Source organism: Labeo rohita, chromosome 15, assembly GCF_022985175.1.
Source record: "Labeo rohita strain BAU-BD-2019 chromosome 15, IGBB_LRoh.1.0, whole genome shotgun sequence".
In the NCBI taxonomy this organism is placed as follows: domain Eukaryota; kingdom Metazoa; phylum Chordata; class Actinopteri; order Cypriniformes; family Cyprinidae; genus Labeo; species Labeo rohita.
The window spans coordinates 33772193-34057731 of record NC_066883.1 but is presented as its reverse complement, the minus strand read 5'-3'; the positions used below and the strand labels follow the sequence as shown (position 1 = coordinate 34057731).

General features: G+C 34.9%; 2 protein-coding genes across 9 annotated transcripts; both read right to left on the bottom strand.

Annotated features, from left to right (window-relative positions):
• Positions 1 to 41787: 41787 nt before the first annotated feature.
• mtnr1ba (melatonin receptor type 1Ba) lies at positions 41788 to 63678 on the bottom strand. Its single transcript, XM_051129017.1, has 2 exons — positions 62607 to 63678; positions 41788 to 47409 (listed from the first exon to the last, which is right to left on the bottom strand). Exons 1-2 carry the CDS (start codon positions 62803 to 62805, stop codon positions 46541 to 46543), a joined length of 1068 nt encoding a protein of 355 aa, XP_050984974.1. The 5' UTR covers positions 62806 to 63678; the 3' UTR covers positions 41788 to 46540.
• A 19769-nt stretch (positions 63679 to 83447) lies between these two features.
• fat3a (FAT atypical cadherin 3a) lies at positions 83448 to 264623 on the bottom strand. 8 transcript variants are annotated; one of them, XM_051128945.1, is made up of 31 exons: positions 264454 to 264623; positions 186634 to 189973; positions 163634 to 163752; positions 163301 to 163499; positions 151334 to 151395; positions 149814 to 150131; positions 148231 to 148444; positions 146465 to 146533; positions 139808 to 139947; positions 135036 to 135311; positions 133608 to 133818; positions 128495 to 132604; positions 121730 to 121926; positions 118714 to 118867; positions 118404 to 118637; positions 117848 to 118237; positions 115671 to 115885; positions 115455 to 115592; positions 113016 to 113159; positions 112736 to 112933; positions 112259 to 112483; positions 109756 to 110332; positions 107741 to 107875; positions 107467 to 107624; positions 106831 to 107299; positions 104207 to 104360; positions 99602 to 100284; positions 94616 to 94726; positions 92139 to 92198; positions 88924 to 88959; positions 83448 to 86991 (listed from the first exon to the last, which is right to left on the bottom strand). In XM_051128945.1, exons 2-31 carry the CDS (start codon positions 189953 to 189955, stop codon positions 86483 to 86485), a joined length of 13827 nt encoding a protein of 4608 aa, XP_050984902.1. In that variant the 5' UTR covers positions 189956 to 189973; positions 264454 to 264623; the 3' UTR covers positions 83448 to 86482. The 8 variants fall into 8 exon arrangements, with proteins under 8 accessions (XP_050984902.1, XP_050984903.1, XP_050984904.1 ...); XM_051128946.1 differs by having other exon boundaries at positions 99611 to 100284; XM_051128947.1 differs by lacking the exon at positions 88924 to 88959.
• Positions 264624 to 285539: the final 20916 nt, after the last annotated feature.

Sequence of the window (285539 nt, the reverse complement as noted above, 5' to 3'; positions counted from 1 at the left end):
AGAAAAAAAAAGAGAGAGAGAGAGAGAGAGAGAGGCTGATAGAATATGAAAAACGAGAGGCAAAACGCCTGGATCAGAGAGAGATGGAGCAAATTAGAAGCTGAAAAATAGAGGGAGAAAGCGAGGCGGAGAGGGAGGGAGGGAGGGAGGGAGGGAGGGGAAAGAAAGAACGGGGGAGAATTTGCACGAGAGCACCGAGTGCGTGAGGGGAGTCTGTCTGGCACGTGAGGACAAAAATAGACTTGTGCGAGCTAAATATAGCACAGATCACAGAGCGAGCGAGATGGAGTGAGTAAGAAAGGACTCGCCCGCTCTTTTGGAAATGATTTCTGAAGGAGCGCACCCTCCTCCATCCACCGGCTCCGTTTCGGAAATCTATTTTCGACGTGCACAAAATTTAACATCTATCATTCAAATGAGAGCAGTAGGACTCACTTTAAAAGCATGCATAATTCAGAGGGAAGGCTCTCAACGTGATGTGTATTTATAGGTGCCGCAGCCTACGAGAAAGTATATTTAGAGTTTCTTTCTTTCGTCGATCTGACGGGTCTGGGGGTCTCTGTCACGTATGCGTTCGTCTGTAAGGACAGAAACATGAACACTCGACTAAAGCATTGCACGAGTGGTCGCACGCTGATAAAGTGAATTGGCATTTGCAAGCCATTTTACTCAGCAAAGAACGAACGTAGTTACAGAGGAAGAGAGAATAACATTACGAGGGAAGACATTCTTTGAATTTGAAGTAATGTGCACCAAAAAAAAAATCAAATGATACCAGAAAATTTTGTGGCTATACATTACAAACATTTTTAAAACATTTTTTTCAGTGCAAATGTGCATTACTGTAAATGTACGTTTTTGCAAATTAAAGGTTAGGTCAATTATTTTTTATTTTCACCACATCGGTGCAACCCAGTTTTGATTTTTGGTCAAATTTTTAAACATTTTTGAAAGAAGTCTCTTATGCTTACAAATGCTTAATTTATTTGATTAAAAAACAGCAAAAACAGTAATTTTGTGAATTATCACAATATAAACGTTTTCTATTTGAATATATTTTAAAGTGTAATTTATTACTGTGATGCACAGCTGAATTTTCATCATTACTCCAGTCTTCAGTGTTACATGATCTCTCAGAAATCTTTTAAATTTGCTGATTTGCTGCTCAAGAAACATTTCTGATTATTATCAATGTTTTAAACTGATGTTCTGCTTAATATTTTATATTTTTATAAGTTATATTGAATATAAAGTTTAAAAGAACAACCATTTTTTAATCTTTTAAAACAAATGTTGCTGTCACTTTTGAATCAATGTAATGCATGCTTGCTAAAAAAAAAGTATTTGTCTCTTTACGAACACACACACACACACACACACAGTAGTGTATACACTACCAGTAAAAGTTTTTGAACAGTGAGATGTTCACTGTTTTTTTTAAAGAAGTCTCTTTTGCTCACCAAGCTTGCATTTATATGATCCAAAGTACAGCAAAAACAGTAATTTTTTTTTATATTTTTACTATTTAAAATAACTGCTTTCTATCTGAATATATTTTAAAATGTAAATTATTTTAGCATCATTACACCAGTCATATGATCTTTCAGAAATCATTCTTATATTCTGATTTGCTGCTCAAAAAAAAAAAAAAAAATGTATTATAATTATGCTGAAAACAGCCAAGTATAATTTTTTGCAGGTTTCTCTAATGAGAAACATATATAAATGTAACAATATAAATGTTTTTATTATCACTTTTGATCAATTTAAAGCATCCTTGCTAAATAAAAGTATTCATTTTAATAATTTCTTTACCAAAAAAAAACAAAAAACAAAACAATTACACTGACTTCAAGCTTTTGAATGGTATAGTGCATAATGTTACAAAAACTTTTTTTTATTTCAGATAAATGGTGATCGCTGGATCTTTCTATCCATCAAAGAATGAAAAAAATGTACTTAACTGTTAAATATTGATAATAATAATAATAAAAAAATGTTCATTAGCATTTTAGAATGATTCTGAAGGATCGTATTACTGAAGTAATGACGCTAACAATTCAGCTTTGAAATCACAGGAATAAGTTACAATTTTAGATATATTTAAATAGAAAGCAGTTATTTTAAATAGTAAAAATTTCAAAATGTTACTGTTTTCGCTGTACTTTGGATCAAATAAATGCAGGCTTGGTGAGCAGAGATTTCTTCAAAAAACATTAAAAAACTATTCAAAAACTATATATATATATATATGTGTGTGTGTGTGTGTGTGTGTATATATATATATATATATATATATATATATATTTTTTTTTTTTTTTCTTCAGTACAAAAATGTTATTCAAGGGTAAATCTATCTATTTTATCCATCAGAAATTGATTCCATTTTGAAAAATAGGTAGATCATTCGTTTCTGCACTGGAATAGAGTCTGTTGGTCACAATAAGATCGGTAACATGCATTAAAGATGTAAATGATTTCACACTGACACATTATTATGTTTTAGCACCTGAGCTGTAAATGCCATGTGACTGATTACTCCAAAGCTGCAGGACTTCATGACTTAAATGGCTGACCATAGAAGAAGATCATTTACACTAATGTCTGCTATATCATCATTTTTGCAATGTATTGCATTATGAAACCACTGCATGAAATTAAACGTAGCTGGAGGCATTTGCACTCACAGACGTTTGAAGTGTGTCTGCAAAGTATTCAACGAAGTTGTCCACTATGGAACTTTTTTACATGCAACAAATAAAGCCATACAGTTTTCATGCACTGATCTTGAAAAAAGGGGTTGAATGAATATGATAATGACTGCTACAGTCTTGTGTGCATGCGCACAATGAAATCCATAGCTTTCTGGTGTGTGAACCAGAGCGTGTGTGTCTACAGAAGATGGAGTGAGACGGATGTGTCTACCCGCAGTGATCAGTAATGGATGAGCTGATCCAGGCTTGGCTAAACATTCAGAGTAATGGATGGGAAGAGCCAAGTCTGTCTAAACGCACACAGAGCCCGTCTGTGATGACTGACAGGTCATCTGTGGCTCCCGGAGCAGGCCATGTGTCATCGTTACACATCCTCGCTCAAAATTACTGCAATCCATAATCTTTATGCATTTGTGCAAGTGTAACAAAATACGATTGTTTACTGTTCTGTAAATCTGAATGCAAAAACGTTGAAGAAAAATGCCTTCAGGGATGAGTAAAGCATCTTTCTATCAGGCATCAAGTGCTTGTTTTGCAAGTCAAATTGGAGGCAATGATAGAAAAAAAAACTCAGGAATTTGAGTCACGTATCAAATTACAAGACTAGATTTTGATTTGTGAACAACAATTCCACACCACTGTGGCTAATAAAACATTATGCAGCAATGCGTCACAAAATGATGACAAGCCTGAAATATAAGTTCAAAACTGCAGCTGGTAGTTTAGTCAGTTTTATGTCAACATTGTAGCCAGAAATAACAAAAAACAAAATTAATCTGGGAATACAAAGGCATTTTTTTAAATCATCCACAGATTCAATGATCCTCTGAACATAGTATTTAAGATCACTGGCTTGTTAAAATACTGTGAACAACAGTAATTGTTTAGCAAACATGAGCCATTTAATGTTATTTAGTGGATTAAACACTAGTTTTTTTTAATTGATGAAAATGTAGTCTGCATCTGTGATTTAAATCTTGTTTCAAATCTGTTTTGTTGTTTCTAACAAGTCCAAAACAGATTAACGTGCTTACTGATTTCGTACTTGTAGGCTAATTGTTTTTGCACTATGCATACGGCTGTTGGTTTTGCAAATCGTGATGGTTGGGGCTAATTATGCTGACTTGCTGTTTTTAAAAAATCTGTTCAAATCACTTCCAAGTATGAATCATCTATGGATTGTGTTGTAAAAGTCATGCAATGGAACAAAAGTGCTTTAATATGACTTGCTGTTTTTTTTGACTTGCTGTCTTTTAAAATTACTACAAAGCACAAATGATGCATAGTTTGTTTGTTTTTTTTACTCAAATGTAATTTGTTTTGTAAGTTGCACTTACAAACAGTTATTTATTTAAGTCAAGGTCAAAAGTGCTTCAGTTTAGCTTGCTATTTTTTCCCCAAATCTGTTCTACAAATGATCTATGGATTTTGGTGTGCAAACCATGCAGTTTAATTTTTAAAGATACACTATTTGTTTTAAAGGGGTCATCGGATGCCCATTTTTTCCACAAGTTGATATGATTCTTTAGGGTTTTAATGAAAAGTCTATAATATACTTTGGTTAAAAAGTTTCAATGGTTGTGTAAAACAACACCCTTTTTACCTTGTCAAAATCAGCCCTGCAAAAATCATCTCATTCTGGTCAAGGCTGCTTTAAATGCAAATGAGCTCTGCTTGCCTCGCCCCTCTCTTTTCTCTGTGGAAAGACGAGCCTGTTTACTTTAGCCGCATTTAGCCGTGTTTAGCCACTAAACGTGCTAACTAGCACGTTATTAGGAAAGGCAATCGCAAAGATTCATAAAAAAAACCTTATACTCACTTCTGCTGTAGGTGAAGCTGGATCACAAATTATTTGCACGAACATAGACAGATATGTGTATCGGGAGGCGCATTCCCTTCACAAACAAACAATCTACTGCATCTTCAGCGGCTCAGATGTCGGGAGTAAATGACGACCACTACTTTCATTATTACATCCAGCAACACAACACCTCAATCGCTCAATCTGAGATACTCTTGTCTAACTTACATCCCTGCTCCGGCATCGAAACAAAAAGGTTGGACTGTTACAGCTGATCTGAGGTAAATGCTCATGTCAGTCAACTATCGTGGGAGCGGCCTCTGTCGGTGTGACGCCACACGACAGGCATCTGAGAATGGCTCGATTTGAAAAAGGGAATATTATTTTTACAGATTAATTAAAAACCACTGCATGGATTTTTATCATTATAAGGTAGATTTGTACATACACTGCCAACACACATTAATGTTCAAACAACATGTAAAAGTGAACTTAGCATTCGACGACCCCTTTAAAAATTTGCAAAGAAATGGTACCGCAGGAAGTAAATCTTGAAAGAACCATTTTTTTAATCAAGGTCAAATGTTTTAATTTATATGATCATTTGTTTCCAGTGGATGCTTTTCTTAACAAAGCATCTCTAAAATTACATTAATCATGGCAATTACCAGAAGTTGCTGACAGTACACAATGCACACGTTAAAACACAAGTATAGCAACTACAACAGATTAAACCTCTAATCATGTCTTCTGAAGACACTTCTAAACCGTGTTAATATTATGATACTCAGAATGAGTCCCTCTAGATAGGAGCCATTTAAAAAAAAACTATAATCATTTCTGCATTTCAAGTATTTGTGAAATATGCATTTGTGACTTTTTCTTTTCTCTTCAGTTCAATTTTTCAGTAACCCTGGCATCTTCAGATGATAGTTGTTCTCTCTATCGTTCCATCCATCCATCGTTCTAACATCTATCCATCCATCTGTCCTTCTATAATCCAGCCATTCATCCATCCTTCGATAATCCATCTATCCATCCCTCCATTGTTCTAGAATACATCTATCATTCTATCCATCAATTGTTCTATAATTCATCCATCCATCCCTTCATTGTTCCATACTCAATCCATCCCTCCATTGTTCAATATTCCTTTCATCATTTCATCCATCCATCGTTCCATAATTCATCCATCCATCATTCTATAATGCATCCATCCATTGTTCCATCCATCTATCAGTTGTTCTATAATCCATCCATCCCTTCATCTTTCTATAATCCATCGTTCCATCCATTCATCCATCTATTGTTCTATAATCCGTCCATCCCTTCTTTGTTCTAATCCATCCATCATTCCATTATCGATCCATCCATCGTTCTATAATTCATCCATCATTCCATTCATCCATCCATCATTTTATAATCCATCCATCCCTCTATCTTTTTATAATCCATCCATCCATCATTCTGTAATCCATCTATCCCTCCATCTTTCTATAATCCATCCATCACTTTATCCATCCATTCATCTATCGTTCTATAATCCATCCATCATTCTATAAACCATCCATCGTTCCATAATCTGTCCATCCATCCCTTCATTGTTCTACAATCCATCCATCGTTCCATCCATCCATCATTCTATAATCCATTGTTCCAGAATCCATCTATCGTTCCATCCATCCATCATTCCATAATTTATCCATCCATCATTCTATAATGCATCCATCCATCGTTTCATCCATCAATTGTTCTATAATCCATCCATCCCTTCATCTTTCTATAATCCAGCCATCCATCGTTCCATCCATTCATCCATCTATCATTCTATAATCCGTCCACCCCTTCTTTGTTCTAATCCATCCATCCCTTCATTGTTCAATAATCCATCATCATTCCATAATCCATCCATCCATCGTTCTATAATCCATTCATTGTTCCATTCATCCATCCATCATTCTATAATCCATCCATCCCTCCATCTTTCTATAATCCATCCATCCATTCATCTATCGTTCTATAATCATCCATCCCTCCATTGTTCAATAATCCTTCCATCATTCTATAATCCATCCATCGTTCCATGATCTATCCATCCATCTCTTTATTGTTCTACAATCCAACCATTGTTCCATCCATCCATAATTCTATAATCCATCCATCGTTCTATAATCCATCTTCCATCTATTGTTCTATAATCCAACCATCCATCCTTCCATTGTTCTGTAATCTATCCATCCATCCCTTTATTGTTTTATAATCCATTCATCACATTAAACTTCTAATCATGTTTTTTAAAGACACTTCTGTTTACGTTGCTCCAAATGAGTCCCTCAAGGTATGAGTCGTTTTACTAAGAACATTTAACTAAAGTATGATTTCTGCTTTTAAGGTGCTCATGAAATATCCCTCTGTGACTTTTACTTTTCACCTAAATTCACTGTGTTCAATAATTCTGATGTCCTCGGATGATCCATGAGGCTTTTTGCAGTCCTGAGTTGAAAATGAAATGCTGCCTCGTCCTATGATTTCTCCTGGTTTTAGGAGAACATGGATGATTTGAGCACCTTGTGGGAGAGTGGGAATGTATCTCTATATTGCATCCAGAGTATACTGGGACTGAGGTCGGACAGGGACGAAAGAGCTAATGAGTGTTTTTGGAGTTTGAAATCCAGTGCATTTGGTGTGATGTGCTCTTCTGCCTCTGGTGCAAGTATTAACTTGTATTAAGTGTAACATTTTAGGTTGAGAAGAGCCTTAGCGCTCCTGCCAGCTGGTAATTAAAGCATATGCAAACCTTGTGAGAAGGATGGACCATGATTTTTCCTTTTAGTTTTTAACAAATGCGAACTAGATTTTTAACATTACACACGTGCATAATTTATATTTGTTTTTTGTTCCATTGCAAAGTAATTATTTCTTTTTATTCTAACTTTTATAATTCAGTATCTATTATTTTTCTTTTTTTATTTCTGTTTGGCTAAAATAAATCATGGGACGCTTATTTGGTACTCAGTTTAAAAAGCCATTAGTATGACACATTTCATACTCAGAAGAACATTTTGTTGCTCTTTCAAGTTCCTATTTAAGAATTAACTTTACCTCAGATGTTTCTTCTAAAAATCATCAGGACAAATACATAAATACTTAATTACATAAAAATAATTTCATAGAATAATGTAGTTTTGCAAAAGTGTATGATAATGTTTGTATTTACATTGAAATCATTTTTACTGTTCAAGTCAAGAAAAGACCAGCGCTCTCTAAGATGCCTTTCTTGGAAAGGATGTGGTTTGAAACACACAAAATGCAAGTCAGCCAAATGCAAATTAGGTAAATGTTTGTTTTGTGGTTCTACATTATGATTTTAAACCTCTGTAAATATTACTGAGCAACTTAAGCACTAACTTGGCCATCCTCATACCATCTGGATAGAACTATCTGTGATTGTGATATACTATTTTTTTTTTCCACAACACTTTCCCTGAATTGCTTTGACCTTTGTTGAATACATTAACTAAAGCTAAATTTCTCGTCACGCTGCATGATGAAACTTCATTATGGATTTAGACCTTTTAGTGGTTCAAGTACTGTTGGCATCACATCCAACATACAAGGAGAATTAAATTAAAGTGTCCACTTAATTATCCAGATAATTATCAGTTGAGACAATTCAGTCCCTTAATTATATACATCACTATTTATACTATTTTTGGTAGTTTCACAGGGGTTTTGTGATGCACACATCCAGACAACAGACAATTGCACCTTATTAAAACCTGCAGACATGTGAATTGTAGCTCAAAAGTCATTAAGAAACTAACCCTGCCTAAACCAGTACTGCTTTCTCACTGTTTTCTAAGAAAAATTAAAAAAAGATATTACATTTGTGATTTTCTTTCTTATAGGAACAACTGTCAGTATACGGTGACTGTCTGTGAGACATTTTAAGCGAGGGTGATACATAAGTTTACTGATCAAATAAATAATTTATTATTGAATTTTATTATTGTTTCTTTCACTGATGATACATCCATCCACATCGATTCATCCATCTATCCATCCATCATTCTATCCATCCATGCACCCATCTGTCCGTTGTTCTATCCATCCATTCGTCTGTCATTCTATTCATTCATCCGTCCATCTGTGATTCTGTCCATTCATCCATCTGTCTGTCGCTGTCCATCCATCCATCTGTCCATCAGTTGTCCTACCCATCTATCCTTTGTTCTATCCATTCAGCCATCCATCGTTATATTTCTATCTATCTATCTATCTATCTATCTATCTATCTATCTATCTATCTATCTATCTATCTATCTGTCTATCTATCTATCTGTCCATCCGTCCATTTATCCATCAGTCTTCTCGTCTGTCATTCTATCCATCCATTTATCATTCTATTCATATCTATCCATTCATCCATCTTTGTATCCATCCATCCATTCAGCCATCCATTGTTATATTTCTATCTATCTATCTATCTATCTATCTATCTATCTATCTATCTATCTATCTATCTATCTGTCCTCCCTTCCATTGTTCCATCCATCCATCATTCTATCAATCCATCCATCCATCCTTCAATCACTCCATCCATTTATCTCAATCCATCCATCCATTCTATCCATCCATCCATTTACCCGTCCATTGTTCTATCCATCCATCCATCCATCCATTCATCATTCAATCCGTTCATCCATCCTTCTGTTCATCTGTCATTCTATCTATCTATCCATCCATCCGTCTGTCATTCTATCCACCCATTCATCGTTCTGTCGTTCTATCTATCTATCTATCATCTATCTATCAATCTACCTATCTATCATTCAATCCATCCGTCATTCCATCCATCCATCCGTCCCTTGTTCTATTCATCCATCCATCCATCCGTCTGTCATTCTATCCACCCATTCATCGTTCTATCTATCTATCTATCTATCTATCTATCTATCTATCTATCTATCTATCTATCTATCATTCCATCCATCCGTCATTCCATCCATCCGTCTCTTGTTCTGTTCATCCATCCATCCATCCATCCATCCATCCGTCAGTCATTCTATCCACCCATTCATCGTTCTATCTATCTATCTATCTATCTATCTATCTATCTATCCATCTACCCGTCTATTGTTCTATCCATCTATCCGTCATTCAATCCATCTATTCATCATTCTATCCGTTCATCCAACCTTCTGTTCATCTGTCATTCTATCTATCCATCCATCTGTCATTCCGTTTATCTATCCATCCATCCGTCCATTGTTCTATCCATCCATCCGTCATTCAATCCATCCATTCATCATTCTATCTGTTCATCCATCATTCTGTTCATCTGTCATTCTATCCATCCATCCATCTATCCATCTATCCATCTATATATCATCTGTCGACCCATCCAGTGTTCTATCTATAATTCTATCCATATCTATCATCCATCAATCCATCCATCCAGCCTATAAATCTTCTAACTTCAAAGCCTTTTGAACTTTTTTCAAAAATTCACTTCAGATTCAAGTATTGGTTTAATATTGAAATTCAACTGTGAATGGTATGATGACGCACTAAAGCAGGGTCCCAAACTTGGACCTGGAGGGCAGATGTCCTGCAGAGTTTAGCTCCAACTTGCCTCAACACAACTGCCTGGAAGTTTCTAGTATGTCTAGTAAGAGCTTGATCAGCTGGATCAGGTGTGTCTAATTGGGGTTGGAGCTAAACTCTGCAGGACATGGCCCTCCAAGACAGAGTTTGGGCACCCCGCACTAAAGTGATACTAAAATCCAAAAGGAATCTTGCGGTGTCATCAGCAAATCAGCACAAATGAGCTCATCAGCATTTTTTTTTAAATCCACTTATTTGGCATTGGTGCAGTGATTAAAATTTACCTGGGCGTCTGCGCATAAAATAAAATAAAGAGTACTACTGTTTACTAAGTAAACGGGCTAAAATATTAGATACGTTTATCACTTTAGTAGTTCCTTTCCTTAAGAATAAATATTTCAAGAGCTCAGTCTCCCTTGTACCACCAACAGTCACATAAAAGACGACCAACACAGACAGAACGCTGCCTCAGGAAACACCTCAACAGCTCATTCTTCAAGCAGGTAACCACATGCTGTGAAATTTCTCAGCTCGTCAGGTAAATCCGCAGCCAATTAGGAACCGTGCCAGCGCGGACTGCATAATACTGTGCGCGGTCAAAGAGGATTCCCTGATCAACAGAATCAAGAGCCGTACTAAGCTGCACATCTGCCTTTAAAATGGCAACTAGAGATCTGCTCTCGTTTCATGTATTGATTTTCCATTTAGCGCACTTCACACCAGTAAATAAACACATAGTTTGCATTGCAAAAAAAAAGGTGAATTTTTTAAAGTCGCTCTGGTTTTTGACCATCATTAGTCTTGCGTAATGCTGTTTATCTGCAGAAAAGCAGGCTAGAAAGCCATAGCAGTCCATCAAATGCATGAACCTGTTGAAGCCACACAGCGCTGGTGTGCTGATTTTTCATTCAGTAGAGCAAGGCTGGCAAAGAAAATCGTTACTTCCAATTTGAAGACATTATTGCAAATTTATTTTACGCAAACTGTCATCAGTGTTTATCTGACACAAAATGGCAGTTGTTTGTTGTTGTGTGTGTACTGGCGGCCAGGACAGACAGCGAGAGATGTAATACTTGTTTGGATGATGTGTCTTTATCAGTCTAGTGTCTTGGCAGATGGCTTACTGAACCCTAGTGACACCATGTGTGTGTGTATGTGTGTGAAAGAGAGACACAAACGCCAGCTGGAGCTACAGTCTCAGACAGTTGAATGATTGACCTCTTTGACTTCAGCTATCCTCTTGTCCACTCTCTCCCTAGCACATAAATTCTATCTTCCAGTTAAAGATAAAAACGCCTGGTTTCCTTCCAGAGCCAACAGTTAAAGATCCTGCTGGAACGTGGCAGGAACGAAAGCAGGGCGTTTACTTTGGGATATCGATGTTAAAGGAACAGCTCAGCCAAAAATGAAAAGTCTGTCAATATTTATTCACCCTCATGACTTTCTTGCCTCTGTGGGACATAAGAGGTGAATGTTTTGGGAAATATTCAGGTCACTCTTTTCATACAAAAAAAGAAAACGAAGGTGAAAAGGCTCCAATAAGACACAAAATGCACCATAAAAATTTCATAAAAGTAGTGGATATGACTTCTGCGCTTTGTTCAAAAACATTGATAGTCACTGAGGAACAAACAGACATTTTTGGTGCATTTTCAGTGGATAAACACTTAAATTTTAGTTTTGTGAGAGGAAGAGACTATTGTGACTATAGCACATATGTATGGTTTCCACCACTGAATAAAAGGTTTTTTTTTTTATCTCACAATTCAAATGTTCTAAATTCAAATTTTTAAACTCAGAATTTTGACTTTTGTTCTCACAATTCTTAATTCACATCTTGCGATTCTGACTTTATTTCTCTGAATTTTGAGTTTACAACTCACAATTATGTTTTTTTTTTCTGCCACAGAAAAAGAAAAATGGTCATTTTTTTATCTCACAATTCAGAGAAAAAAAATCTGGATTAGTGAGATATAAACAATTCAAAAAAGGTAGTTGTGACTTTATAATCACAATTTTGACTTTTTCAGAATTATAAGTCAGTTATCTCACAATTTTAAGCTAAAATCTTGCAGTTTAGATTTTTTTTCTCATAACTGGGAGACAAAAGTTAGACTTGTGAGACAAAAAGTTGCTATTACATATAGCATGTCAGTCTTTTATAACTTTTATGGTGTTTTTTTGTCATTTTGGAGCTCCAACGACTTTTTCACTTTCATTATATGGACAAGAATATTCATGAACTCGCTTTCTATGCACCACTGAAGAAAAAGAAGTTTAATGCGTTTGGCATGACATGATGACAGAGTTTTCATTTTTTGGGTGTGCTATTGCACCATCACGCTCTGGAGTGATGGACAGTGGTAAAGGCATGTGGCAGACCTTGTCAAAAACCTCCAATGAGAGAGGACTGTTGGTCTGCAGTGACAGATGTGTCTATGGTGTAATAGCTAGACTCAGACAAAGGCACAGCTGGGATTCATACTAGCGAGTGCGAAGCTCAAGTCTCGCAATACCATTTCATGTGCTTGAAAATTCATCATCATTTCAAAAATTCAGATTTTCTTCAGGCCCAAAATATAAGATCCAAAGGCATTTTTAATATTTTTGAGATAAGTCTCTTATGCTCACCAAGGCTGCATTTATTTGATCAAAAATACAGTACAAGCTGTAATATTGTGATATATTATTACTATTTAAAATAACTGTTTTCTCCATGAATATATTTTAAAATGTAGTTTATTCTTGTGATTTTCTGCATCATTACTCCAGTCTTCAGTATCACATTATCCTTCAGAAATCATTCTAATATAATAAGATAAGATTTAAAAAGTCGTATTATTATTATTATAATTATTATTATTTTAGGATTTTCTGAAAAATAGAATGTTGAAATAAACAGCATTTATTTGAAATAGTAAAATGTATAAAAATGGTAAAATTACTATAGGTATCCTTTCTGAAAAAAATATTATTTTTTAATATAAAATGTATACATAATGTAAAAATAGTATTTTTTTTTATTTCTCTTGTATTACATAAAATAAATGATAAAAACATTCACATAACACTATTTCCTGAGACTGACTTATATGTTTTGTGACGTTTGTGTATTCTTCTTATTTTTGTGTGATTGGATATTGATCCCATTGTTAAATATACTAAATTGAGGGTGTGACAGGATGGATGAGTTTTTTACTTTTATTGTGCTCTCAAGGTTCATGAACAGGTTTACTAGAAAACCAATCAATATTACGTTCAACTATAAGCATCCAAAAGGAAACATGGCTCTGTAGTTGAAAGAAGAAATCGAGAAGTTACTGAAAAAGGTCTTTTACATATTCACTGCTGAGCAATATTGCACAGCAGCTTCTTTTTTCAAGCAATCCATGTGCCATTTTAATCATGTGAGGGCTCAGATGTCTATTTGAGAAAATGTTTTAACATTTTATTGCATAAAGTGATCAATAAACCACCTTGAGAGGTCTGTTCTCTCTCAAATCCTTCTCTTCTGCTCTTTCCCACATCTCTTCAAGTGCAAGGAGTCACGTGGACTGCTTTTAAATAAATAAATAAATGTCATATATTTTGAAGCATATTTTAGCTAATTTATTTTTGCCCATTTTTAAAAATATATATTTAAAAATACATTTAAAAACATTTTTTGTGACTGCATGGGATGTGTTTTTTTTTGTCATTTTTGGATCTCTAAAATTTGAGTCTTATGCAAAATATGTAGTTTTGGAAGGACATGAGTGAGTAAATGATGACAGATGTTCATTTTGAATGAACTATTCCCTCTAGTTTTAGCATTAGCAAAAAACTATTTTCTGTCAAAGCAATTGTATAAATAACAGGCACAGCCATGAAAAGCTGAGCACAGTCAGCTGTGAATATAATACATCACCACATGAGTGTGTGACCTTTATGTCGGCTTGTGTGCAGATATTACACACTTACGTACTAATAAACACACACAAACGTGTGCGAAACACTTGACGGAGCTAAATCGTTGAGCCATTCTTCCCGTTTAAGTCCCTTAAGCTGAGGAGTCAGTTACACAGCCCAACTCTCAGTCTCATTTGCTGGTTCTCATGCACTCATTCAGAGGTTGACATGAGGAGGTCAGCGTGTGGGCCACAGTCCTGACGTCATTCGTGCGGAGAGCTCGTCGAGTGTCCTCTTTAGCAAACACACCTTCAATGAGTCACTCGCTCTGCAAAGATGAGCGTATTTTGCATAATGTACACTTCTAAATGGGAACTTCCCATTGACTTTGTTCTCAAATTAAGCTAATTACTGTTGTTTGCTAACGTTAGCTTTACTATTATTGCTCACAGTTAGGTTTAGGAATTTGCTTGAAAGATTTACACAATGACTACTAAAAACTGAAAAATTTTGTCACTGGCATTTTTTAAAAGATTCAAGTACAGACAATATTGTCAAAATGATTCCCATTCACACGGATCTGCACAAACGACTAAATCCTCTGTATTATGTATGCCAGGCCGGTAGTTGGTGGTGTCACTTTGTAAAGAAACGCAACGAATCTACGCTAGGGTTTCGCGATAAATCAATGCATTGCGAATCAAGAAATTATTCTTAACGTAAAATAATCATTTATATAGTTTGAAAAGGTAAGTGAATTACAAGAGTGTTCACAGTGGGCTCTGTTTACATTAATCTTGCTTCATAAAAGCATGATGCTCTTCAACGCTTTTCTTCTTTAGCATTTGAGTGTGTGGTTAAAACACATTATACAGCGCCATCTGCTGGTAAAGCTAAGCTCTGTCGGCACCGATAGCCATGTGGGCAAGTGTGATGACATATAGCGTTGTTGCGCTACAGGCGTCCCGAGTTCGAATCCAAACTTGAGGACCTTTCCCAATCCCGCCCCCCTGTCTGCTCTACACTATCCTATTATAAAAGAGAAAAAAGAATTGCAATGCATTCGGAAAAGCTCAATCGTTCCATGCCTTCCAAACTCCACTGTCGTGTAAATGATCGGAACGCATAAACAGTTTTCACATTTTATTTGAAAACTCAGAAACTTAAATGCCCCCTTAAAATGAACGTTTTGACATCATTTACTCTGCCACCAGAATTCCTTTGTTTGTTTACGTTAAATTCTATGTTGTATTAATAAATTCCTACAAGTTAAAACATGGGAACAAACAAGTAAAATGTGTTGATTTAATTAAAATAGTGGAACTAATATGTCACAAACTAATTAATAAAACACTTGTATTTTTCTACTAGGAGAGGTTGCTAGGAGGTTACTTCAGTGTTGTACGTGGTTACTAGGGTGGTGTGAGTGGTTGCTTATTTGCCCTAGTCAAAAACTCCCACCCTCAAGTCTCTATGATGTCCAGTGTGAGATTGATTATTTTTTGTCCATTTTATCAATTACCAGGGGAAAAAAGCTTAAGTCTGCTTGATAGTTTTACGTATGGAAGCCCGTTTCCGCCACTGAATAAACAAATTAAAAAGGTCATTGGAACTTTTTCTCTCACAATTCTGACCTTTTTCCCTCGCAGTTGCGAGTTTACATTTCGCAATTCTGACAATTTTTTTTCAAAATTGTGAGATATAAACACAGTTCTGACTTCCAGACATCCAGTGTTGTATGTTTACATTTATGTTTATTTATGTAGCACCATGGTCCTGCGAGACACGACATTTCGTTCCACTCTATGTCCACACATGTAGCGGAATGACAACAAAGTTCAACTTGACTTATCTAATGTAATAGTGACTTTTCTCTCAGAATTGTCAGTCTTTTTTTTCTCTCGGAATTGGACTTTATAACTTGCAATTGCAAGTTCTTATCTCACAATTCTGATAAAAAAAGGTCAGAATTGATTGCGAGAAAAAGAGTCAGAACAGTGAGATAAGTCGTAATTACCTTTCTTTTTTATTTTTTATTCACTGGCGGAAACGGGCTTCCATATGTATGGTACCTAAAAAAACATATAAAAATATTGTGTGGTGTTGCTGAGGTTGTTACAATCTTAGCAGTCAGATTTATAATTTTCACCTGGTGGATGATAAAGACGGCAAAAACATTAGGTAGGTAGGTGGGTGGATACTTTTACATTATCATCCCATACATGTTCAATGACTGTGAGCTACACACGGGGCTGAAATGTTTGCTATCATTACGTTTTATGAATGGCAGCAATAGCAGCGTATTTAAGAAGAATAGTGCAAGCAGCACTACACATCCAAATGAAAACAGCGGCGCAACCAGTGTTTGTCATAGCAAAGGCAACATATCATATGATTTCCATGCACGGTGGATGGGAGCACCAAAGTTTATGTGGTTAGAAGAAATCTCTAGCATTCATTCTGATCATGGCTTGTCTTGAAATACGGAGACAGTTTGATGTTCATCATAGAAGTCACACTGCAGGACTGTACGCCAAATCTTCTGACAATGAGGTAAAATTTAATTCCAACAGCCATTAATCATTGAGGATTTCCAAATTTGTCTCAGATGGCCAAATCGTGGCCAAAATCGCAATGTGAGCTTGACAAAGTTTTGAAAAAAAATATGGTGTTGCCAATGCTATTACTGTCTAAGATAACAGAGTTATTATTTTTACCTGATGGATGATAAAACAGGCAAAAAATTGCATAGGCTTTCATTGAAGGAGAGACCCGAGTTGGCTATCAAAACCAGAATATCACTGAGACTTGAGGGTGAGCTCTTTTGACCTGGGTTGCGTTTCCCAAAAGCATCGTAACCTTAAGTACATCGTAAACCCATTGAAACCAATAGAGCTATGTTTAACTTAGGCTTACATACCCCAACCAATTTACCCTAGTAACCACATAGCATCACATTATCAATAAGACACTAACGTGTGGCAAGTTTTGTAGAGAGAAACACAAAGAAAATATATTATCGTACATCTCTACAGATGTGTTTCTGTTCATCAATATAACTGTCTCACTTTCACAGGACTAATAGATAACAAAAACCTCCTTCCCTGCACATCTGACCACTTTACTACTTTTTTTTTTTGTGTTCTTGTTATTTGTTTGTCAATGAGTTCCAGGAGTAGCGGTGCAGTGCTTTGCGTTATTTGCCTCAGTGAGCCGGTCTCTGCTGGAAGAGTGTTTGCGTTTCATCTTCTTTTGCGGGGCCTGTTGTTAGCATTCAGCGGAGAGTCGTCATCGGAACAAAACAACAAACAACACTCATCTACAACCGTCCTTATCTCCCAGAAGTCCCGAGTGCTGTGCTAGTAGGACCCATCAATGAAAGTCCACATTGGTATCTGTACCGCTCCGTGTGTATAACACACATCAAAAAGAAATATCCAGCAAACTTGTGCTCAGTAAGTATGCTACACCTGTTCTCCACTCTGTTCTCTTTCATACATCATCTGCTAAGTCTAAAATCGTATCAACTCCTTCCAGATCGGGTTATTTAGTTCTCTAGATGCTCCACGCTCTCCTAAAATATTCATGGAGCAGCTTGTGTTTAGCATGTCAGCTGGTACTTAATGGCAATTAATAGCTTCACATGATGAAGTGTATTTTGAAACATTCATGACTAAGCCCAGACGCTAGCTAATTTACTTGTTTATGAAGTAAGTAGGCTCTAATTTGTAGCGTCATTGTCTGTGTTAGGAAATCCTCTCACTTCTCAGATATTTATGTGAGTTTCAAGCAAACGTTGTGAAGTGACAAATAACAGACGACTACAAGTAAACTTTTACATAATTTAAAAAACCCACACAAACATCGCTACTATAGTTCCACTAAAACTCCACAAGTTAGCAGTTACTCATTGGGGTACATTTACACAACCATAATTGTACTTGAAATGGAAAAGTTTTCACTTTGCATTGTGTTGTAGGTGGTTACTTGGTGGTTAATGGGGAATTGGGCAACTTTTATACTAGTTCTGTGGTTGCTAAGATGTTACTAGGGTGTTTCACCTGGTTACTAGGCAGTTGCTACACATTCTGATTGCTTACTAGGTGGTTGTCGGGGTGTTCTGAGTTGTTACTAATTAGTTCCGATGGTTTTCTGGTTGGTTGCTAGATGGTTACTACAACAGCATTATTGGTGGTTACAAGGTTGTTGCTAGGTGGTTTCTAGGGTATTCTGGGTGGTTACTGAGTGTTTTAGCTGGGTACTAGGTAGTTGCTAGTGTGATCTGGGTTGTTAGTACACATTCTAATTGCTTACTAGATGGTTGCTGGGGTGTTCTGAGTGGTTACTAATTAGTTCCGATGGTTTTCTTGGTAGTTGCTAGGTAGTTACTACTAGAGCATTATTGGTGGTTACAAGGTCGTTGCTAGGTGGTTGCTAGGGTATTCTGGGTGGTTACTGAGTGTTTTAGCTGGGTACTAGGCAGTTGCTAGTGTGATCTGGGTTGTTATTACAAATACTAATTGCTTACTAGGTGGTTGCTGGGGTGTTCTGAGCGGTTACTAATTAGTTCTGATGTTTTTTTTGGTAGTTGCTAGGTAGTTATTACTAGAGCATTATTGGTGGTTACAAGGTGGTGGTTGCTAGGGTGTTCTGGGTGGTAAGTGGGGTGTTCTAGGTGGTTACTAGGAAAGTGTTTGGGTGTTCTTGGTGGTTACTACAGAGTTCTGATTGGTTACTGGTTGGTTGCTACAGCATTCTGGGTAGATACTACACTCTTCTGATTGGTTACTAGGGTGTTCTGAGTGGTTTTGGTATTATGGTATTATACGTGGTTACCAAGTGATTCCTAGGGTGTTTTGAGTGGTTACTAGGTGGATTCTAGTGTGCTGTGGGAGGTTACTAGGAGGTCCCTATGGTATTGGGTATTTAAAGGGGTCATCGGATGCAAAGTTCACTTTTACATGTTGTTTGAACATTAATGTGTGTTGGCAGTGTATGTACACATCTACCCTATAATGATAAAAATCCATGCAGTGGTTTTTAATTAATCTGTAAAAATAATATCCCCTTTTTTTGACGTCACACCGACAGAGGCCACTCCCACGATAGTTGATTGACATGAGCGTCTTACCTCAGACCCGCTTACCTCAGCTGCAACAGTCCGACCTCCATTGTTTCGACACCAGAGCTGGGATGTAAGTTAGACAAGAATATCTCCGATTGAGCGATTGAGGTGTTGTCTTGCTGGATGTAATAATGAACATAGTGGTCATAGTGGTAATGAACATTTACTCCCGACATCTGAGCCGCTGAAGACGCAGTGGATTAAGTTTGTTTGTAAAGGGAATACACCTCTCGATCTACATTAATGCATCTATGTTTGTGCAAATCATTCGTGATCCAGCTTTGCCTACAGCAGAAGTGAGTATAAGGGTTTTTTTTTTAATGAATCTTTGCAATCAACTTTCCTAATAACGTGCTAGTTAGCAAGTTTCAAGGCTAAACGCTAAATGTGGCTAAAGTAAACAGGCTCGTCACTCCACAGAGAGAAGAGAGGGGCGGGGCAAGCAGAGCTCATTTGCATTTAAAGGAACAATCCATCAGAATGGGATGATTTTTGCAGAGCTGATTTTGACAAGGTAAAACGGGTGTTGTTTTACACTACCATTGTGAATTTTTAACCAAAGTATATTATGGACTTTTCATTAAGACCCTAAAGAATCATATCAACTTGTGGAAAATGGGCACCTGATGACCCCTTCAATACTGTTGCAGTGGGCTGTTTTTTTATTCTGCGGGTTGAAACGACACCCCATTCTCTACAGGAATGTGACTGGGCTAGTCATAAGCAGAAATTTGGCTGGTTTTGTTATTAAACACTTCTTACTATGGTGTTCTAAATGGTTACTACTGTATGTGGTTGCTACAGTGTTGTGGGTGATTACTAGGATGTTACTTGGGTGTTTTAAATGGTTACTAGGCTGTTGCTAGTGTGTTCTGGGTGGTTACTACATGTTCTGATTGCTTACTAAATGGTTACTGGGGTGTTTACTAGTTGCTATGTTTTTCTGGGTGGTTGCTTGGGTGGTTACTACTGAGTTCTGATGGGTACTAGTTGGTTGCTAGGGTATTCTGGGTGGTTACTACAGTCTTCTAATTGGTTACTAAGGTGTTCTAGATGGTTCCTTTATTATGGAATTATAAGTGGTCATTGAGTGGTTACTAGGTGGATTCTAGTGTGTTGTGGGTGGTTACTATGTGGTTTCTGTGGAATTGGGCTACTTTTATACTGTTTTTTTTTATTCTGAGAGTTGAAATGACACCCTGCTTCTTATAGGAATGTATTTGGGATAGTTCTAAATGGTTTCTACTGTGTGCGATTGCTACAGTATTCTGGGTGGTTGCTAGTATGTTACTAGGGTGTTTTAGCTGGTTACTAGGCAGCTGATTGGGTGTTCTGGGTGGTTACTACAGGGTTCTGATTGGTTACTAGTTGTTTGCTAGGGTATTCTCGGTGGTTGGTTACTAAGGTGTTCAGGGTGGTTTCTGTATTATTGCATTACAAGTGATTACTAAGCGGTTCCTAGAGTGTTGTAAGTGGTTACTAGGTGGTTCCTGTGGAATTGGGCTAATTTTATACTGCTACCTTAGGTTGTTTTTTATTCTGCAGGTTGAAAAAAACCCCACTCCTTATAGGAATGTATTTGGGTTAGCTTTAAGTAAAAATTGGGCTGGTTTTGTTATAAAACCCTTCTTACTATGGTGTTCTAAAAGGGTACTACTGTATGTGGTTGCTGCAGTGTTGTGGGTAGTTGCTAGGATGTTACTAGGGTGTTTTAGTTTGTTTCTAAGGCATTGCTAGTGTGTTTTGGGTGGTTACTACACATTCTGATTGCTTACTAGGCGGTTGCTGGGGTGTTCTGAGTGGTTACTAATTAACTGCTATGAGCATTATTGATGGTTACAAGGTTGTTAGGCTGTTCTGGGTAACTAGGGTGTTCTAGATAGTTACTAGGAAGTTGCTTGGGTGTTTCTGTTGAGTTCTGACTGGTTACTAGTTGGTTGCTAGGGTTTTCTGGGTGGTTACTACAGTGTTCAGACTGGTTACTAGGGTTTTCTTGTGGTTCCGGTATTATGGTATTGTAAGTGGTTACTATGTGGTGTTTTGAGTGGTTACTAGGTGGTTGCTGGGGTTTTCTGGGTGGTTGCTAGATGGTTAGTACTACAGCATTATTGGTGGTTGTTAGGGTGTTCTAGGTGGTGACTAGGAAGTTGCTTGGGTGTTCTAGGTGGTTACTAGTTGGTTGCTAGGATTTTCTGGGTGGTTACTACAGTCTTCTGATTAGTTACTAGGACGTTCTAGGTGGCTCCTGTATTATGGTATTATAAGTGGTTCCTATGTGGTAGGGTGCTAGGGTGTTCAGGGTGGTAACTAACCAGTTACCTACTTATTTTTTTGGCAGTTTTATCATTTACCAGCATTTACCAGGACCAAAAACAACAATTAAGAGGTTGTTGCTTAAAGCATTATAACAGTAACAGTAATAGCTTCACTAATCAGTGAATATGACTTCAAAATGCCTTTAAAAAAACTTGAAAATAAGATGCCTTCAAAATACCTGTCATTTTGCTTCATTTTGTGGTGATAATTGCAAGTTATTTCTTAATTTTAAGGTTATTCTTAGGACGGTAAATACAGAAAACACAAGAACGAAGGACAGGCCGCCACCATATAAAGCACTAAAAATGCGCGCACAGTGTCTGGGGAGCTTACTGATGTCCGGGCGTCTCAAGGGGCGTGCAGATGTTCATAAGCACTTCACGACAGTATCGCCAGCGACGGGTGACTGCAGAAGCTTGGGTGTCCTTTCAGATAAAAGCTAATTACACAGAGCGCATGCAGGAGGTCGTAACAGAGAGATGAGAGAGGACGTCCAGCTTTAATATCACAATGCGTGCGCGTGTGTGAGAAGCTGTCACTGTTTCCAGTGATGGATTTATTGTGTATGCTAATCTGCCGTACTTCATTAGAAGCTTTGAAATATAATTAAGCAAATTAATTAAAACAGTCCACTTCAAAGTCATACACAAACACACGCACGCACGGCACACGTCTGCTGGAGTAATTACCGTCTTCCGCGACATTAATATCAATATATTTCAGACGACCGGAACCTTTTGAACTAAAATATTAAACATATTCAATTAAGTAACGAACCAGGGGAACTACGGGAGGGTGGGATATAAACACAGACCACTAGCTCTGAACAGATACTTGCGCACATACACACTCAGCTGGAGCTTGATCATACCAGACGGTCCCTGTTGCGGACACAATTATTCTCTGATTATTGTGGTGCAAAGCCTTTGGAAAGTTATTAGCAGTTTCCCACGTCCTTCGTATAATGTCATTTGGATCATATTAATTTGAAAGATGCTCTAAATCATAATTTATTTCGCACATACTAGACAACGTCCTCTACTTATCTGACCGTTCTTGCAATGCAAACTCTTTCTCTCTCTCTCAGTATCCATTACATATTTAATGCACTTTATTGACAAGACAAACTATCGTACATTTGTATTGCTAAAGCATTTGCAAACAGAAAATATTGCGCAATATGCATTTTAGCACTGTTCGCTCATGCATAACTTGATGCTAAAATGCATTTGGTGTTGTAGTTTGTCATAACATTGCTATGCACTCAAATATCTAAGTTGTCACTTAGTACAACTTAACATTTCAAGTTGACAACTTTTTTTTTGAGTTGACTGAACTTAAAATTTTAAGGCAGCTGGGTAACAATTTTTTTTACAGTGTAGGTGTTTGCGTCCACAATCTAATACTATATCCACCTTTTTCTTCCTGTAAGGGTGGGTGTGGCCATTTGTAAATTTTATGGGTCTGGCTTCCAGTCTCATCCGTGTCCAGCTATTTTTAGCTGTACAAAACATCTTGTTTTGCTGCTTGATTGCAAATTGGTGTGTCTAACCATATTTTAATGTTTAATCTTAATTCTGAACACTTGTTTGTAATGCAAACAGTTTTACGGTTACATTTTTTTTTAAGCCCATAGGCTTACTTCCACGTTGAAGAAAAAGCTGGATAGTAGGTACTGCATTTGTTTTGAAAATTGTGTCGCAACTGTTAAAAAAAATACATTCTATATCATATCATAACTTGATGCCAATATGCGTTTGGTGTTGTAGTTTGTCATAACATTAATATGCAATGTTTTGAGTGGGTGACATTTCTAAGTGGTAGCTAGGTGTTTGCGTCTGAAATCTAATTCTGTATAGTAGGTACTGCATTTGTTTTAAAAATTGCATCACACTGTTAAAAACTAGATTCTATATAGCAGCTCTACACCTTTTCAGCACTGTCCTTGTTGTTCGTACAAATTTAGGAATGAAACACTTATTTTAAAATCTTATCACGTTCTGTTTTATGGATACCATAGCTGCGTCCAAAATTCACATTCTTTAAGTACAGGTACTTCTTTTGAACAAGCTATTACTTAGTGGCCATTAAAAAAAGTACACAGAATGAGTATGTGTAGTATAATTGACGAATATGTGAATTCGTCATTGTCATGTGAAAGGAAAGAAAAAGAAAAGGAGAGGACATGTGGCCAAGTGGTGCTCCATACTCAGAATTTGTGCTCTGCATTTAACCCATCCAAGTGCACACACAGCAGTGAGTAGTAAACAAACACGCGCACACACACACACACACCATGAATACACACCCAGAGCAGTGGGCAGTCAATGCTGCGGCGCCCGGGGAGCAGTTGGGGGTTCAGTGCCTTGCTCAAGGGTTTCACCTCAGTCATGCTATTGAGGGTGGAGAGAGCACTGGTAATACACTCCCCCCACCTACAATCCCTGCCGGACCTGAGACTCGAACCCGCAACCTTCGGGTTACAAGTCCAAATCTCTAACCATTAGGCGACATGCCGTAATCATACAATTGTGGTTAAACCACTGATGTCACATGGATTATTTTGTCAACGTTCTTGGTACCTTTCTGGGCCTTGAACGTGGTAGGGTCTTTATGTGTCTATGGAGGGTCAGAAAGCTCTCGGATTTCATCAAAAATATCTTAATTTGTGTTCTGAAGATGACTGAAGGTCTTACGGGTTTGGAACGACATGAGGGTGAGTAATTAATGACAGAATTTTCATTTTTGGGTGAATTACTTAGAAATGCATTACACTCAACACTGACTACATTGTAAGGATTTTTACCATATTGTTACATGGCAGAAATTTAGAATGTATGCTAGTATGCAGCTCTGAATTCACCAAGGGTCTGTGATTTTAGATGTAATGTGTTGTTTTGGGTATTTCGGTGAGAGTGTGTAACCTTACCTATATCAAAAAAGTTCACCTGCACAAATCCAGTGTCATTACCCTGTTAAGTGCGTCTCTGACCTCGCGTGACCCTGGTGCACCTGCACACATTACAGTGTTCAAACAGATGGAGCCATTCGAATCATCACTACTGCTAACCAATTAGAGAGTTCCTGACACACACACACACACAGACAAGCAGACACACAGTGGCAACATTGCAGATTTCAGACTGCAAAAGGTATTTGGAGGTTAATAAGCTGTAAAAACACAAAATAACGGATCTGGAGGTTTTTGTGCATGTTGTGGTTTCTTACTGTCATTAATTGCTGTCTCCTAGGGATAGAAATAAAAAGAAAAAAAATGAGAAAGGAAATGGTGTACAGATGAAGTTTCTTGAAGGATTTTAGAGGCTGATTCCAAAGGATATTCATCCCTCAATTTCTAAAATCAGATTAATTAATGCACGTGAAAAATAATGTACTTTAAATATGTGTGTATATATAGTGTATATTTACATACACTTGCTTCTTAATACTGTGTTGTTACCTGAATGATCCACAGCTGTGTATGTGTTTTGTTTTGTTTATAGTTATAGTTGTTCATGAGTCCCTTGTTTGTCTTGAACAGTTAAACTGCACACTGCTCTTTAAAAAAAAAAACTTTAGGTCCCACAAATTCTTTGGTTTTTCAGCATTTTTGTATATTTGAACCCTTTCTAACAATGACTGTATGATTTTGAGATCCATTTTTTCACACTGAGGACAACTGAGGGACTCATATGCAACTATCACAGAAGGTTCAAATGCTCACTGATGCTCCAGATGGAAAAACGATGCATTAAGAGCCAGGGGGTGAAAACTTCACCTTTACTGTCACTTTTGATCAATTTAATGCATCCTTGCTAAGGATGGGTATTGTTTACATTTTACTGATACTGATACGGTCCAAAAAATTACTGGTTCTCGGTACCCATGTCTAATCGTTGCTATTTAAAATGATTAATTTCTTTAAAAATTATTTTGCTGGTCATTTCCTATAATGTGCAATGATCTATTAAATTCCATTCCAAGTGCATAACTGTAAACAGGATTTTGCTCTTTATAAACTGAAGGATGAATAATTTTCTTTGGCAATCAGCATCATGAACTTTTATTGAAGCTGGAACTTATAAACTTTTTAAAAATAAACGAAAACCAATAGAATAACCTTTACTTTCACACACACACACCTCTTCCTGCCTGCAACTATGAATAACCCAGTGAATCTCTTTACTACATTATTAATCTGTGTGCTACCTAATGTCTCCCTGCACGTGGAGATGCTTTTATGTCTACTACCGACATCAATAAAACACTCGTACAGACACATAGAATACCATAGAAATCACCATACAGACGTCCATTGATGCCGCTGCTTTCAACCTTTTGTTCTCACATACATACAGTCATGTACCAGGCAGCCCCCGTAAGATGCAGACAGTCCATAATAAAAGATCAACACATGACTTCCACCAGGATGCTTCTCATCCGATCATAACTGACAGCGAACGGCGCGTCGCACCAAAACTCGATCTAACCCTCATTATTTCAGTAACTGGTCCAATCTAAATGTCTAGCATTACTAGTGCTCATATTAGCCTCAACATTTAACACACAAACCACAATATTTTGAACATCCTAAAAAAGACATAGGCCTTGCTTCACTGATTCATCATTTAGTGATTTTTCAAAGTTCATCTTTACTTTAGCACAGTAAATTAGACCATTTAGTCATGCCAAGCTCTACATTAATGGGAACTCAAGTGCCGCATCTATCACAGTATCATTATCCACACATTCATACCTTGCTCGAAAATTATCACCTTTAATTGAAACGCAGAAAATGAGTCATGAAAGGCTACAAATGTTTTGAAGTACTATAAGTTAAAAGTACATTTTTTTGTTTTATTCATACATTACATATTTTTCACAGTGCCATACCTGATATTAACACATTGCTTGGAAAATATACTTTAATATTCACTTTTGCACGTTGATCTGCATCACTTTTTGTTGACTTCATGTTAAAATCTCATGCGGTGTCTTGCAGAGTGACATGAACATCTAAAACTTTTTTTTTTAAATAATTTTATGTTTATTATATACTAAGCCTTTAACTGTCACTCTCTATCTGGAACATAGACATGAAAATGCAATATCCAAAGTTATTTTTTTATAATTCAGGAAAACATTTTGTAATATGATTTTGATGTACAATTCCATGGTAATGCAATGTAATTTTAAAATGGTTTTCAAAGGATGAATTTTGAGATTTTAAGTTTTCAGCTGATATATAATTTCTTAAGATTTTTATTGCGTGACAAGTAAAAAGGCAGCGAAGAATGTCTTTTTCTGACAAAGGTCAGAACTCCTGTTATGATGTAGATTTTTGAGGTGCACTCTTGTCATAAATTAATCTATTACTTTTCCTACATAATTTGTAACACAAAAGAGTGGTAAAATATCTATTGAAGAGTCTTAGACCTTCCCAACGATATATAGTTTGTCATGATTAGATTAGAATTTATTTATAATATGGTAAAGTAAACTTAGGCGTCCCACAGAGGGGAGGGTGACAATTAAAGGAACACTCCACTTTTTTTGAAAATAGGCTCATTGTCCAACTCCCCCTAGAGTTAAACAGTTGCATTTTTCAGTTTTCGAATCCATTCAGCCGATCTCCGTGTGTGGCGGTAACACTTTTAGCATAGCTTAGCATAGATCATTGAATCCAATTAGACCGTTAGCATCTGTTTTACCGTTAGAAAGCAGTAAAACTCAACTGTTTAACTCTAGGGGACTTGGAAAATAAGCCTATTTTCAAAAAAAGAGGAGTGTTCCTTTAAAAGGTTAAGCGTTTATGACCTCACATTAATTGAGAGACTACATTTAATATTTGTACTTTTTACATTTTAATTCATTTGGCCCACATTGAAGGACCATTTAAGTGCACTAACAAAATGAGAGATTAATTTAAAAATCTAAATATTAAATTAATATTTTAATTATTTTTTAATTTAATGGACTTAAAATGATCAACTTTAGTTTTTAGAATTTTGCAGTGGTCAGTAGTTCTTCAATTTTGACCCCAGTGACCCTATTTTCTCACCCATGGTCCCACAAACCCACTAAGGCTACAACGGAACCATGGTAACAACCGCTGTTACCACAACGACAACACCCTTGCCCCAGAAACCTCCTCTACACACTGACCCATCATATAGATGGAGGGAAATCTCAGTGCATAAAATCCCATTTGGGAAGCGTAATTGTTAGTGGAGCGTAATTGTGCCATATGTGATTTTATTTTCAAATGCTATGAATGTGTAAATTGGCATGAGAAAAAAAAAAAAGCACATTTACTCCTTAGGAGTAAGCGTGTGTGTATTAGGATGAGATGAGTCATACCACAAGACCCATTACATAACTTTCATTAAAAAGCCCTCAGACCACTTGTGTGATGATATACCCCAACACATCCAAACACAAACACACACACATGAAGTCTCCCTCCGTCTATAATCTCACGGTCTGGCCATTCCAAGGAAGTGATTTTTTTCTTTCTGCCCACATCCTATCATGCACTCTGTAGTGAACTAAGAGTATTGAAGTCTGAATATCAAAACACATTGGCAAAATAATACCGCATTTAAAATCTGTGATTCAAAATCTCATTGAAATCCAAAAATTGTATTATTGTAATTGATTGCAATTTTAACTGTAACAGACGGCAACAGTGCTACTGCTACAGAAAAACCGTTTTGTTATTATACAGGGAAAACTATAATAGATCCAACTTTAAATGTCATGTAAGTTTACAGTAAATAGTGAATCAGATGCTAGTTGTCATTTATTTGAAAATCCTTAAACATAATCTTTCTTTCCCTATAGACCAATTTGGAGTAGACGTCACAGTTACGCACAGCTGCGCGCGCATAGTGGTGGCAGAAAAACACTGGTAACAATTGGAGGTAAACAGGTAAAATCCATGGAATAAGAGAAAAAAACAAACTATTTTTGTGACTTTTGATGTCAAAATCAGAATGCAAATAATTTTCATAGAATACTGTCATCAAAGATGCCATTTGAAGCCAAACGCAGACGTTTAAACGTACATACTATGGATTAAAATTGCCATGAGTGCTTGTTTTTAAAGCATAAATCTGATTTAAACAACATAATATTCACATCAAAAAATAGTGAGTTTGTCAATTCTGAGGGAAAAAGCCAGAAGTGTGGGATACTCCTATTCTGAGAGTTTTATAAAGAGTTTTGCTGAATGCAGTTGGTTACCTTGTGCTTTTAAACATTATTTTAAACTTTTTTTTATTGGGTTTAATTCCATTTTGCCTTTGGTAATATTCACTTATGCTGTATGCTTATATGATTATCATAAAATAACACTGGGATGTGAGTAATTAACCTTTTAAATCTGAAAACTTAAACTGAAACGTATAAAAATTGAGTGTTCGACAATGTCTAAATATAGATCCAAATGCAAAACCTAAAAAAATAAGTAAGCAGCTATGACCAGAAAAACTCTTTTGAGCAACTAGAGTAGAGCTAAATACACATAAGACGCTTTTCCACTGTCGGGCCGAACCGTTCTCTTTGCTTAACTTTGCGTTCCGTTCCGTGCAGATCCGGGCCAGTCAGCACGGATACGGTTTCATTTTCCATTGTGGAGCTGATAACAGAACTCTTTGGAATGTAAATACAAATGTGTCAGTCGTTGCCTTGGTAACGCAATTGTAATGTAAACAGCCATATGGATAATGATCAGATATTTCTGTTTTTGGGACTCCTTTTTTTAAAACTGATATTTACTTTAAATAACAGAAAAAAAGGACACAACTCTTGGTGCAAAAAAAAATAAATAAATAAACAGAAGGCGACGACAGGTATCACGTTACCAACAAATGCTGAGGGGATATGCATGCCAACGGAGACGGACACAGAAGGTAAAACCTTTCTGAAAAAAATACCACATTTATTTACAGTATTAATGCATGAGCTATTACCACAGCGTAGCTGTTTACTTGGCTGTTTGATCAAATGGCGCGCTTTTGCTTAGCACACACATTCTATCAGCACGGTTCAGCACGGTTGTCTAACCGTGCCGAGAATTCCGGGCCGAGAACGGTTTGTAATCGTGCCGTGCCGTACCAGGCTCAGGTGGAAAGACAACTGGAACCGTACCTGACCGCTCTAAGAACCGTTCGGCCCGACAGTGGAAAAGCGGCTATAGAGGGTATGCATGTGACGTCACCGTCAGAAGGAGTGGCTGCGGCTCCGCCCTCTGAGTGGCATAAGAACTGAGTGGCAGCATTGGTTTCAACGCGAATGTTGCGACAGGCAAATTTGCTTTATTTATTTTCCCCGGTGTCAAAATCAGACAGATGTAAGTGTTAGAAAACACAATTTCTGGCTGCATCAATATGCATTGACCACTGGATATTTGTTAAGTTGTTAGTAACATTATATCGAGTTCAGCTACCTTTAGTTTAAACTGATTATCGCTTGTTTTACTTGCGTTTTCACATCTTCCCTATTCAATCCATTCACGCTGAAGGCGGACTGAGGGGGCGTGTCCCGGCGGGAAAGTGACGTCAATGCATACCCTCTATGGGCCAGTGGTTCTCAACTCCAGTCCTCGGGGCCCATTGCTCTGCACATTTTGTATATCTCCCTCAATTAATGCACCTGATTCAGATCATCAGCTCCTTAGGAGAAAGATCCATGAACTGAGCTGAGGATTGGAGTTGAGAACCACTGATATAGGCTATTTATGGTTAAATGTTGTAAAACCATGGCATTACATATGAGATTTATTTTTCTGGCCACCAAACAACTCTATTTTGCCTCTTTGCACATGAGCTTAAAAACATTTTCCCTAAATACTACACTAGTTATCATTAAAAAATAAGCATATTAGAACATTTTATATTTCAAATGGTCATTCATGAATCATAACTTTTGCACATATTATTAAGTGCCAAAATCACCTCAAAATATTACCTAAACAGAACTGAACTAAAATATAGTACAATTAATAAATCAATTTGTTTGGTCACATCTGACTGACAAGGAGTAAGAAAACATAATTGCTGTCTTTTTATCACTCCCCAGAAGTAAATGCAACTGTAAAGCATAGTCAGAGTAGATATCAATACACAATCAATGTACCATATGTGTTAATAATTACTAGAAATTGCTGCAAATATAGTGAAACTGCTGTCTATCCTACTTAAACCCATTAAACATCTTGACAGCATCAATTTGTTTGGAACTATTGAGAGCTCCATGAAACGTGACCATGTGGCAGTGATTTTAATGCATGTAGCAACACTATTTTTTTTTTTTTTTTTTTAGAATTTTCTAGAATAAAAAAAATAGACATGATGTAAAGTGACACTTTAAAAATGGCACCATTGCTATATCACTAATCAAACATAAAAGGTAAAGGAGTGACATTGATCATGTGGCTCTTTGTACAGACAAAACCACCAGTGGTTTCAGACTTCTAGATTCCAATGTTCTACGCACTTTTGTATTTTGTGCATGATGGGAAAGTATGTACTTTTGAGTGTATACTAAGTACCAGATTTGGGATACAGAACTGTCACAGACGCCTTTAAGACGGTTTGCATTGATTTTTAACTGTCAGTATGTTAAAATTAATTGTAACTTCATACTTTTTAAAGCTGCTGTGGCAGCTTTGATTTCACAAGACCCTTTTCTGTAAACACAAAAAGTTGTGGGTATCCATCCATACTACTACTAATTTGATTTAATATGACTAATATGGCTATATCATTAATGTCCAAGAGCATGCATCATATTCTTTGCAACCTAAATTGACAAAAAGGACTGGTAAAGAACTTAAACAGTGCAGTGTTGCATATTTTGTGCATACTATTTAAAATATGCTAAAATATTAAAATACGCAGTATATTAAAATATCATACTGTTTACAGTATGATGCAACTATCTGATTTCACACCCCGCCACTGTTTTCAAAACATCACGATTTGTGATGAACTAATCCTAATCTCAAATACTACACTATATAGCACAAACATTAAGCAAATTTGAATGCAGCTAAAATATGACTAATACAGCTATTTAGTTATTTATGTCCAAGATGATGCATCATATTCTTCACAACCTAAGTTAACAAAAAAGACTGGGAAAATTGCAAGAGTGCTAACATCCTTGTTGTTGTAGCTCTGTCCAGTATTTATTTATATAACTGCACTTCTATAACTGGTGTCTCAAAGGACAAGCTGAATGCGGAGAAAGAAAGCGACCGATATGCATGCACATTCAAAATCGCTCTATTTCTATCACATGCATATGCTTGTATGTGCATTCTATAATAAAACAAACACTTTTTTTTCCTCTCAAACACACCAGTGTTATTCAGGTGAAGTGTCAGGTTTTCCCAAAGGCTGCCTGCAGGGAGCTAAAGTTAAGATCTGCAATGTCATCACGTTCCTCAAAGTTATTGCAACTCAGGTTAGAACTTCTAATATGACTTTCTTCTGACCACTTTTTGATTAGAGCTTTGATCACGGCTGTGCCATTTTGTACCAACATTGGCATCTGTCGCAAAGGTCAGAGCTTTGGTTAAATTTAAGCCTGATCACAATCACTGGTTTAATCAGACAGGTCCAAGATTTCTCCACTATCAGAACCCGTTTGCAATCACACCACACTGCCAGAGCTTGTTAAATGCATTTTTAGAAAGATTTTCCCAATGAAATCACTGCTCAATTATTAATGGTGGCACTGTACTTTTCTATTATGAAAACTGAAGAATTGAGCTGACATTTAGGGTATGTTTACATGATAACTACTGTACTAAAAAATAAAAAATCTGTATAATGTATAGTATATATATAGCAGGGTTGTCAAAAGGTACTGAAATTTTAAAAATGTCCATTTCCCGCTCACATTTGAGCACTGTTGAGCTGATTTTTAAACATCGGCCATAGTGTTCACACACTCAACAGACATGACTGTGATTGGCTACAATGATAAGTGCTTCATGCTCCTCACCGAGCACTCACACACAAGCACAACGGGAGCGTTTGAAAGCCGTGTCTGTCAGCGGATCTGTCTATATGCAGATGTATTAGGGATCCGCTGACACACGTGGCTTTCAAACGGTGAGGAGCAAACCCGAGCCCGGTACCTTTTGACAACTCTAATATATATATATACTGTCATTACTAAAAAACTATCAAAATGATCAATACCAAAAAATTTCCAAAAAATATTTATATAATTAAAAAAGTCCACTTCCAAAACAAAGATTCACATATAATGTACTCACCACATTGTCATCCAAGATGTTCATGTCTTTCTTTCTTCAGTCGTAAAGAAATTATGTTTTTTGAGGAAAACATTTCAGCATTTTTCTCCATATAATGGACTGCTATGGTGCCCTGATTTTGAACTTCCTAAATGCAGTGTAAATGCGGCTTCAAATGATCCCAAATGCGGTTGTAAACGATCCCAGCTGAGGAAGATGGGTCTTATCTAGCGAAAGAACGGTTATTTTCATTTTAAAAAATACAATTTAAATAATTATTAATCTCAAACGCTTGTCTTGTCTTGCTCTCCCTGAACTCTGTGTATTCTGGCTCAAGACAGTTAGGGTATGTCGAAAAACTCCAATTGTATTTTCTCCCTCAACTTCAAAAATCATTTCAAAATCATCCTTCATCACTGCAGAAGTAATGACCCAGTCTTTGCAAAGTGAACATGCAAAGAAGATCAAACACCCTTAACAAAAAAAAAAAAAAAAAAACAGTCCAGGCAGAGTAAACCAAGACGAGCGTTTGACATTAAAAAATACATAAATTGCATTATTTTTATGAAAATAACCGATCGCTACGCTAGATAAAACCCTTCTTTCTCGGCTGGGATTGTTTACAGCTGCATTTAAACTGCATTTTGGAAGTTCAAAATCGGGGCACCATATCAGTCCATTATATGGGGAGAAGTGTTGAAATGTTTTCCTCAAAAAACGATTTCTTTACGACTGAAGAAAGAAAGACATGAACATCTTGGATGACAAGGGGGTGAGTACATTATATGAGAATCTTTGTTTTGGAAGTGGACTTCTCCTTTAAGTTTTTAAGCTCTGGAAATGCTGTTGTCATGTAAATAAACTGCTAAAACCACACAAAAAGTTTTCCATTTTTAGTTGAATAAAGGTCTTACAGGTTTAGAACGAGATGAGGGTGAGTAATTAATGACAGAATTTTCATTTTTGGGTGAACTATCCCTTTAATATGAGTGCGAGCAGAAGTTTTATAATGTTACTTTAAATGCACAAGCTTTTTGAATTTAAATGGATTCTGATTGCCTGTCCATGTTTTTTTTTTGCCCATTTATCAGCTGCGCTCTTAAAAAATAAATGTTCCAAAAGGTATTTTTCAAAGCGATGCAACTGAAGAACCATTACTAGTTGTTTCAATTATGAATGAAGCACGTTTTAGTGACCTGGTTGAATAAACGAGTCAATGAGTCACTCAAAAACAGTCACTTATTGTCATCATCGTCAACACTAATAATAACACACAAAAACACCATAATGTTTGGGCCTATAACTGATCAGATGGACACAAAACTTTAAATAATACTTTTGTTTACTCACCAAAGAACCACTGCAACCAGACGCCATTGAGTTAAACTCAGAAACTGGATCAGTCAGACTCCAGATGATATTTGAATTAGTTATATAAAAACTGTATTGTTGACCAATCAGATTTAAAGAGGCTAAAACAGATATAAACCAGCGTTTTTTTTTTTTTTTTTTTTTACATGAAATCAATTTTGCGCACCCCTGGTTTATGTTTTCATGCCTCGAAAACGCTGTTGTCATCCAAATGAACGGCTAAAATGCACAAAATTTTTTTTCATGTAGATACCCCCCTAAGCTTCCATTTGCCACAAACCTCTTTGCAACAACCAAAACCCTCTAGCATCATGGTGGCAAGTTTTGCATATAATTAACACTTCCCCTATCTGTAATAAATCATAATGGAGTTCAAAACGAAAGCTCATGAGGAGCTAGTTAATTTAGCATGTGTCAATCACAACGCAAAAGCATATAAGCGGGCTCTTACTTCACTCCAGTGACAATTCCTCCGGCATCTCGACATACCGCCTTCGTTTTTAATCTTAACTATCTTTAATTAAGGGAAGCTTGAGTTGAATCTCATGTTCGACCTCCTTTGTGGGCAGCGAGGTCAATTTGTTTACTCTTTCCAATCTGTTTGTGTTTACTACTGAAGGACTAGATTAGAACAGATAAATCAATGGAACGGAACTGTGCCAAAGTTGAGTTCTTAAACATTTGTTGATAGTAGTATTGGCACGATACCAAAATTTTGACTTCCATACATTACCGGACTAAAATATGATACTACTACTAAACCGATACTATGAAAAAAACATAGAACAACAGGAAAAGTAATTGAATAATAGATGATCCAAATGGAAATCATAGTTTTTTTAATCTATTAAAGCAAAGCATTTCATCCCCCCCTTTAAAAAAAAAAAATAATAATATAATAATAATAATCTCACGCCAGTGCCACTACACAGGATTATGGTGAACAACTACCGAGCCTACAGGTATGTAGAGATCTTTGCTACATTCGTAAATTAGCTTAAAGGATAAAGCCAAATCTTATTTCATGATATAGTAATTTTATTCCACAACAACAATTTATATCATGACATAGTCATTTGTTGTTATTTTATCTATTAATAATAAGAACCTAGATGCAAGTAACAAACTAAAGGACAACTACAATAAAACAAAGACACAAATGAAATAAAGAGGGTCCTATGAAATCTGTTAGATTGTTTCTCAAATTCTATTTAAATTTTTCTAGATTCTATTTTAATGGTTACATAAAAAAATATCAAAAAGCATGTCTGATTAATTGAAATCATGAAACTTGCAGAATTTAACAGCAATTTATTAAAAGTAAAAAAAAAATTACATGTTTTTGAGGTCCTATGAAATACGTTTTATTATTTTTATTATTTATTTTTTGTTTGTGAATCTCTGTTTTCCATTAATTTTCTGGATTTTATTTTAATCGTTTCATTACATTTTAATAATCAAAAGCATGTCTAATGAATTTCTAAAGGATAATTAGCTCTGATAAAGAATTCATTTATTATACTATTATATTATAATACTGTGTTGTGTATTTACAGTTTTCTGGTAAATAAATTCCGGTAAACATTTTTTTCTGGTAAATATTCCTTAAAAATTGTTTTAATAATATTTTTGTTATTAGTAGTAGTACTATCTTTACGTTAAGTAATATATTAATATATTTCTGACTTCCAAAATACATTCTTAAAGTACGGGTACTAGTAAAATGCGGAATCGTACCGTTTTTAAAAGCAGGGTATCGCAATACTTTTTAAGTACCGGTATATCATGCAACAGTAGTTGATAGTGACTACTGAATAGGGAAAAACTTGCGGGAACAACATGAGGTTGCTCATGCATGTGTGTGCATGAGAATGTAATTGTTTTGTCATTGATTATTGAGTGTTCGCTTACCAGAAGGCTAAAATCCCTAAGTCAAAAGTCAATGAGAGGATAAAATCCCAGCAGCCACTGCAAGCCCTGCAGTAGGGACCTTGGCGTTGAATCGAGCAGAGCGCATCGAGCCCTTTGAGGGCCCAGCCATTGTGTGTTCAGCTAATCACTTCACCTGAGCTTCTATTCAAACCTGAAGTCGGTGTGAATCCTTCAAAGCTTTGAAGAGCAACAACAGAAGAACGCCTGATGTTTTATGCATTTTCCTACTTGAAAGCAATATTCGCCTTTTTTCCTGAGGTGTTTTGTCGATAAAGCGCATGTTCAACAATTTCTCAGAATTTCACAGGAGGTTTGTTACCTCGAGAAAACTCATTAGAGAATGGGTGGGGCATTTGCAGAGTAGCAGAGTTGGAAATAATGGAAAATCTTAAAACATAAATTAGGTTTCTGACTTGCCATCCATACAGGTTGTACAACAGAAATTGGAAAATTCAAAAGATATGCCAGGACTGTGTATATCCAGAAGATGTATTATAGAACTGGTGTATCCTTACCAGAAGTTTCACAATATATCTACTAACAAAAATAGCTTCAAAGCAAGACACAACAGAAAAATAACTATATCAGCATCCACAACAATGGATAATATTGTTCTGCTTAAAGGGGTCATTGGATGCCCATTTTCCACAAGCTGATATGATTTAGGGTCTTAATGAAAAGTCTATAATATACTTTGGTTAAAAAAATCTCAATAGTAGTGTAAAACAACACCCTTTTTACCTTGCCAAAATCAGCACTGCAAAAGTCATCCTGTTCTGGTTGAGGTTGCTTTAAATATTAATGAGCTCTGCAGATTTGAATGTTCAGATCACACTGGTCGTACGCTGCACGGAAGAAAGGTTGAGGAAAACAGATGAATCATTGTAATTTAGGAACAGAATCATGTTGGTATTTGAATTGTGTTTGTGATCTTTAACAATCTGTTAAATTAAAATGATTTGTCATATTGGTGGTGACACATCTATTGCAACATGTTTAGCTTATCACAAATATTATAGGCTACTTTGCTTTTTCTACTTCTGATCGCAAGCGCAGCCATACCTTGGAGCGCTATGCACTTAGATTAGCAAGCAAGGTCCTGGCAGATCGCTAGGTTGGGTCCTCACAGATGAAAAAAAATGCATATAGGAATCGATAGACAGAATCAAAGTTTTAATTTTATAAGAAGTATTCGATTCTGGAATTGGATTCGATTTTCGATACCCAACCCTAACCACAACGCTGTAATTTTTGGGCCTATACCTAATCAGACGCAATCAATAATTAAAATAAGTTGTTTACTCACCAAAGAACCACTGCAACCAGATGCCATTGAGTTAAACTCATAAACTAGATCAGTCAGACTTCAGACGACATTTGAAGTATAGTTATTTGGAACAGTACTGTTGACCAATGAGGTTTAAAGATGGACTGAAACAGATATAAACCAAGCGTCAAAATGACATTTGTCACGGCTGTTTTGGACACAAGCAGATTTACATGAAAGAGATCATTTTATCGCTAAATCACATCTGGTTAGGATATGACGCCGGAGCCAGTAAAAAATAGGCCGCTTGCAAACACTGCCAAATTGCTAGATGAGGGCGAGTACAACCCTGCTGAAATGTTCCATCAGAATATATGACCGAAGGAGACATTTTTGCTTTCGCAGCAAAGGCGTCATCATTCACAGCACACGCGGCAGACAGCCCATAATAACCGCGTCACTGCTGATGATGATACAGAGGTCACTGTGGATTGGTCCTATAAGCGTGCACACACACACACATGCAAGGAGTCGAGACCTAGGGCAGGAGACAGTGTGTTAAGCAGATAGAAGTCTGGAAGACTGTCATTTTTCACCCTGTAATGGTCTGGAGTAAGTGCTGAAGTTCTGTGTGGCACAAAGAGAGAGAGAGCAAGACGAACACTCATAACTCATTCGCCTGACATACAACAAACGGCCACATGTGAAGAGCTGGAGCTTAAATTATGATTACGGAAGATAACACGCTTAAATCAATAATCTACAGAGGAAATTCAATTGAAATGTTTAACAGCTAAACACCGCAATTTTTCTAATTAAAATAAAAATACTTTTATTTATTGAATGGTTGTCTTGACACTGCTTTGTGGTTGCTAAGTGCTTGGAGTATTTTCCCAGCTAACAAAAATACACTAGATTTTAAATGTTTTTTTTTTTTTTTTTTAAAGAAGTCTCTTCTGCTCACCAAGCCTGTATTTATTTGATCCAAAGCACAGCAAAAACAATTTTGAAATATTTGTACTTTTTTTAAATAACTGTTTTCTATTTGAATACATTTTAAAATGTAACTTATTCCTGTGGCTCGATTTGAAAAAGGGAATATTAATTTTACAGATTAATTAAAAACCACTGTATGGATTCTTTATCATTATAGGGTAGATTTGTACATGCACTGCCAACACACATTAATGTTCAAACAACATGTAAAAGTGAACTTAGCATCCAATGACCCCTTTAAAATTAGTTGAGCACATTTTTTTTAGGATTCTTTGATGAATAGAAATATCATGCAGGCTTGGTAAAACTAAATTAATACTGTTCAAAAACTTTTAAATGGTAGTGTATGGTCTAAGAACATTTTGCTAATGTTCACTGAATGTTCAGAACAATAGTTTTTTAAATATTAATTTTACAAATATTAAGAGAACATTAAATTCTATTCTTTTGCAAACACAATGGGAATATTTTTTTCCTCTATTATATGAACACTAAGGGAACATTCCATTTTTCAGAATTTTGAAAACATTATCGAAGCATTACTTTTGAACTTTCTCTGAACATTCCGAAACGTGGTAACATTTTAAAAATGTTTTTAAAAATGTTCCATTAATAACTGAATGAACATTCTATTACTGGAAGAATGTTTGATGACAATGTTGCACCAAATGAAACAAGGTAAACCCCCTAAATATAGGTCTATGAAAAACTGGGATTTCTCACCTATTTTATACATCTGCCAGCCAAAAAATGTTACTTCTGGTGACTCAGACACTTAATAGCACACCTCTCCAACAAGCACAATTTGAGGTAGCCTGCCATTCATGTCTGTAGCATAAATTCTGCAAAATGAGTTACACACCTAAGTTTAATACTTAGGATTAGGGGTTTGTTTAAATCCCTAACCCTATGATCCATAATTTCAAAGTAACTATTTGAGCTTAACAGAATCATTTCCTGTCAGAGCCTACTTTGAGAAAGTCTGACTCAGGAAGTTCGTGCAGCGCCTAAAACTTATGAAGGTGACCCACAGGAAAGCTCTGAGGAAATAAAGAGCTTTATCCTTTCATTTATAGATCTAAGATTCATTTTTCATATAATTGCGGCGAGTCCCTCTCAGTCACGTTCACTCCTTCATGCATAAGCACACAAACACACGCGGCTCTCAATTGGAAGATATCAACTGTTGACAGATTTCATTTGCATTTAAATCAGAGTGAGGAAAATCAAGAGCTTTATTTCGGAATCAAAATCTGTCTGTCTGTCAGTACACCTCGGTTATCACATCCTGTGCCTCCTTCCTATGATTGAATGTGGGTTTCTCTCCCACACAGAAAATGGATTGAATTCGGAAGAAACTTTGGATAACGTTAGTTAATATGCAGCCAGGAGGCCAATCAGATTTGCAACTCAAGACTTGCATTTTTACTAGGATAATAAGAACGAAAGAATAACAAGAGCAAGAGAGAAAAAAGAAAGTTCAATTTTGACATTTTCTGAAGAAAAACATCGGCTGACTGCCAGTGTTTTGCTAGGCGTTTGGTTTGATGAGTTGCTATGATGTTCTAGAATTTTCTACTCAAAATTAATTAGCTACACTACTAGGTTTAACAATAGTTTTTGTATTTTCTAAGGCCACGTTGGTTTAAACACATATCTACTGCCAAAAACGATGAGAAAACAATCAAACGCCCTCACCTCAATGGTCTTCTTGTTTGAAAACTCGAGTCATTGTAGTGATTCGATTCGTTTTAAACGGATTGTTTCACATGTAGAGTTAAAACAACTGAATCACTCCAATGAATCATTTCGTTCAAAATGTTCATCTTGTTCTGTATATTGCGTTGAAAAATTTGATTCATTCTAGTAAATTGATTCGCTGGGAGTGTTCATATAAATTAAAAGATTCAAACAATGATTAACCGATTCTAGTCCTGTAATATCAGAGACGGGATTTTGGTAGCATTTATCTTTATTTTGAAGAGGAATATTAAAATACATTTATGTGTATTTTAGTTTCTTTTTTTTCTTTTAAACTCATTGCTATGTGCCAAAAAATGGTGGCTATCCCTGGTGGGTTCGGCCATTTGTGTTTTTATGGTTCTGGGTTCCAGTCTCATCCATCCAGCTATTTTTAGCTGTACAAAACAGCTTGTTTTGCTGCTTGATATTGCAAATTGGTGTGTCTTACCATATTCTTTTAATGTATTATCTTAATTATGAGCACACTGGTTTGTAGTGCAAACAGTTTTACAATTTACTGCATGTTGTTATTCTTGTTTTTTTTCCTATTGCGGATACTGAACTGGAAGTTTTACCCACAGGCTTCTGCATTATTTTAGATTTAAGGTATAAGCTACATTACAAATTATATCATGGGATAGTTATATCTAATGAAGAGTTCAGATGCAAAACCCCCTAAAAGCCATCTCAGTCAAAAATGAGATAATGATACTGAGTGAATGCTCTCAACACATATTATACGTCCATCATATACTTTTACTTCAAACTCGCTAAAAAAAACCCAGCCTCAGCCCAATCAGAAGTACCGGTATTTACATAGAAACCTATACATCAGAGCCTGACAAAAATGCATTTTTTAAAGAAAGATGTCAGATGGATTTAGAGACTTTTGCATCTGTTCTCTTCATTTTGTCCCTTTAAGTAACTTAAATGTAGTTAGCTAACTTTTGGCTTAGTAACTGAATGCTTTTTTTAAAAAGTGGTATAGCCTACTTTAGCATTTAGCTTTGTGAGCAGTTTCAACTGTTTTAAATTAGGTTTTTTAAAGCTACTCCAAGTTTCTTTGATATTCCAGTTTCTCCTTCACCTTGGTGCCATTTGCCAATTTTTAAGTCGCTATAAGTAAATCTGATTACTGTAAATACTCTCCTCAACAAACCACACAATAGGTTTCCGTCTGTAGCACAAATACACATCAATAGCTATTTACTGGTTAACACCAAAGCTGAAAACTATAATGATAACAATAAAGACAGGCTATTTCCCATCCAGCTTTAAAGAGCTTGAGCATTTAAAGCAGCAGGCAACATAATTGGAGCGTGTGCTTATAATGCACAGAACATTATTGTGGATGCTGTTGTTGTCATTATCTTTATAGCAATCGTTTTGGTGTGAAAGGGCCTTTAGGCTTTTAAACCAATACCTCTAAGTTATATTGATGTTTGACTTAGCAAGCACTGTTAAATAAGCATAGGATCTGAAAAAGAAGGAGAAAAAAAGTATGAGGAGACAAAGAAAAAGGTGAAATGGAGTGATGTGATTGATAGGGGGAGGGCATGATCACAAAAAGGAGCGACACTTGGAGAGATTGAGTGATGAAGAAAAAGGCACTTGAAGAGAGTTTGAAGGAGAAAGGAAAAGGGACATTTAAAAGCCCTTTATTTAAGAATTCAGCAGAACAAAGAGTCAGAAGAACACACAAACTGGACACTTCTTAAAAATAAAAGTTTTATTAACATGTAAAATCTTACACCAGCAGTCATCATGGTTTCATTTTGGACCATGTCACATTATTTTTAAAGCCTCTTGGCCCTTTTTTCCCCCCATCAGTCCATTTTTTTTTTCTTAGCAGTTTATCACTCATGCCGTGATTTGTCCAAAAGTAATCACCGTCTTGTTCCTTAAGCGCACAAATTCGAAAGATTCAAATAAAACAATCAACGTTCATGCACATTCATTTTGCAGTATGAAATATCACAAGTGTTTGGGGCTGTAACAGTTTAACCCGATTAATGCTTTGATTTACTAAGTTAAGTTTTACAAATGTAGTACATCAGTTCATATTCACCACTACAGCAGCATTACTAAGATGAGAGAACTTACCCGATTACTAAGACACACTGATAAGATGCACCTGTTGGTTGAGATTACTTCAAGGGTTTATTCATTTATTGATTTCAACTAGTTTAGTTCCTTAACTTGAGGTAACACAATCTGCACAGTGTTTTTTTCTTCTTCTGGGGATTCACATTTAAATAAAATTGGAAATAAACGAGATAATCATTTTGCATAAACCATTTAAGTAAACTCAGTTTAGTACTTGTGGAAACAAAGATAAGTACTCAGTCTTTGTACCATATAAAAAAATTAAATTTGCCAAATACAGTACAATTACAGTGAATACTGTAGATCAAAATGGACGCTCACAGACTGGGAAATGGTATCAAAGTACAGAAGGTAGCAATAACAACCAAAACTATTTTAAAAATAATTCATAAAAATAACACATACATACAATAATAAATATATTTCTTCGTTCTCAGCAAAGCACATCGTAATTATTCCACCAATGCGAATATCGCTTTACAGGTGCTGGATAAAAGCTTTTCTTCGATTTTTAAGTAGTACTCATCAAAAATCCAAGACAAGAATACTAACTGCAGATACAAAGATGCCAGCACTCATCAGGTTTACCAAGACAAAGAGATTACTAAACGAGCATTTGTCATAAATACAGAGATTATTCATCAAAGGTACTAAGAAATGAGCATGTGATCTCGCCGCAGTAAGAAGTGCGAGATACTCGTTGAAGTTACTAAGATTAGTCTACTCTCATTGTAAATACTAAGATCAGGTTACCCATGAGGGAAACTGATATAAAATACTCAGAATCAAAAGAAGGAATACCCATATAAACAGTACGATATGTGAGCGCTCACGCGCTCGGTTGGAATACTAAGATATCGGTGACTGATGGCGTGACGTGTTTTAAATGCATAGAGACACATGGAGTCATTCACTGTCCTGCGACAAACTCCATTACTAAGATAACACTGGAACTGTAAACAGAACAAATACGCCGCTCTCTTTCTCATGACATCTTCATTGTGCTTTTGAATCGCCCTCAAGGGCGACTGTAGCCTATTGTGTTTGTAATACTCCAGGTAAAGATGTCACAACCCCACCTCACATGGTCTGATATGAACTCACAGTTAAAATAGATCATTGTTACTAAGAACCTGAAATGCAGTCAGGTAAACTTGAACTCTTGGTAAGAGTATTTTTTTAACACCCTGAGCACTCTCGGACCATATGGTGTTTGGGTTTCACCAACATTTCTCCAAATTGAACGGGACGCAAAATTAAATTTACATTTAACCACGTAAAATAAAAATTGCATTACAGACCGCCAAAGTGCATCATGGTTCAACAGGTTATAAAGTACAATAATTAAAGATTGTAGTATACTTTAGTGCATTGATGCCTTTCATAAAGCATTATTACTCACTGCGATCAGAATTGAAGCCCGCTTGGAAAAGGAGCCAAAAACTCTTCACAATAAATCTCTAAAACATTACTGCTACTGGTAATCATAATTTGAATACTGAAAATTTGAGGCTTAAATCTCCTGTACTGGAAGATCCACTGATTAATGTGAATTGTCATCCCATGTCTAGGATTCTCTGCGTTGTTTTAGCACCCGAGACACTATAGGAATTACGCAAATCAGGTAATGATCAAAAATCTGTGCTGAATGGAATTTTCTCAATGCAATTTCTGATCAATTTCTGAGTGCTAGACGAGTGATTAAACTGAACTATGGGTGCTTATAGTGAGGGATTTTTTTTTGCTAAAATGTGAATTCACCCATCAGTTTTTCTCTTTTTTTGGCAGATTATAGTTTTAAAATTTTGAGGCTTAAAAAGTTCACATACTGTACACACAATATACACACACAGTGAAAACATCTCTAGTGTAATCTTCAAAGACAAAACACTGTTGTAGCAAAATCCTTTCCAGAATAATGAAAAAGTACCTAAAAAGATGTCTGAGGTGAGCACAGGTTGTGGAGATCAATTTCTAAAAATAAATTACATGAGAAGGAAAAAGCATCAAAAATCAGTAACTTGTATGAATGTCAGGAACAAACGAGGACAAATTAGTAAGGCGTTAGTAAAGCTAATCTAAATCACTTTAACATTCAATTCTCTACAAAAAGTTAGACAAAAGTTATTTATTTCGCTAAACAGTTTAGGTATGTCCTCATCTAATTCTTCAATCAATGATTGGTATTTTAAACCTGCAGATTGACGGTCGGAATTGGTACTTTCAACAGCTGGCTATGTAAATGTCGGAGGACTTTAAAACTGCGGCGAGCTGAACGAATTTGAAAGAGCCCGTGTAAGAACGCGTTTTTGCTTTTAAATACGCGAAAAACAGCGCAGGGACATGGAAAAGAGTCGCGTTTTAAAATTTAAACGTAACACTTACACCCCAATTTTTTTTTCTTTGTGAAACGGTAATCTACCACGGCATGCGCCCACTGCTTTTCATCACAGTCAGACGGACTACTGTTAGGTAGGCAAAGTAAAACCTACATTATTTGTGAAGCAACATGTTAAAATTATCAGGTGCTTAGTGTAACATTTAGCCTATAAAAACGTGATTTTAGTAACTTATATGACTGAGATGGAAACTTGCCTCAGACTACGCAGCTTTGTCAGTTTGTACAGTTTATCAAAGCTATTTAATGTATTTCATAACAAATTAGGTCCTTCTTTAATCTTTGATTGACTGGCACATGGTAACAGTCAAAAGTTTTTGAACAGTAAGTTAAGAGTTTTAATGTTTTTTTTAAAGAATTGTCTTCTGCTTACCAAGCCTGCATTTATTTGATCCAAATAATACTAAAATATAAATAATACAAATAATTGTATTTAGTAAGGATGCTTTAGATAGATCAAAAGTGATGATAAAGACATTTATAATGTTACAAAAGATTTCTATTTCAGATAAATGCTTTTTATTTATTAAAGAACCCTGAAAAAAATGCTACTGTACTCTTTTCAACATAATAATAATAATAATAATAATAATAATAATACATGTTTTTTAAACTGCAAATCAGAATTAGAATGATTTCTGAAGGATCATGTGACTGGAGTAATGATGCTAAAAATTCAGCTTTGAAATCACAGGAATAAACTACATTTTAAAATATATTCAAATAGAAAACAGTTGTTTTAGATGTTAGTGGTTTTGCCGTACTTTGGACCAAATCAATGCAGGCTTGGTAAAAAATCTTAATGTTCAAAAACCTTTGACTGGTAGTGTATAAAATGTCTAATGACAGAGTAATGCAGAGTAATTAAAGTAGGTATATTAACAAAGATTATTCTAACTTTTGTCTTATTTAAACCAGACTATTAAGAAATTAAAAATGTTGACAAATAGTCAATATGAAGCCCTATGCTCATTATTTTTATGTTATTAAATTGTGTTGATCATTTGAACCCTGTTAATGGATTCAATGCTAAACTTTTGAAAGTTTTAATGTAAGTATGCCATAACGTGCAGTATGTGCAGATGCGTTCCGCTGGTGCACAGACATAGGGAGCGTACTGTATGATGTTTTGTTTTTAAACCTATGGAGAATATAAGAACATGTTCTTGCAGCTTTTTGGCATATTCCCATAGGACTGCATCCGCAGACCTAGTAGAGGAATGTTGTGGGAAGGTTACAGGAAGATTTCCACAGTGTTCGCATGAATGCAGCTGTGGGAGTTGCTCAAGTTGAGTTTGCATAGCAATAGGGGAAGTTTTACACGAACGTTGCTGCAGTGTTTTGGGGAACGTTTGGATAACCTCTGCTGCAAACCTAAGGGAGCCCTAGTTTTACACTTTCTCCGTTGAGCTTAAAATTAATTGGTTGCATAGCACAAGGGGAGGCTCTAGTGTACTTACAGTGCCAAAAGTGCTAACGCTATTGGAGCGCTGGGAAAACGTATGTCAAGGTGCTGAGCGGTCAATGTGCGAGCAATTGGGGAGCGTTTCTTTAATGTTGTTATATCATTAAGGAAGCACTTGTAAAACTGTGCGAGTCCTCTGGGTGCCGCCTTCTTGTGAGAAATCTGTTAGGTGTGAATTTATGGACGGTTGGAGGAAACAGCCTCCAGCTAACAGTGAGAAAAATAAGTTATTTTCTAGGGGCGCATGTTTGAAGATGTTCTGCAGTCTTTGTCTTCCTCAAGCTTGCACCTTTTGTCTGGTAATGACTTATTGCACTCAATCATTAGCATGCATTCATTGAATGTGATTGTATTACTTGTGAGATGTAATTAATTTTTGTGAGATGTAATTAATTTTTTTAAGCTGTATGGTTTCCAACAAATGAGGTATTGTTTTTTTTTTTTCAGAGGGTGGTATCATAAAAACAGTGGATGCATTTTAAAACTGTTTTGCAGCATTCTCTCTTTGATATTCGTAAAGAGTTACATGTATAGTGGGTATGTTATATTGTGTTCGCTTTGGGCTGATCGTCGTTATTGTTGTTGGCAGGTGACTGTTTGTTGCTGCGCTCAGTCCCGCCCCTTGACGTCTCCTGCAGGAAGAGGCGTGGCTTACAAAGGGACAGAAGTATTCTTCGATATTCTCTGCGGAAGTTCTGATTGAGCAGTCCGTACACTACTGCGTTCAGACAGGAGTTGAAATATGCCATGAAATAACTCACCACAAACAGCCAATCAGGGACCATGGGCGCCACACGGGGCGGGTCCACCGCTACAGCCAGGCCAATCAGATTCAGCGGCGCCCAGCAGACGGCGAACAGCACAAAGACGACGAACATGGTCAGGAAGTGGCGCAGCTCGCTCGGGCGGAGGCGTGGCCTGACGTCGGTTGTGACCCGCCTCCTCACGCGGAGCACCAGCACCCAAATCCTCAGATAGCAGAACGTAACTACTGCGATAGGAAGCAGGAAATGCACGGTCACCACTGCGATGGTGTAGCCAGCGCTTGTCGTTTGACTAAATGTGCATGAGTAAACGCGAGGGTCGTACGTCAACGACCCCAGCGCCAGGTTCGGAAGAATGGCGATGGCGGTGAGCACCCAGACTAATGTCAGCAGCACCAGGGTTCCGGTACGGCCGTAGATTTTCTCATAGGTGTTGGCCTGGCAGATGAAACAGTAGCGGTTGATGGCGATGGCGGTGATGTTGAAGATGGAGCCGATGACGCTCGCTCCCATCAGGAAGCCGCTGACCTTACACTCCATCTCCCCAGGCAACCAGCCCGCATGCAGCATGGCGTGCAAGACCAGAGGGTACGGATAGCAAACCACCAGGAGATCGGCGAAAGCCAGGCTCACTACAAACGCATTACCTACAGCACACACACACATAAACAGAAAGAATTAAAATACAAGGCTTTAGTTATGGCATTAGAGTCAAGTGAACTGTTTTGTTATGTTCACATCATGTCAGAATTACTATATTTACCAGTTCTTAAATTGTAAAAACTACCAACCTTCACTTACTTGATCATAACATTACATAAAAACCAGCAAATTAGAAACAGCTACAACAGTAAGATGTAGTCAGGGAAAGACACTTCTGTTCAAAGGTTTGGGATCAGTAAGGTTTTTTTTTTTTTTTTTTTTTTTTTAAATAATTCTGAAATAAGTCTCTAATGCTCACCAAGGCTGCATTTAATCAAAAACACATTATAAGCCGTTATTGTGTGAAATATTATCACAGTTTAAAAAGCTGTATATTTTAAAATTTCATTCATTCTTGTGAAAGCTGAATTATTATTTTTGTAAAAACAGCAGTTTTTTTTCCGCATTCTTCAATGATTAAAAAGCAAAAGCCAAAAATGTCTTCACAGTCTCCTTTGATCAATTTAATGCATCTTCACTGAATAAAAGTATTAAAATCTTTCCAAAAAAAAAAAAAAAACCCTAGCTATACCATTTTAAATGTAATTTTAATAATTAAAATAATTTATATAAAAATGTATCGTTTTTTTAATATATAATTATAATTATATATAACCTTTATTTTTAATATAAAAATAAAAAAAAAAAAATGCTTTCAGATTGTTAGTACTTTGTTAGTACTATCTAATTTTTTTAAGAAAACATAATGGTCAATAAATGTATTTAATAAAGCAATAAGCCCCAAGAAGCCATGGTTTACAGTGAAGTTATAACACCTAAAGGGCATTGTTAGGCACAGCGCGAAGCTGAGCAATATACGGGGCTTATTGCTTTTATAAAATGGTTATTCCATATAAGTAGTAAGGTTTTACAAAATAAAACCAAGCAAATAAAGTGAAATAGTATCAATAAAAAATATTATTCTTCCGCCAAACAATGTAGTTCCTCAGAAGCAGCTGTGGTTGCAACAAAGTGGTTGCCGAGCAACACACAGATGCAAACAAAGGTGTATGTCTGTAGTGTAATTTACAACAGTTTAGAACGCGGCTCAACCAATCAGAATCAAGGATAGGAACTATTAGTTTTCTAAGTATTAATTAAATATTTTCCTATTTTCCATATTTTTCAGCAAAGCTTTTAGTATTTGCACAAATTTTAGAGCCCGTCCACACAAAGCCAGAGTTTTCTCTATTCTATCTTTTTATTTCCTCGTTCTAAAACAAAAATTTCAGAGACACGGCTTTCTGCATACACACAAAATCACTGAAACTGACTGAAAACAATGCAGTATACATGCCAGACCAGTATTTGGCACTGTAATTCTGCCACAGAGAGGCACTTAAAACAGAGAAGAAGACTTGGAGGATGCACATAAACCTTATATACCTTTTATACAAACCCAACACAAAAACAACACGAAAATGGAACAATACATGTATGACGCTATTTATTAATGTGTTAATGTTAGTTAATAAAAACACAGTTGTTCATTGTTTATTTGTTGTTGTTGCTGTTACGTAACATAGCAGTGTCTGACTAGGGTCGAGACGTGGGGTGATGACATCATCGTTTCACAAAATTTATGAATTGCCTGTACACACGGAAACAGAAGGGTGCCATTTTCAGATTTATCCACTCTGGGATAAAAAAAAATCCTCCGATTTAAAAAAATTAAGCATATAGCGTTAGTTCTGGCAGGTCACGTGAGTCAAGCTTGCATCAGCTGACTCTCAGCTGAACACATCTACTTATAGGAATACGACACCTATCATGACATTCCTATATAAGCTCAATTCAGTATTATTCGGCAGCTTTGTCGCTTGCTCAAGAGCAAAAACACCCTCCTCCATCCCCAACTCCTCCTTTGCCACAATCAGGACTTGGCTTCTGATAGGGCAGCCATGGCCTAATGGTTAGGGAGTCGGGCTTGTAACCAAAAGGTTGCGGGTTCCCCCAACTGCTCACCGGGTGCCGCAGCAATAGCAATATGGCTGCCCACTGCTCCGGGTGTGTGTTCACGGTGTGTGCGTGTTTGTTCACTACTCACTACTGTGTGTGTGCACTTGGATGGGTTAAACCCACGTCACGTCCTTTCCTTTCCTTTCCTTCCTTTCCTAATACTCCTCATTGAATCAGACTCCTTTTATCTGAATAATGTCTTACACTTAAATATCATTAAGTACATTAATGATATCTGCTTGTTCTGTTCTGTTTACCCTGGGGGGTTATTATTGCTGCTCTCCCTGCTTATTCATGACATGCTGCATGGATGGGCAGGGAATTTTTTTGCCCGGAACAGAACCAATCAAAGAAAAGAAAATATATTTGAAGAGTTCAGATGCAAAAGCCTCTAAATCCATCTGACGTATTTCTTCAAAATGAGCATTTCTTTCTGGCTATACTTTGTATAGGTTTCTATTTAAGTACTGGTACTTCTGATTGGGCTGAGGCTGGAATTTAGCGAGTTTGAAGTAAAAGTATTTGATGGACATATACTATGTGTCAGGAGCATTCACTCAGTATCATTATCTCGTTTTTGACCGAGATGGCTTTTAGCTGGTTTTGCATCTGAACTCTTCATTTGATGTTTAATACATAACTGTGTAAAACAAGATTTTATACCAGTAACTGTGGACAGGGCTTCTCAGTGTGATGCCACCAAGTCATCGACTTCATATAGAAGAGATGAAACCTGACAAATGGTATAAGGTTCTTCAGATTTACCAAAAAAAGTTTTTCCCATAAATCATAGCACTGGTGCATCATTTATCTGCCTCAAGAAATAAATAAAAATTAACAGTTTTTTTTACACACATTTTTATAAATGTTCGTAGAGTAGAAAACTCAAAAGCACAAGAAAGAACTTCAATACCTGAACTGTAGTGGACATATTGCGTGTCTGGGAATATGGGAGCATTTGTTTGTGTGTGCATGTGAGAGTGTGTAGGACAGGCTTAGGTGCTGTAGTATTTTGACTCTAAGGTTCACACAAAGTTCAGATCCATTAGATTAAGTATAGTGACTGTGACACTGAGTTCTCCTCTACTATGCTTGTTTGTGCATGTTTGCTTAGTTTACCAGTCAGTCTCTCGCATACATGTGTTATGTGCTGGTTTTTTGAGAGTTGAGATTCCTCTTCGGATTGAGTTGTATTAGCATTTATACCACAGATGGAGTTCATATGGAGTTCAACACAGTACTGTACTCACACACACTTATACGCCTAAACCGATGCATTACAGAACTCAAATAGGTTTTGAAATGGATAAATGCATTCAGTGAATATCGATTGAATGCATCTGGGAAAAAGCGTCCATATAGATCATTTTAGGTTAATATTCTATATCATACCTCATACACATGACTAATGCTTCATTCACACTGATTTTATTGCTGGAGGTCAGCAGGTCGCTAGTAGCCATTCCTCTTGCTCCAATACATTGGTATAGATATTGCAGCAGTGCATTATATCTTGAGCATGATGAATAACTATTAATGGATGCTTAGAAAGGCACTTTCTGACACTGTTTTAATTCTTATTTGTGTAAATGTAAACTGTGGGATACACCCACATTGCATTGCATGGTCACTGTCACTTATGTTTCCAGAAATGGAAAAATTTGGGGTCATAGCAAATTGCTGTCAACTTTCACAGCTGCCCATTCTTCTCATCTCACCCCTCCCTCTTCTTCTCCATTTTGTCTTTCTCATTTGGATCCGTCAATGTCTGCTATCTTTCTCCCGCTCTGTGTCAATATCTCTCACCGTATCTGATTTCTGATCCATGTCTTTTTCTCTCACTTATTACAATTCAATTCGCCTTCGTCCTCTCTCACAACAAGATTAACAGGCAAGAGGAAGAAAGCAGCTGGACTTTTAAATGTTTTAATTGGAACGTCAAAAGCTTTCTGGGAGAGAAATTTGGTCTAATCTCTTGTTCAGAAACTGGGCCAGAATGTATGCTTGAACCTGAAAACAGAATTTAGCTTGACAGAGATGCCTAAGCAAAGAAACAAATAAAAATCAGCTTTAGTAGAGCACCATACACACACACACACACGCTTACGCTCATTACCTCAGTGATTCTGGCGCATACTGATGTGAGGAAGAGGGTGTGAGGAATAAGTGTTCAGGAGATGAATAGTGTGCCAGATACACAGATGCTTCCAGCGGGATTCTAGTCTTTGACATTTGGAACAACATTTAGTTTGTTTGCTAAACAGATGAATTTTTGAACTGCTGCCTTCACACCCAAAAACACATTGGCCCATGCTTTCAAATGACTGTACCACTTACCTATTACATCAGATACACCAAATTTCATTTCCTGGGGAATGCATGAGCTGTACATCTTCAATGCAAAGTGGCTTTGGATAGAAGTGTATGCTGAATGCATAAATGAAATGGAAAGTGCTTTTCGTGATTTAACAGACAAAAAATATCTGGTATCTGGTCTATTGCATTTCCCTACTTCAGAAACATTCCCAGTATAGGATGCTAATAGGGATTAGAAAGGAGGACAAGCAGAGAAAATAAAGTTTTAAAGCACCCCAAGAAACATAGAGAGATGCAAGTGAATTGGTAAGAGAAACGAGAGATTCCAAGTGTATTCCAGTGGAAAAATTCATGGGATTTTGTTTAAATTAAATTGGTTGACCAGATCTGCACTGTCTGTGGTGTGTTTCACATTGCAAGAGCAGAGCAAAATGAAAAAGCACAGAACCCAGAACGCAGCTACAGCAGAAGCTCCCGTGATATCAGAGTCACATTAAAAATGACAAGCTTTACAATATTTTACAATAATCCATCTCTCATCCATATAATGCAATTTGGACTGGTCCCTCAAAGCTGGCACTTCAAAAACTACCCATAATCTAGAGGAAACAAGACTCTCATGTTGATACAATTTCTGCTGATTTACCTAATAATACCTTGAAGATGCTGTAATCAAAACAAATGAAGATTTTTCAAATATATGTATCAGCTTTAATGCACTTTTCATATAACAAAAGCAGTCAAATCTGAGAAGCCAAAATTCCCTTTATCTTTTGACATATAAGAGGTCATTGTACTAAAAAAAACATCCTGTAAGTTTCAGAACTCAAAACTTTGTCGTTAGTATAAAAACAGCTTATATTGAAGGCAGTCTGCCAAAATGACAGCTCTATGATGTAATAGGCAGATAAGCACCACCTCCTCAGAAGAAGACTGAAATTGCTGCCTGTTTAGCCACGTCCGCTGTTCAAACACAGTGTTTACTAAAGAGGCAAACGCGCAGATCTGCACAAAAACCAAACAATAAAAATCGGTGACTCTATGATGTAATAGGTGGATAAGCACCGCCTCCTCAGAAGATGATTGACATCGCTGCCTGTTTAGCCCCACCCACCGATTCGCACACAGCATTTACCAGAGAGGCGAGCATGCAGATCTACGCAGAAACCAAGTGATAAAGATTGGTGTAATTGGTGACTCTATGATGTAATAGGTAGATAAGCACCGCCTCCTCAGAAGAAGACTGACATTGCTACCTGTTTAGCCCTGCCCGCCAATTCGCATATAGTGTTTACCAGAGAGGCGAGCATGCAGATCTATGCAGAAACCAAACGATAAAGTTTTGGTGTAATTAGTGACTCTATGATGTAATAGGGAGATAAGCACCGCCTCCTCAGAAGAAGACTGACATCGCTTGCTGCCTGTTTAGCCCCGCCCATCGATTTGCACACAGTGTTTACCAGAAAGGCGAGTAACGAATTTTACTTTTTACTCGGTCCTTTGTTTACTTAATGTTATCGCGGATTTGTTTACAATTACCCATAGTGTCAGTGACGCAATGCTCGTTACTTTCAGTAACCAGAGCGACACAACTCAACGCAGGATTTTCAAAAAGACTGAAACTAAAAGACGATGCTGTGCCGACAGTGTGCCGACAAAATCTAAATCACAGTGGCGTCCATCTATGAGGAATGAATGTACACTGTAAGCCAATCACAGCAGTGGGTGTTTACTTCCAAGTCTACAATCTGCCATGCTTATTCAAACAGAACGCTCTTCTGAGAGGGGTTAAAAACAGGACAGAAAATAGCCTATTACTTCAAAATGCTGTTTTTTTGATGTAAAAATCTTGATAACATTATAAGTGGACCTCAGAGAACAGTACTAACACAACAAATAGTTAAAAAAAAACCTGGCTCATATAAAAACAGAAATTATGTCTTTGTGGTGTTTTTTCGGTTATTTAATGGATAGTACAAGAATTCTTCATCTTATAAATGGCTGTCGAAAGAAAATACTACATCACATCATATTTTGTGAGAAAGTGTGACTTGCTCCAGCAAAGCAGGCGCTATTTTTGGACTCGGCACCCGAAAACTGGTAAGAAACAAATATTGGACTTCATTCAGCAAATATGATGCAGGCCAGTGTTATTTTTCTAAAAAATCTCTGTTGTGTTTCACAGAATAAAGAAAGTCATATACAACTGGAATGGCATGAGGGTAAATAATCGATAAGAGACTTTTCAGTATCCCTTTGACTATTTAAGTCACAGAAACTTTTACATGATATCAAATTTTAAATGTCAAATACTGGAAATGGAAAATGGGTTGACCTGAGTAAAAGTTAAAATATATGGTCTGTTCAGGATGAAATGGAAGGTACATTCAACTAAATAAAAGCACAACTGATGCACAAGAGCGATTCAAGCCTATTATTTAATAAACAGGTCGCATGAACATACAATAAAAAATCTAGAAACCCAGTATCATGGTCTGGTTCACCACTAGCCCAAATGTCAAGCTACACCAATGAGTCTCATTACTGCTTCAACTCCTTCAACTAGACACCATTGAGATTAAAAATGAGATTCTTCTCCTGAGAAAATGACCATTTAATCTTGTTTCAGGAAAGAGCTCAACAATGTCTCAAACCGCGGTCAGATTTGCACAGGTAGCCTAACAGCTAATTTCATTTCGCTCCATGCAGAAAATTCAAAGAGGAAGGGGATATTTAAATGAGACTCACATGAGAACTCCATTAGAGCCACCTCCAAGCATTAAAAGTTTCCTCCGGGTGTCTCTCTTACACACATAAGCACTCACAAAGGCTTTAATTAAAAACAGCATAACAGACAATGCTTGCACACACACACACAACCAATAATGACGGCAACGAAGGGTAGTGCTTAGTCAACATGAATGTTAATTAAATCTCTAATGACCCCAAACTAACGAGGACTTCACTAACACAATCACTATTTCATAGGGTAAAAACACACATGAAGGGTTCTACCACGGTCACATCTCTCTCTTGGCTACCTAACTGGGTGTGTGTGTGTGCATAAGATAAATGAACGCAGGTCTAAAGCACTTCCTGTCGTAGCAGCTCCGCAGGCAATGTCCTCGGGGACTTTGTAATCTCACTTGGCACCAATAACCCTGTATCTGAGGAAATTTTAGTGGGTGTGTGTATAAAGGAGCGGCTTTGTTGGGTGATCAAACGGCTTTGTATAAAATAGCCACACACACCCCCACGTTCATGTCGAAAACGCTACATTTTTCTTTGTCAGCTACGGATCGCGTTTCACTGCGCGTCGCTGACGTGGCCGGTCTCCGTTGACACTGATGCTGTTTTTGACTGACCTCTGCAGCCTGTGTTCCATTCCAAACTTTCTATGCTTTTCAGACGTACCAATCACTTTTACAGCTCTTAAACTCTGACCTCTTACTTTTCCATCGAAATGACAAAGAGCCACCTCTCACTGCAGATTTTACAAGATTGCTAGGTAGTGTGCAAGTTTGCACAGCAAAAAGTGACAAGAGGCCGTGACACACCAAGTCGTCTGTCAGCTGGTGGAGAACACCGGGCCCTCGCTGAGCATCTGTCAACTCAGTTTTAGGGTGTGTTCTGCGCCGTTGGCACTAGTTGGACCCCGTTGGTGGCTTTTTTGGCCAATTGAGCATGTTGAACTGGTGTCAGGCAGTCCGTGAGATGGATTAGTCTGATTGGCTTTTCAGCTTTGTGAACCAGTGCGTGAGAAGAAAAGCAAAAGTGATGAAAGCGAAACACAAAAATGACTGTTTTAATGTAACATAATGCGCATTCCAATGTGCATTTATTTTAAACGACACGGCCGTCTAGACTTATATTCAAAATGGTAAGCAAGAGCTGCTTTGGTTATGGTTTGTTTATCCACACTCATAATTTCGGTTTCACTTTTTGAGTGATTCATTTAGACTATTACCACCTTATGATACCCCATTAAAAAAGTAATGATTTAAAATGCATTTATTTTATACTAAGTACAGTTAAAGTCTATTAACATATTTACTGACATATCGCTCAAGACTTACTGATATAAAAATTGTAATTAAACTTTATTTGGAGTACTACTTGTGCCCAATGCACATTTCTTAATATAATGTCTAAACTATGTTTTAATGTCACTACTGATGAGGACTATGGACTATGATATTTAAACAATATCTGTCTTTGCAAAATATTTAAAGTGTACCTACAGCATACTTGCAATAGTTCCACTTTAGCACAATCAAATATACTTCAGTATATCTTTAGTTGGATTTCAACACTACTTCTGCACAATTAAAATACACAAGTACAAAATTAGTTGTTCCATTTTAGCAGACTTTAAATATACCAGTTTAGTATACTAAAATTACAATTGCAGGGTATTTTTAAGTACACAATATGTAAATGTATTTGTAGTGTACTTAGCATGAAATAAATGTTTTAAATGCATTTTAGTATATGTGACCCTGGACCACAAAACCAGTCATTAGGGTCAGTTTTTTGAAATTAAGATTTAGACGTCATTTAAAAAGCTGAATAAATAAGATTTCCATTGATGTATGGTTTGTTAGGATAGGACAATATTTTGCAGAGATACAACTATTTGAAAATCTGGAATCTGAGGGTGCAAAAAAATCAAAATATTGAGAAAATTGCCTTTAAAATTGTCCAAATGAAGTTCTTATGCATATTACTAATTAAGTTTTGATATATTTATGGTAGGAAATTTACAAAATATCTTCATGGAACATGATCTTTACTTAATATCCTAATGATTTTTGGCATTAAAGAAAAATCGATAATTTTGACCCATACAATGCATTTTTTGGCTATTGCTACAAATATACATGTGCTACCTAAGACTGGTTTTGTGGTCCAGGGTCACATATTTATTTTTCACTAGGGTAATTATTTCCTCTCAGCTGTATGTGACAGTTGGCCATTGACTGTAGTCTTTTCGATGTGTTCAAGTGCAACTTTGTAGCCTAGATGCAACACACAGGAGTTGTCCTGCATTGAAAATATTTTGGCAGCCACCAAAATGAATCTTTGTCCGGCCGAAGCTTTATTTTATCATTTAATGTGATTACTGGGTGATGTAGATGACTGCTGTGTTTGTGATGGTGATATGGAGTGCATGTTGATGACTGCAGGAGAGAACGCCTTTGTATTCACACTGTTTTATTACCTCATTACTTTGATCAAACTTCTCACTTCACCTTCTTTGCCTTTGTATAAAATGTCCTTCTTCAAAAAAAGAAACATTATGATGATCTTACGTAGATTTGCTTTTCAGATGAATCATAAATCAGATTTTGGCAGCAAGTGAATAAAGGCTAGTTAGTTTAACATAGCATCAAAGCAACTTTTTTTTTGCTCCAAAATTAACTATATTTGACCCTGGACCACACAACCAGTCATATTTGAAAACTGAAAACTGAATACATTTCCATTGATGTATGGTTTGTTAGGACAGGACAATATTTGGTTGAGATACATCTATTTGAAAATCTGTAACCTGAGGGTGCAAAAAAAATCTAAATATTAAGAAAATCACTTTTAAAGTTGTTCAAATGAAGTTTTTAGCAATGCATATTACTAAACAGAAATTAAGTTTTGATATATTTGCAGTAGGAAATTTACAAAATATCTTCATGGAACATGATCTTTACTCAATATCCTAATGATTTTTGGCATTAAAAAAAAAATCGATAATTTTGACCCATACAATATATTTTTGGCTATTCCTACAAATATACCCGTGCTACTTAAGCCTGGTTCTGTGGTCCAGGGTCACGTATAACATCAGTTGAGTGTTTAAAATAACCTCCCTCTGTATTCCAATGTGACTAATTATCATAGAATGAGACAAAATTACATTATTTCACAGAAATACCAGGAAAAATACCAAGGAAAACCTTCCAGGATTTTTCTCCATATAGTGGACCTCAATGGTGACCAATGGGTTGAAGGTCCAGTTTCAATTTAGCTTCAAAGGGCTCTACATGATCCCGAACGATTGGTCATTTTCTAAAAAAAAAAAAAAAGAAAACTTTTGCATTTGTCTATGACTTCACACATTATGTAATTATTTTGGAAAGGTCACGTGTTGTCACTTCTCCATCTCATTTTCTCTTTAAAAATCCAAATTTGCCCGACATTGTTGTTTTACCTTTTTTGTAAAGGGCGTCTGAGCTTCTTTGCACGTTCACTTTGTTAACACTAGGTCAGAACTTCCACCTACATCACGCATGACCTTCATGTAATGCGTGAAGTCGAGCTAGTGCAAGACAAGCATTTGTGGTAAAAAAGTATAGAAATTTTATTTTTTTTAGAAAATGACCAATCATTTTGCTACATAAGACCCTTGTTTCTCAGCTGTGATCGTTTAGAGCCCTTTAAAGCTGCACTGAAACTGCAGTTTGGACCTTCAACCCTTTGGCCACGATTGAAGTCCACTAAATGGAGAAAAATCCTGGAATGTTTTCCTCAAAAACCTTAATTTCTTTTCGACTGGAGAAAGAAAGACATGAACATTTTGGTTGACATTACTTGGTTGACAAATTATCAGGAAATTATCAGGAACTGGGCTACTTTCATGTCCGCTGGTTGAAGCAACCCCAATAACGTAAAATTTAGCCCCTGGAACGCTAATTTTACCACCAAAAACCCCACCAAAAAAAACGTGTATTTTACCCCTACAGCACGATTTTTATTGGGGGACCCCCCTCAAAATGCAATTGGGCAACATTTGGGTTAGTTTTGAGTAGCAATTGGGCGGGTTTTGTTTTGAAAACCTGGCAACCCATATTTTACCCCCCAGAACACGATTTTTATTGGGGGACCCCCTCAAAATGCAATTGGGCAGCATTTGGGTTAGTTTTGAGTAGCAATTGGGTGGGTTTTGTTTTGAAAACCTGGCAACCCGTATTTTACCCCCCAGAACACTATTTTTATTGGGGGACCCCCTCAAAATGCAATTGGGCAGCATTTGGGTTAGTTTTGAGTAGCAATTGGGTGGGTTTTGTTTTGAAAACCTGGCAACTCGTATTTTGCCACCAGAATGCAATTTTTACCTCCCAAAATGCAACTGGGCAGCATTTGGGTTAGCACTTCAGTTTTTAGGCAATCTGAAATAAACTAATCCTTTAAAGAATTTCAAGTTTATGACTTGTCTTACTTGTGGACTTTATGCGTCATATATAGCGCCCGCTGACTTCTAGTATGAATGAAGTGAGTATAATAAGACTGAAAGTGTATCTAGCATGCCATAATACCCCATTTTTGGTAAAAACTGAAAAAATAAAATAAAAATCTCTCTTAAAAACATTTAAGTACACATATGAAAACAAAAGTTTTCTCTAGCTGACCACACTTTTGGACTACAAGCTCTGAGTAAAGTATTCTGATGTGAAGATGAGTACAGAAGTTTGTTTTTTTTTCCTCAGCTAATGCATAAGAAATTCATATTTCATATTAAATGCGTGAACTTGTTAATTCTGCATCCCTCCTGAAAAAAAATAAGAAATTACTGTCATTATAAAGACATTTAAAACAAAACAGAGGGTTGTCAGTGCCTCACTGCATGTTAATAGGATATAACAAACTGTTTCTTTGCATTTACTTTAGATTTATTGTCAGTACTGGGCACACAGCTCACATGGACAAAGTACTTAGTACTGTGTGCACGAATTACTGTGTTCATCAGCTACCATCAAAAAACATTTTTAACCCTGGAAAAACCCTGAACACAGTCTACTTTTGTCGCAGCTATTTTTTTGTTATTGTTTGGTGTGTCACGACTCTTAAGCTAACAGAAAAGTCCTAACAATTGCTGCAAAAAGACTTGGAGAATGATTTTTGACAAGTGTTGTGCATTCATTGTATCGAGAAAAAAACACTTTTTTTCCAAAATATCTTCTTTTGTGTTCCGCTGAAGAAAAAAGGTTTCCAAAATCATCCCATTAATGCTTCGCTCCTCGAAGTTCAATGCATCATGAAACATTGTCATCAATCACCTGAAAGGGCCTTTATGGCTCCTCAGGGATCTGACCCTCAATTTTACGAGGAAAAATGTCTTAAACACATCACTTTCTTTTACTCCGGGGAATTACACAGCTGCAAGGGCGTGACGGAACGCGGCCGGACAGAAGCACGGGCGTGGTTTTGTCATCTCATTTGCATACAGTTTCCCCAGACCCAATAGGATTTCATTCTCTCCAGCACAGCACAGCAAATAGAACCTTTAGGAAAAAACTAAACACATCTGATGTATTAATCAATACTACCTGCTTCCGCAGTTCAACTGGACACAGCATAAAGCCGAGCGTTTCGAAGAACAGGCATTCATGGCAGCATTTGAGCACTCCATACTTGTATTTTCCTAATCACCACAGGTCAAAGTGAAGGATGCAGTCAAGGGTGACAGATACGCAACATTTATCGCATGCCCTTTGAGTATCTATATAGAGCACTAGCAAGCTCATCATTCTATGCTAATGAGACACTGAATGTCACCTTGTGTAAACAAATACACTCTACCAAAAGCCATAATGTGAGGTCACGGACCAAATCTAATTGTCTGAATAAACGCCAGCTCAACAGACACAACTTTAACAGCGAAGGACTGGATTGAAAACATGATAGAGATGAAGAATGGGAGTGAAAGGAAGTGTTTAGAGGGGAATGACAGCAACATTTCTGTCATTTCGGTCTCTCCCTTCATCCCTTTGTAGACAACATGTTTTGTATGAAAGCTGGAGTGCAGGGCTGTGCTGGTAAACGGGTACATTGCCGTGGTTACCGTGGCTTTGTTAAGACAGTGATGGGATGATGCCACCTGCACATTTCAAGATAAGAAAATGTCAAAAATCTCCAAAGACGCAATGACATGCTAGAAAAGCTCTCTTTTCCCTTGCTGCTCGCGCACACTGCATATTACTGATGACTATTACAGAACACAGCTGACATATCAAACTTTGACCTAATAACACAGCGCTGTCGAATGGTTTGACGGACCGCCTGTTTGGAGATATTGCAGTGCAAATCTTTGTTTACCTACTTTCTTTCTCACCATCTTTTTTTTCAGTTCCACTGTTCCCACAGTTTTTTACAGTGCTTCAGTGAGCAATGAAAACTGCAATCTAAAAATTACATTTTAAAACCCCATCAGGTCCCAAAGTCATCACAGAGTACAGGAACTCTGGCATTCTGAGGTCAGATCATGCAAATTATAAAGAGAACATAAGCGTATTTTAAAACAACGCTGGTTTTTTTTTTTTTTTTTTAAATCTATTTTGGTTTCTTACATTGTAAGAAACTGCTTATCCACTTTCTCTCCCATCTCAATTTATGACTATTTTCTAATGCATCCTATTCATTCTTTCATAGAAGGAGCATGCTTTCTGAAGTTTTGCGTGCCTGTGTTTTGTCTCTAACACTTCGCAATATAAAGACATCATAGTGAAGCTTGAAGCTGGAAAGCATTTCCAGATACCAGATAATAATGAAAAAATGCAAATGAAGATCCATAATCTGAAACCATTTGGTACTTCAATTTAATGAATGAGGGACTCCAATAAATTGTTTTTTTTTTTTGTTTTTTTTTTGAGTGTAATTAACTGGAATTGCTTTGTATTTTCTCTCACACCAACACAGCAAGCACATCGGTCATAGATGCTGGTGGTAAATCTGAGCTATTGCTGTTTCAGACATGCAATTCACACCACGGCACCCATTTGCAGGTTCACGCACGTGTAAAGTACTACTGACTTAAACCAAAATGATTTTGGCTTTACTCTGAATTTTAAAATTAAATATCCAAACATTTGTCATCTTCATAAGCATACTGCCACTCTCTGGCTCACATTCACGTCCGTTAATGTATCACTGTCAGACAGCCTTGAGTGCACAGTGTTATTCTCAGGCTCTGACCGTCTTTGATATCTGTGTGTTATGTAACGCCAAACCCTCTCGTGTCCATGAAATGTATTGTTTCAGGTTTCACTTAACTTCACTTAAATAAACATAAAAATGAATGAATTAGCAAACTAAATAATGAATGAATTCATTAGGAATGAATGACAAACAAAAAAATTATGGTAAAAATGAAGTATAGTCCACATTTACATGCATAAAAGATGTTTAGGGTCTTAAAAAAGCAAGGTTGTTTTTCCTAAACTAAATTAATCAGTAGGCACATTAGATAAATTAGCAGGGTAATCTATTTCTACAACTGACATTTAAAACTAAAATTAATTAACTAACAGAGAATGTATTTGTATAAGTTTAAGAAATGATTATAAAGACAAACATACTTACATTTAAAGACAATGAAAGGACTCAAACATTCAAAGGCAGAACAGATGATGGATGTCATCTCAAAATGATTTTAGACGAATTCTCCTCTTTTTTGTATGAGATTTGTATTGTCATTCATGCTCAGGCCGTACTGTACACGTGAATGGTTGCTAAGCGTGTGAATGAAGCACTAGGTTTATTCTTGAATTTCTCCGTGTGGCTCGGGACTACTCCACAGCTGATGGCAGTATTAATGACCCTATTCTGAAACTGCAAATGAGTCATACGAGTATTATCCTAATAACTCCTTGTCAGGAGCCAGTGAGTGATGCTCATCTACTTTAAAGGGCCGTTCACAAAGGACACGTTCTTGCGTTCTCTTTTCCTCTCAATCGTTATAGTGTAACTTTTGGAAAAGGCGTCTTGGAATGCGTTATCTTGCGTTTAGCTGTTTTGAATGCAAGAACGGGTCATGTGCGAGCATCGCCTCATCTCCCAGTTAATTAATGTGGACTGAACGCGCGCACTCACTCACCCGCGTTTCTCAGTTTTCTATTTCTGAGCACCGAGATGATCACCAGCACGTTACCGAGCACATCCACCACGCTTGTGAAGATCAGCACACTGGCCAGCACCATGACGACCCATGCTGGACGCGCGCCTGCTCCGCTACCCCAAGCGCGACCCTGCCCGACTTCCGTCCGGTTCCTGATGAGGGAGACATTCTCGGGCATGTCGAATAAACTTCACCCCCTCTCACAAAAACGCGCTCGGTATCTTTCTCACGAAGCTTCCGTCATCTTCAGCTTCGACAGTAATTAAACATTCCCACATTCTCAACAAGCGTTCGGAAGCTCGGTGACGCGTTTTGTTTTCTCATTCATGTGCCACATGAACGATAAATTCTCCACACGGTTCTTCTCCTGATTGACGAGTATGTTCAACTTAACAGTGCTCTTTTTACTGCTCAACGCGCGTTCTTTTAAAACTCTCTCACGGTGAGAGCGCGGCGACGTTCGCCCTAGTCGCGTGTGCTCCGGTATTTCCCATTGATGACTGAAGGGATCACGCTGGCGTGGGTTTACCCCTCTTCCTCCTCATCCAATTCTTCCTCCTCTTGCTTGAGGTGAGGTAAACTGAGACGCTTTCAAAAAGCTGTCAAACGTGGGACGCGTCAGCTCGCCTGTATGTCCAGTCAGTCAGACTTTATTTATTTATTTATTCACTCGGTGGCGACGGAATCCGATGCGTGAGATCGGATGATGGGCTCTCGTTTCGGTTGAATTCCCGCCTTAGGAGTGCCAAACCTTTAAGTGCAGAACGTGAATGATTTTGACACCAGTGTGTGTCGTTAAAAACGCCTATTTTTGTCCACTACGATGGTCTTCGCGTTTGAGGGGAAAGACTGTCCTTAAATAAAGAATCCAACTTGGAAAATGAGCCTTTCTGAGCAGTAATTCCGTTTTTTCCCGCCTCAGAACGAGTCCCTCAGCGACTCCGTTCCCGCCGGGTGCACGCGAGCAGAGTTTCCGGTACAGTTCTCGGACAAGTCCAGTTAAACGACAGCTGGAGAGACGTCGCCCTCGACCCGCTCCGCACGGCCGGTCTCTCCCGCTCTCCTCATTGAGGACCAAAATCCGCGAGCGCGCGCCACCGCTGTTTACAGCTGCCCCGTTCACACGCTCTGGGAGCCTCCGCGTGCGTCTGAACTTGCACTGAGAGCGCGCAGGTGCACGTGAGGGCGTCCTGCCACAAATAACGAGTTTGAATTAAAGGCCTTGCAGCGTTTTCTCACTGATTGCCTGGTACCGAGCGATACTTTAAAGTCAGCTCCCACAGCCATCACCAAACACCAAGAATGCATTTAAATAAACTGCATTAAATAACACAACCTGATAAAATTAATAGACAGCAATGTCTCTTTTAAACAATCAAGAACCATTGCAAGGTGCAGTGAACTAAAAATGTGAAAATTACTAATTTCATCAACAAGAATGTTATTTATGACCCATGTTGCTAGATGCTGGGTCCAATTGCTTACATAGCTATATGCATTGCAATTAGAAAAATATAAAATACAACAACATTTACAGTCTAACTGAACTTGCACTCTAAACATGCTATACCGAAATGCTGGGTTCAGCCTGTTGGGTTATTTTATTGGGTTATTTTTAACATTTTTACTCTGGTGCTGGGTACTTTTTCCTGCACTCTAAAAATGCTGGGTTATTTTTTTTAATTTTTTTAGTTATTTGTTTTTTTTGCACTCTAAAAAATGCTGGGTTATTTCTTTTTTTAGTTTTTGTACCCAAATGTTGGGTTCACCTTGTTGGGCCATTTCATTGGGTTATTTGTAACATTTTTACCCAGGTGCTGGGTACTTTTTCCTGCACTCTAAAAATGCTGGGTTATTTTTTTAACCCAAATGCTGGGTTCAGCTTGATGGGTCATTTTATTGGGTTATTTTTAATATTAAATTAACCCAGGTGCTGGGTAGTTTTTCTGCACTCTAAAAAATGCTGGGTTTTTTTTTTTTTTTTGTTTTTGTACCCAAATGTTGGGTTCACCTTGTTAGGCCATTTCATTGGGTTATTTGTAACATTTTTACCCAGGCGGTGTAGTTGTTCTGTACTCTAAAAAAAAAAAAAAGCTGAGTTAATTTTTTTTTTTAAAACAAATGCTGGGTTCAGTCTGTTTGGTCATTTCATTATTTTTTTAACATTTTTACCCAGGTGCTGGGTAGTTTTTCTGCACTCTAAAAGTGCTGGGTTCAGTTTATTGGGTCATTTTTAATGTTTTTTTTTTTTTTTTTTTTTTTTAAACCAAGGTGCTGGGCGGTTTTTCTGCACTCTAAAAATGTTGGGTTATTTTTTAAACCCAAATGGTGGATTCAGCCTATTGGGTCATTTTATTGGGTTATTTTTAACATTTTAACCAGGTGCTGGGTAGTTTTTCTGTAACTCAGCTGCTGGGTCATTTTTACTGTCAATACAAATGACGAACCCCCTCACACCTACCCAGCGCTGGGTCAGTGTAACCCCAATGCTGGGTAGTTTGTGCCAAATCAGTTAAAACTAGATAGATTTGTCAGCAGTCATTTTGTGTTCTGTCCTGAGAGAAAATGTAACTGACGGGAAACTTGCTGAATGAAATTAGTTATGTATTACATTTTATTCGTATGAAATTATTATTGTATAAATAGGGAAATGCCTGTAGGCTCCACTGACTACAACAGGAGTGCTAATGATAGTGTGCCATTGTTGGAGCTGTGGTCACGCTATGCGTTTGACGGGTTGAAACCGATTTTTTGAAACCAAAGTCCATTTTTATTATTTAAAATAAAAAAAAAAACTTTCAGTAGCTTGACTGAGCCAAGCACTATGTCAAAAACAACCCAGCAAATGGGTTAATGTATAAAACCCAACAAGCTAGGTCAAAATAACCCAGAATGTGTTTAGTATTTACCCAGCACTGGGTTGCCAAATAACCTAGAAATGGTTGTTTTCAACCCAGCATTTTTTTGAGTGTAGTATTGGGGAAATAAACAAAAATATGTTGCTCCATTCTACTCAAACAGTTGTGCATGCTGGGAGTTATAGCCCTGCCCCCAATGCTTTAGACCACTGTGCCAGCTTTTTCTAGCCATAAATCATTCACTTAGACAGGATGAAGAATCTGAGTGACATGCAAAGTGATCAGTCACAGTTATATGTGCCATAGGGTGGGTTGATCTAAAATAAATAAATAAATAGACATGGCAATCTCAGATTGTACAATAACACAGGCAGAAAATTTCTAGAGGCCAAATACAGTACAGAAAATACAGTAAGTTCAGACTATTTCACATAAGTCAGAAAATAAAGCAGAATATTTAGTTCTGCTCAGTTCTTATTTCTTCCTCAAAAACACTTGTGTATTTACATGATCTTGTGGATTTTGTTTGAAGATGGACTTGGAAGGAAAAAATGCTTGTTCTTGCAGAGCCAATCAGATTAGAGTTTACTAGTTCAAGACAGTGGCATCCAGTTTTGTATGCAATCTGCATCAGACGGTGAGTGAATGGACTGTAGGTGGACCGTGGGCATACTGCCTGAAGCTGAGGCCAGCTCAGCATTGCTTAAAACTGAGACTACAAATACTTTTAAACAACACTGAATATAAAAGTTTCATGAAGCAGCCTAATCGAAGGCTTACCACCTCACCACTCACTTCTCCAAACTGTTTGGCCCACCCTGAGAGTCCCACGACCTTGCTTAAAGCTGTAGTCGGGCCTGCTAAAAATGAGCTATGGTTGTGAAAGAGTTCATAACCACTTGCCATTGAAGGCCACCTGAAAATCCCATTTTCAGAAACTACAATGTTTACTTATTTCCTATGGTTTAAAATTATTTTTTTTTAAGAGGAGATGCATCCTTGCCAGTGTTCAAATGAAACCTATGCCACTGGATTTGATTATCCTGACCTTTTCCTGGCTTCTAGCAGTTAAGAAGTTCTTTTTTTTCACATTGAGCCTGTCCTATTTCTATGCTACTGACGGATAGTAGCTGAAATGAGAGAGGGCGGAGAAGTATAGCACAGGGAGCTACTCCAAAGAAAAGTTACCCCGCTAGGTCACAATTCATTTAAGGGCACAACCGTTGCAGAGAGTGCATGTTTGACAGCAGTGTGACCGGGCGGAGTCCCGTGCCACCCCTGAGGACACTACCACCTGATTTCGGCTGCCTATATCTCCTATGCCACAAGCAGACACACATACACATACAGAGTCACAAAGGAAGATTATCCAAGCTTAACACAGCCCTCCTTCACCTTGTGAATTTGCTTGCAGTCTGGGAAAAAAGGGTTCCAGCATATCATTAACTATTACTCAATTAAACCATTATGGATACACTGAAATAAATTTAACCCTGTGAGGTTTGAATTAATCTGTTCACAGCGTTAGAAATACATCAAACCTTTGCACTCAGGATGAAAGGGCTTTATGGATACTGCATGGGTTGCCATAATTACATATTTGAAATGTTTGCATATATGTATACATGTATTTTGTGTTTACAGATAGAAGGATGGATGGAACAATGAACAATAGAACATTAGAATGACAGATTTATGAATGCATGGATGGATGGAAATGAAAATATGGATGGATGGAGATGGATAGAGGACAGTTGGATGGAACAAACAATAGAACATTAACTAGTAAGATAGATAGATAGATAGATAGACAGCAGGGGCGTTTATTTTAATATTTTAATATTTAAACACAAAGCTTCCATGAAGATAGTCATTGCTAGCAAGCTGCAGGTTCAAACTAGACGGACATTTAAGGGATACGCTGCATTACACAACACTTCACTACATAAATAAATATGGCGATAAAATATATTGATTTAAGATGAAAATATTTCAAAGTCTTACCAGTTTGTCTTACCATTGACTGCAGGCAGTTACATGGATGAGCCTGTGGTATTAGTTTTTTAACCGGTTGTTATCGGGAAACAGGGTTGGCAGGTTTTTACAACAAAACCCACCCAATTGTTACTCGAAACTAGCCCAAAATTAGCCCGTTTTGAGAGGGAGACCCGTTTCCCCGGTAAAATTAGCATTCCAGGGGCTAAATATTTTGTTATTGGGGTCGCTTCAACCCGCAGACATGAAAAAACGTGTTCCGTGGAAAAGCTGTGGACTTGGCAACACTGTCAGGGACTAACATACCTTGGAATGTGGTGACTGACAAATCAGAAATAAGACTTAAAGGGTGTCACACCCTTGGACTTTCTAGTTGGTTTCTCCCATCATCTCCCCTGCAGTTCTGTGTATTTTGGTTTCTCCCTCATTGTCAACACCTGTGTCTGTAATCAGTCTGTGTGTATATATAGCGTGTGTTTCCCCTCTTGCTTTGTTGGACGTTGATGTTACTACCCTGTGTTCCTGTGTCTCCTGTGTTTTATTAAATTTCGTTTATTTACGTCGTTGTTCGTGTGCTTTGTCTGAGCGTGACAAAGGGGTCATCGGATGCCCATTTTCCACAAGTTGATATGATTCTTTAGGGTCTTAACGAAAAGTCTATAATATACTTTGGTTAAAAATTCTCAATGGTAGTAAAAAACACCCTTTTTACCTTGCCAAAATCAGCTCTGCAAAAGTCATCCCTTTCTGGTCGAGGCTGCTTTAAATGCAAATGAGCTCTGCTCACCCTGCGCCTCTCTTCTCTCTGTGGTTGACAAGCATGTTCACTTTAGCCGCATTTAGCCGCTACACTTGCTAACTAGCACATTATTTGAAAAGGGGATCGCAAAGATTCATAAAAAACCCCCTTATACTCAGTTCTGCTGTAAGTGAAGCTGCATTACGAATGATTCACGCAAACATAGACGGATATATGTAGATCGGGAAGCGCATTCCCTTCACAAACAAATGTAATCTACTGCATCTTCAGCAGCTCAGATGTCGGGAGTAAATGACGACCACTACGTTCATTATTACATCCAGCAACACAACACCTCAATCGCTCAATTCTTGTCTAACTTACATCCCTGCTCCGGCATCAAAACATGGAGGCTGTACTGTTACAGCTGAGGTAAGACGCTCATGTCAATCAACTATCATGGGAGTGGCCTCCGTGTGTGTGACGCAACAACGACAGGCATCTGAGAATGGCTCGATTTGAAAAAGGGGATCTTATTTTTACAGATTAATTAAAAACCACTGCATGGATTTTTACCATTACAGGATAGATTTGTACATACACTGCCAACACACATTAATGTTCAAACAGCATGTAAAAGTGAACTTAGCATCCGATGACCCCTTTAAAATGGCATAAAAACATGATCTGTGGGAGTTTTTAGAGAACAATCAGCTTGGTAAAATTTAAAGTATATCTCTGTGTTTGTGACCAGTATTTATGGAGCTTTGATGACTGATGACCCAAAGAATTCAAAATAGTTAAAAGTTAACTATTAAAACGAATAAATGAACATAAGTTTACAAATAAAATGTTTAAAATGTTATTGCCTTAAGTTATTATTTCGCAATAAATGTAAAAATGTAGAACACTAACTTGATGAGATTCATACTTGGCATTAAAAAATATAATATTGATTATATTCATAATATAAAAATATAAAATAGTGTAAGTAATGTTTTTTTAATCAAGAAAATGCGACTAGGACATTAATTTACATTTGTTTAATCAAATAATTGCAGAGCACCACCACACACATAGATCGATGTTCATGTCGGCAAGTAGCCAATCACAGTACAAATATGCAAAATTCCAAAATGAGGGTTTGTCTGTACTTTTTTGGGCTGCTCTCTGGATGTCAGAATGCGAACAACAACTGAGGAGTATTTACATACAGGTACACGTTGCACATCTATTTTTGCTGTTTACAAATACAGATACGGCACAGAAATGTAGTGATGTTTGCTGGCGCGCGTGCGCCTTTATCTCCGCGAGCCAGCAATGCCATCCAGCGCGCGCTAAATCAGCCTCAGTTTTTTTTTTTTTTTTTTTTTTTTCAACAACAACAGATAACAGCCCTGCCTACTCAAATCAGCCCAATGCGATGTGTTTGAATGATTTTTACACCCACGACACCACCGCTGGGAATAAAGGAGGCGTTTACCGCGTGGAAACCTGGCTGGCTGCGACTTTTCGATTGGGTGTGTGTGCGTGGGTATACGGGCTGATTGTTTGAGCGCGCGCGGCTCGTTAGGAGAATCGGGTTATGTAAGCGGGCGTCTGGTTTCTCCGGGACAGAGAGAAAGAGAGAGAGGCCTTTCTTGCTTTGATGTCAAACCGCAGGAAACCCTCCCGAGACCGGCGGTGCTTGTCACTGACTATGTGTTTTAGTTTAATTCGTACGGCATGTGAAAGAATTCACATGCGTGTCGGCGCAAGAGTGGTGTGTGTGGGTGAGTTTAAGGGATGGAAAGTTCTGAGACTGGTTAATTAGTAAAATGAATGGTTTGACCATGTATACCCTTCCTCACATTGGAAGAACAATGTACAGAGGCTTCAAAAGTCATACAAATGTAAACTGTATTATCGCACAGCTCTGTGGCCTATATAAAGTTGGATATATCAAACTTTATCCTCGTACATACAATAATACAGCAGGTCTTCATTGCCTGATTATGTCCAACTCCGTGTTCATACTGATATTTAGCATATGTAACTTATGTAGCTCCACCCCTTTTCAGCGCTGCGTTCGTTGTCTTCTGTCTTCTGCTTGTATTTGCACAGCATGAAGGTAAAGACCTGCGAATTTACGAATGAACCTCTCATTTTATAATCTTCAGGGTCAACTGACATTTGTTATGACATTCATGTCGAATAAGTAAATCCACTTCATGGGCTAATTACTCTATAACAGTGATGCCATAGAGCTACTGCAAAAACGAAAGTTCAAAGATAAGATTCTAAAGATGTCTGTTGCTATTAACATCATGATTTTCCGTAAAGCTTCTTTAAAGAAGTGTATTCTGAAAAGGGCTATGCAAATTTAACTTGACATTTAAAAATATGTAAATGTCATTAAAATATCAATTCATGTAGACAGGTTGCTTATTTAAAAAAAAAAAAATACATACCAGATGGATTTTTAATGTCTGTCAATGTTTTATCGTTCATCAGCTGTACAAAAATTGTTCTGAAAGTGAAACCAACAATGTTGTTCTTCTATGTCATTATCATTATAGCTGTGGTGTGGAGTTTTATATGGATCCACGGTAATGGCATATTTAATGTTTGACAGGAATGAAAACAAGGCTGTGAGGAATAAAAACATATCCACTGGTTTATATGATTGCTTATTTAAAAACAAACAGACTGTTCAGCTAACAAAGCATTTTTTCTGAAACACTTTCATGTAGCACTTTTATACAGTGTGTGCCATTGTAAAAACTGCAAGTCTATCCATCACAGCCTTGTTTTCACGGGCCATTCGACAGAATTGGTCCAAAGTTAGAGTTGGAAACATTTTGAAAAAAAAAAAAGTATTTTTCCAAAAAAAAAAAAAAAAAAAAAAAAAAAAGTTTTGGAATATTTGTCCTCTCCCCAAATTTGTCACTACAGAAACAGTCAACGCAAAACTTTTGTTTTTGCCCCCATTTTTCATGAGCTGAACTCAAATATCTAAGACTTTTTCTATGTACACACAAGGCCTATTTCTCTTAAATATTGTTCACAAATCTGTCTAAATCTGTGTTAGTGAGCACTTCTCCTTTGCCAAGATAATCCATCCACCTCACAGGTGTGGCATATCAAGATGCTGATTAGACAGCATGATTATTGCACAGGTGTACCTTAGGCTGGCCACAACAAAAGGCCACTCTAAAATGTGCAGTTTTATCACACAGCACAATGCCAAAGATGTCATAAGTTTTGAGGAAGCGTGCATTTGGCATCTGCATGCTCGTCGTCCTCATCAGGGTCTCAACCTGACTGCAGTTTGTCATCGTAACCGACTTGAGTGGGCAAATGTTCACATTCGATGGCGCCTGGGACTTTGGAGAGGTCTTCTCTTCCCGGTTTTCACTGTACAGGGCAGATGGCAGACAGCATGTATGTCATCATGTGGGTGAGCGGTTTGCTGATGTCAACGTTGTGGATCGAGTGGCCCATGGTGGCAGTGGGGTTATGGTATGGGCAGGTGTATGTTATGGACAACAAACACAGCTGCATTTTATTGATGGCATTTTGAATGCACAGAGATCCTGAGGCCCATTGTTGTGCCATTCATCCACGACCATCACCTCATGTTGCAGCATGATAATGCACAGCCCCATGTTGCAAGGATCTGTACATAATTCCTGGAAGCTGAAAACATCCCAGTTCTTGCATGGCCAGCATACTCACCGGACATGTCACCCATTGAGCATGTTTGGGATGCTCTGGATCTGTGTATACAACAGCGTGTTCCAGTTCCTGACAATATCCAGCAACTTTGCACAGCCATTGAAGAGGAGTGGACCAACATTCCACAGGCCACAATCAATAACCTGATCAACTCTATGCGAAGGAGATGTGTTGCACTGCGTGAGGCAAATGGTGGTCACACCAGACACTGACTGGTTTTTGGACCCCCCCCAATACAGTTAAACTGCACATTTTAGAGTGGCCTTTTATTGTGGCCAGCCTGGCACACCTGTGCAATAATCATTCTGTCTAATCAGCATCTGGTGGATGGATTATCTCGGCAAAAGAGAAATGCTTACTAACACAGATTCAGACAGATTTGCGAACAATATTTGAGAGAAATAGGCCTTTTGGGCTTAAAAATATTAAGCAATATATACAATCAATAGATAATAAGAGGATCTTAGTAAGCATCTAAGATGTGAACGCTTTTGAAATGTGTATTTTGGGACAGTAGTTTGCACCAATTCTGTAGAATGGCCCTCATACGAATTCACGAGTTCATGCTTACATATAATTAGCCGGAGTATAGTAATGCATATTTGACGTGCTGTCCGGGGAAGGGCTCCGAGCTCAGGAATGGCCCGAACCCAGAGAACCCCCCTAGGTGTAGTGAGAACTCTGAGTGAGGAGACGGGATGGTGGAGGGATGCTGATAAACCATCAAATGTATAGAGGCAAGTCAGCTGTATTTAAATTTGTAGCATTGATTAGCTTGAGTGAGCTCCTCTTGTCATAATTAGGCTAGGTATCTGACGTGCTCCTCCCGGACCTTGTTAATAAAGCGTCATTTAAATTCAATATGGTGACTAATACGGATTTTTAAAACTTTGATTATTATTATAATTATCTTTCTTGCTGTAAGCTGGCCTTTACTGACTAGGAAGATAGTTGTGAGAAAATCTCACATGATTTGTTAAAATTTGCTGATATTGATATTTTTTATTTAACATAACTGACATTTCAACTAGATCTCAGAGAGATTTGTACATATTTTACCCCTAACCCTGTCCCTAAATCTACCCATCACTGGGGTTTAGAAAAATTGTACAAAATCGTACAATAATTCATATGAATTAGCCACCTCATAAAATAATCGTGAGGTAGCGTTGGACGTTTTAAGTGTAACTTTAATGTCCAAATACATGTTGAGGTGACTGGATCTTAAAGCTTTACCCTGATCATGTCTTCATACATCACTTTGTTCAGCGCAGTACGTCCACTGATCTGCCATCAGTTTGCTTTGCTCCCTGCTGACATGTCTCCATTATCAGGTTTAACTATCTTACATCAATCTTTTATGTTACATCAGTCTCTCTGCGACGCTTCACTGATTTTGATGTTACCATCACACAAGTCAGCACAAGGGTACAATCTGTATCCCAAAATGAATTCACTAAAGAAACTTTGCAAAGACAGTTCATTCACATCTGCCTGTATACTCATATGATGTAGAGTTTTTACTTTACACTGATTATGTTTATCTCTATTTATCTACAGTCAGCCGAAGCATCCGTGAGCTCAATAAAGCTGAGCCGGAGCTGATCTGAAGTCAGTTCATGCTTCAGTTCTCTTCCTGCCCGCCTGCCCGCCACTCCGTTAATCAGAGGATGAGACGGATTGAGGGGGCAAGAGAAAGGTGGAGACAAAGAGCAAAAACAAATATTACACTGCAAAGTTTAAAAGAACAAAAAAGAGTGAAAAAGAAACTGAAAAGTGTGGTTTGCAGGGGAGAGAACAAGGAAGGCAAAGTAATGCACTTTCTACTCACTGTCCTGGAAAACACAACTGTGATCTATTGCTTCATTCACAATTTACAAAGAGCTATTGAGAGAACATGCACACACAACTTGACATATCCAGGACAGCATATAGCCTTATGTACATTCACAAACACACACACACACAGGGCAATAAACTGAAGAAGAAGAAAAAAAAACATCCACGTGCCAATTCATTCCATGAGAAAATAAGAAAGCAAGCAGCAAACAATAACAGCGGTGAATCACAGGTCTGTTCTGAGTCATGGACAGCAGGGAAAAACAATGCTAAATGCTGATAATAAAATGAGACCGATTATATAATCATGCATAGCTAGGACAGCAAAATTAATATTCATATCAACCTCTTGAAAGGGAAGAAAAACACTTGTTTCTTTTGTTTTTTTGAGGTCAAAGGTCATGCATTCAATCAAACTAACCATTTGTAAAAGTTAATGAAAGTTTAAATGAAAAATTCACAGCTGAAAACTTCATGTTATCCCAGCATAATGTGACAAACTCACAGTTGTTTCTTTTTATTATTAACAGAGCTAGTGCAGAATCTTAAATATTTCTAAAGCAAGTATATTAAATATGCATTCAGTGTGATATGTGTAATAAATTATTGCAGCATAGCTGCAAAAAGCATGCAGCAATCATAAAAATTAAAGGACCATTTACTACATAATTAAAACAAAAGCCTGTCATTATTAAATATTAGTTATTTTATTTAATAAATTAATATTTTTAAGTTACATTTTATTTTTTAAATTACATTTCAGTTAAATTGTTACATTTTAACATTTGAAAAATAAAATAAAATAAACTTACTTTACTTCAGCTAGTTGCAACATTTCTCATTTTCATTTGGCTTAATGTGATGTACTAAAATAACTACAGCTGAGATAAAATAAAAATATACGGATATATAAAAAAATAACTACTAAAAATGACAAAAACATGATAAAATTATTAAAACTAATACATAAATTAATAAATTAATTAAATGAAAATAAATAAAAAATATATATATATTTTTAAATATATTTTAAAAAAACTACTAGAATTAACAAAAATATAATAAAATTATAAAAACTAATAAATAAATAAAATGGAAATAAATAAAAAGATATGGATGTATTTAAAAAAAATAACTACTAAAAATGACAAAAACATGATAAAATAAAAAAAATAATAAATAAATACAAATAAATGCAAATATATAGATATATTTTAAAAAATAACTACTAAAAATGACAAAAACATAAATAAATAAAATAAAATAAATAAAAATATATAGATGTATTAAAAAACACTAAAAACGACAAAAAAGATAAAATTACTAAAACTTTAATAAATGAAAAAAATCAAATAAAAATAAATACATATAAAATAAATACAATTAAAAAGTAACTTACTTTACTTCAAATAGTTGCAGCATTTCTTTTTCATTTAGCTTAATGTGATGTACTAAAATAACTACAGCCCATATAAAATAAATAAAAATATATAGATATTAAGAAAACAATAACTAAAATAAAAATGTGATGTACTAAAATAACTACAATAAATAAAAATATATAGATGCATTTAAAAAAACTACTAAAAGTTACAAAAACATGCTAAAATTATTAAAACTAATAAATAAATAAATGAATGAATGAATTAATTAATTTAACAAAAATAAATACAAAAATATATAGATATATTTAAAAACTTAACTACTAAGAATGACAAAAACATGATAAAATTATTACAACTAATAAATAAATAAATAAATAAAATGAAAATAAATAAAACCATATGGATATATTAAAAAAAATAACTACTAAAAATGACAAAAACATGATAAAATTATTAAAACTAATAAATAAATTAATTAAAATAAAATAAATTAAAATATATAGATACATTTAAAAATACTAAAAATTAAAAAAAAAAAAAAAAAAAAAAAAAAAAAAAAAAAAAACGATAAAATTAGCAAAACTTTAATAAATGAATAAATAAAATAAAAATGAGTAAATAAATATAAAATAAAGTCTAAGTATTATATATATGCACAATACTAAAATAACAGCAAGAGAAGAACTAGGACATGAAGCGAAACCACTTGAGAAGCGCAGCGCTCATTTATAGATACAGACCTGCACTTTCTCTAACAGAAGTATATAAAAAAAAAAAGCTGTCAGAATTACAGTAAAAGCTTACTCTCGAGACAAAGACAAAAAGACCGAGGTGTGCTTACTAAAACTGACCTGTCACCTGGCTGAACGAAAAAAGGAGCAGGACGCTGTATTGAGCTGTTTGAGAGCTCAGGGCTGGATTTATCTCCTTAATAAAACAGCCCTTCACACAAGGCATCGCTGCTTTGTTCTTCTCCTAAATACCCCTCTCACCTTCCTCTTCAGCAGGCTTTTGTTTGATTTCCCTCTGTTTTTCTGCCAAGAGCCAAAAACATTTGCTGAGCAGCTTAAAGACTCTCTTAAAGAAGATGAGAGAGAGACAGAATGAAAAACACTCCACACTCTCACACACACACTTCAGAAGTAACTTTTAAATCTTTAGAGACACGCAAACAAACAGGCAGAAAGTCAAACAGAAGCAGATCTGCGGTCACACACACTCTCTCTTGCATACACTCACCTGCATCTCTTCATATCACACTTCATCTCCATCATTCTTCCTAATGACAGCACTATGTGCACCCGTGTGTGTTTGCAAGGTCAAATCAATGTGTGTGATTAATTTCATCAGCTACCTTATGCGCCAAAGGAATTCTGGGACACGCCTGGCAGCTCATCCATATGGCTCCTATCAAATCAAAAATTAATAACATCACTCGGCTTTCAAAAGATGTATTCAATATTTCAAACGTGGACATTTATTTGGGGTTATATAAGTCTCTTCTGCTGACCAAGTCTGCATTTATTTTATCCAAAATACAGCAAAAAACAAACAAACAAAAAAACAGTAACATTTTTAAATATTTTATACTTCTTAAAATAAATATTTCAATGTTTATTTTTTTCCTGAGATTTCAAAGAATTGTAGCATCCTTCAGAAATCATTCTAATATTCTGATTTGCTGCTCAAAAACATTTGTTGAAAACAGCTGAGTAGAATTTTTACAGGTTTCTTTGATGAATAGAAAGTTCAGAATAACAGCATTTATCTGAAATAGACATTTTTATAACATTATAAATGTTTTTATCATTACTTGTGACCTATTTGAATCAGTCAGTTATCAATCATCAAAAACGAAATATAATAAATAAATAAATAAATACTGACTCCAAGCTTTTGAATGGTATAGTGTATAATGTTACAATAGTTTAACAACACACACACACACAGACACACATATAATATTATATTATAAATAATAGACAGCATCGCATGACCCTCATATATGCTGATTTGCTGCTCAGGAAATATTCATAATTATTATTATTGTTAAAAATTATTATTATTATTATTAATAACAATTTTTTTAAAACAATAAATGTATAATATTAATATACCAACCTACCCTTTCTCTTTCTTTTTTCCTTTTTACTTAATTTACAAATGTATTTTATTTATGTACAAGTGTGTGTCATTCACATTGGTATATTAACATTTTTTCTATTTTTATAGTAATTTTTAGATAAGTTTTAGTGCTTTTTTGTGTTTTTGACATTTTTAGCTGTTTTCATTTTACTTTTTTATTTTTAGTTTGTCTATATAATTTTTTATTTTAATTTTTCTTTGCAGTTTTTAATATATTTTTATACAGTTTTAGTTATAGTTATATATATTAGATTTTAATATAAATACATTAATTTCAATTCAACTATATATATAGAGAGAGAGAGAGAGAGAGTCATGTAATCGCATACAAAATAAAAAAAAATAAAAGAGTTTGAGTTTATATATATATATATATAAACAAACACATTTCAGAAATATATTATTTAATATTTATATAATTTCTATTACATAAATAAAAATATTATGTACATGGAAAACATATTTCTCTTAAATATATACATTAATTTGTGTGTATTTATATATACCTAACAATATACCTAAACTTTTATTTTGTATGCGATTAACATTTGACAGCCCTAACATATATATAATTAACATTTTAATTAATGTTTATTTTATTTTAAGTAACCAATTATGTTTTTTTTTTTGTTTTTTTTTTTAATGCCATTAGTTTAATAACCCTGTCAAGTGGGTTGGAATATAAACATTACAAAAGTTATATATTATAACGCATTAACACAGCACCATTAACGCGGGTTCTGTTTGACACTATGAATCACCCATAGTTCACACCAGGGTTGCCAGGTCTGCGCTTTTTCCTTCACAAAACCTTATTTGTAGAGATGCACCAATTGCAATTTTCTTGGCTGATTCAGATTTATTATTCTTGATAAGTGTGACCTGCTGATACCGATTTTTGTCAGTTCTGATTTTCTTTCTAAGAAGTATAATTGACAGCATATACAAACAAAAAGCTCATTTTTTCTAAAAATAAATAAATAAATAAATAAATAAAAATAAAAATAAATAAATAAATAATAATAAAAGAGATTATTAATGATACGTTATTTATATATACAGTCATGATCAGTAAAATATAATATTAATATAAGTGAATATCTGGCAACCACAGTGCTGTTTTTTAACAGGACTTTTGTTATAGCAATAGGGCAGGACCTTACATGAACCATCTTAACCCGATCAAATTCAAGCAGTCTGGCTGACAAAAACCTGAACCCAGCAAAGACAGCAAACCATATCTGATTAGTGATCATAACGACAATCACTAATTAGGGACTGCTTTTACTTAATAGTTTGTCGCACCTGAGCCTTGGAGTTTGAACCCTTCATGAAGCAGCGAGTTCTTCGACAGCCAGTGACATAAACAGGAAAAACACACACAATTACTGCAGCAAACAGAACAGATAAAGACAGATTAGACGGAGAAGACCACCTGCAAACTCTGACACGGTGTCGCACCACAACACATCTCCACACACATTAGCAAACGTGTCCTCATCTGCCTCGTGTGCTCGATTAGATCAGACTCATGAATATCTCAGCAGAGGTAATGAATAATACCGTCGAGTTTCGCAACTACAACTGCGCTCTTTGCATTTTTAAATGCATTCAAGTGAGGACAAATGATCTAAATGGACAGCGCGGAGGAAAATGCAAATGTTATTGTACAAACCAAACACAGACTGCAGAAGGACAGAGAGGAAGATGCTATTCCTTTTCTTTTTGAAAAGCAATTATGCATTACATGTAACACAACAGTGAACATGTAAATAGGTAGCGATATTACAATCACCCATTGTTCCCCAAGGGCCCTGCATCCATTTCTAGGTGTTTATGATAATTCAGTGAAAATATCTTCCAGGCAAATGCAGAAAGGGTGCATCCGTGCTGAAAGCAGTGTACATGTATTTGCATTCTTATAACTTTTAGTCTGTCCATCTGCAAGAATTCCTAAAAAGTTCCTGGTTGGATGTGAGAACAACATTCAGCAGCTGTTTTTGAGGCATTCATGATTTAGACGGTATGTAAATTGGCTCTTAGGTGTTTATCTAATGTTTGCATGCTAATATTATACAAATATGCAGTACTTTCTAGAGTTTTCAAGTAGCTTTAGCAATAAAGAATTTATTAAAATTGAGTTAACTTTTATATTTTGTTTTTATATTTTTAGTTTTTGTTTGTAAGTTTGAGTAAGTTTATGCTTTATGTAAAATTATAGAACTTCATACTTTTTTATTTTTTTGTTTAGCTTTATTTTTGCTTCCGCTTTAGTTTTAGTAATTTTAATACTACAACTTTTATTTCAGTTATTTGTCAAGGAAAGTATTTCTGATAATATTTATATTTTATTTGCTTTCAAGTAGGGCTGGCGATATGGGCAAAAGATTTATCATAATTATTTTTTCATATATCATGTCATATCTATATAATTGATAATTATCACGATAAATGAATTTTTTTTTATTGCTTTCAAGTTTGAAGGCAGATTTTTGCTACAATGTGAAAGTTGTAAAAAACAGATGGTTTATTGAGGCTATTCTTTATGGTCAGAATTTTTTTTTAATCTTTACACTTTTTTTTCAGTAATTGTTTATTAACAAAATAAATATGGTAATAGAAAAAAAGAATTTCTTAGTTTTGCATGTTTTAACGAGTAGCATTGCTTCAAATGAAGAAACAGGTTTGTGTTGCTTCATAATATTAATAATAATAAAACATTTTTTTCTTTTAGAAATACACATTTGATAGTAGTTTAAGTTAGGATGCAGATGTAGATTTATGATGTCAAAATCAGTAATATCTGTAAAACTTGTAGCAACCTCCTTTTTATATGGTGAAGTTTAATTATTCTGACTGTTTGAGTTTTTTTTTTTTTAATTAACCATTGCTCTTCCATAGTATCATCCACAGATCCTGATAATAACAGTTAAAACCACAAATATAAGTGTAATATGGTTTCTAGGTATTTGTATGAAAAACAGTAGTCTAAATACATTAAGTATAAACGCATAAACGCTACAGCTTAATTACAAAAATACTGTAATTATGTTCCATTACTCCTACAATACATTTAATACACGTCTACATTAATAACATAATAAAATTCGACAAAAATATACCCACATTTCTGACACAATACCGTTGTTAATACCAGTTAGTGCTACTGCAGTAAATCTGTTAAATGATGGCGATTTGTAGATTAAAAAGCCTTATGACTGTATCGTTGAGCACAGTGTCTCTCCTGTTTGTCAACGCTGTGTCATCTTGCTTTAAACCGAGTCATTTGTGTTCTTCACTGAATTCAAGCGCTGTTTTGGGACCGTGACTCATCCTCTCGAGGAAATTAATATCGCGCAGTAATTATCGTTATCGATTTATCGCCCAGCCCTACTTTCAAGTTTTAAATATTTAGCGTTACATCACTTGCTCAGCAGTTACTCTGCAGTGAATGGGTGCCATCAGAATGAGAGTCCAAACAGCTGATATAAACATCACAACAATCCACAAGTAATCCAAACCACTCCAGTCTGTCAGTTAATGTATTTTGAAGCAAAAAACTGCATTTGTATGAAACAAATCCATTAATAAGGCATTAAAAAACCCTATAAACTTGTTTCCAGCTAAAATAGTCCTCTATCCATAATATTGCTTCCTTCAGTGAATAAGTCATTTCGTCTGAATCAGGAGAAAAATATGCACATATTAAGCACCGTTTACAAGCAAAAACAATCCGAACCTATTCTACCCTGTTGAAAAAAACAGCATATGCTGGTAAGTAGGTTTTGATGCTGGGATGCTGGTTAAGCTGGTCCTTGACCAGCAACATGACCAGCAAAAGACCAGCATAAACCAGCATCAATACCTACCAGCATATGCTGTTTTTTTTCACCAGGGTAAACAAATATGTGGGTGTATTTTGATGGACTTTTTCATTGGAGGAAGTGTTATTATGGATTATGAACGCCATATTTTGGCCAGAAGCAACAGTTAAAAAAAAACCTTAACGATGACTTTGTTTCTTACAAACATGCAGACTTTCATATTACAAGACATTAATTGATAGACTGGAGTTGTGGATTATTTGTGAATTATTGTGATGTTTTTATCAGCTGTTTGGACTCATCTACAAACTCATCTACATCTTGGATGGCCTGTGGGTGAGTACATCTTCATTTCCACTTACTAATTGATCATTGCTATTTATTGTGAACAGATTTTAGCGTCTGACGAACTGTTTATCACTATTACGTTTTCATGACTTTTCCAAACTCTGTTTGGGTTATGACCCAACAATGCTTAATAAACAGTATCTCTGTTCTCTAGGCTGCCAATTTGGGAACAGAACTGAACCTCTCGTGTCATCAAACTAGTGCAGTAATCATGAAGTTTTACGCCGCTCCGCGTCCGCCGGGTTTAATCGAGAGGTTATCTCATTAGAAGCCGATTGAGAAGTGAGAGGCACCATTTAAAAGAGCAGCAATTCTTCTGGTCTCCGAGAGGACATGTACATCAGTTCAGCTGAATAGGCCCTTAAAGTCAAAGGCAAAAAATGATTGAGGACAAGAAATCGAAGCACCCTGTCCACTCCAAAAAGCCACGGTGCTGGAGAAGATAATGAGCCTGTGAAGCTCTCAAAGTGAAAGTCTGATTACACTCTAACTGCACACACACTCGCACACTCTTACACAGATCTGATTAAATACCAAACCGCGTACGTTCTCCTCGCTTCTGGAAAGACTCTGACAAGTTACTATCGATCCTGAACTCTTATTATACACACACTGATTGTAAACATCTGAAGTGGAGTTATTGCGTTTGCCAGGTAAGTGGTAATCTTCAAAACAAGATTTTTCAGTGTGTGTTCTGGTCAAAACACCAAAATTATTACACAACATATGACATTTGCAATGTTTTTAGGTGTAAAGACAACATGAAACAACACTTACCGTACATAACAGGACGCATTTCCAAGTGAATAGCAATATTCAACTGGAACAAATGTAAGGTAGGATGTAATTTTATATAAAAGAATAATAGGATGATTATAAAAAGTGGAAAGGCTATGATATTATTAGTTAATATGGTAGCATTTTACAGCAAGCTTCCATTTTGTTAACTTGGTTAACTTCATTAGTTAACGCCAACTAACAATGAAAAATACTTCTGAAGCATTTATTAAACTTAAATCTTTATTTTAATTTTAAATTGAAATTTGCATGTTCTGTTCTGTTAATTTTATTTATTAGACCCGAACTAACATGAACTGACAAAGAATAGTCAAATGAATATCAAAATGTTAATTTCTAAAGGTAAAGATTACGAAAAAATCTACTTTTTTTTTTAACTTGTTCTAATCGGTTTGTCTGTTTTTCAAAAAAATCAGTTCTGATCTTCTGACAGACAATGCTGGCCAAAAGTTATCAAAAGCTTTTTGAGAAAAAGCAAGTTAACGAATTTTAAGAAAATCAAGCAAAAATGAATGAGGCTATATCTTCGCAACGCTTTAGCGGATTCAGACCAAATTGGTATGTGTTATACCAAGCATTACCTGAGGGCACATCAGAAGTTTTGGCACTAAGCAACCTACTGGTCAAAAGATATAAAAATGTGATGTTTTTGTTTATAATTTCTGACCAGTTTAAACAAAAATCATAAGTGTGATCTCGTTACATACCAAATCAAACCATACCAAATTTTCCTATGTCAGGCATTTTGAGCGAGGACCATTTTGAATTTTGTAGTAAAATGCTGTATTTTTCAAACGGTTTAACATATTGTTATGAATCTTATAGAAACGCTTGCAAGAAAATTATGAAATTTGGCACACGGATAGAGAACAGTCTCATCATTAACCACAGCAAATTTTAAGTCTCTAACTCAAACAGGCCAAATTTGCACTCAAGTTTCTTCTCTAACTTTTAAACCGTAACGTCTAAAAGCAAAATCTTTCTTTTCTCTGATTCCTTGGCTCATACAGTCGAATGTATACCAAACATTTTCAAAATTTTGTACTTGTTCTAAACGGTTTATCCACTTTTCACCAAACCTAAGGGCAAAAAGTTATCAAGACATTTATGAGACAATTACAGCATTAACGAATGTTGCCTTTAACAAATCACCCACAAACTTCAAAGCGATATTCAGTTTGATCAATATTCTTTTTTTTTTAATTTTAGCATTGATTTAAAAAAAACACCAAACAAAACAAACTAAACAAAAATGCAGGAGTGAAGAAAAGCATTTTTACATGTATAACAAGCATGTTTTAATACTGTTTTACACAATCAACAGAACAATATGACTCAAAGACAAAATTAAAACAAATTAATAAAAATAAACCTCCCGCACAAATCTGTCAGGAGCAGAGTAATTCCATTTTCTATAATATAAACAAGGCAAAATGGAAAAATAAAAATACAATTAAAAAAGATGGGCGGAGAAACTGATATTCTGAAAAAAGTAAAAAGCGGTGAAAACCAGCTGCAAAAAAGTATGCGCACATCTGTTAAAAATGCCAGCAAAAGTACGTGAGTTTGCGTGTTCGTCCTCTTCGTCCGCGCCAAACGCTCGCAGGATGCACAAACCCTGCCATGATTGCAGTTCAATATCTACAAAATCTGCATTTGAACAACTTACTTATATACACTGTACAACAATTGACGTCAAAATTACAGCTTTTACAAAAAACGATCCGCCCAATGGCATTCAAAATGACAGTGCAAGCTCTGAAATCAGCTCACGCCAAATGTCTCAATCCTGTTCCCTTCAGGCCAAAACGCCTTTCCAATCCAAAGTTGGTCCACAGTATCATGCCTCCCTCCTTCCCTCTCTCTCTCCCTTGTTCTCATTTTGATTTATATTTTATTGATTTTCACTTTCTTTACATTTTCTTTCCCTGCATCTTTTATTCAGTATTCTGTTTCAGGACTTGGCATTTCCCTCTTTCTGACGTGCCGTTATTGCTTTCACTCTCTCGTTCCACTCCTTTCTGTGGTTTGGGTCGGTTCATAACCGGAGGAGTTTTTTTGGACTGCATGCTACAGGCATGTGTCATTCTTGCATTGTAAGTGCCTGCGAACACACAAACGTTATTGATGATATTCTGCTTATGGCTTTCTGATATGTAATCGTGATTTTTCACAAGACAAAAAAAGGGGAGACGCAAGTGACAGAAGAGAGTTGCCCACGTTCCATTAAAACACTCATCTAAAATGATCGGCTTGAAAAATAGTGCTATTCAGGATCCGACTAATGCTTCACACAAAAGACGACGCTGCTACCAGTCCAGGGCCTTAAATATGACAAGACAGGGCCGCTGTAAATCTGAACGTGTTTATCGGTTTAGTGCAAAAAAGTCAATGCAAAAAAAAAAAAAAAAAAAACTAAAAGTTGGGAAGATACACAAAACTTGTGTGCTTTTTGACTACGCTTTAGAAAACTGTTTCATATTCATGTCCACCTGTGCACACAGACCAGATCTGTTCCAAAACCTAGTGAGCTGCCTTCTAAGGTAGCATCCATACTGAAACGGACGCTCGTAAGTGAGCGATTTGGAACAAAGAAAGCAACTCAACTGCCCAGTTTGATGCAAAGTGCACCCCTGCTGAAACTAAAGAACTGCTGAAACCAGCCTAAGGTGGTTGGCTGGTGTCCCAGCCTGGCCATGCTGGACATTTTTGATGGTTTTAGGGGGGGTTTGGGCATATGGGAAACATTAGGTAAACATCTGGTTGTGGGAGAAAAGTTAAACCAGTTTAAACCAGCTAAGACCAGCAAACCCCCTTAGGCTGGTTTTGTTGTTTTTTTCCTTCTTCGTGAGTCACAGCTGATTCCAGTAGAGTTTGATGTGAACAGCAAAGAAAAATATGTTTAAAATCACACAAATATTGCGTAAACTATATTTAACTATTTTTATTCACATTTTTCAGTATTGAATGAAATGCTCGACTTATCTAAAATCTTGGATCAGTTTTTTACACAATGCATTCATGTGCATTCCTACCTTATTTACACTGTTTTCTTATTAATTTCTAATTTAAACTTAGTTTTGGTATTACTGTTAGTCTACTGTTTCATTTCTTTCTTTATTGTATGTAATTATAAATTTTGCTTTTGCATAAATAATTTTAAAAAGCGTAAGTACAAAGGGTTTTAATTAATAAAATTCCGTAAACAGGATTTCAACAAAACAAATTTATTGTTTTGTATTTACTGTTTTTTCATTTCTAAATTTAATGTAGGTTTGGTATTACTATGAGTATATTATTTATTTTCATTCTTTATTATATGTAATTCTAAGATTTGTTTTTGCATAAATAATTTTAAAAAGTGTAACTACAAAAGAAAGGAATTCCAAATAATAATAATTATTATTTTTATTTTTTAGAATTTTGATTGAGTACTACCATTAGGATTTGTATGTATTTTTTTCTTTTTACATTAATAATAATTTATGAAATGCCAAAGAAAAATATTTTAACTTACAATTTGTATTAGGGGTCGACCGATATGTGTTTTTCAGAGTTGTTGCCGATACCGATTATTACAGATCAAATAGACCATTAACAGATATTTTGAACCGATATATATATGTCTGGTGTAAAATTTAAATTAACGTCAAATTTAACTACAAGAAAACTTTCTTTAAATGCTTTTAAATTATCAGCAAATCGGTTTTGAAAATGACCGACACCGATAACCATAAAAATGCTTAATATCGGTGCCGATAATCAGTCAACCCCTAATTTTTATCTTAGAAGGCAGCATAATATCTTCTAGGCAGTTGGCTCAATAGGTTTTAGGACAGATCCAGATTTCAAACACACAACGGGCAGCACCAAACAAATCAGGAACTGGAAGGAACCATGAAATGCACCAGGTGATTTTTCTGAAAACATGTCTACAGATCATTGGTCTCCGTTCGCAATGACGCTTCTTGTTGCTTTAATCGTATGTTCCCCACCCATGACATCACTTCCGGCCACTTCCTGTGCTTTTATATTTGAGCTGCTCATGCAGAGGGCAGCACTGAGAGTCTGTCTGCGGCGTCGGCAGTCCATAGACCGAATCTGCTGCATCTGTCCTGAAACTGACAGATGCAAAAGCTTAGTGTTTTTTATGTGGGAAAACACGTCCTTGTTTAACGTCACTGCGTCTTTAGTTCCCGTTGGCGCATCAGACCTCAGTCTGCTGTGTATGCATGTGCATGTGCGCATCCTCCAAACTATCCAAGCTTCCTCCCGTCTCAGAGTCTTCAAACCCACAGGGCGCCGAGGAAACGTCGGAGGCAGAGGAGGCGTTGACGGACAGGCGCTCATCCCTCCCTGTAAAAGTGCTAAACTCCTCCCCTGTAGTGCCGAGTGGCAGCTGATGCGGGGGCAGGTATTGGCTGGGGTGGAAGTGTGGGCGGGGCTTGCGGTCTCCGCTCAGAGTGCTCTCCCTGGAGACGGGTTGATTGGCGGGTGAGGTGTCGTATTCTTCGGTGGGAAGGGGCGGGGGCAGCTGGTCCTGGGACATAAACTCCTCCTCATGAGGAGGCGGGTAGTCGCTGTCGATATCGAATCCGCCAAGGTAATAATCAGATTCTAAGGCCACGCCCACTTCGCCTGTCTCGTAGGTAGGGACTTCCTCGATGTCAGGTAGGCGTGTGCTCGGTAGCCAGTCGGAAGTGTCCCAGTGGTATGCTGGAGAAACAGGAAGCCAAAGTTAGTAAACATCAAGTGCGCAAACAACTAAGGGGGTCCTTCGGTAGCCACGTAATCATGTAGGGCTGCATGCTTGGTCATTCTGAAGGGAGGTTAACAGGTTAGACATTGGCCCTGTCCCAAATAGTGCACTTGTTGAGACCGTAGATTGTCCCATTTGCAATCCATGCTCATTAGAAAAACGTGCCTCTACCTTAAGTTTTGCAAACCTCCAAAAAAATGAACGATATGTACCTATACATATAATTAATTCCTGTTTCCAGCTGAAATGAACATTAGTGGCACTAATAGCACACCCGGTAAAGTATTGTACTTGGGATGCTGAGGACTTGGGTATGAATCTGTTAAACAAAACTGATTATAAAAGAGCTCAAACACTAAAAATCTCACAAAAACATACAAAGATTAAAATTAGATTAAAAAAAAAAAAAACTAACCCTATTTAACCTAATTTGTGTTACTTGCAGTTTCTGTGTAATAATTTGTGAAATTTACTAGCAATTTCTGAGTGAAAATTGCTTCAAAGTAAATTTTACACCATTTTTTTCAGTGTAATATATAGTAAACTTGCTCAGTAGCACACCCGGTAAAGCATTGTACTTGGGATGCTGAGGGCTTGGGTATAAATCCGTTAAATACAAGAGATGATAAAAGAGCTCAAACACTAAAAATCTCACATTTGCTTTTTTGTTACTTAAAAAACAAACAAAAAACAAAGAATTTAGATAAAAAACCTAACCTTACTGTACCTAATTTCAGCTAGTTTCAAATGCAAAATTTCTCATTTTAATTTAGTTTTAAATGAAATATGCTAAAATAACTAAAATAAAATGAATAAAACTACTACAGACATATTTAAAAAATAATAAAAAATAACAAAAACACAACAAATTATTAAAACGAAGTAATGTTGAAATGAAAACAAAATGTAAAAATACAAATTATAACAAAATACGAATGTATGTTTTAATTATAATTTATATATATTTATTAACTTCTATTAAAACTATAGCAGCATCTCAATGATACTAATATAACAGGACATTTCATTTCAGAACTGCATTAATTCATACAACAACCAACATAATAAAACATTACCACATGGATGAAATTGAACACTTTCAGTGTCACTCCCCACTCCCTGGATACTTCACTTCACAAGGTTTCAGAAACTGAGCAACTAATATAATTTTTCAGAAATGTCGCCACAGGCACGTTTTTCAAATGAGTCTCGGTTGCCTATTTGTGATCCATGTTTTTTTATGGGTATTTGGGACAGAAACATTACACTTAACATCTCCACATGCAGGTCTTGCTGTAGTGAGTGGACATGCCTGCAAGGTGATCGAAGACGCAGCCAGGACAAGAGGTCAAGGTTCAGAGGTCAGTGACACATTGTTGACACAAGCGAAACGCATTCATCAGAAAGAACGCAAAACGAAATAAATGAGCGTGAGGATTGCATGCAGCGATGCATGAAAACACAGAAGCGCAGGGACGCACACGCACACGAACACACACACTGTACACGGCCTAATCCTCGCTATCGGAAAACATCAATATCAAACAAAAGAAAAACACAAAGTCAGCAATGGAAGCACTGCGGGGGAAGAGACAGACGAGAAAGAGAGGAAAGAGGTGACGGAGGACTGCAGGTACTCTGATGTGTGCGTGCGTGTGTGTGTGTGTGTGTGTGTGTGTGTGTGTGTGTGTGCGCGTGTGTCGACACAGAGCATCTCGCTGCTGGATGATGTGACATTTCCCAGAATGCAATAGCTCAGTTTGTCAGCAATACGGAAAGGGAGAGCGAGAGAGGGAGGAATAGACAGAGAACAAAGTCTGAAAAGGAAGGAGGGCAAGAACTCTGGGAGATTTAGCTGAACAAAGCAGGAGAGAGAGAACGTGAATCACCTCTGTTGAAGTTTTGACCTTGATCCATAACGGACACTGGCAGGCAGAAAAGAAGCAGGAAGACAGAGAAAGAGACAGATTTGTGGGTCAGCACCAAACCCATCCTAACTGTGTGTTTGTGAACAAACACCATATTCAGATGCGCTAACATTGCATGTAGATATGTTTATAAAATTATACTTTCATCGTACTGAAATTATACTATATTCTGGTGCATGTGATACCCTTACAAAAATGAAACATGGTTTCTTTTGTTTTTTTTTTTGAATAAATCTGAAATAAATGTCAAATAACGCTACATAGAAATATTTACAAAACATCTAATGCACTTAAAATGACTAAAACATGGTTTATTTGTAGTTTGAATTAGTAAAATTACTAAATCTAAAATACAAATTTAAGCTACATAGAAATATAAAAAAACTAACAAAGACAAAATCACATAAAATTGCTAAAACTAAAAATTAAACATGGTTTCTTTTAGTTTGAATTACTAAAATTTCAAAATATAAATGTAAATTAAAGCTACATATAAATATTTAAAAAGCAACTAACATAAAATTACTAAAACTCAAACTATATATTCAACATTATTTGTAAATTGAATGAATAAAAATACTAAATCTAAAATATTAATTAAAGCTACACAGAAATATTAATATAGTATCTAACAATGACAAATAGCACATCAAATTACTAAAACTTAAACTAAAAGTTAAACATGGTTTATTTGCAGCTTAAATTAAAGCTACATAAAAATATTAAACAGCAATGAACAGTCAAAAGCATGTAAAATAACTAAAACTAAAAATTAAACCGTTTCTTTTGACTAAAATGACTAAAAATAAAATAAATATAAATTAAAGCTACATAGAAATATTTCAAAACTACTAACAATGCACTTAAAATGACTAAAACTTTAAATTAAACATAAAATTAAACATGGTTTATTAGTAGTTTGAATTACTAAAATTACTAAATCTAAAATATAAAGTAAAGCTACGCAGAAAGCAGAAATATTAAAAAAGCAAAGTGCAAAACACAAAATTACTAAAAGTTAATCTAAAAACTAAACATTGTTTATTTGTATTTTAAATGACTAAAAACAAATCAATATAAATTAAATTTACACAGAAATATTTTAAAAAAATCAACTAACAATGACAAAAGCACATAACAAAATTACTAAAACTGAAACTTGTTTTATTCGTAGTTTGAGTTACTAAAATTGCTAAATCTAAAATAGAAATTAAAGCTACACAGAAATATTAAAAACACAAATAACGACAAAAGCACATAAAATTACAAAAAAAAACAACAAAAAAATTAAACATGGCTTCTTTTAGTTTGAATTACTAAAATTGCTAAAAATAAATATAAATTAAAGCTACATATAAAAAAAGCAAAAAGCAAAATAACAACAAAAGTGAAAAACAAAATTACTCAAACTTAAAATTAAACATGGTTTCTTGAGTTACTAAAACTGAAATACATATAAAGCTACATAGAAATATTAAACCATCCAGTTACTATTAAATTAAATTATTTATTTTTATGTAACAATAACTACAGTAACTAGTATATTAGGAGAATTAAGAATACCATGGTCAATATTTGTAAGGGTAAGAGAAAACAGAGAAAGAAAACAGAAAGAGACTGAATGGTGCTGTAAAAAGGTGTACATTCCTTCCTAGCTTATTAAAGTGCTCATGTTTGATCTTCATCGGTGTGAGTTTGACTGAGTAGCCAGTCATTAAGCTCACAGCTTAAATGTCATTTAAATGTGGACCAAGAGAAGTGAGTCCATTACTGAGAAAATCAAGCACTCACACACTCACACACACAAAATTACCACATTCAACAAATTACATTTCTATATATATATATTAGATAAAATAAAATGAGCTGAAAAATAACAATTTTAACATTTTGAAGTACTAAAATGACTAAAACTTAAATATAAAGCAATATAAAAATGTAAAAAAAAAGTTAAAAAATAAAAGCAGAAAATTGCAACAACTAAAATTAAAATCAATCAATAAATTAAATAAATATATAAAAACTAATTCAAAATAATAAATACTGTAACAGTATATAGATAGTACTAAAGTAAGTTTTAAAGCAAATGAGCAGTTTGGAAATGCTAATGCTAACTTTGTATCGGCCAGTGAAACAAAAACACTGCATGAACCTTTAAAATATACTAAACTCCTCTGACAATATAAAGGAATGTTTTAAAAATATGTAAATATGAACTAGTTTTGAGACGTCTCAGCGTGAACTAGTTTCAAGATTCAGAGGTTTGTGAGATTTACAACCTCTAAATCAAAGGACAAGTGGAAAAAGCTCAAACAAGCTCATCAGCCTACATTACTTTAGCATGTCTAGCTTTGAAGATACACTTGAAAAGCTTTCTTTACAACTTCAAACGTGTGTGTATGCGCGTGTGTGCGTGTTTGCAAGATTTGCGCTGTTCCGTTCTGCGTAATATATGATCTGGGGATGTGTTTGTAGGTGTGTGTTTGTCAGCGAAAATATCTAAGCAGGGACTCGAGTGTGTGTGTGTGTGTTTGCTGGATCATCTTGCTGACTGGGGTGACGTTCCTTCTCATGAGTAATGCTGTCGCGCTCACACGCACACTTAGTATTTAATAATGCAAAGTTACTTTGTAGTGTACTTAACTATAGTTTGGGGAAGAAATGAGAAGAACAAAGCTAAAACTGACAAAACCCTTTGAGAATGCACTCAGCTAAAAAGCCAATTTAGAAATAAAACTAATATAAAATAAAATTATAATGACTGCAGACTAAAAGTTTTAAGGGAAAGGGTTTTTAATATAATAATCTATTATATTAAAAAGAGGGATGAAAATAAATTTAACTAATGTTGGATGATTATAAAAAAAATACATATTAATGTGAAATGGACACTGAATAAAATTTTAATGATCTTTACTTCAGGGCTTTTCTTATGAAATATTGATATGCAATTAATCATGAATACTTCAAATGATTAATCTGCATACAATAAGATTAATTATTTAATTGAATGACAGCCCTAATAAAAGCTTATGCTCCACATGTAGACTTCTAAGTAAATGTGTGTAAAGAACAAAAAGAGAGAAAGAAAGAGAGTGTGTTTTTCAAGATTTGTGCATGAGTCTTCAAGCGCTTTTAAGGAAGATGCTTCAGAGTCCAGCGGTGGGAAAGAGTACCTTCATTTTCAATCGTGTCGACTGCATCATTGACCAGCCGAATTACCGTCACTATGGAAGCTTGGAAAGAGAAAGCAATGAAGACCGGTCAGAAACGTTCACACGCACACACACGCATTCACCAAACTGAGCCACAGACCAATCAAACAGAAGAATCAACTCCACAATTTCTGTAACACTGTTGGTCCACTGCAGAAGCTTCTGTGGCCTGATTGGCTGCGGATGAATTTAGCTGTGACCAATGAAAGGCAAGCATGACATCATTCCAGCGAATCTGAGGAGAGATGGTGATGATGTGAGCAACACACACACACGCACAAACACACCTGCTGCATTCAAATCTTATCACAAATTCACAAGCTGAGTGTAAATTAAAGTCACTACAATGTCGTATTTAACAGGGATTTCATGGTGGAATAAGACTGACTGAGACGGACAGATAAACAGTTTCTGATATTAACACTTTTCTACTTAACCAGATAGTCTTTTAATACAAGGTCATCCGATAAATGTCTTCTGGTGAGTTTCTAAAGGATAGCATACAACGACAGCTGTTTATTCGATAGGATTTAATATTTAAATGCTTGCATAAAGTATATATTAATTAAATTAATTAACTATTTAAATAACAGTCATGCATGCCTAAGAGATGTCTAAATTTTTTATTAATATTTATTGTTGTTAAATAATAATAATATTAATAATAACAATAATTTATTTTAGGGCTTTTTAATTAATCATGATTAATCACAACCAAAATAAAAGTTTATGTTTACATGTACGTTTATTTGTTAATATATGTGTGTGTACTGTACATATTTATAAGTATATATAAATACACAAACATACATGTACATATGTGAGAAATATTTGTTATAAATTATTATTAATTATTATTATGTTCATTATTTATTATAATAATTAAATTTTTAGAAATGTTGTATATTAATTTTATTATTATTAAAACATTCATGTACACTGTAAAAAAACAATTTGTTGAGTCAACTTAAAATAATTTGTAACCTGGCTGCCTTAAAATTTTAAGTTCAGTCAACTCAAAAGTTGATTCAACCTGAAATGTTAAATTATACTTATTTTAAGGCAGCAGGGTAACAAATTATTTTAAACTGACTCAACAAATTGTATTTTTTATTTCTTACAGTGTACATGTTTTAATGATCATAGTCCTACTATGATTATTTGGTGTCATAAACAGATTTAAAGCAATAATTAAAGTATATTAAAGTATAATTATCAATCTGGCATATTGATTATTATACAGTTAAACAAAAAAAAAAATCTTAAAAATTATAATTATATTATTTTTTATTATATATATAATAAAATCTAAGGGTCTAAGAATCTAAGGGTGCAAAAAAATCTAAATATTAAGAAAATCGTCTTTAAAGTTGTCCAAATTAAAGGAGAAGTCCACTTCCAAAACAAAGATTCACATATAATGTACTCACCCCCTTGTCATCCAAGATGTTCATGTCTTTCTTTCCTCAGTCGTAAAGAAATTATGTTTTTTGAGGAAACATTTCAGGATTTTTCTCCACATAATGGACTGATATGGTGCCCCGATTTTGAACTTTCAAAATGCAGTTTAAATGCGGCTTCAAACGATCCCAGATGCGGTTGTAAACGATCCCAGCCGAGGAAGAAGGGTCTTATCCAGCAAAACGATCAGTTATTTTCATTAAAAAATACAATTTAAATAATACCTTTTCATCTCAAACGCTCGTCTCGCTCTCCCTGAACTCTGTGTATTCTGACTCAAGACCGTTAGGGTATGTCGAAAAACTCCAATCGTATTTTCTCCCTCAACTATTTTCTCTGTTTGACATTAAGTAGTATATAAATTGTATTATTTTTATGAAAATAACCAATCGTTTCGCTAGATAAGACCCTTCTTTCTCGGCTGGGATCGTTTACAACTGCATTTGGGATCATTTGAAGCAGCATGTAAACTGCATTTTGGAAGTTCAAAATCGGGGGAACATAGCAGTATATATATATATATATATATATATATATATATATATATATATACACACACATATTTTTTTGGTTTTAAAATAAATATTTAAAAATTGGTATTTATTATAATAAAACAATGATTATTAGGCAACAGATCTCTGCATATTTGGGGTTTATTCATAGCTCAAACAGTCTGGGATGATTTAAGCAGTGCAAGTTCAATGCTAATGTGTTAAATTGTTACTTTTTTTTTTTTTTGCTATATTAAAGTTTGTAAAAAAAAAAAAAAAAGAGCATTAGGTTAGACTTGAAAGCAGCAACACACAAACCCACACAACTCTCACAACCATCTCAAAAAAATCTTAAAATATGTAGTAAATTTATAAATTGGCAATGAGGATGACTGCATGAAGAGTCCTAAGGAAAGACGCATGTTGTTTTATCCTTTTATGATGAGTAGAAGCACCAGTAAACACACACACACTCTCAGGGCTTACCGTTATCATCACAGGAATCAGACTGAAAGGAGCTCAGCGACTGGACCTCAGAATTGCTGCCTTTGTTACTGCCAGAGAAACATGTGACCTCTTCCAGCAAATCCACTTTCCCTAAACACAAAGATCAGCATGTCAACCAATCACAGCTTCACTTACAGTAAACACACACACGTGTTTTCTGAATCACAGCTGCGGGCGAATCTCCACGCCATTCTGTATCCGAGAAGTGCTCTCTCTGATGTTTGCCTTTTAATTTCTTTCTTTTCCCGGACATTTTTCCTTTGATCTTTCCTTTAATGGTGTCACGGAAACGGCTGCTTATAACAGCTGCGTATAATTGTCTCGTATTTCACAGGTGGAGATTTTTAGGACCTAAGAGGGTTTGAACGAAGGACACCGCAAACCACAAGAAAATGAAAAATGAAGTAATTATAGATGGTAAAAAGCCTCGGAGGATTCAGATGAGGAAAATTTAATACCAGCGGGGGAATGGCTTTTCCCATCAGCTTCTACACTAAAGGGACCCTATATGCAGTACATACTTCCATAACCGCTCTCCTCTAGTATTTATCGAAGTGAAGATTTATATTGAGTCTTTAGGGGAAATGCTTTTACTTGGATTTTTTCCATTGTTTTGACTCTCAAAAGCACTCCTGTGGGCCGCTCACAGATTGAATGATGCATAAGGCACACAAAAATGCCAACAGATGTATAAAAATGTTAGATTATTGCTCCTTGAGGAAATAAAATCATGTTTAAGATCCCAGGCTGCTACAATGAGAATCAATGCAAAAGTTGCAAAAGAAATGAATACTTTTATCTAGCAAGGACACACTGAATTGATAAAAAAAAAACAGGATATACATTATAAATTACAAAAGGTTGCTATTTTGATAAATCCTGAAGAAAAATCACTGCAGACTGTAGTAATGGCTGCTGAAAATTCAGCTTCACAGGAATAAACTACATTTTAAAATGCATTACAATAGAAAATATGTATTAAAAAAAAAAAAAAAAAAAATTATATATATATATATATATATATATACACACACACACACACACATATATGTATATATATATATATATGTTTAAAATATAAATGATGCTTTGGAGCAAGTAACCTATGCAATCTTGAGATGTACGGTCTCCTTCATAGCCTGACTTTGGGTTTACACACTCATAAACATCGGTATATGTTGGACAGATGGTCTCTTCCTGTCTAAGTTGGCAGCTTTCTTAGTCTGAATAAGCTGCCAAGTGTACAATTGTTAAAAATTTGCCTACATGGCACAAGTACAAATTAGATAAAAGTTGGGTTCAGTTCTTTTTGGAATTTTAAATTCTCCGAATTGTAAGATGCAAACTCAGAAATCTGACTGTTTTGCTCGCAATTCTGAGTTTATATCTCATAATTCTGAGTTTGTGTCTCATAATTGTGAATTCATATGTATTTCAATTCTGAGTTCATTTCTCACAATTCTGAGTTTATATCTGTGATTATAGCTTTTAGAATTCTGAATTTATATCTGAAATTATATCTCTCATAATTCTGAGTATATATCTCACAATTCTTATATCTAATTTTGAGTTTTTATCTCATAATACTGAGTTCATATCTCATAATTCTGAGTTTGTTTCTCTCAATTCTGAATTTGTTTCAAATTTTGAGTTTATATCTCAAAAGTTTGCATTTCATAATTGAGTTTATATCTTATAAATTCTGAGTTTACAATTCATAATTATGAGTTTATATCTTACAATTCTGAGTATCTCATAATTCTGAGTTCATATCATAATTCTTTGTTTGTATCACAATTCTGAGTTTGTATAATAGTTCATATCACACAATTCTGAGTATTTCATAATTTTAAGATTATATCTCATAATTTTGAGTTCATATCTCACAATTCTGAGTTTATTCTTCTTAACTGTAGAAAAACAATCATAATTTTGAGATATACAGTTAGAGTTGTTTATTGTAACTGATAATTCTGAATTTGTATCTTAATTTTAAGTATCTCATAATTCTAAGCTTATATCTCATAATTCAATTCATATCTCAAAATTCTGAGTTTGCATTTCATAACTGAGTTTATATCTCATAATTCTGAGTTTATATCTTTCAATTCTGAGTTATACCTCAATTCTGAGTATCTCATAATTCTGAGTTTGTATCTCAATTCTGAATTTATATCTCTGAACTGTGGAGAATAAAAAAGTTAAATAAATAGATAAACAAGGGATGTATAGAACTTTAATGAAAGGTATTTCAATTATGAAGAGTTCTGCTTATTCTGCAAGGACCTGTTTATAGAATTATGGGTCTATTTTCATGTAATTTTCAAATGATTTTTGACTTGAATTATAAAAAGCAACATTTATACGCAGCAAAATCTGAAAAACTGTTTCCACGTGCAGCTTGGTTTTCAATTTCATCTGTAACCCTCATATGAAACAGTATTTTGATTTGATTTACAGAAAACACCATTAGCAAAGATGAACTTAGCTAGTGGGAAGCTGCAGGTGGAAACAGTTTCAACAAATATAAGCTTTTTTCCCTCCAGATCCTGTGCGCTTCTGCCTAAACTGTCACAGCAGGAGACGGAGCCGAGTTTAAGAAGATAAAAGTGCCACTGCATATACTGATAACGTGAAATCTGGCAGCAGGTCGCGTTATCTATGCTGAAAACAGTCATAGGTCTCTTTACCATTGATACATCTGCGTACGTTTTGAATGCTGTGGCATTGCTAGTGTTGGCGTAGAGTTCATTAAGAGTCTGAATATCAAAATGTGCATGCCAAAACGCCTCAGGGGGGTTACTGAGATACGAGCATATATGTGTGTGTGTGTGAGAAACGGCAGTGATCTCGGCCAATCTTTGAGCTGCGTGAGGTTAAATGCAGTTAAATGCGACGTTTAAATAAAACATGTTAAGGGAAAGATGGATTTCACAGTTGGCGGGCATGAACTGATCAAAGCCGTCTGATAAATTCACACTGGCAAACACATAAACATGCATAAACCTATGCGTGCAAACACACTCGAGTATGTGAGCGATGCGGAGAGGAGTTGCATGATTTTGCCTGGAGCGAGAGATGTTTTTTTGTTTTTTTTTTAATGAGAGGGTCAGCGTGTTCTCGCTCCCATAGCACTCCATCACAGCCACAATACACTTTAATATCTGCAACTGATGTTGGCAATAATTCACACACAATTTGAAACAGACTATGGAATTCAGGAAATATTAATTGGTAAATATTATGTCTAGTAAAAATTGATGATGGATGAGTGAGAATTTTGAAATAACAATAATAATAATAATAATAATAATAATAATAATAATTTTTCTTTGAATATTCCTAATTTGGGGTGTTTTCAATTAGATATATTCAAAATGTATTTAAAATTATTTGCACAAGCACATACATGCAACATTACTGTAATTTTCCAGCTGTTAATATTAAAACTATTTAATATATGAAAATAGAATTACAATTATGAACATTTTTCATTGGAAAAAAATTGGGAAATATATTACTGGAAAACAAAATGCATTAAATACACAAAATGTTTACTGAATATTAATTATAAACAAATTAGCAATTGAATAAAAATAATAATATTAAATATTTTTTCTTTGAATATTCTTAATTTGGGGTGTTTTTTAAATTGGATATATGCAACATGTATTTTAACACAAGCAAATACATGCAACATTACTATCATTTTCCAGCTATTAATATTAAAATAATTTGACATATGAAAATAAAAATACATTTATGAACATTCTTCAGTGGAAAAAAGTTTGGAAATATATTACTGAAAAATAAAGTGTATTAAATATACAAAATGTTTAGTTAATATTAATAATAAACAAATAGGCATTTTAAAATGACAACAACAATAATAATAATTTCCTTTGAATATTCTTAATGTTTTTTTTAATTGAAAATATGCAAAATGTATTTAAAATTATTTGCACAAGCCCAAGCATGCAACGATACTATCATTTTCCAGCTATTAACAATAAAATAACTTAATATATGAAAATAAAATTACATTACAAATATTTATCAATAGAAAAAAGTTTGGAAAATACATTACTAAAAAATAAAGTGTATTAAATATACAAAATGTTCAGTAAATATTAATAATATACATGCTTAATTTGGGTTTTTTTATTGGATAAATGCTAAATTTATTAAAAATCACACAAGCACATACATGCAACATTACTATAATTTTCCAGCTATTAACATTAAAATAATTTAAAATATGAAAACAAAATTACATTTATAAATATTTTTTCATTGTAAAAACTGGGAAATATATTGTTGGACAATAAAGTGTATTAAATGTACAATATGTTTAGTTATTATATTAATACTAAACAAATAGCCATTTAAAATATTAATAATAATGCTCATGCTAATAATAATAATTATTATATTTATAATTATAATTATTTTTATTATTGTTGTTATTATTATTATTATTATACTCTTCATTTGGTGCTCTTTTTTGAATGAATGAAAAAATTACGAGTTCGTTTGACATTAATATTGCACTGGTAAATGTGTTTTAATTTAATAAAAGAAAAATAGAATTTGTGAAATACTAGAAAGAAAAATGAAAAGTGAAAATTTATAATTTGATGTTGATCATTTGATGTGAATAGTGTTGACATTATTGACTGTTATTTAATTATTAATCTTGACATTATTTTTTTCCAAATTAAAAGTTGGAATATAGTTACTATTGTTCGTCTGCTATTAATATTATATTCATATATTATATTAAAATTATAATTAAAAATGTGCAAAGCAGTAACTGTGTGGAAATTCTGCTATGGAGTAAAATCGAAGCTGTGCTCTAGCTGCAAATTGAAATCCTGGAGTGGATTCGGAGCGGAGTGAATAATAACGGTCACTGCAATCCGCTCACATATTCTGATATGACAAACACAACATGAATGGAGATACCTGTCTCACCCTCATCTTCCCAGGGACTCTTCCGTAGGGAATCACAGTCAGACCGGCACGGCGAAACAGGCGGCAAATTCGGCGCCACGCTGCACACGACCACGCCCCTCCGGTTGGTCCCGCCCAATATCCGTGGCGACTCCGACGGATGGAACGTGCTCATTTCCGTCAGCTCCGGGCCTCGGCCGTCACCTGGCCGTTTCTCCAGGGTTCCCCTAGGGTCTCCGGGAAAACACGGCGTGTACGCCATCGGCCTGACGGGAACCTGAGGCGGACCGGACAGACCTCCTTCCGTGTACAAGCTGATTGGCTCTCCGATGGCGCAGCGTAGCGGCGGATAGTGGCCACCGTTGGCTTTGTGCAGCAGAGCGGCCGTAGCTGGATCCTGAACCATAGAAAGGTTATTCCGGGAATAGCTCTTCTGGAAGACCTTCTTCCGAAAGGCGATGAATAGGAGGATGAGGGTGAGGATGAGAAAAAGCACGACGGCGATGCCGATAAGCTCCTCCTTCCCAACGTAGGCGTGGCCGGCCTGCATATCCGGAACAAGCACGGGACGAACCGAACAAGCGCTGCCCACGAAACCCGGCGTGCAGTTGCAGTAGAACGAGCCGAAAGTGTTGACGCACACGCCGCCGTTCTCGCAGAGCTCGCGTTCACACTCGTTCACGTCCTCTTCACAGCTGCAGAGGAGAAAAAAAACACTCAATGGTTACTGTGGCCCACTGGGTTTTTACTGCATCAGTTTAGTGTCCTTGACCTGCTGTAAAATTTATTGTGACTCGGCAGAAATGCATCAGTCTATAAAAAAACTGACATTGTGTCTGAAAGCTGGCATGACGGGATACGTTTACAGCCTGAAGTAATCCGTCTGTCTACAGCGAAAGTGAAAACGCTGGGAGACACCACACAATAACAGTCAATTGGAATATATTTTTATTAGATGTTTGGAACTGGATTTGGGAGCTGTGAGATTTCGTTGAAACCATGCAAACTGTCACAGCTGGTTAGGACGGAAAAAATCAACTTTTGTTTTCAGCCATTTTTGGGAGCTAATCACCATGTTTCAAAGATCCACTGAAGACAATGTGAAATCGAATTTGACCTTGTTTACTTCCATAAATAATATCACTGGGCTTTTTCATAAAATTTTAATCAAAATCCAACTTTCAATGCTTAATAAACAGTTTAGAGGCAACCAAGGTCACACAGATGAGAAAAAATATTATATTAATGCAACAAAAATACAATAATTGTGTATAAAACATTTTTATATTTAATATATTATATTATTTATGTGTGTCTATATATACACATGTATATATTAAATTGTATATATTTTTATATAGATGTTTTTGTAAAGTTGTAAAGTTTGTTTTGTTTTTGTCATTTTTATTAGTTTTATTTGTTTATAAATGTTGTATTCATTTTTACTTAGTTTTTGTGTATTTAGATTTTAGAACTAGAAAAAAAATGTTGAAATAAAATAATTAATTTTAATATGATTTAATATTATATTACTTAATATTTAAGATTGTTTTAAGTTAACTTAAATTAGAAGTTATAATTTTAACATTAACATTTTTATGTTTAATATGATTAAATTCTATATTAAATTATATATGTGTGTGTGTCTATATATACATGTATATATTAAATTATAAACATTTTATATACATTTTTCAGTATATTTGATATACTACAGTACTTTAATTTTCAGCATATTTTATTTTTATATTTTCTGTTTTCACTTTAAAGTTTTTGTAATTTTGTTTTGTGTTTGCCATTTGTATTAGTTTTATTTATATGTATATATCATTTTTATTTATTAGTTTTCGTTTATTTTGTTTTAGTTATTTTAGTACCTAAACAAAAAAAAGAAGAAAATTTAAAATAACAAGCTGAAATAGCTGAAATAAAATAAGTTAAAATAAATAATGTTTTTAAATATTTGTTTTCATTTAACTTATTTAGTTTTTTATATTTAATATTTATTATAATACTATTTAATATTTAAGACAGTTTTAAGTTCACTTAAATTAGAATTTTAATAAATTAGAAGTCCAATAAATGTTAAAAGTGATAGCTCTCAATTATTATTAACAAGCTGAAATAGATGAAATAAAATAAGTTAAAATAAATAATGTTTTTAAATATTTGTTTTCATTTAACTTATTTAGTTTTTTATATTTAATATTTATTATAATACTATTTAATATTTAAGACAGTTTTAAGTTCACTTAAATTAGAATTTTAATAAATTAGAAGTCCAATAAATGTTAAAAGTGATAGCTCTCAATTTTTATTTAACAAATTATTTAACAAATATTAAAAATATACTGTCTTTATGTTGTTTCAACGTTAATTTGTAGACTGAATGGGACATTATTGCAGTATAAAAGTATATTTAAAAAACTTTAATGTTTAATTTCCTTTAAAAAAACCTTTAATTTCCGGAAAAATGTGCGAATAATTAGTTATATAAAATATAATGTTAGGTGGGATTGATGAGGACTAATCCTGATTACTTTGCGGAAAAATATGTGAATAATTAATTATATAAAATATAAAGTTAGGTTGTATTAATAGCGATTAATTGCGATTAATTTCTGGAAAACATGTGCAAATAATTAGTAACACATTATATAATAATTAATACAATAATTAATAACACATTATAGTGATATGCAGCATAATGGATGACAAATGTTCATTTCATTATGTCTTTAATGTGCCCATATGCTTCCTGTGAAGCAAGTGTGTGTGTGTGTGTGTGAGTGAGTGTGTGAGTCCCAGGTGTGACTAAAGAGACTCTGCGGGTGCATGAAAGGCTGCGTTTAAAGAGTTCTGATGTCTGTGCCTCAAAAGTGCTAAAAGACCAAATAAAAGTGTCTGTGGTCTGTAATGAACTACATTAGCATAAGCCAAGAGAGACTGCAGCAGTATAATCTCCTCTATGCAGAGGGAGGCTTGAAATGATCTTTAAAAAAAGACTAATGCTGCTCATACACGGATAGACTGATGCCGCCATCTTGTGGCCACAGACCATTCAGTGAAGACAACAGGAAAATGCACTACACCCGCTGTATGTGCATGGAGGACATGCAAGTATGAATATGTATGTGAACATGGCAAGCAAATCAGTGCTAAGCCTCTGCCAGTTTTTCATGGTGTGCTGCCAACACAGACAGACTTGTGTATATGTTTTAGAAACGAACAGACGCTGGTTATTAAATTGTTGGCAGCTCTTGACTTTGGAAGTTCAATAGTCTAATTGACTATGTACGTCAAACACACACAGCGTCATCGACTACACAAAAAGAACATAACACAAAATTAGGACGCTTGTTGACTAACATATATATATATATATATATATATATATATATATATATATATATATATATATATATATATATATATATATATATATAAGTGTGTGTGTGGAGAGAGAAAGAATATTGACCTGTTATACAATATATAAAAATTGCAATAAAATATAATAGTATATATTATTATTACATAAAAAGATATAACATAATAATAATAATAGTAATAATAATAATAATAATTATTATTATTATTTATAGTTAAGTTAAAATGTGATCATTTTAAATTTGTATACATGTTAAAATTATTAACATTATTATAAATTAAAATATACACATACCTCTGGTGTCATTATTTTGCTAATAATATTGCAATTTTACAATAAATTAAATATATACATATACATATATATATATACATATACATATATATATATATATATATATATATATATATATCGAGAGAGTGAGAAAGAATACAGACTTGGTAATATATGAAATATAAAAAAATAAAATAAAATAAATAAAATACAATACAATAAAATAATGATAGTAATAATAATAATAATAATTATTATTATTATTATTAATAATAATGACAAGTCCAAATTTTATAATTTTACATTTATATACGCTAAAACTATTAACATTATTATAAATTTAAATATACATAAACCTCTGGTAAACTTAATTTTGCTAATAATATTACAATTTTACAATATATTACATTTAAAAATGTTAATATATATGTCTAAATAACATATCTGTTCATTTATCAACAGAGAGAGAAAGTGAGAGAAAGAATATAGACTTGGTAATATATGAAATAAGTCCAAATAATAATTAAATTTAATATAGAATTATTTTCAATTTACATATGCCTAAATTATTACAATTAATTATTAATCTGAATATACATGCACCTATTAATATTACAGTTTTACAATGAATTTACATTTATATATTTAAAATATGACACATATTAAAACAAAAAATATATTTATAAATATAAGTGCATGTTCTCTCTCTATATAAATATTATATATATATATTTAATACAAATATATTTTACATTTATTCATAAATATATTTTATAATACATAATTACTACATCTAATATTATTATTAATTCTTAAACAAATCCTTTATTAGAAAAACGTCTTACTTCCTGAGTGTGTATGAAGTAAATAAATTCTTTAAAACATAATATAGTATGTTTTGGGATCAAAAGCTGAATAACTAAAGCCCAAAGTAGCTGAAATGCTGGTAAACTGACGTTACGCCGGTGTATCCTCTCTTGCAGCTGCAGATGAAGGCATTTCCGATGGGTTTACACACGCCGCCGTTCTGACACGGGTTTGGCATGCAGACACTGATCTCGGTCTCACAGCGCCCTCCGGTGTACAGAGCGCTGCAACTGCAGGAATAACCTGAGAGAGACACACGAGAGATTGTTTGTTCATGAATTGCAAAACAATCGCACAGACACACACTCACACGCCGGTGGGAAATCGCGTGGAAAATGTCAGTGAGTAAACAGTGCGCTGGTTTTATCAGGTCTCCCCACAAAAAAAAACAAACAAACAAACAGACACGCGCACACACGTCTGCCAGACACTCCTGCACAAACGACCTTTACAAAGAAGATGCGTACGGCAACACACTGCAACTCCCACAACGCACTGCTCCATTCATCAGAGCCAGTGAACAAGCTAAAGAGAGACAACTACAGTCAGAAGATTAAAATAGATGAGATTAAAATAGATGAGAACAGAAGAATAGAAAAGAGAAATAGGAGAGAGGACAGGAGATGGGAAAACGCTAGGAGTCTTGAGAGAAAGGGGAAGAGATGAGATGAGAATGGATGACACAAGAAAATAAGATGGGAAGACATTAAAACCTTACAACAAATGAGATGGGAAGAGACAATATAATGTTAAAATAGTGAAAAAAAAAATGATAAGAGACTAGAGGAGAAAAAAGATGAAATGACAAGGAGACAAGATAAGAAGAGAATAAATAATATTAGATTAGAAGAGATGAGAAGTAAAGAAGAAGAGACAAGACTTAAGGGGAAAATGATAGACGAAAAGACAAAGACAGGAGAGAAGAGACGAGACTAGAAAGGACATGAGCTGAGAAGAGAAGAGACTTGAGGAGACAGTGATGGACGACAGGAGACAAAGACAGATGAGACGAGACTAGAAAGGACATGAGCTGAGAAGAGACGAGATGAAACTAGAAAAGAGATGAGCTGGGAACAGACAAGACTTGAGGAGATAGTGACGGACAAGAAGAGACAAAGACAGAAGAGAAAAGATGAAACGAGACTAGAAAGGACATGAGCTGAGAAAAGATTACACTTAAGGAGACAGTGATGGATGAAAAAAGACAAAGACAAAAGAAGAGAAATGAGACTAGAAAAGACGTGAGCTGAGAAGAGGCAAGACTTGAGGAGAAGGATGGACGAGAGGAGACAAGGACAGAAAAGAAGAGATGAGACAAGACTAGAAATTAAATGAGCTAAGAAGAGACGAGACTTGAGGAGATGGTGATGGTCGAGAAGAAAGACAGACAGAAGAGAAGGGATGAGAAGAGACTAGAAAGGACATGAACTGAGAAGAGACAAGACTTAAGGAGACAGTGATGGACAAGAAGAGACAGACAGGAGAGAAGAGGTGAGACAAGTCTAGAAAGGACATGAGCTGAGAAAAGAGGAGACTTGAGATAGTGATGGACGAGAAGAGATGAAGACAGAAGAGATGAGACAAGACTAGGAAGGATATGAGCTGAGAAGAGACAAGACTTGAGAAGACAGTGTTGGACGAAGAGACACAAAGACAGAAGAGAAGAGATAAGACTAGACATTACATGAGCTGAGAAGAGACGAGACTTGAGGAGATAGTGATGGAGGAGAAGAGACAAAGACAGTAATGAAGAGACAAGACAAGAAAGGGCATGAGCTGAGAAGAGAAGGAACTTGAGGAGACAGTGACGGACAAGAAGCGACAAAGACCGAAGAGAAGAGATAAGACAAGACTAGAAATGAAGTGAGCTGAGAAGAGAAGACTCAAGGAGATAGAGATGAATAAGAAGAGACAAAGATAGAAGAGAAGAGAAATGAGATTAGAAAGGACATGAGCTGAAAACAGATGGGACTTGAGGAGACAGTGATGAATGAGAAGAGACAAAGACAGAAGAGAGGACATGACATGAGAGAAGAATGCATGAGATGAGAAGAGACTAAACAAAAACAGATGCAATGGAAAGAGAGTGCATGAAGTAAAAATAGAGAAGGAAGATGGAGACAAGAAGACGAGACAAAAAGAGATGACGAGAGACAAGAAAAAATTAGAAGAGAAAAGAAGAGTAGAGGAGAAGAGAAGCAAGATGAGACAAGCTGAAATTTCAAATAAAGAGAAAAGACAAGAAGAGAAGAAACTAGAAAGGACTTGAGAAGAGACAAGACTTGAGAAAAAGGAATCAACAAGAAGAGAAAAAGAAGAGATTAGATAAAAACATGGCATGAGATGAGACAGTATGATGTGAAGAAAAGAGAAAGGGAAAAAAGAAAGGAGATGACAGAAGATGTGAGAGAAAACACAAAGATGAGATGAGATTTACTAGAGAGCATGTGGAAAGCAGGAGCTGATTTAATCATCATAATTGGTCATTTGGTCTCCATCAGACACAGTAGATGTGAATTAGAGCTTCACTCAGCAGACAGAGGCGGAGCTGATTTGACTTAAGCCAAAACTGAGCAAAGCTTATTAACCAGATAATTACATCACAGAAGCAGATTAACTGGAGAGTAATTGAGGCAACCAGGAGGATTAATTATAACATTAAGATGAATCATGGCACAATCCTAAAAACAGACATTTCCTAACTCTCTCTCACCTCCAGACGGCAGGCTGACGCAGGTGGCGCCGTTGAGGCAGGGCTGAGCGACACACGCGTCCGGATAAAGAATGCATCCCAATTTGAGATCCGTCAGTCCCACCACCTCGGCATAAGGACTGCGTTTGTTCTGCAGCGGGAGTTCGTTGTCGTTAAGAACCACAGAGTCTAAGCAGCCCTGAAAGCCGTTGGTGACCCGCGGTCCCTTCCTTTCCGTCAAGCTACGAGCATCAGAAGGAGACACCTGCGCTCCAAAATAAATAGATAAATCTGCTCCCAGAGGTCGGTATTTAGTCGTGGCCAGTCGGCGTTCCACATACATGTCATCTAGCGAGAGGCTGCTGTAGTTTCCACGCAACTCCAGGACAACGTGATGCCAGTTCCCGTCATTGACCAGACGGCCGGAGATCCCGATGCTCCTAGGACTGTTGCCGCAATCCAACTGGAACCACAGCTTTCCCTCTTCGATCTGTCAATCAAATGCAGATACAGTCAGTATTGAATGTGATTGCAATTCCCTAAACCAGGGACTCATAACTCCCATAACTCTTTTCACTTGCTTTCCATGTTAAAAAAGCATTAGAACAAAATATATGAATCCTATGGACATATAAGTGTGTGTTATATCATGTATACCTTCAACACGCTACATGGATCTGCACGCGTATACATAATGATTCCTTTGCTCTGCAGCGTTCTGATGCGGAGCGCTAACTTCATCTCTCCACTTCTCTCTCCATCCGTCACTCTGTACTTGATATAGCTGTTACCAGAGAAGCTCAGAGAGGTGTGTCCTGAACAACATATACAAAACATCAGTCACTGGAAAGGAAATAGCTCTTATTTTGAGAAAGTGCCACATTATATCTCACAACATAAAGAGCTTTCACACACAGGGGTTATAAAGTACCTGCACACTCTCCGAGTTTGCCCTGTGGGCACTGGCATGCGTACGGCCCCCTGCTGTTGTCCGCTCCCACACACTGCATGTCACCGGGGCATCTCATATCCGCACACACCTCCGACGCAGCAGAACAACTCCCGTCTGAGAGAAAGACAGTGTGAAATTACTACTGCAAAACAAACAGGCTCTTGTTATAGTGGTGTCCTGTTACCTCAAATTGTATGAGAAGAACTAGCCTTATTTAAATGGCCACAACTCTTAAAAAAAAAAAAAAGTGCTGTTTATTAGGCCATGGACGTGGGCCTGTGTTAAAAAGTGTCATTTTGTAAGTGCATGTTCAATAGGCTGCTTATGTAAGGGCTTTTAAAGATGGGGTTAAGACCACTTTTAACTTTGTGTTAAAGAATGTTTTACATCAGTAAGTTTGATAGAGATTAGAACCGCTTTTGTATACAGTAAAAACTAACATGGTGCTACAACATTAGGGCAGGTTGTTTAAAAACTACCTCAAACTACCTCATTAAATACCGATACTAAAACTTTTTTTTTCTTTTTGGGATGGAAATGGTTCAAATAGTCAAACAGCACCAAGTGACAACTGTACCAGAGTGTATATGGCAATATTTCCACAAATAATAATATTTATCCAACCAACTTGCCTCAATTACTATTTTTTTGTGCAAAACCTTTTTGCATATTTACATGCAGAAACCAAGTTTTCATTTAAAATTATACTAAATGTAGGACCTTAAATACATTTTAAAATAAAATAAAATAAATATGGCCTTAAAATAGTAAATTATGAAAAAATATTTGTTTACATGAATTTATATAAATTATTAAAAAATCTATATGACAAAAAGATTATTTCCAAGTGACAAAAAGGAAAAAAAACTCGATCGGTTACATGGCTAGCTTATAAATATCAATGCATGCAAATTTACATTTATCAGCAGTATAATGAAGGCAAGAATGAATTTGTGCATTTGCACCTGTGGGTATGTTGTGTAGGAACTTTTGCTAAACACATTAATGTATACTAATTCATATTAATTCATAACAATATGTAAACACAATTATTACCCTCATATGTAAACATGAAAGTTCAGCACACTTCCTAAAATGCCACAAGATGACTTAAAAGTATTTAAAATAAATAAATTATTATTAATATTTTAATAAATAAACAGCCGAATAACATACTGGTTAAAGCTCAGTACTTACATTTCCTATTTAACAAAATCTACTAAAATAATTAATTGAATAAATAAATATTCCAACTCTAATCTAAATCAGAATTAAAAATGTAAACTGAAATGTTCTGTTTCCCCCCTCCATACAATACTTGTTGACACTTTAAGAATTACTAATTGAATTGTGGTTAATTAAATATCCATACTTACAGTTTCTATTAAAAAAAAATCTATTTAAATAAAAAATAATTAAATAAACAATCCAACTTTAATCTAAATTAGAATTAAAATCAACATGTGAAACTGAAATATTCTGTTTCTCCCCCTTAATAAAATACTTGTTGAAACTTCAAGAATTACAAATTGAATTGTGGTTAATTAAATATCAGCACTTACAGTTTATATTTAAAAAAATCTAAATAAATAAATAATCCAACTCTAATCTAAATTAAAACTAAATTCAAGGTGTAAACTGAAATAATCTGTTTCCCCCCTCAATTAAAGACTTGTTGAAACTTCAAGAATTACAACTTAAATTGTGGTTAATTAAATATCAACACTTCCAGTTTCTACAAAAAAAAAAAACCCCAAATAAAATAAACAAATAAATAAATTCTATTAAATTTATAAATAAATTCTATACTGTTTTTAGGACATTGCTTACAGCAGAAATATAGCCTATATGCATTATGCATGGATATTGTGTTCTTCTTTAGTAAGCTGTTTTCAATAAAAGTATCTGCTAATTTACTGGAAAACATAGACTTCAGAAGAACTGCTTTAAAATGATCCTGGCTCAACAATTTGTTCACACACAGACATACTCACCGCTGCACACACATCGTGTGTTCCTATGGAACTTGGGTGACACAAAGCTGGTTTTGGTGGAGCTGTACGTGAGCAGACTGTGTGAGTCCAGCGTGATGGTTTGCTCACACTGGGCCTCCCTGCAGTCCAGACCTGAGCAGTTCTTGTCCAGCACCGCCGAGACTCTCAGAACCTGGTCCAGCTGGCGGCGCGCGGAGCTCAGCTTCTGAGTCACCAACGCCGCCTTGTAGAACCCACTGCCCTCCGCCGTCTCCACTGCAACCAGCAGGTCCAGCTGTCCTGTTGATTCCACTGGCTGCACGCTGAGCACGTGCAGAGCGTCGGGACGGGGCGTCGCCATGACACTGGACAAGACACGTCTGACCGAGGGGAGGTGGCGGGATACGAAGTCGTGAGGGGAGACGCGGTCAAAACGGATTGTCACGGCATCGTGGAGCATCTCGGCCGAGGCCTGCTCAACGTGCACGCTCACAGGCACGTTCACAGTGAAGCGGCCGTCTGTTACAGTAGCGTTGAGGTTGTAACGGCCCGCATCCAACCCACTCAGAGCGATGATTCGACCATCTCGAGGACTCACCTGACAGAGAAAAACATGGACACGTCAAAAAACTAAATAAGACATGAGATTCACACTTTAAATGTTTAGATTTAACCTTTGAAATCATAATTAAAGCTTTGTTGTTTTTGACCAAGTCTAAGAGTAAAATAAATTACATTTACATTTACATTTACATTTATTCATTTAGCAGACGCTTTTATCCAAAGCGACTTACAGGTGGGGAATACATCAAGCGATTTGTCCTAAAGAAGCAAAATGACCTACGAAGTGCTCAAAATACCATATAACAGGCATTGTTCAATTAAGTACAAGCTAGAAAGGGAAAAGAGTAGAAAAGGAATTTTTTTTTTTTTTTTTAAGTCAAGTAGTGTCGAAAGAGATGGGTTTTCAGCAGTTGCTTGAAAGTTGTTAGGGAGTTGGCATTCCGGATAGCGGTGGGAAGATCATTCCACCAACCAGGAACGGTGTAAGAGAAAATTAAATAACTGAAGTAAAAAGCTAAAAAAACAAAACTTTTATTTGATATTACGACTTAAATAACTGAAGTAAAATAAAAAAAAACAAACCTTTTATTTGATATTATATATATATATAAATTAATATTATATTATATTATACATTTACTATATAATATTTGTCAATTTATATACACTTATAATACATATACAATGTATAAAATTGTAAATATAAATCATTGGTAATTAATATTAATTGTAAAATTAAAATTCTAAAAATGTCCATTACTTTTAAAGTAAAATTACACTGTAAGTCCAAACTTGGGATGTATGTAACTGAATTAATATTTGTCATTGCAAAAACATTTTCAAAATTTTATGCTGAAAAGGTTGAAATGCATGAACTTCAAAGAAACAAATGTACAAAAGTACATTTTTGGGTTTTGCATAATTCCCATACATCCAGTGGTTTCATTTTCATAGTTTTCATTACATCACTATCACTCCAAAATGGAAAATAAATAAATAAAATAAAATAAAATAAAAAATGAGTGGTGTTCGTTTTTTGAACAAAATTTGTATTATTATTTAAAAACAATAAACATATTAACTGAATTATAATAATAACTGAATGCTAAAATAATTGAATGATAATTAAAATATATTAAATATATTAAAAGGCAAAAATATTATTTAAAATTATAAAAGTAATATTTCACAACATTTCTGGACAGTTTTTACTATATTTTTGATTTATAAAAATGGGACTTAATTCAAAAATGTAACAAATCTTATCAACACCAAACTTTTGAATGATTTAAATTATAAGATTATATCTTATAATTTTTTATATTCATATTTCTGGTCCAATTGATTCATTTTCATAGTTTTAGTGACTTTCCTATCATACAAAAAAAAAAAAAAAAATAATAAAACAATAAATAAATAAATAAATAAAAATAATAATAATAATAAAAAATTAAGAATGAGTAGTTGTTTTCAAAATTTGATTGAAAATATAATTCTATCTTATATTTATTTGAATCTTAAAATGTCTCAAAGTGAACAATTGCATTATTATTTGAATAATAAACATATTAACTGAATAATAATAATAACTGAATTGTAAAAACATATCTTAATTTGGAATTTTTGGGTTTTTGCATAATTGTTTCATTTATAGTTTTAATGACTTTCCTATCATTCAAAAAATGTAACAAAAAAATAGATTGAAAATATAATTCTATTTTAGACTAATATATATATATATATATATATATATATATATATATATATATATATATATAAATTATTATTATTTGAACAATAAACAAATTAAGTGAATGATAATAATAACTGAATGATACAATTAACTGATTATTAATTGTTGTAGGGATTTAGTGGACTAAAATATGAGAATAACTGTCAAAAAATGAATGTGATGCGTGCATAAAGAAAACACAAACCAATAAATCACACACTCATATACCTTGAAAAGGCTGCTCTGCTGGTGTGTGTGTCCGTATGTGAGAATATCAAATGCATCCTGGTCTGTGGCGTGGATCTGACCGATTACACCTCCCGGAAACTCGTCCTCCATAGTTACGATGTGCACGTGCAAAGGTGATGCCACTGGCTTGTGCACGCTCTCCTCTATCACACGCACCAACACGGTCGCCATCGACGAAAGGGGTGGCCTTCCGGAATCACTGGCCTGTGGGGTGAAACGACGGACAGTGATTGGCTGATTGAAGCATCAATCAAAAATATGACATTGATAAAAAATGAGCAGCAAATCAGCATATTAGAATGATTTCTGGAAGATCATGTGAAAATTTAGATTTGATCACAGGAATAAATTACATTTTAAAATATGTTCAAACAGAAAAGAGTTATTTGAAATTGTAATAATATTACAGATTTGATCTTTGGTAGTGTATAAACAACATTTAATCAACTTTTTTACCTGTACGTGAATGACATACTCTGTGCCTTCCGACCTACGGAACACCTGATTGGATGTCAACAGCCCCTCCCTATCTAGTTTAAACCACGCCCCCTCATTTCCTGATAGGATACGGAAATGAAAAGGCGGGCCGTTGTGGCTGGCGTCCTTATCGATGACAGACAGCTGCAAGACGCTTGTTCCCAAAGGCTTGTTCTCCTGTTGAAGAGTAAAGCTCACGTTAAACTGTTGAAATTACTTGAACGCGATTGGCTGATTTACCTGTCACTCTTTATCTCACCTGTATAACTGCAGTGTGATTGGCTGGGGTGAAGGTGGGCGGGTTGTCGTTGACATCAGAGATGTCGATGTTGACCTGAACGGTTGAGGACATGGCAGGCGTCCCGCTGTCAAGCGCTCTGACGGACAACGAGTAACCAGCCATCTACAGAAAACATACAGAACGAGAGATGAAAAGAAAGTACAAAGTAAAGAGAGATGAACACACATCTATATATTCTCTTTCACACTGACTCTGTCATAAATAGTTCATAACAGGCTGAAAGATGATCTGAAGCTCCATATATACAGACATACAATCTAGGTTTGTAACTCTCTTCTCTTCTTTTTGCTATTTCTCATCTCTGTTCATTTGAAAGCACTGTATTTTAGACTTTTGTAGCATTTTATTTAAACTTTAAACTCCACTTATACTGTTAAATACTATTCAGAAGGGATTGGTCTTCTAAATGAATCATTATTTTTCTCTCGCTTTTTTTGCAGCTTAGTTACAATTAATGGACTTTGTAGAGGATTTACACTGAAAGTTTAAAGAGTATGTCTACATCATTCATCAGAGTCTTATTTCAAAAGAGCTGGAAATGATCTGACCCCTTTTAACCAACTATAATTGAACACTCAGTAAGCCCAACACAACAATGACTTTATTAAGCTAATTGACTCCAGAGTAAAAAGGAGAGTCTGCATGTAATATAAAGAAGCTTTAGCCCCATCTAGTGGCTACAGTTATATAACATCATGTGCCACTAGCAAAATCGAGACAGATTTTTAAAAATAAAATGTGTGAAAAATTACATAAACATTTCAAAAGTGTTTTTTGAAATGTTTATTACATAAACATTAAAAAAAAAAAAAAGAATACTTTTATCCATCAAGGATGCATTAAACTGATAGACAGTAAAGACATAATGTAACAAAAATGTAAAATAATGATGTTTTTTCTATTTATTAAAAAAATTTGACTGATGAAAGTTCAGCTTTTCAAGGATTAAATAAAAACAAATAAAATATATTAAGATACAAGTGTTATTTTAAATTGTAATATTTTACATTTTTTAACTGTCTGTACTGTATTTTTGATTAAAAAAATTCTACTCAAGCAGGACTCAAAAAAGTATATAAAGTACACTAAACTTTAGAATGAACATTTGAAAAAATTCTATTATATATACAATTTTTTTTTATTATTATTATTTTTTAAAAAATGAAATCAGTGATCAAAGCATGCTTTATTAGAACAAACTCCAGAATCATAATCTCTATGGCTTTTTATCTATTAATATAAGTAATAAATAATAAATAATTTTTACCATATTTTTGATTTTACAATTTTTTTTTAACTTAAGTTAAAAACTAATATATATATATATATATATATATATATATATATATATATATATATATATATATATACACACACACACACACACATATATATGTGTATATATACATAAACTATATATAATTTTTTTCATTTAATTAGTGATCAAAGCATGTTTTACTAGAGCAAAAAAAAAATGCTTTTTTATATATATATATATATATATATATATATATATATGTGTATATATATATATATATATATATATATATGTGTATATATATATATATATATATATATATATATATATATATGTATATACATACACTACCGTTCAAAAGTTGGTTTTATATTTGGTTTTTAACTTAAGTCCTTAAGCATCTTTTTGCTCTAGCAAAGCATGCTTTGATAAAAAAAAAAAAAAATATATATATATATATATATATATATATATATATATATAATTTTTTCTCAAATGTTCATTCTAAAGAAAAAAACAAAGCTCAAGGACTTAAGTTACAATAAAAAAAAAAAATATATATACATATATATATACATATATATATATATATATATATATATATATTTTTTTTTTTTTTTTTAATTTTTATCAAAGCATGCTTTGCTAGACCAAAAAGATGCTAAAGGACTTAAGTTAAAAACCAAATAAAACAAACAGACAAACAAACAATATATATATCAGCTCTAAACTTTAGAATGGACATTCAAAAAAATGTATTATATATATAATCTTTTTTTTTTTAAATGATATCAGTTATCAAAGCATGCTTTACTAAAGCAAACTCCAAAATCATAATCTCTATGCCTTTTATCTATTAATATAAAAGTATCACAGGTGTAATGCTATTAGCTTAATCTTACACATTCTGAATTTTTAATATTAAATGAAACACCATGACACTGTGTCTGTTATTAAAGGCTTTCCAGTGTGGATGTCTGCCGTGAAGGATTTGCTTTCTTCTTCTCTTTGGCTGTTCCCTGATCAGTGTCATTTAAAATAACGTCTTTGTGGGGATTTTGTCCTACTTAATGGCATTATTTCTCTGTCACTCGGTTGTCATGGTAACCGTCGCCGTGGCAATGTCCCACGGTCCTCACCGTTTCTCGATCCAGCTGCTTGTTGACTTTGATCTGGCCTGTGATTGGCTCGATAAAGAACTGGTTCTCTCTGTCGCCGCTGACGATGGAATACAGTATGTCGCCGTTCGCTTGGCTGTCGACGTCTTCCGCCGTCACCTGGGCAACCACGCCAAATTATAATGAGGAACTCAAAGATACAAAAATAGGACTGATGTTAATTTTAATGACCGTTACCTTGACCACGGTGTCTCCTATGTTGGCGTCCTCACTGATGGACATGCTGTAGGCGTCTCGGCTAAACATGGGGGCGTTGTCATTGACGTCTGTCAGGTTGATGTTTACCATGGTAACAGCACTAAGGGGCGGAGTCCCGCCATCGGTTGCCTCCACCGTAAGGAAATAATCCTTGCAGGACTCAAAATCCAGCGGTCGGGACACAGAGATGGCTCCTGTATGCAGTACAAGGATAAACATGGTACAACTCTTGTTACTTATTTTATAAACATTATACTTTATTATAAACATTACGTAAACATGTTATACAAATTAAACTAAAAATAACTTACAACAATATTTTTATACCACACTTACATTGTAGGCACCTTCAAACAATTAATTTGATCATCATACAAATTTGATCTGGCCATCATACAAACTTTTGATAATTTTTGGCTATCATAGGTGCATTCAAATATGTCTGGCCATTGCAGGCACCAGCACTGGGGGTAAAGCATAACAAGTGAAGTGAGTTATGTAATCAGATTACTTTTTTCTAGTAACTAGTAATGTAACATTGCTTTGAAATTTACAAAAAAATATCTGAGTTCCTTTTTTAAATAAGTAACACAAGTTACTTTGTTTTCCCATTTATTCACCGACATTTTTCCTGTCCCATGTTGAGAGAAATTAGGAGTAAGTGCAGAGGCGGAGGCACTTCCTTTAGCCTGAGGCTTGTTAATTTCAATTTTGGGGGGAAAGGCCTTTACAGTTGCCAAAATCTTACTTTTGGGCTTGTTGTTATTAAAAACAAATAAAAGCCCAAACAAGCCCAGCCCAGGTGACAAAAAGTAACATTAAAGTAATGTAATGCATTAATTTCTATAAAAAGTAACTAGGTAACTTGTGTTAATTAGTTACTTTTTTATGGAGTAAAACAGTATTGTAATGTATTACTTTGAAAAGTAACTTTCTCTAATACTGGCAGGTAAGTTACTTAAGTAACATCGTTACTTTTTTATGGTTTCTGAAAGTTTTATGGTGAAACAAAATATTGTAAAGCATTACTTTTGAAAATAACTTTCTCCAACACTGGCAGGTAACACAAAGAAATGTAATGCATTACTTTCTATAAAAAGTAACTAACACAATTAGTTACTTTTTATGGAGTAACACAATATTGTAATATATTACTTTTAAAAGTAACTTTCTCCAACACTGACAGGTAACACAGAAGTAACGTAATGTATTACTTTCTATAAAAAAAGTAACTAAGTAACACAATTTGTTACTTTTTATTGAGTAACACAATTTTAATTAATTACTTTTAAAAGTAACTTTTTCCAACACTGGCAGGTAACACAAAAGTATAAAAAGTAACTAAGTAACACAATTAGTTACTTTTTTGTTGAGTAATACAATATTGTGCATTACTTTTAAAAGTAGCTTTCTCCAACACTGGCAGGTAACACAGAAGTTATGTAATGCATTACTTTCTATAAAAAGTAACTAAGTAACACAATTAGTTACTTTTTAATGGAGTAACAATATTGTAATGCATTACTTTTAAAAGTAACTTTCTCCAACACTGACAGGTAACACAAAAGTATAAAAAGTAACTAAGTAACACAATTAGTTACTTTTTTGTTGAGTAACACAATATTGTAATGCATTACTTTTAAAAGTAACTTTCTCCAACACTGGCAGGTAACACAGAAGTAATGTAATGCATTACTTTCTATAAAAAGTAACACAATTAGTTACTTTTTTATTGAGTAACACAATTCTGTAATGCATTACTTTTAAAAGTAACTTCCTCCAACACTGGCAGGTAACACAGAAGTTATGTAATGCATTACTTTCTATAAAAAGTAACTAAGTAACACAATTAGTTACTTTTTAATGGAGTAACGCAATTCTGTAATGCATTACTTTTAAAAGTAACTTCCTCCAACACTGGCAGGTAACACAAAAGTAATGTAATGCATAACTTTCTTTAAAAATAACTAAGTAATACAATTAGTTCAAACATTTTTGGTCTGAACATCTTGTTTAAAACATTTTTGGCCATTAAATACATCAAAAACATACAAACCTTAATTGTTCCAAATTTTATGTATATTACATTATATATTTATCACCTGTTTTAACATTTCTGTATAGTGTGTATCATAATTTTATTTAATGCATCCCACCTGTGTTGATGTTAATGGTGAAATGGCCCTGCTGGTTTCCGGATCGGATGTTGTAGTAAATATCAGCGTTAGTGCCAATATCTTTACTCGCAGCGTAAACCTGTACCACTTCCGTACCCACTGCAACATCTTCAGGAAGCGTGGCCAGATAGTCCCTCCTCTCAAACACAGGCGGGTTGTCATTAATGTCCAGAACTGTGATCGTTATGTTCGCAAGGGAAGAGAGGCGAACAGGAACGCCTTGATCTGACGCACGGACTGTTATATGGTATGAGGACTGAACCTCGCGGTCCAGCAAACGCTCCAGAACGACAATCCCAGATGATTTATCAATAGAGAAGTACCCATCAGCCGAATCAACAAGGGAATAGACCACTTTACGATTAACACCTAAAAAATAAAACACATGCTTTTACATGAAAATCCATTCAGTTTATTCAGCTGCACAATAGCAGTTTGAAGCTAGTTAACTTTTTTTTACCCCCTACTATTAACTAAAATTGTACTTTTATCATTGCTATCACAGCTCAAATGCATCACAACGACATGCTCGTACCCAGATCAGGGTCTATGGCTTGTATTCGGGTCAGCAGAGCTTTAGTGGCGGTGTTCTCGTAGACGCTAGCGGCGTAATGGGGCATGTTGAACATCGGTGGACTGTCATTCACGTCCAAGAGAACCACCACAACCTCAGCCTCACACCACAAACCACCGCCGTCCGTTGCACGGGCAACCAGAGAGTACCGCGCAACCTTTTCACGGTCCAGCGACGCAGCTGTCTTTAGCTCACCTACAGAATGAAAAAAGACTTATAAGCAAACAGCAAGGCTAAAAACAGGACGTTTCTTTAAACCTGACTCACAAACCTGTGTGTGGATGTATGATGAAATCTTCAGCTCCAGAACCGAACAGAGAGAACTGGATCTGTGCGTTTGCGCCCGCGTCAGCATCTGTAGCTCTGACCCGGAGGATTTGCTTATTTATGGCAACGTCTTCAGACACGGACACTGAATACACGGCCTGCAGGCACAAACATACTCATTATAGAGCTTAGATCAGCTTCAGGCTTCAAATTCAGGTTGGCTTGTGCTGGAAAGAGTCAAAAGCTCCTCTTTGCTCATGTTTTCAGTACCAAGAATGGAGAGTGAATGAAATTGTGTTTAAATACTGAGGTCTGCAGGACTAATTATCAATTATGAAACTATTTTTGACATTTAAAGGCATATTTCAATACTTGATATGAACATTTCTGGCCATTGTAGGTACATTCAAACATTTAATTCAGTCATTTTTGACTATTATAGGCACATTTCAACCATTTTTGGTCATTTTGGCCATCAAACAAGCATGCAAACATTTTTGGCCATTCCAACCACATTCTAACATGAAATTCAATAATTTTAAACCATCATATGCATATCTGATTTGATGGCAATTATAGGCTTTGTTGAACCTCTGATTTAAACATTTTTGGCCATTATAGACATATCTGAACTTCTCATTCTGACATTTCTGGCCATCTTAGGTGCATTCAAACATTCCTGGCCATTACAACAACATTCAAATGTTCAATTGAATCATTTTTGGCCATCATATTGAACATTTGACTTGAACATTTCTGCCAATAATCGGTGCATCATAGGAACATTCCTATGTTTAATTCGATCATTTTTGTCCATTACTGGCATGAATAAACATCTGATTTAATCATTCTGGGTCATCATGGATGCATTCAAACATTTTTGGCCATTGTGGGTACATTTAAATGTATGAATAGAACATTTTGGCCATCAAACGGTATGTGCAAGTAAACATTTTTGGCCCATCGTTCAATTTGAACATTTTTGGTCATCAAATGTGCATCTGAACAATTTTTGGCCATTTCAACATTAAATTCATCATTCGGCTACCGCAGGGACCTTCAAATAATAAATGCAACCATTTTTGGCCATTATAGGCATGTGTGAAAATACGATTTCTTCATTTCTGGCCACCAAAGGTGCATGCAAACATTTTTGGCCACTGTAACCACTTTCAAACATTAGATGTAATCATTTTAAACCATCATATGCACATCTGAATATCTGATTTGAACATTTTTGGCTATTGTAGGTACATTTTAAATGTTAAATTTAATAACTTTGGGCCATTATAGGCATGGAAGAACATCTAAATTGAACTTTTTTGCCCATTGCAGGTGCATGCAAACCTTTTTAGCTATTGTAGGTACATTCAAACATTCAACTCAATCATTTTTGTCCATTATAGACATATCTGAACTTCTGATTCGAACGTTTCCGGCCATATTAGGTGCATTCAAACATTCCTGGCCATTACAGCAACATTCAAATGTTCAATTCAATAATTTTTGACCATCATGTTGAACATGATTTGAACATTTCTGGCAATCATCAGTGCATCACAGGAACATTCCTATGTTCAATTTAAAAATGTTTGTCCATTTCTGCCAAGTATAAACATCAGATTTAATCATTTTGGGCCACCATGGATGCATTCAAACATTTTTGGCCATTGTGGGTACATCTTAACAGCTGATTAGAACTGATTTTTGGTCATCAAATGTGCATCTGAACAATTTTTTAGCCATTTCAACAATTAAATTAATTATTTTTAGCCATCATATGCATATCTGAACATCTGATTTGAACATCTTTTGGCTACTGCAGGCACCTTCAAAAAACCAATGCAACCATTTTTGGCCATTATAGGCATGTATTAAAATATGATTTGTTCATTTCTGGCCATCAAAGGTGCATGCAAACATTTTTGGCCACTGTAACCACTTTCAAACATTAAATTTAATCATTTAAACCATCATATGCACATCTGAACATCTGATTTGAACATTTTTGGCTATTGTAGGTACATTTTAAATGTTAAATTTAATCATTTTAGGCCATAGGCATGGAATAAACATCTGAATTGAACGTTTTGGCCATCATAGGTGCATGCAAAAATGTTTGACCATTGTAGGTACATTTAAACATTCAACTCACAATTATTTTTCCATTACAGTCATATTTGAACTTACAACAACATTCAAATGTTCAATTCAATCATTTTTTGGCAACATACTGAACATCTGATTTGAACATTTCTGGCAATAACAGGTGCATCATAGAAACATTCCACCATTCAATTCAGTCATTTTTGTCCATTACTAGCATGCACAAACATGATTGATTCATTTTGGGCCACCATGGGTACATTCAAACATTTTTGGCCATCATAGGCACATCTGAACATCTGATTTGAACATTTTTGGACATTCAGTTGCTTTTGGCCACCGTTGGCGCAGTCAAACTTTCAATCTAATCATTTTTGGCCATCATAGGCATGTCTGAAAGTTTTATTTGAATGTTTTGCCCATTTCAGGATTTCAAATTAATGATTATGGGCACACTGGAATGTCTGGCTTTGCAATCAACACGTTCAAAAAGTTCTATGCAAACATTTTTGCCCGTTTCAAATGTAAATATATCCAAAAACCTTTAAATAATTCATTTATGTATCAGCATTTCATATTTGAGTTGCCCAATAAGCATCTATAATGCTCAAAAATTAAATCTAGCTCGACAGCTCACTAAGTTTTGACAGTCAACCCAAATGCCCCCTGCTAAACAGACTGGCCTGATTTTCAGTTTGACCTTATTTTAACAAGGTCATGTTTTATGCTCATAGATCATTTCCACTGCACTTCTTGGCTGCTGTAAGTGGACTCAGTGGTTCCAAAAATATGCCTGGCTTTGGCTTGTAATCATTCATGTTTACCATGTAGATTTGAAACTGTCAAAATATGCACTAATTAGATTTTTAACTAAAAAAACTCTCCATGTTTTCCTGAATGAACTTTTTACTCACCGGATCACAGACGGGGCTGTTGTCGTTGGTGTCGATGACCATGACCTCTACGGTTGCCGTTGAAACGTGGAGTCCGTCTGTCGCTGTGACATTAATGAGGTAGCGTTCTTGTTCCTCGCGGTCTAACGGCCGTTTAACGTAGAGTTTCCACTCTCCCTGAACCAAGCCGAGAGCAAACACCCCGCCTCTGTTCCCACCTACACTCCCACACCCACACACACACACACACACACACACACAAAAGATTATACCGGACAGTTAATCTCTCAATAGTCTGTGACAATTTAAGTACCAATAAAATCCGCTACCGACTGTAACAAACACACGCTCACTTCCAGGATTATCTGCAGCCTTAATAACCTCCATTAGTCCTCTCAGTGATGGCACACTCATTAGTATGAATTATAATAATCAGTTCCTTATATTCACATTTGAAATGATCAACACTGCCATCAATTAGGTCCTCATAACAGCCTTCCTGATTTATCACACGGTCCGCAGCCGTACCCGACTCATTAGGACAGGTCATCTTTTAAACCTCAGTGAGACAAAGGTGAAAAGGGAGGAAAAAAAATGAGAACGAGAGACTGAGTGAGAGTTAAATGGAAACGACTCTATAATCAAAGCAGCCGCGATGACAAGCATCCAATTACTGTACACTCATAGTACAAACACACACAGCCTTATTCATCTAATAAAGAGTGTAATTTAACTCAGCTGGGGGCTGATAACACAGAACAGCTTCTATCAGAGACGCGTCAACAAAAGCCTGGACGCCTTCCGACTCCATTTCTCTCATCCCACGCTCTCGCTCATTGGGTTGAGGGAGTGATCAGCATGACTTTCTCAAGCTGCATGCTTTTTCTGTGCTTTATAAACATTCCATTTGATGTTCTTGCACCCTTTTTTAACTCATGCACAGTGGCTTCAAATTATATAGATATTTGATATTTTTCAGTGCCATAATGCAGTATACAGTACTGTAAAATTTATGGGTCAATATGTTGTTTTATTGAAAGAAATTAGTACTTTCATTCAGCAAGTATACATTAAATTTAATTAAATTTAATTTAATTTATTTCAAACAAACGCTCTTCTTTTAAACTCTATATTTACCTATAAGTCCTGAAAAACAAAATTATGCAGCACTGTTTTTAACACTGAATGTTTTTTGAGCAGCAAATCAGCATATTCAAATGACTTCTGAAGGACCATGTGACACTGAAGACAATCGTTGTGTTTTTTTTTTTCAGGGCCGACTATTTCAGATCAAGCAAACCGATGGCCGATATTTTTACAAGGGCTCTGACAAAAAACATTTTTAAAATGCTTTTAAAATATTTTATCGGCAAATCGGTTTTGAAAATGACTGATACCGATAACCATAAAAATGCTTAATATCGGTGCCGATAATTGGTCGACCACTACAGTAAAGACTAGAGTACTGATGCCGAAAATGTAGCTTTTGCATCACAGGAATAAATTACATTTTAAAATATAATTAATTAATTCAAATTAATATTTGAATTAAAATTAAATTGTTAAACACTACCAGTCAGTAAGATTTTTTTTACAGTTTTTTTTAAAGAAGTCTCTTCAGCTCAATAACCATTTATTATTATTATTATTATTATTATTATTGTTGTTGTTGTTATAAATATTTAAAACAGCTGAGTACATTTTTTTCAGTATTCTTTGATGAAAAGAAAGATTCAAAGATCAGGATTTAACTGAAAAAACATTATACACTATATAATATATAGCAGGGGTGCCCAAACTCAGTCCTGGAGGGCCAATGTCCTGCAGAGTTTAGCTTCAACCCCAATTAGACACACCTAAACCAGCTAATCAAGCTCTTGCTAGCCATACTAGAAACTTTCTGGCAGGTGTGTTGAGGCAAGTTGGAGCTAAACTCTGCAGGACACCGGCCCTCCAGGACTGAGTTTGGGCACCCCTGATATATAGTATATATATATACACACACACACACACACGCTATACACTATTTTTGGAAATAAATTATAGAAATTAATACTTTTATTTAGCAAGGATGATTTAAATTGATCAAAAGTGATGATAAAGACAAAATGTGACAAAATATTCCTATTTCAGATAAATGCTGTTCTTCTGAACTTTATATTCATCAAAGAAACCTCAACATAATAATAATAAATGTTTTTTGAACAGCAAATCAGAATATTAGAATGATTTCTGAAGGATCATGCGACTGCAGTAATGATGCTAAAAATTCAACTTTGAAATCACAGAAATAAATGATATCTTAAAATACATTCAAATAGAAAACAGTTCTTTTAAATAGTAAAAATATATTTGAAAATGTTACTGTTTTTGCTGTACTTTGGATCAAATAAATGCAGGCTTGGTGTGCAGAAGAGACTTCTTTAAAAAAAAAAACATTTAAAATCTTACTGCTCAAAAATTGACTGGTAGTTGGTATAGTACTTAATCTGGTCACACATCTTATGTTTAAAAACCAACTATATATATAGTACAAATGCATAAAATCTCTCTCTCAAAGAGCGTATTTCTTACTTCTTGTCAAACAATTACACTCAACTGATGTGCTTCCAGCCATTTACAGTCAGTTCTGGTCGATTAGTGTTTCTGCAGTGACCTTTCACCTTTACGAGCCAGCAACATGAAGAGCTATTTAACGGCTGTTAAATCTTAGCTGTTATGGCGGGCATATTCAGCACTACTGTTAAGCTGAGATCCACAGTGTGCTAACATGGTTTAAGACATCCTTTATGAACCTTTAAACGACTTTCAGCAAGGACCTCTAAATAAAAGTTCAAATTATCCAATTAACTACCATAGAGCAACTGTTTACTGTTTAATTGCTCTGTGCTCTATTGAACACAGCAGTAAAATACCCTGAGAGGTGAATTTACCCACAACACTCTCGTTTCCTAAAGAGAACTCAAATCTGTTTGTATATTTGTCTCTTTCTTTCCCTCCGGTGTGTATTATGATACGGTGTGCAGTTCTTAGAGCCAGTTTGTACCGCTGGGCTGTGAGAAATGCATTAGAGTCTGTCTGACCTTTGAGTTTGTCTTGAACTAGAGGATTTAAACGTTATGAAAGAGTGGACTGTAGGGAAGGAGAGTGTACAGAGAGAGAAGGAGAGAGACTGTTCTCAGTAGAGAACACATGCCAACTAAACAAAGGCTTGTGTCATTAAGTTTACTTTAGTTTACATGCCGTGGGCTACGATTTAATTAAAGGGATAGTTCACTCATTTTTATGTAGTCATAACGCTGTATGACTTTCTCTCTGAAGGCTGCATTCTTTTCAATGCAATTACAATCAGTGGAATGAAAATTTTAGACTTTAAAAAACATCACAAATGTGCACATTTGCTTACTTAAATATGCATTTAACTAGTCCTGTCAAATGATTAATTGTGATTAATAGCATCCAAAGTAAAAGTTTTTGTTAACATAATATACGTGTGTGTACTGTGTATATTTAATATGTATATATAAATACATACACATACAATGCATATTTTGAATGTATTTACATGTATACATTTATATAATATCACAGAATTTATATTATATATAAACATTTTTCCTAAATATATACATACATGTGTGTATTTATATATACATCATAACAACACTAGCATTTACATATTTATAACTGTATTAAACATCAATATATATACACGTCTATATATATACATATACACACACACACACATATATATATATATATATATATATATATTAGTGCTGTCAAACGATTAATCGCGATTAATCACATCCAAAATAAAAGTTTTTGTTTACATAATATATTTGTTTATACTGTGTATATTTATATCTATCTTTATGTAAATATATATATATATATATATATATATATATATATATACATACATACACATATATAAGTTATGTTTATATAAAAAATATATATATACACAATAAAATACAATATTTTTTATATATATAAATGTATATACATGTAAATATTTTCTAAATATATACTGTATGACTGTGTATTTATATTTACATAATAAACATACACAGTACACATACATGTATTATGTAAACAAAAACTTATTTTGGATGCAATTAATCGTTTGACAGCACTATATATTCTTTATTATACACGCACACACACATATATAAATACACACATGCATACATACATATATAAACGCACATATAATAAATTATATAATATAATAAAATAATACACAGATAACTTATTGACTTTAGATATTTATTAGAATATCTAAATATTTATTATAATATTTATTAAATACTAACAAAATAGCTAAATAATATTCAATTATTTATATTTTTTATTATAATTATTTATTATTTATATTTTAAATACATTTATATTTTAGTTATTTTAGAAATGTAAAATGTGCTTTTTGATCCAAAGTTTCTACAGAACACATACTTGTAAATCGATATTTATAAGAGACAGAGAAAGACAATACTCAGAAAACAATCCTCAATACACCAACAAAAAGCAACTAAACAAGTTCCAGTGTCACAACATTTACTTAAGTTTCAATGCTGTGGGCTGTAATTTAGTTAAGATTCAGAGCCAGGTGTGTGCTTGTGTGTGTGTGTGTGTGTGTGTGTTATGCGTGGTAAATCTTGTTAAAAATACTGCTCCTGCTGGTGGCAGCACAGTCTAAATCATGATCACAGCATAAAGGTTGGGCTTAATCGAAATTCTGTTCAGGCCTAGAAGTGTGTTTCTGTGTGTGTGTGTGTGTGTGTGTGTGTGTGTGTGTGTAAAAGCATGAATTATAGAACAAGGCAGCTCCCTAATTCAATGTTATGAGTTTCTGAGCGCCTAATTTACAAGTGTGTGCTGCTTAGGAGCATGAGCGAGGTGTGTCTGTGTGTGTTTGTGTGTGCAATCGGTTCCTTGTCACCAAGCAAGGTGTTCAACATTGGCTGAATATAAAGGTATATTTAAAGCTGGCTGAGCTAGATACTGATAAGAAGGAGGTTTATATTTGCCCTTTTCAAAGACGCTATCCACCTAAACTGCTGCTTTCGGAAATGTCACTGTGTTATGTTTCGTTCGTGAAGTGATGCGCTTCCTCATTGCAAATCCCCAGCGGTGTAATTTGCATGCAGTTGCATCACAGCTTTAATAAAATCCTTATAAAACGAGTGTGGTTTTGCTCTCCAGCACGAAGGAAGTCTGCGTCCTCCCGCAAAATCCAGCTAGTAGCCCTAGAGCGAATAATCCATTTTCGGGACAAGAGGAATGAGGTGTAATTACTGTGGACTTCTGACATTCCATAATAGCGTTGTTCTACATTATGCTTACATGCAGAACAGGGCTTCAGAAAATCAGGCTCTGTTTAGACTGAGAGCACACACATATATACAGAGACACGGTGCATGGCAGTATGTGCTTGTTAAACATATTCAAAACAATAGGGATGAAAAAGCAGTTTGTCTTCTCTCTGTCTTTCTTTATGGATATCAACTTGTGTACGGGACATTGTCAAGCTGGAACAGAAAATGCATTCTTGCTTCCATTCTACTAAAAATGTTTGTCTAAGGAGACTGCTTGGTTGTCATTTGCACATGCAAATTGTTGAAGCTGAAATAACCAAACCTGTCAATTTGACGCAAAAAATGACTTGAGCTTTTTTCTTCACTAAAATGCATCACATAGTATGAACAAAAAAAATTACAAAACAAATTTACAGATCCCCCTTGTCATCCAAGATGTTCATGTCTTTCTTTCTTTCTTCAGTCATAAATAATGTTTTTTGAGGAAAAATTAAGGAAATATTGGCCTTCTATGGTGCCCGTGAGTTTGAACTTCCAAATTGCAGTTCAAATACAGCTTCAAATGCATCTAAACAGTCGAGGAAAAAAGGTTATCTAGTGAAATAATCTGTAAATTTCTAAGAAAATGTTTTTAACCTCAAAGGCTCATCTTGTCCAGCTCCTTTCTGTATAAAAACTCCCATCTTATTTTTTCGTCCAACTTCAAAATCATCCTACATCGCCGTTTTGCCTTTTTTTGTAAAAGGTGTTTGACCCTCCTTGCGCGTTCACTTGGTTTTTCGACATACCCTAACTGTACTGACCCGGAATGCAGTGTTCACGCAGAGCTAGGCAAGACAAGTATTTGAGGTTAAAAAGTATATACATTTTTTTTTTTTTTTTTTTTTTTTTTTAGAAAATAACCAATTGTTTTGCTAGATAAGACCCTTCTTCCTGGCTGGGATCGCCCTTAGAAACTGCATTTGAACTGCATTTTGGAAGTTCAAACTCGCATGAACCATTGAAGTCCACTATATGGAGAAAAATCCTGAAATGTTTGCCTCAAAAAACATAATTTCTTTACAGCTGAAGAAAGAAAGACATAAACATCTTGGATAACAAGGGGGTGAGTAAATTATCTGTACATTTTTGTTCTGGAAGTGGACTTCTCCTTTAAACAAGGAAAAAAAAACTGCTTGTGCAGTACAACATTCTTCTTTCTGGTCCTTGAATCTGATTGGCTGAGAGGAGTGTGATATTCTAGTGATATCGGAACTCCAACTGTTACACCATTTTTATCACTCCGCTTGTGGTATTTCTCAACGTGCGTCATGGCGGACGCCCTAATCCACTATAATTTTATAAATATACTGTTTTGGTGTCACATAATGTAGTTTTAAGAGTTTTTTAGGGGAGAACGCACTTGTTCAGACTTCAAACATACAGTTTGTTCATGCAGTCTACATCGATTTTTAAAAGTTCTTACCTGTAATATGATAGGTGACTTGTCGGTTTCCAGGTGAGCTGTCATTGTCCCGTGTGTTCAGTACTGCCACCACTTCACCCGGTGCATCACTCTCACGTACACTTCCATAGTACCGGGGCTGAAGAAACTGTGGTATGTTGTCATTGGAGTCGCTCACTGCTATAGTTATGGTTGTTGAGGACGACTGGCTAGCAGGATCTCCAAGGTCAAATGCCCAGACTGTAATACTATGGGCGGGGCTCTGTTCATGGTCCAACCCCTTCAGTGTTGATATCCAACCAGAGCTGCTGTCAATTGTAAAGTAGGCTCCATGCTCTTCAATGTCTTCACCGCCGGAGCCACCAAGCAACCCAGGTGGAGCAAGACTGTAAGTCACCTGACCATTTGCTGCCCAATCGGGATCCAAAGCTCGCACTTGCAGAATCCTAGTCCCAGGAGAAAGACCTTCAGTGACTGATGTCTCATAGTTATCGGATTCAAACGCTGGTTTGTTGTCATTGACATCCTGCACTTTGACCTCCACATCCACAGCTGAAACTGCGTCCAAACGTCCCTGCTGCAACATTGCCATCACTTTGAAATGATACGCCGGTGTCCGCTCTCGGTCCAGTGCCTTGTCTAGTTTGATCATGCCAGTTTCTTTGTCCACCACAAACACTCCATCACTGTTACTCTCTGGAGTCTGTCCGATCACCGCTGAGAAGCTCACTGGTAATGAAGAGTGGCTAGTTGAGGTGTGCAAATGCACTGCTCCCAGCAAGGACCCAATTGGCATGTCCTCTGGCACTGTAAAGGAAAATTGTGGCTGGCTAAATGAAGGGATGTGGGCATCGGCAGACAAAACATGTATGTAGACCGACACAAGGGAATGTCTAACAGGTGCACCTCCATCAGAGGCTTTAACGAAAAAGGACAGTACAGATCCACGCAATGGGGCAAAGTTGCCTTTGGTGACAACCCAGCCACTGTCCGGGTCGATATCCAGAAGTTCAGTAACCTGCAAGCTGGCTTCGCTGTACAGGCTGTAGCTCACCTGTCCATTGGCACCCTGATCTAGATCCCAAGCTTGGACTTGCGTCACAAGGGTACCAGGTTCAACCTCGGAGCGCACACTTGCATGGTACTCCGATGCGCCAAATAGTGGAGTGTTGTCGTTCTCATCTAGTATGGTGACCCGGACACTGCAATATCCGGATCGGCCACCTGCATCTACAGCTGCGATGGACAACACCATTTCACTTCGTTCTTCCCGGTCCAAACGTTCAAGAGTCATAATTTGTCCATTGCCATCAATACTGAACAAATCCCGGGCGGAATCTGAGAGCAGCACATATTTCACATCCCCAAATGGTCCAGGATCGGCATCTTGCGCCCTGATTGCAATGACCTTTGATCCCACTGGTGCATTCTCCCGTACGTCAGCCTCGTACATGCCTTGGGTGAACTGTGGGGCATGTAGATTAGCTCGCTCTACCCGAATGTGCACTTGTGCCGTACTTGTAAACACTCCATCGGAAACGCTTACATTTAGAGTGATGGTGGAAGGCATGCGCTGCATGCGTCGCTGGCCACTCAAAGTGAGGACACCAGAGGCGGCATCAAGCTCAAACAGCATCCTTTCGTTTCCAGACACGAGGCCATACTGCAAGCGTTCTGCGTCTAAACGGTCTGCATCAGAGGCTTGGATGCATGTAACAAAGTGACCTTTGGGAGCCATCTCACTGATGGAGGCTTCATAGAGCAGTTGGTTAAACACTGGAGCATTGTCGTTTGTGTCCGTGACATCGACTGTGACCCACACTTCACTACTCAGAGGCGGAAACCCATTATCTGTTGCCTTGACAAGAAACACATAACGCTGGATGGTCTCATGGTCCAAGGAGCGAGCTGTCAGAATTAGACCGCTGCTGCTGTCGATGTGGAAGTGGTCAGTGCTGTTGGTGCGGTCAGGAATGATTTGGTACCGGACAGCAGCATTTTTCTCAGAGTCGCTGTCTGTTGCAAGCACCTGCAAGGCTGCGGTGCCAATCATGGCGGATTCGGAAATTACAGCTTTGTATGAGGGCTGCTCGAAGACTGGAGGGTTGTCGTTGACATCCAAAACAATTACTTCAACATCAACTTCTGCACGAGCGCCTGTGAGGCAGTCCGTTGCTCTGACAATGAGTCTGTGTGAAGGGCTGGTCTCATAATCGAGGGCAGCGATGACACTGATAACACCTGTGTCGAATCCAATGGAGAAGAGCGTTCCTGGGTCACCATGCGTGATTGTGTAAAGGACACTCTGGCCTTCAGGACTGCTAGCGTTTATTCCGAGAATCGGAGTCCATACTGGCACATCTTCGCTCACTTTCACTGAGTAGAATGGTCGGTCGAACACTGGCATTGCTCGGTTTACCACTGTGACAGGAAAGGTGACTGAAGATGAAAGAGGTGGTGTTCCCATGTCACGTGCGAACACCAGAACCTGATATTCCACACTGGAAAGATCAGCCTCAAAAGCTCTCCGCAAACGAAGCTCGCCACTCACACGGTCCATTTCGAAATGTCCCAGTTCATCTTGCAGAAAGTAGTTCACCTCTCCATTTAGTCCTTTGTCCCGGTCCACTGCTGTCACTCGAAATATCGCTGTCCCAGGCTCCGCTTCCACTTGCACAGCTGCATAGTATGGCAATCCAACAAAAACTGGAGAATTGTCATTGACGTCTGTGACTTGAACTCGGACAAGTGCCCTTGCAACCCTGAGCCGGTCTTCCTCACGGCCCGCTTGTACCAGAAGACCATATTCCTCCTTCTCCTCCCTATCCAATGGGACTCCGATAGTTTCAATGGCACCGGATGTCGGCCTAATGCGAAACTTCCCACCTGCATTCAACAAAGTATACCGCAGGGGTTCGTTCAACTTGTTCCCAAGTGCTGTGACCACAGCAACTGTCGTTATGTTGCCATTATTCTCCTCAATGTTGGCACTGTAGGTATTGTGAGTAAAAGCCAGGCCACTGTCGAGAGCCTCATGAACCAGGACGGTAACCAGAGCGGTGCTGGAGAAGCGCCCGTCTGAAACACGGACGTTGAAGCGGAATCGTTCTTTGCTAAAGCTACTGTTTCTCACGGTCAACAATCCAGTGCTTGGCTCAATGCTGAAATGTTCTATACTGCCATCTGTCAATGAGTAGGTGAGCTCTGATTGGCCATTACCATCGGGATCGGTAGCAAAAACTTGTAGGGCTTCCACACCTTCATAAGTTGGGAGCAAAAGCACAGCTTCATAGGAATCCTGGGAAAACTTAGGCGGGCAGTCGTTAACATCTTGCACCTCGATGGTCACTTCTGCAGGACGCTCAGCTGAGAGTTGAGGATGTCCGCTGTCGCGGACGTTAACATGAAAACGGAATGTAGGAGTGGTTTCATGGTCAAGCTGAGCAATTGTCCTTATAGAGCCAGTACCGGCATCTACTGCAAAGAAGCGCCTGGCAGATTCTTCCATGATCTGATACACCAACAGCGCATTATGGTTGCGGTCGGCGTCGCTTGCTCGTATGACTAGCGGTTGTCCATTATCACTCTGCACAACACTGTTAAGCCCAGCACCTTCACTGATACTTCCAAAGTAACGTAGCTGTTGGAACACTGGTGCATTGTCATTTTGGTCAAGAACTGTAACTGTTATTGTAGCATTTGAGGCTTGTCCAGCCATGTTGCTTGCGGTGACTATTAGCACATACGAGGAAATGGTTTCAAAGTCTAGTGTTTTTTGTGTAGTGATTACTCCACTGTATTGATTGATGCGGAATGTCCGATGACCATTGCCATGACGAATGTCGTAGGTAAGGGTGGACAGACTTAAAGCATTCACTGTGATCACTGAAGTTCCAATGGCAACACCTTCTGATATTTCCGCCTGATATTCACTTTGGGGAAACTTGGGACCGGCGTTATCGGACAAGGTGACTGCGATTCGGACGACAGCTGTTGAGGACAATGCTGGAGAACCGTTATCCGTTGCTTTGACAGACAACACATAGTGACCAATGTTGGTCAGGTCCAGCTCCCGAGCCAATGAGATGATGCCCAAAACAGGATCAATCCGGAAAGTGTTTCCTGTGTTCCCTAAATTGAAGAAAAAAGAGAGTGTAAGAATAATAAGATCTTACAAATATTAGTATGCATGTTATTGTATAAAAGGACACAAATGTGCCATAATGCATTATTGTATAAATGTTTGCAATTATTTGTGTAAAAAGTCAAAACTTTTGTACATCTACACATTTTCTAATTTTAGAATAATTCTAAATAATAATAGAATAAATATTAAATCATTGCAATTATGAAAAAAATTAAATATGGGAAATATTTTAAAATAAAAAATGTGTCAAAAAAAAAAAACAGTCAACATTTATATTACCTTTTAACTTTTATTATAAAAGCTATAATAATAATTATATAAGCTATATAATTATATAATAATTTTCAAAGCTATAAATCAAAACTATTTATAGCTTATCGAAAAATGTTTGTTTCCATGTTTGCTGGCTGCTTTTTTATAAAAATAAAATAAAATAAAATAAAATAAAATAAAATAAAATAAAATAAAATAAAATAAAATAAAATAAACATTTAATTTAAACTTACTGGTCCAAGTGTTGATACAGATTAATTTAAGGAAGCAAAATAAAATAAAATAAAATAAAATAAAATAAAATAAAATAAAATAAAATAAAATAAAATAAAATAAAATAAAATAAAATAAAATAAAATAAAATAAAATAAAATAAACATTTAATTGTCAAAAAATTTTGAAAAAATGATTCAGATTAATTTAAGGAGGCAAAATACAATAAAATAAATAATATTTAGTTGGTAAAAAAAAATAATGTCAAATTCATGTCTTTTTATCTGTCTGAATACAGATTAATTTAAGAATGCAAAATAAAATAAAAATAAATAAATAAATAAATAAACATTTAATTGTCAAAGAAATTCATGTCTTTTTATCTGTTTGGACACTTACTGGTCCAAGTCTTGATACAGATTAATTTAAGGAGGCAAATTAAAATAAAATAAATAAAATAAAATGTATTCGTACAAACTTTAGGTTTGTGCATGTACATACCTGAGTCAATGCTGTAAGTGATTTGTGCATTTTGGCCCTTGTCCTTATCGAGTGCAGTCACTGTGAGAACAGCTGATCCCAGTGCTGCTGATTCATACACCTGTCCATCATACATCACCATGGTAAAAAGCGGTGCATGGTCATTCACATCCTCTACACCAATCAGGACACGAGCAAGGCTACGTCTGTACGGGAACTCTTGATCCTTCACCTAATACAGAAGGAAAGTAAAGAAGAGAGCAAGAAAGATGGAGAAAAAATAAAGAGAGCGGCAGAGAGAATCAAAAATGAATTCCCTGTCCGAGACAGACAGCAATATTCAGCACAAGGAAACTGCAACACACACACAAAGTCAATCACACAAAACAAACTCGCTCACTGCCAGACGGAGTGGATAACATCTCTCTCTGGATTATAATAACAAATTTCATCTGTTTGCAGGCAGCAGGAATATCCATGTGCTTATTAGATATGACACTCACTGTCTCTCACCCTCGTCAGGGGAGTGCGGAAACAAGGAGTGATACAGATCAGATCAATAATTAGATCACAGCGGAGAAACGACACAGGTGCAGACGACATTAAACTAGTGATGGCTGCCAAAGCATAAGGAGCAATCTCCTGTTCCTGTCATACCTGCACTCAAGCATGGAGAGCGTGAAAGAGGGACAGGAGGGAGGCAAATCTGTGCGAATGAATACTACCAACACTAATCAAACCATAACTCGGCTGTTTTATCTATCCAGTGAGAGACAAAATGTTCAAAATGTACAGATTAATTTAAGAAGGTAAGAATAAAATAAAAAAAAAAAAAAAAAATAAAATAAAATAAAATAAAATAAAATGAAAAAATAATAAAATAAAATAAAATAAAATAAAATATTTTGTTGGTAAAGAAATTAATATGTCTTTTTATCTGTTTGGATACTTACTGGACCAAGTCTTGATCTAGATTAATTTAACGAGGCAAAATAATAAAATTAAATTAATAAAATAAAATAAAATAGAACAAAACAAAATAAAAAAATAAAATAAAATATTATGTTGGGTAAAGAAATTCATGTCTTTTTATCTGTTTGGACACTTACTGGACAAAGTCTTGATATAGATTAATTTAAGGAGGCAAAATAAAATAAAATTTAATTAACAAAATAAAATAAAATAAAATAAATATTTAAAACAAACAAAATAAATAAAACAAAATAAAACAAAAAAAAAAAAAATAAAATAAAATAAAATAAAATATTTAGTTAGTAAATATTTTTGAAAACAGATCAATTAAAAAAAGAAAAATACTTTAGCATTAAAACTGTTTAAAAACGCATTGCTGTGCATTTCTAAAGAGTTTTAGTGCATTACTATGTGGCTGCTGCAGTGTTCTGTTTATGCAGTATTTTCATAATATTTATTTGCAGCAATCTGAGTTACCATGATGGTGAGGATGTGCTGCGTTCGGCTCTCGTGGTCGAGTCTGCGAGCCGTGTAGATGATTCCGTTGTTAGAGTCGATGCGGAAAAGGCGCATGCTGCTGGGATCAACGCTGCTCTGGAGGCTAAAGGTCAAACGGTGACGCTCGTCGCGGTCAGACGCCAACACCTGAACCACCTCTGTATCCGGGGGCGTGTCTTCTGTGATTGTGATGTCATAGGTGGGCTGGGAAAAAATAGGGGCGTTGTCATTGTTGTCCATAACAGTAATGTGGACCTGTGCGGGGAAAAAAAAAAACAAAGGAGATCAACATGAAATGTACTTTCTTAGTGTTGTTATTACTAACTATAACTTAAAAAAAATGTAGTTAATTGGAACGAAGTTAAAAACAAATAAAATAAAAATTGGTTGAAAAACTTAAACTTAAAAAAAAAAAAATTAGATATGTTGCCTGGGCAACTTACTGAAATAATTGAATGCACCAATACACACAGCAAGACTGGTGATAGAGTGGTTTGATGAACATGAAAGTGAAGTTGAACATCTCCCCATAGCCTGCACAGTCACCAGATCTGAATATTATTGAGCCACTTTGGGGTGTTTTGGAGGAGCGAGTCAGGAAATGTTTTCCTCCACCAGCATCACGTAGTGACCTGACCACTGTTCTGCAAGAGGAGAGCGGCTCGAAATCCCTCTGGCTACTGTGCAGCACTTGTATTTGTCATTCCCAAGACGAAATGATGTTGTTTTGGCTGCAAAAGGAAGCCCAACACCATACTAATTGTGGTCTAAAACCAGGTGTTTCAGTTTCATTGTCCAACCCCTGTAAATTATCATAACTGGAAATAGCAATCTACAAATTATTACAATTACTATAACTTAAAACAAGCTTTAATGAAAAAATTAAAACATAAAAGCTAATTTAAAATATTAACATACACGACAACATTCATGGTCTTATAGTGAATGATATTCCAATAAACGTAAAAAAGAAAAAAAATAAAATAAATAAAATAAAATAAAATAAAATAAAATAATGTTTCATGTTCTTTCGGTCAAAATAAATTATTATAAGTTATTATTAAAATCCTTCACTTGAAAACTTTGTGCAAGTTCTTTGGATTGCAATTGTTTCATGTCCTTTTGGTCAAAATTAATGATCATAAGTGGAAAATGCAGTAAAGTGAAATAAAAATAAAACTAATTACAAAAAAGATTAAAATAACGTAAACTCATGGTCCTAATGTCAATGATTTCCCAATAAATAAATTAAATAAAATAAACGAAACAAAACAAAACTAAACTAAACTAAATAAAACAAAGTTTCATGTTCTTTCTGTCAAAATAAACTATTATAAGTGGAAAATGCAATCCAGAAATTATGCAATCTAGAAACTAAAATGAAATAGAAACAGAACTAAAAACTAATATAAAATCTAACTAAAATATTAACATACACTACAATAGTATAGAAATAATACTAAAAAATAATAAGAAAAAAATAATAATAAAATAAAATAAAGTAAAATAAACTAATCCTTCACTTGCAAGTTCTTTGGATTGCAATTGTTTCATGTCCTTTTGGACAAAATTAATGATCATAAGTGGAAAATGCAGTAAAGTGAAATAAAAATAAAACTAATTAGATTTTTTTTTCTTTTTTAAATAACTTTAACTCATGGTCCTAATGTGAATGAATCCCCAATAAATAAATAAAATAAAATAAAATAAAACATAAAAGGATTAAATGCTATTAAAATAAAATAAAAAATAAAAGCATTAAATGCTATTATAATAAAATAAAATAAAATAAAATAAAATAAAATAAAATAAAATAAAATAAAATAAAATAAAATAAAATAAAATACAAATGCCACATTGTGCAGGTCCTTTGGGTTGAAATGCTGTTTCATGTTCTTTCTGTGAAAATAAATTCTCGTAAGTGGAAAAGGCAATCTAGAAATGTTTTTTCCTTGTCTGCACATGATAAGAAAACTAATGAAATCCAATCACTGTATATTATATTACCAACATCGATCACATGTAAGTAACAAAGCAGTCTCGTATCGACTGATGTGTGCAAATTTTAGTCTAAGTTCCAAGTCTAAGTTCTCAGATCAATACTGATAAAACTGCAATGAACTTAATGAAAATCACATGACTTGCACACACCACGAGCGCCCAAACTAATCGAAGCTGATTGAGCGCTGAAACGCAAACAAACTGGCTGACGCAAATACTCAGTTGTCGCTAACTTGTATTAATAGCCCCACCGGTCAGAGGAGCACGCAGACAGTGTGAAAGCACACAACTGTGTGTCTCTGTGAAACACGCTGGCTGATCTAATTATAAAGAAATAACAGACGTGCACTTCCGTCTCACGCTCGCCCTTGTGGAGACACGCTGAGCTCCATCTGTGTGTGTGAGTGAACGTATATTTGTGTATGAAAGTGTTTGAAAGATGGTGCTTTCTAAATAGAGTCTTGGAGAAGATCATTTTTTTTCCATTTGTCCCGTCTTTGACCCTCCCTCCAGCACTCTTTGTTCACGTGTTTCTATTTTGTTTTTTTAAAGACGTGCATTTGCATGGAACCAAATTTGAATGAGTTATCTTTTGTGTTTATACTCTTGTGCATGGGTGTGTATATGTTAATTCACTTTGTATATATAGCGAGTGAATAAACTGAATAAATGCATGACCTCGTCCCGTCACTCTCCTCCCAAAAGCACTGCGGCACCTTCTACTCCGAAAGATAAACAGATCGATCATTAATTTTTTCTCACTCTCCTACATTTTTCCTTTCGGGATGGATTGTGTCCTTTAAACTCTGACCTTCACGGACACTTTACACTGCAAAAGGCTCGTATCCATGGCAACGGAGCTATCAATCCGATGGGACCTTGACATCAGGGATAGGCAATCTGAACGATGACAGACGTTATCAATCAAACCCTCACCATCAAACATCAGCATCAATCATCGACTAAACAGATGCTGTCAAGCGGACGAACACTGAGTCTGCTCCAAAACCTAAAGAGCGTCCTCCCTAGACACCTTTTGGCATCAAAAAAAAAAGCTGTTTCAAAAAATAAGAAATATTACGCTGCCTTTTAAGATCATGTCTGGCCAGGTAGAAGAGCACTGCAAAAAGCTAGGTGACAAAAAAAAAAAAAAAATCTAAAAAGTAGAGGCAAAAGCGGATTATATACATTAATTAATATAGATATATAAATATTACTACAACTAAAATATGAATTATATTAGTATATGTTTAATATAATATATTTAATATAAAATACAAATTAATATAAACATAAAAATATTTTTATATGTAAATAAAACATTATTTTGATTAACATATAATATCTAATATACAAATTAACTGTGCACAAGTAGAGATTAATTCTATACATAATTCTATAAATAAAATTGGAAGAAATCTAAATATATCTAAAAATCAATTATATAGAAATACAATTAATTTGATTCAAATATAATATTAATATAAAATATTGGGATACTAGAAAACAGATATGGTGATTAAAATGTTACTTATAAAAATATTCATAAAAATGAAAAAGAAAAATCATATAAACATACAAATTTATATATAAATAACATTAATTTGATTAAAATTTTAAAATAAAAATAAAATTTAAAATAATACTTTTTATAAAGAATATATATATATATATATATATAATCTAAATATAATATCTTATAAATATGAAAACTTAAAATAAATAAAATACATGAATATATAATATTAATATAAAATACTGACATAATAGTAGATAAATATGTTGATTATAATATTAATTATAAATATATTACAAATAAAAAATAAAATTAAATAAAAACAAAGAAATATATATATATATATATATATATATATATATATATATATAACATTAATTGGATTAATACAGAATATCATATAAAATAATGGTGCACAAGTGGAGAGAAATTCTGAATCATTATAAATATGAAAACTATTAAACAATAAATATATAAAATATTAATTACATATAAATAAAATTAATTTTATTAATATATAATATTAATATAAAATTTTGCCATACTAGTAAATAGATATGCTGATTTTAAAATAAAAAGTTGTATAAACATGAAATTTTATATATAAATAAAATATTAATTTGATTAATATATAATATCTTATATTAAAATAATGGTGCACAAGTGTATACTATTCAGAGAATACTGAATATAACTATGAATTATTATACATATGAAAATTTGAAACTATGAATATCAATGAATTATATAAAAATCAATTTGATTAATATATAATACTAATATAAAATACTGGCATAGGATAGATATGCTGACTATAATATTAATTATAAATAAAATATTCATATAAACATATAAATAAAATATTAATTTGATTAATATACAGTATCTTATACAAAAATGATCGTGCACAAGTGGAGAGAAATTCTGAATATAACTAAATTACAATAAATGTGAAAATTTAAAACAATATAAATATCTAAAAATGTATTCTATATAAATAACATTTATTTCATTAATACAAAATATAGGCACAAATATATTACTATATTATATTAACATAAATAATTGAAATTAATATATATATATAATGAATAATATTAAGCGAGAAAGAAATGTAATAATATTTACATACTTATATGAATATAAAATGATACATAATAATGCATTATACATATACATAGTGTATTAGCATCATGTTGTTGAAACAGAGCTTTGTGTGTTTGTGTGTGTTTACCTGAGTGTACGCTATATTAGTCCCATCTGTAACCTCCACAGTGAGGTTATAAAATGACCGCTGCTCGGCATCCAGAGGTTTAGCGATGACGATAGTGCCGACGCCTTTCTCAACGTCAAACATACTGTCCACATCACCGCCTTACACGAAAAGAGACAACATGATTAAACACAAGAACTCTCTATATGTTACAGATACGTCTCTCTTTCTCTCACACGCGCACGCGCACACACGCACACGCACACACATATACATATATATATATATATATATATATATATATATCACACACACAGACTCAAACTTACATCACTGTAGTACTCATATACACCAGATGGGGGCGATACAGGGTTTGGAAGTGTGAAACATAAGTAGGATGGGATTTCCTCATTATAACCATACACACACAGCAAATACACAACACACATCCCACATATGCAGTGCACACACAATAACACTCACTCACACACACTTACAATGCACACAACCCACACATATATAATAATATGTCCACATGTAAAACACACATATGCACACATCCTACATATGCACAACACGCATATGACATATACACTCTCATATGTATGCATGTGTGTGGTATTCTAACGTGATATAAAAAGATTCCTCCATTTTCTAAAACTTCAAGTCTGTATTTTTAATACAACCTACACGAACTGTCTTAACAAACAAATGCTGCCCACATACACACAACACTCTCCAGGCTCAGAGGTAAGAGGAAAGACTGCCTCAGCTGTGGATAGACTATTAACACCAACAAAAGAAAAGCAAACCAAACATTGAAGAAACAAGTTATCGCACAGCGAAAGTCAGCTGTTAGACTATGATGGATAGTTCACCCAAAAATGAAATATCTGTATTTACTCACCCTCACGTTGAGCCAAATCCTTTTTTCCAAGGAACATAAAACACTTCACGCTTATCTTATTCACACAACAAACAAAACCAGAGACTGTCAACTCCAAAATGTACCACAGAAGTAGTTTGTCTTTTCAAATAATATGACAGCTTTTTTTTTTCCTTTACATGAACTGACATTTAAGTTATTATTCACGTGACAGCCAATACATAATTTAGCCAACGTTTTGTGGCATATAAAGGGAAGAACAATCAATTTGTTAAATAATAATTAATGTAAAATAAAAAAAAAACAACTTATAATTTTAATTATCGGGTCATGTTTCATATTTAGTGGACAATTATATCAATAAAGGGAAGTGCAATATTGTAAAAATTGAAAATATTAAAAAAAAGGATAACAGAAATAAAAATAAAATTAATAATAATAATATTAATATTAATAATCATATTTGTTTATTATCAGCAGATATTTCATATTTATTGGTCAATAACACAAAATGGGAAGCACAATATTGTCAGTTTTTTTTAAATAATAATAAATGTAAAATAATAATACTAAAAAAAACCTAAAATATATATTTTACATATATATGTGTGTGTGTGTGCGTGCATGTGTGTGTTTAATTTAATCAGCTCATATTTTATATTTAGTGGCCAATAATATATATATATATATACACATATAGGCAAGCACAATATAAATATATAAATAAAATTCTCCTTTTTTGTTGCCATTCTCTTGCACCACCTAAATTGACAATAATAAATTATGGACATTAATAAAACTCAAATAATAAAAACAGTTTACCATTAAAAACATTTTTAAAAACACTTTACTATTTAAACCACTTTACCACTTTTTTGGCCAATAATACTAAATAAAGGGAAGCGCAATATTATCAATTTTTAAAATAAAAGATGTAAAATAATAAAAAAAAAATAATAATAATTACATAAATAATTGTGTATGTGTGTGTGTAAAAGGGAAGCACAATATTGTCAATTTTTTAGATAATAAATGTAAAATACCTAAAAATTACAAAATAATATATATAAATATATATATAAATATACATATATATATATATATATATATATATATATAAATAAATAATATATATATATATATATATATATATATATATATGTAAATTCTCCTTTTTTAAACCACTTTCCCATTTCTTTTTTCGTAGTGCAGTATTAATATCCACTTTATCACTTAGCGCGATAACATAACATGATAATTATGAGCTTATTGGTATCAGATTGAAATTTAATACCAACAAGACTGAAATTTCACACAAAACATCACTTTAGGTGGCTTATAATATATATGGAATATATTGGAATATAGTGGCCAAGTGCAATATATTTCCAGTGCTTTTTTCAATGCCCCTTAAAGATGTTTGTTTACATTGTCAACATTCTGACTGACATCTATGACAGAAAGAAGTCAGTTTTGGAACGACATAAGCGTTAACAAAAAACCTGTCATTTACAGGTGAACTATCCCTTTAAGACATCAATCTGGTTGTTGCACAAGTGTGTTCGAACCCCTACGTGTGTGAACAGAGGTGAAAGTGTGTTTTGGCAGGGCGTTATGCTCCCTCTTCACGCTCACACACACTCGTTCTACCCAGGGCGCATTAATCATCTCGTGCCGCCTGTTGCTGTAACACCTGGTGGAGAGATACACTTACATACGCATACACACACTTACACACCCTTTCATTCATCACCGTCCACCCTCGCTGTCCTCACACGCTCTCACTCGTCTGGCAAGCTAACCCCGGGTCGACCCTTGACCTTTATGCACACTCGATTGGCTGTTTAATGACGCATTTAATCAGGCCGCAGATGATAAGGCTGGGTCAACGACCGCCAGAAGGGTTTAAGGTACCTCATAAACAAAACACAAACTCTCACACACACCCAAATGGAGGCACGAATTAAACCATTATCGCCACTGCACAGTAAACGCTAAGCGTACACACACATGCATACAGCAATATATCAAACGCACATTTAAATCACATTTGTATCAAGAAACACGCCCTCAAATTCACATCCCAACCAATCACGTTTAAGCAATACAGCACAACACCAAGGGATGATGGGAAAGCAGAGCTAGCTGATGGTTAAACAGCAACAGAGCAAGAGCAGTTCTGCTGAACTTATATAAATATATAGAGAGAGAGAGAGACAGGAGAAGAAAGAGACAAATTACAGAAAAAGAGAGATAAACATGCAGAGTAGTGATGGGAAGTTTGGATCATTTTACCGAATGAACGAATCTTTTTTCGAGTCATTTTGTTCATTTTAGCAAAATATAATTAAAATGTTATGTGTTACCTTCCTAACACATCTACTGCTTACATAAACGCTGATCACACTACAAACAAGACAAACAAAACGATAATGCTATAAGAAACAGAAAATATTAATTCATTGTTTACCTGGGTTTTTAGTCTATGATTAGCTCAACTCGCCTCTTATCTGACAAGTTTTCGGATTTGAATCGTTCGTTCATCACGTGACAGCCCCATAAGATGAACGAACGACTCCAAAAACCCGAAGACTCGAAACAGGTGAACTAATTCCAGTACAGAACCTAATAGGATGTTGTGCATGCGCGGCTGAACGAATCACTCCCCGAGACGACTCGTTCGCCCCGAGTCGCATAAAAAATTCGTTCAAAATAAACGAATCGTTCAAGAACGACCCATCACTAATGCAGAGAGAAAAAGGACAGAAAGGCAGACAGGTAGAGATAGAGACAGATATCAGGGCTGCACTGTAAGGACTGACCTGGCGTCAGCGGTAAAGATACTCCGGAAAGTTGATGAAATTGTCACTACGTCATTACGCAAGTTTATCCATTGTATGCGTTTATAAGTCTTCTTTCGCCAATGTAAGCATTCAAACGATTTAAAAACCATTTAAGATGTGAAAGAGCTCTCCAAGACGGACATTTTGACATAATTTGGTCTGTTTTTAGCCGTTATAGTACAATTAGACACAAAAGCAAACGGTTTTCGCACACGTGGTCTTCGCTTATGGCATTGGCAAGCCAAAAGGTTCAGAATTACACTACAGATAAATCGCATTTACATTAGCGCAGTCAAATATGCCCTCCTGAAGGCAGACGGCATAGAAATATGTGTAAAACATTAAAAAACGCCACATTTAATATGGGATTATTTTTGTGCCAATAAGAATGAACGTAACTTTATAAAACTGAACGTAACTTTCCAAGAAACGATCAAAAATATGCCACTGCAAAAGAAGAAAAACACAATGAAAATGAAAAAATGAACTCAGTCGGACGAATTTAACATGCTCTTCAAATATGCTTCATTCTTTGTTAATGATTTTCAAAGAATCGTTTTCGCGAATCATGGATTCTGAATGCGTTGCCACAGCTTTCGCTTACGCTTTGCAAATTTGCGTTTGCTGTTTTGGCACAAACCTCTCGTGGGGGCGGGCTTAACAACGATCTACTCTGATTGGCTAATGAGCTTTTGATGGACAGTTGCTCTCTGACCTGGAAGCACGGACGGTGACGTCAGTGGCGCACATATTGGAAAGTTGTTGCGGTGTGCAATACGTCGTGCTTTGTTTATATTAAGTATTAATGTTATTAGTATTTCACCTACGGTCGTCTCTTAGTTTCTAAAGATGAGCTCCCAGCAGAGACACGGAGCAGCATCATCTTCCACCTCAGCTTGTCCCTCAGGGCAGCTTGAAGTAAGTTCGTGTTGCTAAAGTAACGTTAATCAATAACATCGATAAAAGTTTTATTCATGTACAGTGTGCAACAGTTCTGATATTTTCTATAAACAAAGCACGACGTATTGCACCACTGACGTCACCGTCCGTGCTTCCAGGTCAGAGAGCAACTGTCCATCAAAAGCTCATTAGCCAATCAGAGTAGATCGTTGTTAAGCCCGCCCCCACGAGAGGTTTGTGCCAAAACAGCAAATGAAAATTTGCGAAGCGTAAGCGAAAGCTGTGGCAACGCATTCAGAATCCATGATTCGCGAAAACGATTCTTTGAAAATCATTAACAAAGAATGAAGCACATTTGAAGAGCATGTTAAATTCGTGCGACTGAGTTCATTTTTTCATTTTCATTGTGTTTTTCTTCTTTTGCAGTGGCATATTTTTGATCGTTTCTTGGAAAGTTACGTTCAGTTTTATAAAGTTACGTTCATTCTTATTGGCACAAAAATAATCCCATAATTTAACAGCATTTTAGTGTTTGTAAAAAGCACCTAGTTTAACGCCTTTAGACTTGCCACATTATGTCGTAAAAAACGCCCTTATGTCGTAAAAAACGCCCTTCTGATTGCACCAAAGTGCACGTTATTTAAAGGAGAAGTCCACTTCCAAAACAAAGATTCACATATAATGTACTCATCTCCTTGTCATCCAAGATGTTCATGTGTTTCTTTCTTCAGTTGTAAAGAAATTATGCTTTTTGAGGAAAACATTTCAGCATTTTTCTTCATATAATGGACTGATATTGTGCCCCGATTTTGAACTTCCAAAATACAGTTTAAATGCGGCTTTGAACGATCTCAAATGTGGTTGTAAACAATCCCAGCCGAGAAAGAAGGGTCTTATCTAGTGAAACGATTGGTTATTTTCATTAAGATGATACAGTTTAAATAATTTTTAATCTCAAACACTCCTCTTGTCGTTAAACTGCATTTTGGAAGTTCTAAATTGGGGCACCATATCAGTCCATTTCTTTACGACTGAAGAAAGAAAGACATGAACATCTTGGATGACAAGGCGGTAAGCACACTATATGTGAATCTTTGTTTTGGAAGTGGACTTCTTGTTTAAGTTTTCCTTGGAGTGTAATAAGCCACACCCACTGATTTCCACAGCCAATAATATAGAACTGTTCTCACCCAATCAATGATGAAAAGAACCAGACCAAACTAATTCACCACGGATTGTTTTAGCGGAAGAAGAGCCTGTGAAGGCTGCATTTATTTGATCAAAAATACAGAAAAAAACTGTAATATTGCAAAATGTTATTACAACATAAAATAATGGTTTTTATTTTCATATACTTTAAAATAGAATTTATTCCTGTGATGAAAAGCTGAATTTTCATCAGCTGTTACTCCAGTCTTAAGTGTCACATGATCCTTCAGAAATCATTCTAATATGCGGATTTATTATTAGAATGATCAAAGTTGGAAACAGTTGTGCTGCCAAATATTTTTTTGGAAACCGTGATTTTTTTTTTTCAGGATTCTTTGAAGAATAACACGTTAAATGAAATTTACGCCCTTGGTTAGAACTACCTTAAAAACCTAAAGCACTGTTTATTTCATTTGTATTACTGTTCTGTTGTATTTATTCATGCTATTGCTTGTAATTTGTTCTTATATAATTTGACTGTTTGTAATGTTTAAACTTGATATTAGTTTTTGATAACAACCTTATTCATTAGAATCCAAGGTTAGATAGGTAAAAAAACAAAACAAAACAAAACAATGAAAACGAGCTTTTTTTCTTCTGCGTTGGGAAAACGTAAACTTTCGGCAAGCAAAAGAAAAATCTGAAGGACAAAATCCTTAGCATTGAGCCCTGGACAAGCAAAGAGAGAGAGAGAAAGACAGGCAGACATAGTTGAAGACAGAAGAAGAGATCACAACACAGAATAAAAAGAGAAAGAGAGAAACCACCGAAAGAAAAACTGACAGAGAAAGTTAAGAGAAAGAAAAGAGGAAAAGAGTTCGGCTGAACTGGTAAAGATACCTTCTGTAGAACAGTTCCTGCCGCAAGCGGTCTGGAGTATATAGAACATCTCACGGAAGGAGCGTGGACCTTCCCATACGAAGCATTTAGAAAAAGAAAGAGAGTGAGAGAGAGGAAGAGAGGATGGAAGAGAGAGAACAACAGAAGTAAAGAATGAAGAGTCAAAGGATAAAAGAAATAGACAAGAGAAGGGAGAGGAAGTGGGTTGTGACTCAAGAGAAAGAGAAGGAGAAAAAGAGAGGCAGAGCAGCGAAAGAGTGCAGAGCAGGCGCTGCTGAAGCAAACAGAAGGTATCTGAACACCAAACGGCATGCATGCTGCAACCTGACTCTCCCATTGCCTACCATATCAACAGATACAGGACCTCAATGTCCGTAACATCAACAGTCAACATCACTGTGTAATAACTCATCTTTATTAATAGTAATATTGTAAAACATTACTGAAATTGTGCATAAAATGCATAATATAATATAATATAATATAATATAATATAATATATATTAGGGCAGTGTAAGTCATTAATGTGCTTTTTTTTTTTTTTTGCTGTGGATGTTTGGTCATAACTCATATAATAATATAATATATTATAATATAATGCAATATAATATGAAATATAAACTATCAGGGCTGTGTAAGTCATTGATGTGCATTTTTTCTTTTTTTGCTGTGGATGTTTGGTCATAACTCATATAATATAATATAATAATAGAATAAACTATCAGGGCAGTATAATTCATTAATGTGCATTAATGTGTTTTCATTTTTGCTGTTTATAATATAATATTATATATTATATATATTTTATTTTTGCAATATAATATAATATAATATAATATAATATAATAGTTTATTATAAGGCCAGGCAATGTTATGTTTTTTTCAGTATGTTTTAATAATATATGTTTTAATAATGTTTAAATAATATAGTCTTAACTCTATAATATAATATAATATAATATAATATAATATAATATAATATAATATAATATAATATAATATAATATAATAATTTATTATAAGGCCAGTCAATATTATGTTTTTTTTTATATTCAGTATGTATTAATAATATATGTTTTAATAATGTTTTAGTATGTTTTAATAATATGGTCTTAACTCTATAATATAATATAATATAATATAATATAATATATACCATTAAGGCAGTCGTTAAATGTGTTTTTTACAGTTTTTTTTTTTTACAGATATTCAGTTTGTTAATATAATATAGCACAATAAATACATAATATAATATTAAATAGGCTAGTTTGTTGTTATATGATTTATATGATAAAATGTATCAGTTGTTTGTTTGTGTGTATACAAACCTTACATCACCATAGATACAGACAGCGGCAAGCAATCGCCATGGTGACCGTGGAATGGCAAAAGATAGCAATACAACGCCACAAATCATGCAGTGAACCACAAACATTCCCACCAACTCTAGACCATAATATGAAAATATCTGGACTAATTAATCTATAAATGAATTTCACTAACTGTAATCCTAACCCAACAAGTATAAAAAATTAATAAATATATATATTTTAAAGATTTGATCATAAATAAAGCACAATTACTTCTAAAACACACCATTTAAAATTTTGAATTTTAAAATTTAAAAAAGATAATCTAAAATCTGAAACATTGTTACAATAAACCTCATTCCCTGACATTTATTTGATCATAAAAAATCCACTTTTGTAGCATTTCCACTAAATTGCATACACCATCACATTAATAAAAACAATCTAAGCACTCACCTGTGATGTCAAACCACAAGGAGGCGGAGCCTTGCTGTTGGGCGGACACCACGCCTACGATGTCCGCCACTTTGTCGGTTTCCATGATGGTGAAATTGTAAAGCTGCTCGTCAAAGGCGAGAGGAACGGGGCTGGGCGGCGGACGGCGAATCCACTCGATGTGCAAACGAGCCGTCGCCCAGCGTTGAGGACGTCCATTATCCACAGCCTTCACCTGCGGTCAGGGGTTAAACACACATCAGGAAGACAAAAATAGCAGGCAAGTGAACATTAAAAGAACTGAAGTGAAATGGAAGAATGCATCCAGTACTGACCTTTGCATCGAATGCAAACAAAAGAACAAACCTTTTACAGGAAAAAGAAATTTAAAATGTCAGCTCCCTCATTAAGAGAACTGAGCTGCTGTATGTGTCGAGGGAGTTTTTTAAGACCTGGAAATTATTATCCAGAAGTTCATACTTCTGGTTAAATGTGATAGGACTATTTTCTGTATATCAGATATGGATAACTACATAATTCCAGTTAAGAAAAAAAAGTGGTCAAGCTCCTTTTTGGAACATGTTTCATGCTTGACCAAAGTGGTCAACCAGCTTTAACCAACATGACCAAGATGGTCTACCAAGTCGAAATCAAGCCTGCTATTAGTCAAGCTTATCATTATTTTATTTTATTTTATTTTATTTTTTAATTTAATTATTCATTTTATTTTAATTTCCTATATAGTTTTCTAATTTATTTTTATTTTATTTTATTGTATTTTATTATTTATTTTATTTTATATGTAACTTTTCATGTTTTATTATTCTTTATTTTATTTTTCTTAAGTATTTATCTTATTTCATATTTTCATTTTATTAATTTTTTTATTTAATGTAATTTTATTCTATTTTATTATGCATTTTATATTATTATTTTCTTTTCTGTGTAATTTGGTTTTTGTTGTATTATTCTTTTTTTTATTTCTTCCCTTGTTATTATTTAATTTATTTCAATTTAATTTTATTCTATTTGATTATTCATGTTATTATTATTTAATTTTCTATGCAATATTATTTTGTGTTTAATTCTGTTTCTTTTCTTTTATTTTTTGTGAGTTTCTCTCTTACATCATATTTTATTTTATTTGATTTCAATTTAATTTTATTCTATTTTAATATTCATTTTATTGTTTTATTTTCTAAGTAATTTTATTTTGTTTTATTATTCTTTTTTGTTTTTATCTTATATAATCTTTTTACTTTATTTTAATTCAATTTAATTCAATTTTATTATTAATTTTATTTTTTTTCTTATGTAATTTTATTTTATTTTTTATTATTCTTATTTATCTTCTTTTCTTTTTGTATTTATTTTATTTTATTTTTTCAATTTTATTAGTTTATTTTATTTTCTATGTAATTCTGTTTTTTGTTTTATTATACTTGTTTTATACATGTTTTATTTTTTTCCTTTTTTAGTATGTATCTTATTTTACATTTTTATTTTCTTTTATTAGTTACTATTTTAAAACACTATTTCATATTATCATCACATATGTGAGAGTTTAAATTCATTCAGAAGCTCAAGGGTTAAAGTTAACTCACGGTAAGAATATCATAGGTTCCGGCAGTGAATTGTTTCTTGGGCGATGAAACCACACCAGTTTTGGCGTCGATTACGAACTTCCCGTCCTCGTTGCCATCAACGATGCTGTAGGAGAGGTCAGCGTTGGCGCCCTGGTCCTGGTCATAAGCGAACACCCGATATATAGGAGCGCCTCGCTGCTTACGGGTTCGCTCGGGTAAACGAACCTGGTAAACCTTCTCGGGAAATGTCGGTTTGTTATCGTTAACATCCAAAACCTGGATCACCACCCATACTGTGGTGTGTCTGGGAGAAGGACCGCCATCTGATACGGTCACCTGGACACAAAAACAGCGATGAGCATAGAGATAAAAGAAAAAATGTTTTAGAAAAAAAGTCTCTTATTCTCACCAAGGCAGCATTTATTTGATACAGTAAAAATAGCAAAAATGTACAATATTATTATAATTTAAAACAGCTGTTTTCCATTTGAATATATTTTAAAATGTAATTTAATCCTGTGATGCAAAACTGAATTTTCAGCATCATTACTCCACTATCATATGACCCTTCAGAAATCATTGTAATGTGCTGATATGCTGCTCAAGATTTTCATTTCATTTCATTTAATTGCAGGGCAAGTTACAGATGTGTTTAGATCAAACTCGAAGCATGAGTAATAGACACTACAATTCATGGTAAAAATAGATAATAGATGGACAGGAAAGGAGAAATAAGATTCTCTACGTGCCTGATCTCCTACATAATTTTTCTCTCCATAGAATGGAGTGATGATGAGTCATGTTCCACTTTTCTCTCATTTCCTGTTTCTGATACTTGATCCATTTTTCTTTTTCATTAGCAAACATGCCCATCTCTCATCCACCAATCAGCACGGCCGCACGTGGCCGGCAGCCAATCAGCAGAGTGCGGCGGAACATTTAAACTATATCATTAAAAACAAAAGACACTGTGTGCGCCATCCATCTTGGCAACAACAACAGAACGATTAATTCAATTCAATTTATTCATTTCCTTTCACAGACTGCCGTGCCACGCCTGTACAAATTCAATCTGTCCGTCTGAGAGCAAAAGAGAGCGAGCAATAAATGAGAAAAAAGAGGGGGGCTGTGATAAATTAAAGGGGCGTTTGGTCTGTGTAATGTTTGGGTGTCAAGGGATCACGTGGTGAACAGGTAACACAATGTTGAGCGACAAGTTCGCTCTCAAAAGATCAACATGACAAATCGCTTTTATTACAAACAAAACACTCGAAATCACTCATTTTCGCACTTAAACATACGCAAACGGACAGAGCGAAGCATTCTGAATTTCAAACAGGAATCTATAGGATGCAGTCAGAACACGTCGATAGTCTTGCATTCGCATGAAGGCTGTCATTATTCTCCCGTCCCTTACAAAATTGATCTGCAATTTGGAGGCAGTGCAAATTAGCATGGATCGCAGCTCTCGCACCTGATGTGTGTTTGTGTGAACGTAGCTATATGTGTGAAAGTGGGTTCGCATGAGTTCGTCTCACCTCCAGTACGTGCTCTGCCTGTTGTTCGCGATCCAGTTTTCGAGAGGTTGTGGTAATCAGACCTGCAAAACACAAAGTCACTCGCTTTAGCAGGTGCTTTATAAATATCCTTTGACCCAAGAACGTGTGCAGTTTCTAACTACAAGTAATGACAGTGATTTAAGTTTTACAAACCTTGAATTGACATAAATAGATTCACTGATGGATGAACTTCACTGGAAGTAATGACTAACAGCGTTTTTGGTATTGTAAGTGAACATCATAAGACTTTTTAAATGATTTAGGTAAAATAATCAGATCATTTGTTTTTGCACATCAGACTACACAAGTCTTACTACATAACAACTTAATAGTTTTGTGGTGAACATTTTTTCTCATCATGTTCAATTCAGACTTCAGTCTTAGACCGGATAAAAATGTCATTTCTTTGGCAAGGCGCTATAGATTGAGCAACAGACCAGCATTGTTGAAAAGCACTAAAGGGAAGACTGAAAAAATAAATAAATACATTATACATGATATAAAGTAGTGAGGGAAAAATACTGAAAGATGAACAAGTAAATAAAGAAAAATAAAATATAATGCAAAACAAAATACGCAATAAATAAAAAAATATTAATGGCAATATACACAAACTTTGGGGTTAGAAAGGATTCATTATTCAGCAAAGATGCATTCATTTGTTCAAAAGTATCAGTAAAAACATTTGTACTGTCACAAAAGATTCTATTTCAAATAAATGCTGTTTTTTTAACTTTCTATTCAGCAAAAATCCTAAAATAAATGCAGTTTCTACAAAATATTAAGCAACACAACTGTTTTCAACATTGCTAATAATAATAATTGTTTTTTTGAGCTGCAAATCAGCATATTATAATGATTTATGAAGGGTCATGTGACACTGAAGACTGGAGTAACGATGCTCAAAATTCAGCTTTGATCAGAGAAACAAACTACATTTTAAAATATATTTAAAAAGAAAACGATGGAATCCCATTTCAGCCACTGAATAAAAAACAAAACAGGTAATTGCGATTAGCTCACAATTAGCTCGCTATTGTGAGTTTACATCCCCTAATTCTGACCATTTGTCTCAGAAATGTGAGATATGAACTTGCAATTCTGAGAAATAAAGTCAGAACTGCGAGATATAATCTCATAATTCCTAACTTTTTCTTAGAATTGAAAGGTGTAAAATAGAAAAAAAGTCAGAATTGTGAGATAAAAACTTGCAACTCTTAGAAAAATGTCAGAATTGTGAGAAAAAAAGTCGCAATTACCTGTTTTTTTCAGTGGCAGAAACAGGCTTCCATAGAAAACCATTCCATAAGTAACTGTTTTCTATTTGAATACATTTTAAAATGTAATTTATTTCTGTGATTTCAATGCTGAATTTTCAGCAACATTACTCCAGTCTTCGGTGTCACATAATCCTTCAGAAATCATTCTAATATGCTGAATTGAGTACATTTTTTTCAACAGCTGAGTACATTTTTTCAGGATTCTTTGATGAATAGAAAGACCCAAAGATTACCATTTATCAGATATCAAAAGCTTTTGTAACATTATACACTATACCTTTCAAAAGCTTTTTATTTCAGATAAATGCTGTTCACTGACCTTTCTATTCATCAAAGACACCTGAAAAAAATCTACATAACAGTATGTCTTTTGAGCAGAAAATCAGAATATTAGAATGATTTCTGAAGGATCATGTGACTGGAGTAATGATGCTAAAAATTCAGCTTTGAAATCACAGAAACAAATTACATTTCAAAATATATTCAAATAGAAAACAGCTATTTTAAATAGTAAAAATATTAAATAAATGCAGACTTGGTGAGCAGAAGAGACTTCTTTAAAAAAACATTAAAACTCCTAGTGTTCAAAAACTTTTGACTGGCAGAGTATAATATAAGGAATGTGGGCAGTGTAGTGGTTTACTGAGATTTTTTTTAATAAAGTTAAAATCACACTTGAAAAACTTACGTTATTGCTACAATATTTCATTTTTGCTACGGTGATTTTTTAGTTTGGTAGGCCTGCTGTTGCTTTCCTACAGTAACATTCTCCGTGGCATATCAAAGTGCCTGCGGGTCCTAAAGTATGCTCTTTCTGATCAGGCGCATCCCAGGGCGCCCCATCACTGACCCATATCAGAGATGAAGAGAGAGGCAAGGAGGAATAGAAAGAGAGGGGGCGGCTGTGTTGAATCGAGTCACAGCGGCGCAGGGCACTTGTACTGTGAAAAAAAAAAACGGAAGGAGAAAACAAAAAAAGAAGAGAATGGGAAAGGAGGGGGGTGTGGGGGCAAACAAAAAGACTAGAGACAAAAGTTTGCTGATGACATCATGCCTGTAACACACACACACATACACACACACAGAGTCCGTTTGAGGCCCCACTGGATAATTGCTGCTACCTGAATAGGGTTTACTGGTCATAGTGGGCAAGTGGGGTCTTAACGTCTACAGACTTCTGATCTCATCGTCATGGCAACCAGAGTCTCGGTTACACAGCTACCGCTCTTGACCGGCGTGTGTGGGAAAGTAAGTCCGCATACGGGGGGAAAAACGGACGGATTAGAACTCGAACGTTGGACGGAGAACACCCACGCAGGCTTTTATGCGTCGTCTATAATATATGGTACTTAAAACAATCTGCCATAAACAATCCCCCAATGCACTTTTATAACTGAAACTCTCTTTTAAAGAGACAGTACATCTAAAAATTAAAAGTCTGTCATCATTTATTTACCCTCATGTTGAGTTTCTTTCTTCGGTTGAACACAAAAGAAGGTATTTTGGAGAATGTTTGTAACCAAACATTTGACGGCAGCCATTGACTTCCATAGTATGGGAAAAAATACAATGAAAGTCAATGGGTACCGTCAACTATTTGGTAAGCAACATTCTCCAAAATATCTTCTTTTGTGTTCACAAGAAGAAAGAACCTCAAAGATGAGAGAATTTTTATTTTTGGTTGGACTTTCCCTTTAACCTACTTTTAACTAACAGCAATGGATTTGCTAATGAGCGTGTCTTTGTATAAGAATCCAATCAGTGGGAATGAGTGTGCGCTTAGCTAAAGAACAGCTGCATTCACTGGCATTAGCATATTAATTAGAGAGACGAGTGATTACGTGCAATTAACTAAAACACCAATAGTATACAATGGCATACCTATACAGGCCAGTTATCTGTTGCGTTTTGAATATGCATGAAATGTAGCCGCTTTTTAAGCGCAGTTTTTGAGTTTTTCTTCTAATCGCCACATGCATTTATTTCACGGTGCATTTGTCTTTGTGTTCCTCCACAGTCGTTAAAGGTTCACACAGGAGGGCTTGATTTCCCAAGAAACTCATTGCGGATAAAAATAACGGCAAAACCTTTGGAAACTGCCGGTGGTGCGTGCGTTTCGTGCGTCGAATGGCTGCAGGTGGGAATTGGCTCATATGAGTGTGTCTGTGATTCATTGGTGGGGTCGGCGTCATAAATTCGAAACGCGCACTGAAGGAACGTAAACCGGCCACACATACACACATGCTGAGTTCACACTGCATCTATAAATCAACAGCCGTCTGAAAAAGACAAAGAAACAAGAGAGTGACAGATTTCAGCAGAGAGGCGATTCATGCTGGTTTTTAAATTGCACGCTTTTCTAAATGTCAAAACGGCATCCATAATTTAAGGCGAGCCTTTGCACTGTCGCTCGCGCGAATTAAAAAATTTAGCACTGACTTTCACAGATTATTTTTAATAAACAACATGATTAAACAAGTTTATTTAAATGAATACTTTTAGCAAGTAAATGTCATAAATGGCTTGAGTTTTTATTCACTTTCTGAACTTGTACAGCTAAGATATTTTCAGTATTTCTGCTTTCATTAGGACAAAGCTTCTTGTTTTAAAACTATTTTATAAAGAGAAACTAGGATTATTGATATATTAAAGTAATTAACCACGATTCATTATATAACTCAGTTTCAAGTGTGTGTTCTTTGATAAAAACAGTTATTTCAGAATACGTCTTGATTGTTTAATTTAATACATAATTTAATATGTAAATATTTGTTATATATTAATAATACATTAAGAGATGATTTCAGTATTAAAAATAATCATTTTATAATATATTTAAAATTAAACAAATAAAATTACTTAGTAATTTTAATCTTTAGCATTCTTAAGTAAATACCCTCTCTCAGTTATTCAGTGTGCATTAATATATATATATATATATAAAAATATAAAATATAAAATATATATTTACTTAATTATTCTTTAAAATATATAATATTTTTAACATTTAATTAAGTAAAATTAATTACTTTAGTAATTTTAAACGCTCTATCATTTATTCAATATGCACATCATCTAAATAAATCTGTCTATCTATCTATCTATCTATCTATCTATATATATATATATATATATATATATACACATACATACATACATACATACATACACACACACATATATACACACACACACACACACACAAAGAAATAATGCAAACAGTAAGGCACAAAACATTTTGAGTGTTTACTTGAATGTAAATATTTTTAACTACACAAGCTTTCAAGGACTCTGAATAATTAAAAGTTTTTATGGTATTTGTAGGTAACTAATGAAATGTTCACCGCCATTCAAAGGTCTGTGTTGTTGTTGCATAAGTCTCTTTTGCTTACCCGTGCTGCATTTTATTACAAATACAGTAAAAACTGCAATATTGAGAAATATTATAATATTAAAATGTAATTTATTCCTGTGATGCAAAGCTGAATTTTCAGCATCATTACTCCAGTCTTTAGTGTCACATGATCCTTCAGAAATGCTGATTTGCTGCTCAAGAGACATCTCTTATTATTATCACTGGTCGTGCGTGGGTACATACGTTTCTTGGGTATTTCTGGCCTAATTCTGTCAGTACATTAGATGAAACGAAAGGCTTCATAAAGAAACGTCACTAGAGAAGTACTTTAAAGATATGGCTTATTACTGCTCTTCAGGCCACGCTATCGCAGAAATGACGAACGATGCTTTTGATAAAACTCCGAGAGTCGTCTATTATTCCAAATGATCCATTATAGAGGATAATCAGAGCGATCGCAATCACGGATGAACACGGATCCGTATCGCTGCTTCAGGAACGGTGAAAACAGGCTGTTTACATGCTGTAGAAGATGCGGTGATTATCGGAGCCGCAGCAGACAGAGAGAGAGAGAGCTATTCTTAGCGTCTTTCATCATGAGGAAGAAGACAGAACAGAGCAAGAGAAAGACGGAAGGATGTTAAGGAGTCGCACGGGGACGGAACGGAAGAGTAAGAAACCGAGAAAGAGACAAAAAGACACGTAAGACCTTGTGAACGAGAGAATGGGAGGGTGATACAGCGAGAGAGGGAGGAGAGGAAGGTGTTAGGAGAGGATAAGAGAGAGATGAGAGAGGATGAGACGGAGGGGGAGGAAAGACGAGGAGGAGAACTCGGGGTTGGAGGAGACGAACCGCGAATGCGTGAAACCTGCAGACGAGATTCGCAGAGACGCAAATTACTGCTGAGACAAGCACAAGAGAGAAAGAGCCAGATTTCACAAGCCTTTTGAAGAGTTTAAAGCTGAAAACAAGCAATGTTGTAGAAGCGGGCAGAAGTTTGAAGACTGTTAACAGCCACCGTTGACCCTCCGTCCATCCAAACGATCATTCAACCGTCCAAATAGACTGTGACGAATGAATAAAATCGAGTTAAGAGCCGCTTCATAATCGACCGTCTGGCCTCGGCTGTTTTTACCTGACGTAAGTGAATGAAATGAAAGACGTTTCTGCGCTCTACTGAAGCGACCGTCTAATAATGATGGAAGTGTTTGTGTTTAGTTCTCCTCCTGTGATCTTACATACTCACAGCTGCTGTCGCCTCATCTACGGGAGAGTCTGTTTACTGAATGCAGAGCAGCTTTTAACTTTTAACTCAGTGGGAGCCCACAGAAACTCATTTTAAAAGATGTTTTTTGCCCCTACAGAATACCGTACGGGACACATGTGTGATCTGTTATATGCATTAAAGGAAACCACGAAAAAAAGAGAGTTTTGATGTTGCTATGGAAGGTAGCGTTTCACAGATGCTGGGTGCAATATGATGAATATATATGAAAATATGCATGGAAAAACCCTCTGTTATATATAAATACACACACACACACACATATATAATGTATTATTATATATTATGTAGCAGTTATGCATTAAGTATTATTAAATAAAAAAAAGAATTTTCTTTAGGTTTTGTAATTATACTTTCTGTAAATTTGTACACACACACACACACACACACACACACACACACACATATATATATATATATATATATATATATATATATATATATATATGTATGTATGTATTTTACATTGTTAATAGATATAAATAAATATTTAGATAAGAGGGTTATATTTAAATATAATTATAATTATATTTATAAAACTAAATATTTTTAAAATCTATGAATGGAAATATTATATACATATATACAAATTTTAAATATACTGTTGTAATTTTTCTTTTAAGTAATAATAAAAATTTACATATACTGAATTTTACATAAACGAAACACACAGTTGTACACTATAAATAAATAAAATGCAATGTGAAATTATTAAAATATGCATGGAAAGTAATTTCGAAAAAAAAATTAAATTTATACTTTGTTATTTTTCTTCTAAATGAACTGTATATATACTGTATTTTATATGATAAATAAATATAACAAATTTTATATGGCTAAAAAATATTAATAACAAGAAGTTTAAAGCAAAAAAATAAATAAGCAAGGAAAGATCTTTTTTTATGTAAACACACACACGCATTATTTTGTATGATTAAACATATTTAAATAATCTTATTATACACTAATATGTGTGATATACATCTATATATCTATACATATATATACATATATCTGTATCTATTTACCTACTATCTATCTATCTATCTATCTATCTATCTATATACTGTATAGATAGATAGATATAGATATAGATAAATTAACTATACTGTAGATATACTGTTTTTTACTGAACCTATTCAATCATCTGTCCGTCCATCTACCAATTCATTCTTCCTCACGTTGAAGACAGCAGGTGTAACGTCTGCTGGGGTGTTGGGAAACACGATGAAAGCAAATGAATCAGATGCGAAATGATGCTTGGGGAGCGTGTAGAAACGGCTCAGGAGTTTAGGAAGTGTGTTTGGAAGGCTGTAATGTTTAGGGAGAATGGAGGGGTGTGTCAGTAAACTGTGAGGTGAATGAACTATAATGCAAGAGCTTTCCTCAAATTGTTCAGGGAGTGCGAGTAAACCGTTCAGTTCTGCATTTGTTTGGAGATGCACCAGGGAGAACAGACTGTAAACTTAAATAAGCCTAAACACGCTTCCAAACGGTGCAATTTCCCATGGCTGTTTACAAACCAGACGGTCTAAATGAATTTATCACTGTACATCAGCCACAGAATACACTCAATCCATAGAGGACCTCTGTTGTCGAACAGCAACAGTAGATATCTGATTATTAATACATGACCTTACTTCAGTCTATAATTCATAATTATATGTAATAATACCATTTAAGATACTTCTTATTATATCCCCACTGTAAAAATTACTTAAATCTGTTCCTCTGTTAATTGAAACATTAATGGAAACTGCAAATTATTAAAAACACACTTTTTTATTAACATGAATATAACATAAAAAACACCATCATCTAATAATAATAATAATAATAATAATAATAATAATAAAATACTACAACTACTACCACTAAAATAAAAATTATTATTTTTATTATTAGCATTTTCTGTAAACTATCATTAATGTGATAACAACATTAGTAATAATAATTCGTATTATAATTATAATTATTATTAGCATTTTCTGTAAATGATCATTAATGTGATAATAATAATAATAATAATAATAATAATAAAATAATACTACTATATTATTATTATTATTATTATTATTATTATTATTATGGCCAACCAACCCCACATGAAAATAAAAATAAAGAAATAAGGAAATATAGTTGTATTATTATTATTATTATTATTCATAATTATTATTATTATTATTAGACTTTTCTGTAAATTAATATCATTAATGTAATAATAACAACAATATTAGTAATAATAATAATAGTAATGTATTATTATTGGTAATAATAATATTAGAAATAATAATTATATTTATTATTAGCATTTTCTGTAGATTATCATTAATATGAAACAATATTAGTAACAACAACAATAACAACAATAATAATAATAATAATAATAATAATAATTTGAATTATTATATAATAACATCAACAAAATAATATTTCTTTATTTTAATTTTTATGTGGGGATGGTTAGCTCTATATGTTGCAGTTTCTTTGTTATACTTTGTTATACTTATACTCAACCTAAAACTTTTTTTATTGTTTTCTTCTTTTGGAATTTTATTTGTTGCCTGAATTCAGTATTGATTCCAGAGGCTGGATTTTCTGGTATTGATCGATTGTTTAGGGTTTGTGTATAAACTCCCAGCTGCAAACACATCTGCAAAAACAATAAGGTGTACAAGCAACGTCCCCCATGAAACTAAAGATATCTTCCAGAAGCATAAATAGCTTATGCTTAAGAGACCTCACATTTCTCAGAGCAGGGATCAGTCCAGGCAACATGTGTAAACTACAATACAACTTTAACTGTCTCAGCAGATGTATTAGACTGTCCAGGGAGCGCACAAACAAGAAGTGCAGATGTGTCTAGGGAGCGTGTGCAAACTCCAGTCTTCTGAAGGAACTAAAGATGTTTTGTTTTGGAGTCACCTTCACAAAACGCCGTAGTGCATCATCAAAATACCCCCATAACATCTGCCGCTATCCACGCTGACTACACACACACACACACACACAAAAAACACCCTGGCTCTGTTTTCTCAGAAATGTGTCAATAAATAAACATTTCCTTGCGGCACATACAAACTCCAATGACTCAAAGATGTCATTAATTAAACGCACATACATATAACAAGGTCTGAATTTACAAAGCTGTGCGTCATGTTCTTCCTACGGAGCATGCCTGAAAAGAAACAATATAAAAATCAACTCCAGCTATCTCAGAAACATCAATTTCAACTCTGCTATATAGAAGAAGAATAAAATGACCCCTGCGTTCACCTCTAAAGTCATCTTTACTGTATCGCTCAATAGTTCTCCACAAGGTATACTTTATTTAAACATGGAATTGAATGAAGTTTCCTTCAGAGCGGTAATTTCATCTCTCTCCGTGCTCGGCATATTTGACTCGGCATCAATAATTCATGTAATCTATATACATAAACAGACAAGCAAGTTTCCAAATAAAAGGCCAACAAACAGAGCTGTAGGGTGTGTGTCAGCTAGATGGTGATGTATAATCGTCTCTGTTACACACAAACATTTAAACACGATGAGGCTGAAAGGCCTTTCTTATGATGCTCAGGGGTAAAAGGAGAGAGCAGGCCTGCATCCGTTTGATTAACATTTAGACAGCTTTCACTAAAACAAATACAAGACTGAATTCAAACAGTACACACCAACAGACAGACAGACAGACAGACAGAATGATACACAGAACAATAGAATGATAGATAGACAGATAGACAGACAGACAGAACGACAGAATGATAGACAGATATATAGACAGACAGACAGTGACACAGAACAATAGACAGAATGATAGAATAGAGAACGATAAAGACAGACAGAACAATAGAATGATAGATAGAGACAGACAGACAGAGTGACACAGAACAATAGACAGAATGATAGAATGATAGAACGATAAAGACAGACAGAACAATAGAATGATAGATAGATATATAGACAGACAGACAGTCAGACAGATAGATAGACAGAATGATAGCCAGAACGATAGAACGATAGATAGATAGACAGACAGACAGACAGACAGACAGACAGACAGACAGAATGATACACAGAACAACAGACAGAATGATAGAATGATAGAGACAGACAGAACGATAGAATGATAGATAGACAGATAGACAGACAGAACGATAAAATGACAGACAGATATATAGACAGACAGAAAGACAGAACAATAGACAGAATGATAGCCAGAACGATAGAATGATAGATGATAGATAGATAGATGATAGATAGATAGACAGATAGACAGAAAGACAGAACAATAGAATGATAGACAGACAGACAGACAGACAGACAGACAGAAAGAATGATACACAGAGCAATAGACAGAATCATAGAATGATAGAACGACAGAGACAGACAGGACGATAGAATGATAGATAGAAAGATAGACAGACAGAACGATAAAATGATAGATATATAGACAGACAGACAGACAGACAGATAGACAGATAGATAGAATAGATAGACAGATAAAACAGACAGACAGAACAATAGACAGAATGACAGACAGAATGATAGATAGATAGACAGATATATAGATAGATAGATAGATAGAATGATAGACACAGACAGACAGACAGAATGATACACAGAACAATAGACAGAATGATGGATCGATAGAGACAGACAATCAGACCAATAGAACGACTGACAGAAAGATATATAGACAGACAGACAGACAGATAGACAGATAGATAGATAGATAGATAGATAGATAGATAGATAGATAGATAGATAGATAGATAGATAGATAGATAGACAGAATGATAGAACAATGATAGATAGATAGACAGACAGACAGACAGACAGACAGACAGACAGACAGACAGATAGATAGATAGATAGATAGATAGATAGATAGATAGATAGATAGATAGATAGATAGATAGATAGATAGATAGATAGATAGATAGATTCTAATATGCATTATAATATGCTGACAGATAGATAGACAGAACAATAGAACGATAGACAGACAGACAGACAGACAGACAGGACGATAGAATGATAGACTGACAGATATATAGACAGACAGACAGACAGATAGACAGATAGACAAATAGATAGAACGATGGATAGACAGATATATAGACAGACAGACAGACAGACAGAATAGACAGATAAATAGCTAGATATGTTTGTGTGTGTTGGTGAGGTATTGTGTCCGTTAATGTAACATTTAACTGGACTCTTTTTCCAGAAGGATCCATAGATGGTGACCGGTGCTTTCACATTGATCTGCAAACAGCTCACAAAGATCGAACTTCTGCCACACACCCACACACACACACACAGACAAAAGTCTGCAGAAAATTGATGTGTTGTGAGTTTTTCAGGAAATATAGTTTATGAAAACAGACTTATTGCATCAAACCTCACAACACTTTCTGATCTTTCTCTCTGGCTGCTTCCCGTTTGCCGTTGCCTTCCGTCTTTCTGACAGCTTGACCTTTTGTGACCTTTACAAAGTTTTTAATTAGGATCGGCGCTTCCTGCTGACATGCACTATGGGGCGTGTGGCTGAAGGGAAGGGCCTGTGGCTATGAAATTAATCTGTCAATCAAAGGCAAAACCATAACACCAGCCAATCAGCAGCCAGGATTTACAGTAGGCTCAGACGATGATGTCATAATGCGGAGAGCAGACCTTGAGAACTTACACACCCAGATGCGCATATTTAAATAAGTTAATTTAAATACTAAATTAGCAGAATTCATTAATGTATGGGAAGGAATAATTAGCTTTATCTACACCACAGACTTACACGCTCATACAAAAAAAGACCAAAAAGTATTACCATGCTTTTTCAAATGTGATACCATGGTAAATCATAGATAGATAGATAGATAGATAGATAGATAGATAGATAGGTAACATCTAATACCATCACCGTACCATGGTTTTATAAGGGACACATACGAAAACTTATTAAAACTGACATTAATTTATTCTATCTATCACACAGATGTAGTTTGATTGACAGGACACTGACCGGTGCGCGGGTTGATGCTGAAGAAGTTCTGCGGGTTGCCGCTGGAGATACGGAATGACAGGCGAGGCTCAGTTGCAGTGGCGTCAGGGTCCTGCGCTTGGATCTGAATGACTGACTGGTCCTTGGGGGAATTTTCCGGAATGGTGGCATGATACATTGGTTCAGACGTGAGGGGAGCATTGTCGTTCACATCCTCAACCTGTTAAAATACACAGAATATTATACAGAAATATTTATATTCTGTCTATAGCTATCTGTACTGTGGTTTACCATGGTACCATGTTGCCAAAAAAAAAAGCATGCTTACATATATACACACACATACTAATTTACCTGTATGTACACCTGTAGTGCCGCTGACTGAGGAATCACTCCTAGATCAGTAGCGTACACCGTCAGCCAATAGGAATCCTGCGTCTCTCTGTCTAACAGATCTGTAGTGTAGATGACACCTGCAAAATAAATTGTATAAAAACGTCAAAACATCAAGCTGGACATTTTAACTCCAGTCAAACAGGAGCAAGATTGGTCATTTAGTTTCAATGCGAACAGAGACTGACAAACTCATATCTACTGTGACAGCAATAATTACGGACAGAAAGCGATTATGGAGCAGAAAAATTAAAGCTGAGGTGAATAAACAGTTGTAATGTCTCAGATTAATATACTGAGCAAGAAATTTGTCAGGTGTTTTCCTTGCTGTTTGAGTGTAACACAGCTACAATGGCTCAGCCAATGGCATGAGTTCGGGGCGGTGCTTCCTGCTTAGCTGGCCAGTGGTGAGTGTACTGGAAACCTGTTTGAAAACACTAATTATTACATTGTTCTTTGCTAATGCTAGTGGTGCAGAAATTACACACCTTAGCAATAACTGCTGTCAAAAAGAGCATTTTTCTGAATGGAAACAATAAAAATGAGGTGTGTAAATTGTTAATGTTTAAATGCTGTCTTATATCTCAGATTAATATACTAAGTGAATAATTTGTGAGGTAATTTTCTTGTAAAGTGTGTGGAACTATCAAAACACTGCTGCTTGTCTGAGTATAACACAGCAGCAATGGCTCTGCCAATGGCATGAGTTCGGGGCGGGGCTTCCTGCTTATCTAGCCAATGGTGAGCGTATTGGAAACCTGTTTGAAAACAGTTGTTATTACAGAAGTTCGCCGTTTGTTTTGAGTATCCTAATTCAGCAACAATGGCTCAGCCAATGGCTTGAGTTTGGGGTGGGGCTTCGTGTTTGGCTGGCCAATGCCGAGTGTCCTGGAAACCTGTTTGAAAAAGTTATTATTTATCATAGCAGTTCTGTGGTGATGCTAGTGTTGAGGCCCTTTCAAAAAAACTCTGTTTTTCTGTGTTTTTCTGTGATAATACAGCAGTACACAGGTTGTGGTAAATTTAGATCAATAAGGAGGTCACTTCCATAAGTCATATATACAGAAACAAAGCAGAAGAAAACACAACCCTCAGGCTGAAGACAAAATAAAACCTGAACCTCTGACCTCAACAGCAGCACGACATTTTCAATCGCTCCATGTAACCGTAAACTGAGGTCTTCAGTCTTGGGGACAAAAAATTAAATTATGTCCATGGTCAGAACATTGACCATGAAAAAAAAAAAAGAAAAAAAGCAGGCACCGAAAAAAGCAGGACTTTGCTCTAGTGGGACTGTTGCTATACATTAAAAGTATATATTTTTATATATAAAAGATTTTATATATTAAAGATTCCATTTTAGGTATAATTTCTATTTACTTTTATACGCCTCTGTGTTTTGGCAGAAACTACAGTTACCATGGTAAATTTTCTGCAAGGGAACTAGAATCAGACTTGAATCAGGTAAAGGAATCAGATCAGGTTTCTTTGTATTGAAAAACAGCCTGAGCTTTTGTGTGACTGTGTGTGCATGTGTGTGTGTGACATCAATAATTCAGCCTGTTAGCCTGTAGGATTCATAAAATCCTTTAGTTCATTGTGCGAGAGTGAGAGCTCACGTAATATATTCGGAACACCAGCAGAACTGCCCGAGGAATCTCAAAATGAGAGTAGACAATGAAAAAAAAAGAGATACGGCAAGAGGGAGAGAGAGAAAGAGAGAGACAGAGAGTGTATTCTATTCTCTGAGGTAATAGAAACTCACTTTAGCCAATCAGAGACACAGATTGGAAGTCCAGCCCTGACAAACCAGAGTCATCTCACACCATTACCACCAACCACAGCGGCTCATTCAACCGCATTACACACTCTCACACAAAATCCCATGCTTTTAAAAGGAGACATCTACTGTTTTATATAAAGCTAATTACAATATAAACGATATAAACGATTTTTATAATTAGTTTAGATTTTTTTCTTTTTATTAAACAATTACTTTTTATTTAAATTAATATTAACATAATAAAACAGTCTAATGATATAATACATTTTAATATTATATTCTTTAAAACTGAACATTTACCTATTGTCACTATCACTTAATTTTAATTCACTTAAACTCCAAAATTCAAACCCTAAAATATAGTTTAATTAAAAATATTAATTAAAAATTAAAATAATAAAACATTCTAACAATATAATATATTTTAATATTATATTCTTTAAAAAGGGGACATTCCATAGACCTTCTATTTATTGTGTGTTTTTTATTTTATTTACTAAATTAATTATAACAACAAACCAAATCTCAGTTAAATATTTTTATTGTAGGGTTTAACATTGAATAACTATATATTAATAAAATAATATTAAATAATATAATATCTAATAAAATATTCTAATAACAGAATGCATTTTAATATTATATTGTTAACATTCCATAGACATATAGTTTTTTTTTACAAAGCTAATTACGATTATTACAGACAAATCAAAACTCAAAACACATATTTTGATTAAAAATAATTAACATTGAAATAATAAATATTTTAATAATAACACATTATATTATATTCTTCTAAAAATGGAAATTCCAAATAACTATTGTTTATTATAAAGCTAACTGTAATTATATTTTCCTATTTTTTGAAAAAAAAAATAATAAGAAATTTAATTAAATTAAATTAACAATATTTTAATATTATATTTTATATATTATATATTATATTTTTGTAAAATAAAATTTTAATTTTAATTAATTTTATTTTTTTATTTTAATTAACATTCAAACAAAACATTCTAATAATAAAATACATTTTAATATTATATTTTTCTAAAAATGTGGAGATTCCATAGACATCTATTGTTCATTATAAAGCTAATTATAATTCTAAAGACAAACCAAAAAGTGTAATTTTTATATTTTTGGTAGACCAAACAAAACAAAACATCAAACAGACAAAGAAAAAAGACAATATTTTAATATTATAATATTGCATTCTTTAGGCATCTATTGTTTTACTTAAAGCCAATTATAGTTATTATACACAAACTCAACCACAAGATTTTTTGCATTTTAATAAAATATATTTTAATTAACATTGAAACAAAACATCCTAATAATAAAATGCATTTTAATATCATATTCCTCTAAAAGTGGAGATTCCATAGACATCTATTATTTATTATAAATCTAATTATAATTTCTATAGACAAACCAAAACCTGTCCTTTTTATATTTTTTTGGTAAACAAAACAAAACAATATTTTAATATTATATTATTGCAAAAAGGGGCCATTATTTAGGCATCTATTGTCTTATTTAAAGCTAATTACAATTATTATACACAAACAAAACTCAACCCCTACAAGATTTTTTTTTTTTTTTTTGCATTTTAATTAAATATGTTTTAATTAGCATTGAAATAAAACATTCTAATAAAAAATGCACTTTAACATCATATATTTTATTACTATTATTAATAATTGCTTTCCAAGTGGGAGGTTGTGTCAAATTTAGCTCACTTTTGTGTACAATTTTGTCCCCAGTCTACAGCTAAGCAGTCACACACAGTCCTGGTTAGAAGCTGATATTTCTGCCAGAGCTGAGCGAGCAGATAGGAAAGGCAGTGAGAGAGAGAGAGAGAAAGCGAGCACAAATAAACGAGTGGAAATGGGGAGATTATTTCGCTTTTCGTCGGTTGTTGTGTTCCTGCTGTCTGACCTAGATAAGAATGATATGAGTCAATGAAAGAGTGCCATCCGGATGGCATGAGGCGTGCACGTGTGTGTGCAAATATGTGTGTTAGTAATGCTGTTCATTGGCATAATCTCTGTGATCAATTATTAATGAGAGCCCAATTATCTACATCCTGCCTTTCCCAGCTTCCTCTTACTGTAACTCAGGGTGTGTAAGTGAGATAGTCCGCTCATTAAATATGCAGGTCTCTTATAGATTCGTTAAGAACAGAATACAAATCAGCCTCAAATTAGTCTCTCTGAAAGAGGGAGTGAAAGAGAGACGTGTTTAGGATGAGAGGAAATGTGAGGGTTTTCTCCATGTTTATGTAATTTCTCCTCCAATCTTTGATCTTCGACTAATCTTTGGTTTAATAATTGATCCTGGTGCTTTCAAGGCGCGTTCTTTGGCATTGCAAGCGTGTTGTGTGTGTGTGTGTGTGTGTGTGTGTGTGTGAAAGCTCTGCTTCCCTGCACGGTTATTAGTCATATTAGTTTTGAAATCGTCTCTTAAAGGGATAGTTCACCCAAAAGTGAAAATTACCCCATGATTTACACCCACCCAAGCCATCCTAGGTGTATATGAATTTCTTAGTTCAGACGAATACAATTGGAGTTATATTAAGAAATGTCCTGGCTCTTCCAAGCTTTATAATGGCAGTGAATGGGTGTTGAGATTTTGAAGCCTCCATCCATCATGAAAATCACTCCACACAGCTCTGGGGGGTTAATAAAGGCCTTTTGAATCACATCAATGAGTTTTTGTAAGAAAAATATTTGTATTTAAAAGTTTATAAACCATATTTTGTAGCCTCCGCTAACTGTCATATGAAAGTTTGGTTTACAGCAAAGGAAAAACAAGTCTCCTCTTGGCTAATATCAAAATCTTCCAACATTTCTCTTCACAAATCCTCATCTTTTTGTGACCGGTGTTTTTCTCTCTCCTCTGCACTTCCGCGTTCGTCACTTCTTACACTATGCCTACGTCCTACATCCTACACAGTGTTGCCAAGTCTGCGGTTTTCCCGCGGAATTGGGCTACTTTTATACTATTGCTGCGGGTTGTTTTTCATGTCTGCAGATTAAACGACCCCAGTAATGTAATATTTAGTTTTTTTGAATGCTAATTTTACCAGAGGAACCCCGCCAAAAAAGCTTGTATTTTACCCCCAGGAAAGCGTTTTGAGTAGCAATTTGAGTAGCAAACCTGGCAACCCTGATCCTACGTCATCCGATAAACACCACTCTCCCATGAACGCATGTACAACACTTTTTTAAAAGCCTTTATTAAAGCCTTTATTAACCTCCAGAGCTATGTGGAGTACTTATTATGATGGATGGATACACTTTATTTGACTATAAAAATCTTAACACCCATTCACTGCCATTATAAAGCTTGAAAGAGCCAGGACAAAAAAAAACTCATATACACCTAGGATGGCTTTAGGGTGAGTAAATCAAGGGGTAAGTTTTTATTTTTGGGTGAACTATCACTTTAAAGAGACAAAGCACCCCCAAAAAATGTATTCTGATGGTTCACCCAAAAATCATTTACTCGGCCTCATGTTGTTTCAAACCCCCATGGCTTTCTTTTCTTTTGTGGAAACCAAAGGAGATGTTTTGAAGAATGTCCTGGCTGCTTTTTTCCATACAATAGAAGTGGTTGGGGACTGGAGTCGACAACTCCAAAAAACACTTCATAATGTAGTTCATATGACTTCTAGCAAACCTGGCAACCCTGAACCTACGTCATCCAATGAAACATTACTCTCTCATGAACGCATGTACAACAGTTTTTTAAAAGCCTTTATTAAAGCCTTTATTAACCTCCAGAGCCATATGGAGTACTTATTATGATGGATGGATGCACTTCATTTGACTATAAAAATCTTAACACCCATTCACTGCCATTGTAAAGCTTGAAAGAGCCAGGACATTTTTTATTATATCTTTGATTGGATTCCTCTAAAAGGAGAAGTCATATATACTGACGGCTTGAGGGTGAGTAAATCAAGGGGAAATTTTCATTTTTGGGTGAACTATCACTTTAATCCAACTTCAAAACCATCCTACATCGCTGCAGAAGTACCAACCCAGTGTTTACAAAGTGAATGTGCAAAACAGATCAAACGCCCTTTACAAAAAAAGGTAAAACAGCAATGTAGGACAATTTTGAAGTTGAAGAAGAAAATGAGATGGGAGTTTCTCAATCTACGCTAACTGTATTGACCCGGATTACACAGAGTTCACGCAGAGCTGGACAAGATGAGCATTTGAGGTTAAAAAGTATATAAATTGTAATTTTTTTTTTAGAAAATAACCAATCGTTTCACTAGATAAGACCCTTCTTCCTCGGCTGGGATCATTTAGAGCCCTTTGAAACTGCATTTTGAAAGTTCAAACTCAGGGGCACCATAAAAGTCCACTATTTGAAGAGAAATGCTAGATGTTTTCCTCAAAAAACTATTTCTTTACGACTGAAGAAAGAAAAACATGAACTTCTTAGATGGCAAAGGGGTTAGTAAATTATCTGTAAATTTTTGCTCTGGAATTGGACTTCTCCTTTAAGGTCTGAAATGAAGACTTTCAACAAATGCCTCCTCATGCAAATCTACCGTATGCTTTCAGAACACTTGCAATATAGTGAATGAGTCATATGTACTACATTTATAGAGCTTTTGTTATTTTTGGAGCTTGACAGTCCAAGTCCCCATTCACTTACAATGAATGGCAAAAAGCAGCCAGGATAAATCTGTTTTTCACAAAAGAAAGGAAGTCATACAAGCTTAGAATTACATAATAGTACATTACCATTCAACAATTTGGGGTAAGTAAGATTTTATGTTTTTTGGATAGAAACGAACACTTTTATTCTGCTTTAAACTGATTAAAAGTGACAGTAAAGATTTCTATTTCAAACAAACGCTGTTCTGTTAAACCATCTATTTATCAAAGAATCCTCACAAACAAAATTGTAGTTTCCATGAAGACATCAAGCAGCACAACTGTTTTTAACATTAATAATTGTAAGAAATATTTTTTGAGCATTCTTGAGTTTCCTGAGATCATGTGGCACTGAAGACTGGAGCAATGGTGCTGAAAATTCAGCTTTGCATCACAGAAATAAATTACATTTTAAAATATATTCACATATAAAATAGTTATTTTAAATTGTAATAATATTTCACAATATTACAGATTTTTTTGTATTTTTGATCACATAAATGCAGCCTTGATGAGCAAAAAAAGCTTCTCAAAAGGAATCTCACTGACTTTTGAATAGAAGTGAAAATGTTGATAGAATGTAAAAAAAAAAAATGCATTAAATGCATGCATTATTTCATTGGACCCACAAGGGCAAAGAACAACCCAAACACTTTTGCAATCTCAGCAGTGTAATTACAAATTACATTTGTAGTGATTAGAAACTGTGTTGTGATGCTGCATTTGCGTTTGGTGGGACATCATACTTCATTCAGTAACCTTTTTTCCAGGCCGTAACCTAGCAATCTGTATGAAGTATGAATAACAAACCCCAAAAAACATCAAAAGCGTCTTTCCATCAAAGATGCACACAATGGCAATCACACACATGCACAAATCCTGATGCGCTAAATCAACAGCGTTTATTTAAAGCAAATTTAAATTAAGCCAATTAACACTTTAGCAGCATGTATATGGTGTGTGTGTGTGTAAGGTGTAATCTGTCATTGTGTGTTAGACATTTGTGTAAGCCTGTGAGTGAGACACAAGCGTAGGAGGCACATTCACTGTCTGGGTACAGCAGCTTGTGTGTGTGTGTGCGACAGAAAAGGAAATTCACAGATTCAGTCGTATCAAAATATCCCTGTGGTTTTAAAGGAGGGTGTTAAGAAAGTGATGACAGGGAGCAGACTTTACTATCTCCTAAACACAACCTCACAACACATTAAAAAGCCGCACAGCTCTGGAGAAAACTGCACAAAGTCAGTGCCGCCCAACGCAATGTACAAATCACAGGCGCCTTCGAAACTCTAAACCACAGAATGCAATTACACAATATCACATTTACATAACACATCCTACAGTTTGATAGAAACTCAAAAATCCAGACTCAAAGTCAAATCGAACTGACAAGCTCAAAATTAGAAGATTAAAAAGTCTAAAACACTTTTTAATCTTTTATTTATGGTTTCTTTATGTTTTTCTGCCAATTAGACTTAAACGTACCTTTAGGACTTATACACTACCAGTCAAAGGTTTTGAACAGTAAGATTTTTAATGTTTTTTAAAGAAGTCTCTTCTGCTCTGCATTTATTTGATCCAAAAAATAACAGTAAAGTTTTGAAATATTTTTATTTTTACTATTTAAAATAACTGTTTTCTATTTGAATATATTTTAAAATGTAATTTATTCCTGTGATTTCAAAGCTGATTTTTTTTGCATCATAACTCCCACATGACCTTTATGAAATCATTCTAATATTCGGATTTGCTCAAAAAAATTTATTATTATTGTTGTTGTTGTTGAAAACAGCTGAGTAAAAATTTTTCAGGTTAATAGAAAGAACAGCATTTATCTAAAATAAAAATATGTTTTATATCAGCATACTAGAATGATTTCTGAAGGATCATGTGACACTGAAGACTGAAGTAATGATGCTGAAAATTCAGCTTTGATCACAGAAATAAATTACATATTAAAATATATTCAAATAGAAAGCTGTTATTTTAAAGAGTAAAAATATTTCACAGCTTTGCTGTATTTTGGATCAAATAAATGCAGGCTTGGTGAGCAGAAAAGACATCTTTAAAAAAAATTAAAAATCTTACTGTATAAAAACTTTTGACTGGTGATGTATATACTGGAAACAAATATTTTTACATTTTTAAAACTCACAAAAGCTGCATTTATTTGATCAAAAATACTGTTAAATTGTAAAATATTATTACAATTTAAAATCTTTTTCTTTTTGAATACATTTTAAAATGTAATTTATTTTAATAATGCAAATTTGAATTTTCAGCATCATTACTCCAGTCTTCAATCATTCTAACATGCTGATTTGCTCAGGTAACATTTTCACTATTATCAAAGTTGAAAACAGTTGTGTTGGTTAATATTTTGGTTCAAAACAACACAATTTATTTGAAATATAAATCTTTTGTAATATAAAAGTCTTCTGCTGTCATTTTTGGTCATTTTAATGCATGCTTGCTGAATAATTTCTTACTAAAAATCATAAATGACTTTTTTAGGACGAACTAATCCATATTTTGGCATGTTTTCTGCAAATACAACACAAACCATTTAGTAATACTTGTATAATAATACGCCAAACACTAAATACTAGTAATAGTCATCATACACATATCTAAGCTATCTACATATGGGTGGACATATGTTAATATTTAATACTAATTTGACTAAAGAAGCTTCTGAAATACTCATTTTCACAATGTAGTTCTGTGGAGGAGCTTTATATCAGCTTTAGACATTAAAATATCACTCAATTAACCCAAAATAGCAGTTTAAAAAAATCCTTTTTTTTTATGTCCACTTCAAATGATTTACAAAAGGCCAAGATGTGGAACAAGAAAAATGTTAAAAGAAAACCACCGACCGCTGCAACACATCATTGGTTCTGAGCAAATGAGCAGCACTATCATCTGTGCTTTGAACGACTGGCAGCTATTTCTGAACTCCATAAAGGTCTCGAATTCACTGTAATATGAAGGAAATCACTTACCATAGAGAACAAAGTGAAAAAAGGAAAGGTAGTCGGGCAGCTGGTGAAGTCGGCATTGTACTAAAGCGGGAGCATCTACTCTAATAATCAACTTTGATGACTAGATCTAACGTTGATGTGGCTATTATGGTTTATTTAGGACAGAATTAGAGCTTGAACAGAATATTTTACATCTGATTAGCCCTTCAACAGAGCAACAGACTGGAATTAGGCTTTACCGGAAAATGCTTAAGTTGTTTTCTGGTTGATTTCATGACGGTTTGGAGCCGTATAGTGACCCACTATTTCCGTACAGTGGCATCAGACTGGAAGACATATTCTCATGAGAGTGCCGGTGCATTCATGCACACTCATACATACATAATCACTGCGTTTTACATTGTGCGGACAAAAGCGAAATATGAGACATGTTAACGTCTACATAAGCAACCGCCCCCGGGCGTCTGCGATATTGCACATATATTTCCAAGAAGTGCATTCAACACTGAGGGAGAAAAAAAAAAAAAAAAAAAACAGAAACAACTCGCACTCGGGAATTATTAATATTATTTCATAAACCATTAAGTAACATTGATTTCAACACGAAATACAAAAAAAAAAAAAAAAAAAAAAAAAAAAAAAAAAAACAATTAAATAGTAATAGTATTTTTAATAAATATTTATTTTATTTTATTTTATTTTACTTTACTGCAGCTAGTTAGTTTTTTACATTTGAACTTTGAAATCACTTTTTTTTTTTTTTTTTTTTACAGTGAAAAAGCATTTTCATTTGTAATTTTCGCCAAACATTGCTACATCTTTCTCTGCAGGGTTTTTATTGATAACTAAAAGCAAAATAACTAAAACCATTAAAAAAAGAGATTAAAAGAAATTATAAATAAATAAAAAAATATTTGGAATAAGTGTTAACAGAAATAAAATAAAACATTTTATTTATTTATTTATTTTTTATTTAATTTAATTTTATTATTTTTTAAAGTTAATTTATTTTTATTTCAGCTAGTTAGTTATTTACAACTTTGAAAACATTTGAACTTTGAAATTATTTATATAGTGAATAAGCATTTTCATCTATAATTTTTGCCAAACATTGCTACATCATTCCCTGCAGGGTAATTATTGATAACTAAAGTTAAAACTAAATATTTTTTAAAACGCTTATTTTTCAGTATTATTTGAAAGTACATTTTATAAAAACATAAAAACATACTTACTTTTTATTTTATTTCATTATTTTATTTATTTATTTATTTATTTTAGCTAGTTACATATTTACAACTTTAAAAACTTTTATAATTTTTGCCAAACATTGCTACATAATTTTCTGCAGTGGTTAAAAACCATTTTAAAAAATGCATTTGCGTTATGTGGAATAAATGTTAATAGAAAATTATAATATATATTATATATATAAAAAACATAAATATTTTATTTTATTTGAGCTAGTTCATCATTTTCAGCAGGGTTAAAACACTGTTAAAAAAATGTGGAATAAATGTTAACAGAAAAAATATATAAAAATCTTATTTTATTTTATTTTATTTTTATTTATTTATTTTTTAATTTCAGCTATTATTTTTTTTATAACATCTGAATTTTTTTTTTACAGTGAATATGCATTTTCATTATTTTGCTACATCATTCCCTGCAGGGGAATCAATGATAACTAAAACTAAAATGAAAATTAAAACCGTTAAGAAATGCAAAAAAAAAAAAAAAAAGTTACATGGAATAAATGTTAACAGAAATAAAATAAATTAAAAAATCTATTTTATTTTATTTCATTTTATTTATTTTTTTTTTTTTTTTTATTTTATTCACCTATTTATTTATTAACAACTCTTTTTTACTATGAATAAATGTTTTAATTTTTAATTTTTGCCAAACATTACTACATCATTCCCTGCAGGGTTATTATTGATCTAAAATGAAAACTAAAACCATTAAAAAAAGCAAAAAAATGCATTTAAAAATGAATAATTTAGTGGTCAAGGCATCATTTCTCATTTGGATTTAGTTTAACCTGAAGTATTCACACTAAAACTGAAGTAAAAATTAATAAGAACGGCATAAGACATATAACAAAATAAAGAAAAAAAACTAATAATACAAATGCCATAAACATACAACAAAATGACTAAAACAAACTAAAACTGATATTAAAAGAACTCAAAAATAACTCTCAACTCTCTACTACAGTAACACTGGTTTCCTGACTGAAAATGCATGTGAATCTGGTCTTTCTGAGATGTTTGTCAGATAATGCATATGGAAAACCATTTACATTCCGCTATCAGACGGATCTTCAACATACAGTACATGCCCTTAAGCACTATTTTTTAAAGCAGGCAAATGCATGCATTGCATAAGCAGGATGCATCTTTGTGTTCAGTGCTACTTCAGCAGAGAAATCTCAGAAACTCCTACGCACTTTGCAACAGAGATGGAAAAAGAAAAGACAGACATAATGAAAAGAAAGGGAGACATGAAAGGGAACAAAAACATAGAGAAAGCCTTTATTGAGTCTGTCATTTCGGTGTGCTCATCCACTTCCCTCTGTTATTGCACGCCTATATTTAGGAGCCAAAGCCTTGCGGGGTTATGCGGGGCACGAGCAGGGTTTCATCCAATCACATCAGGTTACACGACCCCAACAATGAACCTTTGCGAGAGACGGACGGGGAAATCAGAGTGAAACCAGCAGGGACAGGTGTATGAAGATGGCCCGTGTAACATTTACGTGGGTGACAGTGTCATTTCAGCGTTTGATTGGATATGACGTGACATGAACTTGACCGCAAGAGTTTGACTGGCGGATACGGAGGCAATTTGCTATAAAGAGATTGGCTGCACTTCAAAATCTTCTGAACTCTTGAACTAGACAGCATTAAAAAAAAAAAAAAAAGATGGATGTAGAGACGAAGTTCGCAATTGCTAGTCAATTTCACAAACAATTATTCAAATATAATTACAACATGAAAGTTTGAAGTTAAAATGGTATTTTCTTGTTCTTACTACAATAGTATTTGTTTGATTTTCAACTTTGATACACACACAAAAAAACATATATATATTTTTATAGTGAACTTTTTTTTTTTTTTTTTCCCGTTCCCTGCAGGTTTATTATTGTTAACTAAAACAAAAATGAAAACTAAAATCATATTTATATAATATAATTAATAAAAATAAATAAATAAATAAATTTAAGTTACCAAGGCATAATTTCTCTATTTGTTTTAGTTTAATTTTAAGTACTTAAAAAAATAAAACATTAATGAAAATAACAATAAATAATAAATAAACAAACAAACAAATAAATAAATGTATGGGTTTAGTGTTATTTTTATTTATTTATTTGTTTGTTTGTTTATTTCAGTAATTTATATAAATAACATTTAAATAAATAAAATTATTTTATGGTTTTAGTTTTCATTTTTGGTTTATTTATTTATTTATTTTAGGAATTTTATAATTTCTGAATGTTTTAGTTTAAGTTGTAGTAATAAAATTACAAACTTAAATCAAAATTAATAACCACACACATAAACAAACAAACAAACAAACAACTAAATGGCTTTAGTTTTCATTTCTGTTTTATTTATTTTATTAATAATATTATTCATTAATATTATTTTGTAATTTCATAATATAATTTCTAAATTTGTTTTAGTTTATCTTGAAGTACTACAATTACCTCAAACTTAAATAAAAATGAATAATAACTACACACAAATAAATAAATAAATAAATTTAATTCATTCATTTATGTTTAGTTTTCATTTTTGTTTTATTTATTTATTTATCGTATTAATTTTGTAATGTCAGAATTTCTCAATTTGTTTTAGTTTAACATTTAATAGCGAAATGATTAATTAGTAAAATTAATAATAAGTACACACAAATTAATAAACAAACAAACAAACAAACTTGACAAAAATACGCAACACATATTTTCACACTGATTTTGAGCATTATAAGTGCATTTAAATACTCTATTTGAACATTAAACTCATCTACAATGCCAAAAAATGCTGTCTAGGTATTTAGCTCATAGGATTCTGCAACACACAGCCAACTGATCTACTAAAAATTGTAGATTCATCTCAGTCTGCACTGCTTAATCAATAAAAAAAAGAGATTCATTAGCACTGTGTGACTAATAAACCTCCGCAGCAAGTGCACTACTGTAGCAGCATTTTTCATACAAAACAGTACGATACATTACAGTACTTCCTGAAATCAACAGAGCGTCACAGTCTGAAGACCTTAGTCGCTGTAAGCATTTTTCTTATGGAATGGCACTGAGAAAAAAATTACCTGACAGATATGACTGAATTAGGTGTCCTGAAATATCACACCTCCTCTCCTCGTCTCCTGTCTGAGAGAGCCTTGAGCTCCAAAAGTGACAAAAAAAACATTAAATATGTGATTGTGAGCCATGGTCAGATTCTTTGTATGGCCAATAGGAAGACTCTGAGGCACTATTTGTCACATGGCAGCCTATATACGGAAAGCAAGAAGCCGAGAGCGTCAGTGTCAGCCTATTTTGATCGATTTTGACAAAACCGAGATGACATGCACATTTACAGGGTGCAGTTCTTGAAAAAGGTCATGTCTAATAAAGTCTGGAGGAAGTTTTATAATTCTATAATTCTGTGAACTTACAGGACATTTAATATCAGCATGAAATGCATGAACAACATTTAATTACATAATGCACATTCCAGAGTGAAATCTGAATGTGAAACAACTGCTTCCCGTTCCTTTTTTAATATTATTTTTTCCATTTTAATTTTTATGGTTAAATAAAAAAAAATGAAAAAACATATATTAATCAAAAAGCATGTTTAATTAATTGAAATCATCTTGGAACTGGGTGATACAAACTAGTAATTCTGACTTTTTCTAAGAATTCTGAGATATAACTTGCAATTAAGATTTTTTTTTCTCAGAATTCTGAGATATAAACTTGCAGTTGTGACTTTTTCATCTCAGAATTCTGATTTAAACTTGGAATTCTGAGACATGAACTTGCAATTCCGACTTTTCTTCTAAGAATTGCATGATACAAACTCACAATTATGAGTTATTAAGGCAGAATTGTAGACAAAGTCTTGAAATTGTGAAATTTTTTTCACAGAATTGTGAGTTTCTATCTTAGATCTAGTGAGAAAAAAAGTCAGAATTGTGAGAAAAAAAATCTGAATTGTGAGATATAAACTCGCAATTGCAAGAAAAAGATCAGAATTGCAAGTTACAAACTTGCATTTGCGAGAAAAAAATCAGAACTGTGAGAAAAAAGTCAGAATTGTGAGATATAAACTCGCTTTTGTGAGAAAAAAGTCAGAATTGCGAGAAAAAAAAATTATTCAGTGACAAAAATTAAGGCCATATTGAGGTCCTATTAATTTTTTTCTCAAATTCAGTTTTTAATTATTTATTTATTAATTTAATTATTTATTAAAATATATATATATATATAAAAACTTGTGAATTTACATTTATCGGGCAAATAAATTCTGGTAAATATTTTTTTTATAATGTTTTAATAATAATTTTATTAGTAGTACTATCATTACATTAAGTCACATATTTCTGTCACGGCTTCTTAACCAAACTTTAAACCAAAGTTTTATTTTGACAGGTTACTGTGAGGACCTTTCTGTTTTCTACATACTGTGACCACAGTTTTTCTCAAAAGAAAAAAAAATACAATTTAAATACTTTCTATTCTCAAACGGTCGTCTTGCCTTGCTCTGCTTGAACTCTGTGTATTCTGACTCAAGACAGTTAGGGTATGTCGAAAAACTACAATTGTATTTTCTCCCTCAACTTCAAAAATCATTTCAAAATCATCCTACGTCGCTGCAAAAGTATCAACCCAGTCTTTGCAAAGTGAACATGCAAAGAAGATCAAACACCCTCAACAAAAAAGGTAAAACAGTGATATAGGACAATTCTGAAGTTGAGGGAGAACATGAGAAATTTTCCGACGTACCCTAACTGTCATGAACCAGAACAAAAACAATTTAGGCAGATCAAGACAAGACGAGCGTTTGACAACAAAAAGTACAGAAATTGTATTATTTTTATGAAAATAACCAATCGTTTCGCTAGATAAGACCCTTCTTTCTCGGCTGGGATCGTTTACAACCACATTTGGGATCGTTTGAAGCCGCATTTTGGAAGTTCAAAATCGGGGCACCATATCAGTCCATTATATGGAGAAAAATCCTGAAATGTTTTCCTCAAAAAACATAATTTCTTTACGGCTGAAGAAAGAAAGACATGAACATCTTGGATGACAAGGGGTGAGTACATTATCTGTCAATTTTTGTTCTGGAAGTGGACTTTTTGATTCATTCATCCAAAACTTGGCAAATTCCATGACATTTTACAGTAAATTCCATTTTTATGACTGGATTCCGTGTTTTCCGCATCGGGCCCTAGTGATGTCATCTGAAAAGAAAATTAATTTCAGCACATATTGCAAAGATGATTCCCGCACAGCAACCTACGTTAAAAAAAGCAAACGGTGTCCGTTTTGATTTCATGTGATTACAAGTTGTAAATAACCAAGACTATTCCCTTAATTACACACCTGAACTCAAGTACAACATCAGCAGTCTAACAGTAAAGGATCCGGGAGTCTAAGCGCAAGCCAGGGCTCTTTCAGCGGTGCGCAAAGCACTTAACCCCACGACGCTCTGCGGGGACCATCAGTGCAATTAGTGCACTGTAAGTCCCTGCAGATGAAAAGCGTCTGCTCAGCGGCGGCTGTAATGAGCATGGGATTTTTTTCACACTTTGTGTTTGACATTTTTGATGCGCCGTGTACAATCGAGCAGCCTTGAATCGCTGTTTGTGCTGTACAAACAATAGAAGCTTCCAAGCTGAAATGAGAATGCATACAGAGCGTCTAGGCCGTAAGTGCGCAGAAAATCCTTTGGATATAATGTGCATGTTTGTCGGACTGAGTCTCCTCATGTGTACGTGTTGGGGAAAATTGCTTTCGAAGTTGTGATTGCATGTACAAAGACACGTGTGAAGTGCTTCCTTTCAATTTGTGTGTGTGTGCGCGTGTATGCTCTTTAAGCTGTAATTGCGTCTGTGGAGTTGCGCTCCATCCCCGGGTGATTTATGGCTCATGCCAGCACAGAGCTAACAAGGGCAATAAATTCCCTCACTTGCCAGTGCTACTGCAAAATGTGTCTGCATTGAGTGTGTGTGTCTATGTGCACGCATCTACAAACATGCAATCATGCGGCGTATAACATGCAAACTGCCTCTATGTTCTTGCACTTCCTGCAGAGTCTCCGTTTTGTCCTCATTCTTTCCATCAAATCTATACAGGCACACAACAGCTGTATGCAAACAGTCGGATAGACTCCTCATTGGAAAAGTGACAGGTGAGTGACACAAAGTGCATGACCTTTGACCCCTGGGTTTGGTCACTTCGTGTGTGAGCATGCAAATGGATCAGACATTTATTTATATGTGTGTGCTTATATAAAATGGAGAATCAGTGAAAGAGAAAAGGTTAAGAGGAAAACAAAGAAGTATGCGCAGATCATTTACGGTTGCAACCATAGAAACAGGCTATCAGGAATCCTTTAAACGTAAATGTTTGATGCCAAACAGTCAAGTCTTGACTTACACAGCGTGTAATTTCTGCAGCATCAAAGAGAATTGGAAAAACAAGGGTTTCAAACAGGTTTCAAACCCATCTTTCATTGTTAAAACAGACAGTGCAATCCCACTGAGGATATGCACACTTGAAGTCAGGATTCAAAAACCACAATATTAATTAACAGGAATAAAACTGTTATATAAAATTGTATATATATATAGTACCAGTGAAAAGATTTTTTATATTTTTTAAAGAAGCCTCTTTTGCTCACCAATCCTGCATTTATTTGATCCAAAGTACAGCAAAAACAGTACAGTTTTAAAATGTGTTTACTATTTAAATGAACTGCTTTCTATTTGAATATATTCTAAAATGTAATTTATTCCTATGATTTATAGCTGAATGTTTAGTATCATTACTCACATGATCCTTCAGAAATCATTCTAATATTCTGATTTTGGAGCTCAAAAAACATGTATTATTATTATTATTATTTCAAACTGATTTAAATATTGATAATAATAATGATTTCTGAAGGATCATGTGACACTGAAGACTGGAGTAATGATGCTGAAAATTCAGCTTTGAAATCAAAGGAAAAATTACATTTTAAAATATATTAAAATAGAAACCATTCATTTTAAATAGTAAAAATATTTCAAAATTTTACTGTTTTTGCTGTACTTTGGATCACATAAATGTAGGCTTGGTGAGCAGAAGAGACTTTAAAAAAACATTAAAAATCAAAACTGTTCAAAAACTTTTGACTGGTAGTATATATATTTTATAAATATTAACTATTATTTTTATATGTGACCCTGGACCACAAAATATATATTTTGTAGCAGTAGCCAAAAATACATAATCTTTTAAGCCAAAAATCAGTAGCATATTAAGTAAAGATCATGTTCCATGAAGATATTTTGTATATTTTTCCTACTGTAAATATATCAAAACTTAATTTTTGATTAGTAATATGCATTAAGAACTTAAGACAACTTTAAAGAGGATTTGCTCAATATTTTTATTTTTTTGAACCCTCAAATTCCATATATTCAAATAGTTGAATCTCAGCCAAATTTTGTCCTATCCTATCCTAATTTCAATCTCAATTTTTTTGTGGTCCAAGGTCACATATTACTATTACTATGTAATAATATTAATAATATAAGAATACTCATGCCTCATATAGGTTGTTCTGCACTGAAAAATGCAGATCTCAGAGTTTATTTAGACGACCTGCTTCATTAACTAAAGTGCATGAAATGACTGCACAAACTAATAAAGAAAATATATATAAAAAATATATTAAACATTCAAAACCTTGAGACAAGTAAGAATGTTGAGAAAGCTATTGTTGGGAAGCCCAGTGCTTCTAAGTCAAATGCAAATTAGCTGAATTTTGCCTCAAAATGCCTCACACCTCAGAATCACAACCTAGAATGACACCTGCAACATCTACACCTTTTAAAAAAAAGCCCAAGACAGGTGTGATATTCTCAAAGACGGAAAGTCGACTCCTGACAGACACTGATCCACCTGCTGCCAGGACACAAATCTCACAAAACCACATTTTTAAACCACTCTTACCACAGTATTGAAGCACAGAGCTGGAAATGCTTTGCTTTGTTGCTGTCAGAGAGTTGTAGCAGAGTTTAAAAAGTAGAAGGTGACTGTTCTGCACCAGTGTGTGTGATTCATGGCCTTTAAAGGCCACGGCGAACCCTCTCGTTTCAGTCTTGAAAGAAATAGACAGATATTCATGGTTTCCCCTCCTTTTTTGTCCTGATTCCCTCATTCCAGGGAGAGGTGAAAGACCACGGGAGATCTGAGGGTCGTTTTGAAACCTCCAGATCATTTTCAGGCAGCTTGCAGGTGAGTAGACACACAAACACACACACACACACACACACTCTTCTGGCCTTTGAACCCCAAACTCTTTCATCCAATCTTGTTTGCTTTTTCCCCTCAGTCTCTCGATTTACACTGTGTTACAAGTCTTGTCTACTGTACACAGTTTCAACTACACGGATATAAACACACTCACTATCATACACATTCCTACCTAGTGCTGAGTAAATAACTTTAAAATTGTAGTCGATTACCAATTACTTTTTGATTACTTTTGATCTAACTTGTAAGAAAATATTTTCCATTCTTTGCTATCAACATCATGAAGTTCATTAAACATTACATCACACCAGGGTTTCCCAAACTGTGGTTCCTGAAGGAGCTGCAGGGGGTTTGTGAGGTGATGAAAAGCTAATAATTAATTAAATCCTACAAAAGTCAAATTAAACTAATTGTGTGGCCTATCCATTTTCTGAGTAACTGTAGTCACCTGACTAGTGTCTGGTGTGCGGCGGAGTTCCATAAAAATCTCTGTAAGACTTGTACATAAGAGGTAGGTTTTTTTTTGTTAGAAAGGAAAATTTAAGGATTAGGACAAATTTCTGAATAATTTTATGAATAATTTACTGCCATTGTGTAGATACGCAATCATGTAATCTATAAAAAGTAACAGTAATCTAATTATGAGCACTTTAAAATGCAGTATAATCTAATTAAAAGTACACTACCAATCAAAAGATTATTTTTATTGTTTTCAAAGAAGTCTCTTCCAGTCACCAAGCCTGCATTTATTTGATCTAAAGTACAGCAAAAGCAGTAATATTGTGAAATATTTTTATTATTTAAAATAACTGCTTTCTATTTTTAAATATATTTTAAAATGTAATTTATTCCTGTGATCAAAGCTAAATTTTCAGCATCATTACTCCAGTCTTCAGTGTTACATGATTCTTTAGAAATCATTCTGATATGCTGATTTGTTGTTCAAGAAACATTTTTTCTAATTATTATTACTATTGTCAATATTTAAAACGGGTACATTTTTTTCAGGATTATTTGATGAATAGAAAGATCCAAAGATCAGCATTTATCTGAAATAAAAATTGCAGGATTATAGAAATTAATACTTTTATTTAGCAAGGATGCTTTAAAAGTGATGATAAAGACATTTATAATGTTACAAAAGATTTTTAACTCAGATAAATGCTGTTATTCTGAACTTACTGTTCATTAAAGAAACCTGAAAAAATTCTACTCAGCTGTTTTCAACATAATAATAATGATATAGGTTTTTTTCAGCAGTAAATATTAGAATGATTTCTGAAGGATCATGTGACTATAGTAATGATGCTAAAAATGCAGTGAAATCACAGGAATAAATTACATTTTAAAATATATTCAAGAAGAAAACAGTTATTTTAAATAGTAAAAATATTTCAAAATTGTACTGTTTTTGCTGTGCTTTGGACCAAATAATTGCAGGCTTGGTGAGCAGAAGAGACTTCTTTAAAAAAAACATTTAAAATCTTACTGTTCAAAAAATTTTGACCAGTAGTGTACTTCATTTTTGTAATCTGGTTATTTAATCCAGATTATATGTAATCAGTTACTACCCAGCACTGCCCTTATAAAACACCTCGTGCTGGTCCAAGCTGGACATAAGCTGGTGCTTGGTGGTAGACCATCTTGGATCAGAAACAAACCAGATCAAAGTGGTCAGGATGGCTTTTAGATCATGGTGACTGATCAATCATCTTGAACCAGCTTGGACCTACTAGAAATAAGCTTGCAAAACATAGCTACTATCTTAAAGCTGGATTTTCCAACAGGAGCACTTATTTTATGCTACATACTTCTTTTTCACAGTTTATTGTACCTCTGCCACCTTACAGGCTGACGGATATCACATACACACACATTTTCCACACACACTTCATCTTGCACTGTGTATTTCTTGGTGTTATAGACTTCAAAAAATGTGAGTGGTATTTGCCTTTGTAAAAATAGCTAGGGCGTTGTAGTTTAATGCCAGGATGTTGCTATGTGGTTGACTGGTTTTTAACATGTTGCTATGTGGTCGATAGATGGGATTTTTTCCCCAAGTATATTTCTTGCAGGTAAAAAAAATCAAGTGACATACTGAAGTTAAACACTTACGGTTAGGAGTTTGATCAAATCCCTAGCCCCAAGTGTGAGTAATAGTAACAAGTAATGCTTGCCTTCAGAAGCAACACTAATGAAAACCCCGGTTTTACTGACAGAAAACGCACTGTCAAGGGGAACGAGAAAATGACAGAGTGAGAGAAAAGGGGAGAGAAAAATACCGAAGGTTAAAGCTAAATGTGTGGGTCAGACAGAATGACATGACAACTGCAATAAATGTAAATAAAAGAGGTTTGTGTGGTAATTCAGTCCACCCGACAGAGGCTTAACACATAAATCAACCTCACACACACACACTTTTTGGCACATGCACACATTTCTTCACACAGAAATCATTATTTACAGATACAAACACATGTATCCACTTTGTTCAACAGAAAACTGGACAAAAACAAATGATCCCATCAAATCAGTGTATGTGAACTGAATGCAGTGCATGAAACATTAACCATAACACTATCAAAATTCCAATCGCACTTCAATCGCTCCCCCTCCATCTCAACTGTCAAAACTCGACCTAAATAAAATGTAGGCCAATTCAGTGTTTAACTGGCCTGAGGTGATAGACAAGCCACTGAAGCCTATTCACTCTTCATTTATGTGTCCCAGGAAGTCACTGTGAGTGACATATAAGTAAGGGTTTTATTTTTTTCTTTTCTGCATTACAGGTGCTACCTGCAGTATATTAAGCTCTATTCAATATCTAGTGATTACACCAAGCTAAGTTAGCTACTTAAAGTGAACCCGGGGTATTAAGACTTGAATGGTTTAATATAACGTAAATGATGTCTCTAAATATGCCGTGGAAAACCCATTAAAGATTTACGTTATTTTAAAAATCCACATTATTATATGCATATTTTGGACTATAGGGGGCGCGTTTATTTCGATGACGTGAAATGGTTGCACTCAGTGAGCTACTGATTCTCCCAGTTGCTATTTTTACCACAACACAACTCGGAAAATAAAATACTAATGCGATAACCACAACTACTGAAAGAGCTTACAGGTGGCGATAGATACAAGCGGAAGCTTAAACCAAATGCTGTACCAACAAGGAGTCTAAAAGATATCGAGTGAAATCCACCCTGAAAAACTCCTTCAGTGGCTGCGGCATCATGACAAGTGTCTGTATGTTTACATCCTGCCAGGATGGCATCTAGCGTTTCTTGTCTCTGCCATTTGTAAGCTCTTTCAGTAGCTGTGGTATACTAAAAACCTCAAAGGCATCAGTGATAAAGTGGAGAGAACAAAGATGTGTCTTTGGAAGTTTTAATCATCCACAGGCATCTTCCCATTCTTTTCTCCTCTTCTTATCACTAGGAAAGCAGTGAAGCCTTACAGTGCTTCTCTTGTTGCCCTTCGACTGGAAATTACAACCAAAAGCCACACAATGTGGCATCGTATCAGTAATTTATTTTCCGAGTTGTTTATTCCGAGTTTTGTTGCAGTAAAAACAGCAAGGGGTAGTGCCAGTAGCTCACAGACTGCAACCATTTCACATCTTCGAAACAATGGCGCCCTCCATAGTCCAAAATATGTATAAACAATGTGGATTCTTTAAATAACATGTCTTTCATGGGTTTTCAACTACATACTTCAGTAAGACACATCATTTACGTTATTAAGCCATGTAAGTCTTAATACCCAGGGTTTCCTTTAAAACACCACAATAGGGTGACTCAGAAAACCCCTGTGAGGAAAAAATGACCTTTAACTCAAATTTAATTAAAGACCGCAGCTAACCGTACAAGGAAGCCACAATATATTCAACAAAATTGCCAGCACTTTACAAGACATAATTGAACTTTTAATAAAATTCCTTCTGAAAAAACATTATCATCACATACCCGTTTCTTCGTCAATGGTGAATCTCCCAAGACCACTGCCATCACGTATGGAGTACTGCACCTCGCCATCCCTTCCCGTGTCATCATCTCTTGCTGAGACCTGGAGCACAGAAGTCCCGATCCGAACACTTTCCTTTACTGATCCATTCATGGCGAAGCTCGAGAAATATGGTGCATAGAGGTTCTCGTTAACATCTACCACCTCCAGTTCAACAAAGCTAACAGACAAGAGTGACACAGGTCGGCCTTTGTCTTTTGCTCGAACTGTTAGGTTGAAGAACTGTTGAGTTTCGTAATCCAGCTCCTTTGTAAGACGAATGGCACCGCTAGTCTTATCAACCTCAAAACGGCCATCATAGTCATTGGCGAGCGAGTATCGCACCTGCCCTCCAAGTCCAAGATCAGGGTCTTGCGTATCCAGCCAGGCAATGACCGTACCCACTGGGAGGTCTTCTAGTGCACGGGCGTTGACAACACTTGGAATAAAGGCAGGTGGACAATCGTTAACATCCTCGAGTGAGATTTTAAGAGTGGTTACAGAAAACTGTTGAGCCGCTCGCTCTGCTCGATCTCGCGCTTCCACTTTTAATATGAAGGACGGAACAAACTCACGGTCCAGTTGACCTGCAACATACACAATTCCACTGGAGCTGTTAATGCCAAACTGTGACGTGCTGGTGAGTAGGGAATACTGGATCTCGCCATTGAGACCTTGATCTTTGTCAGTAGCTTCCACTTGGATGACTTCAGTACCAATAGGAGTGTTTTCCGGAATGCGGGCCTGGTAGCCACTGTCTTGAAGAAACTGAGGTGCATTGTCATTTGCATCTGCTATGTAAACTGTAAGAAGTCTCCAGGAGGATCTTTGCGGTTGGCCTAAATCGTAGAGTGTGATGTTTAGAAGATAACGATCTGTCCTCTCACGGTCTAAAGGAAGGAAGATGCTTATTACGCCGTTCAGAATTCCAATAGTAAAACAACTGTCTGTGTTGCCATCGGCAATGACGTATAAGAGTTGTCCATTGAACCCAGTGTCTCCATCAAAGGCTTTTACCTGAAACACACTCGTGCCAACTTGTACATCCTCACGCACAGTGATGTCAGTTGGGAAGGATTTGTCAAATTGAGGCATTTGGCGGTTCACAGAAAACAGGTCAATAAAGCCTTCCTCTATTTTGGGTTTACTGCTAGCTTTGGCTTTCTTCAGAAGTTTCTCAGCTAGTCGCTGAGCTACTCTGGTTTCAGTACAGCTAAAGCTCTTGGGCGGGGACTTCCCTTGCACTACGGATATGTTCACAAACATAGGATCGGAAAAGTGTTCCCCATCTGTTGCAGTAATTTTTAGACTGAATGAGTTTTTGGGTGCTGCGGTGTTTAGGGAGTGATGTAAGGTCATGACACCAGAATCGGGATTTAAGTCAAAGTACCCTCGCTCATTACCTGAGAGGATCTTATATTTGACTAGCTCTAGCTCATCAATGTCTATGGCTGACATTGTGGCGATAACCTCACCTACCGGAAGCTCTCGAGAGATCACGCCAACACAGGCCACTTTCTCAAACAGGGGTTTGTTATCGTTAACGTTCTCTAGGTGCACAGTGACGTTGACTTCGCTCTCGCGCCTATAAGGGGAACCCCAATCCGAAGCACGAACCACAAAACTAAAACTCTCTACAGATGATTCAAAGTCGAGCTCCTGTGTTGTCGTGACTGCTCCGGTGAACTGTTGCACGCTAAAGGGCAATGGTGTCAAGCTAGCCATGCTATATGTGATGTACCCATTTTCTCCATGGTCACCATCAGAAGCAGTCACCACAACAACAGTAGTACCTACAGCTACACTTTCATTGATAAATACCACATAAGACTGCTGAGCAAATGTCGGCGCATTGTCATTGGCATCCTCAAGAATGACTCTAACCTTGACCCTAAGGTCACTGTCCACTTCTAACACCTCAAGCTCAAATACTTCCTGCTTGAGTTGGGTGAGCCAACGTGCCGTGCTGATGATGCCCGTCATGGTGTTGATACTGAAGAAGGCTGAATCAGCAGACGGGGTCAAGATGTACTCTGCATCATCTGGCTCTGGCTGGAGTTTCACAGCCTCCACAACAGTTCCAGGAGGGGCAACTTCACTCAAGAGGACCTCGTATTCGACCTTCTGAAATGTGACTTCCGTCAGGGCTGGTCGTGACAGTCGTAAACTCACTGTGTGCACAGCAGAGAACTTCTGAGGCGTTCCACGATCCCGAGCCTGCAAGCTGAGGTTTAATCCAAATGGATAGCTGTCCCAGTCGAACTGCTCTGTTGCACGAAGGACAAACTCGTTTGATCCCTTTTGACTGACTTCCTCATCCACCATTTCTTCACGTGGCAGCTCTGTCCTTTCAATGCTGAAGAGCTCAAGAAGGTCCCCAGCAACAATGCTCACCGTTTCAATCTCTCCATTCGCGCCTTCATCAAGATCCTCTACGGTGACTACAGCTACAACAGGGGACTTCTCAGTCCATACAGGTGCTAATGTAACAATACTCAACGTGGGCACATGCTCATTAATCCGTTCTACATGAACAAACAGTTTGGCTGTACTGCTTACTCCATTGTTCCCGTAGAGCTTCATTCCCCGGTCCACTGCCTGGATCTCAAGATCATAGCGACTTTGAGTGTCAACATCTAACTTCCCACTAAGAGAAACAACTCCGCTAGTCGGGTGCACAGCGAACAGCTCCATTCGCTCCTTGAAAAAGTAATAGAACTCTCCATTCGATCCTATGTCGGCATCCGTGGCAGTGACCTGAGCTATGCTGGTGCGTAGGGGTGTGCTTTCCGCAATAGTAACTGAATATGTGGTAGGGGAGAAAAGGGGTCGAAGGTCATTCATATCCAACACCTGCACACTAACTTTAGTCCAGGCCTCTAGTGTATCCCCCTTAATGGAAGCTTTCACTGTCAACAAGTAGTTGTCCTGAACCTCACGGTTCAAGATGGCAGCATTCCCCCCTTTGGTTCGTATCCGCAGGAAGCAGAAATCGCCCAGAGTGTACTCCTCGGCTTTGAAGAATCCTTCCTCATCTCCGGAGGTGATGCGGTACCTCACCTCCCAAGAGTGATGTTGGAGAGGGACGCCCATGCGCACCTGGCTGGCGGCGTAGGTGCGGGCGGCAGAGTTCTCGTAGACCGACGCATGGTACAATGGTTGAGTAAACTGTAGGCGGGACCTTTCACCTTGGCAGTGGCCTGGAGGCGGAGAGAAGAACAGCAAGAGGGCCAATTGTAGGAGAATGGCCCATATGCCTTCCCAAAGGGCCATGCTCACTGCCATCCCATCACCAAACCCATCCTGCAGACAGGGAAAAAAAGAAAGAGAGAAAGAGGTTAGGCATAACAGATGACATGACAGTACACAGCCTGACCTTTCACATCTAAAGCACATAGGTCACTAGCGGTCAGTCAAAAAGATCAAACACAGGCAGAGGAAATCGAGTACTGAAGAAGGGCTGGTAGCCAGGCAACCGCAAGCCGAATGACATCACTATCCAAGTCTCAAAATGGACAGTGACACACAATTATACACTACAGAAAAACCAGGAGGATGCAATTCAGGAAAATTCACTTACACACACACTCTACACAGAAGAAAAACAGCAGGAGAATGCAAGTCAGGAACAAAATAATTATAGAGAACGAAAGATCAAAAATACAACCCGTGAAAACTAAGACACACACACACACATTCATTATATGACATGGTTTTAAAAAAGCTCTTGAGAAAGGACAAAATGTTGTGGATTCAGCAATATACTGGTTATGATAAAGTGCTGCTGGAGAGGAAGTCTGCGAATGTGGGTTTACTTGGAGAACAAAATTGTCCCCAGAAGTTGAATCTGACAAAGCCTTTGGGGACCCAAATTGGAAAAAATGATTCATAAATGCAGCAAATTACTTTTAATTCTAAAAATGCTAACGTTTTCGTTCAGTTTGGAAGTTATAATTAGGTTTATACAAAAACAATAGCAGTCTAAGGTATGTCCTCAATTTGTTTTGTTTGTGAGTTCATGCTTGCAAGTAAGGCATTTTGCATGTGTGTAAATGTGTGTGTGTGTTGGTATGGTACATCAACTCTTGTTTTAGACACTGATTGTTTTGTGTGTGCCCTGCGGGATGGTTAGGATGTGTTCCAGTCCGCAAAAATGCAATGCTGACCTTACCATGCACACACACACTGTCCAACTTTTGCCCACACATGCATACACAAAATATACACACACAGAACCGAGTTGCTGTGGTCAGCCCACACATGACTCAGCACACACATACACACACACACATCCCCGTCCACCTCTAATGATATCCTACAGCACACTCACCAACTCGGTCTCGCAAATTGGAAAAGGCACACACACACAGAACTCAAAATGCAGAGATCAGCTTATTTTATTTCTCTGGGTCTGTTTCTCTCTCCGTCACACTCTTGTTCTCTCTCTTTGTGTCCACATACACTGACAGACAGTCTGTCAGATTAAAACCAGCAGGCATTTTGGAGCAGTCAAGGTTCAGTACGCAAACAGCGTCTTGTCTCCCCTAAAGCCTTGTTTAGACTGACCAAATCTCCGGCTCAGCTGGCCAGAGACTTTACACAACACAATAAAAACGCATATCATGAGGCCAACACAAACACCACAGCACATAAACGGATACACACTATCAAAACTACCCAGTTGAAAAAAATATATTCAAACATTTCCTGAATGTTCCATTTTGGTTATTGGTATGTTAAAATGTCCATTATATAGCAAGTTCAAATAAGGCTTTTGCAGTTGAACCAAACGTTGTGGGAACTTGAATCAAACACAATTAGCATCTTTAGGCTTTGATTAACAATATATATATTTTAAATTGCACAACCTTTAAATAAGGTTAGCCAACATTCAAAGTGCACACTATTGATCATACCAACTCCCATAGTAGTACACACAGACACACACTAATTAACTACAAAAACAAAATATTATCAATAAAAAGCCATTATCCACATTAGCACACAACATTATCAATACATACAGCCATTATGACAAGCCACTGTCAATACAGTTGCACACTAAAATAACTACATGACACATATTTCCCTGTCACAAGTCACGCAAACATTAACAAAACTCATGTACTACTAATTAGGAAACATGAATTAACTTGGCATCCCTTGTTCGGCTCATTCACATACAAACACATACTCTAAATAAAAACTGCATCGAAAAAAAAAAAACACGCTTTGTTTTCTTTTCTAATGGAAAGTGTTTGTGTGCGTGTTTATCTGCTGATATTTTGTTATCTGAAAAACGCATTATAATCTATTCTCTGACAGCTCCGCGTTTAAGAAAAGCCACAGCGCTCCGTTGCATCTGAATGCGTGTGCGTTGCGTTATGACCAATCCAATATTCTGAGAAACAGAGAGGAAGTGATGTAGAACAAAGCGCATTTCCATAACAGAGAGAATTCTAAATGACAAGTGTGTGCGTGAGATGTTCTGATATCCATAGGCCACGGCGTGATCCTTTCACTTCAGTTTCACGTTTAAGAAAAGCCGGACTGACGCATTTCTTAGAAATGTCTGTATATGTATTAGTGCTGTCACAATACCAACATTTCAGTAGCTGATACTCAATGCCAGAGAAATTTTATGCTGGAGAGAAAAGCTTTTAATCAATTAGAAATGACCTACAGTCAACCCTTACGCAAAGTAACTATGGCTATATTATAATAAAAGTGTAGTAATCATGTTTTTTTTTTTTTGGCAGACTGATTACAATTTGCATAACTACAGTTTTGCTACAGATACCATGGTTAAACTATGGTTAGTGTAGCAAAACCATGATGAATTTGTGGATTTGTGGTTACCATGTTTAACTACAATAACCATGTTTTTGAGTTTATTTGTGGTAAAACAACGGTTAATTTTTTTATGTTAATTAATGTTACACATAAGGCCCTAACGTAGACAGAATTGTGGAATCCAGTCACAAAAATTGAATTTACTGTATAGCACAGAATGCCACGGAATTTGCCAAATTATTGGATGGATAAATCAAAAGTAGGTCAGTACATTTAAAATACGATATGGACTACCGTTTATGAACATTAAGCTGCAAAAATACTATTTAAATGTGAATCCTGCATGTTTTGCATGTCTCTGTGTGAATGAATGGCGCAAATGCATGGTTTTATTTACTACACACATACTGATGCACGGGTGACATCGCTCACGATGTTTTCAGCCTCTGCCACCTCAATAAGTACATACATGAACACATGAAGAGAATCTCTAGAACTGATCCGAGAGTCACGTCATGAGCATTTTACAATTTCTTAAAAAAAAAAAAAAAAAAAACTAAAGTCACATCACATACCAACTGAATTCCAGTTTAACTTGAAGAAACTCAATGAAATATATGAATTAATGTAATGACAGTATTACTACTAGTAACAGAATTCCTATTAAAAGATTACATTATTTTTAAAGCAATATTTACCAGAATTATTTCCCATAATTTATCTAGCAGAAAAATGTAAATACACAACAGTTTTTCTAAAATAAAAAAAATTGAATAATAATAATTAGATAGATAAATTCAATAAATAATCAATTAAGTAGAGATGCTTTGGATTATTAAAAATGATTGAATCCATTAAAACAGAATATAGAAAATTAATGAAAAACAGTATTTGGCAAAAGTAAAAGAAAACATTTCATAGGGCCTTAAACATTTATAAACTGCTATTCAATACTGCAAGTTTTATGATTTTAAGTCGACATGCTTTTGAATTAATAAAATTTAATTAAACCAAGAGTCTAGAAAAATTTAAACGGAAAATTCAAAAGGAATTTGGGAAAAAATAAAACAGGTTTCACAGGGCCCCACTTATATTACATAAACAGCCAAATTAAACATAATTTTTTTTTAGCTCAAAAGCTAACCATACTAGCTTAACATTTACCATGCTATCCTAGTATACAGTAATCAACATTTGAAGTGGATCAAAAAAGTTAAATCAAAGTTTTCCTAAGACAAGAATGGGTATTTGTTTTGGTTTTAGGACAACTTTTATGAAAGGTTTTGATCCACATAGCAATTCTGTCAGTATTACATTTTTCATCAACGTATACAAAAATTGTTCAATTACAATTCATGTTTACATGTATTAGTATTGCATTTGAACAGGCAACAAAATTGCCACCTATTGGGGTCCAAAAAGACATGAAATACTTATTACTTGTCTCTTATTAAATGGCCCAGTCAGTTTCTGCATGAAGGTACAGGAACTGGTTTCACACAGGCCTCGAAGGCACCATAACGTCACGTCTAATGATCCAGAACAAATTCAAGTAAGCTTTAGACATAACCAAGTGAATATTTTATGGCTACAATGCTAGTTTCTCAGTAAAAATGCAATCACAAGTTGGACATTTATTCAGACAAATTTACTTCCTCCCAACAACTCCATCATTTTTATTCTTAAAACAAGGATATAAGTCATCACAAACTGACCAGATCAAGGCATTTTTATAACTTTTACTCTTAGAAAGCACTCGGGGACTAACAACACTGCAGAGAGACTGTTTAAATGAGATATATTTTTAATTTAGCATCAACTTTGTTTCTAAGTACTGGTGTTTTTGACATCCCTAGTGACATTACTGTTTTTTTCCTGCTATTGCTTGTGTTTTTTCATCTGTGTGACAGCAAATCCAATATTCAGAGTGTCGCATAGAGGAAGTGAGGGAGAACAAATGGCCATTTCCATAACAGAAGAGTTCTGATAGACCGTGTGTGCGTGTGTGCGGTTGTTTTGGTGTCATTAATTGAAGCGGGATCTTTATTGCTGCTGGCACTGGTTTCTGTAAGCGTCCTGTCAGTCTGAGCCAACGACCTCCGAACACGCACAAATACACACACATACTCTGGCTTTCTTCACACATGCTGCGGCTAAACGGACGGCGCTAACAAGCGCGGTGTGTGCGAGTGAGTTTGAGGGGACGTTTGTGATTTGGTAGTCCCTCATGCAATCATGCGACCCGCAGAAGCAGAGCAAAAGCCCTCGGAGAAAAAGTAAGCGGGAGAGAAGGACAGTGAGTTCAAAGCTACCAGTGGAGAGTGCATGTATTATGCATAAGACAAAGAAAGGCAGAACAAGTATGCGAGAGAGAAAACTTGTGTGATTCCCTCTTTTCACGTCCGGTCTGATATTGTCTCTTTGAAGGGGGAAACATCAAATTCTCCAAAACTGTTCACCAAGGTTAAAATTAAATTTCATATTTGAAATCTGACAAAAACTGCCTCATAAATATTGTTCCTTATGCTCCAATAGCGTTAAAAAAGCTTATTTTTCAGGCTAGGTCAGCCAGTGCGCATGCGCAGTACTGAGCGCACGTCTCAGAACGCTCAACGATTGGCTCTTTCATTAACAAGGCGGGGCTTCGCGGCCATAATGAGCGTTGCATCTTTCTCCATTCAAAACTATACGACTGACAAGTCTTGAATATTCTATAGTCTTTGGTTCAGTCTCCACTGCACTATATTTCTTGATATACGCATATATGGGTTTTATCACAAGAATAACTGGTAACATGGTACTCCATGATGCATTTGTTTGCCCAATGAAATCCATTGCCTTTCCAGTTAGTTGTGACTGCAGAACACATTCACTGTGGCTATGAATCATAATGAATCAATAATGAATCAATATAAATAATGACTCATTCATGAGTTGAATGACTCATTGAAAAGAACCAGTTTAAATGAATGACTCACTCACCTGTTGAGCATTGCGATGGCTTGCGACCAAATTTCCTTCCAACAAGAGCTGGACAATTAAATATTGTAATGCAGGAACGTAATGTCACTACAGAAACATCAATGATCTCTAATGACTTTTCAGACTTTATTTATTCTTCTGACTTTTAAAAGTGCCATTTTCTATCTGCATTTTCTCCAGTTCGAGTCCAAATCAAGACTGAGACAAGAAGAGGATCGGGTTCACATGCTCCAGAGTCCAAAACCATGAAAATATGGTCTTGGACTTGAACAAGAATTTCTTGAGTCCATAATAAGACCATATTTGCATGATTTTGGTCTTTTTATGGACTCTGGAGCATGTGGACTCAGTCTCGACCCGCTGGTCTTGATTCAAATAAACCATTCTCGACTACAGCACTGCATTATGGTCAGCATTTCACACTACAAACTACAAATTCTCAGTGTATGAACTGAACAACCTTCAAACGTGTTCTTCAATTTGCTCCGAGACTCCTTACAAATTTTCCCCACACACACAACCTCCGTAATCACCATGTTTCTCTTCAGTTCAGCTTTCTTCAGGACATCACTGGACCAATTTGCAGTCTCATAAAAAGGCCCTGCTATCTAGTATAAAACAATTAGAGAAAGAGCGACAATCGTTCCTGGTTGTACATTGTCGCCTATACAAAAAAAATTACGTCCCTCGTTCCAGCTTGAATGAACTGCCATACGAATACATGAGTTTTATAACAGAGGAGATATACAAAACGTGACGCTTACCGTCCTTCCTCACAATCTGTCCAATTCAAGTTTTTCCTTTCAAAATAACCCTTTTAAACAATGTTCTTTGTATTTCATTTCTAACTTGTGGTAAAGTTCTTTGTTTAAGCCCATTTGGACTTACTTTCCCAAGACTTTTCCTCAGTATTGCACAATCTGGAAAAATTATATTTTATTTTTTTATGCTAGTACACTGGCTGGTTTAGGTCTGTAAAGGATAAATATGACAACAAAGCCGCTAGTAGGTGTCGGCAAGTCCCTGTCTTAATGAGTGAGTGATTCATTGGATCATTCATTCAAACGATTCATTGAAAACGGCTGATTCGTTTAGAAACGAATCAAGTGGTTATCTGTGTATACATCCTAAATTATATGTGATAGTAGTAATTTTTAATACTATTTAGGGCAGATGGGGTGGATAGTATGCACACTGGGATGCAGGGGCTGTCTTTATGAATGGATTATTAAATCACTGACTCGAAAGATTCGTTCAAAAAAAAATTCATTTAGGAACGAAACACCACAGTTGCTCGAGACGCACAAATGTTCTGATTCTTCTTCGTTTGGAACCATTTTCACTGATAAAACAGAAATAAATAGACAATATTGTCTAAAATTTAACTTCCTCAGTATGAACTTTTTTTTTTTTTTTTTAACTGTTTTATGAAATTAATCTCTTCCCACCTTGTTTTTCCGGTCAGAGCGGGCGCAGCTAACGTTATTTGTAAATATTTTGAATTTGGCTTCCGGTCTCATCGCAGCTGCAAAACGGTGTGTATTACCATATTATTTTATTGCATTTTCTTAATTATAATCACACTAGTTTGTAGTACAAAGAGTTTTACCGTTTACTACACGTTGTTATGCCTCTTCCTAGCGATAAATGAACCGGAAGTCTCGCTATAGGCTTACGGAGAATAAGCTGTATATGTAAACGATAAATATCGCACATCTCTACTTAGTTTTATAAATGTCTCAGCTTTATTTGTGAATTTTACAAGCAATATAAAACAACTTCCTTTACAAATACAGTCTAAAATAGAGCAAGATGTACCAACATATTAAAATGAAACAGAAAGCATGATAGAAAAGGTTCACGCTGTCCGCTTTTGTTCTAAAGTTTCCAAAACGACATCGTCCCTGTCATCTGTATCTCTGTAGGAATAATAGGCTCAGTGTGAACCAAACCCTGCTGACTCGGAGGTGTGTATTCAAGCTCAAGGTTATATTAAACATCAATCAAGCCGAAGCATGCAGACACCACATTTCTGTGTTCTAGTCCAGCGGTTATGTGTGTCACAGACATGCCAGTCTTGGTTAGCATGTAAAGCACCCTCGGTCTTTTAATATTTTACTTTGTGCTTTCACGCCTCTGCGGCCACTATAACGTTAAAAGCAAGCCGTTCAGTCATTGACGCAAAAAAGCCTGTTTCAGATCAAAACACGCACTCAAACACACCCCCCGATGAAAAATGATTTCAGCCTACAAATCTGCACTTCACAGAAACAGGATTCCTGGTATAACTAGTAGCCTATTTATTAATGAGGAGGTGGAGGATTGGTAGATTAAAGTTTTAAGATCCTAGAAAATATGGAAACGTTATGTGAGCCATCATTCCCTATTGAGCTGTGGGTGAAAAAGTTGTACTAATGAAATGAAAGTTTTTTTAAGCTCGGTTGGTTGGAAACAGTGCAGACATAGATGCACTCTGGGAGTTGTTATAGATAAAAATGCGAAGTGCAGCTGGTGCTATATTGTTGTTAGGGTTGAGTTACAGTATGCTGAAGTACAGTGTAATGTTGATACCAGTGCTGTGATTGTTTTTAAAGTTGTTTGTTGAGTTTAGGAGCAGCTACTAAAATAAATACTTAAAATCTTTCGCATTAAAAATAAAATAATAATTATAATAACAACAATAATAAATTACTTTTAAAATATATGCACATACTTAAAATATATTTCTATAAATTATAAAAAAGAAAAAAAACAAATGATAAAAAGTAACAAACAAACAATAAAGAAATAAATAGAAATGAAATTGTATAACATAAAATATATATATAACATTAAAAATAAGACAATATTAACATTAAAACAAGAACAAAATATTAAATAAAATTAAAAGTTAAAACAAAGTATTACATAAAATTACAAAATAAATACAACAGTAATAATAAGCATTAAAAAAGAAGTAAAATAAAAATTAAGCAATAAAAAAGCAAAATAAGAAATAGAGAAATAAAATGTTTAAAATTAAAAATACAATATAAAAATAAGATAATATAAGCATTATTAAAAATTAAAACAAAACACGGAATATTAAATTAAATACAACATTAAATAATATAAGCAATAATAAAAACAAAATTTAAAAAAGAAAATGAAATCACACACACACACACACACACACACACACACACAAAGCAATAACAAAAAATAAATTAAATTAAAAATTAAATAATAAAACCAATAATAACAATGGAATAAAAATTAAGGATAAATAAAATTATATAAAATATAAAATAACATTAAAAATAAGACAATATTAACATTAATAAAATTTTAAATAAAATTAAGTTAAAATAAACAGTAAGAAAAACCAAAACACTAAAAACAAATAAAACATTACATAAAATATAAAACAAATAGAACAAAAATAAGATGACATAAGAATTAATAAGGAAATTAAATAAAATAAAGATCTAAGCAATAATAAAGTAAAATAAAAAATAGAGAAATAAAATGTTACATTAATAAATAAAAAATAAGATAATACAAGCATTATTAAAAATGAAAACAAAACACTGAATATTAAATTAAATAAAACATTAAATAGTATAAGCAGTAATAAAAAACAAAATAAAAAAGAAAATTAAATTACATTTTATATAGTCTAAAAATGAAATAATAAAGCAATATTAAAAACGAAATAAAAAACAGAGAAATAAAATGATTACATAAAAATACAAAATAATAAGATAACATAATACAACCATTAATTAAAAAATAAAAAAAATAAGTAATTCAAGTCAACCGATTATGTAACAATTGTGACAGGCCTATGTTGAGTTGATCTGAGCTTTGTTGTTTTGTGGACTCTGATGTGTTGTGAACAGTGAAGTTCTGTAGGATGTGATTAGATCTGTGTTGTTGTGAGCATAAATTTGAGATTCAGTCACAAAGACAGTCCTCTAAACACACACACACACAAACTGACACTATAAATCTCCGTCTTACACGTCTGTACATCTTTCCTCTCTAGTAGACAGCAAGTCCTTACACACTACCGCGGCTTTCACCTACACAAAAACCTCAGCGTGCCGCTGGAATAACAATACGTTCACTATCACACACTCGCACATAAACACACTTCACTTCTCCTGAGGTGAGACGACCTACTTCTCTCCTTTACAGCACTGAGGCGATTGAGAGAGAGAGACCTGACAGAGAATCTTCCTTCTGACCAGAAATCCTCAGAGACGTGATCCTGAGGCGGTCAGGAGAGTTAGTTCATCACACAAACACACACTCACACACACACACACGGGAGGAGAGCTCATATGCCGAACCCCCAGAGAGCACGTCAGTTCTGCTGTAATAGAAGAACAGAGTGAAAAGACAAAGATGAGAAAAAAAGAGCATAATATAAAAGACAGAGAGAGATCCTGAACAGCTGCCAGGATTCATCCAAACCGTCCCTTGCTGTCCCACCAATGGAGTGACCAGAGACAGTTGTGTTGCGCATTACTATGCTGGTCTGTTTTCTGTTCTACTGTGTATTCTATTATGCATCTCTATTGTGTTGTACTGTGTTGAGTTATTTTACAGCATTATGCGCATTACGTTATGCTGTCTTCTAATGTATTGTGTTCTGTTGTTGCTTTGTTATTGTTAAAAGTTTTCATTAATTGAAATAAAGCTGAAAATAAGACATAAATATTAGATGAAAAACCCAAATGAAACTTAAATCAAATCTAAAATTAGAAATGTTGCCTTTGCAACTAACTAAAATAAGTTTGTTGCTCAATTACAAAAAAGAAAAAACAGAATAGAAATATTTAAATAAAAATATATGTATTTTAAAAATATATATAAAAATGAAACTGAAAATATGACAATAAGTTATACTTAAAAAAATAATAGATAGATAGATAGATAGATACAACTTTATTGTCAAACTATTTAAGTCTAAAATTTATCTTGAAATTTAATAATACTATAATAGTATATAAATATTAAAAACACACTGCTATTGCGTTGTTCTGTTTTCAATTCTATTGTGTTGTACCGTATTGAGTTTTTCTATAGAATTTTGTTGTTCTGTTGATGCTTTGTCCTGTATCTCAAAAAAGCTTAAGTAAAATACTAAGTAAAATAAATTTGTTGCTAAATTACAAAAAAATTAATTACTGAAAAAATAGAAATAAATAGAATAGAAATATTTAAATAAAAATAGAAATATTAAAAAAAAACTAAAAATGACAAAAACATGTAACTTGTCAAATTACTAAGATTTAAAATAACATTAAAATAAAATAAGAGTGAATTAAAAAAATAATAAATATAATAGTATATAAATATGAAGAAAAACTGCTATTGCAATGTGCTTTGTTTTCCATAGTATTGTGCATTCTACAATTGTGTTGTACTGTATTAATTTGTTCTATAGAATTATGTATTGTGTTATGCTGTTTTATTATCAGATTGTGTTCTGTTGTTGCTTTGTCCAGTATCTCAAAACAGTTTTTATTAATTGATATCAAGCTAAAAAAAATAGTTTTCCTTTTTATTAGATGAAAACCCTAAAAAAACAAACAAATAAAAATTAAAAACAGTGCCTTTACTAACTGAAATAAAATGTTTAACTAAAATTTAAAATGAAAAAAAAAAAAAAAAAAAACTAAATACAAATGCCAATAAAAATGATAAAAGTACCAAAAACCGAAAACATAAAAATAAAGGCCAATTCAAAATATAAACTAATGCTATAATAGTATAAATAGCACTGAAATCACACTACTATTGCATTACGGTTTTATTTTTATTTTTTGTTGTGTTCTAATGTGGTTGCCTTACGTTTTGCGCTGTACTGTGAGAGACTGTGGCATTGGACAGTAGATAGTTTGAAGAAAAGAGTGAGAAGACGAAAGGGAACGAGGGAGCTGGCAAAGCAGGGAAGAAATGGTGTGATGAGAGAAAATGAGAGCACAGGAAGGATCAGAGCGTGATAATGAAAGAAAAAACGAGCGGGAGATGACCGAGAAAAAGTGAAAGAAAAAGGGAATGAGACCAGAGAAACCACAGAAGAGGGATCCAGAAAGAGAAAGCAGCAGTGTTTCTCATAGCGGGGGCAGTATTTCTTTTTAATTTGCCCTGCTGTAAAGAAATATTACAGAATATATTGCAGAAATCTCTCAGAGAGAGAGAGAGAGCAAGAGGGTTTGACTGCATAAGCACGCTCGAAGTCTCACTGGAGGAATTCTCCTTTTGTGTTTTTAATTGTGGTCACCAGAGGCCTCATTGGCTGTTATCACGGCTCTGCTTATTGGCTGACAAAACAGTGTTGTGATTTGATTGGCCCCCTGAGAGACCCCGGCAACAAACCACGCCTACTTTCCGTTAGGAGCTTGTTATTATGCAGAATCTTCACGCTGTGAGATCAAAGTTGGCCTGCACATAAATTCCCAAGCAAATTTACCTTTCACACTGTGTTTGTGTGCAGTATTTACATCTTATATGCATTTCATTAGCATTTGCCTTTCTGAGCGTTGCCTAAAATCAAGGATTTGCGTCTGGAAATTTGCCTAAAATGTGTCAGCGATATAATGAGGTTAAAAAAAGCAGACTGCAATTTTGGTAATTAATAACTGCAAGCTGTTCTGCTTTTTGACTTTCTCTCTACTTCCGCCTGTCAAATTATTCCAGTCTACTTCTTAAAGAAAACATTACTGTGGTGTAAAAATCCTTCAAAAAACATACTTAATATACAGCAGGTGTCGAACATTTGAGGGTGTCGCAGATGAAGAAAACACAATCAAGGACTGAAGTTGATTAATTGTCATTATCTACCGCAGAGAGAGAAAAAAGGAAGATAAAAAAAACAAGATAAAGAAAAACTTGTCAAGACAAACTTTAACTTCGCTTGAAGAATCCGGGTAGAAAGTTTGAAGAAGTCTTAATCTTGAAGTGTGACGGTTTTAAGGCCATGCAGTCCATCAGATAGAAAGAATGACGGAAGGAAAAAAAGACAGAACGAACAACAGAGAGATCAACAGATAGAATGATGGACAGAATGACAGAAAGATATAACAGAAATAACGACAGACGATATATCTAGCATTATGTCTGTCTGTTCTGTGTCTGTGTTCATATCTATCATTATGTCTGTCTATCGTTTTGTCTGTCATTATATTCATTGTCTCTATCATTATGTCTCTTGCCTGTCATTATATCTATCATTATTTATGTCTATTTACTGTTCTATGTATCATTCTATTGTTATCTCTGTCATTCTGTCTGTCATTTAATCTATTGTTATACAGTATCTGTCTTTCATTCTATATATCGTTCTATCGTTAACTGTCTGTTGTTCTGTCTGTCTGCCATTATATCATCATTCTGTCTGTCGTTTTGTCTATTTATCGTGCTATATATAATTCTATCGTTAACTGTCTGTCGTTCTGTCTGTATGCCGTTACTGTATATCCATCATTCTGTCTGTATGTCTATTTATTGTGTTATATATTGTTCTAGCGTTATCTAACTGTCTGCTGTTCTGTCTGCCGTTATATCTATCATTCTGTCTGTCGCTATGTCTGTCGTTTTGTCTATTTATTGTTATATATTGTTCTATCGTTATTTAACTGTCTGCCATTCTGTCTGTCTGCCATCATATCTTTCCATCATTCTGTTTGTTGCCATGTCTGTTGTTTTGTCTATTTATTGTGCTATATATCTTTCTGTTGTTATGTAACTGTCTGTTGTTGTGTCTGCTATTACATCTATTGTTATATCTGTCTGTTGCTGTCTATTTATTGTGCCATATTTTGTTCTATCGTTAACTGTCTGCCGTTCTGTCTGTCTGCCGTTATATAATTATTCTGTCTGTCGCTATGTCTGTCATTTTGTCTGTTTATCACGTCATATATTGTTCTATCGTTATTTAACTGTCTGTCGTTCTGTCTGTCTGTCATTATATCTTTCCATCATTCTGTCTGTCGCTATGTCAGTCGTTTTGTCTTTATTGTGCTATATAAATCATTCTATTGTTATCTGTCTGTTGTTGTGTCTGCCATTACATCTATTGTTACATCTGTCTGTCGTTATGTCTGTTTATCGTGCTATATATTGTTCTATCTTTTGTCTGTCACTACTGTATGTCTGTTGTTTTGTCTATTTACTGTTCTAAATATCATCCTATCATTAACTCTGTCGTTCTGTCTGCCATTCTGTCTATCTGCCATTATATCTATCTATCATTCTGTCTGTCGCTATGTCTGTTGTACTGTCTATTTATCGTGCTATATATATATATATAATCTGTCTCTCTATCATTCGTTTTGTCTATTTATCATGCTATATATCATTCTATCGTTATCTGTCTGTCTGTTATCTATCTATCATTCTGTCTGTCGCTGTCTGTCATTTTGTCTATTTATCATGCTATATATTTTTCTTTCGTTATATAACTGTCTGTCGTTCTGTCTGTCTGCTGTTATAGCCATCATTCTGTCTGTCGTATGTCTGTCATTTTTCCTATTGATTGTGCTATATATTGTTCTGTCGTTATCTGTCTGCCATTCTGTCTGTCTGGCGTTATATCTATCCATCATTCTGTCTGTCGCTATGTCTGTCGTATTGTCTATTTATCGTGCTATATATAATTTTATCGTTATCTAACAGTCTGTCGTTCTGTCTGATGTTATATCTAGCATTCTGACTGTAACTATGTCTGTCAATATGTCTATCTATCATGCTATATATCGGTCTATCATTATCTAACAGTCTGTCGTTCTGTCTGTCATTAAATCTGTCCACCATTCTGTCTGTAGTTATGTCTATTTATCATTGTTGTTCTGTTTGGCTGCCATTATATCTATTGTTATACCTGTCTGTCTTTATGTCTATTTATTGTGCTATATATATATATATATATATATATATATATATATATATATATATATATATATATATATATATATATATATATATATATACACACACAAGTTATATATTGCTATAATTATCTGTCATTCTCTCTTTCTGTAGCTATAACTATTGTTATATCTGTCTGCCATTTTATTAGTCTGTTGTTATATTTATCATTATGTCTGTCATTCTGCCTGTCTGTTATGTCTGTTATTTTATCTATTGTTCTTTCTGTCATTATATCTGTCAGTAACATATATAAATATTATGTCTGTCATTATATCTGTCGTTCTTTCTATCGTTATATCTGTCTGTCGATCTGTCTGTCTGCCATTATATATGTCATTACATATATTTCATTCTGTCTGTCATCGTCTATTTATCATTCTATATATCATTCCATTGTTATTGGTCTGTTGTTTTGTCTGTCTGTTGTTATATTCATCGTTATATCTATTATCTATCATTATGTCTGTTGTCTGTCATTCTGTCTGTCATTATCTATCATTAAAATAGTCCATGTGACATCAGTGGTTAAACTGCAATTTTATGAAGCTATGAGAATAGTTTTTGTGTGCAAAGAAAACAAATAACGACTTTATTCAACAATAATTTCTTCGACGTGCATTCACAGGAGTACCACAACGCATCCGTGTGGTGCTACTGAGGCTAGAGCCATCGCTCTGATGTAGAACCTGGATGCATTGAATCACTGATGTCACATGCACTATTTTAACAATGTCATTACTACCTTTCCGAGGCCTTGAACGTGTCAGTTGCATTGCTGTCTATGCAGGGTCAGACAGCAATGCAAGATTTAATCAAAAATCTTAATTTGTGTTTTAAAGATGAACGAAGGTCTTATGGGTTTGGAATGACGTGAGTAATTAATGACAGAATTTTAATTTTTGGGTCAACTATCCCCTTTGGCAAAAAATTTAAATATTCTACAGTCACTGAGCTACTTTACTTTAATGAATAACTGTTGTCATTGTTTTATAAACACAATAACCATTGGATACTTAGAAGTAGAGTGATTTTACCACAGTATAGGATGTTCTTATGCATTACATGACAATCTTATATAAACGCTTTCAAAAAACATTTCTGAAAAAGACTGTATTGATATTTTTTCATCTCAGAATCTATCATGTCTGATGCCCACGTACGTTTATAACGGCGTCTCATTATGAACGCACACAGAGACACAGAAGCTTCCCGTCCCAGTGCGCCATGGGAAATCTCAGCCCCCAGCGGATCGAATTCCACCTCCTTTTCCTCGCTTTCTTTCTTTCTTTAGTTCAATCTCTACTTCTCCCTGCTATCTGATCCTCCCTTTGTTACTACTGCTGCGAGCAACTGAAATTTCACACGCTTGTCAAATCACACTTATGCACTTCACACACACACGAACGCTTCATATAATGTCTTGAATAGACATGACTAAATACATTTATGCACTCAAGTTCTCTGATGTTTTATACACGCACAAATTAGCCATCGAAATCAGGACATTGCTTAGTCTAACTCAAAATAAACCAACTACAAATCCTAAACCTAAAAAAGAAAACTTTTAAAATATTATTCATCGTTTAATCGTTTTTCCAAATGAAGACATCTTCGAATGTCTCCAAAGGGAGTTTTACTCAGATTTACTTTACTTCTGATCCTCAAACTATGACTAAATCCACATACGTCAAAAGGCTGATAGCATGTGATGTATTACACTTCCAGACTGTCTTGATTAAACAGCAATAACATTTTGAAATCATACATCATTAAAAGAAAACTCTACGTTTATGAAGCCTTTTGACATTCAGTAACTCAAGACACACACACATACATACATACATACACACACAATCTGTACAGTTTCCATATGTGTGATCGCAAATAGCTCAAGCACACACTCAAACACACACACATGCAGTGAGGAAATCTGGTAAGTTCATTACATATAATGGAAACGCTGCTGCGGTAGTAAGTTGTAGAAAGAGTATCAATTACATTGAAAAACAAATGACACACACATGCACGCTCGAGGTCTATCTATGTCACGTCTGCTCTGAACACCCAAATAACCTGAGGCTCAAGTAAAATATCTCAATCATTTAGCTTATTATAGTCAACAGTCTGCAATAGCCATTAAACCGAGTGTGTGTGTGTGTGTGTGTTAACAGAAAGGCAGTCCAGCTGGTATTGAACTTTTCATGTATAAATCTAACACTAGGTAAGAAAGAAGAGAAACAGATGAGAAAGGAGAGAGGTCACAGAGGCAGTATTGTTGGCTACTTTTGGTCAGCTTTTGAAAATCTGATCCCAAATGCGATGTATGAGTTAAGTAAGTATTTTCCCATTTGCTTTCACCATTGGGATTTCAGAAAGGCGATGCAATACACCAACCAGCTCCGTGGTGAATCGTAACATTATACACTTTGGTTTAATGAAAAAAAGTGGTAATTTTACAAAAACATTAAGGTAAAATTAATTAGGTTCATCAGTGAATTAACTATGCATCCCATGATGCACAGCAAATGATGTAACTGAATAAAGAACAAATATAATATTGGTATACAGCCACTGATTAAGTATTTAAACAATATATTTTCAGTTTATTGCTATATATATATATATATATATATATATATATATATATATATATATATATATATTTTTTTTTTTTTAAATGTTGACATATAGCCATTAAGTATATAAACAGTATATTTTAAGTTTATTGCTAAATATTTTTTGAAAAGTTGACATATAGCCATTCATTAAGCATATAAACATTATATTTTGAGTTAATTTCTAAATATTGTTTTTAAAAAATTAACGTATAGCCATTAATTAAGTGTATAAACAATATATGTTGAGTTTATTGCTAAATAGTTTTTAAAAAGTTGACAAATAGCCATTGATTAAGCATATAAACATTATATTTTGAGTTCATTTCTAAATATTTTTTAAAAAGTTGACATATAGCCATTGATTAAGTATATAAACAATATATTTTAAGTTTATTACTAAATATTGTTTTTAAAAAGTTGACATATACCCATCAAATAAGCATGTAAACAATATATTTTGAGTTTATTATAATTTTTTTTTGTAAAAATTGGCAAATAGCCATTGATCAAGCATATAAACATTATATTTTGAGTTAATTTCTAAATATTTTTTAAAAAGTTGACATATAGCCTTTAAATAAGAAAATAAACAATATATTTTGAGTTCATTTGCTATATTGAGTTCACGCTAAAATACAAATGTACATTCATGCTTTTGGAAATATGGCCTAGACATATTCAAAACATCATAATACCGCATAAATGTCGTTCCAGTTTAAAAACATTTTCACACAAAGAATTCCACATGGAGTGCAACATGTATAACCTTGCATAACAAATCTTAGCATGAAAATGATTATCAATACATTAATCAAAGTCATTTTTCCTATATGTTGGCAGAGACAAATCACAGAATCATACAAGGGTGCCGCATCTGAACACTGCTCATTTGCATAAACTTAAACTTTGTCACATTATTAAACACGCCCTCGTTAGACACATCGCTCATGTCATTGAAAATGAATGGTTTGCTCTGCGCTGCAAAACGGTGTACATATATGAACGCCCCATGAGACCGAGAGACTGTTTTACGTTACTCCTTTCCATGGTTTTCTACTTTTTGTTATATATCTGTCTCCACAAGAACTCATTCAGTCTCGCTCTCTTTGTCTGCAGGTTAAAGGGTTATCAGCGAAGGGAGTGCACTCAAAAGTGAGCAACGTTTCAAAAGACATCTCTAAATGTCACACACACCCCCACACAAACATTGTCTGTGGACAGGAGGACTGGTAAATCACTTACTATAAGCAGGTCGCCTATGTAACTCAACCCTCAACAGAACACACCCTGTTAACCTCCACACACGGAGACAGACAGTCTATACATAGACTAGACATTACAATACATTTACACACACCAGCAGGCAGACCGATATTGAGATGGTTGGTAAGACACTGATTGACTCGTCTCACATTTTCTCTCAAGAGGAAAAAATAATTAAATACATTATGCACAGGCACACTAGATTCATTTTGTCTTCGGCTACGGGGCTACTTACAATAATTTCTTTTTTGAGATGTGTGGAGGCCGAGTTCAAGTTCTTCCATTTAATCAGAAAAGTCAATAACTGTATTTTCTCCTCTTGCTGATTGTAATTACTTTTGGGCATTTCTATTTTAGGCTTTTTGCGCCGGCGGCCAGTAGATCGGTGGCTAATGATTGGTCAGTAGACCGATTTACAAAGGAATCGATAATTTGAGTCAAATCTTTTAAACAAATCTTATAAAAGTAGCTCACAAATCAGAATAAACAATTATTGAATGAATCTGATTGTTGCCATTGATCTGATCGTTGCTTTTAAGTTAAATCTCACAAGTATTCTGAAAACGATTAAATAACTAATTAACATGATTATCAAAACACATTTTAGAAAAAACAAAGAACTGAAATGAGTCAGACTTCCCGACACTATTGAATACTGACTCATTCACAGGGTTTAGGAACTCTAAAGACATAATCTATTTATTTTCTGTTTAACATGTTTATTGAAACTGTTTAGAAAGAAATGATTTGTTGAAATGAGTCAGAGTTAAGTAGGTACATGACAGATGATTCGCCGTTAGAATAATTTACAAACGAATCAGTGTTTTAAGTCAAAACCTTTGAATAAATCAACTCCCAACACTAATAGTCAACAAATCCATAGCTACTGATTATCCAGAGTTCTGATTCATGGCAGATGTTTGGTGGTTGAACAATTTACTAGCGAATCATCATTTTAAGTCCAAACTTCTAAATGATTCAGTTGAAGCAGTTCACATATCAAACTAAATGATTCTTGGCCGAAATTGAAAAAAAAAAGGTTCACTACAACAAACTGAGCAAAAAGAACTGATTCGTTGAAATGAGTCACACTCCAACATTACTGACAAATAGTCAACAAATCTGTAGCGAATTAGTGGACAGAGTTCAGTAGATTTGCAGCCGAACAATTTACAAGTGAATCATTGTTTTGAGTCAAATCTTTGAAATTAATTTGAAGCAGTTCACAAATCAGAATAAATGATTCTAGGACAAATTTGACTGAATTGATTTTGAGTTAAACTCACTTGTAGGATTTATAAACACTAAAATGATATAAATAGCCAATTAAAAGTTTTTTGTTCAATGTTCATTTATAATGAACAAAGTTATCAAAGTAACTCAGATTTCCTAACACTATTAAAACAGCCAAAATCTCTGTAGACTAATGATTGGCCAGAGTTCAGTAGATTTGTAAAAGACGATTGTCGGTTGAAAAATTTACAGTACAAGCGAACCATTGTTTTGAATCTAAGCTTTTAAACGATTCAGTTGAAGCAGTCTACAAATCAAACTGATTCAAAAAAAACTGAAACAACAATTTATAAGTGAATCATCGTTTTAAGTCCAAACTTCTAAATGATTCAGTTGAAGCAGTTCATAAATCCAACTGAATGATTCTTGGATGAAAATGAATCAGGTTCATTGAAACAAACTGAGTAAAAACAACTGATTCATTGAAATGAGTCAGACTTCAACACTACTGACAAACAGTCAACAAATCTGTAGGTAATGATCGGCCAAAGTTCAGTAGATTGGCCAGTTGAACGATTTACAAGCGAATCATTGTTTTGAGTCAAATATTTGGAATGAATTTGTTGAAGCAGTTTACAAATCAGAATTCAAAGTTAAAAACTCACTCACAGGATTTATTTACACTTAAATTTTCTAAATAGCTAATAATTAGTTTAAATTGTAAGAGTTTTTTAATTGTTTGTTTCAGTGATGATTTCTCCAAATAAATCATACTTCCCAACACAAATAATCGGCAAATGAATAGCTACCGATTATCCAGACTTCAGTAGATTTATGACAGAATATCGGTTGGTTGAACAATTTACAAGCGAATCACTGTTTCAAATCAAATTTCTAAATGATTCAGTTGAAGCAGTTCATACATCAAACTGAATGCTTCCTGGACGAAATTGAAAAAAGGTTCAACAAACTGAGCAAAAAGAACATTACTGACAAATACTTGTAGGACACTTGTAGGATTTATAAACACTAAAATTATATAAATAGCCAATTAAAAGTTTTTGGTTAAATGTTCATTAACAATGAACCAATTTATCAAAGTAACTCAGCCAAAAAACAAGCCAAAATCTCTAGACTAATGGACTAATGACTGGCCAGAGTTCAGTAGATTTGTGAAAGACGATTGCCGGTTGAACAATTTACAGTACAAGCGAATCATTGTTTTGAATCTAAGCTTTTAAACGATTCAGTTAAAGCAGTCCTCAAATCAAACTGATTCAGACTGAACAACTCTTTCTGACTGCGAGTTGCTCACAAGATTTCTGAACACTAAAATAGCACAAAACAGCCATTTATTTATTACTTTCTTTGTTTGTCATTCAGACGTCAAAATAAGTCTGATTTCCCAACACTACTGTACAAATCTGCAGCTAACGATTGGCCAGCGTTCAGCAAATTCGTGGCAGATGATTGGCCAATCAGCAGACAGGAATCAGATATGAATCTACTGAATGTTGGCCAAAGCTTGGTAGATTCGCAGATGATGATTGGTTAACTTGAGCCGTAGCAAGTTGATGACAACATAATACTGTTTAAATTAGCCAACCCTTTCCTGTCTTTCTCTTTCAGGAGGTTTTAATGGACCGGGTCGGGTCAGGCTGTACAAGTTCAACTAGTAAATTTGCACACAATGTTCAGGAAACCTCGACAGACTGCCTGAATTTCTTCATCCTTTATGTCAGGATGAGGTTTTTATATAAGCCAAGTGCGGTTTTGAACCCACATATTTGGATACGTCGGGGTGCTGACAGCTCCAGGCTCTGTATTTCACTAGCGTAGAGTAAAAACGACTAAAATAAAATGGACTTAAAGCAAGTAGAACGACGCCGTGGATGTCCTTTTCTGGCAAATACTCCAAGGTAGCTTAGATTTGTTGCGTATTTCTGGGTTTGAGCAGCAAGCGTGTGATTTCTCCCGATGTTTGTACAGAGGTTCTTCTAAAGGCCCGGAGAAATTTATCAACACACTTAAGTCGACGCTGGCGCTCCAGTTCTCGCACTCTGCGACTTCCAAGGACAAACTCCAATCAGAGACAAAACCAGGCTGTTTTACAAAAGCACGTCTGAAGGACAAAGGCTATTTCCCACCTGCGAAACAGAGGCACACGCACGTTCGCTGTGTAGAAAGAGAACTCAATACAGGTCAGTTTAAGGTCTAGTCTCGCCGTCTACTTTATCTGAGAGACTAAATTCACTCTCTTCCATACAAAAACACTCACTTATTATCCGTTTCTGTAAAAGCACACACACCTGTGAGTTATGAATTCCCCAGCATCTTTTAAAGCTCTATTAAATACAGTTCAGATTCATCACAGTCTGATACTCGCACAGAATAACCCTTTTATATTCATATAGCAGAGTAATGAGGTGCGGATACATATATTATCTGAATCATTCAAGTTCAGGGAGCAGGAAAAACAAACTGGTCTAATATGATTCATTAACATGAAATTAGACAACAAGATAAGGCCATTCAGTTCATCTAGGAAGAACTTCCTCCGGGGGGTTTGTTTCTAAAAGCCAATTACGTTTATTAATGAATAAATAAAAGTGAACCTATTTGCGTCAAACCTCTGAATCTTTCAATGATTGTAGAACTGATGAACGCTATAAAAGCTACGAACCACAGGCTATGTTTCCTCAAGACGTAAAATCGATTCTGACTGCATTCAATTTACGAGGTAGAAGAAAGTAATTGTAATGGTTTAATAATCTCAGATTCTGTGCGACTGAATCTCACAAAACAAGTCAACAACAAAATCAAATGAAAGAATTAAGAAAATTAAGCTTGTTTCACGACCAGCATATTTATGCATATATTTTTGCATATTTATACATAGACAAATACTAGTTTTATATTTGTGACATTTACTGATTTGTGGGTAAATTAACCTTGCAAATGTTGCAGCCAAACCTACATAACAAAATGCAAAGTAAACTCTATCAGACAACGCTCCAATATTTAATGTTAAAGAAGTTGAACCTTCAACTAAATCAACATAAATAAAAACTAAAACACAGAGATTAAGGATGCACTTGGATGCGTTAAAATCAGGACACTGCAGAAACTGAAAGGTAACACAAAGTCCAATTCAGCCGTGCCACACCAACATTGATCCAAGAACACTTGGACAAGTGTCTCAAGTCTCGGGACAGGCCATGACCAGGGATTTTCTTTTAAACCAAGTGGGTGGTGTGACATCCACACAAAAAGCGCATCAGATCAGATTAAGGAAGGGTACCAACAGAGATCCGTTTGTGGCCTGGCCCGTCGAGCCGCTTCGCATTGAATGATAGCTTCAGTAGGACGAACTGAAAGGGTTTTTTCTGTATTTTACACACTCTGGGTTTCAAAACCCGGCACAAATTGGAATACCGCAACTGTTTTCTGATGGAACTCCTGGAGATTTTCCAAAAGTGAAATCTCAGACTGGATCCGGTTTGGCTCCGTTCATTTGGACGGAGTCCTAAAAGACGAGCCTGCGGGTGGTAAACAAACCGATGCTGCCACAAACACATTGATCGAGACGGACATCGTAGAGCACACACGCATTACTTTACAGAAAATTAGGATCGTTAGGAATATTTAGCACCCTACTCTCTTAAATTAAAAAGAAAAAGTGTTCACTCAAAAATTATATTTCTGTCATCAGTATTTTTTTTTTTTTCACACTATGGAAGTTAATGACTACCATCAACTGTTTGGTTACTAACATTCTTCAAAATATCACCTTTTGTGCTCAGCGGAAGAAAGAAGTTCATACAGGTTTGGAACAAGTAAATAATGACAGAAAATGTTCGTTTTTGGATGAAAATATTCTTTTAAAAATATCCTTGTGTGAACCTTCATTTGGGGGCTTTTCTTAGCAAACATTAAAAGTAGTTAACTGAATTAATTAATCAGCATATCATATCATGAATTTGATTGCTAACAACATGATTTGATTACTTACTACTTAATTTGACCGCTGTAATTGCAGCTTGAGCTATGAAGTTGTCCATAGTTGTAAATCAAACCAAGGGTTTTGACTACTTTTCTACAAGGTGTAACTACTGATTATGAACTACCAGGTTATTTTCATTGGGAAAAGGTTATAACATAACAAGTATAACAAGTTTTAATGATGTTTTGTTATGGAAGATGTATTTTTATCTGTAATATGTCCCAAAGGCACTGTGTGATATAAACTTGCAATTGCGAAAGTCAGAATTGCGAGACAAACTCGCAATTCTTAGAAATAAATGTGCAATTCTAAGAAATAAAGTTGCAATTCTGAGAAATAAAGTCTGTGAGACATAAACTCACAATTCTGAGAACACAAGTCTTTTTCCCCTCTTAAGTGGAAGTTTCTAGAAAAAAAGTCAGAATTGCAAGATATAAACTCGCATTTGCGAGAAAAAAGTCAGATTTGCGAGTTTATTTCTGAATACTGGTTTCATTTCTCAGAACTGCAAGTTTGTATCTCACAATTCTGACTTCTTTTCTTACAATTGTGTGTACATACTGCGAGTTACAAAGTCAGAATTGCCAGACAAACTCGCAATTCTTAGAAATAAACGTGCAATTTTAAGTAAAAGTCGCAATTCTTAGAAATAAAGTGAGAATTGTGAGAAAAAACTGTGAGATATAACAGAGATTGTGAGATATAAACTCACAATTCTGAGAACATGGTCTTTTTTCCCCTCTAAAGTGGATGTTTTAAGAAAAAAAAAATCTGAATTGCATTTCGCATTTGTGAGAATTTATTTCTCAGAATTGTGAGTTTATATCTCAATTCTGGTTTCATTTCTCAGAATTGCAAGTTTGTATCTCACAATTCTGACTTCTTTTCTCACAATTGCAAGTTTACATCTCGCAAGTCTGACTTTTTCCTCAGAATTGCGTGATTGAATTTTTGGTTTCATGCCGACTTTAATTTTTTTGACGGACAAAATCATATTTTTTTCTCATTTGTGAAGCAGTTTAACTTGGATATGTGCCACAGTATAAAAGAAAAGACAAAATTTTTGCTTCATATTGATTTTAAGTGCAAAAAGGTGTACCATCCTAACTGTACAAGTCATTTTTCATCAAAATTTCACTTGCTCTTAAGTAAAACCCTAATTTTCAATCACCTGTCACACAGAAATCACTTTTCACAACCCAATCAATATTTTATGTAAATGTATTAATCATTTTATATTTACTTGAATATTTTTTCCTCATTAAACATCATGTTTCGATCTGAAATACACCACACGACAGAAGCCAAATGGCTTTTTCATCTTGCTTGACTAAACAAGAATATTTATTTCACTCATATAGTCCAATAAAAGCTAAGCTCTCTGGCAGTAAAAACCCATTGAAAAACAGCTGTTGAGTGTATATATCAAAGGCTTTAAAAATACAACTGTTTCTTTAAATAACGCACACAGTGGAAGTGTAAAAAGCGTTGGTTTAAAGAACATTAGAAGTGTGACGGTTGAGTTCCTGTCTGCGAGGGCCGAGCGCCAGAACAGAGGAGAACAGTAGAAGACTGTGTGAGAACCGACAAAGAGCTGAACGAGGGGACGGACGGTGCCGTAAAATAAACGAGAGCAGCAGACCCGACCATTATCGCTCTTTACACACATACACGCACAGCAGCTGCGGCGACTCAATGTCAAACTCTTCAACATGTGTGCAAACACATACGCGGGGTCAGTCTGTACAGATTGTGTTACTCTCTGTGTAATATTTGTGAGTGCTAGGGAACAAAAAGTGTGTGGAAAAGAATCAGAAAGACAGCGAGAGAGGGAGACTGTTGCTCTGTTAGCTTCTGAGTGATGAATCTTTTATTTATGGAGTCGTGGAACCGTTGACACCTTGCAGGCAAATGAAAAGAAGCCACACCATAAGGAACTGGAATGGTGTGTGAGAGTAGTGTGAGGAGGGAAAAATGAAGGATGAGGGGGTGGAGAAGAAAAATGATCAGGTTTGATATAGTGAGAGATGAGAAAGACAAAGAAAAAGAGAGGTATCGGAACTCCCTCTGGAGAAAAAGAAGACATTATACACACTGCTGTGTGTGTGTGTGTGTGTGTGTGTTGTGGTCAGGCTTGCGGCCGGCAGCATTCCAGCCTGAAGCGGCTCCGAGTTCTGTGTTATTACTGTTGTAAATTTAGAAACATAATTATGAGCTTTATTCAAAGAACACAAGCGCTGAGACCTGAGACGGTCGGTCCTGTTTGTCCACGTTTGTGTTGCTAGATTTTACTAGATTTAACGAGAATTTTACATTTTCTGATGAAATGCAAATGTACTGCATTGAATAACTAAAAATAACCTAGTCATAAAACTAATTCATTTGGGATTTGAACTAAACTGGTTGCAATGTGCATTTGAGTCACTAAAAAGAACCGGTTCAAAAAAGTCATCCATTCAGGATTTTAACTATGCTTGTTGTGCTGTTTGCGTTTGATTCGCTAAAAAGAACTGGTTAAAAAAGTCATTTGTTTGTGATTCAAGCTAAAATTGTTGCACTGTATGTGTTTGAATCACTAAAAATAACATGTTTATAAAACTGATTCATTTGGGATTCTAACTAAACTGGTTGCAGTGTGCGTTTGAGTCACCAAAAAGAACATGCTGATAAAACAAATTATTTCAGTATTTAAACTACACTAGTTGTGCTGTATGTCTTTGATTCACTAAAAAGAACCAGTTCGTAAACTGATTCATTCAAGATTTAAACTACACTGGCTGATTTGAGTCCTTAAAAAGAACCGGTTGAAAAAAAATTATTTGTTCGGGATTCAAATTACACTTGTTGCTCTGTATGTGTTTGATTCACTAAAACAAACCTGTTCATAAAACAGATTCGTTCGGGACTCAAACTACACTGACTTCACTGTGCATCTGAGTCACTAAAAAGAACAGGTTCAAAAAAAGTCATTCGTTCGGGATTCAAATTACACTTGTTGCTCTGTATATGTTTGATTCACTAAAAATAACTGGTTCATAAAACTGATTCATTACACTGAACTACACTGGTCGTGCTGTATGTTTCGTTTAAGTTTTGAACTATACAAATTGGGCTGTATGTGTTTGATTCACTAAAAATAACTGCTTCACAAAACTGATTCGTTCCTTGTTTATTCAATAAAAAGAATCAGTTCATAAAAAGTCATTCATTTGGGAGTCAAACTATCACACATGGATGGCTGAACATCTTTAAATCATATTATGTTCCTGCCTAATACTATAGTATTATTATGGTAATTGTCTTATAACATGGTTTGGTACAGTTTGGTACTTCTTTGTTAGTCTTCTTCTCCTACACTGAGACAGCCACATTTCTGAAAATGTCAAAGGAACGTCCTAACGAGTACAGGTGCGCATTTGTGTGTGTGCAGTGGCAGACTGTCTGATGTAGTCTGATGTGAGAATGTTGAATGTCAGGCGAACACAGAAAACCAATCCAATCTACAAAAGACCTCACACACACACAGACACACACCTGACAGGTCAAGTGCTCTCTAACCTAATTAGCAATAAATCTTTAGTGGCGACAGTCTGAAATGGCAGAGGCATCTTAAATCACGACACATACTTATCTCAGTCATCCTGACACTCAAACACACACACACACACACACACACTCCAGGCACTGCGCTGTTATCAGCCGCCGACTCATAGTCCCCATGCAGGAAATATGAGCTTCACAGCACAATAATAATGATTATTAAACATTTAATAACGCCTCATAACTCTCTCTCCACTGTCTGTTTTTCCTCTCTCTCTCTCCCGCAGATGGTGTTGTTTTAAATATGCAATAAAAATATGACAATATAAATAATAAAGCACTAGCTTCACAAAGCAAAATTGCAGATAATCAGCAAAGTCTGGTCTATTCTGGGATATTCTCTCAGATCTTTCAAAGACTTGGAGCTATGAACCTCACTGTTAAAATAAAATAAAATAAAATAAAATAAAATAAACAAAGTGTGATATTTTGGGAATAATTTTAGGAAATAATACCAATGACTTATTTATAGTTGTCTCTGCATATTATAGGCATAGGTCAGACAGCAGCACAAAACACACACATACACACACACACACTCTCATGCATGCTCACACACTCTCCAGCGGCTCAGACTCCAGTGACCAGTCATGTTAAGCATCTGGCTGTCAATAGCAACTGCATCTCAATGACCCCAAGACCATTCAAATGCTAATATGTGCACACACACACACAATCCCTATTGCTTTTTACCACAAACACAACAACACACTCTTCGGCCATCTTCAGTTACTCTCAATCACACGCACACAATCACAGTACAAACACACATATCTACATAAATACAGCCCAAAAGCCACGCTCAATCCCACAGGAGCTCTCCACACAGATTGCATACGCTCTCCAACCCAAAAACACACCGTCAGAAGGCCTGATCTGCACTGATAAGTTGTTTTGTGACTCAGAGGAGATAAAGATGAACAGACAGAGGAAGAGAAAGCGCATTAACCCAGAGTAATTCACTTCTCTGCAGCCCACAAACACACATCCCCCATGCTAATAGCGCTTATGATGCTAAGTGATGATGCTAATATTAGATAGCAAAGTAAATGTGTTTGACACCACATCACAGCATGTAATTCTCACTGTCTGAAATCCTCGAAATCAACCAGATATGGGGCTTACAAAAAACTTTTCATGTGGCAAGCAGGAAATTTGTGAAACATGAAAGCTAACCAGATGTGTTTTAACGTCACCTTTCCTCTAGCTACATTTGCAGACTTTTAACATCATGTTCAATGGAACCAACAAAAACATTTTGCTTGCAAATATGTAAACAGCATCGCTTTTACATCTGAATAAACACACTGAAAGGACGCTGTTAGCATTGACCTACGCTGTCAAATGCTAACAGAGGAACGTAACCTTGCCCAACTTTGTATTCAAAAGCGGTTTTAAACACATTTCAGCAAATAGGAGTGGTTATTTATAATGAAAGGCAGTTATGTACAATTAAGAAACCCTACCCTGATAGCACATTTACATCACAGAGACGTCTATTTGACATCTGCAATTACATTTGGAAGACATATTTTTAGAGTGTTTGCTCATCTGCAATACATCTATAAGACATTTTTTTTTAGATGTCAAATAGATGTCTGTTAGATGTCTTTAAGATGTTGATCTTAAAATCTATGTAAAACTGACATCTTGCAGACGTCTGTCAGATGCTGTACATAGCAGATGCTTTCCAGATCTTTAAAAGACATTTTGCAGATATTGGGAGATTGGGTATGTACAGCCTTGCTAGATAGCACACATACGTCTGCAAGATGTCTGTTAAAGTTCACTTGATCTGGAAAGCATCTGCTGTGTACAAACATCTGACAGATGTCAGTTTTACATACATTTTAAATCATCAACATCTTAAAGACATCTAACAGACATCTATTTGACATCTGATAGAAAACGTCCTATAGACATATTGCAGATGAGCAAACAATCTAAAAAAAATACGTCTTTCAGATGTAAATGCAGGCGTCAAATAGACGTTTCCGTGATGTATGTGTGCTATCAGGGTTTATGAATTGCTGAGATGCATTTATCTACCACTGACAGCACATGCACATCTCAGAGACGCCTATTTGACGTCTGCATTTACATCTGCAAGATGTATTTTTTGGATTGTTTGCTGATCTGCAATACGTCTATAGGACGTTTTCTATCAGATGTCAAATAGACGTCTATTAGATGTCGTTAAGATGTTTATGATTTAGAATATATGTAAAACTGACATCTCACAGACGTCTGCCAGATGTTTGTACACAATAGATGCTTTCCAGATCAAGTGATCTTTAACAGACATCTTGCAGACGTACGTGTGCTATCTGGGACAAAAGATGCTGTTGTAGATGTTACTTAATATGTTAGATTCCTATGTTTTTATATACTATTATATAAGAGCCAAAAGATTCTTATATAAGTGTGTACATGTATATACGCAAGTACTACAAAAGTTTCAAGTGTCAGTTGATGCTCAAGAAGGAAATAATGCGTTAAGAGCCGAGGGGTGAAAACTTTTGAATTTGAAGATCAAGGTTAATTGTACTTATTTTGTCTTCTGGGAAAAATTTAAGTATGTTCTGTACCCTTTAAATAGCAGTACTAAATGACAAAATATTGTATTTAAACAAAATAAGAAAAATTTACAGAAAGGTGCAAAAGTTTTCACCCCCAGCTCTTAATGCATTGTGTTTGCTTAAAAACCATTAGTAAACATTTGAACCTTTTATAATGCTGGAAAACCAAAGAACCTGCAGGACCTGGAGGATTTTTCTAATGGAATCAGGACAAACAAGAACTCATGAACAACCATTACGAAACAAAAAGAACATCAATGTAACAACACAGCGTTAGGAATCAAGCATATGTAAACATTTGAACTGGGCTATTTTTTATCAATTTAGTCATTATTTAGTCTTTTTGGACTATATGTGAACGTCTTTTAAGTAAAATTTCTTATTCACACCAGTAGTTAATAAAATATAACATGCTGTATGGTATGTATGTACATAGAATAAGTTGTTCTCTGCAGTCCTCATCTCCTGTATAGTGTGAGGGAAAATTGCACTCTGCAGACAAACACTGATAGATATGAGGTGAAATTCAGGTCTACAGCATCACATTGGCCTATTGGGAGGTCTGTGGTAGCTGAATTTATGTAACTACCCATATGGTTGTGGTTCGATGAGGCACACGTCTGAATGTTTTCACCATACAACGAGCTCATCCGTTATTCTTTCTCACCCCTCAAGTCAGAGAGAAGAAATTCTGGGCCCTCTTGCCCAGTTCGGCTCATTAAAAATGGATCAATTGATTCCCAAGGCTGTCAAGTTACCCAATCATACGAAACGCCTGCTGGGGGTGGAGCAACCAGAGCATAAGATTTCAATATTAACGCATATAAAAAATGCATTATAATGTAGAACCCTATGTAAGAGCATAGTGAAAACCATAATATTACTCCACTGGAACTTTGACGTTATGACGTAATCGTGGTTTCCATGGTAATTCCGCCTAGAGATTCTTGCATATTTAATTAAAAAAAAAAAGCTTTGGGGTGGTTCTTTTTGGTTTTAGCTGATTTGCATTTTTGTGAATAATGCATGATGGGAAATCAATGCTCTCCCTTTGATGCCAAGGAGGAAAACAGCACACACACGTACACACACGCAGGTTCATATCAGTGGATTGATCACACTGCATTATGCTCTTGGGATGCTGGTTTGTTTGGACAGGCAGCAGCTGCTTTTAAAACAGCTCTTCACCTACATGGGGAAGCACATATGTGAGGAATCAATAGAAAAAAGTGTACTTATATGTACTATTTTGTAGTCTTTTAATGAGGCCCAGATATCAAAGTACAAGTACACTGCAAAAAATGATATGGTCAGTAAGTCATGGCAACTTATGCTTTTACATTGCTTTAACTCTTCGAAATAAGTTCAAAATATGTTTTTTTTTTTTTTTAAATAAGTTACATGAAATTCAAATTGATTTTTTTAAAGTCGGTTTGTACAACCAAGTACAACCAAGTTGATATTACTTAACTTCTGGTTTAAAATAATATAAAATAAAATAAATAAAATAAAAGATGAATAATAAAAAAAAGAAACAAAATATTAAAAATAAAATTACAAAATACAACAATAAAATTAAACAAATATAAAACAAAAATAAATAAGATAAAAAAAAATTAATTAAAATAAAAAAAACATTATTCTCAGTGTTTTTCAAGTTTTTTTTCACCTTTTTTTCAGTGTAACAGTTAAATTATACAACAAACCCAAATTAATAAGCTCAAAATTTTCTGGGTTATTGACATAATGTGAATATTTTAGGTTAAAAAAAAATATATATATATATTAGGGGCCAATGATCGGTGGCGATATTAAGCATTTTTGCAATTATCGGTATCTGTCTTTTTAAAAATCAATTTGCCAATAAAATTAATTTAAAAGCATTTAAAGAAAGTTTTTATCAGAGCCCTTGTTATTCTTAATTTTGACAATTTTTATTTTTACACCAGAGATATATTGGTTCAAATTATCAGTTATTGGTGTACTTGATCTGTAATAATTGGTATCGGCCCTGAAAAAAAAGCATATTGGTCAATATTTTAACCTTTATATATATATATATATATATATGTATATATAAAGGTTAAAATAAATTTATAAAATAAAATTATTGTTTATTTATTTTTATCCAGTTTTATCAAGTTTTTGCCTTGAAAAAAAAAAAAAAAAAAATCAAAATACGGTTTAAAATGGTCAACTTAATATTTTTTTGCATCAACCACTCATCAAAAATAAGATTATAAAAGCTACATTAAATTAAAATTCAAGCGACAGCCAGTTATGTGTCAATCATCTACATCACTGTATCAGTTATTGGCCACCTGCTGAGAAGCTCCACCCTTTTAAGAGCTCAGCCAATCAACATAAAGAAAATCTAGGGCATAAAAATACATTGACTGAAAGCCCAATTTCCAATGATGCTTATAATAAGATAATTTTCCCATGCAATTATCACTTAACATGCTTTCAGAGATTATTATCAGAGCCTATTTTCCAATTAACACCAGTTTTTTCTCCATTAAAATCAATGGTACAGTCATCTGCCACAGACTCCCACTGAAGCATGACATCAGTGAGGCTCTATAGGCTCTGCATCTGCCAACACCTATGGACATATTCATGCAGACTGAGGCATATTGCGTTAACAGAGCAATGTGATGATGCTGTGATATTTCACACTTTCATTCGCTAAAATATGGAAATGCACGTAAGTAATATGATACATATAGATTACACCGAAATGGATGCACATAATCGTCGTTTATTATAATGCGAAGCCGTGCTTCCTCTGCAGTCCTAAAACAATCTCCACTGCCTACATGTCCACATGCTGAGAACAAGGGAACACACACACACAAAGCACATATAAATAGTCTCTGAAAGGCCCTTTCCACAATGCTGAATTGGCGTAACAGTAGCGCCAGGAATTCATTTTCCTGTTTCAACCTGAGCAAGTAATCAAACTCACTTGCAGACACACACTCGCATGTACACCCACACACAGCTGTTTCTGAGGTGGTAATTACATGGGCACATCTGGAGTGGAACTTAGCAGTTGCAGAAAACTGCCTGCAGATATGTGCCAGGTCCAGGTAGAGCTCTTAATGTGTGTGTGTTTCTGAGTGTGTACTTCAAGATGGTGTGATACTCCGGCGGTAGAGTCCTGGTCGTGTGCCCATCTGATATTAAACACGGAAAATTCATTTCAGACGAATGCAAATCTGCACCGAAAAACGAGATGAGAAATAAACACACTCGCATTTGCACAAACACATAACTGTTCATGAATCTCAAACCAATTCTTCTCCTGAAAAGTGGAATGAGTGCTGGTTTTCCTATCCTTATAGGGAGAGATAAAAATAAACTAAATGCTACTCTGACATATACCATGATACCTAATGATTACCATATTCATATACAGTACAATGCTATTTACGCAGTACTCCAAAGTACTTTAAAGAATAACTTATGTGGTATTATGTGGTACATGCCCAAAAAAACATGGCATTACCATTGTAAATTTACAGAAAACATAGTAAAATCTCTCTCTCTCTCTCTCTCTCTCTCTCTCTCTCTATATATATATATGAAGTTTTGACATTGTGTGGAAAAAAAGAATAGGGAATAGAAAATATTGTTTGGTCAGTATAAAAAGTAATATAAGTCTATGAAAAGTCCCCACAATTCACAGAAACAAACATGTGCGTGTGTTTAGTACATGATAATGTTTGGAAATGCTAAATAATTGACCTTCTTGCAACTGTCAATCATTTTGAGCATGAAAAATAGTAATTACTTAATGATAGACTAATTAATCAAATAAATGACAAACAACCACATAAATAACTGCTAGGAAAAAAACAAAAAATAAATTTACTTACTGCAGACATGTGGAAACATGCTAAATAAATAAATAAATAAATATATATATTTTTAAAATGCCTATATTCTTTTTTTTTGGCCAATTTTGTTACTAAAAATAATATAATGTAAATTCTAAAAGTTCTAAACACACACACACACACACACACACACACACACACATATATAAACTAACTTTATATATACACACATAAACTAACGTTTGAATTTAATAATAACTAATTAACCACATAAATCAATAATTACTGGGAAAAAAATTAATAAAATTCCCCCAAATTTGTAACATACCACTGACATGTAAAAGTAACAATATATTTTATTAAACATTTATATTTATACGTTTCAGTATATATAATTTTTTTTTCTTTTTGCAAAAACTGAGCTTGTTTAAACCAAGTTAATTACATTAACATAAATAAAATAAATAAATAATAATAAAAAAATAATTACTGAAGAAAATTAGGCTAAATTTGTAAATAGACAGTTAAATAAATAAAGATTTTTTATAGTAACTTTATAATTATAATGATGCTATTTTCCCAAAAAATAGCATGTTTTTAATTAAATCAATCACATTAACCTCACAAATCAATAATTGCTGAAGAAAACAAAGATGAATTGCCCCAAAATTGTAACTAGACTTACTGTAAACATGTAAAAAAAATGCTTAGCTTTTAATAATTTTATTTTGTAATTTTTTTATTTTTTTTTTGCAAAAAATTAGCATGTTTTGTGTATGCACAGAACAGAAGAAATGGTTGAATAAAGTCATTATTTTTGTTTTCTTTGAGCACAAAAAGTATTCTCATAGCTTTAAAACCTTAAGGTTGAACAACTGATGTCACATGGACTATTTTAACAATGTCCTTACAACCTTTCTGGGCCTTGAACGTGTCGGTTGCATTGCCATCTATGCAGATTCAGAAAGCTCTCAGATTTCATTTTAATTTGTTTTCCAAAGACAAACGAACTTACTGGTTTGGAACGACATGAGGGTGAGTAATTAATGACAGAATTTTCATTTTTGGGTGAACTGTTCCTTTAACTTTTCTACTTTTTTCTCATAAATAAAGACTTGTACTAAATGAACATGTTAAATTCCCTCAGGTCTGTGTTCAGACTTGTTTGACGTGACTCTATCCCAGTATGTGTGTGTGTGGACGTTTAAGTTGGCACGGAGGGTTACCTGGCATTCAGCGCCAGCAGGCACATATGGGCCTATTTACACACGGAGGCTTACTCAACACCGCTGCCTCGAAAGACGAGAAGAGAACGCTAGAAAAAAAAACGACAAAAGGCATTTCCCCAAACCATTATCCACTTTGAGCAGAGGAGTGCGCTGAGACGAGCGCTATGCTAATCTCTCTACTGCACACTCGGCAATACACACACAGATCCATCACACACGGAGAGCTGACATTCACACACACATCCCACAACGAATACAAGCAAACACCTACACCGTCTATTCTGCAGGATACACGCTAGCCCACGCAAACATCCACTTAGCTTCCCAACATCTGTCCTATATGAACGCACACACAAACGTATACACACAGGCCCACACACGGCACAAAATTAGCATTTAGCTACACCTGCCAATAGCAGAAGAATTGCAAAAAATGCACCGTTAATAACAATATACCGTGACAATATAAAACAACAGAACGACAATGACAGAACAAACAGATAAAATGAGAGAACGAGATAGATGTTGTTAGCATGATTAGTAAGTTACTAACATGTTGCTAGTCTGTTTCTAGCATGATTAGCATGTTACTAGCATGATTAGCATGTTAATAGCATGTTTCTAACATGATTAACAAGTTACTAGCACGTTGCTAGTCTGTTCCTAGCATGATTATCATGTTATTAACATGATTAACAAGTTGCAAGCATGTTTCTAGCATGATTAGCAAGTTGCTAGCATGTTGTTAGTATGATTATAGCATTTTAAGCAAGTTGCTAGCATGATTAGCATGTTACTAGCATGATTAGCAAGTTGCTAACATGTTTCTAGCATGATTAGCCATTTACTAGCATGATTAGCATGTTGCTAACAAGTTTCTAACATGATTAACAAGTTTGCTAACATGTTTCTAGCATGATTAGCAAGTTACTAGCATGTTGTTAGTATGATTCTAGCATTTTAAACAAGTTACTAGCATGTTCTAGCATGATTAACATGTAACTAGCATGATTAGCAAGTTGCTAGCATGTTCTAACAGATACAATGAGAGAAGAGATAGATAGATAGATAGATAGATAGATAGATAGATAGATAGATATGTGTTGTTACCATGATTAGCAAGTTACTAACATGTCGCTAGTCCGTTTCTAACGTGATTAACAAGTTGACAAGTAACATGATTAACATGTTGCACACATATTTCAACATGCAACATATTTCTAACATGATTAGGAAAGTTGCTAGCACGTGTCTAACATGATTAGCAAGTTACTAGCACGTTGCTAGCATGATTAGCATGTTACTAGCATGTTGTTAGCACGATTAACAAGTTAGTAACATGTTGCTAGCATGATTCTAACATGATTAACATGTTACTAGCATGTTGTTAGCATGATTCTAGCATGATTAGCACATTACTAGCATTTTTCTAGCATGATTAGCATATTACTAGCATGTTAACATGATTAGCAAGTTACTGGCATGTTAGCATGATTATAGCATGATTAGCAAGTTACTAGCATGTTTCTAACATGATTAACATGTTACTAGCATGTTGTTAACATGATTAGCAAGTTACTGGCATGTTAACATGATTATAGCATGATTAGCAAGTTACTGGCATGTTAGCATTATTATAGCATGATTAGCAGCATGATTAGCAAGTTACTAGCATGTTGTTAGTATGATTCTAGCATTTTAAGCAAGTTACTAACATGTTCTAGCATGATTAGCATGTTACTAGCATGATTAGCAAGTTGCTAGCGTGTTCTAACATGATTAGCATGATGCTAGCATGTTTCTAACATGTTTAACAAGTTACTAGCATGTCGCTAGCATGTTTCCAGCATGATTAGCCAATTGCTAACAAGATTAGCATGTCGCTAGCATATTTCTAACATGATTAGCAAGTTGCTAGCATGTTTCTAATAAGCACTCTTCCTGGCTGAGAATCTCTATTGTTTCCTTAAAATATGAATATATATTGTCTACAGATTTATTTAGCTGTTTTCCCATGTACGTTAGCAACAAACAGCAGGTCATTGTGTCTCTCATTGAATTTCAACTATATAAACATTGAGGCCGGTCATGATTTTTCTTGTATTTTCATTTACTGGGTCCAACACACTACAGTTACGACAACAAACAAATGGCTTCCTAGCTAACGTTGTTGCTAAAGCTAATGTTTCCAATGAAAAGTAATTTATCTGTCCACACTATCCCCCACCCCTTGAGGGTGCGTTTATTATTAATTTGGCTAATTTAATGATTTATTTTCAGCTCAGTTTAACACATTTTACCATATTTAAAACGACTCTAGAGAATTCTGCCCGTTTTCCCTCCAAAATAAGCGCAGACATCTGGGCCAAAACCCAAAGCTAATTGCTAATTTCTTCTAGGCCCAGTGACCAATCACAAACATTATAATGTTAATGTGAAATGAAGAGGCACAATTATATATAATAAGCTAAATGAAGTCTGTTAATGCACATTTTAAATAAATAGTACGAAAGCACTATCAAGATGTCAACTCCAGATTGAGTGCACAACCGTAACAGGCTGGTGCAGTATGTGTGTGTGTGTGTGTGTGTGTGTGTGTGTGTGTGTGTGTGTGTGGAGAGTTGTCAATAAGACCCCTGCACTGTGTCACCAGCATAACAAGACCAGAATGCCCTGGGGGGATGGCCGCACAGCGGGATCATGGGTAATGCAGCCTCTCTCCGTTGCGTCTGCTATCAGACTGGAACACATTGGCACTCAGAAAATAAGCATCTCTCACAGCATAAAACGCAAAAATACATCTGTATATGTATATGTATGTGTATAAAACACACACACACACACACACAGGGTAAATTCAGGTAAACTGGGATCTCTACATCTATAGATGGAACCAACCAACCGATATCATTGCCTAAGAATTATAAGGTTCTATCTGCATTCTGAGCACTTAGGAGATATTGAGCTTCAATGTTTTTGCGTTCCACAGACTTCTGTAGATAGAACCATTTTTGTTTTCTAAAAAAAGGCCCAAAACCCCTGGTAAAAAAAAAACAGCATATGCTGGTAGGTATGTTTTGATGCTGGTTTAAGTTGGTCTTTTGCTGGTTTATGCTGGTCCTTAGCTGGTTTAAGCTGGTCTTTTGCTGGTTTTTGCTGGTCATGTTGCTGGTCAAGGACCAGCATCCACCAGCAAAGGACCAGCACAAACCAGCAAAGGACCAGCATAAACCAGCACCAAAACATACCTAACCAGCATCCCAGCATCAAAGCATACCTACCAGCATATGCTGTTTTTTTCACCAGGGCAGGTCACTTAATAGCATGATTAGATGAACGACAGAATGAACATGAAAATAGAATGAACGACAGATAATGATAGCATGAACAACAGATAGAATGACAAAGATAGAAAAAAACAGATAGAACGATAGAATCACAGAACAACTGAACGATAGAACGATAGATAGAACGATAGAACGATAGAATGATAGATAGATAGATAGATAGATAGACAGATAGATACATAGATGGAACGATAGAATGCTAGATTTAATAGATATGATAAATTATAGAATGACAACGACCTAATGAACAACAGATAGAATGACAGAATAGAATGAAAGAATGATAGAAAAAGCAGATTATAGACAGAGCTATAGACAGAACGATGGACAATAACAGAACTAACAACAGAATGACAGAACAGTACAAAGAACAATAGAAAGAACAATAAATAGACACAACAACAGAATGACAGACAGACAGATAGATAATACTTAACTGACAGAAAACACCTCCATACACATTCCCTCCATCAAACACAAATTATACATGCTAACTTCCTTTCTACAAAACAAACATGACTTTCATGGCCTGACCCTACAGTCACACGCGCGGAGGCCCGACCACCGTCTGCCCTGTCACTGGCCCGCTGACCTGCTCATGTAAACACCTTTCATTCTGCCAGCATGTCATCTGTCTGGACCCGTGAGGTCGTTCATTTAAGCGGAACGCTGTTATTGAACACGTGACGAGCGCCTCAGCATTCGCATTATTTGTCAGGAAATGACTCCGCTTTGAAAAGGAATTTCACTCCTCCAGCTTTTATTCATTTGCTAAACAAACATACACAACGCTTGGCACTTCAACAAACAAAACCAAAAAAACGTCCTGTGGCTTGTTCGTTGCGACACAGCCTTTGGCAGGAGTAATGACCTTCAAGCGTTTCTTTGTGATCAACGTTTAGCTTGGTGTTCATTTGTATAAACAGTCGCCACCTCCAAAGCACTTTCATTCCTCGCCGTTTGAGAGCCCCTATTTACAGGCTGACTGCTGTTTTCTTTTGAAGTTCGATTCGAAATGTAAATTCAGAATTTAAATGGATTCATTGACGGCCGAGAACAAAGTTTATCTGCGTCTGGATTTAATGAAACCCTGCAAACACAGACACCCTATTATGTAGCTCGATAATAGAATATTTTGATCCAAAGTACTTAAACAAAGAGTCCTACCGACAGTACAAACATAGTTAAATCAGTTTGGCATTCAACAAAACATTTAACTTTCAAAATGTTAAGGTGAGACTCATTAATAAGCAGGGGATTGGGTTGTGCAGTACTGAGCAGGTAGAAAACAGGACAAAATTCAAATTTCAGTTTAAAGAAACAGAATTAACTTAAGTTGTAACTCGAAAAGCAAACTTCGTCAAGACAAACTATAAATGTTTGAAATTTTTCAAAGTTTCAATTAGAAAATTATAGAGCGATCGATAAATATCGATAGACAGAACAATTAATGATCGATAGAATGATAGACAGACAGATAGAATGTTAGAACAATAGATAATAGACAGAAAGATAAAACGGATGGATGGATAGAACAACAGAACAACAGAACCATAGATAGATAGATAGATAGATAGATAGTCGTATGGATGTATTGATGGATAGATGGATGGATGGATGGATGGACAGATGGATGGATTAAAATAGTCGCATGTCTGTATGGACGGATGGATAGATGGTTGGATGGATGGATGGATGGATGGATGGATGGATGGATGGATGGATGGAGTGACAGATGGATGGATGGATGGATGGATGGCAATAGACGTAAGGATCGATAGATGGATAGACGGATAGATAGAACAACAGATAGAATGATAGACATGGATGGATTGATGGATGGATGGAAATAGACGTATGGATGAATGATGGATAGATGGAACAACAGAACAATAGATAAAACGATAGACGTATGGATGGATAGATGGCTGGATGGATGGATTGAAACAGATGGATGGAAATGGATGGATGATGGATGGATGGATGGATAGATAGATAGACAGATAGATAGATAGACAGACATAGATGGATTGAAATAGACGTGTGTATGGATGGATGGATGCATTGAAATAGATGTACGGATGGATTAAAGTGGATGGGTAGAATGATAGAACGACAGACATTTAGATAGATAGATAGATAGATAGATAGATAGATAGATAGATAGACATAAGGATGGATTGAAATAGACGTATGTATGTATGGATGGATGGATGGATTGATGGACTGAAACGGACGTACAGATGGATTGAAATGGATGGATAGATAGAACGATAGAACGATAGATAGATAGAGAGACATAGATGGATTGAAATAGACGTATGTATATATGTATGGATGGATGGATGCATTGAAATAGACGTACGGATGGATTGAAGTGGATGGGTAGAACGATAGAACGACAGACAGATAGATAGATAGATAGATGGATTGAAATAGACGTATGTATGTATGTATGGATGTATGGATGGATGGATGGATGGATTGGAATAGACGTACAGATGGATTGAAATAGATGGATGGATGAATGATAGAACGATAGAAAGATACGTAGACAGATAGATAGATAGATAAGATAGATAGATTGAAATAGACGTATGTATGCATGTATGTATGGATGTATGGATGGATGGATGGACTGAAACAGACGTACGGATGGATTGAAATAGATGGATGGATGATAGAACGACAGACAGATAGATAGATAGATGGATTGAAATAGACATATGCATGTATGGATGGATGTATAGATGGATGGATGGATTGGAATAGACATACGGATGGATTGAAATAGATGGATGGATGGATAATAGAATGATAGAACGATAGAACGATAGATAGATAGATAGATAGATAGATAGATAGATAGATAGATAGATTGAAATAGACGTATGTATGCATGTATGTATGGATGGATGGATGGACTGAAACAGACGTACAGATGGATTAAAATGGATGGATGAAAGAACGATAGAACTACAGATAGATAGATAGATAGATAGATAGATAGATAGATAGATAAACATTTGGATTCTGTGTTTGATTGACTGAGGAACTGAATCAATCGCACTAAAACACCCACACACCCCCCCATGTGCACACACACACTCCCCCACCCACACACCTCTATACACACATTCTGAATTTCATTTAGTAGAACAAGTACATGTAAAATCTCTCTCTTTCTCTCTATTCCAGACTAACTCACACATGTGCAAAAGCTCTCAGATGAGTGGGAGTGAGAAGTGACCAGCAGTTCTTATCACAGTCACGCACACACACACACACACACACTCACACACTTTCGCAGTGGCCGTGTTGAATGGATTAGCTGTGTGTGCGCCAGTGAAAAGTGCTTCTGGCTGTTTGTTCCAATTTCCAGGCAATTCCTCATGTTTTCTAAAGATCTCAGGCACAACTGCCCAGCTTTAACCACTACTATTATCTTTCTCCCCCACACACAAACTTTCCTAGCTCTCTAAATTGACATTTACAAGAGACTGACATTTACTGACAAATACTCTTTTTTCCCAACCAATACATATTTTTGATATCAGATGTGTCCATTAAGTGACATGCAGAACAGATTTTATTTTTTATTTGAATTGTTTTGCTGTATTTTTAAGTCTGATCAGACTGCAACATTATTAAAAACAACAACATTAACGCATGATTTTTAGATATAAAGATGCAGTCTTATTTTCACTTTTGAATGGGAATGGCTGTTTGAAAAAAGTTACTTATGCAATTACATTATGCAAAAATAAGTAAAATAAATAAATTTCAGTAAACAATGCTGAATATCAGAATATATCAAAATGGAGGTGCTAATTGATATTAAAAAACATATTACATTACAAAAAAGTGTACATTTTGTAAAAAAATATTAGTCAATCCCTAGGTCATCATTTGATTCGTTTTACATATGATTATATAAAATATTAAACTTCTCAACGGTTGTCTTGACGTACTTTGGTTTAACTGAATTTCCTCCTTTTTTCGACCTCACTTTAAATTCAAATTAAGTCATTCTCAATTATATTCTAAATGATGCACAACACTGTCAAATACCATAGATAAAACCAAGTCTTACCCTAAAGTGAGGAAGTGCTTAAAATGTCACACAGTGCCATCCATCCATCGATCTGTCTATCTATCTTTAACATATGTGTCATTTCAATAGCATTAGCATCACAAAACAGGTCAAACATCTGCTGAATGTCCTTCAAACTCCTGACAGGCATGTTTTAGCAATGTCTTGCATTGTAAAAATTTTATCTTGCAAAAGAAAACAAATAGAGGCATCAGTGACGCACATGTTATAAGCGTCTGACGACGAATCTGTCCTGGTCCGGCAGATCTCAACAACTACAACAGCTAGGAAGAAATCAGCTCACAGGAAATCAATCACACTGACAAATGCATAAACACGCACGCAATGGCATTTAAAACAGCTGGCAGCTATAAAAAATTCACGGCATTGGGCAAAAACACAGACGACTACGAGCATTACCCTTTCACTCATAGCTGAAGTAAAAAATCTGATTTCCTGTATGTGAATTTAAGTGTGTGGGTTTGTGTGAGAAACTGTGTACGTGTGTGTGATTTAGGTGGTGCCACTCGGCTGTCCGGACCTCCTGAGAAGTGACTGGGCCAGACGGGTACTTTATCCAGTTGCCATGACACCCAGCCAGTGACCTCTGGGTATTCACAGGGCCGGCATACCGTGGGCACTGCCAAGAGAGGGGCACCGCGGCCGTGCCAAACTCACAGAGAGAGCGCCTGACATCATTTCCCATTAAAGAGGCACATTCTCCCACTGCTGCTGGCGGCAGAGACTGAGAGAGAGAGAGGGGTGAGGATGATTCAGGACGAGCGGGCGTTTGGCTGTTCACCCTAACTTATGGACAGGCATATTCTATCAGTAAATGAGGTTTAAGCACATTTTTTCTGATGCCCTCGCTGAATCATTACAGATGACCCAACAAGTGTTTGTTTTTGGCCTCGGGATCAGGAAATGACATGGGACTAACCAGGACTCTTTGTGTCGAATCACTGCTATTGTTCCACTAATAGACTCCCTTTCAATTCATGAGCGAGAATTTGAATGGAACCGGGTACACTGCACAGGAAAAGTTGTATTGGAATCTGAATTGGATTGACATTTATCTATCCATCCATCTAAAATGCATGCATCCATCCTCCATCTATATCCATCATCCACATTTACCCACCCATCCATCCACATATATGTGTCCATCCATCCATCTATAACCTCCATCCATCCATCCATATCCATTATCCACACATGCATATCTATTCATCCCTCCATCCATCCATAACTATCCATCCATCTATATCCATCATCATCCATCCATCCATTCACATCTAACTATCCATCCATCCACATGTATCCATCCGTACATCTATAACCTCCACCCATCCATCCATTCATCCATCCATCTATATCCATTATCCACACATGCATATCTATTCATCCATCCATCCATCACTATCCATCCATCTATATCCATCATAATCCATCCATCCATCCATCCACATTTATCTGTCTATCCATCCTCCATCTATATCTATCAATCCATCCATCCACCCATCATCCATCTATTTCTATCATCCACATTTACACATCCATCCTTCCACATATATGTATCCATCCATACATCTATAACCTCCATCCATCCATCTAACCATATCCATCTATATCCACCATCCATACATGTATATCTATTTATCCATCCATCCATCCATCTACATCTATCAATCCATCCATCCATAGCTATCCATCCATCTATATCCACCATCCATACATCCATTCACATCTAACCATCCATCCATCCATCCATCCGTCCATCCATCAGTCCATCCATCCATATCTGTCCTTCCATCCATCATCCATATCCAGCCATCCGTCCACCCAGATCATCTATATCTACCCATTTATCCATCTATCCATATCCATCTATATCCATCATCCATCCACCCACCCACCATCCATCTATATCCACCATCCATCCATCCATTCACATCTAACCATCCATTTATTCACATCTAACCATGTAACCATCCATCCATCCATCCATCCATCCATCCATCTATCTCTGTCCTTCCGTCCATCATCCATATCCAGCCATCCATCCACCCAGATCATCTATATCTACCCATTTATCCATCTATCCATCCATCCCCAGCTGACATCACTAAGCCTTTCATTTCCCTGTTGTTTTAAGGGCTCATTAAGGATCATATGAGTTTCCTCAGAGAACATTTACTGCTGACTTATTAATACTGGTTTCATTTTCTGGCTGACATGTTGTGTTATTGTTCACTGACAGTAGACATTCATTATCCCTTTATCTCTCCTGCATTCTTTTACCTTTTATGTTTGGTCTTACAGCCACAAAAAGTGCTTTTGATAAACATTAAAATCCTTTCAACTTTAAGCACATAGATATATTGTCATAATTATTAAGAAAACACAAACATTATTAAGATTATAATGATTTGGTTTGTGTTTTACCTTAGTAGTTTTTGAGTGCATTGATTTTATTTTTTTTATTTAACTGAATAATTGGGCCATAAGCTACATACAGTTGAAATGTCTGACAAAAAAACAAAACAAAAAAAAACAGATGTAATTTATTTTTTCATGACAAAAAACATGAAAGCTATATTTCCTGTAAACAATGTTGCTTCCTGTCAAATGAGGCCCAAAAACGGTGCTTATTGATATTAAACATACTAACATCTTAACATATTAAAAAGGTGAGTCAGGCTGCTAAATACTGTTAACACATAGACAAAAATAGTCATATACCAAGAGAGTTTGAACCAGTCTAAGGAGGTTTGTTGGCCGGCCAAGTAGCTGATTGTGACCAGCTGATAAATGCCCAAAACCCCTCTGAAACCATTAAACAAGACTAACTTGAAGACTGGAAACCACTATGGTTGCCAGCTATGACCAGCAAACCACCTTAAACTGGTTCAAACAGAAGATACTGTAGTCTATGAAAGAGATTGAAATCTGCATAAACAAATAATGCAGCTTTTGCCACTTCAAGATCCAACGGTCTCGAACAGAGTGTGGGCAGAGCTTTCTAAAGATCATTTATGTAACGGACCATCAGTCATAATGAAGTCCACGCACTGACACTTGATAAGGTCAGTACTCTAAACTCTGTTCTGTAATCACTTCTACTTTACCATATTTGGTTGAGAGCTCTTTAACATGAATGCCCTGGATTGAAGGTCTGATCCCAACTTGAGTTAACGACATTTAGAATAGAAATGCTAATCAGGCTGTGAATATGCTAATGAGGTCAGCGGAAACTGCAGAAGACAGTTCAACCTAATGAACGCAGAAAGGAACAGACAGTAAACACAGCAAACATCAAACTTCAGACTGAAAAACCCCCACAAATGAAAAAATGGCTCATTTAGGCCATGCAACATAATTGACCAGTCGCATCCAGCAATTATCTGTTTTATAAAACATGCATAACGTCTACATTCGCTTCAAAGAGACAAAAACAACAGACAGATGGCATGTAATCTTAATGTTGCACTATAAACGTACCAATCAACAAGGACAAGTCAAGTCAACACTCAATTATCCGATTATCTAAATATGCGTTTCCTGCATTTAGCCGCACAAACTCAATTACAGCCTTTTGTCTGCCTCCAGAAACCTCTCGCTAGATAAAATTATAGGCTGCATGTCCCACGATGCCACTGAGATTCCACAGGAGACCGTTAAAAACGTTTCGCGCACAGATGAATAACTGCGATGCAGAGAGAGACTAAAAGAACTTGAATAAAAAGCAAGAGACTGAATAATCAACTGCCACCTGAAACCACTCAGTCAACCCAAATGATTCAATTACCCTTCACTGCCCACCGACAAACAGACAGAGAGAGAACGCTGTTGTATAGATCGAAAGATGAATGATGTTTTGATGCCAGAATCTGGTGACAATGATTGACGTGTACACATAAACAGCACTGTTTTCTCTCCATCACAGTTTCATTCAACTCTCTGTCTGGGTGTGTCTCAATCCGCCCCCTAATTCAGAAGTACGTGCACTGGAAGGCTAGGGAGTTAAGTGAGATAAATTCTTTCACTTAGGCTTGCTATATCACCAGAGGTGTATAAAGTACTAAGAAATGTCAATTCAGTTATGTTTTAGGACTAGGTGAAACAATCCCATTTTTAGGACCTGAGGTATGAGTGGCGACAATGCATCCATCGATGAAATTTCCTTACTATGATGGTGATTGAGTGGAATAAGAATGAGGGTTTTTGCTTCATCGGGGTCATCAGGTGGGCACCCTCCTTCTCTGGCGTTTCGATGATAGGCCCACGACACCTCCAGAGGGCTCATCGGCATCACCTGGCGTCCCAGGTGTGCCCCCCTCTGCTTTCAACCCCTCAATGACTCAGGTAATATTAGGGGCCCAGTTGGAGTCTCCCCTTTTCACCCAAAGCCATCGACTTGCTTCTTCTGCTGCACCTGATAGGGCTTTGATGGTTCGGCGTAAGATTTGACCTTGCACTCCCAATTCCTTAAGCAGCCTGATAGTTGACTTGCCCACGAAGCCTCTGCAGCCGACTTCCACTGGGCAGACCTTGGATTTCCATCCGCGTTGCTCAGCATCAGCTGCCAGCTCTGTGTACTTAAGGCTTTTGCGCTCAAATGCCTCCTCCACAGCATCCTCCCAGGGAACGGTAAGCTCTATTATATACACAGTGTGGAGAGAGGAGGACCAGAGCACAAGGTCTGGTCTAAGGTTTGTTGTGGCGATCTCAGAAGGAAAATGAAGTCTTTGGTTCAGATCTACCACCAACTTCCAGTCTCGAGCCCTACCAAGCTGGCCAACGTCCGATATTGTTTGGACTTTGGCTGTTTTTGTACCTTCTCGGGTGAACTCTCTTGCGTATGAGGGATGAAATGATGAAGGAGGCAGGGAATTGATCTTTAACCGTCTGGACTCCAAGGTAGCTGCTAGGCATCAAAATTTTGCTTAAAAACCCAACAATTAAATCCTAATTAATTAATTTGCATGCTGAAATTAGTGGCAAAAACCATCCTATGTTGGTTGGCTGGTCTTAGCTGGTAAGGTGTTCACACAGGATGCGTCTTGGCGTCTAAAAACACGAGATGCAGTGTAGAATGCCTCCACCACGTTGCCATCAAATAAAACAAATGTCATACCAACTTGCTTCTGTAAACAAAAGCTTGCAACAAGCCCCGCCTCCGGGGTCTTCTGATTGGTCACTGTTTTGGAACCGAGATGATGAGTAGCACCAAAGTCCCTTTAAAACCAGTCATTTCACATGGTGGCCATCCTTGAAACGCCTTTTGGGCATGCAAGTGGGGAATGGGGAAACATCAAATTCTCCAAAGCTGTTCACTAAGCTTACAATTAAAACGGCAATGAAATTTGACAACAATCTCATAAAGCTTGTTTGTTATGTTCAAATAAAGCTTGCTTTTAAAGGAGAAGTCCACTTCCAGAACAAAAATTTACAGATAATGTACTTACCCCCTTGTCATCCAAGATGTTCATGTCTTTCTTTCTTCAGTCGTAGAGAAATTATGTTTTTTGAGGAAATTTTTCTCCATATAATAGACTGATATGGTGCCCCAAGTTTGAACTTCCAACAAGCTTCAAATGATCCCAAATGCGGTTGTAAACTATCCCAGCCAAGGAAGAAGGGTCTTATCTAGCGAAATGATCGGTTATTTTCATTTAAAAAAATACAATTTAAATACTTTTTAAAGTCTTATCTTCTCTCTGCCTGAACTGTGTATTCTGGCTCAAGACAGTTAGGGTATGTCAAAAAAAAACGTATTTTCTCCTTCAACCTCAAAAATCCTTTTAAAATGATCCTACATCGCCGCAGAAATACCAACCCAGTCTATGCAACATGAACATGCAAAGAAGACCAAACACCGTTAACAAAAAAGGTAAAACAGATTCTGAAGTTGAGGGAGAACATGAGATGGGAGTTTTTCGACATACCTTAACTGTCATAAACCGGAACAAAAACAGAGTTCAGGGAGAGTAAGACAAGACGAGCGTTTGACATTAAAAAGTATAGAAATTGTATTATTTTTATGAAAATAACCAATCGTTTCACTAGATAAGACCCTTCATCCTCAGCTCGAATCATTTACAACTGCATCTGGGATCGTTTGAAGCCGCATTTAAACTTAAAATTTTGGAAGTTCAAACCTGGGGCACCATAGAAGTCCACCATATGGAGAAAGATGCTGAAATGTTTTCCTCAAAAAACAATTTCTTTACAACGGAAGAAAAAAAAAGACATGAACATCTTCTATAGGAACTAGAGCATCTAATGGCAGCTGCAGGCGAGGGCTTATTCGCCATATTGGGCATTGCATTTTGTCCCATTTATAAATATTGGGAGTGCCAATATTCCAATATATAGTCTTTGGCGGCGCTCCGTGTAAAAGTTGAGCTTTTTTTTTTAACTTCACACTTCGTCCTGAAAACACGATTTTATGTGCGATACGTGAACGGTCTAGCATGTGTTCACATAGAAAAACAATGTAAAACTAGCGCACTGAAATAGAAAACAAGTTCTGTGTGAATGACCCCTTGGCTGATTTCAGTTGTTTTGTTTTTTTTCAGCAGGGAACATTACATTTCACATTGAAATTGACTATTTGTTAAGTAAAAGTAAGTTTAAAAGTACAAAGTACAAGTTAATTTAAAAACAATGTACATATAAATACTGTTTTAAAGTTTGGGAAATACTGAAATATTACAATTTAAAAGAACAGTTTTCTATTTTAACATATTTTAACATGTAATTTGTCAAATGATTGTTAAGAAATCATTCTAATATACTGATTTGGCGCTCAAGAAACATTTCCTACTATTTTTCATGTAGAAAAATGTTAGAAAAGAGCAACATTCATTTGAAATAGAAATATAACATTTTAAAATCTTTACAGTCACAATTGATCAATTTAATGCATCTTTACTGAACAAAAGTATTAATTTCTTTAAAAATAATCTTACTGACCCCACATTTCGAAATGGTAGTGTCTTTTTTTTTAATAAACATTAAGTCAATATGACATGTGAAACGTACACTTTAAAATTTCAGTGACTCGCACTCATGACTGCACATGCGCATTGGCTGGAATAGCATTAAAAACAAGCTTTTTATAACTGTATATGAGTCAAGGTTTATGAGACTGTTATCAAATTTCATTGCTGTTTTAACTGTAAGCTTAGTGAACAGCTTTGGAGAATTTAATGTTTCCCCATTCAAAGAGACAGGAGCTGCACTTGCATGCCCGAGAGGCGTTTCAAGGAAGGCCACCGAGTAAAATGACTTGTTTTAAAGGGACTTTAAGGCACCTCTCATCATGTCAGTTCCAAAACAGTGACCAATCAGAAGACCCCGGAGGCGGGGCTTGTGTTGCGAGCTTTTGTTTACAGAAGCAAGTTGGTGTGACAACTGTTTTATCTGATGGCAACATAGTGGAGGAGGCATTCTGCACTAGGGATGGCTTGATAACATAATTTTGGCTTTAGTACGATACCCGAATGTAATACCTCGGTATTGATACTAAATCAATGACATTTTCCCTTTTTTATAAAAATAACAGAGTACAAGTATTTAACATAACATTATTAAAATTAAGAAGTTCCCAGTAAAAAGCAATCACTGAAGAACAGTTTGCACTCCTGTTTATCAAACTTTCGCCCTATAGAAGTCCAGTACAGACTTCTCCTTCACACAGAATTTCAGAAAACACTGGCCTACTGAGATTATTCATGTTTTAGTGCTTGACGGACAGCTTTAGAAATATAACATCTCATGGACATTGTCAGAGGTGAATCTAGAAACAAACTAGCCATGTTCAGCCGTTCAATCAAACAATGCAAGTGTCAAATGTAAGCTCATAAAATATAAATAAAGGTGTGGTAAAAAATAAAAGTATAGTTTAACCTACGATAGCATTTTGTGCTATCTTTCAAAGACACTTAGAAAATTTGACCATGGATGCCATAGTTTTATAGAACTGTACAAAACAACTATACTTTTTTTGTAATAGAATTTAAAACTAGAAACTTGGATTTAGCCAGCAATAAACTTACATCATAGCTTAACTTTTCATGTGAGATTTTGATGCTATCATACATTGGAAATTAAAAACTCGTTTTCAATAACCTTAAAGAAAGAAAGGGTGCAAATGTACAACAACATACTGAAGCTGGATGATAAAATGACATTGCAGCTGTGCCATAATTCACAGACTCTATGGGGGAACGCTACAGGATTTGCTAATAAGTTTGACCTTTAAGCGTTTCAGCTTATCAGGAGACTGTAGGCAAAGAAACCTGTGCAAACGTCACATTAGCATTCTAGCACTGCATTGATGGCAGTAGTCGAACAGAGAAACGTGTACACGACACAGTATAATGGGGTCAAAGTTGCTGTAAGGACATAGCAGAGCACAAAAAATATAACACAAAGACAGATTTCCCCTTGTGGCAAACACTTACGGACGTGAAAATGCAAAAAGCATGCTGAAATAACACGTTTTTTGCTGTCTAAGCAGAAAAGATGCTTGAAATCTGTGCAATTGTACGATGATGGCCACTTTATGTGTTTTCACGGTTCGAGGGCAAGTGACTTTGAGGCCTTCTGGAGAATGTTTTACCCTGGGAAGCTGTTAAATCAACTCCCTCCCACTAGAGACGGAGGAGGAGAACAACGGAGGGAAAATCTTTAAGCCGTTTTTACGATTCTGTGGAGCTGCGTCAAGGGCGCCGCTGATCTACGGGGATCATTTTAGCGTAATTCACGTTGTCAGCGGCCTGTTGTAAACCTGGCCATTTAATTGTACAGCCCTTTTGTTCCGTCGTATCGTGTGTAGCCATGCATGTGATTGCTTTATCAGGGGCATTATGAAAGAAAGATGTTATTAAATTTCCGCACCCAAGTGAACGGTCACGACAAGTTACTGGTTCAACCGTAAATGTAGAGTACGGTCGAGTCTCGGCTTTAAAATACGACATTAATACTCGTACATTCTGGGGACATCCGTAGAGCCCTTCTACAGCTGAAAAAGAGATGTACTGGCCGTTTGCCATGCTAAAGGGCGTCACGTGTGCGTCCCAAGAGAAGAGCCAGAAAGAGACAATAGAAACCTGAGAACCGCTAAGAAAAATGTCACTTGAAGAGACCACAGAACTGTAATTGGCCCCTTCTGGCACAAAGAAATGGCAGAAAGTGAAATATCAGCCAGAAAATGTACCAAAACAACAGGTTTAATGGGTGAATGATAAATAAAGATGTAATTTCTACAAACAGGATTTCTTCATTACTCCTATAGCAACACTTCCATTAGCCACTCATGTGATTTTATGGTTTGGAATAGGAAACTTGGTTTCATGAGAAGTCAAAAACAACTCCTAAACCTAATATATATATATATATGTGACCCGGCTATATTTGCAGCAATATCAAACAATACATTGTATCGGTCAAAATGATCAATTTTTCTTTTATGCCACAAATCATTAGGATATTAAGTAAAGATCATGTTCCATGAAGATATTTTGTAAATTTCCTACCGTAAATATATCAAAACTGAATTTTTGATTAGTAATATGCATTGCTAAGAACTTCATTTGGACCACTTTAAAGTTGATTTTCTCTATTTTGATTTTTTGCACCCTCAGATTCCAGATTTTCAAATAGTTGTATCTCAGCCAAATATTGTCCTAACCTAACAAACCATACATCAATGGAAAGCTTATTTATTCAATATAAATCAATTTTGTACTTTAAGTACTACAGCTCAAAAGTTTGGGTTTGGTAAATATTTAATATTTTTGAAAGATTCTCTTACACTCAGCAAAGCTTAAAGTTATTTGATTTAAAAATACAGTAAAAACTGTAAAATATTATTACAATTTAAAATAACGGTTTTATATTATATTTTAAAATGTAATTATTACTTTAATGATAAAGCTGAATTTTTATTAGCATCATTACTACAGTCTTCAACAGGGTTATAATAAAACTGGGGGAAAAAAATCATTTTTTTACAAAAATAATTTGTCTCTGAAAATAAAATAAACATTAACTGAAATAATTAAATATGAGTCATTTCAACTAGTTGCAACATTTTGCATTTTAAAAACATGTCTATATAGATGTCTATACATACACGTTTTAAATTTTTTTTGAAAATGACAAAAACACAACATTACAAACTAACTACAATGAAAATAAAAATGGAAAATATATTAAAAAGAACTGAGTTTTTTTTAAACTTTGGTGCATTCAAATATAAAAACAAACTTAAAACTGATTCAAAATATTAATAAAAGTATAATAGCATCTCAATGATACTAAAACAACACTGGTATTCAGTGTCACATGATCTTTCAGATATCTTTCCTAATTTGCAGCTTGAGGAACATTTCTTATTATCATCAATATTTTGTAGAAACCTGATTTTTTAAAATAATTCTTTGATGACTAAAAGTGCAATCTTTTCTAACATTATAAATGTCTTTCCTGTCATGTCTGATTAATTTAATGTGCCCTTCCTGAAAAATAGAATAGTTTTTTCTTTTGATTATAATCAATATAAACAATGCAGCATAATTACAGAGTTTTTTTGGATATGTGAGGATTGTGTAGCACAGCTACGAGAGTAAGTTACTGGGCAATTTATTGTAGAGAATGATAACCAGTGCAAACGCAGCAGGATGGCATCTGGTAAAAGCGCTCAATTGGCCCGTGCGTTCACCCGTCCACAGGCTTCTCCACACCTCTGTCAGGATTGCTTTTCCCAATTCCGAGGCCATCCATTATCACCACATTCACTAGAGGACAAGCACTCCTCGCTCTCCTGGGCTCCTTTTCGAAGCTGCAATTTGTTCGTCATATCTTGCGCCTCGACTCCCGCGTCGAGTCGGAGTGATGGCGGCGGTCGCGGCGGCGATACACAGGTGCTGTCGTGACCGACATCTCCCGCGGACCCAACTGAGAGCTGCTCATCTCCCGCTCACCCCCGCGTGTCAGCAGCGAAAATACAACTCCCTGCCTCTGTCTGCCTCTCTCACCGGAGATTAGAGTGACTCACGGCGCAGCTAACCCGGCCTGCATCAGCAGCAGTGCGGCCTACGACAGTTATTAAAAGGAAGCTGCCCGCACTGCTTTCCAACATCATCTCTCTCTCTCTCTGCGTGTGCTGCACAAACGTATATTTGTTCCTTCTTTTTTTAAGTTCCTAAATTCTCTCCCTCTCTCTCTGGCAGGCGGCGATGTATTTTCCAGACTCAGCCATAAATATAGGGCATGCGCTGCAAGCAGTCTCTGAGGACCACATCAGCAAGTGATGGACGGGCTACAGCGTTCGCCTGCGTGAGTGTGTGTGTCGCTGCGCAACCCAACACTGCCGGACAACCACAATTTATGTACTCCAGCGCCAGTTCCTGCTTATATATTTATATACTTAATGGCCTTTCAAGTCTAATTTGAGTAAATTCGGTAATTTGCACGTTGTAACATGGCGAGAGGCGTTATTTGTTAAATGGAGAAAGCATTACGGCGGCATTAGCTTTCAACACGCGGCCGTGGCAAATTTCAGATCGCTAACTTACGGCGCTCTTTAATGTAATGCCGGGCCCTCGGAGTTATTATAAGAAACGCGCCGTCTCCATTCTGCCTCTAATTTCATATCAGTTACACTTGGGGAGGAACTCAATTCACATAAAAATCACATTCGTTTCTGTTTTTCGTTATTTCGTGCTTATGATGAAACTGATGGACCGAGTAAAAACGTATACACAATTTGCCTCTTCGTCGACGCGTTTTACACATGACTGATTTAATACTTTATGAAGTTCATTTTTTTGCAGCTTTTGCATGCCCGGTAGCCTAAAACATCTGGTCGATAACCCAAGGAAATGTTAACATATAACTACACTAAGCGGTCATATTTAAGTTAAATATAGGCCTGCTAGCTAATGTGACTGAATCAGCTTGACTACATTTGGTTCAAGCAGATCAGAAATAGCATTTCTAAGATGGATACACCAAGGGCAGAGTTTAAAAGTCAACTGAATTGCTCAGTAAATTGCCTGTTAGGTCAACACATCTTAAATTATGTGTTATTCTTTACATATGAAGGTATTTTTAGTCAATCAAGTGATGATAAAAATATCAGCTGTTGCCACAGTTACACATGCAGACTTAACATCTGAGCAATCTTAAATTGGAGTAAAGTTTTATATAATGATAAGGTGCTAGCAATTCAAAAATAAATCATTTATATATTATGTAACCGCATGTGATAAGAAGTAATGGCTGGTCTTTGACTTGTGATATCTGCTGATTTAAATATTAAAAAGTATTTTATTTTATTTATTTTTTTCTGAGACTTGATGGACACAAACTAAAAGATTCAAAAACAACAAAAATGGTGCATATATGTGACCCTGGACCACAAAACCAGTCTTAAGTAGCAAGGGTATATTTGTACCAATAGCCAATAATACACTGTATGGGGCAAAATGATCAATTTTTCTTTTATGCCAAGAATCATTAGCATATTAAGTAAATAACATGTTCCATGAAGATATTTTACTGTAAATATATCAAAACTTAATTTTTGATTAGTAATATTCATTGCTAAGAACTTCATTTGGACAACTTTAAAGGTGATTTTCTCAATATTTAGATTTTTTTGCACCCTCAGATTCCTGATTTTCAAACAGTTGTATCTCAGCCAAATATTGTTGTAGCCTAACAAACCATACATCAATGGAAAGCGTATTTATTCAAAATGTAAAAATGTAAAGAAAAAATGACCTTTATGACTGGTTTTGTGGTCCAGGGTCACATATTAGGGAAACACATGGAAAGCGCTATTTTTGACATTACTGTGACTTAAATATTTTACAAATCAAAAGTTAAATAATCTAATTTGATGATTTTCTCCTTTTAAATTTACATTTTAAAAATTCAACAAAAAATTGTTTATTAAATAATCATGTGGTAAAAGCTATTTATTTATTTATTTATTTCAATCAATTCTGTAATTTAAATATTTTAAAAACATACTACAAATAAATATCAAATATACTACATCTCATTTGATGATTTTCTTATTTTGGAAACGCGATGGATGCGAATAAAAAAAGTTTACATATTTAATTAATCATGTGGTAATGGGTATTTTTTGAAAATCCTGTGATTTACAAATTTTACAAATCAAAATTTATCTTGCATGACAATTGTCTCTTTTGCAGCTTAATGGAGAAAACCAAAAGATTCAACAAAAACAGTTGACATATTAAACAGCCATGTGGTATTTGCCAATTTTTTTTTTTTTTTTTTTTTTTTTTTTTTTTTAGATTTTACACATCAAAATGACTTAATCTTATTTGATAATTTTCACTTTTGGCAAGAGTGCATGCAAATCTTGTAATTCAGACTTTTTTTTCTCAGAATTGCATAATACAAACTTGCATTCTTACTTTTTTTGTCTCAGAATTGTGAGACATAAAATTGCAATTGCATGTTATAAAGTCAGAATTGCGAGATATGAATTACAAGTTATAAAGTCAAAATGTCAAGATATAAAGTCACAATTCTGGCCTTTTTTTCTCAAAATTGTGTGATATAAACTAACAATTGCAAGAAATAAAATCAGAATTGCAATTGTTGTGTTTATATCTCGCAATTCAGATTTTTTTCCATCAGATTTGTGGGATATAAACTCACAATTGCGAGTTATAAACTCCAGTTTTGAAGGGAAAAAAGACTGATATGTTCTCAGAATTGACAGGTAATATCTTACATCTTAAAGTTTATGTCTCACAATTGTGACTTTATAACATGCAGTTCTTTATAACATGCAATTACATGCAATTCTTGAGTTTTTATCTCACAATTCTGACTTTTTTCTAAGAATTGTGAGATAAAAACTCACAATTGCATGTAATTGCATGTTATAAAGAATTGCATGTTATAAAGTTTGTATTCTGCAATTCTGAGAAAAAAGTAAATTGCGAGATAAAAAGTCAGAATTGTGAAAAAAAGTCACAATTACATTTTTTTTTTTTAATCATTCATGGTAGAAATGGCTTCCATAATTTTCCAACAAACCTGTAATTTAAATATTATACTAATCAAAATTACTTTATCTTATTTGATGATTTTCTCTTTTGACAACTTAAAGGATGCTAAGCAAATTATATATATTCATGTGGTAATAGCTATTTTTTAACAGTCCTAATGGTTTAAATATTTTAAAAATCTAAACTAAATCTCATTTGATGATTTTCTCTATTAGAAACTTGATGGGTGCAAACCAAAAGAATGAAAAGCCAGACAAAGCACAAAGCAGTCTTGCCCACCACTGACGACTACGTGAACATATCTACAAGCTACAGCGAGGATATTCCTCATTTCCACCATCGTAGCATATATGGTGTGATAGCGCCCAGTCCAGTTTGTTAGGCTTTATAGTCCATCAGGACAGTGTTGCCTGCAGGTTCCTATGCGCTGTGTGTACTACAGCTCCCGTTGTAATTACCTCAGGCTGTAATCCATTAAAGCACAGCCGATTATCAAGGGAAAGTGTTTGGAGTTCCAACCTAAAACCTGCCCATCTGAGTGGCCATCATGCTCGCTTTGTGTAGCGGCCATATTTCAAAACACTGGCTTCAGGCAACAAGTGCTGCTATTTCACTTTCCCTCTCTCTCTCTCTTTTCATCAGCCCCCCAGGCGGACCATCAAACCATCTGCTTCCCATCTCACGAACACGGCCGTGGCTCCATCACAGCTTCCCGTCATCCACAGGGCTCCGCGAATCCTCGTGCGATCGTTTGCACCCCGTCATGCCCCGTGTGAGGTGATGCTTGAAGACAACAGGCGGGGAACAACTGAAAGCTGTTCCTGATAAAATTATCACCCTCTAAATTTATCCCAAAGCCAAATATTTAACTTGAAACAGAAACAGTCCCACACTCGTTCAACCCCGCAGAGGACTAAATGCAGAATTATGAAAATTTGTTTTGTTAAATTAATGCAAGGCTCAACAATTACAGATGGTCTGATGGCCTGTAGCCAGTATGAGAGCGTTTTGGGCTATTTGGAAGTACTTGCCCTATTATATTTCAATAATAATAATAATAATGTGGTAATTGTTTTTTTTGGCAATCCTGTGCTTTAAATATTTTACAAATCAGAAGAACTTTATCTCATTTTGGAAATTTGATGAATACAAACCAAAATATGAAATAATAAAATAAAATAAAAATAAACGAAAACAAATAAAAAATATTGTTAGAATGATTTTTTTATAATTTTAATTTTTTAATAATAAAAAAAAACTATGTGGTAATGGCTATTTTTGACAATCCTGTGCTTTAAATATTTTACAAATCAGAAGTATTTTATCTCATTTTGGAAATTGATGACACAAACCAAAAGATGAAAATATAAAATAAAATAAACAAATAAAAAATATTGTTAAAATTATTTTTTAATAATTTTAATTTTATTAATAATAAAAAAAACTATGTGGTAATGGCTTTTTTTTTGACAATCCTGTTTTTTTTTTGACAATACTTTCTGATTTGAGACTTTATCTCATTTTGGACATTTGATAAACACAAACCAAAAGATGAAAAAATAAAATAAAATAAAAATATTTATCTCATTTGGAAATTTTGGAAATTTGATGAACACAAACCAAAAGATGAACAAATAAAATAAAATTTAAATAAAATTAAAAAAAAAAATTGTTAAAATGATTTTTTTAAAAATAATTGTATTTTTTAATAATAAAAAAAAAAAAAACAATGTGGTAATGGCTATTTTTGACAATTCTGTGCTTTAAATATTTTACAAATCAGAATTACTTCAAATCATCTTTTTTTTTATTTGAAGATCAATTAAGATAAAGGTAAATTGTACTTAATTCTATTGTAAAAAAAAAAATGTAAAAAAGTCTTACTTGCCCTATTATATTTCAATAATAATAATAATAATAATAATAATGTGCTAATTGCTTTTTTGACAATACTGTGCTTTAAATATTTTACAAATCAGAAGTTTGATGAACACAAACCAAAAGATAAAATAAAATAAAATAAAATAAAATAAAATAAAATAAAATAAAATAAAATAAAAACATTTGGAAAAATATAAACAAATAAAATATTGTTAAAATGATTTTTTAAAATAATTTTAACTTTTTAATAATAAAAAAACTATGTGTAATGGCTATTTTTGACAATCCTGTTCTTTAAATATTTTACAAATCAGAAGTACTTCATCTTGATCTTTTTGAATTTAAAGATTAAGGTAAATTGTACTTAATTTGTCTTCTTGGAAACATGCAAATATCTTTTGTTGCTTCCAAGGGGCAATGCTAAATGGAAAAAATTGATATTTCAACAGAATAAGAAAAATTTGGACATCTACATCCTGTTCAAAAGTTTTCACCCCCTGGCTCTTAATGCATGGTGTTTCCTTCTGGAGCATCAGTGAATGTTTTAACTTTTTTAATAGTTGTGTTTGAGTCCCTCAATTGTTCTCAGTGTGAAAAGATGGATGTCAAAATCATACAGTCACTTCTGGAAGGGGTTCAAATATGCAAAAGATGCTGGAAAATTGTTTCTGAAGAACAATGCTCAGTTTAACTGTTCAGAACAAAGAAGGGACTCATAAACAACCATCACAAAACAAAAAAACAGTCATAGATCATCCAGGGAACCACACACAGTATTAAGAACAAAAGTTTGGGAACCCTTGGAAGGGGGTTATTTTAATAATTTCAGCTATTTGTATGTATGTATGTATGTATGTATATATACATATATACACACACTTCAATGCAACAAGTAGGGAATTAAATTTTTGTGTTTTCCCTAAAACCAAATCTCCTGCATCTGCTCTGTTTAACAAATCCCCACCTCATTTTGAATAGCATTTTTCACGCCTTTCGGGTACAAACGAGAACACCATATTGTTTGTGTTGTTTCAATCAACATTACAGTTCCTAGAGTCTATTACAGATCACTTAAGCATCTCTCCACTTCTTTCTATCAAGTCTGCGCTTCTGAGAACTGATGTTCTGACGTCCTTAATCGTTTTCTGATGGTCTGTTTGGTCTGTGAGAGAGTTCTTCAAATGCGGTGTCTAAAAGACTCGCCGTTATACTGAAGGACAAAAAGATTGACAGCACGTCAGTTGAAGTAAATCAGACCTGCTTTAACCTCTCCTGAGATTGCAGTGAAAAAAAGAAATCCAACGACACGCTCTCAAAAGACCTGCTGACATCATCATCAAGTAGTCAGGTCTAGGATTTCATTTCTTTTTTTCTATTCTCCTGGTTTCTTTTGGTCCCTTGTCCACAAACACTCAAATACATCCTGTTCTGGTAATCAGACTCCTTTGAATGGGGGCTTAACACTTGTGGCCTTTCTAAAAGGCTTTACACACATGTAGACACAAGAAGATCACACACACATACAGAGACGCAGTTAAAGGGATCGTTTACTTAAAAATGCTGCTCAAAAACATGCATTTAGGCTTTTTCCTAGAACAGTGAGAAACATACCAAAATTTAAGTTGATATTGGTAAAAATGTGCTTTTGGTCCTATTTACCCAACTATATGCACACCATATAAATGTGTGTGTGTGTGCATTACAAATACATAATGTCAAAACAATGCATTAAAATTCTGAAATTTGCACAAAAGACAGCTTCAGATTATCTAAATATATAAATACATTTATATATACATTTATGTATATAGACATATATACACATATATAGCCATTTATTATTGCTTTTACTGTCATCTAGCTCTAATTTAGCACTATAGAAGGTGACAGATTATTAATAATTCTTTTTTCTTTGCATGTACTGTACCTATAAAAGAACACAATGCATTCTCTCAGAACAATGAATCTTGTGAGCTCCTGTCACAACAATAATGAATCAGGTGTGCTCTGAACTCTCTCTCATCTCTTTCTCATCCAGTTGCTGCTGGAGCGAGTGCATGTGTTCGAGTTTGTTGTTGGTATGTGTGCGTGTTTTGTCCCCCTGTCGTGCCATGGGAATATATACGGTCAGGGTAATTACCGCTATCAGAGCTAGTGCTACTGTCCTCACTTCTCAAACCCTCTGGGACTGATTATGGTCCCGCTCTGAGCTCCACTACTGCTGCCTGAACGACCCCTTTGCTGTCCTTCAATAAGTGATTCATCAAAGAGACACAAGCCCACACAGAAAGATGGACCGAGAGAGAGACCTGCGATCTGCTAGAGATCAGAGGATAGTGACGCGCGTGACACGGACTGAAACAAACTCACTTGAGACTGGCACTATAATGTAACTTGAAGGACTTTCTGTAAAATACAGGTTTTTTGACTTAACTATTGAATTGCAGAAAGTGGTGCACATGTTGAACATGAGTTTTTTTTTTTTTTTTTTTTTTTTTTAGAGGACAAGCCTAAGTGAAATAAGCAAATCATAATAAAATTAAATGTGTCAAACTTGACAAACTTACAAAAATTAATGTTTTACTTTATGTAACATGCACATGTTGGAAATGAGTTTTTGTTGTTGTTGTTGTACATCAAATTATCACATAAACTTAACCCAAACACCCTGTGTAGTGGACAAGCCTAACTGAATGAAACAAATCATAATAATATTTAATGTGTCAAACCTAACAAACTTAAATAGTCTGATAGCCATTTCTAATTTATGTAACATGCACTTGTTGCAAATTATTAGTATTATTTTTTTTTCACATCAAATTACCACATAAACTTAACCTAAACACCCTGTGTAGTAGACAAGCCTAACTGAATTAAACTAATCATAATAAAATTAAAGGTGTCAAACTTAAACTTAAATAGTTTAAAAACGTTTTTTAATTATGTAACATGCATATGTTGTTATTTTTTTATCCTCACTACAATTACTACGCAGATTTAGCACAAACACCCTGTGTAGTGGACAAGCCTAATTAAAATCAGAAAATCATCATAAAATTAAATGTGTCAAACTTTACAAACTTAAAAAAAAAAAAAAAATGTAATAACCGTTTCTAATTTATGTAACATGCACATGTTGGAATTTTTTTTTTCTCACATCAAATTACCACATAAACTTAACCCAAACACCCTGTGTAGTGGACAAGCCTAACTGAATTAAACTAATCATAATAAAATTAAAAGTGTCAAACTTAAACTTAAATAGTTAAAAAAAAAAAAAAAAACATTTTTTTAATTATGTAACATGCAAATGTTGTTATTTTTTTATCCTCTACTACACAGACTTAGCACAAACACCCTGTGTAGTGGACAAGCCTAACTGAAATCAGCAAATCATCATAAAATTAAATGTGTCAAACTTTACAAACTTAAAAAAAAAATGTAATAACCTTTTTTACTTTATGTAACATGCACATGTTGGAAATTAGTTTTTTTGTTGTTGTTGTTTGTAATGTGCACATGTTGAAAATAAGTTTTTTGGGTTTTTTTTTAAACATCAAATTACCACATAAACTTAACTCAAACAACCTGAATATTGGACAAGCTTGACTGAATTATTTTTATTTTTATTTTTTTTTTACCTTATGTTGTATGAGATTAGCAAGATTGTGTATTGGATAAGTTTGGTTATGAGACTGACTTTTATGCATTAAGTGCTCATTACAATAACATGCATCAAGATTTTGTCCTCAACCTAAGCACATGCACCACTCTTCAACACATCTGGTATCCCCAAAAACTCAAATACAGCTTTTCTAAACTCTTACGCAAGATAATAGTAAACACTAATAAGCATTTCCATTACTCAAAAACACAAAACAATTGTGAGATTTGTTTAGTCTACTGTATTTTCAATTGCGCTAGCTCTGTATAAAAACTATAGAAGTATATAGCTAAGTAAATGTGTGTCTGTGTGCTTCTATCTGTGTGTCTTTGTGTGTGGTGTATGTGTTTAGAAGTGTGAATTTATGTCAGGTAAAAGTGCACTGACCGCACACTGCCAAAAACCATGAATGTCTGACTCATACTGCCGAGTGTGTGTGTGTGTGTGTGTGTTCGTGTCAGTGTGCCTGGGCTTCCCTCACCTTCAAAACTAATCAAATCTGAACACTTTATACACACACACACACTCAGAAAGACCCAGTCTACTGCAATGAAACAACTTCCAGTCAGTCTTCAAACCCCATTTTCATCATTAAATCTCTCTTTTCCAAACATTATCTCTTTCGACGTGTGTGATTTGTGTATTTCTGGCAGTTATATTCAGCTCAAAAACAAATTACAGCTCGTAAAAACTCACTAAACCAAATCACACACAAGTTTACTTAAACATATAGCTTCTAAAGCAAATTCTATGACTGCAGGAAATACCAAACCCAACGTCTAAAAGAAAACAGTTCGTATTTACTGTATTTATAAATCATTTTACCTTTGAGGATGTTCCTTAAGGGAGGTTTCTGTCAAGTTTAGCTAACTTCTGGGGACAGTTTTGTCCCTAAGGCACAGCTAACTAAACCCACATAAACAGAGTCGCTCTGATCTCAGAGTTGCAAACACCTCCACAAATGCATTGAACGCACACCCTTCATACGTGAAGAACATACAAGTGTTCACTAAGACACACACACATACATACACACACACACACACACACAGACACACAGAGGGAATAAGCTCTAGGCAGCTGTGCAGTCTGAACACGCTCCACTTCCATTACGAGCAGAACAACCACAGTTTACCAATCCCTTCGGCTATAACAAACACATAAACGCACAGCACAATGGAGTACGAACTTACACACATGCACAAAACACAAACACATGATAAACAACTGAGCGCAGGGCAACATAAACCACTAAGTAAGTGCAAACAGACAGAATACACAATGAATGTACGCATATGGATACACATACAGGATTCTATACACGAAACAACTACCACCCATGATTTTTGACCATAAATTTCACTAAATTTATGGATGGGGCCCCTTTTATTTCAAGGCACAGTGTGTAACTTAGTTCCCAAATTATAAAATCCGGTGCCCCCCAAAAAGACCTTCCAAAAAGAAAAAAATAAACCAGCCAACCGCCACCCCCATCAAGAGTTATTCATCAAAAGAAGAAAGCCTTCCACTTTCAATATGGATTATGAAAGGAAATCAAATCAACAAGTGTAAACAAACGTAAACACAATAACAGACAGTTAACTTTCACTCTAAATTGGAGGAGAGCGGCACATTACAACGAAACTCAATCTCTTTCATTACAATCAACTTTTATACATTCAGACATCTGACAGGAAATTTTATCCTAAGTAATTGCATTGTTTTTAAAGTTCACATCTGATCAGTTCATGCATTCACTGGGAATGCAAAGTCTGCTATTGTGTTAAACATATTAGTTGAATAACTTTCCTCTTAATAATATTGAAAAATAAGGTTATACTTTATTTTAAGCTGTCCTGTTACAGGGTAATTTTATCATTTATGTATTTAATCCCATTTTATTCACCAGTGTTTTTGCCGTTGAGTTTGATGGTCCAATTCTAATAAGCAAAAATGACTTTAGATAAACTAATATTGTGTCTCCTGCATTCTTTTGGTGTAAAAGGGCTTTTGCGTTTGCCACAATATTACGTTTCATATTAATAAACAAACAAGCAAGCCCAGCCCAGATTTCAAAAGTAACACAAAAGTAGCATAACGCATTACCTTCAATAAAAAGTAACTAAGTAGTGTAATTAGTTACTTTTTTTAGAGAGTAATGCAATATTGTAATGCATTATTTTTAAAAGTAACTTTCCCCAACACTAATAGTAAGTACATGTAACGTGTAACAAGGACACCTTAAAATAAAGTGCCAAAAGTTATTTATTAAACATAAAGAACTTTAATTTTTCAAGATATTTGCTGGCTCACTACATTATGGCCCGAACATTTCAAGGTATACATTTTATTATTGTATGATTACTTTGAAAATATTAGTTTTTAGGAATATTTTATTAATTTAGAACTTTTACATGTTTCAAATTTAAATTTTTCAACACCAATTTTTTAAGAAATGCTGCCTCCCTACAGTATGGCCCACACATTTTACCAAAAAAATCATTTAGACTCGACAAATTTGTGGAAAAACCAAGCAACATTGACTATTTTTACAGTTAAGTTTAAATTAAGAAACAAAGCATAAGATGTCTTGGACATAATAAATGTAAATGTAAATGGCATAATAAACAATTGTAAAAGTAACTCACCTAGTGAGATAATGACATGATTTAGCAGTACCTGAAAGCCTACTGGATTATTTTAAAAATATTATCTGATTTATAATCTGAACTTCCATATGACTATTAAAAACAAATTTATCATATGTAATAAACTTTAATTTTACAATGTTATTTTGCACAAAATTTGCTTACAATACAGACCTCAAAATTTAAAAAAAAAAATCTCAACATTAAAATATATGTCTGTTGTCCACCTAACAATACCACTAGTACTACCACCTATGCTGATCAGTCAGTAAAATTGTATCGCCACAGTTTGGGGAAAGCAATAAAACTACATCATCGAAGACCCGATCAATTATAAATCACACACAAACAAACTAACCAGCAGAGCAACAATAACCTACTAACGCAAAAGGACAAACACACAGGCACAGGTGTTTGTCTTATAAAGGTTGCATGCCGATCAATGTGCTTTTGATTTGTGCTCATCCACACTGGGACGACAGTGACGTAAGTGGCAACTTTAGCGAGTTTACGGGTAAATTACCTCTGAAAACGACATCTTGTCAAACGGAGCTCTAACAAGCTATCGACCCACCACTGCCGCGTCCTAAACGAGCTGCTCCCCTGCTTCCGGTAACATCAAGCCACTGAAAAACAGAATTTATCTCCACTGATGTAATGAATCAGAGCCTAAGAAAACACATCAGGGACAAACACTGGAGGAGGATGGAAGATATAAAACGAGCAAAGAGACATATGTGTGTGAGCGGACGTGGGTGGGTGGTCCATTTTAAGTTTCTAATCAGAATTCGTTTTTCTGAGCAGTAAGCACGCAATTGCTTCTTTATGTAAAAATGCCGTCAAAAACACAAAGCACTTTATGGATTTCTGATCACATGACCTTCTGATGAGAAAATAAGGTTTTATTCACATTTACAATTCCAAATTGTTTTGCAAATTTGAGGAAACTAATCTATCCACATTATATAGGTGAGTGAAAATAAGCAAATTCAGTTAGTTGTCTAACTACTACTGCACACTGTGTATGTACAGCCTATGATACTACTTTCACATTGTGCTCTGAATGACAAAAAACTACTTAACCCAGATCAAAACACACACATTTAACTGGATTTCAAATAACAATACCACTCAGATCAAGTTTGGTAACATGTTCTACTGTTATGAATACAAATGAGCGTAAAATTCCAAAAATTCTAAATACACTAAGGGATAATAACGGAACAGAAGTTTTAGAAAGTTAGTTTCCACTAATACTAGCAACAGGATCTATGGAAGCCCATTTCTGTCACTAAATATAAAATTAATAAGGTAGTCGAGACTTTTTATCTCACAATTCTGACTTTTTTCTGAGAATTGTGAGATATAAACTTGCAATTGTGAGCTATGAAGTCAAAATTGTGAGATATAAACTCGCAATTCAGAGAAATAAAGTCTTTGCAAGTTGAATTGCAAGAATTGCAAGTTTTTATCTCTGATTTTATAACTCGCAATTCTGACTTTATTGCAAGAAAAAAAAGTCAGAATTGTGAGTTATCTCTGACTTTATAGCTCGCAATTCTGACTTTATAGCTTGCAATTGTGAGTTTAACTATATCTTACAATGTGGAGAAGAAAAAGTCAGAATTCTAAGGAAAAAAAAAAGTCGGAATTGTGAGATAAATAGTCGCAATAATCTTTTTTATTTTGTATTCAGATGTGGAAATACGCTTTCCAGGGTTTAAGTAGATTTTTGTTATAAAAGACCATTAAAACAACTTTGCGCATCAGTCCCAATCCATTCCTGAAAAAACAATCAACGAATTTGTGACTAAATATTGTGGCTTCAATGTGATGTATGTCAAAGATGATAACGTACCTACACAACGCACTAGTATAAATTTGCTCAAAATGTAACATTTTCCAAAGATCATTTTTTTTAACATAATTTGTTACATTTAATTACCTATTTGCATATTTCAAGCCATATTTGTATATGATAGACCAAACTTACAAGAGTCTTTGAGTCTTTTCAAAAGGTTTCCACAGAACATATGGTTATCGCTCTCAGTGGCTTAAGTATTTAACGTCACACGTTCGCAGATGAACGCTGACCCGGCTCGGGATAAAGTTTCATATGTTGCGTTGTAATCGTACACCTATCCAATGACCTTTGACATCTCTTCTAAAACCTTTCCACTCCAACAACAATGAAGGTCATTGCTTTTACTAGTCAGCATGAATCAAAGTTCACAAAGCCATTTCACTTTCACTCGTTATTATCAAGAAAAAAAAATGTAGGAGACTTTATTTAATCTGATTGGATGGAGAATGACATTAAATGACGTGATTGGAGGAGAGCGTTCGAATATAATAGGGCTCGATGACATCAGCTGAAAAGGAAAGTCATTTGTGGAGATGTTGTATTACATTTTAAAAGAAAACAAATAAGGTCAAAAATCGTTATTTTCCGACTTCGAACAATCAACAAATTACTCTGACACAAAGATAATCGTCAGTCCGCTGACTAACAGAATGAGTTTCTTTAAAAGACAAGCCAATAAGATTTCTAGCTGCATTGCTTCTTTAGAAGAAAGCTGTGATTAGGTTAGCTCCTATTAAAGTGAGCCATGAATGGCTGGTTTAATGATCAAGTGGTTTTGATTGCCAGGAAGAGTTTTTCTCAGACTGTTAACACAGAGGATGTTTTAGCGTGTGAGTGTGTGTGTGTTGGAGTTGGCACTGATGGTGGCATCCTGGATCAATACACATCAGGCTCACCGGCGAGACAGACAAGGGCGTCACCGAATCGACAGCATGTGCTCAGAGCACATCATTCATCAGCCTCCGCACACACACACAGATCACGCAAAACACTCATGGACTAGTCATGCAATAAAGTACTACTCAATTAATGGCGTCAACTTATGTAGGTATATAGTTGTGTAGTTGTTTCCTACAATCTTAGTAGGAAACATTTTTACTCAGAAATGGATCCATTTTATAAATAGTTACCAAGAAACTGCAATTGAATTAAACATGAAAATCTGAACTAAGTAGTATTTCCTTGTAAATCGTACTCCAAACATCTTGGAAAAGCAATTATATTGTGTTCATCTCATGGTGTGTGTGTAGCTCAGAGATGTATTCTTAGCCTCAAAATCACATGCTCGGATTTCAACCACCAGTCGACCATACTGGACCAAACCCTGCATTTCGCTCGCTTTCTCTTTCTCTTTCTCTCTTCTGGTCTACCGAGCTGGATCAAACCCAATGTACTCATTTTGACTCACTCTAAAAGACTCTCACTTTCCTTCCCAAGAAAGCGAACAGCACACACACACAAAATGCAAAGCCGCTGAACGCAGTCGATGCCGCAACAGCATCAGCACTCATTAAAGAGACGCTCCCTTGAGCGGCTGTTCTTGACTTGAAGCTTTATTACCTGACTAATTACAACACTGTTAATTAGCTGCTATGATCATTGAGGAACACAAATGAAAGACAGACAGGGAAGAAAAGACCTGTGACTTTGTCCAAACAAAGTGCTTAAGTGTTTTAAGGAGCTCATGAACACAGGGTGTGTCTTAAGAACGAGTGAAAATTGGCTAAACAGCATCAAATAAACCTATATTAGCAACAAATGAAAATATAATGATTTTTGGATATGGTGCCATGGTATACAGTATTAGGATTTTAGATATGAAATTACAAAAATAATAATAATGCACCAAAATGATGCAAACAAACACAGGTCGGTTTTGGAATTTTCAGTTACGGAATTTTCAGTTTTGTTTCGAAATCGTTTCAAAGGTTCAAAATCCTTGACAGAAACAATGCCATTAAATTAGCGCATTTCTGATTACGGGTTTTGACTGCATCAGTATCTATTCGTACACACTTTGTGTATAAGTTATAAGCAAATGTCAGCTGTTTGGACATGTCACTGTTAACAAAAAAATAGTAATCGACCGATATAGATTTTTTATAACCGATACCGATACAGATTATTTGCATGTTTATGTGCCAGATAACCGATATGCAGAACCGATATTTATTTACCATTATAAAGTAAATAAATGACCATACTTCACTTTGATTTTTTCCTCCTTAATCTTTATATTACAACAATAAACTATATATATATATATATTTTTTTTTTTTTAATCAAATGCATCAGCTGCAACACTAAGCAAAATAAATATAGAATGTCTAATGTTTTCAAATGGAGAAACTAAATAAAGGACATATCATATCAACTTAATTTTAAACTAAAGTTTTAGTAGATTTATAAGCTGTTTAATATAAAGAGTGAAGAATAGCTCACTGGATAATGTTAATTCACTGAATAATATTCTCTGAAATATTGGAATATAACAAACAAAACATCGTATTTTATTGCATTTCTAAACTGGTATCTTATATCAGAATCACTAGATTCTGACAAAGCGCTGTTTACACAGAACAATACTCAAACTCACAGAGATAATAAATAATTAATTTCCATAGAGTTGTATATTTTTAGATGTGTATTAGCGAAATAACAGTTATATAGTAAATGTTAATATAATTTAGGGTGTTTTAAACAAGTGAATCTTGTTAAAAGTTACATGCGGTGGCTGTGCTGGAATATTTCCTGAGCATCAACCCAGTGACTGAACAGCAAAATGAAAACGACTTCAGGAGATTAATGATATACACAACAGAGAGAATTAAATTAAGCGCTTTTATTTCCAACATGCGCTCATTCATTGCTGTATTATTTAATTCAGGCAAAGTTAAGTCTTTATTGGGACAGCACTTGACGGATTATTTTAGCCGAATCCGACTTCACGAGAATAATAACGAGCATATAGACAACACAGAGAGAATTAAATTCAGCGCTTTCATTTCCAACAGACAAATTTACATGTTTATTAGGACGCATTATCTTACGTGACTCTGTGAGTTTGTCTATTTCTTAGACACAAAGCTGCATAAACTAGCTACATATCAGGCATTTATGTAACACATCTAATATGTGCATTAATGGCTGTTATGTTAAATAAAGTTTACTAATTATAGCTAAGCAAGTGCTTTACCTATGCATGCCGTTACTGTTGTCTCCCTCAGACACGCTGAAATGGCAATTCTGCCGGTAATTCTCAACACACCCACAAGATGGCGGTGTTTATCGGTGAATCCGGTATTACAAAACCGATAACCGATTATGGTAAAATTCTTAAATATCGGGAAAAATATCAGTAAATCGATATATCGGTCGATCTCTAAAAAATATGCTATTGCTAGAGTTGCAATACGTAAAATTTGTATATCAACTCTTTGGCGACAAATTTTAATATGACCAATTTTATTGGTTTAAACTGGTTTAATTAATCAACTGAAAACACAAAACAGTGAAGTTTAAGTTTAAACAGCATAAGTTTAATTACACAATTAGCCAATTTAATTACAGAAATATTATTTTCAGTTTTGCTTTTCAGCTAAATGAAAACGCTCAGTTTCTGTGTTTTAAAAAAACTATCACTTTGGCACCCTGTTCCCAAAAAACTTCACTACAACTGGTTCAATTTATCAGCTGAGAATGCTACACCCAGAAAAACAAAGTGTTTAATGTCCCACACAAATTTAATTGCAGAAACTTTATTTTCAGTTTTGGTTTTTGACTTAAAAAAAACTCAAATACTCCAACAACTTCACTACAACTGGTTTCATTTATTGTACAAGAACAGGACATGCTAAACAGCATAAAAGGGTTAATGACCCATTAAATTACTTTAATAACAGAAATTAAATTTTTTTGCCAAACAAAAACTTTGGTTTTGCTGTTTAGGTAAATGTAAAATCATTTTGGCGCCTCATTTCTAAAGACCTTTATTACAGCTGGTTTAATTTATCAACCCAAAACAGCATCCAGAACAGCATGAAGTGTTAAATGACCCAAACTTAATTACGGAAACTTTATTTTTGGTTTTCGGCTAAATGAAAACGTTTAGTTTCGGGTATAAAATAACCTAAGGTAACTCATTCCTGAAAACTTTACTACACATGGTTTAATTTATCAACCAGGAACATTGTACAGCATAAAATGTTTAACTAACCAGTTAGTAACCCAAGTTTACACTGAAAAACCTTTGGTTTTGGTTTTTGGCTAAATGAAATGTTTTGGTTAAAAACAAACAAACAAAAATTGGTGCATCACTAGAAAACACTAAATGTGACCAAACCAGTCATAACGTTTTTTTGTTTCTTTTTTTTTTTCTTTTTTTTTTAATTAATATTTATACATAATTTGAAAGCTGATTAAATAGCTTTCCATTGATGTATGGTTTGTTATGACAATATTTGGTCAAGATACAACTATTTAACAATCTGGAATTTAAGGGTGCGAAAAAAAAAATCTAAATATTGAGAAAATTGCCTTTAAAGTTATCCAAATTAGGCTTTTAGCAATGAATATTACTAATTAAAAATTAAGTTTTGATATATTTACTGTAGGAAATTTACTAAAAGTCTTCATGGAACATGATCTTTACTAAATATCCGAATTATTTTTGGCATAAAATAAAAATCGATAATTGTGACCCATACAATATATTGTTGGGTATTGCTACAAATATACCCGTGCTACTTTAGACTGGTTTTGTGGTCAAAGATCACAAACAGTTTTTATGCACATGTACATGTAACATGCACATGTATGTATGTTAATACTGTGGGCATGATATCATGGTAATACCCTGGTATTCTTTAGAGTACCACATAAATACCATAGTATATGAATTGTTTACTTAGAAAACTGCCTTTTCTCCACGTTTTTGTTGACATGTATTGTGTTAATACCACAGTGTTCTTTTAAATAATAGCATATGAAAATAGTAATCATTTAGCACCATAATAAACAACAAAGTGACACAGTAGCTATGAAATGCATCTATAACGCCCAAAAATGCTGTCTAAGTATGCAGCTCACTTGGTTTAGAGACACAGCAACAGATACTCTGGTGTTTGACTGTCTTAGACATTTGTTTATAAGTGCGGCCCCTGCCCTGCTGACGGGGCCCGACCGCACACAGAAAGAAACTTTCAGAAAGAGCCCACTCTAATTACTCCGTCTTTCAGTTCTCTATGAAAAATGACAAACTAGAAGGGCAAGACAAAACAAATTAAGACTGAAAAACAAGGAAAACATTGGCGAGAGGGACCGCGGGGAGCAGAAACAGGGATCTGAGGGGGTCTCTACAGTTGACACAGCACTGAAGAGCATTCCAGCGCAAGCGGAGAACAAAAGCACGCACACACACACAGCGCACACAAACAATGGCGCGGACGCTGGGAGACGCAACAACGGCACATCAGGACTCCCTACCCCCTCACGCAAGCGGAGCGGGCCGCTGATTTTAATGTGAAGCGTCCACTGAGTCCTGGCATTTGGCAAAGACAGATGCTGAGAATGGGCTCGCACACACACGCTGGGCTGCGCTGGGAACAGATGGGGGAAGGGTCGCCCCACACGGGGACACATCCCTCCGTTTCTAAGGGAGAACGTCGGCATTGATCGGCGACGTGGAGGTCATTCTACCCGCGTACACACACACACACAGACTGATGCACGCCTAAAGGACAAACGGCACTGAACAGGTGGACCAGTAAAAAAAATGTTTTCCAGAAAACATATCATGTATCCGAACAGACAGCTGTTTGGAACGTGGACAAAAGTGTATGTGTGTGTGTGTTGCTCCACACAAACTAACTAGCTCCTCTTTCACTCAGCCGGTTCCTAGATGCACTTTGAACATAATCTTAATATGTGTTTCCGCTGTGGTTTATTGTTTTATAGTTTGTGCATTAGCAGAGCATAAACGCATCACTTTGCTGCTGCCCAATGGTGATTCAATTGTGAAAGGGAAACAAATGCATTAACAAACATAAGGTTGAATCATATTATCTAGTGCTAGATTGATATATGAGCCATTCTGAGATCAGCACTATTGAAAATAATAACAATAATTGATATGTCATTCCAAACAATTGGAGATTTCAAGCTCCTCTTTTCCATGCAATGAAAGTGAATGGTGACCAAACTTTGGTCTAGCTCCAAAACGTACAATAAAGGCGTAATAAAAGTAGTCCATACAACTTGCACGCTATAGTCTACAGAAGTTAGCTACATGTGTGCATAAGTGATCTTGGACCACAAAACCAGTCTTAAGTAGCATGAATATCTTTGTAGCAATAGCCAACAATACATTGCATGGGTCAAATTTATCAATTTTTCTTTTACGCCAAAAATCATTAGGATATTAAGTAAAGATCATGTTCCATGAAGATATTTTGTACATTTCCTACCGTAAATATATCAAAACTTAATTTTTGATTAGTTATATGCATTGCTATGAACTTCATGTAGACAACTTTAAAGGTGATTTTCTCAATATTTTGATTTTTAAGTTGTATCTTGGCCAAATATTTTCCTATCTTAACAAACCGTACATCGATGAAAAGCATATTTATTCAGCAGATGATCCCAAACTCACTTTCATATGACTGGTTTTGTGGTCCAGAGTCACATATGTGAGGAAAAACTCATTTTTCAGTGAAAACTTTCATTGTATAGAGAAGAGCAGCATAGACATTCTACTAAATGTCTTCTTTTGTGTTTCAAAGAAGAAAAGCAAGTCATACAGGTTTGAAATAATATGAAGATGAGAAAATTATGACAAAATATTCATCTTTTTGATGAGCTATTCAAAAAAATATACCACCAATTTCTTAAAAATATTAAATAGACAGTTCACTCAAATTTAGTTTGACTTGACTTGATCTGTGGATCATTTTGAAGAATGTTCAGAACCAAACAATATTGGACCCCACTGACTTCCGTTGTAAGGAAGCTAGGGCATTATTTCCTTCTGTGTTCTATGTAAGAAAGAAAGTCAAACAGTTTGGGAACAACATGAAGGTGACTTAACGAAAGACTTTTCATTAATGGGTGGAGCGGATGTTTAATTTCGTTAAAAAAAGTGGATCACAAAATCTCCTCACAAACCGAATTACCAATTAAAGAGTTTCTCATACCCCTGCCTGGCCGAGCCTGGCTTTGTCCCAAAACTCAACCCGAGGCTACAAGCAGCGCAAAAGCATATCAAAACTAATCTAATACTAGGAATAAGTGAGTCATCTATACAAGAGAGAGTTAGTGGAAAAACAAACCAGAAGTATTAGTTTCTAATGAGAGATGATTTCTTATTTACGTGAAAACAATGCACTTTTCTCTGTATGCATGCATGCATATAATTATGCATGCAAGCATGCACATATCTGTGCCTGGCTGACCCTATATCGCTCTGCATTCGCCGAACGCAGGGCAGTGTCGCATTTCAGAGAGTGTGTGTATCCCATTGATGTGCGGAGCACGCCAACATCATCCGAGCGCAGAGCGGTGTGAAGCCAATCTTATGAGGATGGAGAGAAAAAAGTGAATTCAGCACATTAATACGTGGAGCACACACACAGAGACACACTCTCGTGGAGGATCTGAAGTGTGCAGTTTGTGTGTATGTGCTCTGTGGGTTTTAATTAAAAGATGCACTGGGCCCCTTGAGAATTCATACACACACATGCACCGGGGGCCGCCTGTAAATTTACAGCCCTTTCATGGATGCTCGGGACCCTGTGAGCTCTCCTCCTTGTCATTGCACCACGCATGCATTAACATCCACCACACCTCCAATAACTTTCTCTGCCCTCTGCATGTCCACAAGTCCTCTATCTGCAGATCTTCCACCCCGTGACAACTTAAATCAGGCTGCTTCTGCTGAATGCACTCAAAACATCAATGCACAAGCACAAGGATCCCCTGCGAAAGCTCCGAAACCCCAAACGCGTAACACACGCAACGCAACGCATGCCTTTACTGCGGAATAAACCTGCTTCAGTACTTGCCCCCCTTCATTCAATCTGCCCCCAGCCAAGTTTCACTCCCAAACGCAGTTAGTTGATCAATAACCCCATTGCATATGACTTCATTTCGCATACCTATCCTCGTGAGTAATAAATCCGTTCGGTGAGTGACAGGCGTCCGTGCGCTACTTTGCCGTATCCATGAGAAGTTCCGTATCCGACCGAGCATCGGTAGTGCGACCGTCTCGCCGAAGCTCCTGCAACAGCAATGTGCTCCGGCGTTCACACACGCGCGTTCTTACACACATACATACACACACACACCCGCTCGGCGTGGGACCGGGGAAGCGCGCGCACGAAAGCGGGGGAAAGAGCGACTCCTGCGGGTGCGAGCATAGCGCAGCCTACCGGACGAGCGCACACACACTTACCCAGATATACACAACACACACACACACACGGAGTCACACACGATTTGGCATTATTTATTGCGCCATGGAAATCATTAATGTCTATGTACTTTTTGCAAGTAATTTCTTTTTATAATTATTTTTTATTTAAAGATTAGATTATGCAATTATAAGTTATTTTAAATACAAATTATTTCCCTTTTAATTGCATACTTCTCTCTCTATTTGCATTAAGTGCATGCACTTTTGTCAGTGATTTCTTTTATAATTATGTATTATTTAAATATTAGATTATGCAATTAAAAAATTATTTAAATTACAAATTATTTCTGTTTGAATTGCACAGCTCTATATTAATTACATACACACTGTATTACTATATCCTTTAATACACTATTCCTGTGTTCATTCTTGTTCAGTTGTTAAAAATTATACACACACACACAAGTAAATTTATATATATATATATTCAATTATTTGTGTATTTTTTACTTATTTATTTATTTTTAAGGATTTAAAATATATGTTTGTTTGTTTGTTTTTGTTTTTTTTTTACATTTTAAAAAACAATTTATTTACTATATATTTACTCAGATTTAAGGACATTTATGTTAAATAGTTAACCTACATCTCCACTTAAGTCATTGTTAATATTTTAAATAAGATTTTATTGTTATATTATATTTAATATTATATATTTAATATAATATATATTTAATTTTATAATTGTGTATTATTTAAAGATTAGATTATGCAATATAAGTTATTTAAAATGATAATTATTTCTGTTTTAACTGCATACTTCTATAGTAATTATATATTGTGTATTAATACATCATTCTTGTGTTTATTCTTAAGTTCAGTTATTAAAAATTATATATATATAAATATTTTCATTTAGAATTATGTATTATTTAAAGATTAGATTATGCAATTCTAAGTTATTTAAAATACTGATTATTTTAGTTTTAATTGCATACTTCTATATTAATTACATGTACACTGTTTTACTGTTATTTAATACATCATTCTTGCATTATTTCTTAAAGTCAGTTATTAAAAATGTATATATATAAGGAGTATTATAACTATGTTTTAAACATTTTTACATTTTAACATCAGGAAAACAAATGAATTTACTAGTCAAATAAGGATATTTATTTTTTATATTTTATTTAATATTTTTTGTTTTCATTTTAAATTTCACTTTCAGTACTTTTGTTGTGTGAGTTTTGTCATTTTTATTTTATTTATTTATTTTTTAAATGTGTCTACATTTTCGGTGTTGGTTAATCTATGAATGCTATGAATGGTTTTAATTTTATTTACCCCAACTCTTCCTACCCATTGTTTGTGTTTTGTCTGTTTTCAGGCCCAAACCTAAATTGCCTGCAAACAGACAAAAGCTGTATTAATAAGACTGGATTGCATTGTACCGCACTGTATTTGAGAACAGCTGGACGTTGCGGTAGCAGTGATATATGGGTCAGCACTGCATAAGTGTGCTGGTCCACTTGCGCCGAAGCTCCAGCGCGTCCAGCTGAGTGTCAGAGTGATGATCACGGGCGGCTACGGGGGCTTTTAGAAACGCACTGCCGTGTAATTAATGTAGCCATGATATAATGCACAAATCGATTTCCATTGTGCACCCCTGACTGCATCAGGACAGGAGGGGCTGATTTTTCCGTCCCACTGGTGCGCTGCTAGGCGGACGTCCACTTATCATGCAGAGCTGACATCAAACGCATGAGGTGTGTGGGTGAGGGTCAGGTTTGCTATCTTTGTTGAGACCAAATTGAGAGTCGCTGAAATAGGCTTCTTTGTATAGCTCTCATGGCGAAAACAGCTTCATAAAGGGATTAAATCATATCTTAATTAAAATCTAACAATGCCAAAAGGTTTCTTTAAGGTGTAGGCATAAGGTTAGGATGTACTAATTATAATTAGCCTCATTTAAAAACAATACAAGCCGCAATAATGCACAGAAATAAAAAGCTTGAGTGTGCTGGAGAAATTAGGTGTGATGTAGCTGAGATGGAAAGAGACAGCTTTGCTTTTCGGATGTCAGCCACTTTTTTTTATTTGATTACAGTAAAATTGTGAAATATTATTACAGTTTCAAGTAACTGTTTCTATGTGAATATATTAAAAAAAAAAAAAAAAAAAATTATTCCTTGATGCAAAGCTGAATTTTTAAGCATCATTACTCCAGTCTTCAGTGTCACGTGATTCTTCAGAAATCATTCTAATATGCTGATTTGCTGCTTAAGAAATATTTATTATTACTATCAATGTTGAAAACACTTTATATTTTGCAGAATCCAAAGTTAAAAAGAATTTATTTAAACTGAGAAATTTTAAAACAAAAAAATTAATGAATAAAGTTTTATTTTTAGATTTTATATATATTTTTATATTAAATATTTACATTTTTCTTTTTTTTCATTGTTTTTGTTGTTGTTTTTATAGATAAGGCAAGATAAGTTAAATTAAAATGAGAAATATTGCATTGGTAACTAAAGTAATGCAATTTTTAAAATATTTTCAATTTTATACATGATGTATACAATGCCAAGTTTTCTTAAAGGTGTAGGTGTAATGTTATGATGTACTTATTATAATTAGCTTGTAACTTAAAGACAATATTATAGTTTATTATTATATATTTATTTATGTTTATTATTAGAAGTTTTAAAACATTAAAAATAATTGAATCAGGTTTTATTTTTAGATTTTATATATTTTTTATATTTTATTTTTTGTTTACTTTTATTGTGAGTGGGGTTTTTTTTAAGTAGTTTTTGTTTTGTTCTTATATTGTCTATATAGTTTTAATTAATTTTTAATATATTTTTTTATATAATTTAGTTTTAGTTTTAATAATTTTATTACATCAAGATGAAATGATAAACATTGCCTTGGTAACTAAAGTAATGCGATTTTTTAAAATAGTTTTAATTTTAGCTTTTATACATACAATATTATACAATATTATTAATTATTATTATCAACGTTGAAACCGCTTCATATTTTGCGCCAATCCAATTTAAAAAGAATTCATTTAAACTGAGAAATTTTAAAATATTTAAAATAATTGAATCAAGTTTTATTTTTAGATTTTATATATTTTTAATATTATATATATTTTTTATTTTTATTGTGAGTAGTTTTTTTAAGTAGTTTATCTTGTTTTTATATTGTCTACATAGTTTTAATTACTTTTTATTTCAGTTTTATTTTTAATTATTTTAGTAAATCAAGATAAAATGAGAAATATTGCCTTGGTAAAATAACTGAATTAAAATAATTTTTATATTGTCTACATAGTTTTAATTCATTTTTATTTCAGTGTTAGTTTGAATTATTTTAGTACATCAAGGTAAACTAAATTAAAATGAGAAACATTGCCTTGATAACTAAAGTAATGCAATTTTTAAAAATAGTTTTAATTTTAGCTTTTACACATACTTAAATATATACAATGCCAAAAGGTTTCTTAAAGGTGTAGGTGTAATGTTAAGATGTACTAATTAAATTAGCCTGTTATTTAAAAACAATATTATGGTTTATTATTATACATTTATTTATGTTTATTATTATATATTATATTGTATATCATTATTATTGTATATATTATTGTGTATTATTATTAATGTTAAAAACACTTCATATTTTGCGGAAACCAAAGTAATTTATTTAAACTGAAAATTTTTTAAACATTAAAAATAATTGAATCAGGATTTATTTTTAGATTTTACATATATTTTTTTTTTATTGTGAGTGGGTTTTTTTAAAAGTGTTTTTTCTTGTTTTTATATTGTCTACATAGTTTTAATTCACTTTTATTTCAGTTTTAGTTTTAATTATTTTAGTACATCAAGATAAAATGATAAATATTGCCTTGGAAACTAAGTAATGTGATTTTTAAAAATAGTTTTAATCTTAGCTTTTATACATGCTTACATAGACACAATGCCAAAAGGTTTCTTAAAGGTGTAGGTGTAATGTTAAGATGTACTAATTATAATTAGCCTATAATTTAAAAACAGTACAGGCCAATGAAGTCGATTACAATTACAATGCATGGGAATAAAAAGTGTGTTAGAGAAATCAGGTGTAAAGTGGCATAGATGCAAAGAGACAGCTTTGCTTTTTGCACCTTCAGATTATTGCGTGTGTTTGCTCATGGCTGAAGGACAAAAGGTGCGATGTAGAGGTCAGAGCGACCGGCCTACATGATGTTTATTACCACAAGATCTACGATTCCCCACCGACAGGCAGATGAACATCTATTTAATGGACGCAGAGCATCGATTACATGCAAACACACACAGAAAGTTCAAAAGCGTGGGCGATGGCGGAGCAAAAGATATAGCAATCATTTTAGTGAAGTGCACTTTTTTCTGACAGCAACCAGGCGTATTGTTTTCCTGGCTATGTTATGTTTATTATTGATTTTTTTTCCTTCCATTTATGAAGGCTGCTGTTTTTATTATTAAGACATCTGTCTGGTACAGCAGCAGCACACGGCACGTGGCGAGCGCTGACGGAGCCCTGATGTTAACACTGTTCTGGAGCCGTTCTGGATTTGACTGGCTGCCAGGCTATAGTGTACATACAGGCCTCAGAGACACATACAACTACTGAACGTCAGAGCTGGTGACTCGGGGTTTCATACCACAATTACATTAGTGGTGAGGACGGAGATCACTGAGACATGCTGGTGAAAGGAGGACTGTTTTATTCTGCTGAGAGAAGCTTGTTTCCTTTGGTTTAGTTTATGGCGAGTATGGAGGATTTTGAAGGTTGAGGTTTGGGTCATGGCTGCAGGTTTGCTTGTCAAGGCTGTGTTTATTTGATGAAGTAACAGTAAAAACAGTTATATTGTAAAATATGTTTAAAATTTAAAATAACTGTTTTTGGCTGCAGTACACTACCTGTCAAAAGTTTTTGAACAGTAAGATTTTTTATGTTTTTTTAAAGAAGTCTCTTCCGCTTACTAAGCTTGCATATATTTGATTCAAAGTATAGCAAAAACAGAAAAATTCTGAAATATTTTTACTGTTTAAAATAACTGTTTTTTATTTGAATATATTTTAAAATGTAATTTATTCCTGCGTTTTCAAAGCTGCGTTTTTAGCACCATTACTCCAGTCACATGATCCTTCAGAAATCATTCTAATATTCTGATTTGCTGCTCAAAAAACATTTATTATTATTATTATTATTATTATTATTATTATTATTATTATTATTATGTTAAAAACAGCTGAGCAGAATTTTTTCAGGTTTCTTTAATGGATAAGTTCAGATAAAAATAGAATGTTTTTGAGCAGCAAATCAGAATATTAGAATGATTTCTAAAGGATCATGTGACTAGAGTAATGATGCTGAAATTTTAAATTTGATCACAGGAATAAATTACATTTTAAAATATATTCAAACAGAAAACAGTTATTTTAAATAGTAAAAATATTTCTAAATTTTACAGTTTTTGCTGTACTTTGAATCAAATAAATGCAGGCTTGGTGAGCAAAATAGACTTCTTTTAAAAAAAAAAACATTAAAAATCTTAAAAAAACTTTTACAAAACTGGTAGTGTACATTTTAAATTTTTTTATTTTTGTGATTCAAAGCAGAATTTTCAGCATCATTACTCCAGTCTTCAGTGTCACATGATCCTTCAGAAATCATTCTAATATGCTGGTAAAAAAAAAAAAAAAATGCTGTATTTTAATATTTTGTGGAAACTGATGAATACAAAGTTTAAAACAACAGCTTTTTATTTTAAATAGAAAAGTATAACATTAAAGATATTTTTACTGTTACTTTTGGTCAATGTGATTATTATAAGCTAAATCTGTTTTTAATTTTTTAATTTTCACTTTAATTTTTATTAAAGCAATTTTGTTGTGTGTTTTTGGCTCTTCCTTCAGTAGTTTTTGTTGTTTTTATATAGTTTAAAAATTAATATAGTATATATATATATATATATATATATATATATATATATATATATATATATATGTATGTATAGTCTTTACTGATATTTTTGCATCAACTTATATATCAGTATATATGTATATCAGTTAGAGTCAGTGTCAAAACATAGTGATAATTGGCAGTATTTTAACTTGTGAACACTACTGAGTGAACACAAATGACATGTATTTTTAATAACTGAACCAACTGAACAAACTGATACACAAATACCAATCATTTGAACCAATGATTCATTGAAATAAATCTGTATTCCCAATGCAACGAGAGAGAGAATCATTGGCAAATTAGCTATAAGTCATGGGTTTCATTCCGAGCGAATATATCAACTGATAAAACTGAAAGCATAGCAAGTCAGTTTGAATAAAAGTGTCTTCCAACCCCAAAAATGTAAAATTACTGTCTCGTCTCATATTCGTCCTGCTACACTGCCACTAAAAATTGCTTGTACTGCTAAAGCTGGGCTGTTGTGAAAACAGACACATATTGAGAGTTTCAGCGTGACTGACTGAGAATGTTTGTGATATTTTCTCATTTAAGCTATGAAACTCAAGCTCCATTGACCAATCACAGCTTACCGTAACAGACCGTTACACTAATGGTCCAATGAGACGAGCCGAGTCGAGACGAGCCCTGGTGCTAGAGGACATAATTGCTTTTGTGGAGAATGATTGTTATTTTCAGTTACTCATGCAGAACCGTCAATGACCCTCTAGACAGCAGTTAAACTGAGATCTAGAGAACCCTAGACATAGAGTATGGCTCTTTAAACGGCCTCTTTTACATTTATTCAGTGTGCATGTGCAAGCGTGTCTGTAATGTAGCACACGTGGCCTATGCGTGTTAGGGAACGTGGATTATGGTGATTGCACTTGTGTTTGGTGCTTTGGGACCCTAATTAGCTGGATTTCCTGATTGAAGAGAGCAAAGAGTGCAGGATGGACGTTAGATAAAAATATATAAGAAGAAGCAGGGCTTAGAAATGGACTGCTCGTTTTTACTAGTTGACTAGTCATTCAGAAAACTAGCCAACTACTTAGTGGTTAAATAAATGTCTTATCTAAAAGACTGTTATATAAGTGGCAGAACTGGTGAAACCCCTAGTTCATTAACAGATAAACTTAAAATTATTTGCAAAATGTGTGTACACAGACTTTTTAATGACTTTTACTGTCATTTTAGAGATGGCACAAATGCAAATCAAACAAACAAACAAAAAAGGCCTTATGTTTTTTTTAGAACAACAACATAAAATCCTTACCATTTATAAAATACTATGGGCATAACTCATAATGATCCCTTACAAGTTGTTATATGAACACCCATTTGGTAACTAAACTGAACGGCACTACATTAAAATCTTATAAGTTGCAAGATATGTTTGATTCACTAAAAGAACCGAATCATTAGAGTCATTCGTTCAGAAGTCAAACTACACTAAATGCGTGGTATCATTTTGAATCACTCTAAGAAATGGCTCACAAGAGCCAATCGTTCTAGAAATCGAACGTCACTCGTCTGTTTTCAAATCACTACAGAGAACCGGCTTATAAGAGTCATTCGTTTTGGAATCGAACAGCACTTGCGCCGTATGTTTTTGAATCACTACAAAGAATCACGGCTCATGATAATCATTCGTTCTGGAATCGAGCAGTACTTTCACTGTATGTTTTTGAGTCACCTCAGAGAACCAACTCATAAGAGTCATTCGTTCTAGAATCGAACGTCACTTGTGCTGTATGTTTTTGAATCACTACAAAGAATCACGGCTCACGAAAGTCATTCTGGAATCGAGCAGTACATTCGGTGTATGTTTCTGAGTCACTCCAAAGAACCGGCTCATAAGTGTCATTCTTTTTTGGAACTAAACAGCACTTGCGCTGTATGTTTTTGAATCACTATAAATAACTGGCTCATAAGAGTCATTCGTTCAGAAACCGAACAGCCCTTGAACAGTATGAATAACTATTGAATGCCTACAAAGAATCGCGGCTCACGAGATTCATTATTCTGTAATCGAACAGCGTTTGTGCTGTATGTTTTTGAATCACTACAAAGAACTAGCTCATAAGAGTCATTCGTTCTGGAATCGAACAGCACTTGCGCCGTGTGTTTTTGAATCACTACAAAGAACCGACTCACAAGAGTCACTCTATAATCGGACGTAGTTTTGCGCTGTGAATTCAACAAGGCAAAAAGTCTGATCAAGTCGGTGGAAGAATGCACGCCATTCTCATCACCATTTTAGTGAAAACGCATTTGTTCTCTAAGCTACCACTTTACTCTCATTGTCAGCGGGCCTTCCTATCAATTTCATTTCATTAATTACCATATCTAGTGGTAAGCTATAAATATAAGAATAACCATGAACAAAGAGAAAAAAAAATCTGTTGCTTATTTGAAGACACAGCAGGCAAGCACACACTAATGACTATATTGAGCTAATGATGAATGAGTCATTTTAATGCATGAGTCATGTGTTGATTCTGTAACTGCCCTGACAGATTTGGAGAGTTAATTTAGAGAAGGATTAATCACACTGAACTAAATGTTTGAGTGCGTCAACCTTTTTTAACAATTCATAAGTTATATTTTTCGTGTGTCAGACATACAGCCTGAGGCGGTGATGGGAGCTTTGATACTTGGAATCATTTGAAACAGTTACTTCATAAAATGATTCAATGGTTTTGAAGTGCTCGAAACTCCATCGGCGGATGACATCTACTTGTTAAAGCTGTAAATACAATTACAACGCAAAACATTCTACTTTATTTTTCTAAACCTAATAAACGACAGTATCAAACAATTTAGAAACGTATGTGACAGGCATTGTAGAAAGACTGAAGCCTCGTAACTGTTTCGAAGCAGTAGTGTTTCGAACCACCAACCTATAGCGTGAAAAGCGTGCAACACACTTCTTGTACGTCATGTGTCATAAATATTATGCCCACTCACAAACTGTATTTATATTTTCATATTTTTCACTCTCAGCTTTGTCGCGCTTTCCGTGACAGTTATTTTCAACCGATGTTACACAACCGCTGACTAATTTTAAAGGCTAGTTTGACAGATCAGACAGATTTGAGGTTGTATGGAAAAGAGCTGTATGAAAACTCTGAGTTTAGCTGAATAAACAACAACAAGATAGAACAAGATGAGGGTAAGTAAATAAAGACAATTTTCATTTTGGGAAACTATTCTTGAAGCTGACTTCCTCTCAGCTTTCTGTGTATATTTGTGATGTTTTCTCCAAGCTGACTGAAAGGGAATTTAATTAAGAGAGTGCAATCTTCAATAAAGCGGCATCGTATCTCATACCAAAAATTGAGAAACTTCACACTTGGCTATATTCAGCCAGATAGTCTGTTTTAAAAATAAAAACTCCAAAGCACAGTATATGTTCAAACTAATGATTTTTTTGTAAGCTTCACTTGCTAGGCAGAGACTCCAGTAGATTTCTGGACTTAATAACTGCAGATAATCCTTTGCTCCTTTAGTTGGTCTAGTGGTGTGGATCGCACTGTTTTGAAGACGACATTTGATCTTTGAGATTGGATTATATCTCAGGAAGTGGAGTCTATTGGACTGAGCTGTATTGGTGTCTCTTATCCGATTGGTGAAGTCGGATATCAGGCCATTATTCCTGTCTCTTTCCACTTTCCGGCTTCTGATGCTAAATCAAGTTTTGAGGGTGAGACACACACACGCACATGGATAAAGATAGTTTCCGACTTCGTCTCTATTACTGTATTATATTTTAATGGCCGGGCGATCAATGTCTTATATAAGAGATGTATAAATAACACACTTTAAAGGAATTGTTCACCCAAAAAATGAAACTTTGAGGAAAACTTACCCTCAGGCCAACTAAGTTTGAGATTTTGGAGAAATTTAGCCTTATATCACTTGTTCACCAATAGATCCTCGGCAGTGAATGGGTGCCGTCAGGACAAGAGTCCAAACAGATGATCAAAACATCCACAAGTAATCCACACGACTGTACATCATATTTGTTTGCAACACTTTTGAACAGTTTTGACTGTTAAATGGTGCTTGATTTGTGCACATTTCTCTCTTGATTCAGACAGACTTTTTACTGGAATAGTATGAACAGAGGACGGGTATTTTAGCTGAAAACAATGGTTTGAAGTTAAAACGTCTTAACAATGGATTTGTTTCTTACAAACATGCAGCATTTCACTTCACAAGACTTAATTGATGGACTGGAGTCTTTGTTGTGGATTACTCTGAAGTTTTTATCAGCTGTTTAAACTCTCATTCTGACGACAACCATTCACTCCATTGGTCAACAACTGATGTAATGCTAAACTTCTCCAAATCTGTTTTGACAAATAAACATCATCTACATTTTGGATGGCCTGGGTTTTTTGAGTGAACTGTGCCTTTCGAGACTAAAACTTGAGTTTTTGGCTGTTATTAAAGATCATGTCTGTTAGGAATCTAAAATCATTCATCAAACCACACCATGGTGCTGTAAAATAAACACATCTACACAAACTCACACATATGCCCATGTTTTGTTGTTGTTAGCATCGTTTGGTTCTTAAACACGGCGTTCCTTTAAAACACATCCAAAAACCACAAACACAGTTTGACACAAATGAGATAAATGAGGTAAACGCGGCAAGAGTGTTTAGCTTCCAAAAGGAAAACACAACACACGCGCTCACACGCACAGTGCAGGTATATGCAAACGCTCATGCATATATGCAGTCAAAATGCATGCATATTTTACAAAATCACTGTTTACATGCAGCTTAGGTCATTGTAATGAATAAATCAAATGTGCACAATTTTTTAGACGCATGCATGCATGCATATAAAGTCTTGTAAAGAAAACTCGTAAATAAATAAGCAAGTTGTATGTAATGATATAAAAAGAAGAAATATGCAATCTTGAGCTCAAATAAGCAAATTTGTGAGATTTAAAATTTTGCCAATTAAAAATGCATGCAAAAGAGAAACATTTCCCCTTTGTTTCACGTTTGGAGAACATACATGCACATGTGTTTGCATGATTAGACCACACACGCACCAACATACACAAACTAATACAATCAAGATGGGTGAAACATTGGCAGCTTTTCTGGCAGAGACTGGCTGACGTTTCCAGCTAATTAAATCATTCTTCTAACATTTTTTAAGAGCCTAATTTTGAATAGCCGATTAAGAGGGAATTTTTCTAATTAAAACACACAAATAAATCCATCTCTGAGCTCAGGGGAGACATGAATAGAGTTTGTCGAATAAAATGCGTCGTTAATGGGAATTCCAGCTTAGATTTTTTTGCACAGCTATTTATAAACCGGTGGGCGTAAGTGTATTTCGGTATGCGAAAGGCAAATACGTGTATATGTGGTTCAAAGAGACAGAAATAATGTGTGTGTCTTTTAATAAAGCCACTAAGCAGAGCCTTTGGTTAGAAGATGAGTCTGCGAGATAAATAAACGCAGACGACATTAGAAGCAGAGCGAGAGCGAGAAATGTAGTACTGATTCAAGTGATCGTTTTATCACTGACATATATTAATGCAAATAACCGCGTTTTGGGAGATAAATGAGCAGAAATGCGTATCTCGCTGAGAGGAGAATGCGTCAAATCTTCAATCACAGCTTATAGAAGGAAAATGAGAGTCAAAAATAGACCGACACAGACCACATGTGAGATACAAGTAGACAGAATGAGCCGTCAGGCGGCACGGAGGCCTTGTTATGCATGAAAACCACCAAATGAAATACTGAAGCACTTTAGTGTTAAATATTACAAGAGTTACGCCTGAGAGTGACGGAAAAGGGGACATACCTGTATATTAAACTTGTGTAGCATTTTGTCCTCCTAAAGTCCATTTGTAGTGCTATCCAAGGTTTCTTGCACAGAATGTAGTTTTATATGGAAATTTGTCAACTTCTTTTTGATATTAGACTGTTTTTTTTTTCTACTGCACCTTTAAGACAAGATGTAAATGACCTAAGTAAAGATTGGTTAACCTCAGCACCGCAGTAGTTCACCGAAGGCAATTTATTCAGAGACAAGCAGTCTCTGAGAAATGCATTATTCTGGAGTAAGTGTGACAGGTATAGAGGGAAAGATGGATTGCTGTCACTGCAGTTGTGAACTACAAACCGTCCTCCGAACCATTTTTTTAAAGAAACACAGCTATTCCTTTTTAAAAGCCTTATTTGAGTAATTTCACTGACTTATTCACTGATTAATTTGATTTCAAAGCAGGGATTGAACTCTGTGGCAGCTTCACTCGAAGCTAATCATGCACTAAATATTACTGTTAACATGACCTAAAAATGTCTGCTAGTACGTTATAAATGTGACTATGCAAATGGTAAACGCAGGGATAATTACAGTAATTTAACAAGGATTTATTAATGAAGTAACCACTCTTATAATGTGAAGACGAGGATATGCTGTCTTAGTCTCATTTTTTTAAACACCTCATATATGGCAAAATTGTGATGGACAGTCAATTTCAGATCTCTAATGACGTTTTAAAATTATGTTAGAGCAGTAATTTAAAGAATACAAACCACTTTCATACCAACCAACCAAAGTAAATTCTGATGTCAAATAGACTCAAAAGCTTGAGTGAAACTCACTCACAGAATTATGTCTGAGTAGTAAATTGACAGACTTTTCTTCCAAGTTTAATATGTATATGTATTATATGTTTTCAAGAATGGAATTGAAACCGCTTTCACACTAACCAACTGAAGCAAATTCTGACGTCAAATAGACTCAAAAGCTTGAGTGAAACTAAGGCTTATAAAGTTATGTCGTAAATATATTTTTTTCCCCAAGTTTAATATATATTTACAACATATTAAATATATTTAACATACATTTAATATATCTGTTCAAAAATTGAATTGAAACCGCTTTCACACCAACCAACTTCAGCGAATTCTGATGTTAAATGAACTCAAATACATGAAACTCAGTCACAAAATTATGTAAATTGTAAAAAGTAGTAAATTAACAGATTTTTCTTCCTTGTTTAATAAATATGTACAATATATTTAATAAATTGGTTCAAAACTAAAACTGCTTTCACACCAGCTGAAGTGAATTCTGATGTCAAATGCACTCAAATGCCTAAAAAGATATTCAGACTTACAAATTACAATTCTCAAATTAATAAATTGACAGTTTTTCTCTGTCAAGTTGAATAAATATTTGTATTATGTATTTGTTCAAGAATGTAACTGAAACCGCTTTCACACCAACCAACCGAAGCGAATTGTGAAACTCATTGTGAATTGTGAAAAGAGTAGTAAATTGACAGATTTGTTTTATATGTTTAATATATATTTACAATATATTAAATATACATTTAATATATTTGTTCAAGAATGAAATTGAAACCGCTTTCACATAAACCAACTGAAGTGAATTCTGATGTCAAATGATGATGACTTAAAACTTTGAAACTCGTAGTCATAAAATTGTCAAGAGTAGAAAATGTAACAGATTTTTTTCCCCCAAGTTTAATATATATTTATAATATATTAAACATATTTAACATATTTCTTTAGAAATGGAATTGAAACTGCATTCACACCGACCAACTGAAGTGAATTGATGTCTGAGTAGTAAATTGACATTTTTTTCTCTAAGTTTAATATATATTTATAATATATTTCATATAATTATAATGTGTTTGTTCAAGAATTGAATTGAAACTGCTTTCACACACAAGTGAATTCTGATGTCAACTGGACTCAAAAGTTCACAAAACTATGTCAGAGTAGCACACTGACAATTCTTTCTTCCAAGTTTAATATATATTTATAATATATTAAATAAAGTTAATATATATGTTCAAGAATGGAATTGAAACCACTTTCGCACCATCCACCTGAAATGGATTCTGATCTAGTGTGAAACTCAAGAGTTCATCTACACTTTATCATAGTCTTTTATTTCAAAAGAGCAGTGAAAGTTTTCTTTCTTTCTTTTTTTTTTTTTTTTTTTTTCAAAGTTTCAACATCCTTTATTGCATTAAAACAGTACTTATTGCATATGGCAACCTTCACAGCAGCAGGTTATAGCATATGCCTAAGGACTAAAGCAGAGTACAGATTTCGCTCATTTGCAACATCACAAAGATCTTAATTTCCATTTATATCAGCCAGCCAAACATGGCCTTCATCCAGCTGGGTAAACAACTTGTACAAAAATTTATAATCACCCTAAATTTTGTTGACAAGTTTAAAACTGGCTTGTCAACTCATTATCAAATGGCTTGCTGCTTTAAGCTGCCTCACAAACGAATTATGCAGATGGCTTTGAGCAATTCCCCCAGACGCCAAGCCAACCACTTGTGCAGGTGCTGTAAATTAGCAGAATAACGTAATCACAATGTGAATCTGTGCATTAGATCACTTAATCGGCATTTAATTTTTTATTGCTACAATCTGTTGTGAATTGAAGCCTGTATCTATACAATCACGCCCAGAGTTGGGCTTGCTTACTTCTCGATTATACTAGTCGGCCAGAAAAGCGGTCAACCAGTGGGTCAGTGTTTGCATTAAGAAAATGACTCACAAACACAATGCAGCGTCAGCCTTATTCACTGTTTCTGGCAAATTCAAAGCTGTGTTGACGGAGGGTGTGTGAGTGGAGAGAATGATGATGTTGGTGAGAAGAAAAGCATGCATATCTCGTTCGCCAGATTCATGCAGCCTACATTGTCAATTACAGTGCAAAAATGTCACGTCATGTCATGTCACGCTTACAGTTTCTGTCAGCCTATGGGTGACATTTAAGTTGTCGCTGTGTGGTTTTGGCAAGAAATTCAGCTTATATGCAAGTACTAAATTAACGTCAGTTTCAGTATTATGTTTTAAAATATGTTTTATTTATAAGATGTATTTATATTTAAACATTTAATGTAAAATATATTTATTTCAATATGTTTTATTTATAAAATATTCAAAATTTTGGGGTATTTGTTTAAGCATTTATTTTAATTAATTAATTAATTGATGTATTTATTGTTTTTTAGGGGGTGTTTTAGGAGTTGCACTGACTAGACAACTAGTAGTGCTACTAGTTAATGCTTTGAGTCTATAAGTGCGTGCCATTATCTCAGACTCACTAAATTACATCTGAGTAGTAAATTGTCAGTTTCTTCTTCCAGGTATTTATAATATTTATAATATATTTGGTATATATATTCACACTTTCACACCAACCAGACAAAGCTAACTCTGATGTCAAATGAAACTTAGTCACAAAATTAAGTCAGAGTAGTTAATTGACAGGTTTTTTTCTTCCAGGTTTCCAGAAAATGCACTACATTTTCCACAAAAATATAAATTGTTTAATTTAATGAATAATAATGTTAATTAATGTTTTTTAAGCCTTAAATCAACATATTAGAATGCTTTCTGTAGGATCATGTGACACTTAAGACTGGAGTAATGATGCTGAAAATTCAGCTTTGCATTATGAACATAAATTACATTTTCGTATATATTCAAACAGCAAACAGCTATTTTAAATTGTAATACTATTTCACATTTTTACAGTTTTTACTGTATTTCTGATCAAATAAATGCAGCGTTGGTGAGCATAAGACACTTCAAAATCATTAAAAAGTCTTATCAACCCCAAACCTTTGATTTTCTTTGCTGTATATGATTGTTATGTTACAAAACTAATGACACGCATGTATACACTCAAAGCATTAACTAGAAGCACAACTAGTTGACTAGTCAATGCAACCCCTAGTCCATGCAGGCTTGTATTGCATTAGCGACAAGCTCGAACAGACTCCATTTATTCAAATTCCCAGCCAACCAGACCAATTGTCCGATACTTTTCCGCCTATTGAATCTGACAGTCTGCGTTTTCATTGGCTGCCGTTCCGTTCAGTCGTTCGTAATACCTTGATGTCAAGCCTCCCTGCGGCATTTATCTGTCAACGCACCAAAGTCCACCGACATTTGCAGTAGTCAGCTCCATAACTTCTAAGACTTTGAAAATCAGTGCAATCTGAGAAATCTGATGAACAAAAACAAGCAGACGTTTTCGCTGAAAGCGCCTCTTTGAAATTCCGGCCAAACCGACGACGCACGATATATCAAAACTGCGCACCTCCTGCTAGTTTAAGGAGCTTCTAGAAAGGCGCCGCTCTCTCCCCGCAATATCTGATTTAATTCCACAGATTTTATTCAGTGGAGAGATTCTCAGGAGAGGATGGTGTGAAGTGGCCGTTTTGCAGAACGGTCTAATGAGAGATTCCACCACCTCCTCACGCTGACACAGACGGTGACCCTTCCGTCATTATGATTATCGGTTCTAAGTCAGAAATGCTCTTGGGGAACGGAGACAGGGAAGGTGACTGTAGGTTTGGGGGAAGGGGTTACGCCTTCCTTTAATATTTAGACGCGGCGCAGCGTCGGTTCTCTTTATTGTAGGAATGCACTTCGTTCTTTCTCTCTTTTGATCATTTGTGCCGCTTCTCGCTTTCTCTCTCGCCACTTTTTCCCATGATCCCTCAGCTCATTCTGCTGCTAAAGGAGTTTTTGCCACTAATTAGATTTTATTTACTTTCTTTAGCTTTGAGTTTCCCTTTTCTTCCTCTTACAATGATCACCAACACCTGCTGCAGCACAGAGACTGATGTCGTCTGTGTGAAACTCATCAACGCACAGTGTATGTATCTAAAAATAAGGCCATATGCACTCTCTCAAACACTTGCTATTTAGAATTTTGATTGTTCTGAGGCCAGGGACGTAGTCTATGCAAGTACGCAAACACAGATGCGAAATCTTGGGACAGGTTGAAAGCATATTGTACATACATATTTGGGCAACAGAAAATGAAAAATGATATAGCGCAAAATAAACAACTCACTTCAAAGTTGAAAACGCATTTTCATTTGGCCATTTTTCAATGAACTTGAAGAGCTACACCAGCAGTGACATTTCAAAAGTCAGAAGGGTTTAATGTTGTTTTGGATCCCATTGATTTTTATTGTTCAGAAACAGATTTGAAATGGCACGAGGGTGAGCATGTTGAAAAAAATATTAATTTTTTTGTCATAGACGCTACCAGTCAAACGTTTTTGAACAGTAAGATTTTTAATGTTTTATAAAGAAGACTCTTCTGCTCACCAAGCCTGCATTTATTTGATCCAAAGTACAGCAAAAACAGTAAAATTTTGAAATATTTTTTATTATTTAAAATAGCTGTTTTCTATTTGAATATATTTTAGAATGTAATTTATTCATGTGATTTCAAAGCAGAATTTTTAACATCATTACTCCAGTCACATGATCCTTCAGAAATCATTCTAATATTCAGACTTGCTGCTCAAAAACATTATTGTTATTATTATTATTATGTTGAAAACAGCCGAGTTGATTTTTTCAGGTTTCTTTGATGAATGGAAAATTCAGAAGAACAGCAATTATATGAAACAGAAATATTTGTAATATTATAAATATTGATCAATTTAAACCATCCTTGCTAAATAAAAGTATTAATTTCTATAATTTCTATTTATCAAAGAATCCTGAAAAAAGAATCATGTGACACTGAAGACTGGAGTAATGATGCTGAAAATTCAGCTTTGAAATCACAGGAATAAATTACATTTTAAAATATATTCAGATAGAAAAGTTATTTTAAATACTAAAAAATATTTTAAAATGTTACTGTTTTTGCCGTACTCTAGATCAAATACATGCAGGCTTGGTGAGCAGAAAAGACTTCTTTAAAACATAAAACAATTTAAAATTTTGACTGGTTGTATGTACTACATTAAGTAGCTTGTTTATCCATTAAATCATAAAAATAAATTAATGAAATAGTTTATCCAAAAAAATTAAATTTGCTGAAAATTACTCACCCTCAGTCCATCCAAGATGTAGATGAGTTTGTTTGCATCACTTGCTCACCAGTGGATCCTTTGTAGTAAATGGGTGCTGTCAGAATGAGAGTCAAACAGCTGATAAAAACATCACAATAATCCACAAGTAATCCACACAAACACATCGTCCACTCACCAACTTATTTGTTTTTGCCTTTTTCGTCTGTAAAATATATTTGGTAAAACTGTGCATATTTCTCTCCTAATTCAGATGAGACGACTTGATCACTGAAGAAAGCATTATTATGGATAACAGACTCATATTTTATCTTAAAACACCTTAATAATGGATTTGACTCTTATAAACACAATTTCCTTTTACAAAACATCAACTGATGTTTAACTTATTGTGATGTTTTTAATCAGCTGTTTGGACTCTCATTCTGACGGCACCCATTCACTGCAGAGGATCCATTGGTGAGCAAGTGATGCACTGCTAAATTTCACCAAAACTACTTCTTGGATGGCCTGAGGGAGATTAAAATTAATTAATTAATTTATTTATTTTCAAATTTTCATTTTAGGCTGAACTATTCTTTGAGTAGTGGTGGTAGCAACACCAAGGTCACAGGTTTGACTCACAGGGAACGCGTAACTACTACAGCTGTGTCTTGAATGCAAGTTGTTTTGGATAAAAACGTCTGCCAAATGTGCAAATGTACTGTCTTAAATAGCTGTCTAATCTCTCTACAGGTCGCAGGGAAAAGTCTCTTTGTGCAGTGTGCACCTGACAGCAGTGTGTGTGTGTGTGTGTGTGTGTGTGTGTGGTCCAGTCTAGAGGGGTAATAGTCTGCCCTTCTGCTGTCCGTTTGCTGTGCCAAGATCAGACGTGCCACCTTACTCACACACAGAGGCACGGGAGCGACATGCTAACTAATGAGGTCAGAGCTTTGCGCTCACAGACACAAGCAGCTCGAACACCAACACATTCAGCAGGCATCTGGAACGCACACGGATGTTTGTTTTCTATCACTTTCTGTTGATTTTATATCGGGCTAAAAATATCGTCAAATAATCAAATTTTAATTAAAACATTATTTTGTGTTTAGTATGAGTGGGGATGATTGGCTGACCCCACACTGTAGGAGATTTTAAGTTTTTACTATTTATATGGACAATGTCAGGTAATAAATAATAAATAAATATTCCTGTATGATTATAGCAATAATTGTAGTGACTTTTCTTTAAAAGTCTAAAAATGCTTAGAACTAGTTTTAAATTAGAGGTGTATTGTATATCATAGATTTTTTTTTTTTTTTTTGAAAGAAATTAATACTTTTATTCAGAAGTGATGTATTAATTTGGTTAAATGTACCAGGAAAAACACTTATTATGTTATAAAAAATCAATTTCAAATAAATTAATTTCTTTTGAATTGATCGCTTAGTAAAAAAGTAATTGATGTAAAATGCATTTATTTTATACTAAGTATAGTTCAAGTCTATTAACATATTTACTGACAATATCACTCGAGATTAACTGATATAAAAAGCTTTATTAACTGATATACTAAGCTTTATTTGGAGTACTACTTGTGCACAATGCACATTTCTTAATATTAAGCCTAAAATATGTTGTGATCTTTAAGTATTTTGCATTTAAAGACTAATATTATTTAAAGTGTACTTTAAGTATATTTGCAATAGTTCCACTTTAGTACAATCAAATATACTTAAGTATATCTTTAGTTGAACTAAAGCACAAAGTGCATTAAGTACAAAATTAGTTGTTCCAATTTAGCAGACTTTAAATATACGAGTTTAGTATACTTAAAGTACAATTGAACTGTATTTTTATTAAGTACATAATATGTACATGTATTTGTAGTATATGTAGCATGAAATAAATTTATTTTAAATACATTTTAGTATATTTATTTTTACTAGGGTCAGTCAATCTTTTAAAAAAATCGTTTTATGGTTTAAAATATTAAGCAGTACTACTGTTTTCAGCATTAATAATAAAATATTTCTTGAGCTGTAAATCAACATATCAATGATTTCTGAAGGATCATGTAACACTGAATACTGGAGTAATGATGCTGAAAATTCAACTTTGTATCACAGAAATAAATTACATTTTAAAATATATTCAAATTCAAAATAGTTATTTTAAATTGCAATAATATTTCAAAATATTACCATTTTTAATGTATTTTTGACTCTTGGTGAGTATATGAAACTTCATCTTTCTCAATATATATAATGAAGCATTTTTTCCAATTGGTTTTACAGGAGAGCATATTACCAAGGGAAGGTTTTGCAGATTCAGCTCATTTCTGGAAATACATTTCTCCCTAAAGTATAGTTAAATAAACCCACACAGACACATATAAACACACAGCTCACTTCAGGCTCGCTGCTGTTTCACACTGTACTGTACATGAGGCACCTGCAGGGGATTTCTCCAGGACTCCCTCTGAGTCTGCCTGGTCTCATTCTCACTCTCTCAATGTTCCCTGCTTTTCTTCCTATTCTCTTATGTCGAAATGAGTGAAAAGTATCCACATCAATCTCCTCCCTACTAAAAAAATTCTGTAATCACTCCACTCCAACTCCGCTCCGGGTATTTCACTGCACTCCCAGCGGAGTCTACAGCATTCTTTACAGAGAATTTTCGACAGGCTGTTGTTCAACACATGCTCACCCTTACTAGCTTGTTTGTTTATTAAATAGTTTAACTAATTTGATTATGCTTTCACTAGCACTATGTTGTCAGCTCTGTTTAAATTACATTTCTGTAAATTAATAACACTGCTCTTTTTACTATTTAGTCATTTTTTGTTATTTACACTATAATAAGAACTATGACAGCATTAGGTGCTCGTTTTTAACAAGAGTGTGGGTTTTGTGTGTCGAGCTGCAACTTGTCAACTTCTGCTATTACACAGCATATTTATA

Bases quoted from the DNA above. Each gene is read 5' to 3' on its own strand.
- fat3a (XM_051128945.1), bottom strand. From the start codon at position 189,955: ATGGCAGTGAGCATGGCCCTTTGGGAAGGCATATGGGCCATTCTCCTA. The intron at 146,534-148,230 runs GTGAGTGCTTAG...TCGTATGGGAAG, and splicing joins CTTGTGGTTTGACATCACAG to GTCCACGCTCCTTCCGTGAG. The intron at 94,727-99,601 runs GTATCTCCATTC...CTTTGTGTTTAG, and splicing joins GGAAGATGAGGGTGAGACAG to GGAAAGTGGATTTGCTGGAA.
- mtnr1ba (XM_051129017.1), bottom strand. From the start codon at position 62,805: ATGCCCGAGAATGTCTCCCTCATCAGGAACCGGACGGAAGTCGGGCAG. The intron at 47,410-62,606 runs GTGAGTGAGTGC...TGTGTGCTGTAG, and splicing joins TAGAAAACTGAGAAACGCGG to GTAATGCGTTTGTAGTGAGC.